Genomic DNA, 267,047 nt, shown 5'->3' with positions numbered 1-267,047 from the left:
TCATATAGTCACAGACACGGAAAAGATAAATATAGGTGGATATAAGCTTTCAACACTTGTAAATAGACACTATGGAGAGAGGAGGAGTCATAGGTTGGAAAAATTTATATGTAGAGCAACATACAGAAGTACTGCGTATGAGCATAATTAAATAATGGTGCTTTCATATTTGTAGCCGTGTATAGATCCCCATTGGGAAATTTTCAGCTATTTTTCAAAAACTTGTATTCTTTGCTGTGCTGTCTTTCAGACAGAGAAGAGCAAATCATTGTCTGTGGGGATTCCAATGTAGATTCTCTGAAAGAATCCGACAGAAAGCTTGACCTTGAATTGTTACTTGGTTCTTTCAATTTGACGTCAGTTATTGATTTTCCTATTCGGGTGGTACGGGTAAGCAGCACATAAATAGACAATGTTTTCATAGCACAAGATAAATTTAATCAAATAAAAACTTTTCCTGTTAAGAATGGTCTGTTTGATCATACTGCACAGATAGTTACAGTATAATATGGCATATCTCCGTACAACAATGCAAGATAGTCCTCCAAAATACTGCATCCAATTAACGATTTAAGAATTGACAATTTTAGGGAAAGCTTGCAACAGTTAGGCTGGGATGAAGTGTATAGGGAGCCTGAGGCTAATTTAAAATTTAAGCTAATTCATGATACCTTTGTCAGTATATTTGAAAATAATTTCCCTAAGAAAACAGTGAATATACGAGTAAGAAATCATCTAAAAAGCCATGACAAACGGAAGGGATAAAATTATCTTTCAAACAAAAATGGTTCAAATGGCTCTGAGCACTATGGGACTCAACATCTGTGGCCATAAGTCCCCTAGAACTTAGAACTACTTAAACCTAACTAACCTAAGGACATCACACACATCCATGCCCGAGGCAGGATTCGAACCTGCGACCGTAGCGGTCACGCGGTTCCAGACTGAAGCGCCTTTAACCGCACGGCCACACCGGCCGGCTATCTTTCAAACAGAAAATGGGAAATGCATCTCATAGCTAGAAGGAATAATGATCCACAAACAGTGAGATATTATAAAAACTAGTGCACTGTATTAAGAAAAGTTATTAAAAAGTGCAGAAGTATGTGCATTATGTCTGAGAGTAGCACCAGAGAGTAGTACCATTTGAAACCTGGTTGGTAGGTACTCAAGAGAGTGCAGAGAATAAGGTTACAGTTGTGGATGGGGCCGTAAACAGTTACTGTGAGTTGCACAATCAAACACACAAATTTATTTTTCTAAGAACCACTTATTTACACATTGCCTTAAAAGATCACAATTAGACAATACGGCTGAAAGCCTAGTTAAAGAAAACTTGAGATACTTCCTGGACTGAGGGCCGAAAACCTCACCAAAAACAAGAATGGCTGTAGGCCTGCCTTAGAAATCAAAATCAATTAAAAATAGAAGGTAAATTTTTCAAAAAAAGACATGCAATTGAAAACAACTAGCGGCTGAAAGCCTACACTTTACGTCTAATTAAAGCCCATTAATAAACCATTTTTCTAACCAAGAAATTTCTTTTTATACAACAGAATAACCAAAAACCTACTTAAAGAAATATTAGCTTATTGCACTGCTAAAGGCCACAAGCAAATCTGAAACCACGGCTGAAAGCCTGAACAAAAAGTCAGACAAACAATTTAAAATAAAGCCCTTCCTTATTATTAAAAATTTTCCCTTAAAGAATACACACAGCTGAAGGCCTTATTAAAAGGGGTTCACGTAAATCCTCGGCTGAAGGCCACTCATAACATATCGAACAACTAACGGCTTAGGGACCGGATTACAAACAATATCAGATAGAACAAATTTCAAGGGAAATTTTTTTAAAAATAAAAGCAATCTTCAAAATTTAAATTTAACATGGCTGAAGGCCTTTATGTAAAATTTAAAAGAACTGAATTAATTCACGACTGAAGGCCTCGCGGAATACTTCAAACTAAACTGGAAATCACAATGTAAAACAAACAGAACAAGTGGTGCTCAGAAGTGTTCCAAGGGTAAGGAGTTGAAGTTAAATAATCGGATCGCAAAACAAACTAGGGACAGCCCAAGGACCGAACAACAATTTAACCAATTCCCTTCCATCCGACCAACAGCACAACGATGGAAAATATCGGCCGAGGACGAGGATACGAACAGCACTACATCTTCAGAAATTGGCGTCTAAAAACACGAAGGGGACAATAACCACTATAAGCAAAATATGAACCAAACAACTAAAAAGCTGTTGAACTACACACCGTCCTGGACAGCATCAACACACCGAGGAAAGACACACTGCCGGAAAACAATGCTAACGACAACAGCAGGTAACTGGGGCGTTAACGGCCGCAGGGCAGAAAATACCGCTGGTGCACTTCACTGGCAAGTGACAGTTAATTTAATAATTAATCACAATATAGGAGGACAGCTGCAAGATTTCACCGACTCCAACACATCATACGTTGCTGCTTGTCAAAACGGCCCAGTAAGCAACAACCTGCAAATGAACAAAGAGATGTCACAATAGTTGAGGTTTCATAACAGGTTAACTGATCAGTCAACTTCAGCGTCCAGGTTCGGTGGGCAACGAACTTTGCCGCTCTCGCAGCTAGTGCCTCACGATCCAACAGCACGTATATACTGCCAGTGGTCCCGGCCTGGCTACACACCGCGGATACTTCCTCGCTGCACCGTCACAACCAACTGACCATCACACACACCACCAACACCTACAAATACTAGTGGTCACACCCAAGATAGTACTACAGAACTAGCATCGATAAGCGCTGCTGCTGCCTCTCAAGGAGGCAAGCCAGCAACTTCCTAATGCCAGTAAGTAAGGAAGAAACAAGACGCCACTCTATGTAACAAACAGCCAAAAAGCAAACGGCATGAACGCGAGCTGCACACGGCTCAAGCATTAAAACAATTTGGAATACTGTTGAAAGGAGAACAGGTCAGCTGAGAGAACAGGGAGACTGTATTTCTATCAGATTCAATGAGAAGTTTGTTAAGAAAAAGTCAGAAGTAGAAAGTATTTTTAATAATCATTTTTAAGTGCTGTAGAGAAAAAAGGCTCCATCTATTCATTACAAAATGCAAGGCAGTATATTGATGGGCCTATATCTATGCAGTTTGATAGAACTGAAACTCAGCCACCTCTTCTACCAAAATCTGGAAATTAATAAATTCACTCAAAGCAAAAGCTCACATGGAGTTGATGACCTTCCCAACAGAGTACTAAAATCTTGATCCCAACAGGTAAGCAGGCTTCTCAGCCACATATCTAGTATCTCACTGAAACAGGGCATTTTTTTTCAAGTAAACTGAAATACGCTACTGTTAAACCATTGCATTAAACATGGGACCAGTCTGATGTTAACAATGAATTGCCCTCTCTGTTTATTGATTGGATAGCCACTGAATTGCTATTTATTTATTTAATGGGATAATAATAATTATTAAAAGGTGGCAATTTTATTTAAGCACTGTTTTTACTCTTTCGATTGTTGCGAGTCGGCGATAGTGCAATGCTGCTCGCTTTGGAGAATACACATCTTATAAGAATTATTTGGTCCAGGAAACACTTTTGCGGTCACGGTTGCGATTTAGACGGTATTCGCGTAATTGTACTGATTAAAAGTTATCGTTTCCGAAAGACGCAGGTTCGATTAAAGCTGTGTGCACTTTTGCGCGTATAATGAAAATATTCATAACACGTCGCGTAACAAAAAGAAACATGCGAATCACAACCGGGATCAAACAAAGAAAATATATGATAACATAAATGTTCTACGCTGTTATTCAGGACAGGCTCAGATTAGACCTTGCAATTTTTAGTTATAGGAAATCACAAGACGTTACACTTTAGAGATATTTGTTTTGAATAACTTGTATTTACCTTCTCTCTCTCTCCTTTTTACAGCCTTTATACCTTCACATCGATTAAGGAACTTTTCCTTCTCTTCCGACCAGTACGAGAAGAAAATTCAGACTCAGCAAAATGTCTTACATCGACTTATTACATGCTTAACCATTAACATTCATATATAGTTTCGTAGTACAAACAATGCTAATTCATTCCGTGCACTAGAAAGTCTTTGATACACTGAGCACAAAAATGAAAATAATAAAATTATAATTATATTTTTAATATCATGAATACTTCTTTAAATCATGAAAATAAGGTTTGACATCGTCGTAATATTAATTTTCATCGTTGTAGCACTACAACAACTACCGCCTAATCTCACTTTAGCCAAGATACTTGAAAAATTATGTATGCAAAAGTATCATCACATGTTTGTAAAAATGAAATAGTAACAAAATATCTATTTTGTTTTTCAGAAAGGCTTTTTAACAGAAAATGCTATGTATGCTTTCAACGATCAAATATTAAATGCTTTTAATAACCAAACTTCACCCATTGCGATATTTTGTGATCTCTGAAAGATTTTTGAGCGTGTGAATCTTGAAATTCTTCTAGACAAGCTAAAATATTGCAATATGAGTGCGACATTGCACAACTGCTTTAATTCGTATTTACAAGAAGAATGCAGAAGGTTGAAATTAACAGTGCACACAGTCTGCAAAAATCAGCAGAGTCCTCTAACTGGGGAAGTATCACGATGGTGTCCCGTGTGGCTCAGTCTTGAGTCCCTTATTGTTCTTAATATACATTAACGACTTGCCGCTCTATATTTATGAAAATGCAAAGCTAGTTCTTCTTGCTGATGATATAAGTATAGTAACAAACAAGAATCAGCTGAGGCAATTGTAAATAACGTCTTTCAGAAAATTATTAAGTGATTCTCTGCAAATGGATTCTCCCTAAATTTTGAGGAAACACAGTACATACCATTCTGTACAGTAAATGGCATAACACCTGTAAAGGAAACGAGTAATCAGTATAGTAAGTCGGTACACACTCAGTTGTATGCGAATGTGCGATCGGGATAGAGGCACGTACGTTCTAAATACTATCATTCTCCGTGGCCTGGGTAAAAAGATTTGTGATTAAAATGTATTTATTCATCTAAGAAATAAAATAATCGGACTTCGTAATTAAATGAAAAGAAAGATTTGCAGGTTCTGAACGTCGCGGAAAATATGACCTAATCATTGAAACTGACATTGGCGGCCAAAAAGGGAAAGAGGTGAACACACTCACGTACCTGTACTGTTGTGCTGTTCCTTCGTGGGGATCATCGCCTCCATCTGAATACTCCATACAAAATTAAAATAATAGTAGTCTTCCAGAGTTACAGGAAGCTGGGATCCATGGTATTGTAAGTCAGAAAGTCGCTTTGTTTGAGCAGGTGTTTTCGTTATTTCGCACAATTTCACTAGTAATTACACAGCACGTCTTATCACCAGGACTTGAGAACAACGAAAACTAACTATTACTAAAACTAATGAACGAGGATCGTAAATCTTCTTTTACCCGTGAGTGTTAAATACTTTTGAAATTAATCTTTGGAATGAGAGTCGAAATTATCTATACATTTATGAATAAGAAACAATTATTAAGTCCCTTTATAACATGGACTTTGAACAGAAGCCTTTTGCTAAGGCAGAATATTTCAAATTTCTGGCTGTGTGGACTGATGAGAAACTGAATTTAAAGAAACTCATTGATGATGTGCTGAAGCAGTTAGGTTCAGCTGTTTATAGTGTTACGCTTATTGCAAATTTTGGTGATAAACGTATCAGTAAATTAGCCTACTTTGCCTGTTTTCATTCATGCTTTCATACGGCATCGTATTTTGCGGTAAGTCATCATTAAGAGAAAAAGTATTCATTGCACAAAAGCGTTTAATCACAATAACAGCTCGAGTCCTCGCAAAATCCGTTGCAAATATTTATTTAACAAACTCGAGACATTCACAGTAGCTTCATATATATATATAATTTATATATATATATATATATATATATATATATATATAAAAAAATTTGGTATTAATAACCCATCCCAATTCAAAAATAATAATGAAGTGCATAGTTACAACAATAGAAGAAAGGATGATCTTTCATAGTCTGAGTTAAATCTGACTTTGGCACAGAAGGCGGTGAATTATGCTGCCATAAAAATCTTTGGTCATTTTTCCAGACAGTGTTACAGACAGCCAACCAACAATTAAAAACTAATTAAAAGTATTTCTGAATGACGATCGCTTCTACTTAGTAGATGAATTTTCAGATATGAAGCAGTAACAGTAAAAAAAGAAATGAAATTAATTATATTGTATGCAGAAAACTTAAGTTAAACTGACACGTTCCATATCATTACGAAATTCCGTATTCATGATGTATGGAACAAGTATTAATGTAATTAAACGTCAAAGGGAAGTGTGGGACGTAAAAACAGTGGATGGAGACGAAGGGTTCACTACAGTAGCGAGTTTCAAGAGACGTAGGTTGGAACTGTTGTGCCGAAGTGAGGAGGCCTTTACAGGGAAAACTAGCGTGGAAGATTAAATCAAAGTGCACTTGAGACTGAACACCACAACAGTAACAACAACGATGTTGGATGCTGTTTTTAGTCTCATATGGTGTCAGCAACAGCAGTTTGTGGCATGACATTGTCTATATAAGCTGAGCATAGGAATGGAGACTATGGCAGACAAACAAGGAGGTTGGTCGTCATTTTCTGCAGCAACTGCGAACGGGCGAAAACCCCAAAGCAACCGGCCACGGTCGGAGATCGATGCTGTCCCGTGGGGGCAGAGGTAGCAGCACTCCAGACAGAAGCCGAAAGGACGACTAAACGTACAGCAAACACACAGTCAGCAGTGCACAGTCCGCCACCAACATGAGTATGAATTACGACGACAACAACAACCACAACAATAGCTTCGTTTTTAATCAAATACTATCTTAAACGAGGCAAAGACACGCTGTTTACATCAAAGTCCTCTGGGGTAGTTATAGGATATATCAAATTCTGCATTACATTGAAAACTGCTCCACATCAGGAATGAATTGCCGATGTGGGTTGGCTCCCAAATAGCTACCACGATATTTATGGGATAGTCGACAGAAGAAGCGGCCCTGCCCCTGATTAATTGGGAGACCTAAGTTGTACGCTTTTTGTGAGATGTTGTGTTTCGTCATGTGTCTTTTTTCGTGTTGGTCTTTTCAATTTGTTAATAACTTGCGATCTTCTTTCTCGCTATTTTGTTATTTCTTCTTTAGCAAAGCGAAAATCACAGTTGATAGACATTGATTGAAATTCATGGAGTGCAATAGAAGTAATATCTGGCGTTTTGCAAGAAAATGTACTATAGGTCCTCCGCTGTCCTTATTCCATACGAACGATGTGACAATCTGAGCAGACCTCTTAGTTTGTTTGCAAATTATGTTGTCATTTACTGTCTAGTAACCTCATCAGAAAACCAAAACCAACTGCAAAATGATTTAGGCAAAATATCTTTATGGTGTGAAAAGTGGCAGTTGACCAAAAATAATAAGAATTGTGAGGTAATCCACATAAGTACTATTAGAAATTCGTTAAATCTTAGTTACACAATACAGCACACAAATTTGAGAAGGCTGTTGATTCAACTAAATGTCTAGGAATTAAACTATGAACAACGTAAATTGGAACTACCACACACATAATATTGTGGGCAAAACAAACCAAAGGCTGCACTTTTGCTGGAAGAACCCTTAGTAAATCCAACAGGTCTACTACAGGGACTGCCTACACTACGCTTGTCAGTCATCTGCTAGTGTACATGTAGATGAAGTATAATGCATTTTATAATGGTCTGACGAATGAGTAAGGACTGCTCAAGGGCAGCCAGCACCTGCTATGAACATTCAGCACTCTTTTTTGTCCCAGTTCCATATTATAAATTCCTGGTTGACGCCTCTGTGCTTACCTTGGTGCTTTCCTTAGCATCAAAATGACGTTGTTTCAAATGGTTCAAATGGCTCTGAGCACTATGGGACTTAACATCTGAGGTCATCAGTCCCCTAGAACGTAGAATTACTTAAACCTAACTAATATAAGGACATCACACACATCCATGCCCGAGACTGGATTCGAACCTGCGGCCGTAGCAGTCGCGCGGTTCCGGACTGAAGCGCCTAGAACCGCTCGGCCACAGCTGCCGGCGACGTTGTTTCATATGCTCCACGTGGTGTCCCCTCGGGTTCGACGAGGCACAGATGTTGGGCAGCGGTCTGCGTCGCTTGTGTCTGTTTAGTGTAAACCATGTCTTGATCCCCTCATTTTCACAGATCGTGGAACTTGAACGTGTCAGCACAAGCGATAAATTATTCACTGTTCACCACCGCCCTGTGCAAAGTTTTTGCTGTTGTTGGTGGCCATACAATAGGATAGTTCTAATGGCGCAGTAGCTATTTATTCGTTCTGTCACACAAATACTGTGAAATTCCACATGCAATACCACTGCCATGCGAAGAAAAACATTTGGAATGTGAGAGCAACGACAGGTCAAAGATTTAAAAACGTGGCTTCTGAATATCTGAAATACCGACGGGAGAAGATAAAATAGGAAGTTGTATCATAAACAAAAAACAGTAAAAATTGTAAAACAGTTTTCTCAGTAAGAGTTTGTATGCAAGTAATATCGCGTTCAACACAAGAATTAAAAATAAAACTATTGTGCTCGAAATGAAAAGCCATCATCCAATCAGTGGAAAATGTAACCCGTGTTCGGTACGAGAGCCAGGGCCTAATCAGAAGCGTAGAGGGTAAATGCGGCACAACCGTGGCTGAGAGAGACATGATTCCAGCGTCGCCATGAAGAAAGTGTGTGCAAAAAGCGTCAGTGACATTTAAATAGTGTAAGTGTGTGAAGATAATGTTTCTGTGCATAAAGCCTGCAACGTCCCCTTAGAAAAATTTATGAATTACTGTGCTGATAAACCTCTTACATTATTTGCTTTTCAGACAGCTGAGCAGAACTGAACGCACTCAGACATTTCGCTCTTTACGTATTCTGATCAACACTAAACTGATACACAATATTTTTAGCGCAACGCAATCTGACTTTCAAAAATCCCTACAAAAGAATGGCCCTGACTAACATTAACCTATACCTTTCACAAATCACTTACCACAGACTGCAGACAGCACAGCCAGTGATTTTCATACAGAGCGGTACGCGGCGTTACCAATATGAAAACCTAAACAGCCTACTTACAAGCTCTTTACCATTTGGATAGAGGCAAATTTAGATCAACAGTGAAAGAGTGATTTTTATTGATATTGTTGTCCGCCCGCGGTAGCTGAGTGGTCAGCGTGACAGACTGTCAATCCAAAGGGCCCGGGTTCGATTCCCGGCTGGGTCGGAAGATTTTCTCCGCTCAGGGACTGGGTGTTGTGTTGTCCTAATCATCATCATTTCATCCCCATCGACGCGCAGGTCGCCGAAGTGGCGTCAAATCGAAAGACCTGCACCAGGCGAACGGCCTACCCGACGGGAGGCCCTAGCCACACGACATTTCATTTCATTGATATTGTGTAATGAACATTTGAGTAGCACTTCATGATGTTAGCATCTGGGTCAATATAGCTGTAGCTGCAGTCGTACTTCAAACACACACGTACATTTCAAGAGGAATTTAGCTACAGCTTCGAAGTAATTAACCCGAACTAGAAAGCACCCAATATTCCAACTCTGTCCATTACAGCACAATATCGCACCAGATTTACTAGTAGAAATACAATTCACGTCGTCAGCATTATAGAATTTGAATGTGGGGTTATCCAGCGTTGTAGTCCTCCAGTGATAATTCCTGTGATAAGTGACACTGACCGAAAAATAAAGCTGCACATCGACAGCTGAAGGCTCAAGATGTTTTACTTCAAACATCTGACGTCTATAAGCAATTAACTTCATAAAGCTCTTAAAATAAAGATGTTTAATCGTAACTAACTGTTTCCAATTCAACAAATCTTAAAATACGGTTGCCCATTTCGTCATTTCATATCTGTTGAGCATTTTCTTAAGATTCCATGTTTCCTTCAATCCATGTTAGCATTATATTTAGATGTTCAACTACGAGTTCTGACGCACGGCATTACTGTCATATGATTAGCTTTACATGAAGCCAGGACAGAACTGGACAGTAGGCAATAACGACTAAAGAAGAGAGAAAACTTTACTCAGCGGGATGCTCATTCGTGGATAGTGAATTTTGAATGGTAATGCTTTTGTGTCAATGTCCAGATAAAGTAAATTCCAAGTATGACTATTACCACTAAGCCGTCTCGTCAGCAGTTTTGCAGTGATGTTGAAAAGAGGCTTAAGAAGTAATAAAATCGCACAACCACAGTCAGTAGTAGAAAGCACAGTACCTCAGTAGTAGTAGAAGCTCGAAGAGTGACTAGTAGGCCACACATGCCATTAAATCATACGGGTTGGGAATCGCTTCTGAGACGCGTCTGAACAGGCCAAATTCAGCGATAGGTGTGGCGATAGAGCATGCTCAGTCCAGCAGATTCACTGTGGTCATTGTCATACTAAGACGAAAATAATGTACAGGCAATATGATAGTTGGAAAATAGTGAAACTTAATTACGAATTATAAAAACAGTTTACGAATTTGTATACTTAGGGTACTGAAAAGACTAAGTGGAAAGACACTTTAAAAAAAAGAAACAGCCAAGCAAAAATGAGGCGGAGTTCATATGGAAAAATGATCCTATATTCATCAGTAAATTGCCAATTTGCTATAAACTAAATGTTTATGATGAATGTATACTGCCACTACTTATGTTAAACACAAAAATAGTTTAAAAATAGATGGTTAGCCAATGAGCAACGGAAAGATGCACATTCAATATAGTAAGAAGAGAGAAACGAAAAAAAGTGTAAGAGAAAAGACAAGAACTGAGGATGTGATAGTGATTTTTACTAAATGCTAATGGAAATGGCCTGGGCAGGCGATGAGAGGAAATGATGTCGGATGGAAGGAGGATATTGTGTTTCTGGTGATAAGAAAAGACCTAGTGTAATGGACGATAACAGAATCCCACATACAATTCAGTATTATTTCCAAAACACAAGTAAAAAAGTTGCACACCGCTTAATGTCCATGAAATGGTAATGGTCCAGCCAACATTTAGTCAAATTTAATTAATATAATAATCTAATCGTATGTTACACGGTCAGTCACCATGAAGTTGAAGCTCTTCTACCTGTGTCTGCTCAAAAATAAATTTGCTTTTCGATGGGCTTCACCTTGAGTAAAACATTTTTTTTTCTTCTACACTACTGAACATTAAAATTGCTACACCACGGATGACGTGCTAAAAACGCGAAATTTAACCGGCATGAAGAAGATGCTGTGACATGCAAATGATGAGCTTTTTAGAGCATTCACACAAGGTTGGCGCCGGTGGCGACATCTACAACGTGCTGACATGAGGAAAGTTTCCAACCAATTTCTCATACACAAGCAGCAATTGACCGGCGTTGCCTGGTAAAACGTCGTTGTGATGCCTCGTGTATGGAGAAGAAATACGTACCATCACGTTTCCGACTTTGATAAAGGTCGGATTGTAGCCTATCGCCATTGCGGTTTACGTATCGCGCCACTGCTACTCGCGTTGGTCGAGATCCAATGACTGTTAGCAGAATATGGAATTAGTGGGTTCAGGACGGTAATATGGAACGCCGTGCTGGATCCCAACGGCCTCGTATCACTAGCAGTCGAGATGACAGGTACCGTATCCGCATGGCTGTAACTTATGGTGCAGCCACGTCTCGATCCCTGAGTCAACAGATCGGGACGTTTGCAAGACGACAACCATCTGCACGAACAGTTCGACGACGTTTGCAGTATCATGGACTATCAGCTCGGAGACCATGGCTGCGGTTACCCTTAACGCTGCATCACAGGCAGGAGCGCCTGCGACGGTGTACTCAACGACGAACCTGGGTGCACGAATGGCAAAACGACATTTTTTCGGATGAATCCAGGTTCTGTTTACAGCATCATGATGGTCGCATACGTGTTTGGCGTCATCGCGACATATTCAGATGCGTTACGACCCGTGGCTCTACCCTTCATGCGATCCCTGTGAAACCCTACATTTCAGCAGGATAATGCACGACCGCATGTTGCACGTCCCGTACGAGCCTTTCTGGATACAGAAAATGTTCGACTGCTGCCCTGGTCAGCACATTCTCCAGATCTCTGACTAACTAGAAACGTCTGGTCAATGGTGGCCGAGCAACTGGCTCGTCACAATACTCCAGTCACTACTCTTGGTGAATTGTGGTATCGTGTTGAAGCTGCATGGGCAGCTGTACCTGTACACGCCATCCAAGCTCTGTTTGACTCAATGCCCAGGCATATCAAGGCCGTTATTACGGCCAGAGGTGGTTGTTCTGGGTACTAATTTCTGAGGATCTATCCACCCAAATTGCGTGAAAATGTAACCACATGTCAGTTCTAGTATAATGTATGTGTCCAATAAATACCCGTTTATCATCTGCATTTCTTCTTGGTGTAGCCACTTTAATGGCCAGTAGTGTATTACCCAGAAATGTTTTGTTGAAGCCTCAGTTAGACAAAAGAAAAGTGCTCTTTACTATTTGTACTATCCCAAGCACATAGCATAAATAGGCTGCCATAAACAAGAAATTAGATGCCAACTTACAAAAAAGCAGAAACTCAATGTCAAACTATTCAAAATTCGTGTGCAACTAGGAAATTATATCAAAATCTCTGAAACAAGAATACAGTCAAACAAAATACAGAAACATTAATAAAAATAAAATGGGAAAACAGCAACTGAAACTAAAGGTGGTGTCGAAATAAAAGAAAACAGTTAAATACAAAAACAGAAGGCAAACAAACCGCACTACAAACGACTGGTCACCCTCATTGACATCAGCTTGCCAACCAAGAAATAAATGTATTGGAGAAAGGACCAAAATAAAATGTTAACCCACACATTACGAACAGAGAAGAATCTTATCACAGGAGGTCAAATTAATTAAACTAGAAATTAGAAACAATAACTCGAACTTCAATAATGAGCTGACAAGACTTGGTTCCAGGTGGAATTGGACGCATAATAAAGGAAACAAAAATAACATACAGGAACGACAAGTGAAGAAGAAGAAAATCCGGAAAGGTTATGAACAAACTTACAGGGGTGCGGCTTTAATCACGAAGTCTGAAGAATGGCAACAGGATGGTAGTAATAAAACAATAAGAATTCAAAAATAAAACCTTAAAATTTCTGGAAGACAACAGCACAGTAAAGATTTCCAGTGACTTAGCACAAAGATACCAGAAAATACAGGCACTTGTAAAAAACATTTCACACACATATACAAAACAGAAAGTGAAAAGGTTAGAACAAAAGACTCCCAAGCACCCACACTGAACAGCCGACCAGTAACCCACAAGCAGGATACACCAACACATCCAGTTGTAAACTTAGGAAGTGTGCCCTCTTATCACCTCCCAGAGAATATATACATACTTACGTATACAAAGACAACAGAAGCATACACAATACCAAAGATCTGATACAAAAAAATCAATCACATCAACATACCCACAACAGCCACACTCACACCATTTGACAAAACATCGATGTGCATGAATATCCCCACCACAGTACCCATCAACCTCTTCAAACAGCAATTAGAAGAACAGGAAGACATTGCTGAACTCCATTTAAGGGGACCACACCCTGCCTATCTAACCCATGTTAATTTAGGCAAGTATTTGACCCATTTCTGAAAAAAAACTATTTGATGCACGACCTTAATATCTTTACTGTATGTTACATAATGATAATAGAGTCAACCGTACTAAAATCTACTTTATCCATTTTTCAGTTTTTAAGAAATACTTCTGTAAATTTATTAACAAAAAATATTAAGTTTCTTCTGTAGAAAATATTTTTTGTGAACTTCCTAATGGGAGAATATTAATGAATGTAGTACCAGAGGTAGTATTGTATGTTGTGCAGAGTCTCTGAAAATTTCATTCATTTATCTATCATAGTTTCTGATATATGAGGCATATGTACTGAAAATTTTAGTTTGCGAGAAATTGACTTTAAAAAAACAACTTTTGAATTTGTTACATTTAATTAAAACTGTCATGCAGCATATGATGGCCCTTCTTTGGCCTCTAGCAGGTCTTCGAGCTTCTTTTTCACCTTCCTAGATGTTTGTCTTGCTTTCTTGGCCATATTAGATGCAGACCTGTCTGCATCAGCTATCGTCATTTTAGAGCAATGTTGCAGCCCATTTTCACCAGGATTAATTCCCAGCTTTTTCAGTACCCAACACTTTCCAATATTACCACAATTGAATGTAATAACAGCATCATGAACTATTAGTTTCATTGTGTGCATGCCTACAAATACAGTTTTAGGAAGGCAGTTCCAAATTATGCTGCTGAAACATTCATTTTGGTTCTGTGTCTGCCCATGCAGACATTTCCTTAGAAGGTAGGATGAGCCAATCTCTGAAAAAGGGTTTAATTGCTGTAATAACAGCAGCAGGAAGAGAATACTGGTGAGAATAGATTCTCCAGTTGCCTGAACCATATTTTATTTGCACCACGAATTTTCTCCTGATGGACACGATCCATTACATGGCATATCATCAGTAGAGGACTTATGGAAGTATAGGGGCCAAACATCTCTCTTCATTGCCTCCAGATTTTCTTTATTTCTCCAAATCGCGTGCCCATAGTATACCTGTAAGTTTTCTATTTCACTTTTAGTTAACCGACTCTGTCTGGTCAACAATTTTCCATCTTCTAACTTTTTCCTCTAATATCAACAGTTAATTTTCTCAGCCTTGTTCCCAAACGTTTTTGAACATGGCCTACACATTCTGTCTTGCTAATAATGGCATCTCCATATGGCTTAGAGTTCACCACATTCTTGTAAGCCTTACTGTCACCATCGCCCAAATATTTGTTGTACCATACGCCTCTCGTTTCTATGGAACGATGAAATATTTGTTGTACTCCATGAACTTCCATACCACTACTTGTTCCTCTAAAATTAGCCACACAGTTGTGTTCTTTATGTTCACTGAGTTGACAACATTTGCAATATTTAGACATTATCTCCAGATCTAACACTTTACAGGTGTCTAGACTCATGGCAGTCACTACTTCATTCAGAGAAGTATGTCCTCTTTTCTGCCAACTTCCATCAAGTGCAACTGCAATTTCCGAACATCCATCATTTTCTTCCACTGTTTCCCTAGTAGCCAGTTTCACGCTTTCTTCACTGACCTCACATACAGCTTTCTCTAATACTGCAGTCAGTTTTTCAAATTTATTGGTGATAGGTGTAAGTTCATCACTGAACAAAATATTCTCCCTGCAGTCATGCCCTTGCCAATGGTTCGTAAGGCATAAACTAATCTAGTATTGAATTCATAAGGTCCACTTACGTTTTTAAGAACTCATAAATAAAATCACAGCTGAGCATTTAGTGCAAATTAAATCCAAAGCAATTGCTAGGCCTTTTCTCCCAGTGGCACTTTCACAAATTTTCTCACTCTGAACGCGCAATGTAGGGGATATAAAGATCTAAAATATATGCAGAAAACTGGGTGACAGAAAAGAGGTCGTGGCACATACAGACACGTGGTATGAAAATGCTCTTTAAATGCTCGAAAAAATTTGTTTTCAGCAAAATCCTTTTCAGAGTACTTAAATAAAACCTTAATCTTTCGAAATATGATGAAAACCAAAAATTGATTATTTCGACCTGAACCACGTTGTCCCCTTAAAAGATGTAAGAAGCATCTACCAACCTGTTCTATCCACAAAATGATGGGCTTCCCTAGGGGTTACCAATAACTGAGCTCCTAGCCAATCATGTAGGACCCAACCAATACTTGGTAGTATATTGGTGTCTACGACGACATAGACACAGTTCACACAAAAATAAAATTATCCTTAGAAGCAGGAAATGACAAGATGTTAAGTTTCCTTGGCTGCACAATACACAGATCCAAGAAACAACACCAAATCTTCATATTTAAGTAAGTGACTACTACCATCACACCCATACATCTCGAATTAACAAATTGCATACAAACTGGTGAATTACAAATACACGTTGCACAGACTCAACAAAGCTCCTCTCAGCGAAGACAACTAAAAAAATGAATTACAGATAATCAAAGAAACAGTAGTTGAGAATGGATGTGATACAATCATTATAGAATTACTGAATCATAATATTAAAACAAAAATGAAGGGGGCTCGTAAAATACAAAAACAAACGGCTTATCACCAACATACTCGAACTGACACAAAGAACACAGACACACAACATTTACCAAAGAAATGCCAGGACCGCAAATAAGTTTATATTGGACAGAGAAGCAGAAATGTTAATACTAGATGCACAAAACACAGCTGTCAATTACATTTGCTGGACATCTTACGAGCACGAAATACACAGTCCAAGAGACATCAACACTGACTTGAACATTCTAAAGTGCAGCAACAGCTTCCCACAAAAACTAACTATTTAGGAAAACTACCAAATACAAATAAGCCATAGTCGGAGAAAAACAAATAATTAACTAACACATAGTTTGCTGTAACTGAAGGCTGCTCTCTGCCCTCAAGGAAGTATTAGACAAATCCATCCTATAAAAACACTAACACACACACATATACAGACAATCTTCGATATAAAATTTATGAAAGTTATCAACATGTATCTACGTTTCCTAACCGAAATCCTGACGCAGTTATTGGAAGACATAACACAAACCTTATGGACCAATGCGACGGCACATTCAACACATATGATTACAGACCTTTTTAACAGAAATTTTAAAGATCATTGAAGTCGTCGTTCTAAAAAGCATAATCTCTTGCACATTCACTAGACTTAACCTATGCAATAAATGAAAGCAAGAGGTGTACAAGAAAACATGAAGACTCCAAAAAACACTAAATGTCGTTAATGGTGTAATACGTCAAAGATCCGCCTCAGTTGCGAAAAGTAACTGGTCTTTATCCAGGTTTCAGCTAGAGTAATCTAGCCTTCTTTAGGAGCATAAAATAAACTAATAAATGCCATAATAAGGCACGATCAAACATAAAAACTAAAGTGCTGTGGTACCATGTCAAGGCTAAGTTACTTAGCTGAGGTACAGCCCCTGCCCCACTTCATGGAAAGTGGTTGATTAGCCGCGGACGCTGCGTTGAAACTATCTGTGGCACTTCCATGAAGTGGGGCCTCAGAAGAAATAGTTATGATTGTTTTCAGTATTGTATGTGAAGAAGTAGGTTTTAAGAAAAATGCATATCTCACATAATTTCTGCCTTTTTGATTATAAATTTTTTGTTTGAGATAGTTATATAAGTAGCACTCATGGATTCGACATTTCTCTCTTAGCTCGCTCAAAGACGCAACTGCGGACGCTTATGATTCGCTGACAGAGAAGTAATCGATGACTGTGTAGGAGACTTGTCCATACTGTGTGTTAAAAACGTGTGACTCGCTTCGTTTCTGCGTTCCTTCACAAGCTGTGTGTAGCCTTTCTGACGGCGATATCAAGGCCGTGACGCTGTTTGCGCCACATCTTGTCGATAACTGGAACTTTCGTGAATTCAGCTATCGCAGACACAAGACCAGCTGGTGACATCTTGCGACTGTATTAAGAAACTGCTAAGCAGAGCCTAAGCGAAAGTGTATCAGAAGTTCCACGTGTAGGAAGCTAAAATTTTGCTATAAATTCTGCACGAGAACCATGAAATTGTTAATCTGCCGTCAAAATACATAAATTTTTGTTAAGTACTGATTAATTTTCTAGTGTGTATGAGTCGAGGTTTTGTTACAGAATGACTGTCGCTAAGAAATTTTGTGTAAGAGTACTTGGGGAAATACTGTTCGCAGCTGCAAGTATTTACTAAGAAACATACATATGCAAATTTTGTGTCATTACCCTTTGACTCGTTATTAAGAGAAATTAATGGTGGCATTAAAAGTACGTTACATTCCGTATTTCAGATAATGTAATGAGATACGTTACTATCTTACACTGCTTAAGCGAAGCAATGGGAATCTTTGGTATGTCATGACAACTTAATAACCCACCAATGCCCAAAGAAACTAATATGTTCCGAATACATTTAAATATGCGTCTGGCGTCGTGGATGTAGTCCAGAATTATCCTCGCAATGGTCCGTGACGGATCTATATACTAGCGACTACCACAAGCAGGCACTGTTCCGTGAACTGGCGGTAGACCTCTGGTATTGCGCTGAGTGAAAGGACTGAACGACAAACTTCAGCGATTTTATGACAGACTAGACTGCAGATTCCTAGACTTTCTCCTTAAGGCTGAGGCTACAGTCACTCTAAACGGATGAGATGAGCTTTACACCTTAGAGACAACTACCAGTGGGGCTTTAGCTTACGATTTGTGGAAAGCATACAAGGGGTTATTAGAATAATGACTCTCTGGCCAGTCAGTTAAAACCTTACGGTTGATTAATGAAAAACCACCCACATTAGGCATCAATAAATGTCCCAAATAGATGAGAATATTTCTATTTTAGTTCTAAATTGTAGAAGCATTCGCAAAAATGTTTCAGGGTTCGAAACACATGTACATAACTGTGTAGTCCACATAACACTTGGAACGGACAATCAGAAACTGATGGTTCGAGATCTTCGAGAAAAATGAGTGTATTTATCAGAAAGATACGCCTCATGGGCTGGGAGGTGATGTAATGGAAAATGGAAATGAGCGTTTGGCGTCATTGGCCGGGAGGCCCCTCGCGGGGCAGGTCCGGCCGCCTTGGCGCAGGTCTTATTACATTCGGCGCCACATTGGGCGACCTGCACGCCGGATGGGGATGAAATGATGATGAACACAACACAACACCCAGTCCCTGAGCGGAGAAAATCTCCGACCCAGCCGGGAATCGAACCCGGGCCCGGAGGACGGCAATCCGTCACGCTGACCACTCAGCTACTGGGGCGGACGGTGATGTAATTATGGCGGAAGAAAGGAGCCTTACATCAAATGACGTAGAAATTGAGCCCACGTGTTCAAGTGTTCGGGCACGAATAAAAAACACGAATGGTGTAAAAGTTCTAGCTTAATCCGTCTACCGACCATCTATGTCAGCTGTGGAAGTAATTGATTATTTCAGAGAGAGCTTCTTTTCACTAAAATATATCTTTCCAAAACGTGACATTATAGTTGTAGAACGTTTCAAAGATTCCTCAGTTTATTGACAAAAAACACAACTTCATACATAGTGGGTGATAGAAAAGTTCTTGTGTACAGTTATATAAGTTTTCTATGAAAACAACGTTGGAAAAGTTGCTCAGCATTCTACGGATCATGGAAATATACTAGACGTATTGGCAACAAACTGGCACAATCTTTTCTTATAGACTGAGGGATCAGTGATAATAATAGAGTTTTACCAAAAATGGGCATCCAGCTACAACGGTGAAGGAAAATAAGCTGAAAAATACATATCTTACTGAAATGGATAAGGACGACGTTATGTTCTTCCTCAGACAGCAGCTTGAATCAGGCCGGCCGCGGTGGCCGAGCGGCTCTAGGCCCTTCAGTAAGGAACCACGCGGCTGCTACGGTCGCCGGTTTGAATCCTGCCTCGGGCATGGATGTGTGTGATGTTCTTAGGTTAGTCAGGTTACGTAGTTCTAAGTCTAGGGAGCTGATGACCTCATATGAGCTTGAATCATTTGAATTAGGCAATGAACCCATTCAAGCTGAAATTAATAATTGGCCAAGCCTTAGAAAATTGTATACCCTGCACAATTGTGAAAGACGGTAGATATTTTCCTAGGTATTATTTATAGGTACTAAACAAAGAATGCACCTGCATAAAGGCCGATTCTGACAGAAACGCGTCCGGCTATTAGATGATCAGTTGGTAAGACCATGAATAACAACTGTGGAAAAATATTATCACGAGATCTGTCTCGAAACGCCTAGAAATCTAGCTCATTTCTGCAAACTGGAGAAGCACAAAAATTAGTGCGCATATACTTTTAAACGAGAAAAGAACTAAAATTAAAGAAAATGTATTCTGTCTTCAAATGTTTCTTCTCAGACAAGGATCAATGGTATGTTTCCATTATTCAGTTGCTGTGCATGTGCTGTTGTTGCGAGTTCTATATTCTGCCCTAGAAGGTCCCATCTGGCCTGACCGACAGCCGTGTCCTCCTCTGCCAATGGCGTCATAGGATGCAGTATAGAGGAGCATGTGGTCAGACACCACTCTCTCGGTCGTTGTCAGGTTTAGTGACGTAGGAGCCGCTAATACTCGGTCGAGGTTGAGAACACCCCGTTCCAGTCCTCCTACCAAGGAAAAATTCCTGCCTGTACCAGAAATCGGAGTGGCGGTCAGACACGCTGAGCACTCAGCTGCGGAATGGGACGGTCTGGCGTTACTAATGACACTCAAATCAGTACTAGTGGTGTTGAGAAACAGCTAAAATTGCTAAACTACAATAACGTAGTCCTTGTCGACTTCTATACAGAATTCGCGAATAAATTAGTTCCGTTCTTGGCCATATTTACCGCGTAGCAGAAATATGCCCCCGTTAAGCAAAAAGTAACATAGGGCATACATCTCCACAAAAAGAAGAAAATAGAACTTATTCACGGCATTATTGTGCAGTATTACTCACACTAAACGTAATATTTCCTTTTTTAATGTGTCTTCCGACTAGATGCCAACCACGAACTCCTCTCTTCCGCCCCACTCTTCATTTCAAAATAGCACTTGCGCCGACTGTCCTCAGTTATTTACTGCACGTGTTCCACGCTTTGTCTTCCCTTCCACTTTTTGCTCTCTGCAGCTCTCTCTAGTGACATGGACACTATTCCCTAGTGTATTAACACATGCTCTATAATCCTGCCCCGCTTTCTCATCAGTGTTTTCCTTTATTCCCCAATTCTGAGGAGAGCCTTCCAGTTCCTTATCTTACCATTCCGCGTAATGTTCAATATCCTTCTGCAGCATCACTTCCCAGATCCTTCGATTCTCCTTTTCCAGATTTTCCCTCATTCTATGATTCACTACCATGTAATACTGTACTCCAAACCTACGTTATCAGTAGATTGTTCCTCATATTAAAACCGAAGTTTGTAACAAGTAGTCTTCTCTCCGCCAGGAATGACCTCTTAGCCACAGTCAATCTGATTTTCATATCCTTCTTGCTTCGCCCGTTATGTATTACTACTCGTATACCTCCAAAGTAGTAGAACTAAGCCGGTGCAATAGAAAGATACAGCCATTTATGTCACACATTTTGACAGTTGCAAACTTAATGATTAAAACCTACATGGTACTATCCCTTGACCTACAATCACGAAATTTTCCACGAGGCAAGATCTCTCAGCCAAATGAAAGAGAAAAATCAGAAAATTGTTAATTTATAACTGTATCACAGGAAAATATTTTTTTTTTTGCATTTGTCATCAGATTGTCTGTGTATCCGTCCGTCTGTTAAGACCCGTGTTTTTCAGGAACACTTAGGTTTACCACGTTGAAATTTGTGTCACGTACTGAGCGGTAGAATAAAAATTTTCTTCTTCGTCAAAGCTGTCAAAAGCTTACACCAAATATTTCGCTACCTACGAATTAATTCATCAAAACCTGTAGGTTACTACCCTTTGGTCCAGAGCCATGAAAATTGGCAAGAAGCAACACATCACTGCCAAAGTAAAGGAAAAAATCAGAAGATCATGAATTTGTTGCTATGTCACACAAAAAAGTTTTTTTGTCATTTATTATCAGACCGTCGGTCTTTGCGTCTGTGTGTTAACCGCTTTTTTCTCTGGTAGAAGTTGACGTATCAAGTTGAAATTTATGTCACATGGTCCCTTGGAGGTAATAAACATTAGGTTTTAAGTCAGTGTAATGCAAGATTCGGCCACTTATGTCATACGTTTTGATGCTCTCAGACTCACTCCTTAAAAACTACAGCGTACTTCCTGTCATTCTAGAGTCATGAAATTTGGCAGGAAGAAAGGTTTCACAATACAAATACAGGAAAGATCTGAAATTGTTAGTTTTTAATTATATCACACGAAAAAATATTTCTTTCGTCATTTGTTATCCGACTTGAATTCAAACGTTCTTGAAAGACTTGGAATCCCTGAGACCAACATCTTGTCAGTATCAATCTCGATGACAGGCAAAAGTCGTCAGTATCCTCTGTTCCCGGAATGGACGAACTTTCTACGCCAGTATACATAACTAAGTTTGTTCGTAATCCTCAGTGCGTGGATACTTCTATTCTTTCCCATTCTTCTATATATTAACCTTGCCAGCAACGTGGATGCATGAGCCGTCAAGCTGACTGTGAAATAGTTCTGACACTTATCTGTCATTACTACCCTCGGAAACGGAAAAAAAACTAAATAAAAGTCCAGAAAAAAGCAAAAGTCGTTGTAAACATGCGTAAACAGTCCTGGGAGTGATCTGGATGTACAGGAACGTAAGTACTGGTAAGATCTATCACTCTGATGTCAATGTTGCATATTGGAGACTTCAGACAATACAGACGTCAGACAAGTGTGGGTCCGAGCAGCTTACAAGCATTCTCGCGTCGGTTGGCGCACCCACGTGACATGCATCCGGCTGTAGTGGCGCCACCCTCCACCCCCCCTCGCCAATTACCGCAAGCGGTGTCCATACTGTGAAGCCGTAATATTTCTGACATTTCCTCAATATCTGTTCTCAAGCTGGGTGCGGAATCCGAATCACTTTTGGATACTAAGGAAAAGAGCATGCGATCTGAAAACATCATTCACGTGGAAGTCCACTCACACACTTGATATATGATATCCTCATGCCAATGGATAGAGAAGACCATATTGCTTAGAGTTTCTAAGCTTTTGAAAACTTTTTGATTCAGTACCACACTGGCATCTTCTGAATTGAATCCATTCCTATGTGACACCGAAACACGTTTACGACTGGATGTAAAGGTCCTTGACTAGTAGGATGCAGCATATTAATCTGGATGGAGTATTAGCTACAGACAGTCATCTACAGGTACTGAAGTCATATCAAGTGTGCCCTAATATAGAAGGACCTTTGCTATTCACGTTTCTCTCTGACGAGTTAACAAATAATACTAGTTGCTATCTCAAGTATTTCAGATGCTACAGTTATCTATGGTGGTATTCTGATTGCTAAACATTGCAACTATATGCAGTTATATCTCAGCAAAATGTCAGCTCGATGTAAAGATTACTCACTTGCAAAGTTGTGAACTTGACGACACGTGAAACCATGTTATCACTTGTCATCAAAATTAATGAGTCCCAACAAGTATCAGTATGAGATACATATGTTTCTGAGTGAAACCCATATACATATGAAGTGGATCTACTACATGCACGGGGACCGATGACCTCAGATGTTAAGTCCCATACCTCTTAGAGCCACTTTTTTACTACAAGCGCACAAATGTAGATAAAGCAAATTTTACATCACCTTTCATTGGCAGATAACTAGAATACTGCAGTGTGTCTACAAAACAGAACGTATAATGACGTCTTTTGGGCCTTTAATTGCATAATGCTTATCTATCTTATCTTTGCTATCCTTTAGTACTGCAAGTCCACAGTCGTCATGTCCCTCGCCTTTTTCTCGTCTCTTCTGTATTAGCAATTTTTAACCTGTAGCTAGTAACCTGAATACAGACGATACTGTCTATTGTCTACGGCTCTTACAACACCAATTATGCCGGAACAGTGAGTGATTGGTCAGAGCATAGAGCTTTGTGTTCTCCGCGATATTGTCCCTTCCTACAGATGCTAAAGCTGATATCCCAGTACTGTCAGCGAAACCCACTTTTCAGTTCTGATGGACTTCCATGGCTTAAAAAAAGTGTTTTACAGTCGGGAGGATTGGTAGGTCTATTTTATATATAAAGATGTTGCCTTTTGTATATAATTTGTGTAGTAGTTCGAAACATTTTCTTTATCGCCAAAGACTTTTTTCCTGTCATCCTCTGGTAGTTTTGTTTTGAGTACCATATACGTTTTTTATGTTCTACAGCGATCTGCTTATTCAACATATACGATTAGCATCCATAGAAGATTCGCAAACATTGTCCTCTCCTTTGTAGCCTAGGAGCTCTTAACGCAGTGTGTTGGATTCTTCCAGCATTCCCAATGAACCATTCGTTTTCCCTATAATCTTCCTGATGTACTGAGAGTTGGTCGAGGTGAAATCTTAAGAGACAGGTTCTCCCATTAATCCTGGTGAATCTGTGTTACTAATTTTTCAGTAATTCTCTTTTGCCTCTGTAGTTAATTGACATGTTTCAGGACCATATATAACCTGCGACAAAGGCTACTAAGGAAACTGTCAGAATGAAAGTGAAATTACTGAATTTTGGGCACAATGTAATAATCCTACATTTCTGTCCTGCACGAACTTGTAATCAAACCTGTTGCGAAATATACTAGGAGGTAGGTATTTTGGGTCCCTTGATTAGAGATGTGTTTCGTAAGGAATTTTGAAAGGTTGAATCTGTATCCAACATGAAGTGTTATATATTTTTTAGACTGAAGGAAAAAGTTCTATGGAAATGAACCTATAAACTCCGGCACTACCCAAGGTGTCAGTCACACATCAGTCGGTGTCAGTAGGGAAGACGATAATACATCCGCCAATTAAGCTTACAGTAACTAATTATGTATCACAATAACAGATTCCAAGGAATTTTTAAGAACAAGAAACAGCAATAATTACTTTTCTAATACATGCAACAATTCCCATATGTGTTTGGTATTTCCGAATGTTTTATTTTTAACACTCTTTTAACTGATTGAGTACGTTAATGATTATCTCGCGAGGCGCACAGTGCGGAGACACTGGATTCGTATTTGGGGCGACAGCGCTTCTAATCCTCGTCTTGCCATCGATATTTAGATTTCAATATTTCTTTAAATTGTTTACAGTAAAATGATATGGTGGTTTCTTTTAAAGAACACCGCTGATTGCCTTTGACGTCCTTTTTCAATCTATGATTGTGATCGACCTCTAACGCCGCCGTTGACAGGATGTAATATTCTAATCTTCTTCTTTATGCAATTAAATGAAGTTCATTGACTCTAATGGATATTCTTGTTAGTAACCCATTACTTTAATTCCAGCAAAGTTGCTAATTATATGTTCAGGTGGTACAGATACATACTAATCAGCGCACAGTTGAAGAGAGTGCTGCCAATGTGTGCTGCAGTAATTGGAAAATCCAATATGATAACTGTGGGAACTTCAAAAAAGGAAGTTGGTATGGTGGTAAATTCAAAAAATACAGTATGGAAGAAGTAACAAAAAATTTAAAGAGAAACACATTACCACTGAGAATTATGGTGACATGATCAAAAGTATCCAAACTGCCTGTATTATTTATTAAAATTACATAAATGTGCACACTAATGCACACACGTACGCACACACACACACAGACACACACACACACACACACACACACACACACACACACACACACACACACACACACACACACATTGCATTCTGGAGGACGTCAGTTCAATCCCGCGTCCGGCAATCCAGATTTAGGTTTTCCGTGATTTCCCTCAATCGCTCCAGGCAAATTCCGGGATGGTTCCTTTGAAAGGGCACGGCCGACTTCCTTCCCCATCCTTCCCTAATACGATGAGACCGATGACCTCGCTGTCTGGTCTCCTTCCCCAACCAACCCAACCCAACACACACACACACACACATACACACACACACACACACAGACACACACACACACACATTCATACAAATGCACACAATCAAGTACACACACACACAATTACACAGAAACACACACACATCTGCTAAGGATCATATGCTCTCATTTCAAGACCTACGTATAGCTAGAGGATGGAGAGAAAGGTTCTGTGAAAGACGTTGGCTACTTCAGCATTAGGCAGCATACATCTCTGTGAAGGCTGTAATAGCTCAGGAGTATATAGCTTGTTTTTGTGACAGCATGATCAAACACGCCTCCTACGAGAATAGCTCTGTACACAGAAGCCTGCACGCTATTGCTTGAATCGCATAGTGTCATTTTCATCGAGGACTTGTGTTCAGGATGAATAAATACCCCAAATAAGGACGTTTAACGCTTTTGCATGCAATAGTTCAGAAGCTGCTACTTTTTCATCTATTTTTAAATGGAAACGAGGCTGTTACAGATACCAACTTTATAGGCCACCTCGATTTTGTATTGTCACTAGTCTCTCGACTGCCCACTTTCAACGATTTTTAAGAGTCATTCAGATATTAACGTGAGTTTGTGCTAGGGTAGAATAATGAGTCTTGCACTACAAAAAAAAATCGAGCTTACGGAGTATCGGGGGGGAGACCTGTGATTGGATTCAAGAATTTCTTGCAGATGTAACTGAACACGTCGCTCTTAACGGACCTAAATCGACAGATGTAAAGGTAATGTCCAGAATACCACAGGGAAGTATGATAGGACCGTTGCTGTTTACAATATATATAAATGATCTAATAGAAAGCGTCGGATGCTCTTTACGGCTGTTCGCAAGTGATGCAGTTGTCCATACCAAAATAGCAGCGCCAGAAGATACTAACTATTTGCAGAACGACCTGAAGGGAATTGATGAATGGTGCAGACTCTGGCAGTTCACCCTGGAGGTAAGTAAATGTAACATATTGCGCATACATAGGAAAAGAAATCCACTACGATACAGCTACATCAATTATGACAAACAGCTGGAGACAGCGTCTGCCATAAAATATCTAGGCGTAACTATCCAGAGCGACGTTAAGGAAACATGCTCGTGAAAATGACCAAAAATTTAAAAAAAATTTCTTGGTCTGTAGTAAAGAGCATTTGATGCTGATTTCAAAAATGTATAGTTTATGGGCATCATCATTTTCCGTTCGTTCTGAAATTGAGGGTGAACGTAATACTGCAGAGGGGCAACGCCCATCTCTCAGTTTGAAGTGCGTCAGAATACGTGTTTCATTTTTTTTGCCGTTTTTTGCCGTTGTTAGTTACGGATCGTTAACACAGATGTATTGTAGAAGGCACTGACTCTCGGAACCAAAGTACAGCCACGTCTAGAAGGCTATGGTTCGAATGTAAACAAAGATCTGAGAATATATGATTTCAGAATTTCATGCACATGTGGTTTTACAGTTATTGTGTATTGTTTTGTTTCTGTGTGTGTGTTTCCTGTGCTACAAATGCCGAGAGTAAACACATTTAGCCCCAAACGAATGTTTCGCGGCCACCAGTTCCAAACATAACCGAATAATACACATCAGTTGCTTCAAAAGTCGACCGCGGAAACTGTGTCTACAGGCAGTGCTTCTAGATGTAAACTTTCACTTTCTGAATGTAAGAAGAACAAGCCTAGTAGTATTGTGAGCAGCAATAACGACGGAAATGTTATTTTAAAACTAAATATGCTGTCAAGACTTTTGAAGAGTGGAGTGAAATGTAAGTATTGCAATTATGAAGATAGTATTGACGTTTCTGAGGACATTTCAGCAAGAAAGGGTTTTTCAAGTCAGTTGCCTGTAACTCCTGTCAGATGCACAGTGATACTATGTCATCGCCGGTAACTGATAGTCGACATTACAGTGCAAACATTCAGCTTGCTTATGCAATGCGATGTATTGAAAGGGGAAGGAGAACTGCCCAGACTTTTTGTGCAGTGATGGATTTGCCTCCACCGCCACTGAGATTTGACAAATACAATAAATTAAGGCATAATGCTTTATGTGGTGTAAGTGAACATTCAATTAAAAGAGCAGCAGAAGAAGCAGTAGCCTTGTCTGAGAATACAGACATTGTAGCAGCATTTGATGGATCTTGGCACAAAAGAGATCATGTTTCTCTGAATGGGGTTATAACTGCCACATTTATTGAAACTGGTAAGATACTAGATTATGAATGTCTAACAAAGCACTACCAGCGTTGTTCCCACGTTTTCGCAAATAACGTTGATGGCCTAAGTGGAAAAATGGAAACGAAAGGACTCCTAAACAGTTTTAGAAGATAACAGGTCAGTCATGGTGTGAGGTATGTAGGCTATCTAGGGAATGGAGACTGTAAAGGGCACACTAGTGTTGTTAATGACAGAACATATGGGGACACTCTGATAGAAGAGCTTGAATGTGTTGGGTATGTGCAAAAAAGAGACTGAGAAAATTATGTAAGGACTTCAGTGGAAAAAGTGTCAAACAGAAAACACATACGTGGTTCAGGTCGTCTTACAAAAAGTGAAATTGATTCTTTGAATCAATATTATGGACTAGCAAAGGAGAAGTAGACAAGCTGTTTAGGCAACATAGTTTCACACAATGTCAACAGACGAAACCCCACAGCATGGTTTGTGTCCATAAGAGGAAGATTCGTGGTGCAAGTACTGGTTGAGCAATGCTACAGGCATACAATATACCCAAAAGCATTCCGTACCACTTGCTGTAATGAAGACACTTAGGACTATATATAGAGATCTGCCAAAAAAATTTCAACTTAGGAAATGTTTGCAGGGTCTCTCTCACAAGGCAAATGAAAGCTTCAGCAGCTATATATGGGAGAGAATACCCAAAACTGTATTTGTTGGGCTGACAATGATGAAGATTGGTGTAATGGATGCAATAATAACATCCAAAGATGGTGCAATTTCTAGGATAAATGTTATGAAAAAATTGAACATCCAGACAGTAAAGAATATGGCTTCAGCTTTAACTGCTATTGATAAGCGGCGGTTAAACGAAGCAGAGACTGCTGCAGAAGCTGCTACCAAGGAGTCAAGGATAAAGAAAAGAACGAAGAGAAAGAATATGAAGGATAACGAAACTGGAGGACAACTGGAGTATGTAGCTGGAATGTTCTAAAAGCATAGTGGTAAGTTAATAAATCTGTAAATCTTCTTTTGCGATTTACCGAAAACTTGAATTTTCGTATTTTCATCATTCAGGTACACTTTTCTCCTAAATGACTGAAGTTAAACTCACAAAATTGGTACAGATATTTAGAATGACCTCCTCTACTTCCCTTGCCTACTATTTCGTGAAAAATGTATTACACGATGTTGATGATATTTGAGCTACATTTTAAAACATTTTTTCTTGCAGTAAAATAAATTACTTGTCTTTTTACAGATCAGCATCAGGAAAGGAAACTGGAAGCATAAAACACTTATGTGAATCTTGTCTGTACTCTGACACTTTTTCCAAACTGTGCAGTCAGTGGTTCCAAAGAAAATGGTGCCAAAGTGAAATGGTATCCCGTTTTTTATACTGTTATAAATGTTGTTGTCAGTACCAAAATGCAATAAATATCTCAATAATCTTTTGGGAAATGCTTTGACTAATGACCCTAATTGTATACAAGAATTATGAGCTATCGCTTATTTATAGATCAACTACACTATGTGGGTGAGGGTAATGTTAAAAATGCAGCCCGTTCAAGGGAAGTGGAGTGACCATATAAAACAGATAGTGGGAAAAGCAGACATCAGACTTAGATTCATCAGAACAATCTTAAGGAAATGTAACACATCCACGAAAGAAGTGGCTTATAAGGCACTTGTTCGCCCGATTCTTGAGTATTGTTCATCTATCGGGATCCCTGTCAGGTAGGACTATAGAGGAGATATAGAAGATCCAACGAAGAGCGGAGCGCTTCGTCGTGGGGTCGTTTAGCTGGCGACAGAGCGTTACGGAGATGCTAAACAAATTCCATTGGCAGACGTTACAAAAGAGGCGTTGTGCATCACGGAGAGATTTACTATTGAAATTTCGAGACAGAACTTTTCCGGAGGAGTCAGAAAACATATTACTTTCCCCCCACACACATCTCGCGTATTGACCACGAGGTGAAAATTCGAGAAATTAGAGCCAACACAGAGGCTTACCGACAATCATTCTTCCCACGCACTATTCGCGAGTGGAACAGATCAGATAGTGGTACCGAAAGTACACTCCGCCATACACCATTAGGGGGCTTGCGGTGTACAACGTAGATGTAGGTGAGGTAATTATTTAGATAGCTAAGAGAAATGAAAACTTAATAGTGAAAGGCAAATGGAATTTGGTAGTAGGAAGAGGAGAAGATGAACAAACAAAATGCGACTGTGGATTGGACGAAAGGAATGACAGAGCGAACCACTAGGCAGAATTTTGCATAGAGTATAATTTAAACATCAGGGGAAAGTGGATTAAGAATCATGAAAGAAGGCCGTATACGTGTATACATTGGAAGGCTTCAGATTGATCATCATATATATGCTACTACAGAAATTTAGGAACCAGTTTATAAAATCTGAAACCTGTGTTTCTTCTGGGGTATCGAATGTTAAAATAATCTGCGAGAATGCAGACAGATGACATCTTCGACAACCACCCATATTTCTACAGCAGCACATACTGTCATTTTCAAGGAACAAATGAAGCAAGGAAGCGCTGTGCAAGAGAAATTTAAAAACCTCAATTTGCAGAGCATATCTGGAAATACAACACTCAAACACACACACTCACACTAGCACTGCACTAGCGCCACCACAGAACCAAAGATTACTGGCATCGGAAGTTATCGATACTGAATATTAATAACGAATGGATTCCACTAAGAATTTAAGCAAAAACTTTCATCTCTAATGTCACTCGTTAGTTTGACTTTAACAATTTGATAATAGCACTATCCCAACAGTTGGAAGTGCAAGCCAGAATTTCTGTCATGTTGTATTTAATAGAATAACTGGCGCCAAGGCAATGTTTTGGAATAGCAGGTTTGCGCAGCTGTTGTAAGCGAGTGTTTAGTTTATGCTCAGTAAATTGGTCCTCCGCAGGCCTGACGGTCTTAGCAATACGTCATGCCACAGCGGCGATGAATACGTTAGATACTCGCCTTACGTAAATCAAGATCAACCTTTACGTATCCTAAAAGAACCCTGATCTGAGACGAAGATCGGAAAACACATTTCACATCATATTTCCGCAAAATAAGGCCAATTATGTTGGAAATGCTTGCCCCATAAGGCAAAAACTCCCTAGAATTTGGTGGCACCATGGTGTGCGATAGCGAAACGTACGTCTGATTTGTCTTTCACGCATTCCTTTCTACACTCCTGGAAATGGAAAAAAGAACACATTGACACCGGTGTGTCAGACCCACCATACTTGCTCCGGACACTGCGAGAGGGCTGTACAAGCAATGATCACACGCACGGCACAGCGGACACACCAGGAACCGCGGTGTTGGCCGTCGAATGGCGCTAGCTGCGCAGCATTTGTGCACCGCCGCCGTCAGTGTTAGCCAGTTTGCCGTGGCACACGGAGCTCCATCGCAGTCTTTAACACTGGTAGCATGCCGCGACAGCGTGGACGTGAACCGTATGTGCAGTTGACGGACTTTGAGCGAGGGCGTATAGTGGGCATGCGGGAGGCCGGGTGGACGTACCGCCGAATTGCTCAACACGTGGGGCGTGAGGTCTCCACAGTACATCGATGTTGTCGCCAGTGGTCGGCGGAAGGTGCACGTGCCCGTCGACCTGGGACCGGACCGCAGCGACGCACGGATGCACGCCAAGACAGTAGGATCCTACGCAGTGCCGTAGGGGACCGCACCGCCACTTCCCAGCAAAAGTAGGGACACTGTTGCTCCTGGGGTATCGGCGAGGACCATTCGCAACCGTCTCCATGAAGCTGGGCTACGGTCCCGCACACCGTTAGGCCGTCTTCCGCTCACGCCCCAACATCGTGCAGCCCGCCTCCAGTGGTGTCGCGACAGGCGTGAATGGAGGGACGAATGGAGACGTGTCGTCTTCAGCGATGAGAGTCGCTTCTGCCTTGGTGCCAATGATGGTCGTATGCGTGTTTGGCGCCGTGCAGGTGAGCGCCACAATCAGGACTGCATACGACCGAGGCACACAGGGCCAACACCCGGCATCATGGTGTGGGGAGCGATCTCCTACACTGGCCGTACACCACTGGTGATCGTCGAGGGGACACTGAATAGTGCACGGTACATCCAAACCGTCATCGAACCCATCGTTCTACCATTCCTAGACCGGCAAGGGAACTTGCTGTTCCAACAGGACAATGCACGTCCGCATGTATCCCGTGCCACCCAACGTGCTCTAGAAGGTGTAAGTCAACTACTCTGGCCAGCAAGATCTCCGGATCTGTCCCCCATTGAGCATGTTTGGGACTGGATGAAGCGTCGTCTCACGCGGTCTGCACGTCCAGCACGAACGCTGGTCCAACTGAGGCGCCAGGTGGAAATGGCATGGCAAGCCGTTCCACAGGACTACATCCAGCATCTCTACGATCGTCTCCATGGGAGAATAGCAGCCTGCATTGCTGCGAAAGGTGGATATACACTGTACTAGTGCCGACATTGTGCATGCTCTGTTGCCTGTGTCTATGTGCCTGTGGTTCTGTCAGTGTGATCATATGATGTATCTGACCCCAGGAATGTGTCAATAAAGTTTCCCCTTCCTGGGACAATGAATTCACGGTGTTCTTATTTCAATTTCCAGGAGTGTATGTCTAAGATGACGTATGTCCTATGAACCAAGGCTAGAAATACTCCTTCACACTGAGCTGGATAGTGACAACTATCATGTTGGTTTCCTATAAACAGAAAATAACCATGTACCATCCTCTTCCCTCCTCACCAACTCACCAAGAAAGGGAAGGCAGCCACCGTTTTCCATCTCCGTCGAGAAACGAATTTTTGCGTGGATTGAGTTCAGATGTTCTGAAAAGCTGTTTCAATTCTTCCTGCCGTGAGGCCACACAACAAAAGCGTCATGTACATATCCCACAAGACACGCGAGTTTCACTTCCTCCGACCCCAAGGAGCATTCCCCCGAGTATTCTGTAACAAAATGGTAATAATAGATGATAATGGGAAACCCATTACATCTCCATCTCTCTGTTCGAAGTACTGATCATTGAGTGAAAAGTGTGTGTGTCTGTTGTCTTTCCGGACATGCTCTGCAAAACAGAGGTTTTAAATTACTTTGCACAGTGCTTCCTTCCTGTATTTGTGCCTTGGAAGTGACAGGGTGCGCACCTGTCGAAATATGAGCGGCTGTCCAAAATGTCATCTCCGTGCATTTTCATGAGTTATTTGAACGTTCTGTACGCTGGGAGAAACTCAGGTTTCAAATTGTTTATCTCTACGCGAAGGAAATGTATCGGTGCATTTGGAGGCTGAATAAACTCCGCAATAGAAGAGTGAGGTTGCAATGTGCATTTTTCGTAGCTAACAGTGTTGCATTTTGAAAGCCTGGACGTTTCTTGTAGGCCTGTTCTATACATCTTTGAAAACTGACCGCGTCATCTTAACCGACCTCTTAAAATCAATGTTTCTCTAGTCTGCAGCTTTCTCTCGGCAGAGTCATACAAAGTTTAAATAAGGTACCTAAATGGAAAGGATGTAAGTTTAATCTCATCCAAAAATAGTGATGACTAGTACTCTACCAAGTTGTTCAAGAAACTAGAGACTTTTCAAGAGAAATTCTGGTTTGGCATTAAAAAATATTGTTCAGCTGTATGTTAATATTAACGAAAATAAATGGTATAGTACAGGACTACACACAGAACCGTAAAAAGTGATAGCAAATAAACAGCAATAATGAAAGTTTACTTATATGACAATGCGTGCTTCAAGTGATCAGTTCTTGCTGATTTGTATCTTGTAAATCGGAATGCACAGTGCAGTCTGCATATTTGCCGTATGCAAAAAAATTTAATTTTGTTTACTATTTCCGGCTGACCTGAAACGTAATCACACTTTCGAAAAGCAGAACAAAGTCATCACTGTTAGTGTGTATGGCATCCTGTATTGTGATTATGAGAGGGTAGTCATAGAAGACAGATGGAAAAGAATCTTGAATTGTAATACTATCTGTCACAAAGCGCCATCGCGAGGAAAATGTAAAGCTATTAACGTTGCATGTACTATTACACAGGTACATACAATTTTCACTGCATAAAAATTTTCAAAGCCAGAACATCGTAGCACTGCTCCTTCTCATTGTTGTATTGTAGTATGTGTCCGTAAAATATCCTAGATTTTCTCCACAGAAAAATTAAATGCACATTTAGTTGACCGCACACAGTGTAAACGCAGTATCATGCCAAGTGGCAGAGTGAGTATATAAAATTTACCAAGTTAAGCAACAAGCTAAAGCTGCTCTTTACGTTTTGTACTGGTACCGAAAGCTAGACGAGGGCTAGTAGAAATCCTTGGGTTACAGAAGAGATAATGAATGTAATCGATGAAAGGATAAAATACAAAAATGCAGTAAGTGAAGCAGGCAAAAAGGAATACAAACGTCTCAAAAATGAGATCGACAGGAAGTGCAAATGGCTAAGCAGGGATGGCTAGAGGACAAATGTAAGGATGTAGAGGATTATCTCACGAGGGGTAAGATAAATACTGATTACAGGAAAATTAAAGAGAACTTTGGAGAAAAGAGAACCACTTGTATGAATATCAAGAGCTCAGATGGAAACTCAGTTCTAAGCAAAGAAGGGAAAGCAGAAAGGTGGAAGGAGTATATAGGGGGTCTATACAGGGGCGATGTTCTTGAGGACAATATTATGTAAATGGAAGAGGAGGTAGATGAATATGAAATGGGAGATACGATACTGCGTGAAGAGTTTGACAGAGCACTGAACGACCTGAGTCGAAACAAAGCCCCGGGAGTAGACAACATTCCATTATAACTACTGACAGCCTTGGGAGAGCCAGTCCTGAAAAAACTCTATCATCTGGTGAGCTAGATGTATGAGACAGGCGAAATTCCCTCAGACTTCAAGAAGAATATAATAACTCCAATCCCAAAGAAAGCAGGTGTTGACAGATGTGAACATTACCGAACTATCAGTTTAATAAGTCACAGCCGCAAAATGCTAACGCGAATTCTTTACAGGCGAATGGAAAAACTGGTAGAAGCCGACCTCGGCGAAGATCAGTTTGGATTCCGCAGAAATGTTGAAACACGTGAGGCAATACTGACCCTACGACTTATCTTAGAAAATAGATTTAGGGAAGGCAAACCTATATTTCTAGCATTTGTAGACTTAGAGAAAGCTTTTGACAATGTTGACTGGAATACTCTCTTTCAAATTCTAAAGGTAGCAGGGGTAAAATACAGTGAGCGAAAGGCTATTTACAATTTGTACAGAAACCAGATGGCAGTTATAAGAGTCGAGGGGCATGAAAGGGAAGCAGTGGTTGGGAAGGGAGTGAGACAGGGTTGTAGCCTCTCCCCGATGTTATTCAATCTGTATATTGTGCAAGCAGTGAAGGAAACAAAAGAAAAATTCGGAGTAGGTATTGAAGTCCTTGGAGAAGAAATAAAAACGTCGAGGTTCGCCGATGACATTGTAATTCTGTCAGAGACAGCAAAGGACTTGGAAGAGTATTGGAACGGAATGGACAGTGTCTTGAAAGGAGGGTATAAGATGTACGTCAGCAAAAGCATGACGAGGATAATGGAATGCAGTCGAATTAAATCAGGTGATGCTGTGGGAATTAGATTAGGAAATGAGACACTTAAAGTAGTAAAGGAGTTTTGCTATTTCGGGAGCAAAATCACTGATGATGGTCGAAGTAGAGAGGATATGAAATGTAGACTGGCAATGGCAAGGAAAGATTTGTTAACATCGAGTATTGATTTAAGTGTCAGGAAGTCTTTTCTGCAAGTATTTGTATGGAGTGTAGCCATGTATGGAAGTGAAACATGGACGATAAATAGTTTGGACAAGAAGAGAATAGAAGTTTTCGAAATGTGGAGCTACAGAAGAATGCTGAAGATTAGATGGGTAGATCACATAACTAATGAGGAGGTATTGAATAGAATTGGGGAGAAGAGGAGTTTGTGGCACAACTTGACAAGAAGAAGGGATCGGTTGGTAGGACATGTTCTGAGGCATCAAGGGATCACCAATTTAGTACTGGATGGCAGCGTGGAGGGCAAAAATCGTAGAGGGAGACCAAGAGATGAATACACTAAGCAGATTCAGAAGGATGTAGGTTGAAGTAGGTACTGGAAGATGAAGAAGCTTGCACAGGATAGAGTAGCATGGCGAGTTGCATCAAACCAGTCTCAGGACTGAAGACCACAACAACAACAACACCGAAAGCATGCCAGAACGAGATGCTACTTTCAGTATAGTAGTAATTCTGGCCTATATTTCAGTCAAATAAATTCCGTAAAGTCTATTACATACAATGTAGCTATGATGAAGGATACTGAGAGCTTAAATTATACAGAGGCAGCCATTGCATGAAACTGTTCACTAAAACGATATACATATGTAATTGCAGAGACTGTGAATGAGTTTTTATTGCAAAATAAAAAATTGTTCGTAAGTCCCAAAGCAGAATTAGGATTCCACTCAGCAGAAAACTGTTACATTTGGCAACAACCATTCAAGGAAGGAAATGTTATCATGGAGACCGCTGGAATTCTGCTGTTAGACACACTGAGGTGACAAAAGTCATGGGATAATATTATGTTGGGACTCGTTTTGCCCGGCTTTGTCCAACAGCTTGACGTGGTATGGATTCAACATGTCATTGGAAGTCCCTTGCAGAAATATTGAGCCACGCTGCCTCTATTTTTTTCCGCCAAGAATTCCTCTCCTGTGCCAACCTCTCCATCGCAGAGTAGTACTCACGACTTAAATACTCATTTACTTGCTAGATGCAGTCCAATATCTGTTTTCCTCTACAGTTTTTACCCTTTGCAGCCCCCTCTAGTACCATGGTAGTTATTCTGTCATGTCTTACCAGATGTCCTATATCTTATCCCTTCTTCTACCTAGTGTTTTCCGTATATTCCTGCCGCGAGACGGGACGAAGTAGCGAGGCCATCGTCCTTTCGGTTTTGGGAAGGAGGGGGAAGGAAGTCAGCCATGCTCTTTCAATGGAAGGGCCAGGGGTGATTTAGAAAAATCACGGGAAACCCAAATCAGGATTGCCGGACGCGGGTTTGATCCGTTGTCCTCGAGAATGCGAGTCCAACGTGGTAACCACTGCGCCACCTCGCTCGGTGCTCATCCCTTCCTTATCAAACAACCATATTTTCAACATTCTTTTGTAGCACCATGTCTCAAAAGTTTCGATTCTTTTCTGTTCCGGTTTTCCCACTGCACATCTTTCACTACCATACAATGCTATGCTCAAAATGTACATTCTCAGAAATTTATCCCTCAAGTTAAGGCATATGTTTTATATTAGCAGACTACTCTTGGACACTAATTCCCTCTTTGCCTAGGCTAGATTGCTTTTAATGCCTTCACTGCTTCGTCCTTCATGGGTTATTTTGCTGGCTAGATAGCAGAATGCCGTAACTTCATCTACTTCGCGATAATCAATCCCGATTTAAGCTTCTCGCTGTTCACATTTCTATTACTTCTCATTACTTCCGTCTTTCTTAGATTTACTGTCAATCCATATTTTGTACTCATTAGACCGTTCATTCCATGCAGCAAATCCTGTAATTCACTTTCAGTGAGGACATCAATCTCATCAGGGAATTTATTCATTGATTTCCTTTATATATTGAACTTTAATTCCAGTCTTGAACTTCTGTCATTCCTTCTTCCGTCTACAGACTGAACAGTAGGGTCAAAAGACTATGTCCTGTGTTACACCCTTTTTAATCCGATTACTTCGTTCATCGGCTTCCACTCTTACTGTTCCCTCCTGGTTCTTGTACATTTGTCATATTACCCGTTTCTCCCTGTAGCTTACCGCTATTTTTCTCAGAATTTCGAACATCGTGCACCATTTGATATTTCCTTTACTCTTGTTTCCACTGTCAACCGCAATGTCAGAATTGCCTTTCCTGGTGACTTTCTTTTTCCTAAACCCAACCTTATCGTCGCCCAACACATACTCAATTTTCTTTTCCATACTTCTGTACATTATCCGTGGATGCAAGAGCTGTTAAGCTGATTGTGCCATAATTCTCGCAGTTGTCGACTCTTGCAGTCTTCGGAATTTTGTGTGTGATGTTTTTCCGAAAGATAGATGGCATATCGCCAAATTCCTACACTCTACACATCAACTGAATAGATGTTTTGTTGCCACTTCTCCCAATGACTTCAGATATTCTGATGAAATGTTATCTATCCCTACAGATTTTTTGAACATAAGTCTTTCAAAAACTTTTTAAATTATAATTCCAATGCTGCATCCCCTACCTCTCCTGTATCGACTCCTGTTTCTTCCTCTTCGACGTCATCAAACAAGTTTTCGCCCTCGTAGAGCTCTTCAGTGTACTCTTTCCGCCTATCCTATCTCTTTTCTGCCTTTAAAAGAAGAATTTCCATTGCATACATCTTCATTCCTTAGTACTTTCGTATCCCACTTGGTATTGATTCTTCCTGACTGGTCTTTTAAACTTCATCCCACTCTTCATCACTATTTAACTGTGATTTAAGTCTATATCTGCTCCAGGGTACGCCTTAAAATCCAACATCTGATTTCTTAGTTGATCTTCTCTCTCATCCCTTGTACGAAGCCCATGTTCTCCCACAACCCTTTCTTCTATTCCTTCCCTTACAACTACACTCGAATCCTCGAAGAATATTAGATTTTCATCAACTAATTACCCGTTCTGTATCCTCATATATCTTCTCTCTCTCTTTCTCTTCTGCTTGCGACGTCGTCATGTATACCTGAACTGTCATTGTCGGTGATGTTCTGCTATCGATTCTGATAAGAACAACCCCATCACTGAACTGTTCACAATAACTCACACGTTGCCCTATCTTCCTAGCCATAACAAATCCTACTCCCATTATACTACTTTCTGCTGCTGTTTATGTTACCCGGTACCGACCATAGATCCTTGTTTTCTATCCATTCCTGACTCCCACAACACCTCGACTGGGCATTGGCATTTCCTTTTCTATATTTTCTAGCTTCCCTACCACGTTTACATCCCACGCAACGACTCGTAAAACGTTATCCTTTCGTTGGTTTTTCAGTCTTTTTCTCATGGTCACCTCCCAATTGACATTCCCCTCCCGGGGATCCGAATGGGGACCGGTCCGGAATCTTTTGGCTATGGAGATATCACCATGATACTTTTTCTGTTACAGGCCACATGCCCCGCTCCTAAAGCCATTCCCAGTTTCAAGAGTGTTGCAAGTGCAGGAGCTTGTGCACGAACTAACATCTCGATTACACTCTGTAACGTTCGATGGAATCCATGTCAGACGATCTGGGTGGCGAAATCATTCGCTCGAATTGTCCAGAATGTTCTTCAAACCAGTCGCGAACAATTGTGGCACAGTGACAGGGCACATTGTGACCCCTACAAATACAAACGTTGTTTTGGACCATGAAGTCCGTGAATGGCTGCAAATGGTCTCCAAATTGCTGAACATAACCAGGATCCAGGCCATTCCATGCAAACACAGCCCACACGATTACGGAGCTTGTTGACAACTTGGTACCATGTCTTTGTGGGGTCTGCGCCACACTCGAACCATGCCGTCAGCTCTTACCATCTTAAATGAGGCCTCATCTGACCAGTCCACGGTTTTCCAGTCGTGTAGGATGCAGCCGATATGATTACGAGGTGACTTCCTGCCATATCCCACGCGTCGGTCGTCTGCTGGTACAGCCAACTAACGCCAAATTTCGACACAATATCTTAACGGATACATTCGTTGTATGTTCCATATTGATTTCCTTGGTTATTTCACACAGTGTTACTTGTCAGTTAGCACTGACAACTCTACGCAAACGATGCTGCTCTCAGTCGTTCAGTGAAGGTCGTCGACTGCTGTATTGTCTGTAGTGACAGGTAATGCCTGATAACTGGTACTGTCGGAACACGCTTGACACTGTGGCTCTCGGAATATTGAATTCCCTAACGATTTCCGAAAGTTCCAAGAGTATACCTGTAAATAATATTCTGCGTTCAAAGTCTGTCAATTCCCATCCTATGACCGCAGTCACGTCGAAACCTATTCAAGTGCATCATCTGAGTACAAATAACACCTCCGCAAGGCATTACCCTTTTATACCTTGTGTACCCGATATCACCACCATCTGTATACGTGCATACCGCTATCCCATTATTTTTGTCACCTCAACGTATAAGGCCACTGCAAACCCAAGGAACTTCTGGTCTTACGTAAAATCGGTAAGTGGGTCGAAGGCTTCCATCCAGTCACTCACTGATCAGTCTGGCCTGGCAACGGAAGACAGCAAAACAAAAGCTGAAATTTTAACGTGCATATCGCTATCCCATTATTTTTGTCACCTCAACGTATAAGGCCACTGCAAACCCAAGGAAATTCTGGTCTTACGTAAAATCGGTAACCGGGTCGAAGGCTTCCATCTAGTCACTCACTGATCAGTCTGGCCTGGCAACGGAAGACAGCAAAACGAAAGCTGAAATTTTAAATTTAGCATTTGAGAAATCTTAAACGCAGGAGGATCGTACAAACATACCGCCGTTTGAGTCTCGTATAGATTCCCGTATGGAGGACAGAGTGATAGACATCCCTGTGGCTGTGAAGCAGCTGAATGGGTTGAAAACAAATAAATCACCAGGTCCTGATGGGATTCCAATTCAGTTTTACAGAGAGTACTCTACTGCATTGCCTCCTTACTTAGCTTGCATTTATCGCGAATCTCTTCCCCAACGTAAAGTCCCGAGCGCCTGGAAAAAAGCGCAGGTGACGCCTGTATATAAGAAGGGTAGAAGGAGGGATCCTCAAAATTACAGACCAATATATTTAACATCGGTTTGTTGCAGGATTCTCGAACATATTCTCAGTTCGAATATAATGAATTTCCTTGAGACAGAGAAGTTGGTGTCCATGCATCAGCACGGCTTTAGAAAGCATCGTTCCTGCGAAACGCAACTCGCCCTTTTTTCACATGATATCTTGCGAACCATGGATGAAGGGTATCAGACGGATGCCATATCCCTTGACTTCCGGAAAGCGTTTGACTCGGTGCCCCGCTGCAGACTCCTAACTAAGGTTCGAGCATGTGGGATTGGTTCCCAAATATGTGATTGGCTCGAAGACTTCTTAAGTAATAGAACCCAGTACGTTGTTCTCGATGGTGGGTGTTCATCGGAGGTGAGGGTATCATCTGGAGTGCCCCAGGGAAGTGTGGTAGGTCCGCTGTTGTTTTCTATCTACATAAATGATCTTTTGGGTAGGGTGGATAGCAATATGCGGCTGTTTGCTGATGATGCTGTGGTGTACGAGAAGGTGTCGTCGTTGAGTGACTGTAGGAGGATTGTACAGGATTTGTGACTGGTGTAAAGAATGGCAGCTAACTCTAAATAAAGATAAATGTAAATTAATGCAGATGAATAGGAAAAAGAATCCCGTAATGCTTTAATACTCCATTAGTAGTGTAGCGCTTGACACAGTCACGTCGATTAAATATTTGGGCGTAACATTGCACAGCGATATGAAGTGGGACAAGCATGTAATGACAGTTGTGGGGGAGGTTGATAGTCACCTTCGGTTCATTGGTAGATTTTTGGGAAGATGTGGTTAATCTGTAAAGGAGATCTATTCTTGAGTACTGCTCGAGCGTTTGGGATCCCTATCAGATCGGATTGAGGGAGGACATAGAAGCAATTCAGAGGCTGGCTGCTAGATTTGTTATTGGTAGGTTTGATCATCACGCGAGTGTTACGGAAATGCTTCAGGAACTCGGGTGGGAGTCTTTGGAGGAAAGGAGGCGTTCTCTTCATTAATCGCTACTGAGGAAATTTAAAGAAACAGCATTTGAGGCTGACTGAAGTACAATTTTACTGCCGCCAACTTATATTTCGCGGAAAGACCACAAAGACAAGATAAGAGAGATTAGAGCTCGTAAAGAGGAATGTAGGCAGTCATTTTCCTCTCGTTCTGTTTGGGAGTGGAACAGGGAGAGAAGATACTAGTTGTGGTACGAGGTACCTTCCGCCACGCACCGTATGGTGGATTGCGGAGTATGTATGTAGATGTAGATGTAGAAATGAATAGAACTCATTTTACATTTCCAATTGTATTCCACAATCTGAGCGAATATGATGGTCATTTCTTGAACACATACACATGTGGATAAATAATGACAGACGGTAATGCCCGCGAAAGGCAAAGGTCCCGAGTTCGAGTCTCAGTCCGGCACACAGTTTTAATCTGCCAGGAAGTTTCATATCAGCGCACACTCCCCTGCAGAGTGAAAATCTCATTCTGGAAACATCCCCTAGGCTGTGGCTAAGCCATGTCTCCGCAATATCCTTTCTTTCAGGAGCGCTAGTTCCGTTTGGTTCGCAGGAGAGCTACTGTAAAGTTTGGAAGGTAGGAGGCGAGGTACTGGCAGAAGTAAAGCAGTGAGGATGGGACGTGAGTCGTGCTTAGGTAGCTCAGTTGGTAGAGCACTTGCCCGCGAAAGGCAAAGGTCCCGAGTTCGAGTCTCGGTCCGGCACACAGTTTTAATCTGCCAGGAAGTTTCATATCAGCGCACACTCCGCTGCAGAGTGAAAATCTCATTCTGGTGATGGAGAAGTTAAATGGAATTTGGGACAGGGTTCTCTGCTGCCACCGAATATGGAGAGGTATAAATGATTTACGAAGAGAATCTCACTAATACACTGAGAGAAGAGATGAAACATAAATATTCGATTTATAGGCTGAGTTAATTTCTTAACATGTTCCCCCAAAACTGGGAAAGTGCCAGTAGGAATCGTGCACTGAAAGGTCTGTACAAACGGAATTATGTATACAGATACTCCATCTATCCCATATATCGAGAATATCAAAGATTTTCGGCTGTTATCGGTATCAGTACTGTCAATATATCGGTCCTGGGAATTACAAGACTTCCAAATCTCTGTAGTACTTCCTAAACTACCCAGACATACAAAAAGAAACGAGACGGTGTTTCAGTTTATTGACGTAGAGAGAGAAAATTTTATAAAATATTTTTATTAACTTACTAAAACCTGACTACAACTTACATGTTATATTTGCGTGCAGTAATATCTGTCTGTCATGCTTTTGACAGATGACGAATGCAATGGAAGTTCTCATGACGAAAGGATCTTTGTATGTGAAGTAATCACAGCTGAACAATTTTCGGATTTTCTCCTTTACTTGTGCTGTGAAATTTTGGTTTATCCCAAATTTCATAATCCTAGATCAATGAGAAGTACCGTATAGGTTTTGATGAGTGATTTTGCGAGTATCTGAAAGTGTGACGTAAATCGCCGTATCTCTTAGCTGCATTGACTTGTTGTTGTTGTTGTTGTTGTCTTCAGTCCTGAGACTGGTATGATGCAGCTCTCCATGCTACTCTATCCTCTGCACGCTTCTTCATCTCCCAGTACTTACTGCAACCTAGATCCTTCTGAATCTGCTTAGTGTATTCATCTCTTCGTCTCCCTCTACGATTTTTACCCTCCACGCTGCCCTTCAATGCTAAATTTGTGATCCCTTGATGCCTCAGAACATGTCCTACCAACCGGTCCCTTCTTCTTGTCCAGTTGTGACACAAACGACTCTTCTCCCCAATTCTATTCAATACCTCCTCATTAGTTATGTGATCTACCCATCTAATTTTCAGCATTATTCTGTAGCACCACATTTCGAAAGCTTCTATTCTCTTCTTGTCCAAACTATTTGTCGTCCATGTTTCGCTTCCATACATGGCTACACTCCATACAAATACTTCCAGAAACGACTTTCTGACACTTAAATCTATACTCGATGTTAACAAATTTCTCTTCTTCAGAAACGTTTTCCTTTCCATTGCCAGTCTACATTTTATATCCTCTCTACTTCGACCATCATCAGTTATTTTGCTCCCCAAATAGCAAAACTCCTTTACTACTTTAAGTGTCTCATTTCTTAATCTAATTTCCCCAGCATCACCCGACGTAATTCGACTACATTCCATTATCCTCGTTTTGCTTTTGTTGATGTTCATCTTATATCTTCCCTTCATGACACTGTCCATTCCGTTCAACTGCTCTTCCAAGTCCTTTGCTGTCTCTGACAGAATTACAATGTCATCGGCGAACCTCGACGTTTTTATTTCTTCTCCAAGGACTTCAATACCTACTCCGAATTTTTCTTTTGTTTCCTTCACTGCTTGCACAATATACAGATTGAATAACATCGGGGAGAGGCTACAACCCTGTCTCACTCCCTTCCCAACCACTGCTTCCCTTTCATGCCCCTCGACTCTTATAACTGCCATCTGGTTTCTGTACAAATTGTAAATAGCCTTTCGCTCACTGTATTTTACCCCTGCTACCTTTAGAATTTGAAAGAGAGTATTCCAGTCAACATTGTCAAAAGCTTTCTCTAAGTCTACAAATGCTAGAAATATAGGTTTGCCTTCCCTAAATCTATTTTCTAAGATAAGTCGTAGGGTCAGTATTGCCTCACGTGTTTCAACATTTCTGCGGAATCCAAACTGATCTTCGCCGAGGTCGGCTTCTACCAGTTTTTCCATTCGCCTGTAAAGAATTCGCGTTAGTATTTTGCGGCTGTGACTTATTAAACTGATAGTTCGGTAATTTTCACATCTGTCAACACCTGCTTTCTTTGGGATTGGAATTATTATATTCTTTTTGAAGTCTGAGGGTATTTCGCCTGTCTCATACATCTTGCTCACCAGATGGTAGAGTTTTGTTAGGACTGCCTCTCCCAAGGCCATCAGTAGCTCCAATGGAATGTTGTCTACTCCCGGAGCCTTGTTTCGACTCAGGTCGTTCAGTGCTCTGTCAAACTCTTCACGCAGTAGCGTATCTCCCATTTCATCTTCATCTACATCCTCTTCCATTTACATAATATTGTCCTCAAGTACATCGCCCTTGTATAGACCCTCTATATACTCCTTCCACCTTTCTGCTTTCCCTTCTTTGCTTAGAACTGGGTTCCCATCTGAGCTCTTGATATTCATACAAGTGGCCCTCTTTTCTCCGAAAGTCTCTTTAATATTCCTGTAGGCAGTATCTATCTTACCCTAGTGAGATAAGCCTCTACATCCTTACATTTGTCCTCTAGCCATCCCTGCTTAGCCATTTTGCACTTCCTGTCGATCTCATTTTTGAGACGTTTGTATTCCCTTTTGCCTGCTTAATTTACTGCGTTTTTATGTTTTCTCCTTTCATCAATTCAATTCAATATTTCTTCTGTTACCCAAGGATTTCTACTAGCCCTCGTCATTTTACCTACTCGATCCTCTGCTGCCTTTACTACTTCATCCCTCAGAGCTACCCATTCTTCTTCTACTGTATTTCTTTCCCCCATTCCTGTCAATTGTTCCCTTATGCTCTCCCTGAAACTCTGTACAACCTCTGGTTCTTTCAGTTTATCCAGGTCCCATCTCCTTAAATTCCCACCTTTTTGCAGTTTCTTCAGTTTTAATCTACAGTTCATAACCAATAGATTGTGGTCAGAGTCCACATCTGCCCGTGGAAATGTCTTACAATTTAAAACGTGGTTCCTAAATCTCTGTCTTACCATTATATAATCTATCTGATACCTTCTAGTAACTTCAGGAATCTTCCATATATACAACCTTCTTTTATGGTTCTTGAACCAAGTGTTAGCTATGATTAAGTTATGCTCTGTGCAAAATTCTACCAGGCGGCTTCCTCTTTCATTTCTCTCCCCCAATCCATATTCACCCACTATGTTTCCTTCTCTCCCTTTTCCTACTCCCGAATTTCAGTCACCCATGACTATTGAATTTTCGTCTCCCTTCACTACCTGAATAATTTCTTTTATCTCTTCATACGTTTCATCAATTTCTTCATCATCTGCAGAGCTAGTTGGCATATAAACTTGTACTACTGTAGTAGGCATGGGCTTCGTGTCTATCTTGGCCAAAATAATGCGTTCACTATGCTGTTTGTAGAAGCTTACCCGCATTCCTATTTTTTTATTCATTATTAAACCTACTCCTGCATTACCCCTATTTGATTTTGTATTGATAACCCTGTATTCACCTGACCAAAAGTCTTTTTGCTCCTGCCACCGTACTACACTAATTCCCATTACATCTAACTTCAACCTATCCATTTCCCTTTTTAAATTTTCTAACCTACCTGCCCGATTAAGGGATCTGACATTCCACGCTCCGATCCGTAGAACGCCAGTTTTCTTTCTCCTGATAACGACGTCCTCCTGAGTAGTCCCCGCCCAGAGATCCGAATGGGGGACTATTTTACCTACGGAATATTTTACCCAAGAGGACGCCATCATCATTTAACCATACAGTAAAGCTGCATGCTGTAGTTTCCCCTTGCTTTCAGCCGTTCGCAGTACCAGCACAGCAAGGCCGTTTTGGTTAGTGTTGCAAGGCCAGATCAGTCAATCATCCAGACTGTTGCCCCTGCAGCTACTGAAAAGGCTGCTGCCCCTCTTCAGGAACCACACGTTTGTCTGGCCTCTCAACAGATACCCCTCCGTTGTGGCTGCACCTACGGTACGGCCATCTGTATCGCTGAGGCACGCAAGCCTCCCCACCAACGGCAAGGTCCGTGGTTCATGGGGGTAGTATTCATTGACTTAGAACTTTAAATTTTTACACCGCCAAGGGACCGAAAACGTTATTGTGCGACATAAATTTCAACGTGATAGACTTACCCGTTCCCGAGTAAAACGCTTTTTAGTAATCGGACAGACAGCCCATCAGATGAACAATAAAACGATCCTGTAAGGGTTCCATATGTACCAGTGGAGGCATATAACGCTGAAAGGTGCGCTTTTTACTTAGATGAATTCTGTATAATGACGACACATTTTCCTGACAACTATGAATTTAATTTAGTCAATTAGGAAGTCATATTTCTATATAAGTATGTGAGCAATGAATTGTTTTTACGAGAACGTCGTTAACTTGATATGAGAAGTTAAAAATTTGTTAACAAGTGAAACTACACTAGAAGGCGAGTCCCTAGGAGCCTGCAGTGTATGGAATTTATTGAAGTGTAAAACACTAGGAGAGTATTTCAAAATCGACATGCTGCTGCTGCTGATGTCCGCGAAAACTTTCGTAGCTTACGTCTTGAAACCTATGAAATGGATCTTGCTCGTCACATATCCTTCAACTGGCTTCGTATGGGTTGCTCTAGTGAAAGTTACCAGAGCCGATTTGTAGCTTGTTACAGGCATTGAAAAACTCCTGTTTATTGAAAGAGGCATTACAGGCGATGTTGCTAATTGTTCATGCAGACATGGTGCTGTAAAAGATAAATTCATGTTTAATTATGATGATGAAACTAATTAACTTTGCATTACGTATGTGTTGTTGTGAACAGCGCTTACGCATGGCCACTGATGCGATACCTTCCAAAGTCCAATTTGTATGGATTTCTCCAAAAAGTGTGAAAGTTTCTCTGTGAATACATACTAGATGATTTTGACATAGGATATATTTTGAAAGTAGATCTCGAATATATTGAGAATATTCATGGTTTTCATTTAGATTTACACTCATGTCCAGAAAAAAATCGCACCACTATCTACTACCAACACCAAAAAGAAATTAATTACTACTTTGTATGATAAGAAAAACTAGGTTAATAATTACAGAAATCTAAACGATATTTGCATCATAAATTAGCATTAAAAAAGATTCGTATAGTTTCATCATTGATATAACCCTGTTGCTGGAGCCACACGCTGAGGCTGACCCAAAATGGACCAGACATTCTTTAGCACTGCCTCACTGACAGTCATCGCTTACGTTGACGAATAGAGCTCTATCCTCCCCGTAAAAATGCCTATGTCAGGTGTGGGAACAAAGTTTCTTTTCGCCCTTAGAATTCTCCATAACATTGCCAATTTATGTCCTTAATTTTAATTCAGTAGTACTGGTTTTGAGTCCAAGCAGTCAAATTATTTGGACGCTACTGCTGTCGCTATTTAGTGTCGCTGTTCTTTTCACACACGAAACCACGCACTTGCGAAGTTTATTATCTGTGAAAACAGTCAAGGGCAATGGTCAATTTGCAGATATCTCTCACTGCGTCTCGAAAAATTGCACACCTCATAGGACTGTAAACTCTTCTGTCTTCTGAGAAGATACTGTGTTATCCATTGTGCCCTCTCGCTCATCTGGTGACCAACAGCACTTGACAATCCTCACACTACCGCAGTTATGGTCTTACTGCCGCCAAAGCCTCGTATCTTGTCGAGATGCATTTCTTCTTCCTGCTGTCAGGATCTTCTGCTATACAGACACATTATCACTCATGTGACTCTTCCAGTTCACATACCCACTAACAGATACTTTAATATTTTGCAACAAAAAGGCTGAGTTACGATGTACATAGCCAAAGGCTGTTGTTTAAGTTATTGACATGCATGGTAAAATTCAATTACATGATCACGTTGAGTTACCTTGGGAATAATGTTATTATATTTATATTACTATGTATATGAGAATTAGTGCGTTAATTTACAACCTAAAATGTTTCCATAATTTTTACTTTTTTCATGCCCTTGATGAGTAGTTTAGTGGTGATACTGAGATTTAGGTCCATTATTTTGGCGTAAAAGCTGAACTATATCAGTATGTTCTCAAATCCACAAGTCCCATGGAAACGTTTACCTCGTGGTCTGTGATTTGTTCAAGGTTGCTGCCTCATTGCTTTATAATATGACTGACATAATTAAAATATTTTGATATTAGTTTATTGTTATTATTAAACACAAAATAAAAACATATTTGTTTAATTCCAACCTTTGTTTAGTTGAATTTATCTGCTCCTAAGTTACACCATACAGCGAGCTCATACTTACACCAAATGTACAGATACTGAAAGAAAAATAGAGCCAGCATGACAATGTCAGACCACACACCAGCGCTACCTGTGCAACAACACGACGCCTCGGGTTCACTGTCGTAGATCATCCCCCATACCCTCCTGACTTGGTCCCATCCGTATTTCCTCTCTTTCCAAAACTTAAAGATGCCCTCCGAGGGAGTTTGATAGCGATGAAGCGGTGCAATGGAAGGTGATGTTGCCACACATTCTACCGTGACGATTTCACCAAACCGGTCTGAAGTTGGGAGGAATGTGACCATGTTGAGAATTAAGTATGTAGACATGAATAATAATGATGCAGAATGTTAATAACTTTTCTTTTCTTTAAAAGATTTTAAGATTTTCACATAAAAAATTCGGAGGCATTACTTTTCAGCGCGCCTTCTTAGAAAAGATTAGAACTTTCGCTTCCGATTCGCAAATGCACTTTCATCGCTTCTCACTCAATCCGACGTCCAATAGACATTAGAAATATAAGTGTTATTTTATCCACGCTAGATCTTGTTGACCCCGTGGCTGCTGTTAAATTACGCACTGTTAATGGAGAACAGACAGCTTTTAAGAAATCTTTATTTTATTACCGTAACCGTTTGTGGCTGCCTAACCTTGTGTTACTACAGTATTACTTTCGTCAGCAGCCCGTCATCCGCTCCTGCACTGCCTAAGAACGTCCGTTAAGCTACCACTGCAGAAAACATATGAAGCCCTCTGAAAATGGGTACATCTCCCAGAGTCCTCTCGTGACAATACAATAAAGCTTTTGAAAAGGTTTTTGTTGCTGGCTGCGTTCCCCACCATTAGTGCAAAAAAGAAATGTGTTTTGGATGAGTGATGCCAAACTTGTTTTGCAATGTGAATTGAAAGGAATGGAGACCAGAGGAAAACGCCAGCAGAAAATACTGTAAAGCAATTCTGCAGTTTCCATAAAACTGAAGTATGTTTTTTCATTCTGAAACTGGATGTGTTTTCCGGTTTCAACCAATAACGTAGGAGAATTATGGATTAAACGGCACACAATAACGAAGAACGTAGAGAAATTTTTAGAGTATTTTTATTACTCTAGTCTGAGATCAGTTGACAATTGCAGCACGACGTATTCAGGCGTACTGGTTGACAAAGTCCAAGAAAGCAGACACCCTGGTGAAGACGGAAGGCGCTCCAGCAGAGCCGCAGGGCACGATGCCCCAAGACACGACTCCGATGAGGGCTCCGTCCTGGGCCAGCGGTCCGCCGGAGTCTCCCTGCAGAAAACCAAGCCACGTGGTCAGCACACCCACTCTCGTTCTACGACACACACTCTGCCGTACAGTAACTGCTAACATCTTTATATTTAGTTGTTCCACATTTGTTGGCCTCCGAACGTTCATATTTTGTGAAGAGAGTGAAACTTCATCATTTCAGGCGGTTTGTAAGGCTCCTCTCAAACTGACTATCCGTTTCACCCAGAATTACCAGACCGTATACCACAAAGGTAGGAATAATCTGAAAGGTTCAGAGCTTGTAGACAGTTTCAGAGAGGGCATTATGGAACGATTGCCAAGAACAGAGAAAAGAAATACAATAGAAGAAAAATGGGTAGCTTTGATAGATGAAATAGTGAAGGCAGCAGAGGATCAAGTAGGTAAAAAGACGAGGGCTAGTAGAAATCCTTGGTTAACAGAATAGATATAGAATTCAATTGATAAAATGAGAAAATATAAAAATGAAAAAACGAAGCAGGCGAAAAGGAATACAAATGTCCCAAAAATGAGATCGACAGGAAGTGCAAATTACCTAAGCAGGGACGGCTGGAGGACAAACGTAAGGATGTAGAAGCATATATCACTAAGGGTAAGATAGATACTGCCTACAGGATAATTAAAGAGACCTGAGCTCAGATGGAAAACCAGTGCTAAGATGGAAAAGCTGGAAGAGGGAAGGAGTATAAAGAGGGACTGTTCAAGGAAGGTGAACTAGAAGGTACAGTAATATAATAGAAAGGGAAGAGGACGGAGACGAAAATGAAATAGGAATTATTATACTGCCTGAAGAATTTGACGGAGCACTGAAAGACCTAAGACGAAATAACGTCTCGGGAGGAGACAACATTCCATTAGAGCTACTTATAGCGTTATGTGAGCCATCCATGACCAAACTCTTCCATCTGGTGAACAAGATCTATGAGACAGGCGTAATAACCTCAGACTTCAAGAAGAACATTAATTATTCCTATCTCAAAGAAAGCAAGTGTTGACAGATTCGAAAAATACCGAAATATCAGTTTAATAATAATAATAATAATAACACGAATTCTTTACTTCCGAATGGAAAAGAAAGTAGAAGCCCAACTCTGAGAAGAACAATTTGGATTCCATTGAAATGTTGGAACACACGAAGCTATAGCTGCCCTATGAATTGAAAGGCACAACTAAGTTTCTAGTGCTTGTAGACTTATAGAAAGCTTTTGACATTGTTGACTGTGATACTTTCTTTCAAATTCGAAAGGTGGCAGGGGTCAAATACTGGGAGCGAAAGGCTATTTACAATGTGTACAGAAGCCAAATGGCAGTTATAAGAGTCGAGGAGCACAAGAGGGAAGCAGTGGTTGATAAGTGAGTGAGACAGGCTTGTAGCTTATCCCCCATGTTATTCAGTCTGTATATTGAGCAAGCAGTAAAAGAAGGAAAATTTGGACAAGGAATTGAAATCCATCGAGGAAAAAATAAAAGCTTTGATGTTTGCCGACGACATTGTAATTCTGTCAGAGACTGCAAAGGACCTTGACAACAGTTGAACGGAATGGACAGTGTCTTAAAAGGGGGAGATAAGATTAACATCAACAAAAGCGAAACTAGGATAATGGAATGTAGTAGAATTAACTCAGATCATGATGAGGGAATTAGATTAGGAAATGAGAAACGTAAAGTAGTAGATGAATTTTGCTATTTTGAAAGCAAAATAACTGATGATGGTCGAAGTAGAGAAGATATAAAATGTAGACACTGCGTTTCTGAAGAAGAGAAATTTGTTAACATCGAGTATAGATTTAAGAGTCAGGAAGTCCTTTCTCGAAGTATTTGTATGGATTGTAGTGATGTATGGAAGTGAACCATGGACGATAGTTTAGACAAGAAGAGAATGGAAACTTTCGAAACGTGGTGCTACAGAAGAATGCTGAAGATTAGATGGGTAGACCACATAACTAGTGAAGAGCTGCTGAATTGAATTGGGGAGAAGAGGAATTAGTAGCACAACTTGAAAGGAAGAAGGCATCGGTTGGTAGGACACTTTCTGAGGCATCAAGTCATCACCAATTTAGTATTGGAGGGAAGCTTGGAGGGTAAAGAACGTAGAGGTAGACCGAGGGATGAATACAGTAAGCAGATTCAGAAGGATGTAGGTTGCAGTAGTTACTCGGAAATGAAGAAGCTTGCGCAGGATAGAGTAGCTTGGAGAGCTGCATCAAACCAGTCTCTGGACTGAAGACCACAACAACAATAGACACAAAAGAAGTTCCTTGTTGAAATTCTGGCGTATGCTGACGAAATAGTGAAGAAAATCCATGCCCTGATTATTGCATCCGCTACGGTAGATCAGAGCTGTGCAACCGTCATGTGAGTGAGACGCAAATGTTAACGCTTTCACGGTTATGGACATACATGTGCGCCCGGCAGGTACAACGGCCAAATTCACTTACGTCCGGCAGGTAGGAACGCCTGACGGATGGACGCAGGGAGAGGTAAACGTGCACAACAGTATTTTGGTCAACTTTAGGAACTTTTCACATTAAAATCTTATATCTTGAAACAAATCAGTCCGATATTAACGATATTCTATTAGGTTACAGCCACTTATACTGCTAATGTAAATTTCCAGTTATAAAAACTTCCAAAGCACAAATAAAAAAGTTCCTATCACTTTTATAAGCTTACTTGTTCTCAGTCCGGGAGAAACTTATAACAGAATGCTTGGATTGGATATGATACTCTCTTTCGTGGTTACCAAACATTGCAACCAATGTGACTACCACTGATATTGATTTTATGAAGAATGTTACTAAAGAGTGGTTTTAGAGCGCTGGAGCACGTGGTTAGCCTCCAGTGGATCCACCTTGCAGCGGTCGTGGGTCTGGCAGCCGCCCGCCGGTGAGGCGCAAAGTATCTTGGACCCTTCAACCGGTCGCGCAGGCCGGACTGCCCTAGCAGGCGCGAGAGGGTTAACACGCTTAGCTCACCACCATTCATGTGACTTGCAGTGGTCTGCTACGTACCGAGCAGGCGGAGATGCCGTCGTTGACGGGGCCGGTGCAGATGCTCTCATCGTTGAGCGGGCTGTCGCCCAGCAGCTGCGCGCACTCGGTGTTGCTGATGATGCTGACATCGACCCACTGCAGGATGTCGGGGTAGTTGGGTATGATACCCGTGCTGACGCTGCCCCAGCCGGACAGAGTAGCAGTCGAACCAGCTGTAAAAAACAAGGTCTAGCCGTAAACCCTCCTGTAGAGCGCTACGTGATCGCATGACGGGTTTCCGTATAGTTTAATCAGCTTTAGCAGAAGAGGACGAAAAATTCTGATTCCTATTGATGGTTACTAATTCCTGAGAAGAAGTAACGAGAAAACGAGTAAAATAATCACGAATTTCGAGCGTCCACACATTTTTTTTATAAATAGCCATCATGCCGGAAGAGGTGATTGACTTACCACTGGGGACGGCTCCAGCGGTGGGCAGCGAGATGGCCTGTACGTTGCCGCTCAGAGAAAAGCTGGACTGCAGCAGGAAGACGGCGATGTCGTTGATGGCGACATTACTGTAGAACAAACGACAAATTAAATTAAACACGTCAGTTGAAAAACCATTATTGCAGGCATATATGCAGTACATATATCATATTGGTAAGTAACTAATGGTCATACAGTGTACCAGAAGCAGAGTCCTGTAACCTGAAAGACAGAGCGATAATCTCGACATTCGTTGTTAACGATTGTTATAAGACTAAATGATTGGGAACTCGCTGGCGGCACTGGAGAATAAAACTCTACGGAAGAATGAAAACCGTTTGCAAACTCCACACATGGATACCTCTGAGTAATCAGAACCAACTCTTTACTATAACTCTTAGGCACATTCTCAAGAACAGTACCGCCAAGAATAACAGGCTATAACGTATCCATTCCACACAAGTTTAGACCACACTTAATATAGAATTTGTGTGTGACACTTACTCAACGTCCGCGTAGTCTGGGTGCACTACCTGCTGGGATACGCGCGCCCTCTGGCCGTCGGAGTTCAGTGAGTTGATACCAGCCACGGCCTGAAACACACGACAGAAGACAACGCAGTCAGAGAGAGTTATTTCCGTTTCTTCGCACAGTGTTAGCTGTCAGGGCATTCGAACGTACTAGGGGACTAGAGTTATGTTATACTACCTAATACATATCTACCCTCTCAGGAACTATATGCAATTGTTCGACGCAACAATTGGACAGATGACTTACCGACGCATACAGTGGTCTCATTCACACGGAGTATGACTCAGCACAATTGAGAAGACAATGTGCACATTCTGTGTTGCTTAATATGAGGCCGGCCGGCCGCGGTGGTCTAGCGGTTCTAGGGGCTCAGTCCGGAACCGCGCGACTGCTACGGTCGCAGGTTCGAATCCTGCCTCAGGCATGGATGTGTGTGATGTTCTTAGGTTAGTTAGGTTTAAGTAGTTCTAAGTTCTAGGGGACTGATGACCTCAGATGTCAAGTCCCATAGTGCTCAGAGCCATTTGAACCATTTAATATGAGGCCGTAAAATTTGTTGTGTAGCTAAAGATCTAAAGCAAGTTTCTCCATTCCCAATAGGCAATACAGAAATGATTCCAACAGTTGTCAGTGAAGGGTGAAGCACACTGAGGTGACAGAAGTCATGGGATACCGACATGCACACATGTAGATGGAGGAACCATCGCTTTCACAATCCGATTTGTACTCATGTGATCCATGTGAAAAGATTTCCGATATGATTATGGTCGCACGACGGGAATTGAAAGACTTTGGAATCGTAGTTGGAGTTAGATACATGGGATGTTCCACTTGAGAAATTCAGTATTCCAAGATACACAGGATCAAGAGTGTGCCCAGAACACCAAATTCCTAACTTTACCTCTCACCAGGGACAACGGAGCGGCCGACGACCTTCAGTAACGATCGAGAACAGCGGAGAGTTGTAGTGCTAGCAGACAAACAGCACGGCATGAAATAACCGCAGAAATAAATGTGAGACGCCCGACGACCGTATCCTTTAGTACAGAGAGGCGAAATTCGGCATTAACGTTCTATGAAAGATACGCCTCAACGAGGTGGCTTTACTAACATGACATCGCTCACAGCGCCTCTCCTGGACAGATGGACCCTAGACGACAAAGCCAGGGCAGATGAGTTCCGATTTCAGTTGGTAAGAGGTGATGGTAGGTTTCGAGTGTGGTACAAAACCACCGAGCCACGTACCCAAGTTAACAAGCACTGGATAAATTAGTGGTGGCTCCATAATGGTGTTGTCGGTGTTTACATGGAATGGACTGTGTTCTTTAATCCAACTCAGCCTATCATTGACGGGAAATGATTATGTTCGGTTACTTGGAGATCACTTGCAGCCATTCATGGATTTCAACTTCCCAGGCAAAGATATGCCCTGTCACTCGACCACAGTTGTTCGTGATTGCTCTGAAGAACACTTTGGACAACTCGAGCGAATGATTCAGCGACCCATTTTGCCTGACATGAATCCCTTCGAATATTTATGGGTCACAATCGAGAGGTCAGTTCGTGCACAAAATCCTGCAACGGCAACATGATGGACTGCTAAACATGCAGCATGGGCCTGTGTTTCTGCAGGGAGTTCCAGCGACTTGTTGAGCCCATGCGGTTGCGGCACTACACCTGGCAAAAGGACGCCCGATACTTCAGCAAGAGCTATCCCATGATATTTGTCACCTCATTGTATGTACTAACATCCTTCATCGTGGCAGTACAATATACCGAGGTTGGCTGCAGTTACTTAACTACATTAACGATAACTTCATCATAAATTGCTGCCTTCCGTTTTGATAAGCGTTAGGCAGCCTCCTACTCACCTCGTAGTGTCCGATGTAGGCGGGGTCGGCGCAGTGGCCTGCGGTGACGACGGTGCTGGCGCTCACGATGGAGCCGCCACACATGTGGGACGCCAGCCCCAGCTGCACCCACTGCAGGGACACCTGGTACGGGAACTGGCCTGCACACACAGAAAACACCGGCTCAGCGCGTCTACCAGTACCAGGAAGCAACGCCAACAATACCGGCACTAAAAGACTTGAGCCCATCACCAGCATACAGGCCGAATGCTTGTGATTCTGTCCTTCTGTAAGACTTCGTTTCTCTCTCCTGTCTCTGACAGAATGACCATGTCATAGGAAAACCTCAAACTTTTTATTTCTTCTTCCTGAACTTTAATTCCTCCTCAAAATTTTCCTTATTATGCATATCATGGTGATAAGAACTTCGTTAGCAAAGACTGAACTATATATATGAAAGGGTTGGCGCGGCAGAGAATGTCCTAAGGAAGCAGACCACACGACTCAGAAGACAGAAAGGCATATTACGAGTGTCTATTCCACGGCAGAGCTATATAACATGTATTGGAGTTGATGGCTGATGACTTAGTACATAAGAAGGCGGACAGGAAAGAAGATTGCACTTTAAGGTCTCATCCACATTAAGATCATTGGAGACGGAGCACAAGCTCGAAATGTATCAAAGATGGGGAAGCGAATCGGATGTTCCTTTTCAAAGGAGCATTTCCAGAAGGGAACTGAGAAATCGCGGAAAGCCTAAATCTGGATAACTGGATGTAGAGGTGAGACCAGTGTGCCACCAAATGCGCCACATCGCTCGCTGGTATTTATGGAGTACGCATCACGACATGAGGGAGCGACTTACCCAGGGAGGCATCTGAGCCACCGGTGATGCGACCGTGCCGCAGGCCAAACTTCCTGCGGGGTCCGCTGTGTGGAATACGGCGGACTGGCAGCTCAGCAGCTGAAACAGAATTAAATCCACTCTCAGTGACCTGTGGGCATCGACCAACTCTCATGAATAAATTCAAATAAGTATAAACGCTCTTCAAGTTGGAAATGTGCGTTACACCTAATTCTATCACTTTAACACTGCAGAAGCCTTATCGTAAATCGATAATTGTGCTGTATTTCCCAAGCGTGTTGGCACGTAGCCAAAAATAAATAAATAATAGGATGTTGCCTTCGTCGTCCATTACATGCTTCTTCTCGATTTAATATTTCATAGTTCGTACAACAAATATAAAACTTTTAAGACATATTATAAACAAGCCCATCTAGAAACATGACATCAAACTCCCTTTCTGTTCTCGAATTAATGTAAATTCAATCAAATAAATATTCTCATTATTTAATCTAAAATATTATTTGTTGTAACGAAAAGAAAGAAAACAATTTGCGAAAACTTTAGTTTGCTTGATTGACATCAATACAATCGGCGACACAATCGCTCCGAATGGAAGATTACTAATTCTAGCCAAAGAAATCAGTTGCTACTTATTATCCATAGTATGACCGAAACACCAAACGTCTCTGGATAATAGTAATAATAGAGCGTATGGCATTGGTGCCCGGAGACCCCTCGCGGGGCGGTTCGGCCGCCGCTCCACAATACGCTCCACAATACGGCGACTCGCGAGTGAATGAGGATGAAATGATGATGAAAAACACAAACACCCACTGATCTCGAAGCAGAGAAAATCCCTGACCCCACCGGGAATCGACCCCGAGACCCTGCAGTGGATCGGTATACGGCTCTCGATATCCTCATTGATCGTCGTCCACTCAAAATGGCGGCGCTCAACTGGAAGTCTGCTACGGGAAACATTCAGGGAGCGATATTAGAGCATGAAAGGCGTTCTCTTACCCTACTCCAGAAAGTCCGAATACAGGATAAATATGTATTATGCAAAGCTTATTACGTGGCCAAAGTTTATCCGCTTCCCTTGACGATGGCGAAGAAACTACAACAATTGTGTGGTAGTTTATGATGGAAAAGACATACATTTCGCTTACGGTATGAGGTGATCACGAAGCCTCGCTCCTTTGTGGGGCTGGACCTGACTGATATACGAAGGAAGTCGCAGATGCTGTATGTGCGTCGTACCATTTTGACGATGACTCAAGAAACTCACACATTTACGTCTCATTTATTTCTCTGTGTCCGTCTTGCTAGTCTTTCATCCCCTATTGATTTTGGTAGTATTAATGACAAGTTAAAACACATTAGTGACTTCTATCTTGCGGTGAGCTATTTCGGGGCTGACATCTTATGGAGACCTATCCTCGCCATGAAATTCCTACAGACTCGTGGGGGAAGCAGTCCCTTGCCCGAACCTCGTTGAAAGAGACTCGCCGCAAACAAACTGGACGACAGTTTGGTTCAATATCAGTCTTCCGATTTTGCCGATGTGCATAGCGTCCTCGTGGTTTAAGGTAGTAAATAACTTGATTCCAAGGAACTAGCGACATTCCCGTATTGGGCTTAGTGACACGGATTTATGTAGTCGTTGTACGTCCCCCGAAACGATACGACATAGTTCTACTTGCGGACGTCATAAGGCAAATTGGTCTTGGATCAGGACACAATTGGCCTTCCTTACTCGATCTCTGAGGCAGCCTACACTACGGGCATCATATTGCCCCCAAATTCTTCTTTCTTTCCACGGTCGAAAACACATAGCGACACATCGTTCATTATGTTGTAGACGACGAGGGGGACGGTCACATAAACTCCATGCAGTACATGATCACGGCCTATTGGACACGATTGCGAATGCCTCGATATCGAGACCTCTTCGCCAACATGTTGAATGTTGTTTTTCGAAGGCAAGGTTTTGGTTAATTTAGATTATTCTGATGATAATAGATTTTCTATGTTATGTATGTTCCCATCTGATCTGCTTCGGCTGGTTTCCCTGCCCGTTTTGTTTTGTGTTTTGACTCAGCATCGCTCCAGTTCTATTATCAAATGTGTATCGATGAAGTATAGTTACACGTGAGCGTATACGTACAATCCTTGCACTCAACTTACGATTTTTCTTAGTCTGCTATTTCGAATGTAATCTTGTTTCGTTTTTCTTTTACATTTAGATTGAATTACGAACTAAAAAAATATATAAAAAGCGTATATAAAAAGAATGTGTGACTTTCTCTGGTGGCGGTCCTACAGGTCACGGCCAAGAAGCTATAACAGCAACTTATATTATAGCATATTAAAGTGTTTAAAGTAACATCCATTTTAGTACTGTAGGTTAAAGTATTGTCACTCCCACTGCCGCTGCTGCTTATTGTATCTTTCGTAAGTGGTAATGAACTATCAGGAGTTTTAAGGTACATGATGAGATAGATCAGTGCATATCGGTCGAAAAGTCGCAGCGGAACATGACTTTCTTTCCAGGTACCACAAAGAAAATGTGTTTATTTATTAAGCTGTCAGACTCAGTGGAGCCAATGTTACTTGGTTAAAAAATTTGTTGGTACTCTTAAATTACAGAATTCTAATAATAAAAACTGTAAACAAAAGAATGAAATATTAAAAAACAGAAAAAGGTGTATTATACAGGGTAAGTTTTCACATTTAGTATTAACTTCAATTACCGGGCTGACAGGAACTGGTGACAGAGTACACGAGTAAATGAAACACTACAGGAAAAACTTCTCATCTACTGTTGTGAGTGTGTGGATTTTATTTTGTCAAGTTGCGTAATGGATTGATCCAGCAAGTACCCCATGGCTCCTACAAGCAACAATTTGCACCTCACACTACTGCAGAAGTCAGACAGACGCTTCTAATGTACCAAAAAGAACTGCTTGAAAAACGTTCAGCAACAAATATCTTCTGGAGTCGACCGCTGTAAGGAAAAGACACAAAGATATTCTATATACTTCCGTTGTTGTTTGTTGTTGTGGTCTTCAGTCCTGAGACTGGTTTGATGCGATGCAGCTCTCCATGCTACTCTATCCTGTGCAAGCTTCTTCATCTCCCAGTACCTACTGCAACCTACATCCTTCTGAATCTGCTTAGTGTATTCATCTCTTGGTCTCCCCGTACGATTTTTACCCTCCACGCTGCCCTCCAATACTAAACTGGTGATCCCTTGATGCCTCAAAACATGTCCTACCAACCGATCCCTTCTTCTCGTCAAGTTGTGCCACAAACTTCTCTTCTCCCCAATCCTATTCAATACCTCCTCATTAGTTATGTGATATACCCATCTAATCTTCAGCATTCTTCTGTATCACCACATTTCGAAAGCTTCTATTCTCTTCTTGTCCAAACTATTTACCGTCCATGTTTCACTTCCATACATCGCTACACTCCATACAAATACTTTCAGAAATGACTTCCTGACTCTTAAATCTATACTCGATGTTAACAAATTTCTCTTCTTCAGAAACGCCTTCCTTGCCATTGCCAGTCTACATTTTATATCCTCTTTACTTCGACCATCATCAGTTATTTTGCTCCCCAAATAGCAAAACTCCTTTACTACTTTAAGTGTCTCATTTCCTAATCTACTACCCTCAACATCACCCGACTTAATTCGACTACATTCGATTATTCTCGTTTTGTTTTTGTTGATGTTCATCTTATATCCTCCCTTCAAGACACCATCCATTCCGTTCAACTGCTCTTCCAAGTCCTTTGCTGTCTCTGAAAGAATTACAATGTCATCGGCGAACCTCAAAGTTTTTATTTCTTCTCCATGGATTTTAATACCTAACCCGAATTTTTCTTTTGTTTCCTTTACTGCTTGCTCAATATTCAGATTGAATAATATCGGGGAGAGACTACAACCCTGTCTCACTCCCTTCCCAACCACTGCTTCCCTTTCATGTCCCTCGACTCTTATAACTGCCATCTGGTTTCTGTACAAATTGTAAATAGCCTTTCGCTCCCTGTATTTTACCCCTGCCACCTTTAGAATTTGAAAGAGAGTATTCCAGTCAACATTGTCAAAAGCTTTCTCTAAGTCTACAAATGCTAGAAACGTAGGTTTGCCTTTCCTTAATCTTTCTTCTAAGATAAGTCATAAGGTCAGTATTGCCTCACGTGTTCCAGTATTTCTACGGAATCCAAACTTATCTTCCCCGAGGTCGGCTTCTACTAGTTTTTCCATTCGTCTGTAAAGAATTCGTGTTAGTATTTTGCAGCTGTGGCTTATTAAACTGATTGTTCGGTAATTTTCACATCTGTCAACACCTGCTTTCTTTGGGATTGGAATTATTGTATTCTTCTTGAAGTCTGAGGGTATTTCGCCTGTTTCATACATCTTGCTCACCAGATGGTAGAGTTTTGTCAGGACTGGCTCTCCCAAGGCCGTCAGTAGTTCCAATTGAATGTTGTCTACTCCGGGGGCCTTGTTTCGACTCAGGGCTTTCAGTGCTCTGTCAAACTCTTCACGCAGTATCGTATCTCCCATTTCATCTTCATCTACATCCTCTTCCATTTCCATATTGTCCTCAAGTGCATCGCCCTTGTACTATATACTCCTTCCACCTTTCTTGCTTTCCCTTCTTTGCTTAGAACTGGGTTTCCATCTGAGCTCTTGATGTTCATACAAGTGGTTCTCTTATCTCCAAAAGTCTCTTTAATTTTCCTGTAGGCAGTATCTATCTTACCCCTAGTGAGATACGCCTCTACATCCTTACATTTGTCCTCTAGCCATCCCTGCTTAGCCATTTTGCGCTTCCTGTCGATCTCATTTTTGAGACGTTTGTATTCCTTTTTGCCTGCTTCATTTACTGCATTTTTATATTTTCTCCTTTCATCAATTAAATTCAATACTTCTTCTGTTACCCAAGGGTTTCTACTAGCCCTCGTCTTTTTACCTACTTGATACTCTGCTGCGTTCACTACTTCATCCCTCAAAGCTACCCATTCTTCTTCTACTGTATTTCTTTCCCCCATCCCTGTCAATTGTTCCCTTATGCTCTACCTGAAACTCTGTACAACCTCTGGTTCTTTCAGTTTATCCAGGTCCCATCTCCTTAAGTTCCCACCTTTTTGCAGTTTCTTCAGTTTTAATCTACAGGTCATAACCAATAGATTGTGGTCAGAGTCCACATCTGCCCCTGGAAATGTCTTACAATTTAAAACCTGGTTCCTAAATCTCTGTCTTACCATTATATAATCTATCTGATACCTTTTAGTGTCTCCAGGGTTCTTCCATGTATACAACCTTCTATCATGGTTCTTAAACCAAGTGTAAGCTATGATTAAGTTCTGCTCTGTGCATAATTCTACCAGGCGGCTTCCTCTTTCATTTCTTAGCCCCAATCCATATGCACCTACTACGTTTCCTTCTCTCCCTTTTCCTACACTCGAATTCCAGTCACCAATGATTATTAAATTTTCGTCTCCCTTCACTGTCTGAATAATTTCTTTTATTTCATCATACATTTCTTCAATTTCTTCGTCATCTGCAGAGCTAGTTGGCATATAAACTTGTACTACTGTAGTAGGTGTGGGCTTCGTATCTATCTTGGCCACAATAATGCGTTCACTATGCTGTTTGTAGTAGCTTACCCGCATTCCTATTTTCCTATTCATTATTAAACCTACTCCTGCATTACCCCTATTTGACTTTGTGTTTATAACCCTGTAGTCACCTGACCAGAAGTCTTGTTCCTCCTGCCACCGAACTTCACTAATTCCCACTATATCTAACTTTAACCTATCCATTTCCCTTTTTAACTTTTCTAACCTACCTGCCCGATTAAGGGATCTGACATGCCACGCTCCGATCCGTAGAACGCCAGTTTTCTTTCTGCTGATAACGACATCCTCTTGAGTAGTCCCCGCCCGGAGATCCAAATGGGGGACTATTTTACCTCCGGAATATTTTACCCAAGATGACGCCATCATCATTTAATCATACAGTAAAGCTGCATGCCCTCGGGAAATATTATGGCCGTAGTTTCCCCTTGCTTTCAGCCATTCACAGTACCAGCACAGCAAGGCCGTTTTGGTTATTGTTACAAGGCCAGATCAGTCAATCATCCAGACTGTTGCCCTTGCAACTACTGAAAAGGCTGCTGCCCCTCTTCAGGAACCACACGTTTGTCTGGCCTCTCAACAGATACCTCTCCGTTGTGGTTGTACCTACGGTACGGCTATCTGTATCGCTCCCCACCAATGGCAAGGTCCATGGTTCGTGGGCGGGCATACTTCCGTAACTAGTGGAATACTTGTGTACTGGAGTATTGCGAGTTACTGTAAGAAAAACATTAAAGGAGCGAAAAATATTATTTACTGCAAAAAAATTCTGAGAAATCCACTCTAGATTTTTCTTATAAATTAATAAATTTCCGGGTTCTTTTCAGTAGATTGCCTCTTATGGACAGGAATGCTATTATTTTACAAAGCAAGGAAAGGTACTTTCCTCCCTTTTCTTTAAGAATGTTATTTACTCGGCAGAATGGCTGAGAGCCATGCCAACACAATTTGAATAACTTTTCTATGTACGGTCAAGGCTGTCGCATGAGAAATGTAATGGAGTGTACTGTTGTGGAGGACAGATGGGGCTTGCATACGCTGTAGCGCACAATACCGTGAGCTGCGACGACTGCTGCCTGCATCGCTCGCTGCAGACAAATAACACAACTATCTCTTTCTATCTGGATTGACCTTCGCCAGTCAAACTCTCCCTATGCCTTGATGAAGTCAAGGACTCCTATCTGCCCCTAGTCTAACTATTGGCGTGGTACACCGGTCAGATAACGAGTCCAGTCTGATGCCACTGAATATTCACTCGCAGGCGTTTAACTTGTACGCTATCCGTGTTCACACTGCACAATAAATGTGGTGGCCACCACAGTGAACAATGCTTAATCGCGAGCGACTCAACATAATCACTCCGATTCGCTAATGACAGGGGTGCTCTCCCAGTGAAGTACTGAGGAGAGACTTTGTTCCTCGTTCTTTGCATGCACGTACGAGTGCTCTCGCTCTCGTTAAATATTTCTGCTCCAAGAGCGACAATGGAACAGCTCCTTTCTCTGGAAAAGTTGCAAGGGTATATCATTCGCTGTCTTCCCTCACTCCTCTGGCTCTTTGCATCAGAAACATTCCACCAATCAGCGTTGCTCTTTTAAACAAGAGAATGATGTTTCGTTTGAGTCGACCAATGCCAAAAGATATAGCATCTCTGTTAGGCATATACTGTCCTCCTGTGAGAACTCTGTAACTACACTGTCGGTCCATCAAGAAATGCGCCTTCTGGGTGCTTCCACACAATGTAGCGGAATTTGCTTTTAAGTCGAACACGGGGGTTGTTATCTCTTCACTCTGGCAAAAGCTGTCCTTTGACTGGGCAGTCACTCCGGTCGAAGTAGGTATGTTGACTCACCCCTCTGAAGGGTCAGTCCTCCCAGCGGGCTGGTTGCCTCTTTAGAACGAAAATCCCTGTGGCCGTCATGTTGTGTACCCCAGCCTCGACTTTTTCAAACTCGGTGTGCAGTTGCGATTTACTTATTAGATTTGCATATCGCTTACATAAATTCATACAAAATTGACTCTACCTTATCGAGTTTGGGTTGGAATGAAGCGTCTTGATGTGCAGAATACGATTATGAGGGCGAAATATGTAAGAAATAAAGGTCAGGAGACCATGCCACCTTACACTGTGAGAAACCCCTGTATAGAAAAAAATGAATGCGCCACAAGGATACTTTTTGACTTGGATTTATGTACTTGGGGTTTAGCATTATTGTTTAAAATTCTGTTGGAAGTCGCCTGAAAATTATACATACTGAATAGGCAAACCTTCCTGTATAAACCTGAAGGAAGTGTTATCCAAGTGTAGTTCCTTTTTCCGTCTAGTGATCACTGTATGAAATGTTTCATTTGCTTCTGAATGACACAATATTGGCAACAACAAATCTTATGATGGAATATGTCTACAGTTTAGGACCAAAAAGTTCACGAACTGTCGCAGCAGATCAGTATGACCGCCCTTTTTTGAGCTGGTAATCTTCTTTGTGATTGCACGGAGTGGCCCCAAAATATGTGATATCTAGACCACATTTGCTTCTTGGATATCGTGACAGGTGGCCGAAAAGTGCTGGCCAGCTGCGTTGACCAGGAACTCGTCGCATCTATCTCGGCGGTACAGCTGAGTCTCAGCCACCTCAGCGCTACAAATGAGTCCACCAGATCACATCATTCTCAGTTTTCTTTTCAGTGTTATGGAGTTTATATTGTTTTAATTTCAATCATTTTCTTTCATCTACGATATTATTTTTTTCATTCCCTTCATTCTTACGACAGGCCTATACAGGGAGAACATTAACAAAACCTACAAACGGCAGGGGCGGATTCCTGAGTGGAAATGGAGAAAAAAGGTACTATGAACATGTTCCCAGAAATGCATGTCTTAAGACAGTAGATGGCGCTGACGAATGACAGTTCCTCTGACCACTTGTTGTGATGAAGGCTGTGTGGTTGCCGCAGTCTACTGTAAGCAGCACAACGGTCCGGTAATAACGTCAGCAACAAGCCGGTATGGTCGTTGTGGACGGCGAAGCAGGTGGAAACCTTCGAGAGGCAGCATAGCTATACCAAAACAAATACCCTCACAGACACCAACCACATCATACAACATTTCAAGCCCTTTTTGGGTGTATGTGTGATCATGGGTCCTTTCAGACATACGAACGGGCTTGGAGGTGGCGAAATGTGCGTACACCAGATTTGGACTTCCGCATTACAGTTCGCCGACACCTCAACAACAGCTTTCCCGAACGTTGTATAGGACGCAGAAGCTCTGTAACATGGCCTGCGAGATCTCTGGGCTTAAGCCGCTGGTTTTTTACCTCTGGGGTCATCTGAAAAGCATTGTGTACGCAAAACCGGTTTCTGATGTGGAGACCCTTCAGCAGCATGTTTACGACACTGGTGACGCTATTGCCGGACGGAGTGGCGGAGCGATTCTAGGCGCTACAGTCTGGAGCCGCAAGGCCGCTACGGTCGCATGTTCGAATTCTGCCTCGGGCATGGATGTGTGTGCACACGCAAAACAACACAGAATACAAGACCACGTGGCCTTCATGCTTGACTTACATCACTATTCCAGTGAACGCACTTCACTCGGAGAGGAACAGTGCATTTGGAGCTGTCAAGTAGCTTTGGCGAGAGCTATCGTTATACCACTTCTCCGAAACAAATTTCGGTTCATTGTGAGTAAACTGAGTGGTATAATTAAGAAACAATTTTTTTTTTGCTTAGACCACTGTGGTTCTTAGCAACATTACAAGGACGTTCACTTGCGACCAGACATAAACTTATTGGCAGTGTTTACTACTATTTTGGTTGTGCATTTAACATTGCAGGCCTTAAAGTGGGTTCGAAAAAATGATTATTAACCCGAAACCGATCACCTGCTGAATAAACTCTCTTTTGTTCACAACTCTACGTCGTAATTCTGTAAGAGTTGCTGTCCCATGGCGAGAGATGAAATAAAGAGGTGAAACGTTATTAAGTATGTGTGTGTGTGTGTGTGTGTGTGTGTGTGTGTGTGTGTGTGTGTCAGAGAGAGAGAGAGAGAGAGAGAGAGAGAGAGAGAGAGATAGAGATAGGTAGAGAGGGAGGGGAGGGATGAGGGGGGGGGATGCCAATTGCCAATTTACGAAGTTCATATGAAGATGCTTATGTAACTTTTCTTTTCAAGTCCTGTAGGACTGATAGCATTTGTCACACAGTTCAAGTCAAGCTTTCGTAAGATTTATTAACGTGGTGCAGTTTTACGTAATTCAAGTGAATGTGTTGTAATCTGACGGCTACATCGTGATATGCTGCCTCATTTTAATGACCGCCAAAATGCTACACTCTGGTTGACTGGAGAGGCGAGGGATAGGCAGCGGAGTTGAAGAGGGTAAGCAGGCAAAGAGGTTCAAAGCACAACTTGCCGGCTCCGTAATTTTGCGTTTTTAAAATTTCTTGCCACCAACACCACATTTTTAAAATTTCTCACCAGTGCCAGCTTGCACTTGTCAATATTCCACACCCACATCTTGCTTTTTTTTTATTTCTAGCTACTACCGTATTGCATTTTTTAATTCCTGTCACTATGATTTTAGATTTCTTTGGCGACTTTAGCTCCAACTAGCGGCAGCCCCTTGTATGGTAGCCATAGCATTGACGGCTATTCACGATCAAATTCCTAGGTACTATCTGTACTGTAAAAATTTAACGTCCTTCAATGGTTAAAGGACAAGTTCTCATCATTTTCTCCCCTATTCAACAGAAAAATTTTAGTTTTGCAGCACACTTGTAACACAGTGAGGACATGATGAAACTGATCCAGTAAATATTTACAGTGAGACTGACGCTGGAATGACGCTTGTTAATGTACGTCAAAGAAGATGCTAGATATGTCTACCAGTAACGTCGACGCAGAACTCGGCTCCAACTACAAAACTTTGAGATACACGTAGCACCTCTGTTTGACGGACAGCAGCAACGTGTTTTCAATTTTCTGCTTCAGCTCTTGCCATGTGTGGGGATTATTTGAGTACACCTGTTCCCTCAATGTTCCAAAAGTAAAAATCAAAGTGAGAGAGATCAGGCGATCGTCTTACTGAAAATGCCCATGCAGTCGTTCATATTCTGTCTGTTTTTCTGCATACTGATAACACAGTTACTGGACGAAACAGTTAGCATTAACAGTTTGTTGAAAGAATAGTATTGTGATGGAGACACCAAAGGTAGTGCAGCGACCTCCAGTCTGGACATCATGCTGCGCCTCTTCAAAGTTCTGATGGTGATATTCTGACACATATTGACCCATGTGCTATGACTTGGCATGGCATGCCCTGACAAGCTGAGCCATGTCTGTTACGAAGAAAAGAAAAATTCAGATACCAACAGTTCGGATTCCATTAGCTGAAATCGACTCGGGAAGGTTTGTCTGGAAACTTTAACTCATGCAGAGAAGTAAATCTGTAGGGATACACATGCAGATTATTTTTGATAATGCTTTGACACGACAGTTTCTTGATTCCCATTTGCACAGATAGACGGAATAGAGATTTCGTGGGACTTTGTTCCAGATTTTTCTTACTTCGAACACAGTTTTCTGGTGGTCTATCTCTTTAAGGATAGTTACTGCTTGTTATCGCTACAGAGCCGAATTCGCGTCATTTTGAACTACGTTTCGCTCCGCAGACTTTGCTGGATGTTTGCTAACACACATCTAGTCTTAATCCCTTGCGCATACATTTACGCACACGTATTCCACAAATTGTGCTTCGGATAACATCCAACAATGAACACGTGCTGTGTTATCGCTAGCATCATTTTGTGTTGCATTCACAGGTGTTAATGAACACATATGTTCTCTCGTTCATTCAAACGTAATGACACAGCAAATTATTTAGGACGGAGCATGCAACAGTATCATGGGTACAGACATATGACTGGAACGAACTGGTGCATCTAAATTATAAGTCACAGTCCCTTGAATGTTGAGCGACTGGGAGTTCTTCTGTTCATTAACAAGGATCAGTTTGCTCAGTTTTACGATTTTCGTTTTATTTTACCATTTCCGTAAGTTAATAACTACGTTTCTATCTGTTACAGTAGTCTCATAAACACATCAGAGTCCTTTATGTGTAAAATATCATCCCAATTCCTTTTGATGTTCTTAGTGCATTATATTCAAAACACACTAATTATTCCTCAAAACACTTTTATTCCTGTATGGTGCGTAAAGAAGAACAAGAAGTATAATACTCATTTGATTATAACATAAAGTAAATGCTTTTTCTATACTAATTCCGGGTGGTAGATGCTAACATTTCAATGTAATTGTGAAGGGGAATATTCGCATAGACTGAGTACTCGAAAATTTGTTTGTCCTCAAATAAAGAGTTGCATAACGTTTACAAACATATGTGTTCTTATTGTAATGGACGATGAAAAAATTTCCGTTTGAAGGCAGTACGGTACAAAATTGGTATGACACTAATGTAAAATCGGCGTGAGGATTGAGACTGTCATCCCACTGACGAGTCAGATTGAAGATACCGATTTTTAAAATACCATGTCCTGCTGCGTGAAGAACTTCATAACCGACTGCTGCACAACCTCATCCGACAGGAATTTTCGACTCTTCAAGGTCTATGTTAAGCGACCGAAGGCGTGATAATCGCATACGGAGACCAGGGCAGTGCTCAGGTTTTTCCCACCTGAGTAATGGATCAGGATGGCCTCCAAGATTGACGAGGGGTTTGTGTCGAATCGCTACCAGCACGGAACTTGGAGCACCATTCCACAGTGGTGATTTCCGACAGTCATGTGCCCTACACACTTTCTTCATTCTCTGATGGATGTCTGCCAGTGTTCGCCCTTCGACGGCCAAGAAAATAAAAACTACACGTAGGTCCTGTCATGTCGCTTTTGGTAATAACGTCGCCATAGTTCACATCTCCACAAAGAAGACACGTATTAGTTACTTCTATCACATTAATCATGACTCACTGTTTCGAGCTGTAGATAAGGCAATTTTAACAACTTTTGCTGATCACCGTTTCCGCACTTTGTAAGTCTTGTGGACCGGTTTCATTATTTCACAATTCACATATTAGAGCCCTGATAGCCCATCTTCATCCTCATCTCATTTTTTTGACCTAATAGCGTGGCTTTCGATTATTTCCTCTTTTTTTCGTCCATGTGAACAGATTTCAACTCCGCTATCATGATTTCCATTTCAACGTACGTCATTGCACCTCAAGTACGTCATAGGCCATCTCACTCGTATCCTTTTATGCCATTTCATCTAACCCCATGAGAAATTTTCTCGTCTCCTCTGTAATGTTCGTCGCCGTCTCCAAAGAAAATCAGATGTGTGTGAAATCTTATGGGACTTAACTACCAAGGTCATCAGTCCCTTAGCTTACACACTACTTTACCTAAATTATCCCAAGGACAAACACACACACCATGCCCGAGGGAGGACTCGAACCTCCGCCAGGACCAGCCGCACAGTCCATGACTGCAGCGCCTGAGACCGTTCGGCTCATCCAGCGCGGCCCGCAGTCTCCATCTCACTTTCTGCACTTACCACAAATTTCTTCTCTGCTCGCGAAATCGCTCCCCTCAAGAATGACAGTTTTCCAGTTATCTTCCTGTTGCCTGGCCTGTACCCCGTACCTCTCGGGATTGGCATGTTAATATATGTTCTTGGTAATGTTAGTGGTGGACGATGCTGGGTGCTCCGAGACGGAATTTATGGTCACCATCTGCATCTAATGTTATTCAATGTGAAAGTGTGCAAAAGTTTTGCAAATGCAAGTGATTGGTCTAACTGAGACGGGACGTGGTTACCACCCGATAGTTAGCTCTCCTAAAAACCACATCCAAGCCGGCCGGCACACTGGCACTAGTCGCTAATCAGCCGGGCCGATTCGACCGTGGCCGGCGCGCCGCCACGAATTACGGAGCGACGTGCTAACGCGCGCGTCTAGCCGGGTGGGTCACAGTTTTTCGCCTGTTTATTGGCTAAGTCGGTTTCTTTTATCTTTCGCTAAAGCAACTCAAGTCTTCACAAAACACATTTCAGCAGACACTACTCAAGAAACTACAGTTTTTTTCAGGATGCGTGGAAAACTGCTGCACCATGTATAGCGTTTTAATTTATTACTTCTTTCCTACTTGCTCTATTCGCAACAAATTCTGCCTATAGTATCTGCACATACTACTTGAAGTATTGAAGTATTTTGAACACAGATTTTGAATTTTGCTACACACACACACACACACACATATATATATATATATATATATATATATATATATATATATATATATATATATATATATATATATGAAAGATTTGCGAAATGTGTGTATGTGGGCAAAGCAATGCCAAAAAAGCTCCTTCTAATCCTGTGAATCAATTTCAACCAAATTTATTATACATAAAGTCTACTATCTGCAATGAAATCCCGTGAGGGTAAGAACGAGATGTGGGTGGAAAGGAGAAGATGGCCATAGATAGGGGGAGGAGGAGAAGGACAGAGAGAAGGGAGGTAGAGATGGACTGAACGACAATGGAAGAGGAGATGTACTTCAGAGATGGAAGATGGACACAGAGTTGATTTCAGCACTGATTGGTCTGTTAGTGCTACTGTTCTAACAGTTTCATATCACTTTACACACATTTCTGTGTTCACATCCTGGCAGGAACATTTGTTGCTAATCTGAAACTTTCTAGTATTGCGCAATCGCATCAACCCTACACACCCAATGGTTTCCTATGAATAGCAGGTAGCTGCTAAAGTCTGAGTAAGGATCCCAATAATACAAGCATTTTCAGATGTCGCGCGATCCCTGCATAGGGTCCCATTACTTTTGCCTGGAAACATATTTCCAGATATTCATCCGCCTCTCTTTCATATCAGAATAGCATATATCTCAGCCGGCCGGTGTGACCGAGCGGTTCTAGGTGCTTCAGTCTGTAACCACGCGACCGCTACGATCGCAGGTTCGAATCCTGCCTCGGGCATGGATATGTGTGATGTCCTTAGGTTCTAAGTTTTAGGGGATTGATGACCTTAAATGTTAAGTCCTGTAGTGCTCAGAGCCATATATCTCAACATATATGTTTCGGAGTCTCGCCATCAGAGATCTATATGTGATAGACTACATCAAGGGAAACATCTTTTATCGGGGATAAAGTGTTTACTGGCGCTTCCCCGAGAGAGGTAGGCGTATTTTTACTAAATTCGCTGGCTCTGTGACGATGTGATTTCACCTCTACTAACCAGGTATGCTATATCTGCATACTACCTACTCCAGTAAACAGATTGATTTTCTACAGGAAACAACTAGAAATGAGTATCAGTAAGGGTAGACGCACATTTTAGAATCGAACCAGGAATTTAAGCATTACTTGCTCTACCGCCTTTTACGTGTAGCAGATGACGGGATTACAGGCAAGTCATTTGCATATCAACACCGCACTGTGAATATGAAATGACGCCTCTCAGGAGCTTAACCAATCTTAAAAGACCCCTAGCATCGCCCATCGCCGAGGAGCATCAGCGAATACGTCGTCTAACAAAAATTATATCACATGACGCGATCTGTAACCCCTAGACGTCTGATAAAAGAAGCCAACGGCCTTGCCGCAGTGGTAGATCACCGAAGTTAAGTGCTGTCGGGGTGGGCTAGCTCTTTGATGGGTGACCATCCGATCTGCCGGGCGCTGTTGGCTACCAGGGTGCATTCAGCCCTTCTGAGGCAAACTGAGGCTCCGGACGGGAGAGCGGTGTGCTGACCACATGAGGCTCCAAATCCGCATCCAGTGACGCCGTGGGCTGAGGATGACACGGCGACCGGTCGGCACCGTTGGGCCCTCCAAAGCCTGTTCGGACGGAGTTTAGTTTAGTCTGATAAAAGACTTTGAAACACCATGTATATATACAAGATAACTCACCTAATAGTTGTGACATGCATTTACTCTGGTGGTCCGGCAGGTATTTGCAATTTCTTTTTTGCATTGTGTAGCTGGAGTCAGTCGAAGCAACTACTGCTCATCACGTACTTCATGCGTCGTCCAGTGTCGACGGAAAGCATCAGTTTGTTTTCCATTACAGACAAAATTGATTTTAAAGGTGAATTTTACGTGCCACTTCGACAGAGTGGTCCCAGAGCAGTCTATTCCGGTATTCTTTTTATGAGTATGTACTAACAGCGACAGCAAATGACGAAGAATGACAATTACTCAAGCAGCGACAGCAGCGTCCTGCCCAGTGCTGGCTGCTACCGCCAAAATTGCAGCGCAAATGAGTCGCTGCTAGGGTCCTGTTTATTCTTAGAGTTTTATTGTCCTTCTTAATAAATATTGATAAAACGACTCGACCAAATATGAAGTGGACACGTAAAATTCCGATTTAAAAATAATTTTGTTCGTAACGGGAAACTAACCGATGCTTTCTGTTGGCACTGGTTGTGACACGAAAGTAACTGTTTGGGATGCCTCCAGCAACACACTGCAAAACAAAATGCAAATATATGCCGAAACAACAGAAAAAATGCCTTACGACCGTAGGATAATAACGATCTTCAGAGAAACATATGCATCGTCAATATTTTCTGCCAATCTGGAAGCACATTTAACTTTGCAAGACTTGATGAGTTCCAAAATAGATATTAACTTGAAACTGGTCACCTACTGAATAAACATCTATTTTCTTCATAACTCTGGCTGTCTTTGTGCCTGATAATTCAATAAGACTTGGTGTCCCGTAACATCCAGTATGCAGAGAGACACAGAGATGAAATACAGAGATGAAACTTTATGCTGCGTGTATGTGTGTGTGTGTGTGTGTGTGTATGTGTGTGTGTCTGTGCGTGTGCGCGTACGTGCGTGCGTGCGTACGCGTGTATACAAATGTAAAAATCAGCGGTGTTTGCTGAAAATTGCTAATAATTAATTTAACTGATTCGCATAACTATTTTGTATCGTTTTGTGTCACGAACAGTCGGAGCTTTACAGAAACACACTCCAACAAAGCGGTATGAAACAGTTATTTCGAGATTAGTTTCACTTCTCACATATTGCGCAACACATATATCCCCGTCAACAGCGTATACGTTAAGCTAAGTCTTACGTAGAAATTTTCAGCGAAACATATACAACATAAATATACTCGCAGAAACCCAGATAATTTGAAATACTCCTTGAACAAGAAGCTTACTGCAGAAGTAATTAATTATTCCTTAATAGTTTAGGAAAATTTCACAAGGGCCGCCTCTTGTTTTTGAGGAGCCACCTTGAGTTTTCAGTCCCACTCATCAATTACTTTTAAAAATGACTTCACTGTAGCTGACAGGTTTTCTTGGCAGTTCTCGTACGTTCAGGAGAATATTTTCTGCGAAAGCAACGTAGGTGCATTTCAATCTAGATATGTGTTTACCGAAGAGCAACATGGACGCAAACGGCGAGGTTTTAAGGCCACATGTGGACTGGCGGGGGCCCATGGTCATATCTTTTTTTCCGTTATAGTAGCGATAAACTGTCCAGTCCTCTCCCTCAAGTACGCTACAGCACTGACAGGTGTCGACTGTTCTCCATTGTACCAAGACACACAATAACGTACCACAGCCACAATTTTTTGGGCGTTAGTGTGAAAATAGCTTCCCGGCCATAACAATTGCGAGACGCTTTCATAGCAGATGGGAACTAAAACACCGTTGTGGTAGTTGCAGCAACCGGCCTCTTTACGCGTTGTGCGCCAGGACGGACCGAGCATCGCAGTACCTATGTGCTGAGTCTCCTACTTTACATGTGCGGTCAGACTGCTTATTAATGACCTTCCTAACGTTCTTTGCGCACAATCAAATGTTTCGATCAACTCTTCTTTTATGTATATAAATAACTTGCTTGCTACCAAGCTTAGCGCAGGAATCTTCTATCTATCTATCTTCTATCTATCAGTCTAACTACTCCGTCAACCTCTCTCTGTCCATCACTCCTGATCCCCTTCTCAGTCCACTACCCTCCTCTCTACCCACCTCCTCCACCTCCCGCTCCCGGCCCGTCTCCTCTTGACCCTCTCTCTGCCGATCTTCTCCTCCCCACTCCCTCTGTCAATCTCTCCTCACTTCTTTGTCCATGTGCTCCTTACCACTCTGTCCATCATTCATCCCCCTCTAACCTCATCCCCTCCTCCCCACTGTCTTTCTCCAGCTCCTCCTTCCCCCTCTCTCTGTCCATCTACTCATCACCATTTTTCTGTTCATCTCCTGGTCTCCCTATCTATCCCCTCTTCACTCCTCACACTGACCATTTCCATCATTTCCCTGTTCACCTCCTCATTTTTCCTTCTTCTCCCCATCTCCTCTTCCCTTTCTCTGCCCATTTTCTTCTGCCCCACTCAGTCCAAATCCTTCCTCCCTCCATCCATCTCCTCCACCCACTCTCTCTGTCCATCTCTTCCATCCCCCCGCTTCCTGTTAATTTCCTCTTGTCCCTCTCTCTGTCCAGCTTCCATCTCCAAAGTACATTACCTCTTCCAGCCTCTTTCAGTCCATCAAAGCCGGCCGCAGTGGCCGTGCGGTTAAAGGCGCTGCAGTCTGGAACCGCAAGACCGCTATGGTCGCAGGTTCGAATCCTGCCTCGGGCATGGATGTTTGTGACGTCAAATGGCTCTGAGCACTATGGGACTTAACATCTATGGTCATCAGTCCCCTAGAACTTAGAACTACTTAAACCTAACTAACCTAAGGACAGCACACAACACCCAGCCATCACGAGGCAGAGAAAATCCCTCACCCCGCCGGGAATCGAACCCCGGAACCCGGGCGTGGGAAGCGAGAACGCTACTTTGTGACGTCCTTAGGTTAGTTAGGTTTAACTAGTTCTAAGTTCTAGGGGACTAATGACCTCAGCAGTTGAGTCCCATAGTTCTCAGAGCCATTTGAACGATTTTGAAGTCCATCAAATAAAATGGTTCATATGGCTCTGAGCACTATGGGACTTAACATCTACAGTCATCAGTCCCCTAGAACTTAGAACTACTTAAACCTAACTAACCTAAGGACATCACACAACACCGAATCATCACGAGGCAGAGAAAATCCCTGACCCCACCGGGAATCGAACCCGGGAACCCGGGCGCGGGAAGCGAGAACGCTACCGCACGACCACGAGCTGCGGACTTTCAGTCCATCTCTACCTCCCCTTCTCTCTGTTATTCTCCTCCTCCCCCTATCTATGTCCATCTCCTCCTCTCCCCTCTCTGTCTGCCCATATCTCCATCCCCCTTCTTTCTCCATCTGATCACCCACATCTCGTTCTTACCCTCACAGGATTTCATTTGCAGACAGTAGACTTTATGTACAATAAATTTGGTTGAAATTGATTCACAAGATTAGGAGGCGCTTGTTTGGCATTGATTTACCACATACACACATTTTGCAAATGTTTCATACGTGTTTAACGTATTTCATATATATATTTGTAACATATTGCAAATGTATTTGTAGCAAAATTCAAAATCAGTGTTAAAAATACTTCAAGTAGTATGTGCGGATACTATAGGCAAAATTTGTTGCGAATAGAGCAAGTAGTAAAAAAGTAATAAATTAAATCGTTATACATGGTGCAACAGTTTTCCACGCATCTATTTGACGTCATATCACCTGAACTATGGTCCTACAATACTATATATTTGTAGGTACATTCAGCTGTATATGTGGATACTGCCTGCGAAATTGGTATGGAATAGAGTTATTAGTAGGAGAGAAGTAAAAAATTTAAACGTCATGCATGGTGGGATAGTCTTCCATGCACCTCAGTGTGTATGACGTTTTATCTCGTGAAGTACGTGTCTTAGAATAGTATATTCAGTGGCATACGTGGATGCTATCTGAAAAATGTTTGGGAAATGCAGTTATTATTACAGAAGTAATGAAGTTGTGCTGCACGAACAGTGAAAATGCAGTAAGGGATAAAATTGTGTCTTTAATCATTTTGTGGAGGTTGTCGGTGAGAAATAGATTCGTAAAAGTTTGAAAATATATGTAAAATTTGTTGAAAGTCACTACGTGCTGCCTTTCTCCAATACTGTATGAATACAACCCAGCTATTTGCTTGTAATGAGCTACGCTACTTTTTCAACCGTCTTTCCACCCCCTTGATTGATAGACGGTTGTTACCCCTAAAGCGATACTTTCCAAACAATAAATGTTATGTGTTCTTATTATAAACTATGATATCATAACATTAAACTACACAATCGACGCAGTATAAAAGCTGGTTTATCAGCTTGACCGATTTCAACGTGTACTGCAGACTGTGACATTAAAGAAGATATATGCTTCTTGCCATGGACTGATACCTCACAAAGTAATAATCTGAAGTCTGATAAGAAACAGTTAATAAGGGTAGCGACATCGGTAAATATTACGTTTATTCTTGGTGAACCACGTTTGATCTATATCACCGACTACAGATGCTTAAGTCAATAAGAAGACTGTAAAATCGCACTTAATGCGTCTGCATACAAGTCGCCATTTTCAAGAGAAACACTGCACCGAGCACTGTTAATAAGTATTTCACTAACATGGCTCATGGGCCCCCGACTCGGAACGATAATACGCGATTTCCACAGATAGTGTTTCTTCCTCGTATGTAAAGACTGTTACGTATCTCTTCTCTCCTAAATTTGTATCATTAAGATTTATAAAGTAAACATGCATTTGTTTTGCACAAGCTACTTTCTCGACTTCTCCTTGTTATTAACTGCCCAACTCACTTTAAATTCCGGGTACCTTAAATCATACTTTCAATTATCTAAAACAGTTAAAATAAATGTAACTGTAGAAACATAGAACATCGACCAGTCTGTTTTTTTTTTTAATAATTATTTATTTATTCCATGAACCGGTTTTCGAACCTTTTCAGGCTCAGCTTCAGATGGTTTTCCGGAAGTTGCATATCTATTTCAATTATAATGCTGGGTGTTGGCTCTGTGAGAAGAAGATATAATATGTTTTAATGCATCGTCATGAGTATTGTTTGTCCGTCAAATTATCAAAAATTTAATTTTGTACTTACTGCGAAGATATGGGCGTCTTTTATTGTTAGTATCCATCTGTCTGGTTCCACTGTGATGGCCAGCTGGTATCATATGAGATACTTTTACACAATATGTATGCATATACACTGGGATAGTATATAGCATGAGCTATATAATAGTTACTTGTTACAAAGATCTTGACAAAAAGATATCACATGGGCGTACTTTGCTCAGAGATATTATCGGTTTTTGTTTACATGTATTTAAGCCGATAGGATGACAAATACTTCAATCAAAACTGGCGTTAACACAAGATCCCCTCCCCCCCCCCCCCCGACGAAAAAAATTATTAAAAGCACAAATTTCAAGTGGTATGCTGTCTTATTACTATTCGTAAATTAACTTATGATACAGACAACTTACGGGCAAATTCTTTAATCAAGACAGATTTAACATGAATGACAAGGAATAAGATAATTAGAGTTATAGTATTTGTAATGAATTGCAGCTGTTTGTATGGCCATGAACTTCATATTTAAATTTAGAAACGAGATAAAGACTTCAAATAAACGGCTGACTTATTTCTGTTCTTACATTAACATGATCTGGAATATTTGTAAAGGCCCACACACGATCTATCAGAGAAAGTCCAGCAGCTCTTGCTGGCCACAAGAGACAATACACAGAGAACATGTCATGTTTCGACAAGCATTGTCCGGTTGAAAATAAGCATCAAGATACCCTTGCATGAAAGCTAACATACGAGGGCACAGGATGTCCATGACATGCTGTTCGCCATCACAGATCTCACAAGTATTACCAGCCATGATTCCACACCATGACTCTGTGCCTCTCTAAAAGATTGAAAGAAGGTGACATAGCCCCAGGTCGACAGCGAACTCGTCAACTACGTGTCCCAGGATAGAGCAGAACAGCGATTCACAAAGTGCAATGTCGTCCACTACCAGTCAACGCTTCCCATTCACAGCACCTCCACACACACACAGCCGACTGTGTTACAGTGTTAACGACAGCCTACACATGGGACGGTGATTCCCTAGTTCCACTGATGCTAGTCTCTGGCCAGTGGTGGAGGATGAGACAGAATGTTGCAGGAAGTCCATTACTTACTGTCAGATGGTAAATGCAGATGTGAAGGGGTTACAAGGTGCTCCGCGCACAGCATGGCGATCTTCCCTTGTTATGGTCAGATGTTGTCAAGCAGAACATTGATGCTGAGTATGACTGCCCCCACGTTTCAATGGTGTTTAACATCAGGCCACTGTCACATCCGAATGCCTCACAAATCTGAATACTGCAGAGTTAGACCACTCCACCAAATGGTGACCCCATGGTGAGGATTGTTTAGGACTCTGCCCAGTACTGACTATTCTGTCTCACATGAGGACGTAATATTTCCGTGTCTTTCTTAGTGATCGCTCAATACCTGACTCTGTGTGGACAACATCAACAACACTAATACACTAGGGTGGTCGTTCATCAAATACAACGATTTACATACCCACAGATAGTGTGTCTTCGTGTGTAAATCTACACTGACATCTCATCATGACAACTGGTTGTTTAACTTTTTTCGTCGTGGAGGGTATATAAATAGAATGCAGAGAAAGAAAAAAACTGTAAGTAAATGTATAAACGTTATAAGGTTCCTGAATAGGGTGACGTATGGAAGATGTTAAAAGTAGAAGAAATGGTGACAATAAAATGCCAAAATAATACAAAAATTATGGTACGGTATTGTTTAGATGAACCAAGGATGATTCCGAACATTGTAGAGTGTGTTGCCTCAAAGATTGCATTGATGAAATAACTGAATCCATTCATTTGAATTTTGCTCACCCAAGTGTTAAAAAGTGTGTGTAGGAAGAAAGGAAATCTATAATTTTTTATAACATGGTGAAGAATGTGAATTATCACAAATCCGAAGAGTTAAAGCCAAATTTGAGGAACCTGAAGCAACGCTATCCAATACTGAAACAGTTTATAATGCCATAAAATGTTGAATTACCGAAACTGGCCGAATATGCTGCACATACTGCAGCTACAAGGATAGTTCATATGGAAATATTGTATAAAAATTGGGAGAGTAAAGAATAGTGTAGTTCCTAATGCAATAGGATTTACGCCTTACAAAGTTATGAAACATCAGATATCTTAAGTTTCGTGGAAGAGATGACTTTCTCTCCTATGACCGTACCCCCTGCAATGAATCCATAGATGTCCCAGTATTTACTCACTAGAAAAAGTTGCCTCCTACTAATTCTGCATACTGTGGATATTTCCACCCTATTGAGCGTAGACTTTACGATGAAATCGGACGGGCCGGTAAAAACATCCGACTTTGTTTCACCTAGGCCCGTTACTCGTCTCCAGAAACTTCACAGTCAGATTCAGTTTCGATCTCTGTAGGCACAATATTTTCGTCGACAGCAATGAACACACCCCCTCCAATAGTGTCCAGTCTGTCGTCTCGATAAACGTTCTATCACTCATTAAATATTTCGGAGCAGTCTACTTTGGGTTTCAGCCAATTCTCAATTCCGAGAATAATTTGAGCACGATGTAGTGGGTTAATGTATGTTCGTGTCCATCAGCATCACCATTCCTGGATTCTGACATCATAGCATCAGTGACATAACCACTCCCAGAATTCTGACGTCATCGCAACTGGACAGTTTAAACGGGGTCATGTCACTGCACTGTCGACTTGAACAGATCTGTTTGTTGTAAACATCGATCAGACAAAATATGTACTCAGAGCTATCTAGATCACGAATGGAAAGGCATGATAATGGAGGAGAGTATGACTATAGACAGGAGCGCTATTGTTCAACAAATAATAACTTTGCCATAAAATCGCAAGAAGATGCGTTACCTTACTGAATCCGCTAACAAAACTTATTGTATTTGCTGGAGTTGTATCCGTTTTTTAAAATGCTGGAGTGAACTATAAGTATTCCTTTATCTACAATTATCATTTTGTGTGTGTATGACGCTATAATTATGGTAGTGTAATTGTTACTGTGATAGGAGAGCTACTAATGGACCAGATATGGAAGTGTTCCACACGTCACAATAGCCAAAACAGTCTGTAGAGAAAAGGGGTATGGACGTGTCCTACACAACACAGCAGAAGCAGTCCACAAGTGTGAATACCACTCTGGAGGAGTATTGTTCTCTGCAGAAAGAGTAAATGTAAAACTGTCGCTATGTAAATAAAATGTGTCCTATGATTATTTTTTTTTTATTTTCAACCTAATCAATGACAGCACACACACTTGGAGTGTATACACTGCCACAGCTGAATTGTGATGTTTCTATGTATGGCAGACCCTACCTGGTGACAGCAGTACAAAGCGTTAATACAAACTGTATTAATATAGGTATGAAACGAGGGTTGCCTTGCCTTCACCTGCCTAGTTCTGGCAAGTTTTCAAGGTCACCCAACTACCCATCTCTCCCATCCGAAATATATGCACCTGTAACATTGGAAATAGGAAACTTCCTAGGATTTTCAGTGGGTTAGGGTGCATACCAGTTTACATGACAATAGAATGTAATATCTGGGAACAGAATGCTTCATGTTTTTGATCCCGTGCGAGATGGTTCCTATGTATTGGACACCGACGAACAGTACTTACAATGCGCTTCACTGTACTGCACTTTCATGCAATATCAATTAACAAATAACTTACTGAACAGCTGTTGTGGAGTGGTAACTTTCCAGAGTACCAACATATCGTTTCTACAGAGTATACAAGGACGGTTAATAGCCACAACCAATAACAGATTTAAACTTGCGTAGTGTTATTGCAAAACAGTCCTGTAATGGGTGTAAGTACATTTAAATTATTTTACTAAGGAGCATAACATTTTCGATGTAATTTATGTCACCAATGTCTGCAACAAAACTGTCCAGGTTCTGTAGTAATAATTAAAAACCAAAGCTTTCATCAGCTGTTCCCATCTTACTCTGTAATAACTGATGTATGTTTAGCACATTCGAGGAATCGATGTTGACACTTTCTGCCACCAACTAAGACGGTGGCCCTTTGGCAAGTCACCTTCGCACAGCCGCTATTCCATAAGTTATTCGTTAATTAACACTACATGGAAGTGGTTAACAGACAGTATAGAGGAGCACATTGTAAGTACTGCTTGTTGGTGTCTACAGTGAAGTGACAAAGATTATGGAATACCTCCTAATATCATGTCGGACGTCTTCCTTTAGTCCAGCATAGTGTAGCAACTCGACACTGCATGGTCTCAACAAGTCATTGGAAGGCCTTTGCAGAAATATTGAGCTGTGCTTCTCTATAGCCATCCATAACAGATAAAGTGTGGTCGGTGAAGAATTTTTTGCATGAAATGACCTCTCGATTACATCCCATAAATGTTTGATGGGATTCATGTCAAGCGATATGGATGGCCAGATCATTCGTTCGAATTGTGCAGAATATTCTTCAGACGAAACCTGAACAATTATGGCCAAGTGACAGGCCACATCATCATCCACAAAAATTTCATCGTTGTTTGGGAACGTGAAGTCCATGAATATCCGCAAATGGTTTCCACATAGCTAAACATAACCAGAGGACCCAGTCGATTCCGTGTAAACACAGCCCGCACCATTATGGAGATACCACCAGCTTGCACTGTGCCTTGTTGACAACTTAGGTCCATGATTTTTTGGGTCTGCACCATAATCTACCCTACCATCAGCTCTTACCAACTTAAATCGGGATTCATCTGACCAGAGCTCGGTTTTTCTGTCGTATATGATCCAACCAATATGGTCACGAGCCCAGATATTACCATACCTTAGATGTGGAAAATAATTGATTTAAGACTCTGTTGTGTTCTTTAACATTGGAGTCATTTGTTGGTGACAATGAGAACTACACATTTTATAACAAACGAACAAATCAAGTTCACTACATGGCAGTAGTGCCCTCATCTATTGGTAGGAGTAAAACCTGGAATAAAATCGTAGGACAAAGAACGACCTTTGTTTTTTTTTACAGTGCAGAGATCTGCTAGTGGTCTACAGTGCAGGCATATATATATATATATATATATATATATATATATATATATATATATATATACAAATGACATCAGAAATTTAATATATATATATAGAAAAGACAAATGGCATCAGAAATTTATTAATAATTTACAAGAGGTGCTTGAAAGAGTGGCAACAAACAGCGATACACGATTCACAGTGGCGGCACATGGATCGGCGTCCATTAGAAAACACGTCAGGCATATTGATCACATGTCCAGCAGACATGTGGACAACTAGATCTCCAACAGATGTGACAGGACTCTTATACACGAGGTTTCTCATATTGTTCCACAAGAAAAAATCCACGTCGGTTAAATTACGAGAACATGGTGGCCAGGCAACTTGGCGGGGACCACCCCGTCCCATCCACTGCTGGCCGTAGACAGCGTCCAGGTGATTCTTGACATTTCGACTAAAGTGAGGTACGTTTCCATTGTGCTGGAACCACATTCTTCTGTGGACAGCTAGAGCATTACCCAGAAGTTCAGATAAGTTCTTGTGTAGGAAGGTGTTGTACACCGTCAGATCAAAAGTATCCGGACACCCCCAAAACATACGTTTTTCATATTAGGTCCATTATGCTGCCACGTACTGCCACGTACTCCATATCAGAAAACCTCAGTAGTCATAAGACATTGTGAGAGAGCAGAATGTGGCGCTCCCCGGAACTCACTGACTTCGAACGTGGTCAGGTGATTGGGTGTCACTTGTGTCATACTCCTAAAGATCTCTAGGTCCTCTGTTTCTGATGTGATAGTGAAGTGGAAACGTGAAGGGACACGTACAGCACAAAAGCGTACAGGCCGACCTTGTATGTTGACAGACAGAGACTGCCGACCGTTGAACAGGGTTGTAATGTGTAATAGGGAGACATCTATCCAGACCATCACACAGGAATTCCAAACTGCTTCAGGATCCACTACAAGTACTTTGACAGTTAGGCGGGAGGTGAGAAAACTTGGATTACACGGTCGAGTGGCTGCTCACAAGCCACACATCACGCCGGTAAACGCCAAACAACACCTCGCTTGGTGCAAGGAGCGTAAACATTGGACAACTGAATAGCGGAAAAACGTTGTGTGGAGTGACAAATCACGGTACACAATATAGCGATCCGATGGCAGGGTGTGGGTATGGCGAATGCCCGCTGAACGTCATCTGGCAGCGTGTGTAGTGCCAGCAGTAAAATTCGGAGGCGGTGGTGTTGTGCTGTGGTCATATTTTTCTTGGAGGGGGCTTGCACCCCTTGTTGTTTCGCGTGGCACTACCACATCACAGGCCTGCAGTGATGTTTTAAGCCCCTTCTTGCTTCCCACTGTTGAAGAGCAATTCGGGGATGACGATTGCATCTTTCAACACCATCGAGCACCTGTTCCTAATATACGGCTAGTGGCGGAGTGGTTACACGACATTAACATCCCTGTAATGGACTGGCCTGCACAGAGTCGTGATCTAAATCCTATAAAACACCTTTGGTATGTTTTGGGACGCCGACTTCGTGTCTGACCTCACCGTCCGACATCGATACCGCTCCACAGCGCGGCACTGCCATTCCCCTTGAAACCTTCCAGAATCTGATTCAAGGTATGCCTGCGAGAGTGGACGCGGTTATCAAGGCTAAGGGTGGGCCAACATCATACTGAATTCCAGCATTACCGATGGAGGGGGCCACGAACTTGTAAGTCATTTTCAGTCATCCGGATACTTTTGATCACATGGCGTATGTGTGGCTAGTTAAATGACTAGGTAGAATGTCCATCCTACTAAGCTATTGTGCACAATGCCTGCCCAAACATTAATGGAAAATCTTCCTTGATAGGGGTGTGCAATTTGTGCCATGTGGGTTACCACGAGACCATCGCTGAGTATTATGGACGTTCAACATACCCGACCACTTAAATGTAGCCTCAGCAGTATATAAAACTTTTGCAGGGAAGGTTTCATTGGCTGCAGTCTGCTTCAGGTACCACTAAGCAAAGTTGTGATGTGGAGCCGGCCGGAGTGGCAGAGCGGTTCTAGGCGCTACACCCTGGAACCACGCGACCGCTACGGTCGCAGGTTCGAATCCTACCTAGGGCATGGATGTATGTGAGTGATGTCCTTAGGTTAGTCAGGTTTAAGTAGTTCTAACTTGGGACTGATGACCTCAGAAGTTCCATAGTGCTCAGAGCCATTTGAACCATTTTGAGATTGGGAAGATAATCGTCACGGGTCATTCCTTGCACTCTCTGTAAATGATACAGATGCATTCTGACTTCACGTAATGTCCTCAAAACGCTTTGATGGCTCACATCCAACACGTGTCCTAGAGCTCTCGAGCTCGTCGAAAGGTTATCGTCTATTGTAATTAGTATTCTTTCTTCCACTGCAGGATTTCTGCCATATCTTCCAACGCCTGTTCCACACCTGGAAGCATAAAATGCTCTTCCTGTGAGTAAGTCCCAATGAAGGTGCTCGAATGTTCGGCGATACGGCTGGTTCCTCTCCAGCAATCGCCTCCTGTACATCCTTTGAGGAGCTAACTCATTGCCTTGTGCATCCCCATACACGAAATGCATGACGGCCAGCTCCGCATTGGTAAAACTATGTGTGCTGCTCGAGATCTGTGCGCGAAATGGCGAATCCAGTTAGTGAAGCACTTTGATATGCCACAGTCATCATCGCTCTCTGCTGGCTCAAGGCAGCATTGTTGCACATATATTCCTATACAACATCTGCTTATTTCGATCCCCTCCACCTGCTGTTGCGTTTTTGACGTATAGTGTAGGACCACCCTGTATATTCTATCTAGTCTTTACAATATAGCTTCAAATGAATTTTAACCATGTGACTGGTGAGCCAGACCTTAAACGAAATCTTGGAAGACAATAGTGCGAACATAATGGACAAAATTCTTAGACATTTCAGGCAATTCAAATACTTTATCGCATTTGACTGCTGAGTAGTGGTTAAGGGAGGGTGCGGAGGGATAGGGTTGTGGTCCCACAGGTTGCTGGAGCCACAGGAGTGCTGGGATGTGGAGCCCTCCTCTTCCCTCTCCTACACAGGCGTAACCTTACCTCCATGGCCTTATCACATGCCCAGATGTGCTGATGCTTATGTCATTACTCCCAGTATCGCCTTAGAAGGAAGGTAGTGGTGATGGCGCTGACGGCGAAATATAACAAGAACAATGGAATGAATATGATAGGATTCGTGGAATGGCCTTGAAGATAAGGTAATACTAATAATACTGTCAGCGTAATATTACTAGCGCGATTATATGATGGTGGTAGGATTCCTGGAATATCCATGAACATAAGAAAGCGCTGATGCTGTTGTCAGCCAATTCCTGGCCATAATTGTCCTCGACACGCTACTAGCGTTTGTTACTCCTGCTGTCCTGCAGATATAGATGTCAATAAAGTGGTAACATAGACTCAAATAGTAAATGGGTGTAAAATAAGTGGAAAAACTCTCTATATCGCGACGGTATTAAAATGACCGATATCGGCCTAATCTTAGACCATCTTCAAAATGGCACCATCAGTTGAAGTTGGTGATGTCTAGAACAATCAGTAGACCTGCGTCAGCTTCAGTTGATGGTACCGTTCTGAAGACTAGACCGAAACGATCTAGACTGTTTTTTTAGTGATTTTATATAGAGTACAAGATCGCTGTTCACCAAAAATGTTACCAAAAATTTAGAAAACTCATGGGCAAAAATCTAATCTAGCCTTTTTTATTATCATCATTTAGAAGTAACTATACTTGTATCCGACTGGAAAGGTTTCGGGAATTAGTAGAAAATATAAATAATAGTTACCTAACGGAAAATAAAAGTAATGCGTTGGAAAGTATGTCAAGACACCTTGCAATATTGTTAAAGGGACGAAGATGAAGTGATACCGAAAACCATCTATTTTAAAAGACTGTATTACTATTGTAAACGTACGAGTATGATTACGAGAAACAATGTTTCCTGTAAGCCTGTGACAGTTTCGGACACGCAGCTTTTCTTAAAGTGTGGCTGTCCTTCAGATAGTGCCACGACAATTCATGCCATGCTCCCGATCGCGCTGACAGCGTTCCTGTCCAAATAACGACATTAATAACCTGAGTTCTGATCGAATTAGTACACAAATGGCAATTTTAAATGTTTGTAATAAGTTTCTGTGGCATTCCCATCGAAAAATGACAATTTTAAATGTTTGTAATACGTTTCTGTGGCATTCCAATCGAATATACCTTTCGAAGCTCTTTGTGGAATTTATTGCTACTATTTCTTTGCTAAGTCCGAAATACACACAAAAAACTTATGAAAGAAATTCTTGGAGACGTAGAGCAGAAGTCAGAAGTGCTCACTGTCCTTGTCTTTCAAGTGGGTTTAGCAAAAAAATAGGCAAACAACGACGATAAAATTTCCCGTTCAGTTATCGTCCTATCATACATTTAACAAAAAATGGCTCTCAAAAGCATTTTCCAAGGTTTGATCAGCATCTAGGGTGATACTGTCTTAATGGCCATTGCGAACAATGGTGAAACGACATCAGGAAAATTACATGCTTTTAATGAGGTTAGCACGACGGCGTATCTTATCTTTTAAAGTGCTACAAAGATAAAACGTTATGGTGATTAACAAGAACAACTATTAAGAAGATTGCAGATGAACAGTGACACAGTACTGCGAATGCCTGAGGTAAAACGTAAATAATACGCCCAGGAACAATACCACAGTCAATATTTGATATCATATTCTATTTCCTTCATAATTTTCGTTCCTTTCCGTTTACTTGGCTCATATTTACAACAAAGAAAAGACTCTTACTTTTTGTAATGTAATGTACTTATGTAGTTCCAGTTGCCTAGAAAGATTTTCTAACAGAATGCACTTTCAGGAAGGAAACTAATTAATGCAGCCTTGAGAAATTAATCGGTTTAGAGATTCGCAAATAGTACGTAACAACCGTTAAGCATGAAAAAATTAACTAGCACAGGCAAGAATAAAAGAAATTAATAACCGTGAAGTAAATGGAGACGGTTTCAGTTTCATGCACTGACACCATAGGTGAGAAGTGCAGCACTTAAGCGATCTAGAGACAGCTTCAGAGAACATTGTTCCAGATATCTTCATTAACTGTCTTTTACTTATATAGGACCGATATGAGCCTCTAGAAGGCTATACTCTCTTAAGTGAAATCGCAAGGTGCATCTCAATCCATAGGCTAAAATATGATATCGTAGTAGGGGAATCACTGGACTATGCTGGGCTCACTAGAGCGTTTGTCAAAATATTGTGTTACAGTCTACATGTCTCTGCAATGTCTTACGGAATCTTTCCTGTAAGTTATTCCACATGAAGGCATTTGAGATTTTCTTCTTTAGGTAGTCTTCCTCACTTACCGTGAGCAGTTGTTGACCAGTTTAGGAGTAAACTCAACTGACACGTAAATGATATTCTAGGGTGTACAAACGATGCTCATAGGAGCTCAGGCCTGGATCTTGAGCACATAATACCGCTTCACGTCCTTCAAGGCTCGACGCAGTCGTTCTTAGTTTTGGGCAATGTCATTCCGATGTTAATAGACCAAATACTAGATTTCAAAATTTGTTAGCAGCAGAACTGGCGAAAACATAATCATTGCCTTTTGTTGTGTCAAGAGAGAGAGAGAGAGAGAGCGAGAGAGAGAGAGAGAAAGAGGAAAGTTACCAAGTTCAGGACAGAATAATATCTTTGAAGCAATAAAGCGCACGATGCCACTGAAGCCTTCCAATAAATGAGGAAAAGAAATAAGTCACGAAGTGGGACACGTTGCCAGTGAGGAAATGTGCTGCTGTAACGTACGAGTATTTTTCCATACACAATAGATGCAAATTTTCGCAGGAGCAATTATTTGAGCCTCATTTTAATCGTCCAGTAGTTTTGTATTTATTTAAGTGTGACAGTGGATATTCACGGTATTTTATTTCATTTACTTTCAAGCTGAGCCTGTGAGGGTACAGGTGAGCTTTCGACATACTCCTGTCGATGTTAGAATTTTCCACGTCGGTTGGACTGACCAAGAAACACGTCATCTCCCACGTACTACTAAATATTTAATAAAATGTGTTGCAGAATGGATATCTAATAGAACAAAGATACATTTATAGTTACTGATAAGGGACAGAACTTACATGTTTGAGTGTCCCAACAAAGAATGAATAGGTTAGGTGAAATGAATAAAACCGCAATCTACAAATGAGTTATTGATTGCCTGAATCCACCAGAAGAATTAAAAACCACCACATGCAAATAGCATCACTTATTGAATCACAAATAAGCCTTCAGTTGCTCGAGAAATTCTAAGATTTGCAAAATATACTTGATAACAACAGCATGGCTATAAACGCTCGGTAATTGTCATACGCTGCTCGCCCAAACTGCAATTTCTCACCGTATTCAGTACTCAGTAGCGGAGAGTTGCAAGTGTCACAGTCTGCTGCACACTGCAACACATCAGCTGCCGACAGATAGAACAGCCCTTCTGTGCATCTCCAGACCCTGCCCTCTCTCCCGTGTCGCGACACCAAGTGTCTCGTTCCATGTCTCCAGCCAAAGCGTTCTCTTCCGAGCGTCCAGGCAAATTCTTGCCTCCAAGAACAGTTCGTTCTCCTCTTTACAAGTCAGTACAATTACCGTGCAGCAATAAAGAAAGGGTCTGTAAAATGCTGGACAGTGATATTTTATTAACAAAATGAGAGTCTCCCGTATTATCAAATTTTTACAACATTAATCAATCGTTTTGCTCCACGTAGAAAGTTCTTGAACAATTCTGAGTCACTCTACCAGTGCCCCCCCCCCCCCCCCCAAAGTTTTTTTCTTCAGTCTAAACGCTTATCTCCACATCCACGTATCTCGGAAACTGGCGTCCTAACTTCTCCTTCTCTGCTATTTTTTTACCATCAAGCAATGAGAAGCCGTCTTACAACTTTTTAGAGAAGAGGTTGTTCACCACGTGTAGAGCGGTGGCAGAGACTCTACCCGTTGCGTTATAAAGAGACAAGAACTGCTGTCTACGATGCAGATCCATTGCTTCTCATAGAATGCAGGGTTCTTTATCTATTTGAGACTTCTCCCTGCACTACATTCTCAGAAAGCGACTATCAACACAAAATAAACACAATCTAAAATGAACACTCTGGCTGGCATCAGAATCGAGGAACTCCTTTGCTAGGCTTACCATAATATTTTCTCTTTTATATTAGTAACTACACATCCGGGAGACTGGCTGAAACAGCAAAAACATAGGGAAACATGGAGCAACTGCCACCAGAGTGGAGTGCTATGTCACCAGAGTGATGATGTACTAAATTATTGTATATAAATATAGCATTGCAGACAACTTGTGTCATCCGAAACGTTTTGCAGTAACAGTGAGAAAATACATTTTAAACCGACGTTTGGCATGAACAGCATCAGTGCGCGAATATCACGAACAGATTAGTCAAAGGTTGTTATACGGCTAAATGTCTAACTGATATTGATAAATCTGTGGAAAATAATACAGCACAAAGAATATTCAGTCAAACACGACTAATTTCTGTTTATGCGTTTATTGAACTTAGTAGAGTAAACTATACAGCCAGCCTTTTTAACGTTTACTGAAGCAGTAAACATAAAATTTAGCTATGGCTGAATACTAGAAGCCGGCCGGAGTGTCCGAGCGGTTCTAGGCGCTTCAGTCTGAAACCGCGCGACCGCTGTGGTCGCAGGTTCCAATCCTGCCTCGGGCATGGATGTGTGTGATGTCCTTAGGTTAGTTAGGTTTAAGTAGTTCTAAGTTCTAGGGGACTGATGACCTCAGATGTTAAGTCCCATAGTGCTTAGAGCCATTTGAACCATTTGAACCACTTGTAATAAATTATAACGTACAACATACAGTGTCATAAATGAATTTAACAGACCTCCATACAAGACTAGTAGTTACACTCAAAACAGGCAGCCCCCATTGGTTTTTGTTGGTAAATATGCTAATTACATCACTTACATTTAACTGACAAGCAAAGTACACTCCTGGAAATTGAAATAAGAACACCGTGAATTCATTGTCCCAGGAAGGGGAAACTTTATTGACACATTCCTGGGGTCAGATACATCACATGATCACACTGACAGAACCACAGGCACATAGACACAGGCAACAGAGCATGCACAATGTCGGCACTAGTACAGTGTATATCCACCTTTCGCAGCAATGCAGGCTGCTATTCTCCCATGGAGATGATCGTAGAGATGCTGGATGTAGTCCTGTGGAACGGCTTGCCATGCCATTTCCACCTGGCGCCTCAGTTGGACCAGCGTTCGTGCTGGACGTGCAGACCGCGTGAGACGATGCTTTATCCAGTCCCAAACATGCTCAATGGGGGACAGATCCGGAGATCTTGCTGGCCAGGGTAGTTGACTTACACCTTCTAGAGTACGTTGGGTGGCACGGGATACATGCGGACGTGCATTGTCCTGTTGAACAGCAAGTTCCCTTGCCGGTCTAGGAATGGTAGAACGATGGGTTCGATGACGGTTTGGATGTACTGTGCACTATTCAGTGTCCCCTCGACGATCACCAGTGGTGTACGGCCAGTGTAGGAGATCGCTCCCCACACCATGATGCCGGGTGTTGGCCCTGTGTGCCTCGATCGTATGCACTCCTGATTGTGGCGCTCACCTGCGCGGCGCCAAACACGCATACGACCATCATTGGCACCAAGGCAGAAGCGACTCTCATCGCTGAAGACGACACGTCTCCATTCGTCCCTCCATTCACTCCTGTCGCGACACCACTGGAGGCGGGCTGCACGATGTTGGGGCGTGAGCGGAAGACGGCCTAACGGTGTGCGGTACCGTAGCCCAGCTTCATGGAGACGGTTGCGAATGGTCCTCGCCTATACCCCAGGAGCAACAGTGTCCCTAATTTGCTGGTAAGTGGCGGTGCGGTCCCCTACGGCACTGCGTAGGATCCTACGGTCTTGGCGTGCATCCGTGCGTCACTGCGGTCTGGTCCAGGTCGACGGGCACGTGCACCTTCCGCCGACCACTGGCGACAACATCGATGTACTGTGGAGACCTCACACACCACGTGTTGAGCAATTCGGCGGTACGTCCACCCGGCCTCCCGCATGCCCACTATACGCCCTCGCTCAAAGTCCATCAACTGCACATACGGTTCACGTCCACGCTGTCGCGGCATGCTACCAGTGTTAAAGACTGCGATGGAGCTCCGTATGCCACGGCAAACTGGCTGACACTGACGGCGGTGGTGCACAAATTCTGCGCAGCTAGCGCCATTCGATGGCCAACACCGCGGTTCCTGGTGTGTCCGCTGTGCCGTGCGTGTGATCATTGCTTGTACAGCCCTCTCGCAGTGTCCGGAGCAAGTATGGTGGGTCTGACACACCGGTGTCAATGTGTTCTTTTTTCCATTTCCAGGAGTGTATTATTACCATTTTGTTAATGTGTTGTGTTAAACGATCCTGCAATTTCAACCTCAAATACCAGGAGGGTACAAAGTATCTTTGAGCAAAACAGGGGTTTGGAAAAATTTGCGCTGTTTTACCTCAAGCACAGCACTTGGAAAATGAAGCTGAATGAAACTATCACTGGACGTCAACATCTGGGTTGCTTACAGATGATTCATTTCTTCGATCATATCACCTGCCACGACACTGCTATATATTACGCAAACGATTTTTTTCTCAGTTTCAAGATCTACTCTGGAGACACTTGGAAATAGCTACAAGAAACTGGACTCTTGGCTCAGTTCATGCACAGCTTTACTGCTAACTGCGAGGATGGCTGTAACTTAGTTCAGAATAACATAAAGTATAAAAAAATCAAGCATAAGAACAGTTAATCACTCTGAAGAGGACCGCTGCAAAATAGATGGAAACAACGGTATTGTAGTTTTTTTAGTATTTCATAATGACGTGGCCTAATACTCAAAATGAATTTATTCAAATTAATAGTGGCTTAAAAGTCTACGAACTTATAATGCAACATACTTTGTGTTTGAATTTCTCTTCATGATGAATAATATCGCACTCCAACGGCTCGTAAGCAAGTGATTTTTAATCAAGCGTTTTTTTTTGTGAAGGTTGAAAAAATCATGGCCAGACAGTAAGAGTACGGAGTGTCTGACGCTCGGCTGGACTTCTATTGATAAAGTTGACAGGACTGTGTTCAACAACAAGACGTAGTTCATAGAATACATGCTGGTTTGCCTAAGTCGGCTGAAAACTCTTGTTATACTGCCGTGTTGAAATGAGTATATTAAGAGTGAAGCCAGCTGCGAGGTGACGAGCATAATCTGGTTTCTTCCATCAAAGGGACGTGCACTGTTCCATATTTTTAGAAAATTAAAAATTGTTAATTTGGATGGTACGACAAATTGTAGTAATGTGTATTTGTGGCGTCGTGGCGCCTCTCAACCGTGACTGACGATATGGTGAACTATGTCGAAGAAATCATTCGTAGCGACAGTGGGTTGTCTTGAGCGAGATAAACGCAGTGTTTTCAAGAATCTCTAGAACTCTTATCATTAAGTAATCGTTAATGAAACGCTTGGTTCTCGAGATTTCTATGCGAGATGGGTGGCTGATTATATCTCTGAAACGATAACATAATCAACGCATCAGCGACATCTCTTCTTACCATCAGCGAAAAAATTCAAAACCGTTGTTTCGAACCCAAAAACCCGTCTTTCTGTCTTTTGGAAAATTGAGCGAATTCTTCTCATTGCATTTGTGCTGTGGGAGTAACAAAGCTGCTCTGTTCCGTCAAGTCCTTAAAGAACTACCCAGGGCGATACAGAACAAAAGAAGAGAAATGTTGACGAGGGCAGAGTGCTTGTTGCATGCTACACGTCCCCAACAGCCAACATCACAAAGCAACACTTTGAATCATTTAGCTGGGTCACCATAAAAGATCAGTATTTTTTTTAACATAAACCACCAGCTTTGACCCTTGATCTGACACCTTCATATTTCAATTCTTTCACCTCTCTAAAGTTGTTTATGGTTGGAAAAAAAGTCTTCTTCGGTTGATGACGTCCAGAGTGCTGGCAAACAGTGGACCAAAAAAAGGTGGCGGTGGGGCTTTGTTGCCAAAACTATCGGAAAGCCCACTCTTGGCTCATAAAGTGCACTGAGAGTCTAGACGACTACGTCGAAACACAGTGTTTGACTCATGTCTGGAATTTGTGAAATTTTAGCAAATATTTTGTTTTTTTATCCTTAAGTAAGCGAGTACTCTTAGTTTCTGGACATTCCTCATATCCTTAGATTGTCACTCACAGACTTCCTTCTTTCAAAAGTTCTGCCCACAGTTTTAGCATTCTTTTGTACAATGATAGAGCAGTGAGCTCAATAATATGGAAACGAGGAAGACTAAAAAGCCATTAATCTTCAATCCATAAAGCAGTGCATGGTGTTAACCTTCCTGGATACCTTCGTCCTTGGTTCTCAGTGCCAAATATCTGTACTTGCTACTTCATCAGCCAGTGTTCGATATACAACGAGCCTCCATTTTGCACAGAGGAAGCTTTTAGGAGGAATTCTCAATATGGATTCACATGAAATTTCTGTTACTTCGAAACACTCGAAACTAACAAAGAGAAAGTAACACCATAGAATCGCTCATCATGTTATCCCAAATGAAAGTGGGTAGTATCATTGGGAAAAAACCAGAAGATAAGGCCGGACTAACGCCTCTGTCCATTGAATTCCCTCAAGGCCAATTTCAGATATGCAAGTAGAATGCAGTGCGAAATCTTGAATGAGCTCAGATTTTTATCATTCGTTCTTTCTTACTTATTGTATCGACAGTGTGGGTTTAAGACATCAGTTCAAATGAACGGCCCAGGAATCCCTTTATAAGATGACCGTTTTGCCGAGAAGATACAGGTAATTACTACAATATAATAAGTCATCGAAGTTCATGCGATGCAGCATATGACTTTGCGGACTGTTTGCTTCCAGATGAATGTTAACATTTCGTAAAGCAGTGCAGGACAAATTGGAATCACAGCAGCAAAGAGTTTAGTTACGTCCAAGTTGGCTGACAGACAAACCCAAGTTTACATACAAATTCGCCTGACTGCACCACAACAGAGGCCAGCGTAGTTTGGCGCTTTGTAATTTTGAAATATGCTCTGTATGGCAACAATATCGTCAACACCGTCTACACTTGATAATTCACAGAAAACTGAGTAAAAAATTCTAGGTCTGACAGCGGACTACGTTTCCAAGGTGGAAAAGCACTTACTTTCAGACACAGTCCGCGCTGTATTTTTCCAAGATTCTTTCCGTGGAGCACGATTGTGGAAGGTACAGGCCATAATCACTTGGAGCACACGCCACAGTCAGAATCTACTTTGGACGTAGAGATTGATAGAATTTGGAGGTATGAACTCTGACGAATAGAATGAATTTTACAACGATTTATACTCATGTTCCTGTAGGCAAAGTACCTCTTTAGGCTATTGCATTATCATGACTTTTTTCTTTTCGCATTTCTTATGCATTTTTCTCATCCGGCTGCCGCATAAAAGTTGTATTGTATTGGTCAATAATTGTTTCACTCCTCTAGAAATGAATCAGTTATTGTGAATCATACACGAAAATAAATATCAGGGAAAATATTTTGATTAATTTTCAACGCTATCTAAGAAAACTTCGATAATTCTCTCCTCGTGTTCCAAAAATTAAGGCATGTACTTCACTGTTTCACAATCACACGGTGTCTTTATGCTAACCTAAAGAAAAGAAAGGACAGGTTGAGCCCAAGCAAAGCTGGAACTTCCGAACAAAGACCTGCGCACATCCGCAAAAGACAATGTTATGTATTCGGTGGAAGAGCCATGGTGTGGGTTACTACGTGTTGCTTCCCACACGTGATCAGACAGGAGGCTTGTGCTTTTCTGCTCTCCCGTTTCGCGTCATCCTGTAGCGCAATCACGGAGAATGCGATCTTGACATTAGCGTAAATAAATGGCATAGGCTCCCTCTCAGACCGCCTCCCCCCAGTCTGGCAAAGCCCACCTCTACCGAGAATTTTAAAAATGCGACTGTACAGAGACACCCTGTGAATTGGGCCTAGGCGCCTGCAGGCAGGCAACCTCTTGGCAAACATCCGAATTCAGTCGCATACAACCTCAAATCCCATCCTCTCTTAACTTTCACACGTCAAACATATCTTTTCCACCTATGTTATTGCTGTTTACTTCAAAATCCATAGCAGATACCTTGCGTAACTCCCACAGACCTCAACGTGACATTGTCTCCACCTCACACTATACCATTCCTGAAAGCAGCAACACTCCACACATCCTAGTACCTCCCAGCACTGTAAAAGTCCTATAGAAGTCCTCAATCCAGTTTGCAAGTTCTCCCTGTGCTTCTGCTAATGTTCATTGTTTTACATTTCGACCAATCGGCGCGGCAATTCAGAAACAGAAAGTTCTCCTGCAAATAGTGTAATAAATTCCGCCGTAAAGGAGCGGTGCGATTAAGATACGGAACAACAGTTACTGAAATATAGCACCGGACTGGCTGTAAGAATAAGAGAGAAAGTACATTCGCGACAAAATGAGACAAAAAATAACCCTATGTTTCTAAAATATTTATACTGGTTAGTTACGAGTCCCTACGTGAAATTCGCGAACGTACACTTCGTTGTGGGGCACGCACGGCCTGTACCTTGTGGCCTATGTAAACATATGTTGGGAGAAAAATACATTTATTTTATCATTAAAGAAATAGAATGGATCGGACCTCGTGAAATGAAACAGTTACAGGATCCTGGTCGCGGCTCACTATGGCCTAAGAACAAAATTAAATATGGTGGCCACAAAAGGAAGTAGATAAGTGCATTCACGTACTTCAGTTATTATGCAGCGTTGTATCGAAGACCGACGCCCAACCTTATATGGGATTTGTAAAAGAAAATTTCCAAGAAATAACTTAACTGGATTCCAAGGTTGTGGATTCGTTGGAGCGTCAATGAAAACAGTGTCGATACTTTTTTATATTGTAATTATTCTCATACGTCCTTACAATTCGACTCACAGATAACGAAAGACGACTCTTCGTGAAGCGGTTCTTTACTTTTCCGCGTTAACCCTTCCTACATCTTACATACATATTTTAAAATAAAGCCGGCAACGGTGGCCGAGCGGTTCTAGGCGCTTCAGTCCGGAACCGCGCGACTGCGACGGTCGCAGGTTCGAATCCTGCCTCCGGGCATGGGTGTGTGTGATGTCCTTAGGTTGGTTACGTTTAAGTAGTTCTAAGTTCTAGGGGACTGATGACCTGAGAAATTAAGTGCCATAGTGCTTAGAGCCATTTTTTTAAGAATAAACCTGTTTGAAAATTATTATAATATTTACAGAAAAGAGAAAAGACAATAAATAAAAATAAAAAATATTTAAATAGTTCTTCTTCAAGTAGGAAGTTACCACCTACCTGTGCTTCTCACCTTGTCTCTCACACTACCTATCCACATGCATCCCTGATCCCGATCTCCACGCTAAAGTTATCGAAAACTACTCCCATACCAAATGGACAGCCAACACGGAATCCATACACACGCAGACTGGAAGCCATCCAGCAACCTGCTGATAGTCTGCATCCCACCGCCTTACACCAGCAAACCCTGTCAGAAGCTATATCAGCCAACATCTTCACCAAGGTCCTATACGTCCATCGCCCCACTCTTCCTCCACAAGCTGTACTTCCTCTCTGATATCTGGTCGCTTATAAAGCTCCTTCCTATGTACTCATGGCTGGGAAAACTCACACACTATGGGAAAATATAGAAACATGTCAGTGATTTACTAAATGCTAAACATCACTGGGACTGGTACCAGCCGGCCGGTGTGGCCGTGCTTTTCTAGGCGCTTCAGTCTGGAACCACGTGACCGCTACGGTCGCAGGTTCGAATCCTGCCTCGGGCATGGATGTGTGTGATGTCCTTAGGTTAGTTAGGTTTAAGTAGTTCTAAGTTCTAGGGGACTGATGACCACAGATGTTAAGTCCCATAGTGCTCAGAGCCATTTGAACCATTTTGAACTGGTACCAGACATGCACCAGAGTGAATGCTACTCTCCACAGTAACTCTTCCATATACTGGAACACATTCCACGGACTTCTTCTCTGATGACCAGTTCCTGCATCTCACCCATCTCCCAGTCTATCAGCTCAAAATCAACACATCCGCTATTTTTGACTCCCTCAACCAGGACAAAGCCAATGACCATGTATGACATTTCAGTCTCCTTTTCGAACTGGAGAAAACCAGTGAAATGTATGGCATTTTGGTCTCCTTTTCAAACTCCAGACTTATAATCTTTCAGTTAATTATGTCCACCTGACTGCATCCTTCCTCCCTAATCGTCCATCCTTAAATAGTGATTTTAGTGATACACTTATACTTACAGCAATTCCCATACCATCCATCCTACTGCAGATGTGACATATGCTTCGTCCTCACTTCTCTCCTTATCGCCTCGCCTCTAAATTGCCCATATGTTCAAGCTATCTCCAGCAGTCCACCTCCATCAGGATGGTAATGACACCGCACTCTTCACCCTCTGTCCTACACTACAGAAATCCCAATGAACCGCCGAATCTACCTCAGTCACTGTACCCCCTGAGTTAACCAATCGCTAGAATTCCGTGCAAAACTTAACCATCCATTGCACCACCTCAGTGTTTCCTTCTCAGAAAATGGTTCAAATGGCTCTGCGCACTATGGGACTTAACATCTGTGGTCATCAGTCCCCTAGAACTTAGAACTACTTATACCTAACTAACCTAAGGACATCACACACATCCATGCCCGAGGCAGGATTCGAACCTGCGACCTATGTTTTAAATATATGCTTATTGTTTTTATTTTGCTTTTTCATTATTACTGTTTTAACTAAAATGAAGAAAGCCACATTTTACATGTATTTAAACCCTCCAGAAATTTCTAAATTATTTCTTACAAATGGAGTTGTGGTTCTCTCAACATGGATGCTTGTGCCTGCAGTACGGGGGGCATTCAATAAGTGACACAATACTTTTTTCTCGGCCAGTTTCCATTCAAAAAATGCCGAATTTCTCGTGGGACATCGCGGAATATTCCCACTTCAGTCCCAATAGTACAGTGTAGTAGGGTATAAGTCTCGGCGCTATATACAGCCTTCTAAACGAGGTCTGTAATGGAGGTGCGCTCCAAGAAGGGCAGATATTCATAGGCGCTTGCAGAACGTCTACAGAGACCCGTCAGTGAACAAATGCACTATGAGTTGGTGGACGAAGTGTCTGCCATCATCGCAACAAGGTCGCACATACCTGTTCATCTCTCATGCCGGCCTACCGCCCATAACTGTGACTCCTGGAATGCTGGCATGCACTCATGCTGCTATACGAGATGACCAACAAGTCGCCGTCAGATGCCCTTCAGCTCAACTGGATGTCTTTTTGTAGTTGGTACCACCGTTTAAGATCGGGAAAGTTTAGCTTCGGTGTAATATTTCGGTGTGCACATGTTACAACCAGGTGTGGGCCTGTTGACAGTAAGTGCTACTAGTGACTGCGAAGTAGAATGGAGGCCACAGGGCCATAGACCAGCTGAAAAGAGTAAACACAGCAGTTTGCATGGCGCAAGTTACAGACAGAAGGGGCCCACTCGCCTACCTAGGAGTTATGAGTACATGACTCCGAGCGGTGCGTCAGCGAAACAGAGGCGCACAGCGCGTATAAATAGGCACCGGTTCACTAAGAAGGAAAGAAGTGTGACAGCTTTCCTGGAAGGCAGAGCGTGTCACACCACCAGCTACACGCAGCAGCAGATGGGGCCCCAGCATTCCCGTCCACGGCGAGTCGCTGGTTCGACCCTCTGAGGCCAATGTGGGGCCTGCAGCCAGCCTGCGGCAGGCCACGCCATGGGTCGCCACTGTGGGCTGCCTTGTTGGCTCCCAATACACGCCGGGGGCATTCTGAGGCGAGGGCTGCAGATTTGACTGTCGGATAGCAGGCGCTTGTTGTCGCCACGATCCTACCACGACGGCAAAGAAACATGAAGTGGGCCGTCCTGCGGCTTCCCACGAGTGGTTCAAAATGGCTCTGAGCACTATGGGACTTAACTGCTGAGGTCATTAGTCCCCTAGAACTTAGAACTACTTAAACCTAACTAACCTAAGGACATCACACACATCCATGCCCGAGGCAGGATTCGAACCTGCGACCGTAGCGGTCGCGCTCCCACGAGTGGTGCTGAGACAATGGGGATGGAGACCACTGAGTCGACTGCCAACGCAGCCTGACGTCACAATTCCGCGGCCATACAATGCCGACACAGCAGTGCACTGCATGCGTCACTGAGGCAGCCATTCCGTGCCAAGCTGTTTCACAGTCAGCGGTGTCCTCAGCATTGTGGCACCCGGTGATGCAGACTGAGAGGAACAGGGGCACTGTAGCTGGAAATAATAAACCACTTGAGAAACTCGGACGACAGTTTCCATCCTTGTCCAACATACCATCTACACTTTGTTTGTTGTGCTACCACAATCGTCCATGAGTTGGGGCACTGAAGAGTGTGTACCCCTTGGTTCCTCAGCGCCTAATGGAAAACCATAAAGAGCAAAGGAGAACCATCAGTGCGGAATTGCTTGTGAAATAGGGGGATCATCATGACAATTTATGTCGAAAATCGCTACACGCGATGAAACATTCATCCATCAGTTCGAACCAGAAACAAATCACACCGTTTCTCCTCGGGAGAAAAGCTCAAAGCTGCACACTAAGTCGATAAAGTCATAGTGGCTATCTTGTGGGAACCTGAAGAGTTCATTCTGCTGATGTCATCCCCCATGGTGCAAACAACATCTCTAAAGTATGTTGTGCTACCTTCAGGAAATTGAAGAAACGACTTCAGCGTGTTTGTCGCCACCAAAATACAAACGAACTTTTCTCCATAAGAATGCATGGATTCACAGAAATCTGTGGATCCGAAAGGAGCTTGCAAAACTTCAGTGGACTATTCGTCTACATCCAACCTACAGCCCGAATCTCGCACCTCCCGAATTCCGTTTGTTTGGTCCAATTAAGGATTCACTCCATGGGAAGCAGTGCATTGATGATGTTAGCTATGGCGTCGACCAGTACAGTACGAGTAGCACCATGCATACATACAAGCCCTCCCAGTAAGAGGGCATAAGGCCGCCGCATTCAACACAGATTATGTTCAAAACTATAGTTCCATAGGCAAAGGGACGCACTGGAACCCTGAATAAAACTAGCCTGCTTACAGGTAAAAAAAATGTTGCATTACTTAATGGCAGCCCTCATGTTTCACTGACTGAGGTTCCGAGTGTTGGGGAACAAGCGTTGGAGTGACGTATCTACTTGGAGGAATTCTATAAGCCTGCTAGATTCTGAGATATAAAAATATATTTGACTGTAGTTAGACTTCGAAATATTTGCGACAATCAGCAAAATTAGAGGTACTCAGATTCGTGGGGATTTCAGAACTACAGAACGACCAATGATGTGTGTGATGTCAAAAGGCAAAGTCTCTTTCCATAAGGGCAAAGCGGTTGATGGAGACATAATCTCTCTCTGGAAGGACCTTTGTAGAAGTGAGAGCGCTTGTCATAGGCATTTGAATGAAATTTGGAGCGTGGGAGGGAGGGTTAAACCTGAAATATGGCTGAAAATGTCTTATGGTGTGTGAAACACCTCTGGAACTACACGACCGCAACTGTCGCAGGTTCGAATCCTGCCTCAGGTATGAATGTGTGTTAGGTTTAAGTAGTTCTAAGTTATAGGGGACTGATGACCTCAAATGTTAAGTCCCATAATGCTCAGAGCCATTTGAACCGTTTTTGTGAAACACCCAAATACTGTTGTCCTATGTTGAATAGTGTGCCACTAGCAGAGCGTGCTTTTGGTGAATTGCACATTTCTACAAGCTTTCTAAATCATTCTAATGAATGTCAGAAACTAATGACGTCGAACATGATGTCCCTGATGTGTACAGACAAGTTGTCTCCTCCAAGAATGTCACTGTACATTTATACCATTGTCAGTTAGTGCTAGCACTTTTTTTTAATGATACCAATGTAGGTGATACGTTAAACTCCAGTCATTTTTCCTATAAACAGGAATAAATCTACTATTCAGTTTAGCGTGCATTGTATTTGAAAGAGATAATTAAGAGTTTTCTCACGTAAATTGTAATAGTTTTACATTATACCTAATATATCGGACATTTCCAGCGGTTTTGTAAATGAAGGCAGATGAGGAAATTTCAATCAACTTGCGAAACTTTTTTGTTGTTGTAATCGACTGGTGATGTAATGGGTCCTTTTTAGCAATGTGGTTTTATATGGAGCTTTCATGTTTCCATAGGATTTCCTAATCATTTCTGATAAATACTGGTGTGGTACGTTCAACGAGGATACTCGTTCAGGAACTCCTTTGCCAGTAAAGGCTGCAGGTGAGAGGAGACACACACATGACCACTTAGAAAAATCTTTCACTGCAGTTGTACTTTCAAATATTCCTGACTAATGTCCAACTTAGACCAATGTGAGGTCAAGGGGACTTTGATCTACTCTGATATATTTTACAGGAAGTTCAGACTAAATATATTATGTGAAGTGGAAATAGCAAGGGAAACACAACAAATCGTATGATGATCACTAGGTACACTCCTGGAAATGGAAAAAAGAACACATTGACACCGGTGTGTCAGACCCACCATACTTGCTCCGGACACTGCGAGAGGGCTGTACAAGCAATGATCACACGCACGGCACAGCGGACACACCAGGAACCACGGTGTTGGCCGTCGAATGGCGCTAGCTGCGCAGCATTTGTGCACCGCCGCCGTCAGTGTCAGTCAGTTTGCCGTGGCATACGGAGCTCCATCGCAGTCTTTAACACTGGTAGCATGCCGCGACAGCCTGGACGTGAACCGTATGTGCAGTTGACGGACTTTGAGCGAGGGCGTATAGTGGGCATGCGGGAGGCCAGGTGGACGTACCGCAGAATTGCTCAACACGTGGGGCGTGAGGTCTCCACAGTACATCGATGTTGTCGCCAGTGGTCGGCGGAAGGTGCACGTGCCCGTCGACCTGGGACCAGACCGCAGCGACGCTCGGATGCACGCCAAGACCGTAGGATCCTACGCAGTGCCGTAGGGGACCGCACCGCCACTTCCCAGCAAATTAGGGACACTGTTGCTCCTGGGGTATCGGCGAGGACCATTCGCAACCGTCTCCATGAAGCTGGGCTACGGTACCGCACACCGTTAGGCCGTCTTCCGCTCACGCCCCAACATCGTGCAGCCCGCCTCCAGTGGTGTCGCGACAGGCGGGAATGGAGGGACGAATGGAGACGTGTCGTCTTCAGCGATGAGAGCCGCTTCTGCCTTGGTGCCAATGATGGTCGTATGCGTGTTTGGCGCCGTGCAGGTGAGCGCCACAATCAGGACTGCATACGACCGAGGCACACAGGGCCAACACCCGGCATCATGGTGTGGGGAGCGATCTCCTACACTGGCCGTACACCACTGGTGATCGTCGAGGGGACACTGAATAGTGCACGGTACATCCAAACCGTCATCGAACCCATCGTTCTACCATTCCTAGACCGGCAAGGGAACTTGCTGTTCCAACAGGACAATGCACGTCCGCATGTATCCCGTGCCACCCAACGTGCTCTAGAAGGTGTAAGTCAACTACCCTGGCCAGCAAGATCTCCGGATCTGTCCCCCATTGAGCATGTTTGGGACTGGATGAAGCGTCGTCTCACGCGGTCTGCACGTCCAGCACGAACGCTGGTCCAACTGAGGCGCCAGGTGGAAATGGCATGGCAAGCCGTTCCACAGGACTACATCCAGCATCTCTACGATCGTCTCCATGGGAGAATAGCAGCCTGCATTGCTGCTAAAGGTGGATATACACTGTACTAGTGCGACATTGTGCATGCTCTGTTGCCTGTGTCTATGTGCCTGTGGTTCTGTCAGTGTGATCATGTGATGTATCTGACCCCAGGAATGTGTCAATAAAGTTTCCCCTTCCTGGGACAATGAATTCACGGTGTTCTTATTTCAATTTCCAGGAGTGTATTTCAGCTACATAGGACATACTGTCCCCTCTTACAATAATGTTGTATCATATTGCCCAATTGTTACAGTAAATTGTTATAAATTACCTAGTGTTACAGTAAAATTGGATCAAGAAGACCCTATTTACGTGAATAAACATAAGAGTTGTGTAGCTTCATGTAAACATGCTACAGCCCCTATGTACTGCTCCCATAGATACTGTGAGGACAAAATTAGATTAATTACAGTATGCATTGAAGCATTTGCACAATTATTCTTCCCAATCTCTATATATGAATGCAATGGGAAAATATTCTAATAACTGGTACAGTTGATGCCCCCTAAGTCTGCGGAGTAGAGATATAGATGTAGTGTATATAAAGTATCATGGAAATAGGTCAATTGTGCTTTGTGAAGAATCTAAGATGAAGACTTGCAAAAATTCAAGATGAACACTAACTGTAAAATCCAAGACAGTGATCCAAGATCTTTGCCCTGCCCTCTCATGTCAGAGTCCAAGATAATGGGCCTTACTCAGTCCTCTGACATCATATGTCACTTGCGCTAAGTTTAGAATCCAAGATGGTAATCCAAGATGATGATAAGGTTGTCAAATTCTCGATGATGTCACTAACGATATGAGAGTCCAAAAATGCTATCCAACACAGCAGACCTGAAGATACATATACAGCCTGCAATGTTGCCATCTAAATGGATTATTCCAATTTCTGTGGCACTGCAGACTCGTACTCAAACCAATCATCCACAGCATCCAGGCCTACTCGATATCAAATGGACCCAGCACTCATGTCATGTACACCAAGTGACAGATTAAACATCATGAAGTGTCATCAGAGATCTGCTGAGAAAACTGACTCACACAATCGATTGTAAATATCAACCCATTCCTCTCTCAAAATTTTCATTATTATTCATTATGTATCTGTGTGTGTGTATTTTCATGGTTTTCATTTATTTCAGCCTCAGCACAATATCTCTGTAACATATATGGTGCAGTGCCTAGTACATTTGCGCTGCTGCAGATATCAAGTCAGCACACAGATGCGCTCTCTTATGCATCTCCCAACACATTGGAGTTGAAATCAAATCAGCACACTGAACTATTTCCAGACTTTAAGTTTCCACTATTCCAGCATGTGCACTACCTGTGGTGCCACCGTTCAGTCATTTCTGAATTCTTATATTCAACACTATTTATCACCTAACCTTAAAAAAATCAAAACTTGTTGATGTTGGTGTAGCACCAGACATATATTTTGAAGCAATAGTAGAAATAAAGAATGACAAGCTGTGTACACACGCTACAGTACACTGATATAGATTGGAATCAACTGTGCAGCAATCTGAAATACATCGAAGATTGTGTAACAACCATCTAAAACCCTTTCTTCAAGACATCGATATCTTCAGTAGCAGCATGGCATCCACCATCAACATGTCTGGAAGTGGTACATTGAAGTTAACATTTCAAGACTCAGCTTCTACATTACAACATGGATCACCATTAACAGACTCGTCTGTGGTGAACACTTGTTAAAGCATTGTAGAACGATTTGTCATGTATCTGTTGGAACAAATTTCATGAGGAGGAGGAGGAGGAGGAAGAGGAGGAAGAGAAGCTAGACAAGCTTGTAAGTGTTTGTACCTGTGTTATACCTGTGCTTACGTAACTCCTATAAACAGGAGTTCCACACAAGAGTAGTTTACTGATGGCACATGTAGGTCTATTAATGATCGTGTGGACTTAAAGTATATAAGTATAGCAAAACGGTAGGTCACAGCATGGTGTGTCCTCATGTCTCATGCAACAGCATCATGGTGTTATTGTTCAACAGGGCAGTTATCGTCCACATATGGTCTGTTTCTCTCTGAACTGTCTGCATGATGTTGAGATACTTCCATGGCCAGCCAGATACCCAAATCTCTTCCTGATAGACGTTGTGTGAGACCAGCTCGGATGACAGCTCTGTCTCAGTGCCAATAACTAGGACATGAAGGACCATCTGCTACAGTTGTGGGGCAGCTTGCCTCAGAAGATAACATAACGGCCTTATAGCTGCTTGCCTAACTGTATTACGCTTGTATCCAGGTTAGAACTGGTGCAACGTCATACTGATAAGTGCTCTCATCAAGCCAAGTTGTCTGTGAAGTTGCCTGTGGTTCATAATCAATGAAAAAACGTCAGATGCCCTACCAACTTGTAAAGTCTCATTTCGTTTTCTCCTCCCCTTGTGGGTGGTTTGGTGATGATGATGGTAAGTTCCTGTTGGACCAAACTGATGAGGTCATCCTTCCCTAGGCTTACCGCTACTTAATCTAACTTAAACTAAATTATGTTAAGAACAACCCACATTCACATTCATACCCGAGGGAGGACTCGAACCTCTCACAGGGCAAACTGTGTGAATCATTGCAAGGCACCTCAGCCCTCACATCTATCCTGCGCAATCCTGGGTGGTTTACTTTTTTTGCCAGGTAATGTAGTTAAACAGCGCAGTGTGGTGTTTGGTAATAGTATAGGTACTATATCACTGCTTCATATGTTATGTGTAGTATTTAACGGGGATTATATGGTAAGGTACTCAGCAACTACCTGCTCCAGGGTCAGATTCAGAGTCTCTCAATGTCGCCAAATACATATCTATTGAGCAGGGGGGAGACCAACCACATCAGCTCGCATATAGCTGGACTATAGTTTATTTTGGCAGGTAATTCAGCAGAAGGATATTTTTTTTCTTTATTGCATTTCAGTTCCCCATCAGGGGGGGGGGGCTGTCAGCAGTGTAGGCACTTCTCTTTAGCCAAAAGACATGAAGTATGTAACAGAACATGTTTAAAACAACATAAAGGAGAAAAATATGGTGGTTCATAGATATAAAAGAGGTAACATCATGGAAGATGGCATACAAGATAGGGGGTGACTATGAAAATGGAGATAAAAATCAAAAACAGTGATTTACACAAAAAACCATACACCATAAGGATTAAAAGAAGACAAGGCGAGGTACGGCCAGAGCATAAAATTTGCGATGGGTGGCATAGCACAGAACAATGACAGACAGCAACATCGTGTACAAGTCAGACATACAATTAAAACCACATCACTTGATGTCACTGTAGAACAGCACCGAACACAACACTGATTTAGCACACTGATCATGAAGAACAAACTGAAAGGATCTGCCAAGGTTAGGTATACAATGGAGAAGGGAAGAAAGGGAGGAAGGGGCAGTGCTACAGAGGGCGGGAGAAGGGATGAGAATTCGGGGGGGGGGGGGGGGAGAAGAAAAACCGCCCTGGGAGAAGGAGGAGAATGGAAAGGGGGGCCCTAGGGAGGGGGGGGGGAACAAGGCCAAGCTACAGTTGATAGGAGGGGTAGATGTCACGGCGAAGTTCATCATCTGGGAGGAGAAAGTGCTGGAATTGCTCTGGAGGGTGTGGAGGTGGAGAGAGGGAAGGATACAGAGATAGAGTGCGGCAACAAGCGGGGGGTGGAGAGGAAGGAGGACACTAGGTGGAGGGGGCAGATCAAGCCTGCGGACAGTGTAAAGTATGTGGATATGATAGAGGAAAAGGAGAAGGTGGGGGAAGCAGATGAGGTCATACAGGAGCCGTGTGGGGGATGGTAGGCGGATACAGAATATAAGCAGAACGAAACGCTGTGACTGGGCACAGCTCATGCCATGATGTATTGCAATTTGAGATTTTATCATAATTATTTAAGTGCCCTAAATCATTAAAGGCTAATAACGTTTAAGAAATGTCAAGACTGATTTCCTACAGCATCTTAGATTCATCTGATTTTTTACTTAGTCTTTCATAAACTCGGAATCGACAAGAAGTAAAGAGCTAATCTCTTTTGCTTCCTTTCCGTTCGCAGGGCCGCGCGCATAGCAGGTAACGAGCTAATGCCTTCATTTAGATCCACATCTGACAGTTGCAGCCATGTAGTGATGTTACAGAAATTTGAATATTTTACCAAGTACTAATCGTGATTCTGTTAGACAACTACTTCTACTATACAAATCTTTTCAGTCTTCCCTGGAAATTAACCATAACTTTACGTGAAATGCCGTACAATCATGGGCGGTGTCGTTCCTGAAGGAATTTAGAGAAACCGTAGATGATAAGATGGAGACTAGAAACGCGATGTTCCCGAATACTGCTCTACTGTCTTAACCTCTCTGCCACCTCGCGCAGCAGTATTTAAATCGTTACTTGCGCTTTTCGCACATCATCAACCCACACCTGGAGTCTCTGTGTTCTACGTTATTTTATTTACACATCAGAATCTGTTCAATCCTAAATTATTAATTTTTAAATTATCTTCTTTTGTCTTATAGCAAAACATTTAGCGACTGAAGGTAGCACTGCGCAGTAAGGACAAATAACGGTAAAAGTATTAACACCTTTTTCTTCTTTTTTTATATCTTTCAACAATTTTTCGAACTTTTACACGTCAAGCCTGCAAGCATTACAGAACACTGTTCACGTATTCAAGTTTTCCACACCACCTAATCAAAAAACACTGAGGTTCATTTGCGTGTATCAGGAGACCAAACAGAAGGGAAATGTTAATGTCTGAGCAGCGACAGTGTTATTCAAACAAAGATGCTTACAGTGATTTCAAGATGTAAAACAAAACTACTGCCAGAATACTGCCTGATATCCAAGTTGTTCGTTGTAATAAAGTATATTCTGTCTTGTAGAAAAGAAAAATTTCTCCTTGGCAAGTAAACATACTCATAGTGCCAGTTCTATCAAACGTAACATGATCGTTAGCAATCCTTAATGAATACTGACACTCCTCAATAGGAAAAAAACGGTGATATAGTCTTGTTTATCGATGTAACTTTTCTAATCTAAGATTAGCTTATGTACATATGTGCTATCCTTATTTTGAACCTTATAGTTCATCAATCGAATATCACTGTTTACCGTAGATTTCTAATCATAGTTTGCTGGTACACACGCAAATGGACAGTTTGTTCAGTACAACAGGTAGTAGTTATCAGCTTATATTTAATTAGTATACAAACATGTGGATAGATTTGACAGTGTCTAGCAAGAAAATTAGGATTGTGTCAGTATATTCGCATTGTGAAGGGACAGATCACAATAAGATGGATAGTTTTTATGAGGCACTCAGTGATGTAGTTGTTAGAGTAAAGGACAAGGACAGTGTTCTGTTCATGGGTGATTTTAACGCCAGGATTGGAAATCAAACAGAAGGGTATGAAAAGGTTATGGGTAAATTTGGAGAGGATATGGAGGCCAACAGGAACGGGAAACAACTCTTGGATTTCTGTGCCAGTATGGACTTAGTAATCACAAACTCCTTTTTTAAACATAAGAACATTCACCGGTATACTTGGGAAGGCAGGGGAACCAGATCTGTCATTGACTATATAATAACAGATCAGGAATTCAGGAAGGCTGTGAGGGACACACGTGTATTCAGGGGATTCTTTGATGACACTGATCATTATTTAATCTGCAGTGAAATTGGGATTGTGAGGCCGAAAGTGCAGGAGGTCAGGTCCATATGTAGGAGGATAAGAGTGGAGAAACTTCAGGATAAGGAAATCAGGCACAAGTACATAACAGTGATCTCAGAAAGGTACCAGTTAGTTGAATGTAGTCAATTACAGTCATTGGAAAAGGAATGGACAAGGTACAGGGACACAGTACTAGAAGTGGCTAAGGAATGTCTTGGAGCAGTAGTGTGTAAAAGTAGGATGAAGCAAACAGCTTGGTGGAATGATACAGTCAAGGCAGCCTGTAAAAGGAAAAAGAAGGTGTATCAAAAATGGCTACATACCAGAACCCAGGTAGACAGAGAAAGTTATGTTGAAGAAAGAAACAAAGCCAAACAGATAATTGCAGCATCGAAGAAGAAATCGTGGGAAGACTTTGGAAACAGGTTGGAGACTATGGGTCAAGCTGCTGGAAAACCATTCTGGAGTGTAATTAGCAGTCTTCGAAAGGGAGGTAAGAAGGAAATGCCAAGTATTTTGGACAGGTCAGGAAAACTGCTGGTGAATCCTGTGGATGCCTTGGGCAGATGGAGGGAATATTTTGAAGAGTTGCTCAATGTAGGTGAAAATGCGATCAGTAATGTTTCAGATTTCGAGGTAGAATGAGATAGGAATGATGATGGACATAGGATCACATTTGAGGAAGTGGAAAAATGGTCAATAGATTGCAGTGCAATAAAGCAGCTGGGGTGGATGAAATTAAGTCGGAACTCATCAAATACAGTGGAATGTCAGGTCTTAAATGGCTACGCAGGATAATTGAAATGGCCTGGGAGTCGGGACAGGTTCCATCAGACTGGACAAAAGCAGTAATCACACCGATCTTTAAACATGGAAACAGAAAAGATTGTAACAACTACAGAGGTATCTCTTTAATCAGCGTTGTGGGTAAAATCTTCTCAGGTATTGTTGAAAGGAAAGTGCGAGTATTAGTTGAGGACCAATTGGATGAAAATCAGTGTGGGTTTAGGCCTCTTAGAGGTTGTCAGGACCAGATCTTTAGCTTGCGGCAAATAGTAGAGAAGTGTTATGAGTGGAACAGGGAATTGTATCTATGCTTTATAGATCTAGAAAAGACATATGACCGTGTTCCTAGGAGGAAGTTATTGTCTGTCCTACAAGATTATGGAATAGGAGGCAAACTTTTGCAAGCAATTAAAGATCTTTACATGGATAGTCAGGCAGCAGTTAGAGTTGACGGTAAATTGAGTTCATGGTTCAGAGTAGTTTCAGCGGTAAAACAAGGCTGCAACCTGTCTCCACTCTTGTTCATATTATTTATGGATCATATGTTGAAAACAATAGACTGGCGGGGTGAGATTAAGATATGTGAACACAAAATAAGCAGTCTTGCATATGCGGATGACTTAGTTTTGATGGCAGATTCGATTGAAAGTTTGCAAAGTAATATTTCAGAGCTAGATCAGAAATGTAAGGACAATGGTATGAAGATTAGCATCTCCAAAACGAAAGTAATGTCAGTGGGAAAGAAATATAAACGGATTGAGTGCCAAATAGGAGGAACAAGGTTAGAACAGGTGGACTGTTTCAAGTACTTAGGATGCATATTCTCACAGGATGGCAACATAGTGAAAGAACTGGAAGCGAGGTGTAGTAAAGCTAATGCAGTGAGCGCTCAGCTACGATCTTCTGCAAGAAGGAAGTCAGTACCAAGACTAAGTTATCTGTGCACCGTTCAATCTTTCGACCAACTTTGTTGTATGGGAGCGAAAGCTGGGTGGATTCAGGTTACCTTATCAACAAGGTTGAGGTTACGGATATGAAAGTAGCTAGGATGATTGCAGGTACTAGTAGATGGGAACAATGGCAGGAGGGTGTCCACAATGAAGAAATCAAAGAAAAACTGGGAATGATCTCTATAGATGTAGCAGTCAGGGCGAACAGTCTTAGATGGTGGGGTCATGTTACACGCATGGGAGATGCAAGGTTACCCAAGAGACTCATGGGTTCAGCAGTAGAGGGTAGGAGGAGTCGGGGCAGACCGAGGAGAAGGTACCTGGATTCGGTTAAGAATGATTTTGAAGTAATAGGTTTAACATCAGGAGAGGCACCAATGTTAGTACTGAATAGGGGATCATGGAGGAACTGTATAAGGGGGGCTATGCTCCAGACTGAACGCCGAAAGGCATAATCAGTCTTAAATGATGATGATGATGATGATGATGTAAATTCATACCAGAACGAACGAGCAATAGTTGCGCACAACATAGTCAAGAGCAGACCACATCTCAAAGCGCCCAAACCAGTAAACATCTGACGGTACAGGCACTCCAAATCATACAGACCCAGAGCTATCCACAGTACACGATGAAAATTGTTTTTTGGGAATACTTTTATTTTGTCTAAACTGACGCCATCACTGGGTTACAGCAGCGGCCAGCGATGTTATCTGACGCGCGTCGCTTTGAGAGATGAATGGTTACACCTCCCCGCGTCGTCTTTCCTGTGTTGTAATAGCATTAGACGGGCCTTAGTACCTCAACCTATTCGTCATTTCAATGCAGGACCACTGGTATGCGCTAGCAGCTACACCTGTTAGAACCATTTCTTCGGTGTGTGCACGGGAACCTCTGTCTCATGGAGTACCTTTCTTGACTACACGTCACAAGTGCTCTGGACCCTCCAATGTTACAAGTAGGTACGTGCGGCTGATGAGTCCATGAATACTCTTCCAGTAACGAGTACGTCGGTAGCCAGATGAGGCTACGGATCCTTCTTTCCACATTGGGTCAATAATGGTATTGTCACACGGGAAGTGTTTATGTGACATAAATAAGACCCTTGGTATACCAGTGACTCTCCTCAAAGGCAAAAGCTAAAGAAACAATACTAGGCAAGTAACGTTCAATATTTTGTTTCCCGTGGAAGGAAAGTAATTTCAGCGTGTCACACAACATCCTACCCCCAGTCTCACCCCCTGTCGGTGAACTGTAAGTGGATTTTGAGCAGACACGCATGAGCACAACCCACCATCGCTAATGGCATTTTGTGCAGAGCGTAACACGTTCAGTCACCTCTGCTATTACAGCAAAAGAGTAGCCTCATATTACTACGAAGCAGACTGGCACGTTGTCTAAACCTGCAACTGAGGAGCTTTTATATTTCCAGACTTTAATTAAAGATTAAAAACTATTCCAGAAAAAACAGGAACATAAATTCTGTGGGTCTAGGTACCGGTGGGTTTGAAAAGACGAAAGTCATTTTACATCGTCAGTAACAATCAGTTTTTCTTATAGGCTACTTTTTAACTAAATTTTTTAACTGCGACATCACACAAGTTCTTCGGAAAGGAAGCTATTTTGACAGTGTATTAAAGGGGAGCTCTTACTCCGTCTCTAATGACGGTGCTAGCGCAGGACGTTAATGCGCATCAACGTAGAAAATATGTTGATTTGAATATTGGCTGCAGAAAACCAGAGTATATAACCAAGGTCACGCTCAGGAAGTCGACCATTCAGCTTAAACTTGAGAAGCTGTCCTGCCTGCTGTAATCTAATCTGGCGTGTGATAAGCACCACAAAAGCCACTTCAGAGGCCTAAGTTGCGTTCGAGAGAAATTTCACGTAATGTAGGACACCGGTGTCTCACATAAGGTGGAGCTCTCCTCCAATATTTTCCATCAAGCGTACACAATGAGGAGAGCTACCACACCAAAAGGTGATTTCTTAAGCAACCCACGGTGTCGCGCTACTTACCGACACGTACTGGTCGGTTCGTGTGCAAGCACATTAAGCTGATTGCGGCTAACGGCGTGCAGTAAGCTATCTTCAGACCACATGTCTTATTAAAGGTTAAAAACGTTTCTATTATTACGTTTCCACGCATCAATGTCTCGTCCAGATTATTTGTAACGCATTGTACCTGTTCATTTCGCTACGCCAACAATTAAATCAAATAATATGTTTTAGTTCAAATGGTTCAAATGGCTCTGAGCACTATGGGACTTAACATCTATGGTCATCAGTCCCCTAGAACGTAGAACTAATTAAACCTAACAAACCTAAGGACAGCACACAACACCCAGCCATCACGAGGCAGAGAAAATCCCTGACCCCGCCGGGAATCGAACCCGGGAACCCGGGCGTGGGAAGCGAGAACGCTACCGCACGACCACGAGATGCGGGCAATATGTTTTAGGTCATTGAATGTTAGTAGGGTGGACCATCTATTTACGGAAGATTATCTGATTTTTGGTATTTATGAAAACATTTAAACTTAATATCTCATTTCCACTGATCACTGTATTTTGGTTTGCCGTGTTTACAGTGCGCGGTGTTGACAACTGTCGTTATGTTTTTCGTTCGCCTTTTCTTTGTGTTGTAGTGACTGTATGTACTTTAATATTCTTTGTGTGTGTTTGTGTGTGTGTGTGTGTGTGTGTGTCTGTGTGTGTGTGTGTGTGTGTGTGTGTATGAGAGAGTGAGTGAGTGAGTGTGTGTGTGTGTGTGTGAGAGAGAGAGAGAGAGAGAGAGAGAGAGAGAGATGGCTCAAATGGCTCTGAGCACTATGCGACTTAGCTTCTGAAGTCATCAGTCGTCTAGAACTTAGAACTAATTAAACCTAACTAACCTAAGGACATCACACACATCCATGCCCGAGCGGTCGCTCGGTTCCAGACCGTAGCGCCTAGAACCCCACGGCCACTCCGGCCGGCTGAGAGAGAGAGAGAGAGAGAGAGAGAGAGAGAGAGAGAGAGGGAGGGAGGGAGGGAGGGAGGGAGAGACTTTTAACAGGGGGTGTTCGTGGGTACTGGGTTACTATTTAGTCTGTTAGAAAATAACTAAATCTGTCATTATTAGTTTGGTGCATACGAATGAAGCCTTTTTGTTTTGCATGCTGATGTTGCGGTTTCCATTTATCGAGTGCCATTTTTTATTTTTATTCATTGTTACTATTTGAGTTTACAATTACCATTTTCTCGTTTGGAGGTAGTGAGTGGAGTGCCAAGTAGAGAAATCGGAACATTTCCGACATATTCTTGTGACTGAATTCAATAGACGGATGACAGCAGCAGCGGCAGCCGAAAACATTTGCATTGTCGTATGAGGATAATGCTACTGGACAGAGCACGACAAGAAAATGGTTTTATCGTTTTAAGGAGGATCACTTGACATTTGTTACACTCTTCGTTCAGGAGGTTTAATGAAGATCGTTTAAAGCGCTAATCCACAATTATCCACGTCATTGTACTCGAGAACTCGCATATGCGATTGTATGTGATTATTCCCCCGTCGCGCAACATTTGCATGTTAACGTGAACGGTTCAGAACTTAGTTACAGGTACCGCATGCTCTAAGTCAGAATCATAAAAGACAGAGGGTGAACATATGCGCATCTCTGCTTTCTCGTAATCAGTTGCCTTGTGAAAAAAGACCGACCATTCCCATACTCTATCGAACCTGGTGACGAGAAGTGTTTTCCTTGTGGTAACGTAAGAAAAGAAAGGAATGATTGAACCCAAACAAAACAGCAACTCCCTGTACAAAGACCTATTCGCATCCACAATAGACAATATAATGCATTTGGTGGAACAGCGACAGTGTGATGTACTACGAATTGCTTCCCCGAAGTGTAGCTATCACTACTGATATTAACTATCAACAACTGAGACACCTTGCCAATGCAATCCAAAACAACGACCAGGATGTCTACTCATTTTATCATTATGACGACAAGACATTTGTTGTCCTGATTCACAGTCCCGAAAAGCTGGAAGAGTTCTTGAGCCACATAAACGATATCCATGTCCACATTAAGTTCACAGTGGACGTAGATACAGATGGCGGTTTGTCATTCCTAAATATCCTTGTCAGCTGAAAATAAAATGGGTGCTTTCGTCACCGAGATTACCCCGAAGACTTATCCACACGGACCAGTATCTGCACGCTACCAGCTACCATTACCCATCACTGACTCATTCTGTTCTGAGGACCGTTGGTGCATCTAGCCGAAGCCGTTTAAGACGCGAAAATTTTGCTTGAGAACTACGCCACTTTCGGAATGTTTTGAAGGAAAATTACCTAAACAAATTATTTCACCCATGACTCATTAGCAGAAGAAACTTGAATGTCTGTCGTTTCTGTGGCCCAGCAAGAGGAAAGATCAGCTGTCACCCAAAAAGGCCTGAAACCGTGTCAGTCCTCAGGCTTCTAGTAAAAATTCGAAAACTCCCACTGAAATATCATGTAGATCTTTGTATTCTAAGAATATACAGAATACCATGTAGATGCGGAAATTGCTTACAAAAGCATCGCAATCTCGATTTCACTAAATTGCTGTGACTGGTGGAACTCGAATATATACTTTCGTAATACGAAAATAGGCAGCGTACATGTTGCTGCACATAGAAGCTTGTGTGTGTGTGTGTGTGTGTGTGTGTGTGTGTGTGAGTGTGTGGTTTTTTTTCTTTTTTTCGGTGTGTGTTCGTTTTCTAAAGTGCCCGGAAGTTCTAGGCCGGTCTGTAAAACCTAAACCATTCAAAGATCGATACGTTTTACGGTTCCGAGGTAAAGTTTACTGTCACTTAAACAGGGAAAATCGGTATTTTCACCCGGGAGAATGTTTACCTTTGTCCGGGGAATCCGGGAAAAACCTGCGATGTTTTCCTTGTCCCCGTATACACCCTGTTTCAGTTTTGGATATTACGTCGACGTGATAATGGTTGTCTTCCTAAAATTAGCCTTATAATAGGGAATGCACTCAGTAAGCAACTTTGTCCCACAATGACGATAATCCACCAATAAAACAATATTTTTACGAGGTCTTGATGTTATTTTACTTCTAGCAAAATGTAACTTTGCAATTTCTATACTTCTACCTTTCAGTGAGATATTTATAGTAAATTGTTTAAGCAGACATCGACTCCACGGGAATCAACTTTGTTAACAGTTAAGATAAAACAAGATCACACCATTCTCAGAACGAAAAACCACAGATTTGTGGGAAATATGTCATCATACACAGTGAAGAATGACAGCATGACGCTAAATAAATGGAATTTCTAAGGCATTTTACACTGGGCGTTCAAGAGAAGACACACTTGCCTTCGATGCCATACTGCCAGGTGACAGTAGTATGCCTACCAAATCTATGATCCGCAGTTAAAGCAGTGGCAATCGCTAAATATCTAAGATGGTGGCGGCAAGAAGTTTTAAAGTGGACGGTAGCGGTGGAGGGAAATTAAAAAAAATGCAATATGGCAGTGGCGGGAAACTGAAAAATGTCTAATGGCGGTGGTGGGAAATTAAAAAATTCAAGGTGGTTGTGGTGGGAAATTTAAAAACAGAAGATGGCAGAACTAGCCCAGTTGTGCTTCGTACTGTCTAACCTCCTAACCTTGTCCCCCTCTCTTCCCTCCCCCTCTTCTCATCAGCCAATCACATTAAAATCAGACAGCCAATCACACTGTAGCTATCAGACTACTTAAGCTTCAATTGCGTAAAATGGCGCCATTTTCAAAGATACAAGGTACGCCCTCATCGAAAAAATACGTAGCCTCCACTATAATGGCGCCATTTTCAAAGATATAAGGTATGTCCTCATCAAAAAAATGCGTAGCCTCCACTATAATGACGTAAAATGACGTCAATTTCAAAAAAATATGTCATCCTCACTTTAATTGTATAAGCTGCAGTAAGTGTTGTCGGTGATACAGTATTTCCAGAACATTTTCACCTGAACTGCGTAAACTGCCCCACCACACACACACACACACAAACACACACACACACACACACACACACACACACACAAACAAACAAACACACACATACATACAAGACTGTTGTGATATTCTAAAAAAGTAATGTCAGTACTACGGTATTTGCAGAAAATAAGTGATGTAAGATTCTTCGACGGAATTGCGTTAACTAGCGCTCTCTCTATCTCTCTCTCTGTCACACACACACACACACACACACACACACATACACCAGCATGAACATTGCGCTACGTTCAAAAATTTCGATCTGACTTTTCGCGTCATGTTCGAAACAGCATAAATATAAAAGCATCATCGGTAGTAACACACATACGCCTGAGAAACGCATTGCGGACTTCAGTGCAGCTACTGGCTCGATGGTCATGAGCAGGGACCTTCAGCTAGTCTGAGAGAGAGAGAGAGAGCTAACGTCAGTGTGCTTTGGTGTTTCATTACATGGCCAGTCATCTGCTAAGAAATGACACATGTCAATTCCAACTAATGTTACATAAAATTCCACCTCTCTCTCTGTAATGCTTACTTGCATCAAGTTCAGACACTATAGTATATTACCGAGTGAAAGCTACACAAAAATATTCCTGACATAAAGTTTTTTTTTCCATAAATCAATTATTACATTGCAAAAAAAAGTTAGACACACTTGCTTCACTGCACACAATTACATACACTGCTCAGCAAAGGCTATTGCATTTACCCAAATTGGATATTCTGAGTTTCAATGTATAATTTTTCTGTAAGCCACACTCCTAATTTTTGGAAATCAGTTTCCATAGTTTTACAGTTTTCATGCTTACACTAAAATTAGTTACAAACTACATTTTTACTATCTGAGCAATTATGAGGGTGAAACTTCCTGGCAGATTAAAACTGTGTGCCCCACCGAGACTCGAACTCGGGACCTTTGCCTTTCGCGGGCAAGTGCTCTACCAACTGAGCTACCGAAGCGCGACTCACGCCCGGTACTCACAGCTTTACTTCTGCCAGTACCTCGTCTCCTACCTTCCAAACTTTACAGAAGCTCTCCTGCGAAACTTGCAGAACTAGCACTCCTGAAAGAAAGGATATTGCGGAGACATGGATTAGCCACAGCCTGGGGGATGTTTCCAGAATGAGATTTTCACTCTGCAGCGGAGTGTGCGCTGATATGAAACTTCCTGGCAGATTAAAACTGTGTGCCCGACCGAGACTCGGGACCTTTGCCTTTCGCGGGCAAGTGCTCTACCAACTGAGCTACCGAAGCACGACTCACACGCGGTACTCGGTTTGGAATGTAGGAGACGAGGTACTGGCAGAAGTAAAGCTGTGAGTCACTTAGCTGTCGACGTGTAACCCATATTCTAAGGAATCCCAAATATGTTCATAAGCGCTCAGGTCTGGATCTTCATCACATAAAACCACTTGATGTCCTTCAAGGCTCGATGTAGTCGTTCTCACTTTTTAGGCAGTGACAATTCGATGTTAATAGAAAAAATTATTAGATTTCAAATGGTCGTGGGTAAATGTTATAAACTAAACTGGTTTTAAAACCTGTGTTCTTCGTGCCCTCGAACAAAACTAATGACCTGAACTCAATTGTTTGAAATGAACCTTACAGCTCACACCACTATCACAGAATTTCACTGGCACTGCACTACATAAATGGTAAACAATACCTGCAGGGCTTCTAGCACATCCACATCCTGAATCTTACTGGAGACATGACGCAATAGTGGTGTCTTATGGCCAACAGCACGATCGTGAGAATTCAGCTCTCTCGAAGTTCCGTTCTATCACTTACTCTATGCCTGAGCGGCAACGAAGCAAAGGACGTCTGACACTTGTTTTGTATGGGAATATATAGAATTTTGCGCTGGCTGTTAGTTATTATCCTAATCTATCTGGTCTAATACTGAGTTTTATGCCTCTCTGAAGTTTCCCAAATTACATCTTGAGAGCCTGTCAGTTTCCTATGACAGAATGCCCAAATCATTGGAAAAATACAATGAAGCACTGATGGAAACCACTCAGCTCTCTCCCTTGATGCAATCTATGATGTACTAGTATTGTGCCTGCATTTATATGTCCTTCGCTGCTGAGCATGACATCACAGACGCCATCTATAAAGAAGAGTCTGAAAACTTTAGGACTCGTGATGTACACTGCTTATTACTGTTTGGTTTCCACCAAATTACACCAACATACTTCATTAAACTTCGCTTAGCCGCTACTTGATATCACAGATCAAGTATCTAACCTGCGTGATACAGAAAAATTTCCATGGAGGAACTGTTTACAGTTCTTAACACGCATATTTTAGTTTTCTTGTTCAGTATTTACTTTGAGTTAATGTAAAAAGGGAGATATCTCATGCAGTCATTCGAACGATTTCTTAAAACACGGGCATAATTAGGTTATAATGGTTCTTATCAGTTACCCCACTAAATAAATTTGCTGTGGGACATTTATTCACAGCATAACTGGTGAAAGTCTAATAATTGCCTTTTTGTTGTATGAAGAGAGAGAGAGTAAAGTTATCAAGTTCAGTACAGAATAACATGTTTGAAGCAGTAAAGCGTACGGTTGTCACTGAACCCTCCCAATAAATGCGGAAAAGAAATAAGCCAGAAAGTGTGACACGTTTCCAATGGCGAAATGTGCTGCTGTAACGTACGAGTATTTTTGCATACACAGCAGATGCAATTTTTCGCAGGAGCAATTATTTGAGCCTCATTTTAATCGGCCAGTAGTTTTGTATCTATTTAAGTGTGACACAGTAGATATTTACGGTATTTTATTTCATTTGCTTTCAGGCTGAGCCTGTAAGGGTACAACTGAGCTTTCGACATACTCCAGTAGATGTTATAATTTTCCACGTCGGTTGGATTGGCCAAGAAACACGTCATTCCCCACGTGCTGCTAAGTATTTAATACAATGTGTCGCAAAATGGATATGTAATAGAACAGAGATACATTTATTGTTACTGATATGGGACAGAACTTACATACTTGAGTGTCCCAACAAAGAATGAATGGGTTAGGTAAAATGGATAAAACCGTAATCTACAAATGAGTTATTGATTGCTTGAATCCACCAGAAGAATTAAAAAGCACCACATGCAAATAGCATCACTTATTGAATCACAAATAAGCTTTCATTACTCGAGGAACCCTAAGATTCGCAAAATGTGCTTGATACTAATAACATGGCTATAAACGCTCGGTAATGCTCACACCCTGCTCGCCCAAGCTGCAATTTCTCACCATATTCAACACTCCAAAGTGCGGAGATTTGCCAGTGTCACAGTCGGCTGCGCACTGCAACACATCAGATCCTGCTAGATAGAACAGCCATTCTCTACATCTCCAGACGCTGCCCCTTTCTCCCGTGTAGCGAGACCAAGTGCCTCGTTCCGTGTCTCCAGCCAAAGGGTTCTCTTCCGAGCTTCGAGACAACTTCTTTTCTCCCAGGACAGAACCCATTCTCCTCTTTCCAAGTCAATACAATTTCCGTGCAGCAATAAAAATGGTCTGTAAAATAGTGGACAATAGTACACTACTGGCCATTAAAATTTGACGTGCTAAAGACGCGAAATTTGAGCGACAGAAAGAAGATGCTGTGATATACAAATGATTAGATTTTCAGAGCATTCACACAAGGTTGGTGCCGGTGGCGACACCTACAACGTGCTGACATGAGGAAAGTTTCAAACTGATTTCTCATACACAAACAACAGTTGACCGGCGTTGCCTGGTGAAACGTTGTTGTGATGCCTCGTGTAAGGAGGAGAAATGCGTACCATCACGTTTTCGACTTTGATAAAGGTCGCATTGTCGCTTAACGCGATTGCGGTTTATCGTATCGCGACATTGCTGCTAGCGTTGGTCGGGACCCAATGACTGTTAGCAGAATACGCTATCGGTGGGTTCAGGAGGGTAATACGGAACGCCGTACTGGATCCCAACGGCCTCGTATCACTAGCAGTCGAGATGAGAGGAATCTTATCCGCATGGCTGTATCGGATCGTGCAGCCACGTCTCGATCCCTGAGTCAACAGATGGGGACGTTTGCAAGACAACAACCATCTGTACGAACAGTCAGACGACGTTTGCAGCAGCATGGACTATCAGCTCGGAGACCATGGCTGCGGTTACGCTTGACGCTGCGTCACAGAGAGGAGCGCCTGCGATGGTGTACTCAACGACGAACCTGGGTCCACGAATGGCAAAACGTCATTTTTTCGGATGAATTCAGGTTCTGTTTACAGCATCATGATGGTCGCATCCGTGTTTGGCGACAGCGCGGTGAACGCACATTGGAAGCGTGTTATCGTCATCGCCATCCTGGCATATCACCTGGTGTGGAGATATGGGGTGTCATTGGTTACACGTCTCGGTCAGCTCTTGTTCGCATTGACGGCACTTTGAACAGTGGACGTTACATTTCAGATGTGCTACGACCCGTGGCTCTACCCTTCATTCGATCCCTGCGAAACCCTACATTGCACTAGTTTGTGACTCTTCACTTACAGAGAACAACTGTTACAGGATCCTACAACAAACCAAGGCGCAAAGAGAGCGCCGTTAACATGATGGAAGGAATGTGTTAGGATGAAGCATTCCACTCCCGACTTTCATTCAGCGACGAGGCAATCTCTCAGAGAAATTGAATACAAACAGTCAGAGAATTTGGCGACCAGGAGAGCTCCACGCGACTGCGAAACTTCAGTGAGAAAGTGAAGAGGTGACTGCTTGAAGTAGGATAATGGCTAATAGTATCACTCCTTCGCAATTTTTGTTCGAGACATGAAAAACAGCAAATGTTACCCTCGATCTCCTGCGGAATACGTGGCACTACAGCTGTATGATCTTCAACCAAACATCATTTTCCAGAAAGATTATGACCCACCACACTGAAGACTGCAAAGTTGTGAGTTCATAAATGAAACATCGTGAATCGAGCAAAAATATGGGGCATAATTTATCTCTAGTATTGGATTACTGACGCCAGTGTCTCTGTTGATGAGTCTGCAACAGTGACCATGGAAAAGTACTGAGCAGCCTCTGGATGTGTACCGTACAACTAATTGTGCTCATGAGAAGCTGTATTATTTGAAGACAATTTATGTAAATATATATATGTGTCTCTTTGTAATAAATTCTATGTACCTGCTTTTTCATCTTCCAGTGTAATGATTTTTTATTTATGAGTGACTTAATGAGCACCCTGTACCTACATGGCAGATGGTTTCGCACCTGCACACGAAGCATCTTCATTTTATTTTGTAAGTAGTGCTAAATCACCAGAAATGATTCACGAAATGGCGTGAAGCTTCATTGACTTCCTAAAAAATAAACACTCTGTCTGGTATCATAACCGAGGAACTTCTTTTCTAGTTTTAACATATTATTTTCTCTTTTACATTGGTTACCACACGGCCGGTAAACTGACTGAAACATCAAAAACTTACCGGATCATGGAGCTATTGACAATAGAGTGGGCTGTTCAGTAACCAGAGTGCTGATGATCATCCTCAAGCCACTGCATGCTCTTAATATCTGGACATTCATCGTATCTTCGAAATGTCACTCGCAGACGCCTTTCTTTTTTCTTCCAAAATTTCTATCCACAGTTTTACCTTTCTTTTGTATAATGATGGAGCAGGGAGATCAATAATATGGAAGAGAGAAATATCACAAACCCATCAATCTGCGTTCCATGAAGGAGTGCCTGGTGTTATCCTTCCTCACTACCTTCGTCATTGGTTCTCAGTACCAAATATCTGTAGTTCCTATATCATCAGACAGTGTTCGATATACATTGAGCAACATGTACAGTTGCTTTTAACTAGATGGTTTCAGGCGAATGATTACCTCCAGTTGAGACAGCAGAAGCTATTAGGAGGAATGCTCATCAGTAGTAGGGACGTAGCGGCACAGATGCAATTTCGGTATCAAATTGATATGCAGATTAATCAAATTGATCAATTAATTCCCTTCACCTCAACCACGGCCATCCCCACCCCTGACCACGCCCACCCCCACACCGAGATGACGTCATCTAAACTCTAAAGAAAATAACATCTATATTAAGCCATTTCTTTCTGCTTGATGGACAAACTACATGACCTAAGAGTGTCTTTCAGGTTCAGTGTATGTAAATAAACTGTCATGCAAATGGGTATTGCAAACATTTCAAACGACTGAAATACAGTTCTGGCCATTAAAATTGCTACACCAAAAAGAAACGCAGGTGATAAACGGGTATTCATTGGACAAATATATTATACTAGAACTGACATGTGATTACATTTTCACGCAATTTGGGTGCATAGATCCTCAGAAATCAGTACCCAGAACAACCACCGCTGGCCGTAATAACGGCCTTGATACGCCTGGGAATTGAGTCAGACAGAGCTTGGATGGGGTGTACAGGTACAGCTGCCCATGCAACTTCAACACGATACCGCAGTTCATCAAGAGTAGTGATTGGCGTATTGTGACGAGCCAGTAGCTCGGCCACCATTGACCAGACATTTTCAATTGGTGAGAGATCTGGAGAATGTGCTGGCCAGGGCAGCAGACGAACATTTTCTATATCCAGAAAGACCCGTACAGGACCTGCAACATGCGGTCGTGCATTATCCTGCTGAAATGTAGGGTTTCACAGGGATCGAATGAAGGGTAGAGCCACGGGTTGTAACACATCTGAAATGTAACGTCCGCTGTTCAAAGTACCGTCAATGCGAACGAGAGGTAACCGAGACGTGTAACCAATGGCACCCCATGCCATCACGCCGGGTGATACGCCAGGATGGCGATGACGAATACATACTTCCAATGTGCGTTCACCGTGATGTCACCAAACACGCATGCGACCATCATGAAGTTGTAAACAGAACCTGGATTCATCCGAAAAAAATGACGTTTTGCCATTCGTGGACCCAGGTTCGTCGTTGAGTACACCATCGCATGCGCTCCTGTCTGTGACGCAGCGTCAAGCGTAACCGCAGCCATGGTCTCCGAGCTGATAGTCCATGCTGCTGCAAACGTCGTCTGACTGTTCGTACAGATGGTTGTTGTCTTGCAAACGTCCCCATCTGTTGACTCAGGGATCGAGACGTGGCTGCACGATCCGATACAGCCATGCGGATAAGATTCCTCTCATCTCGACTGCTAGTGATACGAGGCCGTTGGGATCCAGCACGGCGTTCCGTATTACCCTCCTGAATCCACCGATTCCATACTCTGCTAACAGTCATTGGATCTCGACCAACGCTAGCAGCAATGTCGCGATACGATAAACCGCAATCGCGTTAAGCGACAATGCGACCTTTATCAAAGTCGAAAACCTGATGGTACGCATCTCTCCTCCTTACACGAGGCATCACAACAACGTTTCACCAGGCGACGCAGGTCAACTGCTGTTTGAGTATGAGAAATCGGTTGGAAACTTTCCTCATGTCAGCACGTTTTAGAATACGTTGCAAGAAGTAATGTCATGATCCTATGGGCCATAAAACGTAGAGTAATAAATTTATATATGTCGGACCACAAGTACAGGTGTGAAGTTATCGGCAGCAGCCTTACTAATGTTTATAAAGAGTCCTTAGCTAAAGAGCGTTGTATTATCAGATGAGGTGACTGCTATACACAACTACAAAATGAATCGCGTGTTTGACCCTGTGAATGACTATTAACGTGTTTTAAACTCTAACAAACTATATTTACATTGTGCGTCTCTGTGTTCTTCACCAGTCATAGTCATGCGGTCAGAGCTAACAAGAACTTTACAAATTTTTGCTGCGTGGCTTTTTTTAAGCAACATTCTAGTGTATGTCTATTGGGGTAATAGTGATGCATGGAAGTTGACTGCTGCCTTTGGTGTTTTCCTGGAAAAAAAGAGCCATCTGCCACATGGACCTGTGTTGAAAAATGATAGAAAGTCGATGGAGTGATTGCTTGAGAGGGTTTGTAGCAAGCCATGATTCGATGGTAGATTGATGATGCATACTAAGGAGAGGAAGATGTTGATGCATGCCGTTTATCACGCATTCAACCATTGTTTTCTGTTGTTCTCTCGGGGTATATCCTGTGTGTTGTATAACCTGCAATCCACTAATATACAATTGCTAATTTTGTGTGCATGACTTAGAGAACTGTGTACCTGCAATCGTTAACAGGAAACGTCTCCTTACCACAGTCATCAGAGGGCTTCCAACACATGTGTGATGATGAAATACGTTCATCAATGGATAACCTGTCTCAGCGCTCTCGTCTAGACCAACGAAGATGTATGCGATGCACTCCATTTCCCTGTCACACCTTGGACATAAACCGAGTCTTCAGTTTCATATAGGTACAAAGTGGCTGTTACTATACTTTTCATATTCGTCCGATCCAAAATGCATTCAAGTGGGCCATCTGGGAGGACGCAGGACTTTTTAGTAGTTTTTTGTATAACCATGCGCAAATATTCCCGTAGAAAGTCAAACAGCACATGGGTATGTCAGCGATATCACCATATACACATGAAAAACTATGGAAAAAATATGGGAAATGAGATAAAATCGGTAAAATTCGAGGTAAACCTAGTATAATAACGAAAAATCGATGTGAGATACGTAAAAATTGAGGAAAATAGCATGAAATATGTCAAATCGCGAAAACGTAGTAAAATTATGGAAACTGATAGAATACACAACATTAGCGACAAATACAATGAAAACTGTACTGAGAGAAATCAATAAAATTACGTCTTCTGGAGGAGGAGAGCTGACTGATGTTACATATACATATTTTAATTGTGGAGAGAAGAGACATTCTAGAGCCGTGGCATCAAGGCGAAAGGCAATACAACATAACATTGGGCCATAACTTCTGTGTGCAAGAGGAAGATTACCAAGGGCGGTGGTAAAATTTAGTACGACTGTTACATCTCGTCTGGCTACTGATCGTTGTGTTTATTTCGTCGTATACAATTCCGGCTGTCGACGATCATTTTGTAGGGGTTGTGAGCGTATCACAATTTCCGAACCGAAATCAGACTTTAACTTCGTAAACGACAGGCATTATAACCCTCTGGATACCAACGTGGTGTGTTTGTTACAAAGAATCGAAGTCTTCTTTGTTATCCAAGATGGTAGCTTTGTACTTAACAGTTTGTCACCACAATTTATCGTGGAGCACTTGCAGGGGAGAAAGTATGTCATGCGCTGGGAATATATTTTTTACATTGGAGTAATAACAGCGTTGTATTCCATACGACTCATAGGTCGGAAGCCGAGCCGCTCTATCAATATAGCGTGTTTTAAGTGCAGAACCATGTGCTTTAGGACTGTATATGTTTGTGTTCCACGATCATTTCCTCTTACCAATACCTCCTTGGTGTTGACCCCACACACTAGAACAATACTTCTCAATTGATAGCGCCGTTGATTTACGTGAAATGCTTCAAACCGCGTTCGTCTGGAACTCCATCATGACTAAACAACACGTTTCTTCTTCATAACCATGTTATATTATCACAACACTCCCATATCTGCAATACACCGGTAAGGGGAATTAAAATTTTCGACATACGCGCATCTGGAGAGACCTTGTACTCATCGGTGGTCAGAACCGTCTTCGCTGAAGAGCAGCTACAGAGTCGGTTCACTCTGTCGTATATTGTGCATATAGTAGCCTCCTACTTATGGTCAACTGCAAGTTAAATCGGTGACAGAGTTGCAGGGAGGGTTAGTCAAAGACAATGCAGGGATATCTCTCAGTCTACAACATTATTCACAGAATGAGAGATGCTCTGTTATTCCCAACCGCATAGGGAAGGATGGGCAACCATAATCGTAAATAACGCATTATGGTCGAAGTACTAGAAATATATAGATCAGTATAGGACACTGTCTGGTATCCTTTCGTATCTATATGCTCGAGAATTAACAATGAATGGACATACTACTCAGTCATCTATATACGGTCACAATCTTGTATATGGTACTGGCAAAGTAGTGGAGGTGTGGTTTAGCGATGATACAGAAACTGGGACGCACGTTGCCGCCTCATTGATCGGTGTTGAAGTTAGAGAAAAAATTGTAAAATTGCTAAAATTAATCGCACTATCAAGTGTGGTGTTTATTATAGAAACTCGACAGCGTCTTTTCCATACCATCCATCAGCTGGTACCCTGTTGATTACCACATGATGATTGACTGACATCACTTGTTTGAGATGGAGAAAGTCTTTGAGGGAGCAACACCCTCTAGGATGGCTTGCACTGGAACAGTGACCATGTACATGGCTGCAACATGATGGATCAATTGAAACGGGACACCTCGACATCTGCTACCACGTCACTGTGAAAGGCGGCTTTAAATATAAAGGTCATCAATCACCCTTGGACAGTTGTTTGGAGACGCCCCTCGACACCGCAAAACTCTACCTGTTTCCATATGTCGCACTGTCTTCTGCATTTTTTGTCAGTCAGAACCACCACCACTGTTGTTTATTTCAAGCGTCCTGTGTGTATTTTGGAAGCAGCAGCTGTATAATTTACACCATGCGATGTCCTTTTTCAGTGAGAGTTAATGGCTCAAAATCTGTTAATGTCGGTTTAGCATCTTACACAATCCTCGAAGTCATGGTGGAAAAAACAAAATTATGGTGGAGTATGTAACAGTATTCACGTACTGCTTGCATGTGTTAGAGGAGAAAAAGCACTAAATCAGACAAGAGCACAGGAACCCTCTCCTGCAATTGATTGTCTGTGTGATATGGTCCTCCTATAGAACAGGTGACAAAACTTTATAATCATCTGTTGAAGCGACTTTGATAATGAGCTATCTGCTCCAATGAACCAATACCTGTATATTTGATAGGATCGGCACATATGGTCAATGGCAGCACGCAGACTGTATTTGTAATCTATATATCAGAAGCCCGGGGTGTGGTAATATCAAGTTCTCTAATGGATAACGTTAGTGGAGTTCTTATAGTTCGTAGTTTTTCTCTGTTGGATGGTATAAAATACTGAGGTTGGAGTGCATGATTGGGTCACAGATATGATGATGATGATGATGTTTGGCTTGTGGGGCGCTCGACTGTGTGCTTATCAGCGCCCATACACATTCCCAATCTGAACATAGTATAATCTCTCCAATTTTAATGAATGATGATGGAATGATGAGGACAACACCCAGTTCCCAGGCAGAGAAAATCCCCAACCTGGTTCGGAATCGAAAGCAGGACCCCGTGATCCAGAGGTAGCAACATTAGCCACTAGATCAGAAGCTGTGGACTGGCTGACATGAATGCCAACTGAGAGACACAGATATCCTTCGGACATCAGACTACATCAGTAGTATGGAGATGTACCGCAAAGCAGTAGCAAAATCCACGTCCTTCTTCCACGCCCTGTATGATGTGAAGTCTTCCTAATTTTCCCAACAAGAGACACCACTGTAACTGCTCAAATTATTTACTATCTTGTGTTGCATGGGAAAGCTTCGTTTGGCGCTGGCCTTATACATTATACACAGTTGGTGGAGCTACAACCACATGTTCCTATTTTCATCGAGTAGTCAAAATGCACTACTGTTGCATTAACTCAGTTCGCCCTGTTTCTGCATGAGATTCAGAAGGACTTACATATAGTGCTCTCTGACTTCCGTTCAGATCTGACTTAAATTGGGATGATCACTTGAATGAAGCTACAGCGAGGGTGGGGCAGAGACTGAGGAGCAGTTACAAGATGCAGAGGGGCTGTCAAAAAGCAGCGGTGGAGTGTTTGCTGTATAGGATCCTTAGCAGATAGGTTCGAAAAGGTGACTCGTCACCCATGCTGTAATCTTTAAAACTACAGGATCCAATACTAGTAAGTGTTTGAATGGATAGACATGATTCCAAATTTCGAACAGAATTTCTACCAGAAATCGTTATATTGTCAGTGACCAATGTGTGCCTGTAGACTCAAGACCGCTATTTATGCAGGGTGACGGTAACATAGTCATTATGATGGTGTTTTTAATAGTGCTGTCCTTACGTGAAATGTATGATGTGGACTATAGAATCTCTCTGTGGTCAGCTTCAAATATCGTTTCTCAATAGTGTTCCTCGAAAAGAACATCGTCTTTCCTCCATGAATTCCCATTTGACCTATCTGGTGAGTGTAATCCGACTGCTGAAAAAAATTACTCGCCACGCAAAGTGACTCTCATGATCAATTTAATTAATTAGCGTATCAGTTTGGTAACAATGATGTGCCGCCTGGTGGGTGGAAGAGATGGCTAGGTCAGCATGGAATGATTTTTGACAGGCGTTTCTTTTCTTTCTTTTCTTCTTCTTCACTTCGGCGATAGCTTTTAACGATATTTCCGTCTCATAGCCACACTGGGCGAGACAGGCTCTGACGATTTTTTTCGTAAACACTAGTATGATATAGCATCACATTTGTGAAAGGGGACCTGCCATAGTGTATAAAATACCTATGTCCTCTTGAATTATAGCTTCTTGTTGTTGAACATAAAATGATTGTGTTTTTCTAACGTGTGAGTCAATGGTGTGAAAGATTGTATTCTTTAATGTTATTTCATGTGTCTGAAACGTTTGTAATACACTCGTGCATGACAGTTTATTTACAGACACTGAATCTGAAAGACACTCTCAGGTCATGTGATTTGTCCATCAAGCTGAAAGAAATTTCTTAATACAGATGTCTTTTCCTTTGGACTTAATGTTCTCGGTTTTTCTTTACTCTGATGGCAGTTTCGAAATAACGAGGACATTCTGTGGTGATCAGTAGTTTGTGCAGCAAAATAGACAAAGTATTTTTTCGTTATTTTACGATGTCTCTGCTGATCATTTGGAAGCGGCAATGGTACACTTCGCTGGGTGTCGCGAAATAACGAGATGCAAGTTGCATCCTGCAGTCGAATGTAAAAAAAAAAAACTCTACCGATTTTTCTCACAAAACTGAAAGAAAATGGACTGTGCCTATGTCTGTGGAAGGAGGACATTGTCTTTTCCTTTTTTAATACATGATTGATCGTAGGCGATGTACTGACGTCAAATACAATTGTTCTCCAGTACAGAACGGCGGGCGCAGGGGGCAAATGTACTGTGGGTGATCGGCGGACACTTCCGCGCTCTGATTAGGGGCAGTGCAGTGCTGCTAAATCTCCCTTTTGTGTTGGCGATGGGCAGCCGCCTGAAGGCAAGCAGCATACCGCGAGTGACTGCGGAGGATACCGGAAGTCCTGGTGAGACCAGTGACTGCAAAGGGGTGGCAGTGGGGCACAGAAAAACAGCAAAGAGCTATGCAAACCAGCTAGCCATTTGAAAAAGCAATCTGGAGCGTACTTCAGAATTTCGTTGTTTTTCCAGAAGGGTCCAGTCTTTCTGGCAAATACATATAACAAATTGCAAGAGAGAGTTACATTGACACGAAATAAAAGTGGTCTCCATCGCAGAATGACAGGCAGATTGGAGGCGTTGAGAGCGTGCCTTGTCTGTGGGTGGTCGCCTCCTGACCAGCGAGGCAGCGTGTCGGGGCTGTGTCTCTATATTTTAGATGAACAGCTTGCACTTGGGACAGGTGTCCTTTTATCAGCTATTGTTTAGCTGACTATACATGCTACTGTGTTGAGGAAGGAGCATCATCACAAGGCCGTTAGTGATCACACAAAACATGGTGGAGCTGCTTGGCATTTGATAGCTCATGTGTCCTCCCCATAGGTGGATGGACTGAGGGAGGGAAGGAGGTGAGGTAAGAGGGGAGGTAAGATGGCCTCGATTTTCAGTAGTCTGTGGACACTTCACGAGGAGAATGCATGTTCATCTTCTTGCCCCTCTGCCGTCTTTTGGGAGGACGATTTTCCCCAGTACATGTCTTGCATTATAACCTGTTCATTATAAGTGCTGATTTTTAACAACAATTTTGAAGCCTAATTAGAACTTTTTTCCATCAGTTGTGGTAGCACGTATTGGCTTTGGTTACCTGGGCTGTAGGGTGTTTTTTTTTAACAGGCATCTTTAGCAAACATGTCAAACATTGATGTCAAACAATGATAGATACTGTCCTCAGCCATATGCTTACAGGTAATACACTTTTTAAACTCCTTTCTGTCCAACACAAGCATCTCGTCAGTTTAACATATTTCCAGCTAAACAGAATAAAAATAGCAACTTACACCCATTCCTTCTTCCTGCCAGCTTGTACGTAAAGGGTAAAGTTTGAGTGTGTCTGTCACTAGTTTCGAGCGGTATTGCGAAATTTTTTACCAGCATGATAACACCAGTTGTATGGTGTTGTCAGTATTTCAGCTGTATTGCGGTTTGAGACTATCCTTGTGTAGTGCTACACATACAGTTGTGTAATTAGGCCTAATATTTATGATTAGCTACATAATTAGGACCCATCATTACTTCATTATTCCCTCCAAAATAAATATTGTACACTAATCTAACCTTGCTGGACAGTTTCTATGTGCTGGAGGTTACACTATGGCTTTCCATCCAGTAGAACCAGAGTTCAAGTCCTGGAAATGGCACCACCAATTTTAATTTGCTGTCAGTTCCAAGTGCCCCTGGTGGTATAATTATGTTAGGGGGATGTACTTGGGCTTTCTGTCCAGGAGGACCTGGGTTTGAGTCCCATAAAGGGTATCGCCATTTTTAAGTTCCTGTCAATTACCAGGCGGGGAGTGAGGGGGGGGGGGGAGGCGTTGGCACAGCCGTGAGACAAAGAAATTCCCACTAAAATTCGAAATTTCCACCAAAATTCGAAATTTCCGCCAGAATTCCAAATTCCCACTAATAGGGTAAATCGTGAAGATGGGAAGGGGAAGGTAGAGAGGGGCGATTGGGGCTGGGGCGCACGTGCAGGCTGAGAAAAACATGTGACATCATCCATGGTCGAGGGCGGGAGTGGGCGTGGTTGGAGCAGGAGGTGATTAATTGATCAATTTAATTAATTTGCATATCAGTTTGATATCAGAAGTGTCCTCATGCCCCATCTATCTAGTACTCTCAACATGGGTTCAAATACAATTTCGGGTGCTTTAAAACATTCGAAATCAACAAAGAAATAATAACACGATAGACTCGGTCATTATGTTATTCCAGATGCAAGTGAGTAGTATCATTGGAGAAAACCAAAAGACTACGCTGAACTAATGCATCTGTCCATTGAATTTCTTCAAGGTCAATTTCAGATAAGCAAGTAGAATGCTGTACGAAATCTTGAATGAGCTCAGATTTTATTCATTCTTTCTTTTTGTCTTACTGTATCGACAGTGTGGCTTTAAGATATCAATTCACACTAACGACCCAGGAATCACTTCAAAAGATGGCAATGCTACCGAGGACATATAGCAATTATCACAATATTATAAGTCATCGAAGATCGTGCGGTGCAGAATAAGACATTGTGGACTGTGTGTGTCCAGATAAATGCTGAATTCGTAAAGCAAAGTAGGACAAATCGGAATCATAGGAGCAGAGTGACGTCCAAGTTGGTTGATAGGCAAAACGCAAGTTCACATAGAAATTCGTCTGACCACGCCACAGTTGAGGTAGCTAACAGCGTAGTTTGGGGCTTTGTCATTTACAAATAAGCTATGTACGGCAGCAGTATTGCCAATATTGCCTAAACTTGCTAATTAATAGGAAACTGAGTAAAAACATCTAGGTCTGAAAGTGAAGGACTACGTTTCCAAGGCAGAAATGCACTTACTTTCAGACACAGTCCGCGCTGTATTTTGCTCTGTTTATCTCTGGTGTATGGCTCTGAAAGGTCTACAAGGCACCCATTTATAGCTGTCATAATCTCTTGGAGCACAGGTCCCAGTCAGAAACTACTTTGGATGTAGAAATTGACAGGTATGATTTCTGGTGAATAGAATGAATTTTACAACAATTTATACTCATGTTCCTGTATGCAAAGTACCTCTTTAGGTTAGTACATTATCCTAATATTTTTCGAATTTGTTACACATTTTCCCATCCTGCTGGCTCACAAAACTTGCATCGTATTTGTTAATAACTGGAAAGGAATCAGTTATTGTGAAGTATACACGAAAATGAACATTTGGAATCTCAGAAAGCTATCGAAAACTTTTCGTTTCCTCCTCCAAAAATTTATGCACTTACTTGACTATTTCACAACCACACGCGCAACTTCGAAATTCTATAAATTCCCACCCAACATGAAAGGATGTGCAGATCTTTGAGATCTATGATTTTCTGGTGTTCGAAGCGTATCCACTGTCTGCGGTATGTACAGGACTGTGATTGCAAACCTACGTTTTTTTTGGTTCTGCCCGAGTTCTGAGGCCACGTGTATTTTGCTACATTCTGGTTCTTTCTCACATTTCTCTTCAACGCTGTGTCAAGACCTTAGTAAAAAAAAAATTAAGATTGAATCCCGAGGAAGTATGCATTAAGTTGGTGCATAAGTTACAGAGTTTTTGTTTTTCATGTTCGTATTCTGGTTTCCATGGATATACTTATTGTTTGTCATTTTTTATTTGTAGTTCACTATTGCTTTTATTTTATCTTATGGGACTTAACTGCTAAGGTCATCAGTCCCTAAGCTTACACACTACTTAACCTAAATTATCCTAAGGACAAACACACACACCCATGCCCGAGGGAGGACTCGAACCTCCGCCGGGACCAGCCGCACAGTCCATGACTGCAGCGCCTTAGACCGCTTGGCTAATCCCGTGCTCACTGTTGCTGTTTGAGTTCACATATTCTCATTTTGTCACGTGGATATAGTGATTGGAGCCGTGGACGATAGAAAATGGAGTGCCAAGCGGAGAAATCGGAACATCCCAAACATCTTCTTCTTCTTCTTCTTCTTCTTCTTCTTCTTGAGTTCAGTGTAGGAGTGATAGCAGAAGAGGCAACTACAAACATTTGCGCTATGTATGGGGATAGTGCCATTGTACAGAGCACGGCAAAAAATTGGTTTTTCATTTTAAGAAAGATCGTTTTGACATTACTTACTCTCCAAGTTCAGAAACACGTTCGCGGTTTGATGAAGATCGTTTCACCACATTAATCCACAATGATCCACGTCAGTGTCCTCGAAAACTGTCAAATGCGTTGAGCTTTTATCATAGCACCGTGCGATATTTGCCTGCAAATGGGAAAGGTTCAAAAATCGGGCGTATGGGTACCGCATGCTCTTAGCCAAAATCACAAAAATTGGCCACATGTGTGTTTCTGCTTGCTCGTCATCAGTCGGTTCGTGAATAACATCGTTACTGAAGAAAACAAAAGAATTTTTGAGCCCAAGCAAGGCAGCAACTTCCTTACAAATACCTGCGTACATCCTCAAAAGATAACGTTATGCATCTGGTGGAACAGCGACGCTGTGGGTTACTACGCATTGCTTCCTCGAGGTGTAATCGTCACTGCTGATATTTACTGTCAACATCTGAGACGTCTTAAAGACGCAGTCCAAGAACAATTACCAGGGAGACTACCAGAAGTGATGCTACTCTACGATAATACCCACCCACATTCTGTTAGACTGATAAAAACCGCTATACAGGTGTTGGGCTGGGATGTCATCCAACACCCACCTTATTCACCTTATCTTACACTCTATATTTTCTCCCCTTCCACTCTCTATCGAACATCCTTCAAGGATTTTATTCCGGATGAAAATCCGCTCTAAACTTGACGAATTCTTCGCCTCAAAACCAAATGATTTCTACCGTCGCGGAATCGAAAACTTACCCCAGCGTTGGTAAACTGTTGTAGATAGTGAAAGAGAATATATTACTGATGACTAAAGTGTCTTTTATGTGTATCTGTTGTGTAACTCATGGAAAAACGTTACGAGCGTATGCACCAAAACAATAAATGGTGTAGGGGGGGAGGGGGTTATAACGCTCCTTGTCATAGGACGCTAGTTTTCATTTCTTAGTTGGTAATATGTTGTGGTGCGACATTTGTATGCAATCCAACAATCCAAACTTTTTACAGATTCGTAATTTCCAACGCGGAAGTCTGGCATCGCTTCTATTTTCTGATTTTCTGAGTCAGGCTGACTGCTTTACGAGATTAACGGGCCTCTATGAGCCCGGCTGGCCTGGCAACCGACAGGAGATATTTCTACTTGGTGTGTATGTGTGTGTGTGTGTGTGTGTGTGTGTTTGTGAATGTGTGTGTGTGAATTCCTAAGGGACCATACTGCGCGAGGTCATCAGTCCCTCCTGGTTGGTAATTAGGAAGTGCAGACTGACCACCTGCCTTAGTACACAGCCAAATAGACAGTTTTCTGTTTAACCTTCAGGTGTGACAGACTAAACTGTTCATTACTGCAAGTTTGACAGACTTCTGTTCATGCTCACTGAAAGTGAAAAGCTCTTAAAAAATTTTCGTTTCCTGATCCATGTGAGGGGACCTTTGACTCTAAATGCCGTTTACTCGGTATCATATGTTCTACCCTTCCATTATTATAAGTTGTTGCTTCACTTTGTTTTGAACTTTCTACAAGTGTAAAGATAAGTTTTGCCCTTGCTTTGGAAGCAAACCATCGTCCTCTTTATGTTAAATTTGGGTAGGATTTTTCGGAAAATTAATTCAGCGTAGTGCAGGATTAGTCGTGAGTCAACCACCGCCAGGCAAGTCTGTAGGCACAGATCCGCTGTGCATAACGCACGTCGACCAAGTACAGTCGTCGCGGCCACAACACCGCAGTACAGCCACTCGCTACGGTAAAGTACCGCTGAGCCTCGGCATGGTAGTGAAGTCAGGTGGCATGACCCTCTGACTAATTTATTTTCTGTTCAGTAGTTTTTCTTTCCTCTTTAACGTATGATCAATTTTTCGTGAACACCTACAATGGACATTTACTGTTATTCGTAAGGGCAATTTGTCTCGCGAACGAGAAGTAGGAATCTCTTGGTTTCTACTTCCCCTTTTTACGCATCCAAACACACGTCAACTAGCTGAATTAAATTCATTCTTGTTTTCCCGGTGGAGCTTACGGTTCAAAGTTAATGTGATCAGTAGTTGCTTGAATCATGTTCGGTGTCCATTTTTATGATGTGAAAATAAATGGTACTTGTTATACCGGAGGCAAGGTAGCGCCTGACGGCCGGCAACTCATATAACATCACAGAGGACGGGGTTGCCTATGTCCAAGGCATACCAAAAAGCACCATGGTAAACACCGGCTATTTACATACAAGATAATGGAAACAGACATTCCGAGCACTACTTCCTGCAGGGGGAGCTCGAGCCAGGGCCTGAAGGAAATATCACTATCCCAAAAGCTAATGGGCTGGAGACAGCTATTTAGGGGCTAGAACCAGGCCTGAAGTTCAGTTCACGCCGGATGCCAGTCTCCCGTACTGCGACCGTTGAAGATTACCTCTTCGTCTCAGAATTGGACTGTTACTAGTGTGTGAGTGTGTTACCACGAAATTTTGTGGAAAATTAGAAGTGAACTTTTGTTTGCCTCAATTAGAAGACTTTTTTCGTTTTTGTTCCCTTTCGTTTGTATGTTCAGTCAACAACCTTGTGAACTTACATCAATAAAAGTTGTGTTTGTGAAAAATTGTGAATTGTCAATCACAGCAGTACTCATTGAATGTAACATCTCTGTTTCAAACAGTAGCGCCATTCATCCTTGAAATCTGTATTTTATGAAAGCAGATTCAAAGAAGTACTAAGCTTAAATTCGTTTAAGTCAGATGCGTTATTAAGAAGTACCAACTTCAAACCATGTAATCTAGATGCTTTATTACAAACAAGTAGGAGCAGAACTAATTTATTCTAAATACCATACATTAAATTGAATGTAAATTTTGAAATTTGTGGTAAGATCTTACGGAACCAAACTGCTGAGGTTATCGGTCCCTAAGCTTACGTACTACTTAATCTAACTTAAACTGACTTACGCTAAGAGAACACACACACCCATGCCCGAGGGAGGAATCTAACCTCCAAAGGGGTGAGCCGCGTGTGCCGCGACAAAGCGCCTCAGACCGCCGGGTACCCCGCGCGGAAAAAATTGAATGTCACAGGGCCAAATTCATTCCTTTAAACGCGATTTACGCTAGATCCTTGGACAGGTTTATCACAATTCCAACTTGACGAGAGTTCTATGGCATTTCACATATGAATACAAGAGTCAGAGGACAGTTAGTAAAATAATAACTCCAACCGGTGTATTGCAAGTGATAAAAACAAGTTGTTCCCAGTTCCTCATTTAATAAAAAACTCTTACAAGATTCTATCACAACTGAAAATTCATTAGCATGTTAGTTAAGTGACATTGTGTGAACTTCGCTGTGTTTTGGCAAAAGAAAGTAATTTTTTCCACGGTGATAAGAGAAATGTAGGCGCTACTCAGTACTTGCTACTGATGATGCTTTCTGATGAAGAAAATAGGTGAGAAGTCCTACTGACATAATTTCGACATTATCCTGTAACGTAGTGCACTTTTAATAATGAACGTTGAGGGCTGAAACTTGTGGACGATTTTATTTATATACCACTCTGATCTGGGAAATATCAAAACGATTGTGCCTATCCATACTTAAATTGATTTCCTGAATGATTTCGTGTCAGACATCACTTTATAAGTTAGAGATATAATCTATTTTCATCTTGATGAATTGATGAAAGTGGCACAGTGTGTTCAAGCGAAAAGAAAAAGGCTTATTTCTGTCCCCTGAATAGTAGTTCTAGATAAAATATATTTCGTAACTCTGAAGGTGTGTTCACACTGACAACTTGCAGCATCCTTTCGGCTGGACATCATTTGAAGGTGTGATCACACTGACAACTTGCAGCATCCTTTCGGCTGGACATCATCGGAAAATGGATTATCAGCATCTTTGACGAACTAAAAGATACTTTAGTTGAATAAGACAAGTCTTTCACTCATATGATCAAAAACATGATGCAATATTTAGTGTGAATATTTTAATGTTCCTTGGATCATTGAGGTATAGAAAGAAAATCATGACTAAATTTCAATAGAAGCTGTTCATTATTAAAAATACATTGGCTTACAAGATTCCGTTGAAGTTGCAATAGAAGGAGCAATTTATTTTTGCCTGACCCATTTTACTTTCAGAGAAATGTCGTCAGTGGCGAGCTTTCTCTTGTTGCTATGTAAAAATTTGTTTGCATTTTATCAAAAATCAGTGCATTTTACGTAATATCACCTCACTAACATGCTAATGTAGTTGCAGTTGTGGCAGAATCCTGAAACAGTGGTTTATTAAATGAGAAAATGTGGACAATTCAGGTTATTAGTTTAAGAAAAAGCATATTATCGTTATAAAAATTAAGATGTTAATACCTCCAATTATGCAACTGCTAAGCCCCACTAATTCTGATTTCATAAATTATCGATGACTTTAAAAAAATTCTTTTATTCTACTGAAAAAGTCTGCACTTTCTCATGTATCGTGAGAGACAAGAAAGTTGCACATGTTGACCATATGGCAAAGTACTCTCCTTTTTGCATGCTATCTTTTGTATACCGTCTGGAAGGTGGCGCGTGGGTCTGCTCCTGGAAACTGTAAGGTTGGCCGCATGAAGGAAGCGAGTAGGAGCACGTGATGTAAAACATATCGGCACTGCAAGTAAGGAAAAGTGGTTTGCTGGTGCATGAATATATACAGAGGCAAACATAACTTTGTACGTAGGTGCGTAGCCTTAGACCCGTCGTACTTAGAGCAAAATCCTTATATGAAGAGAAGCTGAAGCGAGGTGTCCCGGCCGCCTGCTCTTGATCAAATGGGCTGAATCTGGAGCGAAGCTCATAGAACACGTCGGTGTCTGTCGTAGTGCCAATTTAAGAACTTTCACCTACGACGTGGCATCGTAGCTATCGATACCACACTAACATTTGCCAAGAACTCGTTTATGTATCTTGATCCTTTCAGTCAATACAGTCCATGTCACGAATAGGTGATTCTCGCTGTACTGTTAGATTATGCGAGCAGAAATGATCTTTCTTCATTCATTCGATTTTCTCGAGACGGGAGGGGTATGTAGAGCTCCTCAAGTTTCAACAAATATACAGTATGGTAGCTATACTTCGTACACAGCAGTTTATTACCTAGTCTACCTCTGCAGCTGAGTTATCGACACAGATGGCTACCATACATAAGATCTCAGATCGATTCCTGGTACTGCCAACGATTTTTCCTTCGTAGGAGGACTGGTATGCGATTCACTCGGGCTCCTGATCATAATGATAAGCTACTTGACCGAGTAGTAGCAACTCCATGCTCTGAAAAGTCTGCAAAACGGCCAGGAGAGTGGTGCGTTGACAACATACCCAACCACACCACATCTGCATGGCGCCTCAAGGCAGAAGATAACGTAATGGCCGGTAAACATCCCTAGTACCTTCATGGCCTGGCAAGAAGCTCGTAATGTACGACTAACGTGCACCAAACGGGAACTAATAATGACTCTTGTTTTTCATTGCAATCTATTTTAATTTCATTCAGTCTGATAATTGTGAAATATCGCAATAGCTATGGACATTAGCAAAATGATACGCTACATATCTTGATGGTAGCGAATGGAGCAACTAGACATGAAAGAATCAAATTTTTACGGAATAGTTTCTTAAAACTTGTATGAGAAAGATTCAGAACGGCCCACGCGCCCACACTGCAATCTCACTGTGTAATGCATCTACCGCATGCCACGCCAAAGCGAGCAAGCAGTGTGTCACTGATTCTGGAAAGAAGGCCAGCGCATGTTTGCTGTGGGCGGTGCTGGTAATCGGTTGTCACTGTGTGCTGTCTAATTAGACGGCACCGGGATACACTTCACGCTGGTTTAAGATGCCTCACACGTGCCGCCACTATGCAGTTAACCTGCTTTCTTGCTGGGTGCATCCTAGACTGGGCTCACAGTGGCACTGATAATGGTCGCCATCAAACGTCGTCAGAGGTTCTCGATAATATCAGTCAACAGTTTGGTCACAGTGCATCGCATCTCCTTCATCAGTTTTTGGAGGTGTGACGGTTTGAATCCACCCTATCCTCTATCTGTTCAACCCTCTTTGGATGAAATATTTGTCAAAATATCTCTGTGTTTCAAAACGACTGCTGCATTATGGTTATTGTTATTAAAATGACGCCGAATGCATGAAAAAGCAATACCTGTATCGAAAATAATGTGGCGAGCGCTTAAACTATTACCATAGATGTACCACTCTCAGACTAGACTACATTGTTGCTCGATTTCCCCTGCACACTTCCTTTCCCATGCTTCTCAATTACTGCCACAGCCCTTCTGATATCATATCCCACATGACCTAAGTCGAAATGGCAAGTAAGTTTGAAAGTGCAAGAAGCACACTCATGCTTTAGCACATAATGAGAAATAGCAGGAAATTCAAGAGTGTCTTAGGTTTAACATGGTATCAGACGTACAGTTGCCCACACATACATTCTACAGGGGAAACCAAATACTGAAGCGCGGAAGCACATTTCCACTGTTGGCGAAGGGTCGACACATTACATGAGAAGTTCATGAGAGCAGTAAGGTGGGTTAATGATGACATATTGGCACTACTGGCACCAACTTTCACCACAATTCTGCCCAACACACCGTGGACATAACACACTATAGGAAAGTCGTCACAGCCCCTCTTACCAACATTTCACCCCTTCTTCTAGCACCTCTGCAATGGAGGTAAGAACGCGACTCCCAGCGTTGAAGTCACGCGGTTTTCTTATAAGTGGCCAAGGAAAACATTTCATACTCACCAACGCTCAGAAACTACACGAAAAGCCTTTAGGGGGTATCATAAAGGGCGTCAACGAAACCACAGCTTTCCTTGCGGCATGGAGGTTGACACATTTTGCGGTCGAAAACAACAGTTCAATGAGCGATGAGCAACAGAATGACGTCCTTGACAACTTTTGACACTGCTGACACACTTCTCTAAGGTTGTTCTGAGGCCGCATCCCCACTGAACGTGATCTCGCCCATTTGAAGTGCAGCGTAACCGTAAATTTTGCTCTTGTGTAGAGGTCTGAACCATCATCAACATGTTTGGAAGTGGTACATTGAAGTTAACATCTCAAGACCCGGCAAGTGGATATATACCCAATGTCCAAAGGTTATGAACCTGTGCGGCTTGTACACTACAAGATGGAAAGACTCATTCTGTGGCGTACACATTTTAAAGCGTTCTAGAAGGATTTGCCCTGTATCTGTTGGAACATAAAGTTCGGAAGAGGAGGAGGAGCTAGACAGGTGTGTGAGTGTTCGTATCTGTGTTACTGCTAAGTGCACTTATATAACTCTTATGAACAGGAATTCCAATGAAATGGAATTTACTAATGGCACATTTAAGTCTATTAGTGATCCTGTGGGTTTGTACAGCATAGAAGGTGGTTTTAAAGCATAGAAAAACCCGTCATTTTAAAAATATTGCAGTGATGAACGTGATTAATGCAGAAAAATAAGAAAACTGCAATGTTTTAAAAGTAATGATTGATTTTCCACAGTTCATAAAGAAACACATGTGGCAATGTATAAACATTGTGTGGAACCATACATTTTGACATATAACTTGTATAAAATCTGTATATTTCTCAAGCCACAAACACTTGGAAAGCGAACATAGCATGTTCAGTCCATGGATTGTGTTGGACTGGATGGGGATGTGAGGACAAGTATACTCGTAGCCAAGGCTCCAGTTGATCACGCCTGACCACCTTAAGGGTGGATCTCCATTTTAGGCATCAAGTATGTCTGCACTTGCCATCTAAGGGCAACTAATTGGCTCGCGCTGCGCGGAGTAGCCACACTGTTTGGGACGCCTTGTCAATGTTCGCTCGGCTCCCCCCGTGGAGGTTCGAGTCCTCCCTCGGGCATGGGTGTGTGTGTTGTCCTTAGCGTAAGTTAGTTTAAGTTAGATTAATTAGTTTGAAGCCTAGGGACTGATGTCCTCAGCAGTTTGGTCCCATAGGAACTTAACAAATATAAAAAAATTATAAAAATAGTTGGCTCCCTGCCAGCATTCTCTATAACTTCACACCAATAGTAGGAGACTAGTAGCGACCAGTGTAGGGAATTACCACCCTATGTCTAGATTTCCGATAGCACGAGAACAAAGATAGTTTCGTTTGGAGAAGTGCCGTGACAGCGAACCATTGACTGCTGACGAATGGGTCCGCATTCTGTTCAGCGATGAATCGCGGTTCTGCGGTGCAGGGATGGTCATCGTCTCCGATTATGGTGGCATTCCGGGGTGATATCCCATAAGTAGAATGTTTTGGAGAGTTACAGCTATTTTATTCTTGATGACATGGACTGAGCAGCCATTGGATATGAGTTCAAGTCACGGTTGGTAGTGATCGAGGGAACTCTAACAGCAAAACGGTAGGTCATGGCATACCGTGTCCTCGTGTCTCATGCAACAGCGTCGTAGCGTTATTGTTCAACAGTTCTCGTCCACATATGGTCTGTTTCTGAACAGTCTGCATGATACTGAGATACGTCCATGGCCAGCCAGATCCCCAGATCTGTTACTGACAGAATATGTGTGAGACCAGCTCGGATGACAGCTCTGTCTCAGTGCCAGTAACCAGGATATGGACGAGCTACAACAGCTGTGGGCCAGCTTGCCTCAGAAGACAACATAACGGCTTCATAACTGCCTTCCCGACTGTATTAGTCTTGCGTACAGGTCTGAGGTGGTGGAACGTCCTACTGATAAGTGCGCTCACAAGCCAAATTGTCCGTCAAGTTGTCTCTAGTTCCTAATCAAGTTCCTGTGGCACCAAACCGCTTAGGTCATCGGTCCCTAGACTTACACACTACTTTATCTAACTTAAACTGAGTTACGCTAGGGACAACACACACACAACCATGCCCGAGGGAGGAGTCGAACCTCCGACGGGAGAAACTGCCCGAATCGCTGCAAGGCGTTTTACTTTTCCTGTCAAGTAATGTAGTTACAGAGCGCATTGCCTGTTTGGTAACTGTGTAGGTACTATATCACTGCTTCGTATGTTAACTGTACGTTTCCTCTACATATCTCCACACCAAGTTCTAAAGCACTATGCTTCCCCAACCATTTCTATTATGAGGAGTATTTAACGCGGACTATATGCAAAGACGCTCAGCCACTACCAGCTCCAGCGGCACTCACGGAGAGACGCTTAATGTCGCCAAACACATATCTATTGAACAGGGGCAGACTAACCATTACAGCACACATATAGCTGGACTATAGTTTACTTTTACAGGTAATGCGGAAGAAGGGCAGATGGTGAACCCTAGATGTTTACAGAACGAAACATTGTGCCCGGGTACAGGTCTTGCTATGATGAATTCTGATTTGAGATTTTACCATAATAATTTAAGTGCCCTAAATCACTTAAGGCTAATGACGTTTAAGAAATGTCAAGACTCATTTCCTACTGCATCCTCGATTTATCTTATTTTCTACTTAGTCTTTCATAAACTCATCATCGACAAGAAATAAAGTGCTAATCTCTCTTCCTTTCATTCCGTTTTCAGTTACGGTGAATCACCGCAGGGCAGCGCGCCCAGCAAATAACGACCTAATGCTCTCATTTACAGCCAGATCTAACGTTGCAGCCACATGTGATATTTCAGAATTTTGAATATTTTTCCAAGTACGAGTAGTGATACTGTTAGACAACTACTTCTACCGATGGCCCTAGCAGTCTGGTCCCTTCAATCCCACAAACCAAACTTCTACTATAAAAATCCTTTGAGTCCTCCTAAAAATTAACCATGTCTTCCCGTGAAATGCCTTACAATCATGGGTGGCGGCGTCCCTGAAGGAATTTGGAGAAACCATGGATGACAAGATGGAAACCAGAAACGCGTTGCTCCCGAATACTGTTCTACTGTCTTAACCTATCTGCCATCTTGGGCAGCTGTATTTAAACCGTTACTTGTTACTTTGCACATCATCAGCCCACACCTGGACTCTCCTGTGTTCTACATTGTTGTATTTACACAACAGAATTTGTAAAATCCTAAGTTATGAAACATTCAGAAACTAAAGGTAGCACTTCCCAGTAAGGACAAATAAAAGTAAAAGTATTAACGCTTTTTTCTTGCTTCTTTATATCCTTCAAGAATTTATCGAACTTAGCGCGTTAAGCCTTTAAGCATTACGGAACACTGTTCACGTAATCAAGTTTTGCACACTTCCAAATCAGAAAACATTGAAATTCATTTATCTGTATCCGGAGCCCTGACAATAGGGAAATATTGATGTATGAGCAGCGACAGTGTTGTTGAAAACAAAGAGGCTTACATTGACTTGAAATTGTGAAATAAAACTATAGCCTGTTATCCAAGTTGTTCGTTATAAGAAAAGTTTATTCTGTCTTGTTCCCATACATTGATTTCTATGTCCACGACAAATAGATCAGAAATTCTGATCAATCGATTCAATATAACCGCTAATGGATAGTAGAAAAACTTTTCTGTACCAAGTAAACGTACAGTGTTAGTTGTATCAAGTGTAACATGTATCGTTATCACTCCTCAGTGAATACTTCCACTCCGCAGTAGGAAACAAACTGTGATATAACCTTGTTTATCGATGTAACTTTGTCTAATCTAAAATTAGCTTATGTACATATGTGCTATCTTTATTTTGAACGTTATAGTTCATCAATCCAATACTGCTGTTGACCGTAGATTTCTAAACATAGTTGCCTGTTATATACACACTGGACTCGCATTCGGGAGGACGACGGTTCAATCCCGTCTTCGGCCATCCTGATTTAGGTTTTCCGTGATTTCCCTAAATCGCTTCAGGCAAATGCCGGGATGGTTTCTTTGAAAGGGCACGGCCGATTTCCTTCTCCATCCTTCCCCCTCACGAGCTTGCGCTCCGTCTCTAATGACCTCGTTGTCGACGGGACGTTAAACACCAATATCCTCCTCCTCCTCCTGGTATATACACAAATGTAAAGTTCGTTCAGTCCAACAGGTACTAGTTATGACTTCAACTTTAATTACTATACAAGCATTGATTCCACTAAAACGTAGCACGGATAGATAGATAGTAAGTGATGTATCGGTGGCTCTTTTCTTGTTCTGATAAGTAAACCTCATAAAAATATCTTACGTCTGAAGCACTCCAAACCATATAGGTACAGGGCTATCCATAATGCGAAGTGAAAATTGTTTATGGGGAATACTTTTATTTTGTTTAAACTGACGCCGCCGGTGGTTACAATAACGGCCAGCGATGTTATCTGTCGCGCGTCGCTTTGAGAGAAGAATGGTTATACCTCTCCGCGTCGCCTTTCCTGTATTGTAATAGCTTTAGACGCGCCATAGTACCTCAGCATATTCGTTATTTCAGTGCAGGACTACTGGTATGCACTAACAGTTTCACAACGTAGAACCATTTCTTCGGTGCGTGTGCAAAAACTACTGTGTGATACAGTACCTCTCTTGACTACACATCACAAGCCACAGAGATTAACACATGAGCAAGAACCTGTGCACTTCGCTTCCTAGGTCAGAAGTAGGTATGTGCAGCTGATTAGTCGATGTATATTTGGCCAGTAAAGAGTACGTCGGAACTCAGATGAGACAACGGATTTTTCTTACCATCTGAGGACAATCATGGTATTCTCATGTTGGAAATGTTTAGGCGCGATAAATAAGACCCTTCGTATATCCGTGATTATCCTCGAAGGCGAAAGCTAAAGGAACACTACTAGGCAGGTAATACTCAATATTTTGTTTTCCGTGCAAGAAAAGTAATTTTAGCGCGACATACAACCTCCTAGCCCCAATCCCACCTCATGTCGATGAATTGTAAGCGGCTGTTGAACAGCCATGCATGAGTAGAGCCCACCATCGCTAACGGTATTTCGTGCAGAGCATGCCACGTCCAGTCACCGCCGTCACTATAGCGAAACAGTAGCTTCACCCTACTGTGAAGTAGACAGGCGCGTTGTCTATATCCGATATTTAGTGGCACTTGTATTTACAGAATCTGATAAAAGATTAATAAGTACTCCAGAAAACACAGGAACATAAATTCTGTGGTTTTAGGTACTTCACTGAATGACGCCGATGGGTTTCAAAAGACGAAATACGTTTCACACGTCGGTAACAATCAGTTTTGCATATAGGCTTCTTTTTAACTTTTATATCACCAAAATTCTACGAAAAGAAAGATATTTTGACAGTGTATGAAATGGAAGCTTTTACTCTGTCTCTAATGACACTGCTATCGCAGTACATTGATCCGCGTCAATGAAGAAAATATTTGATTTGAAAACTGGCAGCAAAAAACCACACCATATCGCCAAGGTCACGCCCAGGAGGTAGACCATTCAGATTGAACTTGAAAAGCTATCCTTCCAGTGCTAATCTAATCTGACGTATGATAATTGCCACAAAAAACCCAGCCAAGTAGCCAACTAAGAGGCCATAGTTGGTTGGAGAGAAATTTCGCGTAATGTACGACACCGGGGTCTCGCATAAGGCGGAGCTATCCTCCAATATTTTCCAGCAAGCTTAGAAAATGAGGAGAGCTACCACACCAAAAGGTGCTCACTTAAGCGACACACGGGGACGGGCTACTGACCCACACGTGCTGGTCGGTCCGTGTGCAAGCATGTTCAGCTGATAGCGCATTTCTTTTCCACGTGTGAAGATACACTTGGCCACTTTTTCAAACCACTTACAGCGGCTTACAGCGGCTAACGCTATCTTCAAAAAAATGGTTCAAATGGCTCTGAGCACTATGGGACTTAGCATCTCGTGTCATCAGTCCCCTAGAACTTAGAACTACTTAAACCTAACTAACCTAAGGACATCACACAACACCCAGTCATCACGAGGCAGAGAAAATAAGCTATCTTCAGATCAAATGTCAGATCAACTGAAAACGTTACTGTTATTAGTTTACACACATCAATGTCTCGTCCAGATTATTTGTAACGCAACATGAAATATTAGTTGCACGTTTTGTTACGTCAACAATTAAATCAAATACTATGATTTTAGGTCATTGCATGTTAGTAGGGTGGACCATCTATGTAAGGAAGATTTTCTGATTTTTAGTATTTATGAACACATTTAAACTTAACACCTCATTTCCACTGTTCAGTGTATTTTGGTTTGTAATGTTTACAGTACGCCATGTTGACAATTGTCGCTCTATGTTTCTCGTTCGCCTCTTCTTTGTGTTGTGGTGTCTGTTTGTAGTTTAATATTCTTTTGCGTGTATGTGCGTATGTGTGTGTGAGAGTGAAAGAGAGAGAGAGAGAGAGAGAGAGAGAGAGAGAGAGAGTCACTTTTTACGGGGGAAGTTCGTGGGTACTGAGTTACTATTTGGTCTGTTATAAAATAACGAAATCTGTAATTTAGTAATAAATCTGTAATTTTATGGTTTGTGGCTTTTTAATTTGCATGCCGGTGTTCCGGTTACTTCGGGCTGATTTATCGTCTGCCATTTTTTAAATTTAAATTCACTGTTGCTGTTTGAGTTTACAATTGTCATATTGTCGTTTGGAGATAGTGAGTGTGAGTGGAGCGCCAAGTAGAGAAATCGCAACATTTCAGACATATTCTTGTGTTGAATTCAATAGAGGGATGACAGCAGCAGAGGCAGCCAAAAACATTTGCATTGTGTATGAGGAAAATACTACTGGACAGAGCACGGCAAGATAACGGTTTTCTCATTTATGGAGGATCACTTGACATTTGTGACACTCTTCGTTCAGGAGGTTTCATGAATATCGTTTAACGCGCTAATCCACAATGATCCACATCATTGTACTCGAGAACTCGCAAATGCGGTGTTAAGTGATCACTCCTCCGTCGTGCATCATCTGTATGTAACGCGAAAGGTTCAAAACCTGATGAACAGGTACCGCATGCTATAAGCCAGAATCGCAAAAGACAGAGGGTGGCCTGATGCGCATCTCTGCTTTCTCATCATTAGTTGCCTTGTGAACAAATCCGATCATTCCTGTCCTGTATTGTTACTGGGGACGTGAGGAGGCGTCCTTGTGCTAAAGTAAGGAAAAGAAAGGAATGCTTGACCCAAACAGAACAAATGGTTCAAATGACTCTGAGCACTATGGGACTTAACTTCTAAGGTCATCAGTCCCCTAGAACTTAGAACTACTTAAACCTAACTAACCTAAAGAAATCACACACATCCATGCCCGAGGCAGGATTCGAACCAGCGACCGTAGTTTTCGCGCGGTTCCAGACTGTAGCGCCTAGAACTGCTCGGCCACCCCGGCCGTGATGAAGTGCATTGGAAAAAAAATATGCCTGCCGACTTGGCTCAGAAATCATACTTGAATCATTCTAGCGACTTGCAGAGGAGGTTGCGTAGACCAGCCTTGCCCATGGTGTTTCACTGAAGCTTACAATTTGCAGCATTGTCCCCAGAACTAATGGTGGCCCCTGATGCTCAGTCAAGTGGAAGCATTGAACCAGAGACTTCGAATGTTCTGTGACAAGGCAGGCTGCGACTTCATGGACATGTGTGATGGTGTTGAGAACTGTAGGGTCTCCCTAAGTTGGTAAGGTGTGCACTACATATCAGAGGCACGTGGTATCCCTTAGGGAAATGGCAGCGAGGGACAGGAAGGAACACCAGCTGCACTCATTCTGATGTGCCAGTGCCCACTTTCGACCGTGTTGCGTGCTTTGATTGTGCGGAGACGTAGTTGTTTCGTTAAACATACCAGCTTGCGTCGTTTAGGGGCGTGCCAATCGATCCGATCGTAATCTAAAGTTTAAAGGACCACATTTCGTTCGTAAGTTGAGCCATACAAGGAACATTTTCTTTTGTAGACATGAATTATGTTTGTGCTGTTTACTTTTATTGTATTGTTTTTATTTCTGTCATTTGACTTTAAATTTCCTCGACTTTACTTAGTGTCAGTTCTTTCTCTCCTTTCCTGTGTTTTTCAGAGCCTTCCCAACCGCAAACGCTCCGACATCAGACTCACACTGTATCAAAGGTGTTGTCTGTACACACGGCTACGTAATGGCTCTGGTTGTTGGTGCAGCATGTCATGACCCAAATTACTCCCGTCGATAATTATTTATTGTTCATCTTTCCTTCCTATTGCAAAGAAATTATGGCTGGAACAGCCGGAGACAGCGGTTATGTGTGTGTTTTTTTGGTGTGTCATTATTAGAATGTGTGTGTGTGTGTGTGTGTGTGTGTGTGTGTGTGTGTGTGTGCGCGCTTGCTTTGGTTCCCTTCCGAAGAAAGGTTTGGCCGAAAAGTTATGTTAATACTCTTTTCGTCGTGCCTGTCTGCTGCTCGGCGCATCAGTAGCAGTCTTCACAATATTGTTAATCACTGATGAAGTTTAATACAACTAGCCCATTCTCATCAACAGGAACAATGATGTACATATTTGCAACACCGGAAGACAAAACTACATTCATTGTCTGTAGCATTAGCAGGGTTTCAAAATGCTGTCTAAAAAGCCGTGATCACTTACTCATTGATTTAAAATGCCCGACAGAAAGCGAAATAAAATTTGAAACTAAACAGAAAACGTTCCTCTCTGACAACTCCTCCTATTCTGAAGCAGCCTATCTGTTACTGTAATGCACAAATGGTGAGGGATATGAATTACAAAAATCTATTACTTTTTAATTAAAAGACAAAGATCTAATAAATGAGCAGCATTGAGGCACATTTCCAAAAAAAAAATGATGTTAGTATAAAGTGACTCATTCTATATCATTACGATTTATTGTGCCAGTGGTACATGGAACATCAAATTAACTAACTAGCAGTAACCTGCTAATGTTTTGTGTTATTTAAAATGGCGGCAGGCCACGCTCACTTCAGCTTCAAAACAACGTACACCGAAAGTCTATGGTGCCATCATCCTTTTTTTTAACTCTATGATCACAGCCTCTCTAAGCATGCTGTCTTTGCTATTTCCTTCTGTCAGAGTTTCGGTAACACTCATACGCTAATGTCACTTCTCCACCGATATTTTTTAACTTGCCTTTTATTAGTAGGCTAATTTTTTTACCTCCACCTTACCTTCACCGTGTTGACATGAGGAAAGTTTCCAGCCGATTTCTCATACACCAACAGCAGTTGACCGGCGTTGCCTGGTGAAACGTTCTTGTGATGCCTCGTGTAAGGAGGAGAAATGCGTACCATCACGTTTGATAAAGGTTGGATTGTAGCCTATCGCGATTGCGGTTTATCCAATCGTAACATTGCTGCTCACGTTGCTCGAGATCCAATGACTGTTAGCAGAATATGCAATCGGTTGGTTCAGGAGGGTACTACTGAACGCCGCGCTGGATCCCAACGGCCTCGTATCACTAACAGTCGAGATGACAGGCATCTTATCCGCATGGCTGTAACGGATCGTGCTGCCACGTCTCGATCCCTGAGTCAACAGTTGGGGACGTTTGCAAGACAACAACCATCTGCACGAACAGTTCGACGACGTTTGCAGCAGCATGGACTATCAGCTCGGAGACCATGGCTGCGGTTATCCTTGACGCTGCATCACAGACAGGAGCGCCTGCGATGGTGTACTCAACGACGAACCTGGGTGCACGAATGGCGAAAGGTCATTTTTTCGGATGAATCCAGGTTCTGTTTACAGCATCGTGATGGTCGCATCCGTCTTTGGCGAGATCGCGGTGAACGCACATTGGAAGCGTGTATTCGTCATCGCCATACTGGCGTATCACCCGGCGTGATGGTATGTGGTGCCATTGGTTACACGTCTCGGTCACCTCTTGTTCGCATTGACGGCACTTTGAACAATGGACGTTAGATTTCAGATGTGTTACAACCCGTGGCTTTACCCTTCATTCGGTCCCTGCGAAACCCTACATTTCAGCAGGATAATGCACGACCACATGTCGCAGGTCATAACGGGCCTTTCTGGATGCAGAAAATGTTCGACTGCTGCCCTGACCAGCACATTCTCCAGATCTCTCACCAATTGAAAACGTCTGGTCAATGGCGGCTGAGCAACTGGCTGGTCACAATACGCCAGTCACTACTCTCGATGAACTGTGGTATCGTGTTGAAGCTGCATGGGCAGCTGCACCTGTACACGCCAGCCAAGCTCTGTTTCACTCAATACCCAGGAGTATTAACACCGTTATTACGGCCAGAGGTGGTTGTTCTCGGTACCGATTTCTCAGGATCTGTGCATCTAAATTGCGTGAAAATGTAATCACATGTCACTTGTAGTGTAATATATTTGTCCAATGAATACCCGTTTATCATGAGCATTTCTAGCAATTTTAATGGCCAGTAGTGTAAATATAAAAAGAGTATTTGTATAACACTGCTAAAATAAGTAGAAGTATGCACGTTTGACATTGCATCCGCCATTATCAATATTTTCCCCTAGACTAAATACTGTAACCTTCTCACTTGGCGGCAGCATAAGCCCCTTTTGAATCTCTTTCTCCTGTTCCTTTGACAAGCAATGCTCCCCTCGTTACAGAACACAACACACCTACCACACATAGCATGCGTAATACCTTGCACAACACACTATGACCAAACTTTCTTTCTTTGATGGACAGAAGCGCAAACACTAGTTTTTATACTATGTAATTAGACCATAGCACTGTGGTCCAGTATTCACTTCAATTACCACTTTAAATATCATTCCAATTAAGCCCCTGTAACACGTTAATGCTGCAACCTGCTTATCACTTTTCCTCTCGATACACAACTTATAAAGCTCAAATCGTCCTCAGTGTATGCTTTATAATTTAAATACTTTATGAAGTTAGGGCATCGGTCATCAAAGATCCTGGTTAGCTCACCTGGATATAAATATCCTATGTTGAAAGGATACTTTAAGCTGAAACAATGTCTTCTGTTCTCTCTTGTATCTCGTACCCCATTCCTACGCGTCTGCTCTTCAATGTTTAACATCATAGATGACATCTCGAAGTCATAAGATGTTTAAACTGCAGTGAAATTAATGCAATGACAATCTTGCGGTAATAATCCATCAAATGATTCTAAAAGTACCGTAGGGTGTATGGTATCCTTTGGATCACATGTAGCTAATTCTGTACTGCTAATTTCGTAGTTCTTCTGCATGGATAACCTTAAATGCTCTTATTTCTTCTTGCCTTGCTGCTTCACTATTTTCTGTCAAGAGACTGGATTTTGCTTGCTTATTTCACACCATCTCATCAGAGCCCGTAAGTTCTGATACTTTAGTGTTAATGGCTTTCAAAGACTCATTTTGCTCCTTTCTTCAGTTTTGATTTCGTTCGTGTTTTCATTACTTAAACTACGTATGAATTTAGATATCTCTTCCTTAAATTTAATAAAATGTCCTTGGCATTATTTTATATTTATTGTCAGCCCGCGTCAACTATACAGGGTGAGTCACCTAACATTACCGCTGGATATATTTCGTAAACCACATCAAATACTGACGGATCGATTCCACAGACCGAACGTGAGGAGAGGGGCTAGTGTAATTAGTTAATACAAACCATAAAAAAATGCACGGAAGTATGTTTTTAGCACAAACCTACGTTTTTATTTTAAATGGAACCCCGTTAGTTTTGTTAGCACATCTGAACATATAAAATGTTTCATTATAAAATGTTAATTACATCCAGAGATATTGTAACCTAAAGTTGACGCTTGAGTACCACTCCTCCGCTGTTCGATCGTGTGTATCGGAGAGCACCGAATTACGTAGGGATCCAAAGAGAACGGCGATGGACCTTAGGTACAGAAGAGACTGGAACAGCACATTACGTCCACATGCTAACACCTTTTTATTGGTCTTTTTCACTGACGCACATGTACATTTCCATGAGTGGTGAGGTAAACGTACACACGTGGTTTCCGTTTTCAATTACGGAGTGGAATAGAGTGTGTCCCGACATGTCAGGCCAATAGATGTTCAATGTGGTGGCCATCATTTGCTGCACACAATTGCAATCTCTGGCGTAATGAATGTCGTACACGCCGCAGTACATCTGGTATAATGTCGCCGCAGGCTGCCACAATACGTTGTTTCATATCCTCTGGGTTTGTAGGCACATCACGGTACACATTCTCCTTTAACGTACACCACAGAAAGAAGTCCAGAGGTGTAAGATCAGGAGAACGGGCTGGCCAATTTATGCGTCCTCCACGTCCTATGAAACGCCCGTCGAACATCCTGTCAAGGGTCAGCCTAGTGTCAATTGCGGAATGTGCAGGTGCACCATCATGCTGATACCACATACGTCAACGCGTTTCCTGTGGGACATTTTCGAGCAACGTTGGCAGATCATTCTGTATAAACGCGATGTATGTTGCAGCTGTTTGGGCCCCTGCAATGAAGTGAGGACCAATGAGGTGGTCGCCAATGATTCCGCACCATACATTTACAGTCCACGGTCGCTGTCGCTCTACCTGTCTGAGCCAGCGAGGATTGTCCACGGACCAGTAATGCATGTTCCGTAGATTCACTGCCCCGTGGTTTGTGAAACTCGCTTCATCGGTAAACAGGTAGAACTGCAACGCATTCTCTGTTAATGCCCATGGACAGAATTGCACTCGATGATTAAAGTCATCACCATGTAATTGCTTATGTAGCGACACATGAAACGGGTGAAAGCGGTGACGATGCAGTATGCGCATGACACTAGTTTGACTCAGTCCACCGGCTCTCGCAATGTCCCGTGTACTCATGTGTGGGTTCATGGCAACAGCAGCTAACACACCAACTGCACCCGCTTCTCCTGTGACGGGCCTGTTACGGACCCGTTTGCGTGCTACGACCATACTTGTTGCATACAGTAGATGTTTTGCAGTGTGCGGCACGTTGGATGCTCTCTGTCCGGGTACCATTCTGCATACACCCTGCAGGTTTCAGCTGCATTTCGTCGACACTCGCCATAGATGAGTAGCATCTCCGCCTTTTCAGAGTTCGAATACACCATGGTCACAGTTCCTACAACACTACACTATCACAGACGTCTGGTAACACGGTGTACTACAGTTGGTCTGCGTGCGGAGACGAATGCAAAATAACAATAGCAGCACGCGCTACATGCGGACACTGCGACAGCTAGACCAAACCACAACAGTGCACTACAGCCACACTCGTAAACATGGTCGTCATCGTAAACATGTCCCTGCAGATGCTGCTCGCCGACCGTGGCCCGTGTTTGTTACAACACGCAACTGAACGTCGGAGGTTTCAAGCGTCAACTTTAGGTTACAATATCTCCGGATGTAATTAACATTTTAAAATGCAACAAACGGCACTGATTACGTATTTGTTTATATGTTCAGATGTGCTAACAAAACTAATGTGGTTTCATTTAAAAAAACGTAAGTTTGTGTTAAAAAACATACTTCCGTGCGTTTTTGTATGGTTTGTATTAAACAATTACACTAGCCCCTCTCCTCACGTTCGGTCTGTGGAATTGGTTCGCCAGTATTTGATGTGGTTTACGAAATATATCCAGCGGTAACGTTAGGTGATTCACCCTGTATATTGCAACGAATCAAATTTTCCCTTTTATGCGTGAACAGTCTGTTCCAGATGGTCCCACAGATTTTCCATTGTATTTAAATCCGGGGAGTTTGGTAGCTGGGGGAATACTGTAAATTCATCCATATCCTCTTCAAACCACACGTGAACATTGCAAGCTATCTGACGCACTTCATTGCTGTACTGTAGATGTCTTAGTGCCAAGGAAAAACAAACTTAATATAGGAGTGGACAAGTTCCCTAAGGAGAGACGCATACTGTGTTGATCCGTTGTGCCTTCCATAAGGACGAGATAACCCAGAGAATGCCACAAAAAGATTCCTCAGGCCATAATACGTCCCCCTCCAGTCTACACTTGGCTTTCAGACGTTTCACGCTGTAAATGACAACAGACTCTGTTCGATGGAGCATGGGACGTTATTCCTGTGAACAGGCTACTCAATGAATGTCCGTTTGCGCTATTGGCGTGGAAATTACAGCCTTGATAACAGATGAACAGTAGTCAGCATGGGTCCATGAGCCAGGTCTCTGCTGTGGACGCCCATATACAAAAACATTCGCAGAATGGTCGTTGAGGAGACACTGTTGTTAAACTCTTGATCACCTGGTTGGTGAGTTGCTGAACAGTTGCTAGTCTATTGGCGTTATTCAACTCCACAGCCATCATATATAACCCACGAGGCATCTCAGTTGCCGTGGTGCTGGTATGGATAGAGCCATTTTGCCATGCAAGGCATACTTCAACCACGGTGGAGAATGAACAGTTTACAAATTTAGCAGTTTCGGAAATGCTTATTCTCTTGCCCCAAAAGCGAATGATCATGCCCATTTGGACGTCAGATAAATCTCTTCATTGCCGTATTACGACAAAGATTGTACCATTTTCCACATCCACCCAGAAGCTTGATATCCTCCATTGCTGGAGCTACTGTCTGTCATCTGTGAGTGGTAATATTACATTGATACATAACTTAGGCTGTGGTCACATTAATGCGACTGGGCCATGTATTAATCGAGACTAGCGACTCATCATAAATGACTCAGCTTTAATAAGTCGTTAATACTCTTTTCAATTTTAGGTTCTAATTTTTGATAATCAGCACGCAAGCTCTTAAATATACTTTCTATGATTAATAAACCATCTCGCTGATCCCTCTAAAGGGACAATTCCCCTTTTACCACACGCCTCCTCGTTGCAGGAGTCCAGAGATCAGTTGTCAGCAGAACTATGTCACTCCCACCACCTATAGTTTCTGAACAAGCGTGAAGTCATTTGACTCAATACACATGGCGCCGAAATCACTCTTATTACTCTTTCCTCCTTCCTGAATATGGTGTCACATACGTCCATGTCTGTGGCGCTAACACAGTTTGATTGCCCATGTTACCACCTCTAGTCTCACGAGGAATATCAACTATGCCTGGGTAATCTCTGTCCTTCCCCTCCATGTTTATTTACTTACTTTACGACTGTAGTGGCGTATGGTCCATGGAGTATATGCTGCCAGCACGATGTGCCAAGTTCTACTGAAGAACCCACAAACACTTGAACAGCGACCTGGAATCAGCGAGTCTCGGTTTCTGCTGGCCAACGTTGAACGGTGCGAAGTACTGTGTGCACCTGTGGACTGCCACGCTGCCACAAAAGCTGTTGCTGGTGTCTGTATGGCGTGACTTCCCGCTATCACAGCTGCCGTTCACCCACGACGGCACCTGTTAAAATGTATTGCAGCCCTCATACCCGTTGGCTATATACGAGGCTGAACAGAGTTGAGCAGTCCGCCAAGGACTACCAAGTGAGTTCGTCTGCTGTCGCCCGTCTCGTGGATACCACAGACGCACCGTCTGCGGCTCGCCTGTCCTGCTGCCGTCTCCAACTTCTGCAGTGGCTGCTCATGCTGGCTGCTGCCCTCGGAACAGCGATGCCAGTTCCAGACTCCTACTGGAATGCACTGACAGCGCCCACAGTGCATTGAGGCATGCCACATGTTGCAAATTGTCGACCATACTCGCCGCACCACCGAAGAGAACCTATCACTTCTCCTACACTCTCTCAACTAATATCAGCTATCAGATCCTGGCTTAAATGGTTGGCAGTATGTCGGACTTCCTATGTAGGGTTTATGATGGAAGATCTACCAACTGGCCCAGCAGAACCTGAGTGCATGTGGTCAGAGTTATCGACTCAGGGAGACACTGCAGCAGAGGGGCCTGAATAAATTCCTGAACTTTTGCTGTTCTGTAATAGCTAATGAATCCCTGTGTAGGTCGAGATAAAATATGACATTTACTGTTACTAGACAATGTCACGAAATCAGAAACCTCTCACTTCCAAGGAGCAGAAAATCTGTCAATTTTGTAAAATATTCAGCAAATGAATGAACATTTTGACTTATGGCTCTTTTTCTTCTCTTTTGAAGAGACAAGCCTGTGGAATCTTTTTCTAATTTCAAATATAGCAATCCTCCTTCAGCTTATTTAGCAGAAAGTATGCATTCAGTTCCTTTCGACTTGTTGAAGAGTTTAGTTTCCCATGCCATCCTTCGACCGCGTGCGTGTTCCTAAGCCACTACATAAAATCGTTCCAAGTTTAATTGGTAAACTAGAATTTTCAATCCCTTAATTGACTATTAAGTCTGTGAATTTCCTCCGCTGGACATTTCCTCCATTATTCACAAAAAAATGGTTGAGATGGCTCTGAGCACTATGGGACTTCACATGTGAGGTCATCAGTGCCCTAGAACTTAGAACTACTTAAACCTAACTAACCTAAGGACATCAAACACATTCATGCCCCAGGCAGGATTCGAACCTGCGACCGTAGCGGTCGCGCGACTCCAGACTGTAGCGCCTAGAACCGCTCGGCCACTCCAGCCGGCCATTATTCACATGCACCCTTCATCAACACCATTAAGTGGCAGTTGGGCCACTCCAGCACACATGCGGAGACACAGCCGGACTTCGCCCGTATGCCTGTATTCCTCCGTTACTCGCAGTTCTTGTATTTGCTTCTGCAGATTTTGGCCGAAGTGAAACCTGTCCCGTCCATAAGTACACTTCCATTTAACCATTGGATTTCCTGGACATATGATTTACGCAACCGAACAGTAGTATTCTTTTTTCGACAACAGAAACATTATCAATTTTCAATAAAACTACTACCTTCAGTTAATTTCCCTCAAATGTCTTCGCTCAAATTGGAAATTTAAGGTAAGTTCCTATGGGACCAAGCTACTGAGGTCATCGGTCCCTTGGCTCACACACTACTTAACCTAACTTAAACTAACTCACGCTAAGGGCAACACAACCCACGCCCGAGGCAGGACACGAACCTCCGATGAGGGTAGCCGAGCGAATAATAGCTAGGACCTTAGGCCGCGAGGCTACCCAGCGCGGCTGTCTTCGTTCAGTTGAATTTATGAACTAGTGGCAGGGTTCTGGGTTTTCACAGTCTTGGAGTTCTCATAACTTGGCATACTTGCGACCAAATCTAAACTTCTATCATTGAAATCTTGAATTTCCCGTTTAAAATTTGGAAAACAGGCCCTGCCCTTTCTTCGTCGACTATTTCCCTGCAGTTACGCATTCTGTTCCTAATCTGCACATCTGCTTAGTCAGATGTACAAGAGTGTTTCTGTTAAGCCACGATTCTGCCGTTTGCAATTTTTAGACGGTCTCGGCACTTGCTTCGATCGAATTTGTGCACTCCAGTTCGTATACTCATCATGTTTTCTAAGCAACCACTTGTTGTAATAATTTTCATTACTCACAGTGTAAGGAACTTAAGTAGCTTGGGTACTGCCACCACCAACACCCTTCAGTACACGGAACACTTCCACTGCTGATGAACGACTGGCGTACGTCAGCAGTGGGGGACACAGTGGTAGGGAAACCCCAGCTCGGTCGGCGTCTACAACTGCGTCAGAAACGCCACTGTTGGAAAGCCCACGTACCCGTTTGCGGCATGAAAAACGAAAAAACAAGAAATTAACGTCGACTGCCTCTTTCCCTAACTTGTTTGAAAACATTTTATTTAAATTACGGAAACGAAGTTATGTGAATTTCTTTGGTTTCTCTGCTTTCGAACGATGTTTTCGTGAAATACAAACAAAAAAAAATCATGTTTCTTTGCAGAGTGCACTTATAAGATAAGGTGAATTCTGTATACTGTATGCCTTCATAATGTTGTTATTGTTTTAAATAGCGTACCGTTTATTGATGTGTCAGTTGATTATCATGACAATAATTTACGAGGACATGTTGAACAAAAGTCCCACCAAATTTATGTGAAACCTCCTAAAGCTTTTTCAATAGAACAAGTATCATTAATATTCTACATATATATATTCTTCATGTCTGCATACGTATTTGCAGTCTTCTGTCACTAGAGGTATTCGAATTGTAGCGTGTCCTATGGACATACTCATATTTAACTTAGCTATGTTGGTGTGTGAGAAACCGAGTGCTGTAAACGAGTTTCGGAATCGATTATGGAATTTGAAGAGTTCATCTAAACACGAGTCCCCCCCTCCTTTAGCATGACAATGTCAGACCACACACGAGCGCTACATGTGCAACAACCCGTCGCCTTGGGTTCACTGACATCGATCATCCCCCATACACTCTCGACTTGACCCCATCCAATTTTCTTCTCTTTTCAAAACTTGAGGATCACCTCCGATGAATTCAGTTTAATAGCGTTGATTCGATGCAAGAGAAGGTGCAGTTGTGGCTCTACCTACAAAGACAAACATTCGACAGTGGCGGCATCAAGAAACCGGTTTCTAGTTGGGAGGAATTTGTCTATGCTTTGAAATAAATAGGTAGACATTAAGAATGATGATGCAGTATGTTAATAACATTTGTTTTCTTTAAAAGAGTTTTCACATAAAATATTCGCATTTATTACTTTTCAGCACGCCCTTGTAAAACAGATTAAAACTTTCGCTTCAGATTCGTAAATTCAATTTCGTTGCTTCTCTTTCAGTGCCAAGTGCAACATAAATATCAGTCTTTATTATATCCACGCTACACATTGTTGCATTCCGTGGCTGCTATTCGGTTAAGTGTTGTTAATGGAGAACAGGCAGCTTTTAAGAAAGCTTTATCTTATTACCGTAACCGTTTCTGGCTGGCTAACCTTGTGTTACTACAGTATTACGTTCGTCAGCACCCCGTCATTGGCTCCTGCCCTGCATAAGAACGTTTGTTGTGCTGCCACAGCAGAAAACATATGTAGCGTCCGAAAATGGGTATACCTTCCAGAAACCTCTCGTGGCAATGCAATAAAGCTTTTGTAAAGGTTTTTGTTGCTGGCTGCGTTCCCCGCCATTAGTGCATATAAGAAATGTGTTTTAGATGAGTCATGGCAAACTTGTTTTGCAGTGTGAATTGAAAGGAATGGAAACGGGAAGAAAACGCCAGCAGAGAATATTATAATGCGATTTTGCAGTTTCAGTAAAACTGAAGTATGCAAGCTTATTCTGAAACCGGATGTGTTTCCCGGTTTCAGCCAACAACTTAGGAGAATTGTGGATTAAACGGCACACAATAACGAAGAACGCAGATAAATTTTTAGAGTATTTTTATTACTCTAGTCTGAGATCAGTTGACAATTGCAGCACGACGTATTCAGGCGTACTGGTTGACAAAGTCCAAGAAAGCAGACACCCTGGTGAAGACGGAAGGCGCTCCAGCAGAGCCGCAGGGCACGATGCCCCAAGACACGACTCCGATGAGGGCTCCGTCCTGGGCCAGCGGTCCGCCGGAGTCTCCCTGCAGAAAACCAAGCCACGTGGTCAGCACACCCACTCTCGATCTACGACACACACTACGCTCAACAATGAGAGCTAACTTCTTTATTATTAGTTGTTCCACATTTATAGATCTCCGAACGTTCATATGTTGCGGAGAAAGTGAAACTTCATCATTTCAGGCGGTTTGTAAGGCTCCTCTCAAACTGATCATTCGTTTTACCCAGAATTAACACAAAGAAGTCCCTTGTTGAAACTCTAGCATATGCAGACGAAATAGTGAACAAACCCATGTTCTTATTATGGCGCCTGCTAAGGTAGATTAATACTGTGCCACCACCAACTGAATAAGAAATATTAACCATTTTGAGTTTATGTGTATATTTGTAGGCCTGGCAGGCAGGACGGCCATATCGCTAAGGGAATTCACTTACTCCCAGCAGGCATAAAGAACTGATGGTTCAGTGCACGAGCAGGTAAACATACACAACAGAATGGCGACTCCTGTTGACCGCATTCCATCATTGCTGCCAACACCGTCGTTAACCGCTCTTGTTTGTTACGCCGGAAAGCACTACAGTTTCACCTGCTCGTGGTCCTTTTTTGCATATGAGTCGATCGATCACATACGATTTGATTACACAAACATATATTATTCGAAGAGCAAATGGTTCAGATGGCTCTGAGCACTATGGGACTTAACTTCTAAGGTCATCAGTCCCCTAGAACTTAAAACTACTTAAACCTAACTAACCTAAGGACATCACACACTTCCATGCCCGAGGCAGGATTCGAACCTGCGACCGTAGCGGCTGCGCGGTTCCAGACTGTAGCGCCTTTAACCGCTTGGCCACCACGGCCGGCTCGAAGAGCATGAATTACCCTAATGAACTGACGTATCGGATGCTACAAACGGACAATAGTGCACCAAAAAACGTACATTCTCAGGCACACGGAACAGAAAACGGCACGCTCGGCCAAGTAACTAATATTTGATTTTCTAATCTACAAAGTACACGTGATACAAACAGAATAACGTGACACGGCATAAATTATCCTACGCAACTGACGTATCAGATATTTCTAACGATGTTGTAAAAACCTATTTTTACAACATCGTTAGAAATATCTGATACGTCAGGCACGTATAATGCTAATGTAACGCGAAAGGGTTAATACGCTTAGCTCACCACCATTCATGTGACTACCAGTGGTCTGCTACGTACCGAGCAGGCGGAGATGCCGTCGTTGACGGGACCGGTGCAGATGTTCTCATCGTTGAGCGGGCTGTTGCCCAGCAGCTGCGCGCACTCGGTGTTGCTGATGATGCTGACGTCGACCCACTGCAGGATGTCGGGGTAGTTGGGTATGATACCCGTGCTGACGCTGCCCCAGCCGGACAGAGTCGCCGTCGAACCAGCTGTAAAAAACAATAGCCGTAAACCCTCCTGTAGTGCGCCACGTGATCGCATGACGGGTTTCCGTATAGTCTAATCAGCTTTAACAGAAGAGGACGAAAAATTCTGATTCCTGTTGATGGTTACTAATTCATGAGAAGAAGTAACGAAAAAAGGAGTAAAATAATCACGAATTTCGAGCGTCCACACATTTTTTTTATAAATAGCCATCATGCCGGAAGAGGTGATTGACTTACCACTGGGGACGGCTCCAGCGGTGGGCAGCGAGATGGCCTGTACGTTGCCGCTCAGAGAAAAGCTGGACTGCAGCAGGAAGACGGCGATGTCGTTGATGGCGACATTACTGTAGAACAAACGACAAATTAAATTAAACACCCATCGTCAGTTGAAAAACCATTATTGCAGGCATATATGCAGTACATATATCATATTGGTAAGTAACTAATGGTCATACAGTGTACCAGAAGCAGAGTCCTGTAACCTGAAAGACAGAGCGATAATCTCGACATTCGTTGTTAACGATTGTTAGAAGACTAAATGATTGGGAACTCGCCGGCGGCACCGGAGAATAAAACTCTACGGAAGAATGAAAACCGTTTGCAAACTCCACACATGGATACCTCTGAGTAATCAGAACCAACTCTTTACTATAACTCTTAGGCACATTCTCAAGAACAGTACCGCCAAGAATAACAGGCTATAACGTAACCATTTCACAAAAGTTTAGACCACACTTAATATAGAATTTGTGTGTGACACTTACTCAACGTCCGAGTAGTCTGGGTGCACTACCTGCTGGGATACGCGCGCCCTCTGGCCGTCGGAGTTCAGTGAGTTGATACCAGCCACTGCCTGAAACACACGACAGAAGACAACGCAGTCAGAGAGAGTTATTTCCGTTTCTTCGCACAGTGTTAGCTGTCAGGGCATTCGAACGTACTAGGGGACTAGAGTTATGTTATACTATCTAATACATATCTACCCTCTCAGGAACTGTATGCAATTATTCGACGCAACAATTGGACAGATGACTTACCGACGCATACAGTGGTCTCATTCACATGGAGTATGACTCAGCACAATTGAGAAGACAATGTGGACATTCTGTGTTGCTTAATATGAGACCATAAAATTTGTTGTGTAGCTAAAGACGTAAAGCAAGTTTCTCCATTCCCAGTAGGCAATACAGAAATGATTCCAACAGTTGTCAGTGAAGGGTGAAGCACACTTAGATGACAAAAGTCATTGTATACCGATATGCACACATGTACTATCGCTTACACGGTCTGATTTATACTCATGTGATCCATGTGAAAAGATTTCCGACGCGTTTAGGGCCACACGATTGGAATTAAAAGACTTTAAACGTGGAATCGTATATGGAGTTAGACACATGGGACGTTCCACTTCGGAAATCGTTAGGGAATTCAATATTCCCAGATACACAAGGTCAATTTCTAACAATACCTCTCACTAACGACCGAGACCTCCGGTGTCTTCCTAGAGTTGCAGTGCTAGCAGACAAGTAACACAGTGCGAAATAATCGCAGAATTCAATGTGGCGTGTATCCGTTAACGGGGCAATGCAAGAAGCGTCTTTGCTAACAGCACGCTATCGCCCACAGCGCCTCTCCTGGGCGCATGGGGCCTAGACGACCGAAAAACTATGGCCTGGGCAGATCAGTTAGTAAGTGGGATGGTAGGTCACGCGTGTGGCGAAGAACCACCAAGCCATGGACCCAAGTTGTTAATAAGACACTGGAAAAACTGCTGGTGGCTCCATAATGGTGTTGCCTGTGTTTACACCGAATGGCCTGGGTTCTCTAACCAATTCAGCCGATCATTGACGGAAAATTGTTATGTTCGGCTACATGGAGATCACTTGCAGCCATTCATGGATTTCATCTTTCCAAACAACGATATGAGCTGTCACTCGGCCGCAGTTGTTCGTTTGGACAACTGGAGCGAACGATATGGCGAACCACATTGCCTGATATGAATCCCATCGAACATTTATGGAACATAATCGAGAATTCAGTTCGTGCTCAAAGTCCGACATCGGCAACGCTTTCGCCGTTATGGAGTCGTGTAGATTCGGCATGAGAGAGTGTTTCTGCAGGGACTCCCAGGGACTTGCTGAGTCCATGCCACGTTCAGTTGCGGCACTACGCCTGGCAAAAGGAAGCTCGACGCGGTATTATAAGCTATCCCATAATTTTTATCACCTCATTGTTTGTACTAACATCCTTCATCGTGGCAGTACAATATACCGAGGTTGGCTGCAGTTACTTAACTACATTAACGATAACTTCATCATAAATTACTGCCTTCCGTTTTGATAAGCGTTAGGCAGCCTTCTACTCACCTCGTAGTGTCCGATGTAGGCGGGGTCGGCGCAGTGGCCTGCGGTGACGACGGTGCTGGCGCTCACGATGGAGCCGCCACACATGTGGGACGCCAGCCCCAGCTGCACCCACTGCAGGGACACCTGGTACGGGAACTGGCCTGCACACACAGAACACCGGCTCAGCGCGTCTACCAGTACCAGGAAGCAACGTCAACAATATCGGCAATAAAAGATTAGTATGAAAATCTTGCAGCTCTCGAAGAATCAAATTACAATAAAATCCAGACCATTAGCTGCTTACAGACGTTGATAAATATCAACGGGGCAGTTGAAAACGTGTTCCCCGACCGGGACTCGAACCCGGGATCTACTTCTTACATGGTAGATCCTCTATCCGGCTGAGCCACCGAAGACACAGGGGATAGCGCTACTGCAGGGCCTTATCTCTGGCACGCTCCCCATGAGACCCACACTTCCATCTTACTGTCCACACACTACGTTTATAGTTCCCCTGCCCACTATACTCATTACTCACGGCAGTCGATCTTCCGATTCCCGTACGAATTTGAGCTATGTGAGTGCATCCGCACTGAAGAAGAACGTTGGTCGATAAGCGTTATCTATGTGAAGATGGCATCTGTTTTGGGACATGTATCTACTGATAAGTACATGTATGTACTTACAAGCATTATGTACTGTTTCTGTACGGGCGCAGCTGCCATGAGAGGTAGAAGCTTGACTGTATGTGGTTGTATTTTATATTATGAATATCATAGTAACGAGCACTTCGTTACAAAAGACTAAACTTGTATACAAATGTAGGAGCCAATGCTTAAACTACGACTTCTCTTACAAGATAGGTTAAGGAGAGGCACACCTACGTTTATGGCATTTGTAGACGTGAAGAAAGCTTCCCGAGATATTGACTCGAATACTTTATTTGCAATTCTGAATGTATCAGGGGTAAAATACTGTGAGTGAAAGGATACTTACAATTTGTAAATAAACCAGACAGCAGTTGTAAAAGTCGAGGGACATGAAATGGAAGCAATGGTTGAGAAGGCAGTCAGACAGTGCTGTAGTCTGTCCTCGGTGTTACTCAGTCTGTATATTGAGCAGCCAGTGAAGAAAGGAAAAATTTTATAGAGAAATTAAAGTTCAGGGAGAAGAAATATTAAGTTTGAGGTCTTTCTATGACATGGCCATTCTGTCAGAGACTGCAAAGGACTTGAAAGAGCAGTTGACTGGAATGGACAGTGACTTGAAAGAAGGATTTAATATGAATACAAACAAAAACAAGACAAAGGTAATGGAATGTAGTCGAATTAAATCAAGTGATGCTGAGAGAATAACGTTACGAAACGAGATACTAAAGGTAGTAGGTGGGATCTGCTATTTGGGCAGCAAAATAGCCGAAGATAGCCTTGCTACAGAGGTTCGCAGGAGAGCTTCTGTAAAGTCTGGAAAGTAGGAGACGAGGTACTGGCAGAAGTAAAGCTGTGAGGAAAGGGCGTGGGTCGTGCTTGGGTAGCTCAGTTGGTAGACCACTTGCCCGCGAAAGGCAAAGGTCCCGAGTTCGAGTCTCGGTCCAGCACACAGTTATAATCTGCCTGGAAGTTACATATCATGCACACTCCGCTGCAGAGTGAAAATCTCATTCTGAAAAGAAGTTTGTTACCATCGAATATAGATTTGCGTGTTAGGAAGTCTTTCCAGGAGGTATTTGTCTGAAGTGCAGACATAAATGAAAGTGAAACATGAACGATAAACAGTTTAGACGAGAAGAGAATAGAGGTTTTTAAAATGTGGCGCTATAGCAGAATGTTGAAGATTAGATGAGTAGATAGGGCAAACAATATGGAGGTACTGAATAGAACTGGGTTGACAAGTCGCACAATCTGACTAAAAGAAGGGACTGGTCAATAGGGCACATTCTGAGATATCAACAAGGAATCATCAATTTAGTATTGAATGATGATGATGACGATCATGTTTGGTTTGTGGGGCGCTCAACTGCGCGGTTATCAGCGCCCGTAAAAATTCTCAATATGTGCTCAGTCCAATCTCGCTACTATTTTGAATAATGATGAAATTATGAGGACAACACAAACAGCCACTCATCTCGTTAGTATTGGAGGGAAGTATGTGTGTGTGTGTTGATGGTAAGGGGGGGGGGGGATGGATACAGTAGCATGGAGAGCTGCATCACACCAGTCTTCGGACTGAAGATGTAATAGCAATATTCACAAAAGCTTGATCTCCAGTAAAGCAGAGGTGGAGGTATTTTCTCACGACAGAAAGTAACATTGTAGAGCTAATCATATGGTGCTAGCAACAGTCAACATCGATGCACTGAGTGGTTTTCACGTAGTCCTATATATAGATAACTGTGTCATACAGGAGACGAGTGTATAGCAATGTGATATGAGCTCAACGGGCACGTCACGTAAACGTATCTTACAGTGCAGACTGCATTCAACCGACTGGACTGGGCTGAACGGGAAATGAGAAGGTTTTCCACAGAACTGATGGGGAAAGACACAAGTGAAAAATACTAGCTACAAGAAGGGACACGGTGACAGAACGTGTGTTACGACAGCACGAAATATCTTCTATGGCCAAAACTGTTTGGGGAAACGGAGACAGGAACATATCCATCATATAAACTAGGACACTGTGTCTGAGTGCTACTCTTAGACGAGGAGGTTGGCGCGCCTGAGGACGTCCTAAGGGGACAGATCAGGCAACCCAGTAAACAGACGAGAAAAAGAAAATGCTGCATATCACGAGTGACTGTCCACGTGCAAAAGTACACTCCTGGAAATTGAAATAAGAACACCGTGAATTCATTGTCCCAGGAAGGGGAAACTTTATTGACACATTCCTGGGGTCAGTTACATCACATGATCACACTGACAGAACCACAGGCACATAGACACAGGCAACAGAGCATGCACAATGTCGGCACTAGTACAGTGTATATCCACCTTTCGCAGCAATGCAGGCTGCTATTCTCCCATGGAGACGATCGTAGAGATGCTGGATGTAGTCCTGTGGAACGGCTTGCCATGCCATTTCCACCTGGCGCCTCAGTTGGACCAGCGTTCGTGCTGGACGTGCAGACCGCGTGAGACGACGCTTCATCCAGTCCCAAACATGCTCAATGGGGGACAGATCCGGAGATCTTGCTGGCCAGGGTAGTTGACTTACACCTTCTAGAGCACGTTGGGTGGCACGGGATACATGCGGACGTGCATTGTCCTGTTGGAACAGCAAGTTCCCTTGCCGGTCTAGGAGTGGTAGAACGATGGGTTCGATGACGGCTTGGATGTACCGTGCACTATTCAGTGTCCCCTCGACGATCACCAGTGGTGTACGGCCAGTGTAGGAGATCGCTCCCCACACCATGATGCCGGGTGTTCGCCCTGTGTGCCTCGGTCGTATGCACTCCTGATTGTGGCGCTCACCTGCACGGCGCCAAACACGCATACGACCATCATTGGCACCAAGGCAGAAGCGACTCTCATCGCTGAAGACGACACGTCTCCATTCCTCCCTCCATTCACGCCTGTCGCGACACCACTGGAGGCGGGCTGCACGATGTTGGGGCGTGAGCGGAAGACGGCCTAACGGTGTGCGGGACCATAGCTCAGCTTCGTGGAGACGGTTGCGAATGGTCCTCGCCGATACCCCAGGAGCAACAGTGTCCCTAATTTGCTGGGAGGTGGCGGTGCGGTCCCCTACGGCACTGCGTAGGATCCTACGGTCTTGGCGTGCATCCGTGCGTCGCTGCGGTCCGGTCCAGGTCGACGGGCACGTGCACCTTCCGCCGACCACTGGCGACAACATCGATGTACTGTGGAGACCTCACGCCCCACGTGTTGAGCAATTCGGCGGTACGTCCACCCGGCATCCCGCATGCCCACTATACGCCCTCGCTCAAAGTCCGTCAACTGCACATACGGTTCACGTCCACGCTGTCGCGGCATGCTACCAGTGTTAAAGACTGCGATGGAGCTCCGTATGCCACGGCAAACTGGCTGACACTGACGGCGGCGGTGCACAAATGCTGCGCAGCTAGCGCCATTCGACGGCCAACACCGCGGTTCCTGGTGTGTCCGCTGTGCCGTGCGTGTGATCATTGCTTGTACAGCCCTCTCGCAGTGTCTGGAGCAAGTATGGTGGGTCTGACACACCGGTGTCAATGTGTTCTTTTTTCCATTTCCAGGAGTGTATATTACATGTGTTGGACGTGATGGCTGACAGAAGGGTACCTTTGGGAGAAGGAAAGAAAGAAGACTGGAGTTGAAGGTCTCATCCACATTAAGATCATTGGAGACGGACAACAGGCTCGGAATTTATCAAGGATGGGGAAGTAAATCGGATGTTCCTTTTCAAAGGAGCATTTCCAGAAGGGAAGTAGAGAAATCGCGGAAAGCCTAAATCTGGACAACTGGACGTAGAGGTGCGACCAGTGTGCCACCAAATGCGCCACATCGCTCGCTGGTATTTATGGAGTACGCATCACGACGTGAGGGAGCGACTTACCCAGGGAGGCATCTGAGCCACCGGTGATGCGACCGTGCTGCCGGCCAAACTTCCTGCGGGGTCCGCTGTGTGGAATACGGCGGACTGGCAGCTCAGCAGCTGAAACAGAATTAAATCCACTCTCAGTGACCTGTGGGCATCGACCAACTCTCATGAATAAATTCAAATAAGTATAAACGCTCTTCAAGTTGGAAATGTGCGTTACACCTAATTCTATCACTTTAACACTACAGAAGCCTTATCGTAAATCGAGAATTGTGTGGTATTTTCCTTGCTTGCTGGTACATAGCCAGAAATAAATAAATAACATGATGTTTCCTTCGTCGTTCATTACATACTTTTTATCGATTTTAATATTTCATAGTTCTTACAACAAATATAAAAATTTTAAGGAATATTATAAATACGTCCGTCTTGTTTTTTCTCATTTTCTCCGGTTTTGTTTTCGAATTAATTTAAATTCAATCAAATAAATATTATAATTACTTAATCTACAATATTATTTCCTTTGTGGAAAAGAAAATCAAGAAAACAATTCGAAAGGAATTTAGTTTGCTTAACTAACATCAATACAACCGGCGACAGATTCGCTCCGAATGGAAGGTTACGTATTCTGCTATGACTAAAATACCAAATGTCTCTGGATAACAGTACTGCACCGTCGAAAGAGATCGCGTTTCCTCAACGTCATCAAATCAGCATTTCACCTACTTGTCACACTTTGCGACACTGTGTAGATCGTACGGCTAAAGTCTAAATCTACATCTACATCCATACTCCGCAAGCCACCTGACGGTGTGTGGCGGAGGGTACCTTGAGTACCTCTATCGGTTCTCCCTTCTATTCCAGTCTCGTATTGTTCGTGGAAAGAAGGGCTGTCGGTATGCCTCTGTGTGGGCTCTAATCTCTCTGATTTTATCCTCATGGTCTCTTCGCGAGATATACGTAGGAGGGAGCAATATACTGCTTGACTCTTCGGTGAAGGTATGTTCTCGAAACTTTGACAAAAGCCCGTACCGAGCTACTGAGCGTCTCTCCTGCAGAGTCTTCCACTGGAGTTTATCTATCATCTCCGTAACGCTTTCGCGATTACTAAATGATCCTGTAACGAAGCGCGCTGCTCTCCGTTGGATCTTCTCTATATCTTCTATCAACCCTATCTGGTTCGGATCTCAAACTGCTGAGCAGTATTCAAGCAGTGGGCGAACAAGCGTACTGTAAACTACTTCCTTTGTTATCGGATTGCATTTCCTTAGGATTCTTCCAATGAATCTCAGTCTGGCATCTGCTTTACCGACGATCAACTTCATATGATCATTCCATTTTAAATCACTCCTAATGCGTACTCCCAGATAATTTATGGTATTAACTGCTTCCAGTTGCTGACCTGCTATTTTGTAGCTAAATGATAAAGGATCTATCTTTCTGTGTATTCGCAGCACATTACACTTGTCTACATTGAGATTCAATTGCCATTCCCTGCACCATGCGTCAATTCGCTGCAGATCCTCCTGCATTTCCGTACAATTTTCCATTGTTACAACCTCTCGATATACCACAGCATCATCTGCAAAAAGCCTCAGTGAACTTCCGATGTCATCCACAAGATCATTTATGTATATTGTGAATAGCAACGGTCCTATGACACTCCCCTGCGGCACACCTGAAATCACTCTTACTTCGGAAGAGTTCTCTACATTGAGAATGACATGCTGCATCCGGTTATCTAGGAACTCCTCAATCCAATCACACAATTGGTCTGATAGTCCATATGCTCTTACTTTGTTCATTGAAAGACTGTGGGGAACTGTATCGAACGCCTTGCGGAAGTCAAGAAACACGGCATCTACCTGTGAACCCGTGTCTATGGCCCTCTGAGTCTCGTGGACGAATAGCGCGAGCTGGGTTTCACATGACCGTCTTTTTCGAAACCCATGCTGATTCCTACAGAGTAGATTTCTAGTCTCCAGAAAAGTCATTATACTCGAACACAATACGTGTTCCAAAATTCTACAACTGATCGACGTTAGAGATATAGGTCTATAGCTCTGCACATCTGTTCGACGTCCCTTCTTGAAAACGGGGATGACCTGTGCCCTTTTCCAATCTTTTGGAACGCTACGCTCTTCTAGAGATCTACGGTACACCGCTGCAAGAAGGGGGGCAAGTTCCTTCGCGTACTCTGTGTAAAATTGAACTGGTATCCCATCAGGTCCAGAGGCCTTTCCTCTTTTGAGCGATTTTAATTGTTTCTCTATCCCTCTGTCGTCTATTTCGATATCTACCATTTTGTCATCTGTGCGACAATCTAGAGAAGGAACTACAGTGCAATCTTCCTCTGTGAAACAACTTTGGAAAAAGACATTTAGTATTTCGGCCTTTAGTCTGTCATCCTCTGTTTCAGTACCATTTTGGTCACAGAGTGTCTGGACATTTTGTTTTGCTCCACCTACCGCTTTGACATCAGACCAAAATTTCTTAGGATTTTCTGCCAAGTCAGTACATAGAACTTTACTTTCGAATTCATTGAACGCCTCTCGCATAGCCCTCCTCACACTACATTTCGCTTCGCGTAATTTTTGTTTGTCTGCAAGGCTTTGGCTATGTTTATGTTTGCTGTGAAGTTCCCTTTGCTTCCGCAGCAGTTTTCTAACTCGGTTGTTGTACCACGGTGGCTCTTTTCCATCTCTTACGATCTTGCTTGGCACATACTCATCTAACGCATTATGTACGACGATTTTGAACTTTGTCCACTGATCCTCAACACTGTCTGTACTTGAGACAAAACTTTTGTGTTGAGCCAACAGGTACTCTGAAATCTGCTTTTTGTCACTTTTTCTAAACAGAAAAATCTTCCTATCCTTTTTAATATTCCTATTTACGGCTGAAATCATCGATGCCGTAACCGCTTTATGATCGCTGATTCCCTGTTCTGCGTTAACTTTTTCAAATAGTTCGGGTCTGTTTGTCACCAGAAGGTCTAATATGTTATCGCCACGAGTCGGTTCTCTGTTAAACTGCTCAAGGTAGTTTTCAGAAAAAGCACTTAAAAAAATTTCACTGGATTGTTTGTCCCTGCCACCCGTTATGAACGTCTGAGTCTCCCAGTCTATATCCGGCAAATTAAAATCTCCACCCAGAACTATAACATGGTGGGGAAATCTACTCGAAATATTTTCCAAATTATCCTTCAGGTGCTCAGCCACAACAGCTGCTGAGCCTGGGGGCCTATAGAGACATCCAATTACCATGTCTGAGCCTGCTTTAACCGTGACCTTCACCCAAACCATTTCACATTTCGGATCTCCGTCAATTTCCTTCGATACTATTGCACTTCTTATCGCTATAAACACGCCTCCCCCTTCACTGTCCAGCCTGTCTCTGCGGTATACATTCCAATCTGAGTTTAGGATTTCATTACTCAATTCGATAAGTGTCCCGTACACCACTGCTGTAGAGTAAATGGTGTTACACTGCTTGACAAATCTCAGATCACTCCACAAAGGAATCTACTCTTCATTCGCTGCCGAGCCATCAGTTTGGCCAGGTGAGAATACCGTCTCACTATTCATATCAACATTTCTTCGCCAAAGTTGTCTAAAATTTTTGTGGATTACTGTAGCTGATGTACTGCCCGACTGAATTGTTCTTTGAATGTAACTGTCGACACTAAGTGTCGCACAAGTACATACTAAATGACGCTGGGACTACCACCAGGTGTGTGGTCACTGCCGCAGGGATCTTCTGTCGCAGCAGTTATTAGCTTTAAAAGAAGTTTCTTCGTTTGGCACCACTAAGAACACTCTCATTGGGATACCGTCCCACTGAACTTCTCATCTTCTGCTAAAAGCTAGAATTGGACCACATGGGTACTGTCGTTCTGCTTATGAAGTGTCAAGTAATCAGTGTGTAATAATTGTTCAATTCGTTAATTATGATCAAAATGTGAAACATTTCGAGGTGGGATTAACTTCCCAATGTGTTACATAAATGCGGTATGTAAGTCTTTGAGAAGACCGTTGACGTCCACTACGCTGAAAACTTTATAATGCGTTTACTGCTCAAATATAACCTGAACACATCTTATCCTAGAACATTAAAGTACGTAGATTATCCTCTTTAAAAAAAAGTAGGAAAAAAAGGAGAACAGAATACAGTAAAGGAAAACTTAGGTCCTATACTGCGAAAACACTACTTCGGTTATTTCACCACTTCCCTACGTTAGCTAGAGACACAGACAAAACAACAGAAGCTGTAGGAATGGCTGCCTGCCCTGACATCGTACAACAGAGACAAAAATATCTCCTGCTGCGACAACCACTCACCCAACACGCAGGCAGCGAGCGCCAGCACCAGAACGGCCTGCCTCATCATGTTCAACTGTTGGTGTCTGGAGAGGAGATGCCCCGTAGCGCGACCATACGACCTTATATAGCGATCCGCTAAGTGCCAGGGGCCGAGATTTAGACTTTTGATCCAGGGATGGCGAAATTCAGGAAACTGAAATACTTGACAGCGTGACGCAGGGCTTAGATTACAGGTGGCAACTTGGCGATCTCGGTAAGTATCGCACACACATTCATATCAGTATCGGCTCCCCTCTAACGCAATAGCCGTGGATGAACTGATCATAAGGTTTCTGCTGCTGATGTAATGAATGATATGAAGATATACATTTATTAACCCTGCAAGTGAAAAGGAACGAGGTGTTGTGAACGGACAGAAGTGGATAGCGTAACAATGAATGAAAAAAATTATCTAGAATTAGACTGAGGTGTGCCTCCAAATGTTGTAAACAACTGCGATAAAAAAACGTACAAAGCACAGGGAATTAGTGTAGCTAAAGATTAAATCTTTCGTGAAATGTTTCCACTAATTGAAGCGAATAATAGAAAACCGTTGGATAACACTGACCTCGATCAGTATCATAGATAACAACAAGGAAACAAATTTATTTATACGATACTGAAGTGCCCGTGTTGTTCTGAATTACGATGAGAAGTTCCTTTGGACATGCACTCATTTCCGAAGCAACAGGTGCTGCAGTAATTACATTCTTCAGGAAACACATTAAATGCATTCGTAGTTGCGAATATGGACAACCATCAGCTGTAGAATGCCGGCCGGTGTGGCCGTGCGGTTCTAGGCGCTACAGTCTGTGACCGAGTGACCGCTACGGTCGCAGGTTCGAATCCTGCCTGGGGCATGGATGTGTGTGATGTCCTTAGGTTAGCTAGGATTAATTAGTCCTAAGTTCTAGGCGACTGATGACCTCAAAAGTTAAGTCGCATAGTGCTCAGAGCCATTTGAACCTTTTGAAGCTGTAGAATGGACTGACAACAATCAAAATTTGTGCTGGAAAGGGACACGAAAATGGATTTCCCGCTTATAGCTAGCGGTCACCTTACCATTAGGCCTGTACGGGAATATACATGAGTCCAGGTTGTAGATTCATGGCAGACGAATGGAATTTTTTGTCTGCCCGTGAGTCGTGCACGTATAGCCAAATGGTGAGGTGACAGCTCGCGATGAGCGGGAAATCGGAGTTCGAGGTCCGGTTAGCAACAAATATTCACTGTCGGCATTTCATTATACATCTGATGGTTGTCCATATTCGGAATTGTGGATACACTGACATTGAGTTTATTTACGTTGTGAAACAGATTGTTATTTGGATAACATGGGAAAAGGTCATGCAGCAAATTAAATTTGGAAACTTGATATAAACCACCTGTAAACAGCCAATGTTGAAGACGATTTATGTTATTATTTGTCGGAATCCGAAATAGACAAAAATTTAAACCTTTCGTAAAACAAAGTTCCCGTATCGAGCTCTTCAGATCGACTAATATTTACTGTTGAGTACCGGTATATAAAATAAGAAAATGGTACATAGTGAGAGACGTACATATCGTGTCCGTACAGGAAAAGAAATACAGAAAAAGAAATACAGAAAAAAATTAACTGGAAAATATATACTAAAAATATGAAAAAATATGATTCCAAAGCTATTTCTCTATTTCACTCCGTCTAAACGAGAATCACTGGAAACTGAAGAGAAGTTAGAGAAATCGGAATAGGTTCTTCCACAGTAAAACAGGAGGTCGGGAAAGAAATAGGGAAAACAAGGGCTATCCCTTTCCGTACGCGTATGAAAGTTGGAAAGTGACGGTAAAAGTTGGTGCTCCTCACATTCAGAATTTCAGTCCCAACCATTGACGCAGAATAGACCGAAATGGGGAGTGAAAACTCTCAGACGCAAAAATGTTCAATTGATTTTCACAAGGCGCACTCGATAATCAAGCGATAACCGTTCTGAAATGTGGGGTAACTATCTTAGAGGTTACCGAACATTCATTCTCCGTGTCCAGTAGTCTTTATGTGCCTGATATTTTTTTCAATGGCACCAAAAGCCTTATCACTACTTGGCATCAGCATTCGCGATCTTCTGCAAGCTCGTTTCATGTATACGCATTAATATTGATGATCTGTATCTGAAGCTTACTATCCCCGTTGTATCATCTCACAGGATTATCATGGGGTCCTGAATACAGGTACATTTCACTGTAATACATGTGACAAGAAAGCGTGCTGTCACTCGTACGGCAACACAGGCCTCAAAAAGCTCAATCAATGTCCAAAAACACTGACTTCATTTCTGTCAGTTTCCGCTCCTTATCGGATATTCTTGGATATTTGTGTGATGGGCCTTGCAACAGATTGGCGGCAAAACACATAGTTTACATATGCTGGAGTAGAAAATGAACGAAATGTTTGGGTCGTGAACGCTTAGATCTAACGAACTCCTTACAGGGTTGTCCTGAGTGCAACGCTGGTCACGAACCATTAAATCGAGAAAAATTGCACCCTGGAAGCAAAAGTTTCCTATCAAGCGTCTCTGTTCAGCCTACAGGAGTCAGCCCTATAACTAAAAAAGCGCTTCACTTGTAAATTCTTTTTCACTGTATTTTAGTACAATTATCTTTACTTCGAAACAAGCTAACGAGAATCAAACTCCCAGTAAAATGACTACGTTGTCTGATCATGACACTGGATAGCTCCCAGGGTGGTGGTCTCGAAAATATTCTGCTCCCTGGCTAAGGTTGTTAAATTCTATCCGCAGAGTTCCTTAAGATAAAAATGTTGACAGACATTTGTACGACATTCATGACTTTTTCTGGCAGCGAGCTATCAGTCACGGCCATGATGCTGTAACAGCGACACCTTTAAATAGAACATTCAACTATTATCATAACATCCATTTTATTACTATAGGTTAAAATATTCTTTAGGGCAGACATTCCCACTGTCGCTGGTGCGCTTAGTGTAGATTTTGTAAACGGTAATGAAGCATCAGGAACTTTACGGTACGTGATAAGATCGATCGATGGATATCAGTCGAAACATCGTAACGTGACCTTCTTTCCACGTATTTCGCAGCAAATGTGTTTATTTATTTATCTTTCAGGATCAGGAGAGCCAGAGTTACTTGGTTACAAAATGCGTCGTTACATTACAGATTGCAGATTAGAAAATTTGTAATCGAAAGAATTAAAAAACACAAGAAAGTGAATTATACAGTGTAGGCTTTCACAGCCAGTATTAACTTCAATTACCGGTCTGAAAGACCGCGGTGACAGAGTATACGAGTAAATGAAACACTACAGAGAAAACTTCTCAACTACTGTGGGCAACTCTTGTATAGAATAAAATGAGTGCGCCACAAGGATACTTTTCAACTTGGATTTAAATACTTCGGGTTTAGTATTACTTTTTTTAATTCCGCTGGAAATCTGTTGGAAATGATACATGCTGAATAGGCATACCTTTTTGTACATACCTCAAGGAAGTATTATCCAAGTGAAGTTAGTTTTTCCGTCTAGTGATCACTATATGAAGTGTTTGAGTTGCTTCTGAATGAGACAATAATGTCAACAATAAATCTTATGATGTAATATGTCTACAGTTCAGGAACAAAAAGTTCACGAACTGTCGCAGCCGACCAGTTTGATCGCTCTCTCTTGAGCTGGTAACCTTCTTGGTGATTGCGCAGAGTGCCCCCGAAATACAATATGATACCAGGTAACAGAGTGAAGGTAATGGAAGTAAAGGTGGTTTCGCGTTTGACACAGACTGTGAAGATTAATTTTATAGAGAAGATAGTAGAATTCGGTTTCTGCACAGTATCTTCTATATGATACTCCAAGAAGGATTCCATCTACCCTCAGACTCAAGAATTTAGGACATAATTCATAGACTGACCAAGCTCTAACGTTAAGACTTTTACAAAACTTTTACAAGAGTCACGTGTCACAAACTAGCAACATGGCTACACCAATACAAATACCCTCACAGACACCAAGCACATCGCACAACATCTCAAGTCCTTTTTTGACGTTTGTGTGACCACGGGTACTTTCATACAGACGAATTGTAACGCCGGAAATGCATATCCTCCTATTTCCATCTATTGTACTATTATTTTTTTTCCTTGCTTTGTTACCTCAAGATATGACATTTCTGTCTCTTTGTATATTGTAATTGTTATACTGTTGGTATATATATATATTTATACATTTATGTCGATGTATAATTGGTTTGTTTCGTGAATATTATTTGTATTTTTACGCTGGGTCTTGCCTAGGGAAAACTACGCTATCGAACGATTACATCGATAGGTCGTGTGAAGAATCAAAGTGTGTAGGATCTTTGGTAGTGTTAACTCTGCCGCGTGGAGCGCGGGCTGAGCAGAAGGAGTGTGGCGGGAGTAGCGAGTGGAGCAGGTGTGTTGTGTGACGCTCCCGCGAGTTGCCGCGCTTTCGGGGTTTGGCAGCATGTAATTGCGCTCGACTTGCGATGATAGTTTCTGACATGGTGTCGCGGACGGGAAACATTAACTAGCGCACATCAAGAGCCCGTTTCGTCTGGTGACCGTGTCGAGAAGAAGACGCGCCAACATCCAGCTTCTGCAACAGCGACGGCCGACAATGAGTGACTGTCGCCACCTCCTCGACCGACGGCTTCAAACCTTCAATCAACCGACAAGGAAGACAGGACGCACGTAAAGTTTTAGAACTGTATGGCAGACCTCAGCTTTTCAAACTGTTCCATTTTCGTCACTATAATTACAGCAACTTAGCATGAACGTTTGTTGCTCATTGTCCCAATTGCATTACCAAGCAGAGTCCCTTCCTTTTCCGAAATGAACCCGAGTGTCGTTGAAATTCAAACAACCTCAGATCTAAAGATTGTCCTGTCACCAGGTCGCCACGTGTAACCTCCCCCTCACTTACCGACCTTAATGACAGTGAAAAATGAAACCGCGTGTACCTAATGGAAGTTTTGGAAAAGCAATCGTCACCGAAGTTAACCTGTCGGTAAAGAGGGAGGAAAGGGTTACATCTAAATGAAAGGAAATGTGCTAATGAAACTGGTGGAAATTAATTTTGAAAAGGGGTAAAGTTAATAAAGAAAGTAAATGTGCAGCCGTTACGTTAACAATTCACTAGCGGTAATTAGGTATTTGAGATTTGGGGGAAATCACGGTCGCCAGTCCTAAGGACAATTACTATAGTAACTGAAAAAGAAAGGTTATTACACATACAATTAGCACTAGAAGCGTGGCAACTGAAGGTTGACACGTGTAGTGTGAAAACTGAAAGTTTGTCAGAAGTAATAAATTTTGCTACACTCTGACTTAATTTAGCAAAAGAATTAATAAAACAGGAAAATCGAAAGTTAATTTAGTGACTGAAGTTAATAGTGAGCTTTCTTTCTGAAGCACATCGAAATTCAGTAAAACACGGTTAGTCTTAGACTACCTCAACAATCATTTCAAAAGCTACTTGAATCTACGCAATATAGAAATAAGAGATTTAACTTTGAACTTGAATTAAATGATTCTGAACAATTAACAATAGTAAAATTTAGTACGTACCAAGCTGAGCTGCAGTCACAGGTAAGCTAAAATACGGTAACAAAGCTCGCACTCTTAATTCGTGCTTGTGTAATCTGAATATTGTAGCCAGCTATTAATGCCATAATTGAACTTTGAAATTAAAGCAGTGAAAACGAGTTAGCTATATTACTTTAAGTAATTCTGGACACGAATTTTGCATTGTGCAAATCTCGTAACAAAGTACTGGTTACGTACAGGCCGTTACGTCAGCGAGAATAAGTAGTGGGAGTAATCCTAATTATATTTGAGATTTGGCATTTATATTGAAAATTATTAAAGTGAGTGAAGGCAACAATTGCCAAAATCAACAATCGGTCGAACAGTGGGAAACGCGCACGGCGGTTCCCATTGTTCAGGGGCAGGCGGCTAGCATGAAAGACGCGACCGCCGAAACGCAACAAAGAGCAGAAATGGAATTCCAAACTTTAGAAAATGTTTCGGAATCGGAAGCGAAAATCAAATCTGTACCCCAGTAGTCTCCGGGAATTTAACTGATTTATTGATTGTTTTGATTAATGAAATCAAGAGTCAATCGGCAGAAATTAAAGCTCTGTCTGCCAAGCAAGAAGCTCAGGCTGCCAAGCAAGAAGCTCAGTCTGAAAAAATTGAACGAAAGCTAGACAATCAGAACAAAGCTATTAATGTTGTTAACAACAATGTTGGAGTTGTTAATACAAAAGTTGATAAAATCAAAGAAGATATTGTTGTAATTAATACCGAAATCGGTAATCTTAAACAGGAAATGATATGCGTTCAGGCGGAAATTGCGAGCATAAATACTCGTTTTGATTCCGAAATTAGCAGAATCGAGAAAAGTGTAGGAGAAGCAGTTGCTCCGATCATCGAGAATAAGGTGACGGAACAAATTCAATTAGTGAAAAAAGAGGATCAATAGAAGGTGGAAACTTTAAAGGCTTTAGTGTCCGAAGTAGACACTAAAGTGAGGGAGCAGGCTAATACCTGCGAAGAGAAAAAGAGGGAAGTGGAAACGCTTGCGACAACCACTTGCCAAGTAATTACGAGAGTGTCGGAATTAGAAAAGAAACTTGACGAAAAACAGAGCTATGTGCCAATCTGTGCACATAGTTGGGAATTGTTGACGAAAGAGGAGCGGTTCGACCCCTTGAAAAAAGGCGGTATACACGCGACGGATTTCATTAAAAATTGTGAAAGAGTTTTACCCAGATCATGGACTAATGAGAGAAAAATTAATGCGGTTATTGATGTGCTGGCTGGTGATGCCAAGCGTTGGGGCTTAAACCTCAACATTACGAACCTGACTTTTGACGAGTTTAAAAATTTGTTTCTGGCTGAATACTGGTCAGAGCAAAAACAGCAAAGCGCCTGGCGTGAATTTGTCGTATCGAGGCCTTTCGATGCGAATTCTCGCGGTTCGATGAAGGAGTTTTGTGAGGGCTGGATCCGCAGGTTGGAATATTTGCGTGATCGCCGCACGGAATCCGAAATAGTCTGGGAACTCTACAGGAAGCTTCCAGATGACACAAAACGCTACGTAGGAAGCAATTACAGGACAATAAATGATTTCCTGGAAAGAGTGGAGGACGAGGACAATTGGCGCAATAATCGCGACAGTGGTACAGGCCGTAGTAACAACGGGTACCACAGCAACCACAACAACGATAACCATGGAAACAATGCATACCGCGACCATGGCAGCAATAACAGTAATGGTTCGGATCGTAATAACAATCGGTACAATGCAAATAATAACAGGAATGACGGAAACCAGTATCGTACTAACGTGATATGGGCCTCACAGAATAGTAATAACGCCAGAGGGTGTGATCAGCCGCTTCAGCAGCATTCGGGGACCGTATCTGCTGGGACGAGACAGGGAAACCATTAGCCGCGCCGGTGAGGGGCCGACCGGGCGTGGAGAAATTTTGGCGGCCCAATAACAGGAGAAAACCCAGGTGTCGTCGTTGTGAAAATTCCGTGTGGAATAATCAACGGCGGGAGAGTGTGCCAGTGTTAAGAGAAAGGAGTGCGCCCACAAGAAGTAGATCAGCTGTATACACGGCAGTAGAAAATACATTCACTGTCAGTGAGAACAATTTAAGTAGTGTTCCGGAAATCGATTATAATGTGGCAGCTGTAATACCCACAGCGGAACTGGAGATTGAGTTTAAGAATGATTCGCAAGTGTTGAGAGAAGATCAGATGTCGGATAAGACGTCCGTCATCGAGCGAGTTGATGCAGAGAGGGATGAGGTCTGGTTAAGGCAGTTCGGTCGCTTATACGACGAACTAAGAGGTTATAGGGGTCTGTATGGGAGAAGTGTTTATGGGGAGCGCGTGCAGTATTTGCCGCGTCTCGTCCCGCAGGAAGATAGTGTTTGTGAAGTGATAGAAAGTTACTAGAAATAGTTGATGTTAATGGGGAGCACGAGCAAGATTCGTCGTGTTTCGTCCCGCAGGAGTTAGATGTTGAAGTAGTAACGGAAAGTTCTGGCCCTAACCGGCAGACCTTACCGAAAGTTTCAGTGGTAGAAGTAACCGACCCATCCGACGCAAACCTCCAGTTTAAACATTGCGAGAGTATTAAGGAGAAAGATTACGAAAATTTTAGCGATAGCCGGACACGATTGGTAGAAAAGCACGTAGATTACAGCGTGTATGAGGTTAGAGCTGACGTTATACGGTCAGACGGTAGCAGTGTGGGTTGCGCAGATCCAGAGGAAGTAATTGCAGATAATACTGGGCACATTCCTCCAGGTAGATTGGCAGATGAGATTAATCTGACCAAAGTGGAATCAACGAAGGTGACGATTAGTGAATTGATAGCAAAGCAACACTCACTAGTTGACGAGTTACAGGAAAAGGTTTCGGTATTGGAGGCGAAGCTACAGACTAAGCCTCAGGACAAACGTGTTGAAATTAAAACTGTATGTGAACAGAGGCTGAAAAAGCCGCCAGATAAGCCGGATTTAGGATCAAAGCCGGATGGTTTTTTCTGGAATGACCTGGATATAGACGAGGATTTACTGTGGGAAAATAAAGAAACAGTCGAGGACAAGTGTAGACAGATAGTAGTGTCTGTTAATATGCACGACCTACAACTAAACGTGTTGATTGACACCGGTGCAGAATTGAGTGCTGTATCTGGAAAAATATTTCAGTTACTGAAAGACAGACCTGGCATCGTAGTTATGCCAGTAAGAGGAGTGAAAATTGTCGGTGCTACTGGGAAGGCCAGTAAACTGGTCACAAAACAGATTTTTGTCCACTTCGAGATATGTGGGGCACGATTTGAACAAGAGTTTGTCGTCGTGCCAGACTTAACTACGGAAGTAATTATCGGGTTAGATTGGCTATTAAAGTACCGTGCAGTGATTAATTGCGAAAGCAAAACTTTGACATGTACGTCACAAGATAAAACGATAGTAGTTAGTTTTGACGAGGCAGGAGACGGTGTGCATAAGTAATACCAGCCTATACACATTGTTAACTGGCCGGATGACATTGACGTAGGAATGAATTTGAACTGCCGTAACGTGAGGAATTTCGGCAGTGACAAAAGTGTAGAAAGTGAATTGGAAGAGATAATCAAATTCCTTCCACGGATTGACATTAGTATTGGTGTGAAAAAAGATAGTTTGCGAGAAGTAATGAAGCTAAAAGCCGACGCTCGCATACGTCGTCATGACGCTAAAGCGCGTTTTGCTAAGTTTGCAATCGGAGACTTAGAACTTGTAAAAGCTCATGAGAAATCGAGCGAGATAGACCATGAAATCTCTAAATTTAAGTTTGTTTATAATGGACTATATAAAGTCATTGGTATTCCTCACACAAATGCTTATTGCTTAGAGTATCCAAGCTCTGCAAAACGATTAGGTATACGGAATATTGTAGACTTGAAATTGTACCAACCTAGGATCGATTAATACCACACAATGGGTAATTTGTACAGTATGTAAAATGGAGTGTAAGATTTAACGATTTGCTAGATTACCATGTTTTTGACTGACCAAGGTCATTAAAGAAGTTGTAATTAATAAGTAATTAATTTTGATTAATCAATTTAATTTTAATCACTTTAATCATGATCTAATCAACTGAAAAATCCAAGCTGCTAGTTTAAGTTTTCAGCTGAGTCACAGTAGATTAAGGAATGTAAATATGATTTTGTAAATAGCCTTAAGATTTCATAATGTGTGTTTTATTAGTTATTGCCGATGTACTTAGACGCTGTTTTAAGTTTCAGGCTAGTACATGCGTGTCATGATGGACAGTGTTGAGTTATCCGCTGTGATAGTGTTTATGGACTCCTTGAGATTACTCGGGAGTGAGTTTTTCCGAAAGAATTCAATGAAACGGACGTTCTGGAAACGCCGTTACAAGGGCGAGTGAGATCAAGCGTGCCGCACAGGCGGGCGCAACAATACTGGCAAGGCTGAGTCGCTGTCGGCTCTTGTGTCGCTGTCGGCTCTTGTGCCGCTGTCGGCATTCTTTGTACTCGCGAGTACGGAATGTGGAGTTGCTTTTCTTCCCGGACAGCTGATGTGAAAGAATTCTGCTGTCAATATTTCTGTTTTTTTCGATCTGCTGTATATTATTTTCTTGTTTAGCGTTAATTGGACATAACGAGAAAATTAATTATGAAAAGGTTACATAAAAATGTGTATTCTATGTAATTAATCATTAGTTTGCGTATTTTGATATACCTGTTTTTTATGACCATGTACTCTGATCAATTTTGCAAATAGTATTCCATTTCTTATAGTGTTACGAATTTTAATGATTTTGGAAAAGCTAAACCATTTTCTATGTTTTCTATGAATTTTGATATGTTGTCAACCTGTTTTATTTTGTGCAAGATGACAGAGTGGAATAAGATTAGGAGTGTCTCCACTCAATTATTATTGTCTTAAAAATTGGTTTATGGTTAATTAGACGAATGCTAAATTTTTTTGATGTTTTGAGCATATGCATTTCCGCTGTTTCTTCTTTGGGACATTTTCTGAGTCTGTTTACATTACACGAACATCCTCAGACAATGTGGGGCACGTGTAACGCCGGAAATGCATATCCTCCTATTTCCATCTATTGTACTATTATTTTTTTTCCTTGCTTTGTTACCTCAAGATATGACATTTCTGTCTCTTTGTATATTGTAATTGTTATACTGTTGGTATATATATATTTATACATTTATGTCGATGTATAATTGGTTTGTTTCGTGAATATTATTTGTATTTTTACGCTGGGTCTTGCCTAGGGAAAACTACGCTATCGAACGATTACATCGATAGGTCGTGTGAAGAATCAAAGTGTGTAGGATCTTTAGTACTGTTAACTCTGCCGCGTGGAGCGCGGGCTGAGCAGAAGGAGTGTGGCGGGAGTAGCGAGTGGAGCAGGTGTGTTGTGTGACGCTCCCACGAGTTGTCGCGCTTTCGGGGTTTGGCAGCATGTAATTGCGCTCGACTTGCGATGATAGTTTCTGACATGGTGTCGCGGACGGGAAACATTAACTAGTGCACATCAAGAGCCCGTTTCGTCTGGTAACCGTGTCGAGAAGAAGGCGCGCCAACATCCAGCTTCTGCAACAGCGACGGCCGACAATGAGTGACTGTCGCCACCTCCTCGACCGACGGCTTCAAACCTTCAATCAACCGACAAGGAAGACTGGACGCACGTAAAGTTTTAGAACTGTATGGCAGACCTCAGCTTTTCAAACTGTTCCATTTTCGTCACTATAATTACAGCAACTTAGCATGAACGTTTGTTGCTCATTGTCCCAATTGCATTACCAAGCAGAGTCCCTTCCTTTTCCGAAATGAACCCGAGTGTCGTTGAAATTTAAACGCCAGCATTAAAGTAATTTAGCTAACTCGTTTTCACTGCTTTAATTTCAGAGTTCAATTATGGCATTAATAGCTGGCTACAATATTCAGATTACACAAGCACGAATTAAGAGTGCGAGCTTTGTTACCGTATTTTAGCTTACCTGTGACTGCAGTTCAGCTTGGTACGTACTAAATTTTACTATTGTTAATTGTTCAGAATCATTTAATTCAAGTTCAAAGTTAAATCTCTTATTTCTAAATTGCGTAGATTCAAGTAGCTTTTGAAATGATTGTTGAGGTAGTCTAAGACTAACCGTGTTTTACTGAATTTCGATGTGCTTCAGAAAGAAAGCTCACTATTAACTTCAGTCACTAAATTAACTTTCGATTTTCCTGTTTTATTAATTCTTTTGCTAAATTAAGTCAGAGTGTAGCAAAATTTATTACTTCTGACAAACTTTCAGTTTTCACACTACACGTGTCAACCTTCAGTTGCCAAGCTTCTAGTGCTAATTATATGTGTAATAACCTTTCTTTTTCAGTTACTATAGTAATTGTCCTTAGGACTGGCGACTGTGATTTCCCCCAAATCTCAAATACCTAATTACCGCTAGTTAATTGTTAACGTAACGGCTGCACATTTACTTTCTTTATTAATGTACCCCTTTTCAAAATTAATTTCCACCAGTTTCATTAGCACATTTCCTTTCATTTTGATGTAACCCTTTCCTCCCTCTTTACCGACAGGTTAACTTATTTGACGATTGCTTTTCCAAAACTCCCATTAGGTACATGCGGTTTCATTTTTCACTGTCATTAAGGTCGGTAAGTGAGGGGGAAGTTACAGAATGAGCAAGGAGGTGGCGGAATGTGCATATACAGATTCGGAGGACTACACCACTTTCGCATTACAATTCGCCCACTCCTCAGCAATAGCTTCCCCGGATGTTGCACAGGAAGCGTAGGGCCTGTTAGATCACTGGTCTTAAACCCCTGGTTATCTACGACTGGGGTCATTTGAAAAGCGTTGTGTATGCAGAACCAATTCCTGATGTGCAGACGCTTCAACAGCGTGTTCACGATGCCTGTGACGCTATACTGAGAGAGGTCCGAACGTGCGAAGGACTGCGGCAATGCACGATGCATCGTGCGAACGCGTCCATTGCATCCTATGGAGGCCATTTAGAACATCTGTCGTCACGTGGATGCTATGAAGCTCTGTACAGTGTTCCAGGACAATTTGTTGTCGTTGCACGCGCATCTTGCATTTCCGGATATATGTTCTTAGGACCTTTTTTCTTCCATTTCCAGTCAGGAATTCTTCCGTTCAGTTTGTCGGTTTTATTAATGTCCACACTGTATGCATCTTTCTTGTTTCATTTTCACATTGATGTATCATAATGTAACTATGAAGTTTCAGTGTATTCTTCATCTGTTTGTTTCTTCAGCTTGTGGTTCAGTCCTTTTACAAGCAATTTTTATATTTATCATGCAACACCGAGTCGGCGAAGTTTTACCAGTCTTGGGTAAAAATAATGTGTGTGGTAAAAGTGACGTCTAACGCACAACTGCACTTTATTTGTGGTTTTCTGTGGTGTGTTTACATTTTATTGTGTTGTTCGAAGGGTACTTTCTCTCAAGTGGCTTTCCTATGTTTCTCTTTGAACCTAAATATGCAACTCACAGCCTTGCTGACAAGAAGGGAAGTATTATTCAGAACCTTTCGAAATAAAGACTGATTTTGTTTAGCTCCCTATTACAGCTTTCCTTTCTGAACTACAACGATCTGTTTTACTTGTTCACCCAAATTTTCTGAGCTCTTCGCTAAATAAAAGTACAGTCAATGCGTAAAAATGAACAACAGTTACCTAGCGCCCACTGTGGTAAATGGTCGTCCAGACAAGCATAAGTAAGAGGCCTTTAAGCTGAAGTTCATCTACGTTACGCAGGAACAATAATTAACTTATCAGACGTGTCCGAAACTGTCAACAACGCGTCGACGTGAAGACTACAGTTTCAGCATAATTTTATGTAGTTTCGAGCGTTAGCAATTAGTCGGAAAATCTGCACCAGTCTGTCGGAAGGAATAATTACTCACCGGCTCGACAGAGAAATTAATTACTTTTGAATGCATTACGGGAACAGCAGTGATCAATGTCTTGTAAATAATTACTATTAAAAACAGTCTTGATCACGATTTATTTAACAAGGTGACCGGTTTCGACCACTACTGTGGTCATCTTCAGACCATTGAGTAGGAACCCCTTTCTGTTGGAGAATTGTGATTCTACAACAGAAAGGGGTTCCTACTCAATGGTCTGAAGATGACCACAGTAGTGGTCGAAACCGGTCACCTTGTTAAATAAATCGTGATCAAGACTGTTTTTAATAGTAATTATTTAAGAGAAATTAATGAAGCAGCTTACATGAGCAGTCGTGCGCCGATTAATCATCCTGAAATACCACGAGGTTCTTAACTAATGTATTCCACTGTTTAACTAAGATAATAAGCTAAGAAATTTTTTTCAGTTTTGGATATTACGTCGACATGATAATGGTTGTCTTACTAAAATTAGCCTTATAATGGGGAATGCATTCAGTAAGTGTCCGCCGCTCGTGGTCTCGCGGTAGCGTTCTCGCTTCCCGAGCACGGGGTCCCGGGTTCGATTCCCGGCGGGGTCAGGGATTTTCACCTGCCTCGAGATGACTGGGTGTTTGTGTTGTCCTCATCATTTCATCATCATCCAGGAAAGTGGCGAAATTGGACTGAGCAAAGATTGGGTAATTGTACGGGCGCTGATAACCACGCAGTTGAGTCCCCCACAAACCAAACATCATCATCATCATCATCGCATTCAGTAAGTAGCTAACTTTATCCCACAGTGACGTTACTCCTTTAATAAAACAGTATTTTAAGAAGTCTTGGTGTTATTTTACTTCTTGTAAAATGTAGATTTGCAATTTCTATACTTCTACATTTCAGTGAAATAATTACAGCGAACTGTTTATCCAGACATCGACTCCACAGGAATCAACTTTGTCAACAGTTAAGATAAAACGATATCGCACCATTTAGCAGAATGCAAACCGCAGACTTGTCGGAAATATGTCTTCTTATGAATTGAAGAAGGACAATACGACACAATGGAATTTCTAAGGCATTTCACACATGGCGTTGAAGAGAAGACACACTTGTCACGACAGTAGTATGGCTACCAAATCTTTGATCCTCAGTTGAAGCAGCTACAGTCGCTAAATATCTAAGACGGTGGCGGTGCGAAATTTTAAAGTTGTCGGCAGCGATGGTGGGACATTTTTAAAAATGGAGTATGGCAGTGGCGGGAAACTAAAAAATGCCCGATGGCGGTGGTGGTAAATTTAAAGGATTCAAGGTGGTTGTGGTGGAAATTTAAAAATAGAAGATGGTAGAACTAGCCCAGTTGTGCTTCGTACTGTCTAACCTCCTAACCACTTCCCCTCCTCTTGCCACCTCTCTTCTCTTCAGGCAATCATATTAAAATGAGACAGCCAGTCGTAATGTAGTTTTCAGACTACTTAAGCTTCACTGGAATTGCGTAAAATGGCGTGAGTTTCAAAGATATAAGGTATGTCCTCATCGAAAAAATACGTAGCCTCACTATAATTGCCTAAAATGACGTCATGTTAAAGAAAAAACGTCACTTCACTTTAATTATGTAACTTGTAGAAAGTATTATCAGTGCTACAGTATTTCCGAAATATTTTCACCTGAATTGTGTAAAGAGTTGCCACCACAAACACACACAGATATACACACACACACACACACACACACACACACACACACACGCACACGCACACACATACGCCTGAGAAACATATTACGAGCTTCATTGCTGGTCCGATGGCCATAAGAGAGAGAGAGAGAGAGAGAGAGAGAGAGAGGGGGGGGGCGGAGACAGAGGGAAAAAGAGAGGGGGGGAAATAGAGAGACAGAGAAGGAAAGAGACACAGAGAGGGAAAGATAGAGGGGGAGAGGGGGAAAGAGAGAGAGAGAGAGTGAGGGAAAAAGAGAGAGAGGGGGGGAAGACAGAGGGGGGAAGAGAGAGAGGGAGGGAGGGAGAAAGAAAGAGAGATAGAGAGCTCATGCCGGCAGGCTTGAGTGTTTCATTTCATGTCCAACCATTCGCTAGGAAATGACATATGTCAATTCCAACTAATATTACGTAAAATTCGAGCTGTCTCTCAGTAATGCTTACTTGCATCAAGTTCAAACACCATAGTGTATTACCGCGTGAAAGTCACACAAAAATACTCTAGACAAACTTTTTTATAAAAATTTTACTACACCACATAAAAAGGCTAGACACACTTCCTTCACTGCATACAATTACGTATACTGCTCAGCAAAACCTATTACATATACAGATGCTCAAGTTGGATATTCTGAGGTTAAATGTACAATGTTTCTGCACATCACATGGCTAATTTTTTAAAATCAAATTCCATAGTTTTACATTTTTCATGTTTACGCTAAAATTAATTACAATCTACATTTTTACTATATGATCAATTATGATGGTTATTTGTTGATCACGAATATAGATGAACACGTGGTGACAGACAGTGAGAAAGAAGTTAAATTATTTAAATTGTTAATTTTTCGTGTCCCTTAACCTTTTGTCATGCACTCTCATGAAGTCTACATTATTACTGAAATCAGAAGAACTCAAGATAGTGAGAACAAATCTTTGTGAAGACAAAGTTGCGTCCAGTCGATTAGGAAGAATTATTTATATGTGAGTACGTGAATTCACCTCCATTATAAATTACACTTACATTTTCAGGTGGTATTAATCCCAAGCTATAATTTACAGTTACAATTTACATTCTTCACACTCAACTACACATTTCAGATTTTTCACACTTAACATACAGTCTAAGACAAGACAAAAGACACATCACAAAGGAATTATACAAAAGGGATGGAAATCATTAGATCTGATGTACACGTCATAAATAAAATGATTACAATTTCAGATATATTTCATGAATTATTGAAGAGAAAGAGCTTCGCAAGTTGAGCAAGTCTGCAATGCGTTCGTCCACCTCTGCCCTTTATGAAAGCAGTTACTCATCTTGGCACTGATTGATGGAATTTTTGGATCTCCACCTGCGATATATCATGCGCCAAATTCTGTCCAACTGGCACGTTAGATGAAACTTCTGGCGGATTAAAACTGTGTGCCGGACCGAGACTCGAACTCGGACCTCTGCCTTTCGCGGGCAAATGCTCTACCATCTGAGCTACGCAAGCACGACTCACTCATCCCCCCACCTCACACCTTTACTTTTGCCAGTGTCTCGTCTCCTACTCTCCAAACTTAACAGATCCTCTCCTGCAAACCTTGCAGAACTAGCACACCTCGAAGAAAAGATATTGTGGAGACATGGCTTAGCCACAGCCTGGGGGATGTTTCCAGAATGTGATTTTCACTCTGCAGCGGAGTGTGCGTTGATGTGAAACTTCCTGGCAGATTAAAACTGTGTGTCGGACCGAGTCTTCAACTCGGTACCTTCGGTAGAGCACTTTCCCGCGAAAGGCAAAGATCCCGAGTTCGAGTCTCTGTCTGACACACAGTTTTAATGCGTCAGCAAGTTTTGCATCAGTGCACACTCCGCTGAAGAGTGAAAATCTCATTCTGGCACGTTAGATGACCAAACCCTTGAGCTGGTTGGAGAGTCCTGCCAATTATGCTCTAGACATTCGCAATTGGGGACAGATTTGGCCACCTTGTTGGCGAAGATGTGATTTGGCAAGCATGAAGGCAGGCAGTACAGCCAATGAGAAGCCGAATAACTGGTAGCATAAGGGCCAGAGGTGGACCAGCGTGTTATTGCCTTGCTCAATTTGTGAACCTCTTTTTCTTGAATAAATCATTCTTTTTTTTAATTGCAATCATTTGTGTATTTGTAAATGAACATCACATTTATGTTAATAATATGTCGTTTTAATATGTATAGTATTTCTGTTCCGTTTCGTCTTTTCTCCTCCCATTCTCTCGGTGATGTATGATATTGTCCGAGTCTCTTAATATATATGAGCCAATGAGAGCCAAAGTTGTATAATTTTTCCCACATCTAAGAAATGAAATTTTTGCGTTCCGTTTAATATAAATTCGTGCTTTACAACAGTTAATGAGTAATTTGATAAAATGTACAAATGTAATATTATAATTACATTTACTATATGAATTTTAGTTATTTGTACCTTACATTCCTTCTTGTAGTCCTTAAAAGTTGGAGTATCACTTTCCCTCAGGAATTTATTCATAGTGAAAGGTAAAGTGGTAAGGTGGACCACTCTTCTTATAAACGTTTTGGTGAAGTTTAATACCTATGTAGGAATACGCTGTCTTTTAACCTCCATAACTGTAATTTATTTGTAAATCATAAACCTAATGTGATGCAGTGTATGTGGGTCTACACTTATTGCTTCCATTATGCACTTTTCTCTCACAATTTGAGGTAAAATAATTGCATTATTACTCTTTGATACTAGTATGCTATCTATAGAGTCGGACTAATATTTCAGCAGTGCGTTCATATACGGATTGTAAGTAAATTGTTGTTTCTAAATGTCGAAATTTCTTAAAGCGTTTTTCTTGTACTACTCGTTTTCCAAGAGAATTCATGGTGGAGCATGTCTGTTTACTGGTTTTCACCGTCCACATCATCTTCCTCTCCCAAAGGGTTAACATATCCAGGTGCAGATTCCTGAGCATAACGTGCAATAGTCAGTTGGTTGAAAACAGCATTGGTGCACTGGAGGGATGTACGGGAGGTCATCATGTCTTTCCTTTTTGCCTTGGAGACAGGTCACACAGCAGTGTAGAAAGGGTTGAGTTTTATGGTTGACGTATTTAAATGGGACATAACCGCTACATTCGTGTAGTCTTTAAAATAGACTTAAACATTTCGTGCATAGTTCCCTTATGAAGACAATCTGTTTTAATAACATCTGAAACTTACAAATCTAGAGAAGGATAACAGTGCTAATACTAATGCACTGAATTTAAAATAAAAAAGTTTTTTATTTATTTATAAGGTAATAAACATGTAATACAACTACTGTAATACTTATTTACAATGAACACATTACTGCACTGAAATGGTGCAGAAGTTAGATTATACTTACACACACACAAATTTTCAATGAACGCATTACTGCGCTGAAATTGTGCAGAAGTTATGTTGCACTTATATACAAATCAGTTGGTTTTACTAAGAAATTCATCAATGGAGTAGAAGGAGGTGGCCACCAATAAATTCTTTAGGCTTCTCTTAAACTGAATTTCATTGATTGTTAAGCTTTTTATGGCTGCTGGCAAGTTATTGAAAATGTGTGTTCCTGAATAATGCACACCTTTTTGTACAAGACTAAGTGACTTTAAATTCTTGTGAAGATTATTCTTATTTCTAGTATTGATTCCATGAATTGAGCTGTTGGTTTGAAAAAGTGATATATTTTAAATAACAAATTTCATTAAGGAATAAATATATTGGAAAGCAGTAGTTAGTATCCCTAGTTCCCTAAACAGGCTTCTGCAGGATGTTCTTGAGTTCACACCACATATAATTCTTACTGCACGTTTTTGTGCCCGGAAAACTTTAGCTTGGCTTGATGAATTACCCCAAAAAATAATCCCATATGACATTATGGAATGAAAGTAAGCATAGTATGCCAGCTTTTTCATTTTTATATCCCCTATGTCTGACAAAATTCGCATTGCAAACAGAGATTTGTTAAGACGCTTCAGCAGTTCTGTGGTGTGCTCCTCCCAGTTGAATTTATTATCAAGCAGTAATCCCAAGAATTTAACACTGTTCACTTCTTCCATCTTCTTGTCATTGTATGTTAGACATATACTCTTGGGACACCCCTTACGAGTTCTGAACTGCATGTAGTGTGTTTTTTCAAAGTTTAGTGACAAAGAATTGGTTAGGAACCAGTGATTAATGTCCACAAATATTTTATTGGCTGATCTTTCTAAGACTACAATTTATTTGCTATTTATTGCAATGTTTGTATCATTGGCAAACAAAACAAACTTGGCATCTGGTAATGTTACTGATGAAAGGTCATTGATATACACAAGAAAAAGTAAGGGCCCCAAAATGGAACCTTGTGGGACCCCACATGTAATTAGTTCCCAGTTGGATGATGCCTGATAGCTTGATACATGTCTCTTTCCTAATAACACCCTTTGTTTCCTGCCAGAGATATAAGATTTGAACCATTTTGCAGCATTTCCTGTTACACTATAATATTCTAGTTTACTTAAAAGGATATTGTGATTTACACAGTCAAATGCCTTTGACATATCACAAAATATACCACTTGCCTGCAATCTTTTGTCTAATGAATTAAGCACATTTTCACTGTAAGTGTAGATAGCCTTCTCAATATCAGAACCTTTTAGAAATCCAAACTGTGACTTTGACAGTATGTTATTTGAGATAAGATGGTTATGTACGACTGTACATTACTTTTTCGAAAATTTTTGAGAATGCTGGCAACAGTGAAATTGGACGGAAATTTGATGCTATTTTTTTATCTCCCTTCTTAAACAGTGGCTTACTGTATAAGGGGGTAGTCTGTGTTGTTGCCCCAGATGATGATTACATGAATATTTTGTAAGGATTTGTAAGCGGTGGTCCTTGAGGTACGCCAATACGCAAACACGAGAAGTAAGATTAAACAGTTTTATTAACAAAGGCGGATTATAAAACATGCACACAACCCGCACCCATCATCACTGTGTCTGACATCCTAACACCAGCTAATTTATGGCCGTATTGAAAAGCTCCATGGTGAGCTAAGAAAAGAGACACATTCGCGCCCGAGGCCATGCTAGTTAATACTGCCCACTTATAACACTCCTGTTTGCTACTGTTATACCATAATCTCAAAACTAGAGGCAATTTGCAAAACAGAATTATTTTGTTAGATTAATAATGGTATAAAGCAACAGAACAGTGTTACCCTCTTAGAGCAATTTTGCTAGGTTGACCGTGTTGTTCCTAACGGAGGTGGCTTATCGGAAATGAAAGTCAGAATTACGTAAATATTTGAAGAGTAACAAAAAAAATTTTGCCTAGCTATACTGTTTATAGAATAAGGGAAACGGTCGCCAGCCTAATTAGGCAAGAGAAAGATTGACGTTCTCGTTTAAGAAAGTAGGTATAAGTAACTATAATGGACAAACGCAACCTAGACTTAACCACACGTGAGTGCAATGAACTCTGACACACACATATGTTTTAAGATTGAAGCTAACAGTTAGAGCAGCACAAACTATTTGCAAAATTATAACGTATACCGAAACACACTATTACTTTCAGGGCTTACACAAAGTGAATGGTCTTTATAACATTACTATTAATATGCACTTCTAATACACAAGAGAAACAAACACTTAGCAGTCATGAACATATAGTTTTCTACTATTGCAGTTTCCCAATTTTACTACAGCGAAACACAATGTTGACCAAATTTGCAAGAAACTGACTCACCTTTTTGAATTTACTACAGACAACCATTTGATCATTTACTTTATAAGCCTCAGTCTTAAGAACTTTTAATTTTGAAGTTGGCAACAGCACTTTAATAAGCAGTTTTACTAGGAATCTTTTCAGAAAACAACATTTACTTTAACTCACTCTCTTGCCACATTAACTTCAACTTTCTTTTTACTATGTTGAAGAGGCATTTATGAGCAAAATACTGGGATTTAATGTTCTTTTAGTAAGGACACTCGGATATCACTTTAGCTCAAACGGAGAGGAACCTGAGAGGTGTTATGATGAGGAGAAAAACCAGGGTAGGTACATAAATTCAGATATAAATTACCTTATATTTGAGCACACTAACACATCCATTAAGCTGATCCTTCACTGTACATCATTGTAGTATTCCGATGTAATGATTGCGCAATGTGGTGGCCACTGCATGTTGTTAGGTGGAATTGCAGGTAGAATAGCTGGACTGTGTCATTTCTTGGTCGCGATGATTGATACAAATTCCAGAATATTTCCAGCTATTTATCCATTCTTCCGAGGCATTGGAAAGCGGCAGGAAAAGCCTCTCTCGGAACCAGCACAAAATGCATCTGTTACATGGCAGTGCACGGACTCGTAGCTCGTCTCCGACTCGTAGCTCGTCTCCGACTGACTATCAGTTCCACCTTTTCTACGTAGGCCAACCACCATTTGCGCGCGCTACACAGATTTGGAGAAACCATGGATGACAAGATGGAAACCAGAAACGCGTTGCTCCCGAATACTGTTCTACTGTCTTAACCTATCTGCCATCTTGGGCAGCTGTATTTAAACCGTTACTTGTTACTTTGCACATCATCAGCCCACACCTGGACTCTCCTGTGTTCTACATTGTTGTATTTACACAACAGAATCTGTAAAATCCGAAGTTATGAAACATTCAGAAACTAATGGTAGCACTACCCAGTAAGGACAAATAAAAGTATTAACGCTTTTTTCTTGCTTGTTTATATCCTTCAAGAATTTATCGAACTTAGCGCGTTAAGCCCTTAAGCATTACGGAACACTGTTCACGTAATCAAGTTTTGCACACTTCCAAATCAGAAAACATTGAAATTCATTTCTCTGTATCCGGAGCCCTAACAATAGGGAAATATTGATGTCTGAGCAGCGAAAGCGTTGTTGAAAACAAAGAGGCTTACATTGACTTGAAATTGTGAAATAAAACTGTAGCCTGATATCCAAGCTGTTCGTTATAAGAAAAGTTTATTCTGTCTTGTTCCCATACATTGATTTCTATGTCCACGACAAATAGATCAGAAATTCTGATCAATCGTTTCAATACAACCGCCAATGGATAGTAGAAAAACTTTTCTGTACCAAGTAAACGTACAGTGTTAGTTGTATCAAGTGTAACATGTATCGTTATCACTCCTCAATGAATACTTCCACTCCGCAGTAGGAAACAAACTGTGATATAACCTTGTTTATCGATGTAACTTTGTCTAATCTAAAATTAGCTTATGTACATATGTGCTATCTTTATTTTGAACGTTATAGTTCATCAATCCAATACTGCTGTTGACCGTAGATTTCTAAACATAGTTGCCTGTTATATACACACTGGACTCGCATTCGGGAGGACGACGGTTCAATCCCGTCTCCGGTCATCCTGATTTAGGTTTTCTGTGATTTCCCTAAATCGCTTCAGGCAAATGCCGGGATGGTTTCTTTGAAAGAGCACGGCCGATTTCCTTCTCCATCCTTCCCCCTCACGAGCTTGCGCTCCGTCTCTAATGACCTCTTTGTCGACGGGACGTTAAACACCAATATCCTCCTCCTCCTCCTGGTATATACACAAATGTAAAGTTCGTTCAGTCCAACAGGTACTAGTTATGACTTCAACTTTAATTACTATACAAACACTGATTCCACTAAAACGTAGCACGGATAGATAGATAGTAAGTGATGTATCGGTGGCTCTTTTCTTGTTCTGATAAGTAAACCTCATAAAAATATCTTACGTCTGAAGCACTCCAAACCATATAGGTACAGGGCTATCCATAATGCGAAGTGAAAATTGTTTATGGGGAATACTTTTATTTTGTTTAAACTGAAGCCGCCGGTGGTTACAATAACGGCCAGCGATGTTATCTGCCGCGCGTCGCTTTGAGAGAAGAATGGTTATACCTCTCCGCGTCGCCTTTCCTGTATTGTAATAGCTTTAGACGCGCCATAGTACCTCAGCATATTCGTCATTTCAGTGCAGGACTACTGGTATGCACTAACAGTTACACAACGTAGAACCATTTCTTCGGTGCCGTTGCAAAAACTACTGTGTGATACAGTACCTCTCTTGACTACACATCACAACCCACAGAGATTAGCACATCAGCAAGAACCTGTGCACTTCCCTTCCTAGGTCAGAAGTAGGTATGTGCAGCTGATTAGTCGATGTATATTTGGCCAGTAAAGAGTACGTCGGAACTCAGATGAGACAACGGATTTTTCTTACCATCTGAGGACAATCATGGTATTCTCATGTTGGAAATGTTTAGGCGCGATAAATAAGACCCTTCGTATATCCGTGATTATCCTCGAAGGCGAAAGCTAAAGGAACACTACTAGGCAGGTAATGCTCAATATTTTGTTTTCCGTGCAAGAAAATTAATTTTAGCGCGACATACAACCTCCTAGCCCCAATCCCACCTCATGTCGATGAATTGTAAGCGGCTGTTGAACAGCCATGCATGAGTAGAGCCCACCATCGCTAACGGTATTTCGTGCAGAGCATGCCACGTCCAGTCACCGCCGTCACTATAGCGAAACAGTAGCTTCACCCTACTGTGAAGGAGACAGGCGCGTTGTCTACATCCGATATTTAGAAGCGCTTGTATTTCCAGAATCTGATAAAAGATTAAAGAGTACTTCAGAAAACACAGGAACATAAATTCTGTGGTTTTAGGTACTTCAGTGAATGACGCCGATGGGTTTCAAAAGACGAAATACGTTTCACTCGTCGGTAACAATCAGTTTTGCATATAGGCTTCTTTTTAACTTTTATGTCACCCAAATTCTTCGAAAAGAAAGATATTTTGACAGTGTATGAAATGGAAGCTTTTACTCTGTCTCTAATGACACTGCTATCGCAGTACATTGATCCGCGTCAACGAAGAAAATATTTGATTTGAAAACTGACAGCAAAAAACCACACCATATCGCCAAGGTCACGCCCAGGAGGTAGACCATTCAGATTGAACTTGAAAAGCTATCCTTCCAGAGCTAATCTAATCTGACGTATGATAATTGCCACAAAAAACCCAGCCAAGTAGCCAACTAAGAGGCCATAGTTGGTTGGAGAGAAATTTCGCTTAATGTACGACACCGGGGTCTCGCATAAGGCAGGGCTATCCTCCAATATTTCCCAGCAAGCTTAGAAAATGAGGAGAGGTGCTCACTTAAGCGACACACGGGGACGGGCTACTCACCAACAGGTGCTGGTCGGTCCGTGTGCAAGCATGTTCAACTGATAGCGCATTTCTTTTCCACGTGTGAAGATACACTTGGCCACTTTTTCAAACCACTTACAGCGGCTAACGCGTGCAGTAAGCTACCTTAAAAAAAATGGTTCAAATGGCTCTGAGGACTATGGGACTTAACATCTCTGGTCATCAGTCCCATAGAACTTAGAACTACTTAAAACTAACTAACCTAAGGACAGCACACAACACCCAGTCATCACGAGGCAGAGAAAATAAGCTATCTTCAGATCAAATGTCAGATCAACTGGAAACGTTACTGTTATTAGTTTCCACACATCAATGTCTCGTCCAGATTATTTGTAACGCAACATGAAATATTAGCTGCACGTTTTGCTACGTCAACAATTAAATCAAATTCTATGATTTTAGGTCATTGCATGTTAGTAGGGTGGACCATCTATGTAAGGAAGATTTTCTGATTTTTAGTATTTATGAACACATTTAAACTTAGCACCTCATTTCCACTGTTCAGTGTATTTTGGTTTGTACTGTTTACAGTACGCCATGTTGACAATTGTCGGTCTATGTTTCTCGTTCGCCTCTTCTTTGTGTTATGGTGTCTGTTTGTAGTTTAATATTCTTTTGCGTGTATGTGCGTGTGTGTGTGTGTGAGTGAAAGAGAGAGAGAGAGAGAGAGAGAGAGAGAGAGAGACAGTCACTTTTTACAGGGGAAGTTCATGGTTCTGATTTACTATTTGGTCTGTTATAAAATAACTAAATCTGTAATTTAGTAATAAATCTGTAATTTTATGGTTTGTGCGTTTTTACTTTGCATGCCGGTGTTCCGGTTACTTCGGGTTGATTTATCGTCTGCCATTTTTTTTAATTTAAATTCACTAATGCTGTTTGAGTTTACAATTGTCATTTTGTCGTTTGGAGATAGTGAGTGATAGCATTCAATAGAGGGAAGACAGCAGCAGAGGCAGCCAAAAACATTTGCATTGTGTATGAGGAAAATACTACTGGACAGAGCACGGAAGATAACGATTTTCTCATTTAAAGAGGATCATGTGACATTTGTGACACTCTTCGTTCAGGAGGTTTCATGTATATCGTTTAACGCGCTAATCCACAATGATCCACATCATTGTACTCGAGAACTCGCAAATGCGGTGTTAAGTGATCACTCCTCCATCGTGTAACATCTGTATGTAACGCGAAAGGTTCAAAACCTGATGAACAGGTACCGCATGCTATAAGCCAGAATCGCAAAAGACAGAGGGTGGCCAAATGCGCATCTCTGCTTTCTCATCATTAGTTGCCTTGTGAACAAATCCGATCATTCCTATCGTGTATTGTTACTGGTGACTTGAGGAGGCGTCCTTGTGCTAAAGTAAGGAAAAGAAAGGAATGCTTGACATAAACAGAACAAATGGTTCAAATGGCTCTGAGCGCTATGGGACTTAACTTCTAAGGTCATCAGTCCCCTAGAACTTAGAACTACTTAAACCTAACTAACCTAAAGACATCACACACATCCACGCCCGAGGCAGGATTCGAACCTGCGACCGTAGTTTTTGCGCGGTTCCAGACTGTAGCGCCTAGAACCGCTCGGCCACCCCGGCCGTGATGAAGTGCATTGGAAAAAAATATGCCTGCCGACTTGACTCCGAAATCATACTTGAATCATTCTAGCGACTTGCAGAGGAGGTTGCGTAGACCAGCCTGGCCCATGGTGTTTCACTGAAGCTTACAATTTGCAGCATTGTCCCCAGAACTAATGGTGGCCCCTGATACTCAGTCAAGTGGAAGCATTGAACCAGAGACTTCGAATGTTCTGTGACAAGGCAGGCTGCGACTTCATGGACATGTGTGATGGTGTTGAGAACTGTAGGGTCTCCCTAAATTGGTAAGGTGTGCACTACATATCAGAGGCACGTGGTATCCCTTAGGGAAATGGCAGCGTGGGACAGGAAGGAACACCCGCTGCACTCATTCTGATGTGCCAGTGCCCACTTTCGACCGTGTTGCGTGCTTTGATTGTGCGGAGACGTTGTTGTTTCGTTCAACATACCAGTTTGCGTCGTTTAGGGGTGTGCCAATCGATCCGATCGTAATCTAAGGTTTAAAGGACCACATTTTGTTCGTAAGTTGAGCCACACAAGGAACATTTTCTTTTGTAGACATGAATTATGTTTGTGCTGTTTACTTTTATTGTAGTGTTTTTATTTCTGTCATTTGACTTTAAATTTCCTCTACTTAGTGTCCGTTCTTTCTCTCCTTTCCTGTGTTTTGCATAGCCTTCCAAACCGCAAACGCTCCGACATCAGTCTCACACTGTATCAAAGGTGTTGTCTCTACACACGGCTACGTAATGGCTCTGGTTGTTGGTGCAGCATGTCATGACCCAAATTCCTCCCGTCGATAATTATTCTATGTTCATGTTTCCTTCCTATTGCAAAGAAATTATGGCTGGAACAGCCGGAGACAGCGGTTATGTGTGAGTTTTTTGTGTGTATGAGTATATGAATGTGTGTGTGTGTGTGTGTGTGTGTGTGTGTGTGTGTATGTGCTTGCTTTGGTTCCCTTCCGAAGAAAGGTTTGGCCGAAAAGTCATGTTAATACTCTTTTCGTCGTGCCTGTCTGCTGCTCGGCGCATCAGTAGCAGTCTTCACAATATTGTTAATCACTGATGAAGTTTAATACAACTAGCCCATTCTCGTCAACAGGAACAATGAAGTACATATTTGCAACACCAGAAGAAAAAACTGCATTCATTGTCTGTAGCATTAGCAGGGTTTCAAAATGCTGCCTGAAAAGCCGTGATCACTTACTCATTGATTTAAAATGCCCGACAGAAAGCGAAATAAAATTTTAAACTAAACAGAAAACGTTCCTCTCTGACAACTCCTCCTATTCTGTTACTGTAATGCATAAATGGTGAGGGATATGAATTACAAAAATCTATTACTTTTTAATTAAAAAACAAATATCTAATAAATGAGCAGCATTGAGGCACATTTCCAAAAAAAAATGATGTTAGTATAAAGTGACTCATTCTACACTTCTGGAAATTGAAATAAGAACACCGTGAATTCATTGTCCCAGGAAGGGGAAACTTTATTGACACATTCCTGGGGTCAGATACATCACATGATCACACTGACAGAACCACAGGCACATAGACACAGGCAACAGAGCATGCACAATGTCGGCACTAGAACAGTGTATATCCACCTTTCGCAGCAATGCAGGCTGCTATTCTCCCACGGAGACGATCATAGAGATGCTGGATGTAGTCCTGTGGAACGGCTTGCCATGCCATTTCCACCTGGCGCCTCAGTTGGACCAGCGTTCGTGCTGGACATGCAGACCGCGTGAGACGACGCTTCATCCAGTCCCAAACATGCTCAATGGGGGACAGATCCGGAGATCTTGCTGGCCAGGGTAGTTGACTTACACCTTCTAGAGCACGTTGGGTGGCACGGGATACATGCGGACGTGCATTGTCCTGTTGGAACAGCAAGTTCCCTTGCCGGTCTAGGAATGGTAGAACGATGGGTTCGATGACGGTTTGGATGTACCGTGCACTATTCAGTGTCCCCTCGACGATCACCAGTGGTGTACGGCCAGTGTAGGAGATCGCTCCCCACACCATGATGCCGGGTTTTGGCCCTGTGTGCCTCGGTCGTATGGAGTCCTGATTGTGGCGCTCACCTGCACGGCGCCAAACACGCATACGACCATCATTGGCACCAAGGCAGAAGCGACTCTCTTTCGCTGAAGACGACACGTCTCCATTCGTCCCTCCATTCACGCCTGTCGCGACACCACTGGAGGCGGGCTGCACGATGTTGGGGCGTGAGCGGAAGACGGCCTAACGGTGTGCTGGACCGTAGCCCAGCTTCATGGAGACGGTTGCGAATGGTCCTCGCCGATACCCCAGGAGCAACAGTGTCCCTAATTTGCTGGGAAGTGGCGGTGCGGTCCCCTACGGCACTGCGTAGGATCCTACGGTCTTGGCCTGCATCCGTGCGCCGCTGCGGTCCGGTCCCAGGCCGACGGGCACGTACACCTTCCGCCGACCACTGGCGACAACATCGATGTACTGTGGAGACCTCACGCCCCACGTGTTGAGCAATTCGGCGGTACGTCCACCCGGCCTCCCGCATGCCCACTATACGCCCTCGCTCAAAGTCCGTCAACTGCACATACGGTTCACGTTCACGCTGTCGCGGCATGCTACCAGTGTTAAAGACTGCGATGGAGCTCCGTATGCCACGGCAAACTGGCTGACACTGACGGCGGCGGTGCACAAATGCTGCGCAGCTAGCGCCATTCGACGGCCAACACCGCGGTTCCTGGTGTGTCCGCTGTGCCGTGCGTGTGATCATTGCTTGTACAGCCCTCTCGCAGTGTCCGGAGCAAGTATGGTGGGTCTGACACACCGGTGTCAATGTGTTCTTTTTTCCATTTCCAGGAGTGTATATCATTACGATTTATTGTGCCAGTGGTACATGGTACATCAAATTAACTAACTAGTAGCTAACTATTGTTATATCACAAAGCATGGTATAGGATTATATACACTGAAAACCTCAAAACGGAATTCGAATGTAAAACCAATCAGATGATCAAAATAGATGTACATTAGAGCTGCGATATGTTTGATCATTCCTCAAAAACTAACAGACTTACTGATGAGAAATATTCCAGGAAAAGAAGCAAATATGCTACAGTTGGAAAGATAGGCCTACATGTTGCAGAGGTTAAGCTATCATTGGTTATGCGAAACATATCAACAACAACAAAAAAAAGAAACAAGTTACGTTAACGAGGGTAAATTAGTCGTATTACTAGAGCACAAACTCTTTTAAGTACAGAGAAACATTCGAAAGTGCCTTCCTTACATTATGTTATTCATGTAGACACTGTAATTTTAGTATTTAAAACAACTGTTGCTTGCACACGACAAAAATAATGAACAAGACGCAATCGTAAACAGTAGCCTGCTAATGTTTTGTGTTATTTAAGATGGCGGCAGGCCACGCTCACTTCAGCTTCAAAACAACGTACACCAAAAGTCTATGGTGCCATCATCCTTCTTTTTTTAACTCTATGATCACAGCCTCTCTAAGAATGCAGAATAACAATAGCAGCACGCGCTACATGCGGACACTGCGACAGCTAGACCAAACCACAACAGTGCACTACAGCCACACTCGTAAACACGGTCGTTATCGTAAACATGTCCCTGCAGATGCTGCTCGCCGACCGTGGCCCGTGTTTACAATGCAACAAACGGCACTGATTACGTATTTGTTTATATGTTCAAATGTGCTAACAAAACTAACGTGGTTTCATTTAAAAAACCGTAGGTTTGTGTTAAAAAACATAGTTCCGTGCATTTTTATATGGTTTGTATTAAACAATTACACTAGCCCCTCTACTCACGTTCGGTCTGTGGAATCGGTTCGTCAGTATTTGATGTGGTTTACGAAATATATCCAGCGGTAACGTTAGGTGACTCACCCTGTATATTGCAACGAATCAAATTTTCCCTTTTATGCGTGAACAGTCTGTTCCAGATGGTCCCACAGATTTTCCATTGTATTTAAATTCGGGGAGTTTGGTAGCTGGGGGAATACTGTAAATTCATCCTTATCTTCTTCAAACCACACGTGAACACTGCAAGCTATCTGACACACTTCATTGCTGTACTGTAGATGTCTTAGTGCCAAGGAAAAACAAACTTAATATAGGAGTGGACATGTTCCCTAAGGAGAGACGCATACTGTGTTGATCCGTTGTGCCTTCCATAAGGACGAGATAACCCAGAGAATGCCACAAAAAGATTCCTCAGACCATAATACGTCCCCCTCCAGTCTACACTTGGCTTTCAGACGTTTCACGCTGTACATGACAACAGCCTCTGTTCGATGGAGCATGGGACGTTATTCCTGTGAACAGGCTACTCAATGAATGTCCATTTGCGCTATTGGCGTGGAAATTACAGCCTTGATAACAGATGAACAGTAGTCAGCATGGGTCCATGAGCCAGGCCTCTGCTGTGGACGCCCATATACAAAAACATTCGCAGAATGGTCGTTGAGGAGACACTGTTGTTAAACTCTTGATCACCTGGTTGGTGAGTTGCTGAACAGTTGCTAGTCTACTGGCGTTATTCAACTCCACAGCCATCATATATAACCCACGAGGCATCTCAGTTGCCGTGGTGCTGTTATGGATAGAGCCATTTTGCCATGCAAGGCATACTTCAACCACGGTGGAGAATGAACAGTTTACAAATTTAGCAGTTTCGGAAATGCTTATCACTTGTCAGCAGAACGTATGTCACTCCCACCACCTATAGTTTCTGAACTAGCGTGAAGTCATTTGACTCAATACACATGACGCCGATATCACTCTTATTACTCTTTCCTCCTTCCTGAATATGGTGTCACATACGTCCATGTATGTGGCGCTAACACAGTTTGATTGCCCATTTTACCACCTCTAGTCTCACGAGGAATATCAACTATGCCTGGGTAATCTCTGTCCTTCCCCTCCATGTTTATTTACTTACTTTACAACTGTAGTGGCGTATGGTCCATGGAGTATAGGCTGCCAGCATGATGTGCCAAGTTCTACTGAAGAACGCACAAACACTTGAACATCGACCTGGAACCAGCGAGTCTCGGTTTCTGCTGGCCAACGTTGAACGGTGCGAAGAACTGTGTGCACCTGTGGACTGCCACGCTGCCACAACAGCTGTTGCTGGTGTCTGTATGGTGCGACTTCCCGCTGTCACAGCTGCCGTTCACCCACAACGGCACCTGTTAAAATGTATTGCAGCCCTCATACCCGTTGGCTATATATGAGGCTGAACAGAGTTGAGCAGTCCGCCAAGGACTACCAAGTGAGTTCGTCTGCTGTCGCCCGTCTCGTGGATACCACAGACGCACCGTCTGCGGTTCGCCTGTCCTGCTGCCGTCTCCAACTTCTGCAGTGGCTGCTCATGCTGCCTGCTGCCCTCGGAACAGCGATGCCAGTTCCAGACTCCTACTGGAATGCACTGACAGCGCCCACAGTGCATTGAGGCATGCCACATGTTGCAAATTGTCGACCATACTCGCCGCACCACCGAAGAGAACCTATCACTTCTCCTACACTCTCTCAACTAATATCAGCTATCAGATCCTGGCTTAAATGGTTTGCAGTATGTCGGACTTCCTATGTAGGGTTTATGATGGAAGATTTACCAATTGGCCCAGCAAAACCTGAGTGCATTTGGTCAGAGTTATCGACTCTGGGAGACACTGCAGCAGAGGGGCCTGAATAAATTCCTTAACTTTTGCTCTTCTGTAATAGCTAATGAATCCCTGTGTAGGTAGAGATAAAATATGACATTTACTGTTACTAGACAAAGTCACGAAATCAGAAACCTCTCACTTCCAAGGAGCAGAAAATCTGTCAATTTTGTAAAATATTCAGCAAATGAATGAACATTTTGACTTATGTCTCTTTTTCTTCTCTTTCGAAGAGACAAGCCTGTGGAATCTTTTTTTAATTTCAAATATAGCAATCCTCCTTCAGCTTATTTAGCAGAAAGTATGCATTCAGTTGCTTTCGACTTGTTGAAGAGTTTAGTTTCCCATGCCATCCTTCGACCGCGTGCGTGTTCCTAAGCCACTACATAAAATCGTTCCAAGTTAAATTGGTAAACTAGAAATTTCCATCCCTTAATTGACTATTAAGTCTGTGAATTTCCTCCGCTGGACATTTCCTCCATTATTCACAAAAAAATGGTTGAGATGGCTCTGAGCACTATGGGACTTAACATGTGAGGTCATCATTGCCCTAGAACTTAGAACTACTTAAACCTAACTAACCTAAGGACATCAAACACATTCATGCCCCAGGCAGGATTCGAACCTGCGACCGTAGCGGTCGCGCAACTCCAGACTGTGGCGCCTAGAACCGCTCGGCCACTCCAGCCGGCCATTATTCACATGCACCCTTCATCAACACCATTAAGTGGCAGTTGGGCCACTCCAGCACACATGCGGAGACACAGCCGGACTTCTCCCGTATGCCTGTATTCCTCCGTTACTCGCAGTTCTTGTATTTGCTTCTGCAGATTTTGGCCGAAGTGAAACCTGTCCCGTCCATAAGTACACTTCCATTTAACCATTGGATTTCCTGGACATATGATTTACGCAACCGAACAGTAGTATTCTTTTTTCGACAACAGAAACATTATCAATTTTCAATAAAACTACTACCTTCAGTTAATTTCCCTCAAATGTCTTCGCTCAAATTGGAAATTTATGGTAAGTTCCTATGGGACCAAGCTACTGAGGTCATCGGTCCCTTGGCTCACACACTACTTAACCTAACTTAAACTAACTCACGCTAAGGGCAACACAACCCACGCCCGAGGCAGGACACGAACCTCCGATGAGGGTAGCCGAGCGAATAATAGCTAGGACCTTAGGCCGCGAGGCTACCCAGCCCGGCTGTCTTCGTTCAGTTGAATTTATGAACTAGTGGCAGGGTTCTGGGTTTTCACAGTCTTGGAGTTCTCATAACTTGGCATACTTGCGACCAAATCTAAACTTCTATCATTCAAATCTTGAATTTCCCGTTTAAAATTTGGAAAACAGGCCCTGCCCCTTCTTCGTCGACTATTTCCCTGCAGTTACGCATTCTGTTCCTAATCTGCACATCTGCTTAGTCAGATGTACAAGAGTGTTTCTGTTAAGCCACGATTCTGCCGTTTGCCATTTTTAGACGGTCTCGGCACTTGCTTCGTTCGAATTTGTGCACTCCAGTTCGTATACTCATCATGTTTTCTAAGCAACCACTTGTTGTAATAATTTTCATTACTCACAGTGTAAGGAACTTAAGTAGCTTGGGTACTGCCACCACCAACACCCTTCAGTACACGGAACACATCCTCTGCTGATGAACGACTGGCGTACGTCAGCAGTGGGGGACACAGTGGTAGGGAAACCCCAGCTCGGTCGGCGTCTACAACTGCGTCAGAAACGCCACTGTTGGAAAGCCCACGTACCCGTTTGCGGCATGAAAAACGAAAAAAACAAGAAATTAACGTCGACTGCCTCTTTCCCTAACTTGTTTGAAAACATTTTATTTAAATTACGTTTCATTTCGGTACGGAAACGAGGTTATGTGCATTTCTTTGGTTTCTCTGCTTTCGAACGATGTTTTCGTGAAATACAAACAAAAAAAAATCATGTTTCCTTGCAGAGTGTACTTATAAGATAAGGTGAATTCTGTATACTGTATGCCTTCATAATGTTGTTATTGTTTTAAATAGCGTACCGATTATTGATGTGTCAGTTGATTATCATGACAATAATTTACGAGGACATGCTGAACAAAAGTCCCACCAAATTTATGTGAAACCTCCTAAAGCTTTTTCAATAGAACAAGTATCATTAATATTCTACATATATATATTCTTCATGTCTGCATACGTATTTGCAGTCTTTTGTCACTAGAGGTATTCGAATTGTAGCGTGTCCTGTGCACATACTCATATTTAACTTAGCTATGTTGGTGTGTGAGAAACCGAGTGCTGTAAACGAGTTTCGGAATCGATTATGGAATTTGAAGAGTTCATCTACACACGAGTCCCCCCCTCCTTTAGCGTAACAATGTCAGACCACACACGAGCGCTACATGTGCAACAACACGTCGCCTTGGGTTCACTGACATCGATCATCTCCCATACACTCTCGGCTTGACCCCATCCGATTTTCTTCTCTTTTCAAAACTTAAAGATCACCTCCGATGAATTCAGTTTAATAGCGATGATGCGATGCAAGAGAAAGTGCAGTTGTGGCTCTACCAACAAAGACAAACATTCGACAGTGGCGGCATCAAGAAACCGGTTTCTAGTTGGGAGGAATTTGTCTATGCTTTGAAATAAATAGGTAGACATTAAGAATGATGATGCAGTATGTTAATAACATTTGTTTTCTTTAAAAGAGTTTTCACATAAAATATTCGCATTTATTATTTTTCAGCACGCCCTTGTAAAACAGATTAAAACTTTCGTTTCAGATTCGTAAATTCAATTTCGTTGCTTCTCTTTCAGTGCCAAGTGCAACATAAATACCAGTCTTTCTTCTTCTTCTTCTTCGTTTCACCCAACTTTGGGGTACGTTGAATCAATCACTTCTGTGTGTTCTGTGCCTTTCTTTTCGCCCAGTACTGTTTCATTCTTTCTGATCTTGCTTTTCTTTCCTCATCAGAGATGACAATCGTTCTTTTCTTTCTATTTTGGAGCTGGAATCCCTCTTTTCTGTCTTTGCTTATCATTTTTGCGGTCCTGTCTGTGAGCATTTTTTCTGTGATGTGTAGTTCTCTTAAGTCTTTCTCTGTTTGGATAAACCAATTTGGTTTGGATTTTTTATTCCTGAAGTAGTCAAACATTCTTTTTGTAAGTCTATTTGGGTTCATTCTGAGAATGTGCCCATAAAACTCAATTCTTCTTTTCCTCATTGTATCCGAAAGTTTTTCTGTGGTTTTGTAGAGTGTTTCATTTTTGGTATGAATTAGTTTGCCGTTATGAAATTTGGGGCCTAAAATTTTTCTCAATATTTTTCTTTCTTTGATCTCTAGCCTTTCAATTGGGCCATGGTTAGTGATAGATAATGTCTCAGCTGCATATAGTGCTTCTGGTTTAATGACAGTGTTGTAATGTTTTATTTTTGAATTCCATGAGAGGGACTTTTTATTATAAGTATTTTTAGTAAGCTGAAAGGCTAGTTCAACTTTGTTTCTTCTTAATTCTATTGCTTTTTTCTCAAGGGCGTTCCAGCTAATCCATTCACCAAGATATTTGAATTCTTTAACAATTTCGATCTTTTGGTCTCTTACTTTAAGATATTTCATTGGTTTTTTTATATTTGTGATTATTTTGGTTTTTTCAAAAGAAATTTTAAGGCCTATTTTCTCTGCTTGTTTCTGTAATTCGAGGATCTGTTCTTTGGCTTCTTCCCATGTTTCAGCTAGTAGGGCCATATCATCTGCAAATGCTAGGCAATTAACCTTGATGCCTTTGTTTTTTGTTCCTAGTCGGATTCCACTATTGATTTTCTTGTTCCATTCTCTTACTATTTTTTCTAGGGCACAGTTAAATAACAAGTCTTTATTATATCCACGCTACACATTGTTGCATTCCGTTGCTTCTATTCAGTTAAGTGTTGTTAATGGAGAACAGGCAGCTTTTAAGAAAGCTTTATCTTATTACCGTAACCGTTCCTGGCTGGCTAACCTTGTGTTACTACAGTATTACGTTCGTCAGCAGCCCGTCATTGGCTCCTGCCCTGCATAAGAACGTTTGTTGTGCTGCCACAGCAGAAAACATATGTAGCGTGCGAAAATGGGTATACCTTCCAGAAACCTCTCTTGGCAGTGCAATAAAGCTTTTGTAAAGGTTTTTGTTGCTGGCTGCGTTCCCCGCCATTAGTGCATATAAGAAATGTGTTTTAGATGAGTCATGGCAAACTTGTTTTGCAGTGTGAATTGAAAGGAATGGAAACGGGAAGAAAACGCCAGCAGAGAATATTATAATGCGATTTTGCAGTTTCAGTAAAACTGAAGTATGCAAGCTTATTCTGAAACCGGATGTGTTTCCCGGTTTCAGCCAACAACTTAGGAGAATTGTGGATTAAACGGCACACAATAACGAAGAACGCAGATAAATTTTTAGAGTATTTTTATTACTCTAGTCTGAGATCAGTTGACAATTGCAGCACGACGTATTCAGGCGTACTGGTTGACAAAGTCCAAGAAAGCAGACACCCTGGTGAAGACGGAAGGCGCTCCAGCAGAGCCGCAGGGCACGATGCCCCAAGACACGACTCCGATGAGGGCTCCGTCCTGGGCCAGCGGTCCGCCGGAGTCTCCCTGCAGAAAACCAAGCCACGTGGTCAGCACACCCACTCTCGTTCTACGACACATTGCGCTCTACAATGAGTGCTAACTTCTTTATTATTAGTTGTTACACATTTATAGATCTCCGAACGTTCATATGTTGCGGAGAGAGAGTGAAACTTCATCATTTCAGGCGGTTTGTAAGGCTCCTCTCAAACTGATCATTCGTTTTACCCAGAATTACCACAATGAAGTCCCTTGTTGAAACTCTAGCGTATGCAGACGAAATAGTGAACAAACCCATGTTCTTATTATGGCGCCTGCTAAGGTAGATTAATACTGTGCCACCACCAAGTGAATAAGAAATATTAACCATTTTGAGTTTATGTGTATATTTGTAGGCCTGGCAGGCAGGACGGCCATATCGCTAAGGGAATTCACTTACTCCAAGCACGCATAAAGAACTGACGGTTCAGTGCACGAGCACGTAAACATACACAACTGAATGGCGAGTCCTGTTGACCGCATTCCATCATTGCTGCCAACACCGTCGTTAACCGCTCTTGTTTGTTACGTCGGAAAGCACTACAGTTTCACCTGCTCGTGGTCCTTTTTTGCATATGAGTCGATCGATCACATACGATTTGATTACACAAACATATATTATTCGAAGAGCAAATGGTTCAGATGGCTCTGAGCACTATGGGACTTAACTTCTAAGGTCATCAGTCCCCTAGAACTTAGAACTACTTAAACCTAACTAACCTAAGGACATCACACACTTCCATGCCCGAGGCAGGATTCGAACCTGCGACCGTAGCGGCTGCGCGGTTCCAGACTGTAGCGCCTTTAACCGCTTGGCCACCACGGCCGGCTCGAAGAGCATGAATTACCCTAATGAACTGACGTATCGGATGCTACAAACGGATAATAGTGCACCAAAAAACGTACATTCTCGGGCACACGGAACAGAAAACGGCATGCTCGGCCAAGTAACTAATATTTGATTTTCTAATCTACGAAGTACACGTGATACAAACAGATATAACGTGATACGGCATAAATTATCCTATGCAACTGACGTATCAGATGTTTCTAACGATGTTGTAAAAATAGGTTACAGGCACGTATAATGCTAATGTAACGCGAAAGGGTTAATACGCTTAGCTCACCACCGTTCATGTGACTACCAGTGGTCTGCTACGTACCGAGCAGGCGGAGATGCCGTCGTTGACGGGGCCGGTGCAGATGTTCTCATCGTTGAGCGGGCTGTTGCCCAGCAGCTGCGCGCACTCGGTGTTGCTGATGATGCTGACGTCGACCCACTGCAGGATGTCGGGGTAGTTGGGTATGATACCCGTGCTGACGCTGCCCCAGCCGGACAGAGTCGCCGTCGAACCAGCTGTAAAAAACAATAGCCGTAAACCCTCCTGTAGTGCGCCACGTGATCGCATGACGGGTTTCCGTATAGTTTAATCAGCTTTAACAGAAGAGGACGAAAAATTCTGATTCCTGTTGATGGTTACTAATTCATGAGAAGAAGTAACGAAAAAACGAGTAAAATAATCACGAATTTCGAGCGTCCACACATTTTTTTTTTTTTTTTTTATAAATAAATGCCGGAAGAGGTGATTGACTTACCACTGGGGACGGCTCCAGCGGTGGGCAGCGAGATGGCCTGTACGTTGCCGCTCAGAGAAAAGCTGGACTGCAGCAGGAAGACGGCGATGTCGTTGATGGCGACATTACTGTAGAACAAACGACAAATTAAATTAAACACCCATCGTCAGTTGAAACACCATTATTGCAGGCATATATGCAGTACATATATCATATTGGTACGTAACTAATGGTCATACAGTGTACCAGAAGCAGAGTCCTGTAACCTGAAAGACAGAGCGATAATCTCGACATTCGTTATTAATGATTGTTATAAGACTAAATGATTGGGAACTCGCCGGCGGCACTGGAGAATAAAACTCTACGGAAGAATGAAAACCGTTTGCAAACTCCACACATGGATACCTCTGAGTAATCAGAACCAACTCTTTACTATAACTCTTAGGCACATTCTCAAGAACAGTACCGCCAAGAATAACAGGCTATAACGTATCCATTTCACAAAAGTTTAGACCACACTTAATATAGAATTTGTGTGTGACACTTACTCAACGTCCGAGTAGTCTGGGTGCACTACCTGCTGGGATACGCGCGCCCTCTGGCCGTCGGAGTTCAGTGAGTTGATACCAGCCACGGCCTGAAACACACGACAGAAGACAACGCAGTCAGAGAGAGTTATTTCCGTTTCTTCGCACAGTGTTAGCTGTCAGGGCATTCGAACGTACTAGGGGACTAGAGTTATGTTATACTATCTAATACATATCTACCCTCTCAGGAACTGTATGCAATTGTTCGACGCAACAATTGGACAGATGACTTACCGACGCATACAGTGGTCTCATTCACATGGAGTATGACTCAGCACAATTGAGAAGACAATGTGGACATTCTGTGTTGCTTAATATGAGACCGTAAAATTTGTTGTGTAGCTAAAGACGTAAAGCAAGTTTCTCCATTCCCAGTAGGAAATACAGAAATGATTCCAACAGTTGACAGTGAAGGGTGAAGCACACTGAGATGACAGAAGTCATTGTATACCGATATACACACATGTACTATCGCTTACACGGTCTGATTTGTACTCATGTGATCCATGTGAAAAGATTTCCGACGCGTTTAGGGCCACACGATTGGAATTAAAAGACTTTAAACGTGGAATCGTAGATGGAGTTAGACACATGGGACGTTCCACTTCGGAAATCGTTAGGGAATTCAATATTCCCAGATACACAAGGTCAATTTCTAACAATACCTCTCACTAACGACCGAGAACTCCGGTGTCTTCCTAGAGTTGCAGTGCTAGCAGACAAGTAACACAGTGCGAAATAATCGCAGAAATCAATGTGGCGTGTATCCGTTAACGGGGCAATGCAAGAAGCGTCTTTGCTAACAGCACGCTATCGCCCACAGCGCCTCTCCTGGGCGCATGGGGCCTAGACGACCGGAAAACTATGGCCTGGGCAGATCAGTTAGTAAGAGGGATGGTAGGTCTCGCGTGTGGCGAAGAACCACCAAGCCATGGACCCAAGTTGTTAATAAGACACTGGAAAAACTGGTGGTGGCTCAATAATGGTGTTGCCTGTGTTTACACCGAATGGCCTGGGTTCTCTAACCAATTCAGCCGATCATTGACGGAAAATTGTTATGTTCGGCTACATGGAGATCACTTGCAGCCATTCATGGATTTCATCTTTCCAAACAACGATATGCGCTGTCACTCGGCCGCAGTTGTTCGTGATTGCTTTGTAGAACATTTTGGACAACTGGAGCGAACGATATGGCGAACCACATTGCCTGATATGAATCCCATCGAACATTTATGGAACATAATCGAGAGTTCAGTTCGTGCACAAAGTCCGTCATCGGCAACGCTTTCGCCATTATGGAGTCGTGTAGATTCGGCATGAGAGAGTGTTTCTGCAGGGACTCCCAGGGACTTGCTGAGTCCATGCCACGTTCAGTTGCGGCACTACGCCTGGCAAAAGGAAGCTCGACACGGTATTATAAGCTATCCCATAATTTTTATCACCTCATTGTTTGTACTAACATCCTTCATCGTGGCAGTACAATATACCGAGGTTGGCTGCAGTTACTTAACTACATTAACGATAACTTCATCATAAATTACTGCCTTCCGTTTTGATAAGCGTTAGGCAGCCTCCTACTCACCTCGTAGTGTCCGATGTAGGCGGGGTCGGCGCAGTGGCCTGCGGTGACGACGGTGCTGGCGCTCACGATGGAGCCGCCACACATGTGGGACGCCAGCCCCAGCTGCACCCACTGCAGGGACACCTGGTACGGGAACTGGCCTGCACACACAGAACGCCGGCTCAGCGCGTCTACCAGTACCAGGAAGCAACGTCAACAATACCGGCAGTAAAAGACTTGAGCCCATCACCAGCATACAGGCCGAATGCTTGTGATTCTGTCCTTCTGTAAGACTTCGTTTCTCTCTCCTGTCTCTGACAGAATGACCATGTCATAGGAAAACCTCAAACTTTTTATTTCTTCTTCCTGAACTTTAATTCCTCCTCAAAATTTTCCTTATTATGCATATCATGGTGATAAGAACTTCGTTAGCAGAGACTGAACTATATATATGAAAGGGTTGGCGCGGCAGAGGATGTCCTAAGGAAGCAGACCACACGACTCAGAAGACAAAAGGCATATTACGAGTGTCTATCCCACGGCAGAGCTATATAACATGTATTGGAGTTGATGGCTGATGACTTAGTACATAAGAAGGCGGACAGGAAAGAAGATTGCACTTTAAGGTCTCATCCACATTAAGATCATTGGAGACGGAGCACAAGCTCGAAATGTATCAAAGATGGGGAAGCGAATCGGATGTTCCTTTTCAAAGGAGCATTTCCAGAAGGGAATTAGAGAAATCGCGGAAAGCCTAAATCTGGATAACTGGACGTAGAGGTGAGACCAGTGTGCCACCAAATGCGCCACATCGCTCGCTGGTATTTATGGAGTACGCATCACGACGTGAAGGAGCGACTTACCCAGGGAGGCATCTGAGCCACCGGTGATGCGACCGTGCTGCAGGCCAAACTTCCTGCGGGGTCCGCTGTGTGGAATACGGCGGACTGGCAGCTCAGCAGCTGAAACAGAATTAAATCCACTCTCAGTGACCTGTGACCATCGACCAACTCTCATGAATAAATTCAAATAAGTATAAACGCTCTTCAAGTTGGAAATGTGCTTTACACCTAATTCTATCACTTTAACACTACAGAAGCCTTATCGTAAATCGAGAATTGTGTGGTATTTTCCTTGCTTGTTGGTACACAGCCAGAAATAAATAAATAACATGATGTTTCCTTCGTCGTTCATTACATACTTTTTATCGATTTTAAAATTTCATAGTTCTTACAACAAATATAAAAATTTTAAGGAATATTATAAATACGTCCGTCTTGTTTTTCCTCATTTTCTCCGGTTTTGTTTTCGAATTAATTTAAATTCAATCAAATAAATATTATAATTACTTAATCTACAATATTATTTCCTTTATGGAAAAGAAAATCAAGAAAACAATTCGAAAGAAATTTAGTTTGCTTAACTAACATCAATACAACCGGCGACAGATTCGCTCCGAATGGAAGGTTACGTATTCTCCTATGACTAAAATACCAAATGTCTCTGGATAACAGTACTGCACCGTCGAAAGAGATCGCGATTCCTCAACGTCATCAAATCAGCATTTCACCTACTTGTCACACTTTGCGACACTGTGTAGATCGTACGGCTAAAGTCTAAATCTACATCTACATCCATACTCCGCAAGCCACCTGACGGTGTGTGGCGGAGGGTACCTTGAGTACCTCTATCGGTTCTCCCTTCGATTCCAGTCTCGTATTGTTCGTGGAAAGAAGGATTGTCGGTATGCCTCTGTGCGGGCTCTAATCTCTCTGATTTTATCCTCATGGTCTCTTCGCGAGATATACGTAGGAGGGAGCAATATACTGCTTGACTCTTCGGTGAAGGTATGTTCTCGAAACTTTGACAAAAGCCCGTACCGAGCTACTGAGCGTCTCTCCTGCAGAGTCTTCCACTGGAGTTTATCTATCATCTCCGTAATGCTTTCGCGATTACTAAATGATCGTGTAACGAAGCGCGCTGCTCTCCGTTGGATCTTCTCTATATCTTCTATCAACCCTATCTGGTACGGATCTCAAACTGCTGAGCAGTATTCAAGCAGTGGGCGAACAAGCGTACTGTAACCTACTTCCTTTGTTATCGGATTGCATTTCCTTAGGATTCTTCCAATGAATCTCAGTCTGGGATCTGCTTTACCGATGATCAACATTATATGATCATTCCATTTTAAATCACTCCTAATGCGTACTCCTAGATAATTTATGGTATTAACTGCTTCCAGTTGCTGACCTGCTATTTTGTAGCTAAATGATAAAGGATCTATCTTTCTGTGTATTCGCAGCACATTACACTTGTCTACATTGAGATTCAATTGTCATTCCCTGCACCATGCGTCAATTCGCTGCAGATCCTCCTGCATTTCCGTACAATTTTCCATTGTTACAACCTCTCGATATACCACAGCATCATCTGCAAAAAGCCTCAGTGAACTTCCGATGTCATCCACAAGGTCATTTATGTATATTGTGAATAGCAACGGTCCTATGACACTCCCCTGCGACACACCTGAAATCACTCTTACTTCGGAAGAGTTCTCTCCATTGAGAATGACATGCTGCGTCCGGTTATCTAGGAACTCCTCAATCCAATCACACAATTGGTCTGATAGTCCATATGCTCTTACTTTGTTCATTAAAAGACTGTGGGGAACTGTATCGAACGCCTTGCGGAAGTCAAGAAACACGGCATCTACCCGTGAACCCGTGTCTATGGCCTTCTGAGTCTCGTGGACGAATAGCGCGAGCTGGGTTTCACATGACCGTCTTTTTCGAAACCCATGCTGATTCCTACAGAGTAGATTTCTAGTCTCCAGAAAAGACATTATACTCGAACACAATACGTGTTCCAAAATTCTACAACTGATCGACGTTAGAGATATAGGTCTATAGTTCTGCACATCTGTTCGACGTCCCTTCTTGAAAACGGGGATGACCTGTGCCCTTTTCCAATCCTTTGGAACGCTACGCTCTTCTAGAGATCTACGGTACACCGCTGCAAGAAGGGGGGCAAGTTCCTTCGCCTACTCTGTGTAAAATTGAACTGGTATCCCATCAGGTCCAGAGGCCTTTCCTCTTTTGAGCGATTTTAATTGTTTCTCTATCCCTCTGTCGTCTATTTCGATATCTACCATTTTGTCATCTGTGCGACAATCTAGAGAAGGAACTACAGTGCAATCTTCCTCTGTGAAACAATTTTGGGAAAAGACATTTAGTATTTCGACCTTTAGTCTGTCATCCTCTGTTTCAGTACCATTTTGGTCACAGAGTGTCTGGACATTTTGTTTTGATCCACCTACCGCTTTGACATAAGACCAAAATTTCTTAGGATTTTCTGCCAAGTCAGTACATAGAACTTTACTTTCGAATTCATTGAACGCCTCTCACATAGCCCTCCTCACACTACATTTCGCTTCGCGTAATTTTTGTTTGTCTGCAAGGCTTTGGCTATGTTTATGTTTGCTGTGAAGTTCCCTTTGCTTCCGCAGCAGTTTTCTAACTCGGTTGTTGTACCACGGTGGCTCTTTTCCATCTCTTACGATCTTGCTTGGCACATACTCATCTAACGCATTATGTACGACGATTTTGAACTTTGTCCACTGATCCTCAACACTGTCTGTACTTGAGACAAAACTTTTGTGTTGAGACACAGACAAAACAACAGAAGCTGTAGGAATGGCTGCATGCCCTGACATCGTACAACAGAGACAAAAATATCTCCTGCTGCGACAACCACTCACCCAACACGCAGGCAGCGAGCGCCAGCACCAGAACGGCCTGCCTCATCATGTTCGACTGTTGGTGTCTGGAGAGGAGATGCCCCGTAGCGCGACCATACGACCTTATATAGCGATCCGCTAAGTGCCAGGGGCCGAGATTTAGACTTTTGATCCAGGGATGGCGAAATTCAGGAAACTGAAATACTTGACAGCGTGACGCAGGGCTTAGATTACAGGTGGCAACTTGGCGATCTCGGTAAGTATCGCACACACATTCATATCAGTATCGGCTCCCCTCTAACGCAATAGCCGTGGATGAACTGATCACAAGGTTTCTGCTGCTGATGTAATGAATGATATGAAGATATACATTTATTAACCCTGCAAGTGAAAAGGAACGAGGTGTTGTGAACGGACAGAAGTGAATAGCGTAACAACGAACGAAAAAAATTATCTAGAATTAGACTGAGGTGTGCCCCCAAATGTTGTAAACAACTGCGATAAAAAAAAACGTACAAAACACAGGGAATTAGTGTAGCTAAAGATTAAATCTTTCGTGAAATGATTCCACTAATTGAAGCGAATAATAGAAAACCGTTGGATAACACTGACCTCGATCAGTATCATAGATAACAAAAAGGAACAAATTTATTTATACAATACTGAAGTGCCCGTGTTGTTCTGAATTACGATGAGAAGTTCCTTTGGACATGCACTCATTTCCGAAGCAACAGGTGCTGCAGTAATTACATCCTTCAGGAAACACATTAAATGCATTCGTAGTTGCGAATATGGACAACCATCAGCTGTAGAATGCCGGCCGGTGTGGCCGTGCGGTTCTAGGCGCTACAGTCTGTGGCCGAGCGATCGCTACGGTCGCAGGTTCGAATCCTGCCTCGGGCATGGATGTGTGTGATGTCCTTAGGTTAGTTAGGTTTCATTAGTTCTAAGTTCTAGGCGACTGATGACCTCAGAAGTTAAGTCGCATAGTGCTCAGAGCCATTTGAACCATTTGAAGCTGTAGAATGGACTGACAACAATCAAAATTTGTGCTGGAAAGGGACACGAAAATGGATTTCCCGCTTATCGCTAGCGGTCACCTTACCATTAGGCCTGTACGGGAATATACATGAGTCCAGGTTGTAGATTCATGGCAGACGAATGGAATTTTTTGTCTGCCCGTGAGTCGTGCACGTATAGCCAAATGGTGAGGTGACAGCTCGCGATGAGCGGGAAATCGGAGTTCGAGGTCCGGTTAGCAACAAATATTCACTGGCGGCATTTCATTATACATCTGATGGTTGACCATATTCGTAATTGTGAATACACTGACATTGAGTTTATTTACGGTGTGAAACAGATTGTTATTTGGATAACATGGGAAAGTGTCATGCAGCTAATTAAATTTGGAAACTTGATATAAACCACCTGTAAACAGCCAATGATGAAGACGATTTATGTTATTATTTGTCGGAATCAGAAAGAGACAAAAATTTAAACCTTTCGTAAAACAAAGTTCCCGTATCGAGCTCTTCAGATCGACTAATATTTACTGTTGAGTACCGGTATATAAAATCAGAAAATGGTACATAGTGAGAGACGTACATATCGTGTACGTACAGAAAAAGAAATACAGAAAAAATTAACTGGAAAATATATACTAAAAATATGAAAAAATATGATTCCAAAGCTATTTCTCTATTTCACTCCGTCTAAACGAGAATCACTGGAAACTGAAGAGAAGTTAGAGAAATCGGAATAGGTTCTTCCACAGTAAAACAGGAGGTCGGGAAAGAAATAGGGAAAACAAGGGCTATCCCTTTCCGTACGCGTATGAAAGTTGGAAAGTGACGGTAAAAGTTGGTGCTCCTCACATTCAAAATTTCAGTCCCAACCATTGACGCAGAATAGACCGAAATGGGGAGTGAAAACTCTCAGACGCAAAAATGTTCAATTGATTTTCACAAGGCGCACTCGATAATCAAGCGATAACCGTTCTGAAATGTGGGGTAACTATCTTAGAGGTTACCGAACATTCATTCTCAGTGTCCAGTAGTCTTTATGAGCCTGATATTTCTTTCAATGGCACCAAAAGCCTTATCACTAATTGGCATCAGAATTCGCGATCTTTTGCAAGCTCGTTTCATGTATACGCATTAATATTGATGATCTGTATCTGAAGCTTACTGTCCCCGTTGTATTATCTCACAGGATTATCATGGGGTCCTGAATATAGGTACATTTCACTGTAATACATGTGACAAGAAAGCGTGCTGTCACTCGTACGGCAACACAGGCCTCAAACAGCTCAATCAATGTCCAAAAACACTGACTTCATTTCTGTCAGTTTCCGCTCCTTATCGGATATTCTTGGATATTTGTGTGATGGGCCTTGCAACAGATTGGCGGCAAAACACATAGTTTACATATGCTGGAGTAGAAAATCAATGAAATGTTTGGGTCTTGGACGCTTAGATCTAACGAACTCCTTACAGGGTTGTCCTGAGTGCAACGCTGGTCACGAACCATTAAATCGAGAAAAATTGCGCAATGGAAGCAAAAGTTTCCTATCAAGCGTCTCTGTTCAGGCTACAGGAGTCAGTCCTATAACTAAAAAAGCGCTTCACTTGTAAATTCTTTTCCACTGTATTTCAGTACAATTATCTTTACTTCGAAACAAGCTAACGAGAATCAAACTCCCAGTAAAATGACTACGTTGTCTGATCATGCCACTGGCTAGCTCCCAGGGTGGTGGTCTCGAAAATATTCTGCTCCCTGGCTAAGGTTGTTAAATTCTATCCGCAGAGTTCCTTAAGATAAAAATGTTGACAGACATTTGTACGGTATTCATGACTTTTTCTGGCAGCGAAACTATCAATCACGGCCATGATGCTGTAACAGCAACACCTATAAATAGAACATTCAACTATTATCATAACATCCATTTTATTACTATAGGTTAAAATATTCTTTAGGGCAGACACTCCCACAGTCGCTGGTGCGCTTAATGTAGATTTTGTAAACGGTAATGAAGCATCAGGAACTTCCCGGTACGTGATAAGATCGATCGATGCATATCAGTCGAAACATCGTAACGTGACCTTCTTTCCACGTATTTCGCAGCAAATGTGTTTATTTATTTATCTTTCAGGATCAGGAGAGCCAGAGTTACTTGGTTACAAAATGCGTCGTTACATTACAGAATGCAGATTAGAAAATTTGTAATCGAAAGAATTAAAAAACACAAGAAAGTGAATTATACAGTGTAGGCTTTCACAGCCAGTATTAACTTCAATTACCGGTCTGAAAGACCGCGGTGACAGAGGATACGAGTAAATGAAACACTACAGAGAAAACTTCTCAACTACTGTGGGCAACTCTTGTATAGAATAAAATGAGTGTGCCACAAGGATACTTTCCAACTTGGATTTAAATACTTCGGGTTTAGTATTACTTTTTTTAATTCTGCTGGAAATCTGTTGAAAATCATCCATGCTGAACAGGCAAACCTTTTTGTATATACCTCAAGGAAGTATTATCCAAGTGAAGTTAGTTTTTCCGTCTAGTGATCACTATATGAAGTGTTTGAGTTGCTTCTGAATGAGACAATAATGTCAACAATAAATCTTATGATGTAATATGTCTACAGTTCAGGAACAAAAAGTTCACGAACTGTCGCAGCCGACCAGTTTGATCGCTCTCTCTTGAGCTGGTAACCTTCTTGGTGATTGCGCAGAGTGCCCCCGAAATACAATATGATACCAGGTAACAGAGTGAAAGAAATGGAAGTAAAGGTGGTTTCGCGTTTGACACAGACTGTGAAGATTAATTTTATAGAGAAGATAGTAGAATTCGGTTTCTGCACAGTATCTTCTATATGATACTCCAAGAAGGATTCCATCTACCCTCAGACTCAAGAATTTAGGACATAATTCATAGACTGACCAAGCTCTAACGTTAAGACTTTTACAAGACTTTTACAAGAGTCACGTGTCACAAACTAGCAACGTGGCTACACCAATACAAATACCCTCACAGACACCAAGCACATCGCACAACATCTCAAGTCCTTTTTTGACGTTTGTGTGACCACGGGTACTTTCATACAGACGAATGAGCAGGGAGGTGGCGGAATGTGCATATACAGATTTGGAGGACTACACCACTTCCGCATTACAATTCGCCCACTCCTCAGCAATAGCTTCCTCGGATGTTGCACAGGAAGCGGAAGACCTGTTAGATGACTGGTCTTAAACCCCTGGATATCTACGACTGGGGTCATTTGAAAAGCGTTGTGTATGCAGAACCAATTCCTGATGTGCAGACGCTTCAACAGCGTGTTCACGATGCCTGTGACGCTATACTGAGAGAGGTCCGAACGTGCGAAGGACTGCGGCAATCCACGATGCATCGTGCGAACGCGTCCATTGCATCTTATGGAGGCCATTTAGAACATCTGTCGTCACGTGGATGCTATGAAGCTCTGTACAGTGTTCCAGGACAATTTGTTGTCGTTGCACGCGCATCTTGTATTTCCGGATATATGTTCATAGGACCTTTTTTCTTCCATTTCCAGTCAGGAATTCTCCCGTTCAGTTTGTCGGTTTTATTAATGTTCACACTGTATGCATCTTTCTTGTTTCATTTTCACATTGATGTATCATAATGTAACTATGAAGTTTCAGTGTATTCTTCATCAGTTTGTTTCTTCAGCTTGTGGTTCAGTCCTTCTACAAGCAATTTTTATATTTATCATGCAACACCGAGTCGGCGAAGTTTTACCAGTCTTGGGTAAAAATAAGGTGTGTGGTAAAAGTGACGTCTAACGCACAACTTCACTTTATTTGTGGTTTTCTGTGGTGTGTTTACGTTTTATTGTGTTGTTCGAAGGGTACTTCCTCTCAAGTGGCTTTCCTATGTTTCTCTTTGAACCTAAATATGCAACTCACAGCCTTGCTGACAAGAAGGGAAGTATTATTCAGAACCTTTCGAAATAAAGACTGATTTTGTTTAGATCCCTATTACAGCTTTCCTTTCTGAACTACAACGATCTGTTTTACTTGTTCACCCAAATTTTCTGAGCTCTTCGCTAAATAAAAGTCAGTTAATGCGGAAAAATGAACAACAGTTACCTAGCGCCCACTGTGGTAAATGGTCGTCCAGACAAGCATAAGTAAGAGGCCTTTAAGCTGAAGTTCATCTACGTTACGCAGGAACAATAATTAACTTATCAGACGTGTCCGAAACTGTCAACAACGCGTCGACGTGAAGACTACAGTTTCAGCATAATTTTATGTAGTTTCGAGCGTTAGCAATTAGTCGGAAAATCTGCACCAGTCTGTCGGAAGGAATAATTACTCACCTGCTCGACAGAGAAATTAATTACTTTTGAATGCATTACGGGAACAGCAGTGATCAATGTCTTGTAAATAATTACTATTAAAAACAGTCTTGATCACGATTTATTTAACAAGGTGACCGGTTTCGACCACTACTGTGGTCATCTTCAGACCATTGAGTAGGAACCCCTTTCTGTTGGAGAATTGTGATTCTACAACAGAAAGGGGTTCCTACTCAATGGTCTGAAGATGACCACAGTAGTGGTCGAAACCGGTCACCTTGTTAAATAAATCGTGATCAAGACTGTTTTTAATAGTAATTATTCAAGAGAAATTAATGAAGCAGCTTACATGAGCAGTCGTGCGCCGATTTATCATCCTGAAATACCATGAGGTTCTTAAATAATGTGTTCCACTGTTTAACTAAGATAATAAGCTAAGAAATTTTTTTCAGTTTTGGATATTACGTCGACATGATAATGGTTGTCTTACTAAAATTAGCCTTATAATGGGGAATGCATTCTGTAAGTAGCTAACACTATCCCTCAGTGACGTTACTCCTTTAATAAAACAGTATTTTAAGAAGTCTTGATGTTATTTTACTTCTTGTAAAATGTAGATTTGCAATTTCTATACCTCTACATTTCAGTGAAATAATTACAGTGAACTGTTTATCCAGACATCGACTCCACAGGAATCAACCTTGTCAACAGTTAAGATAAAACGATATCGCACCATTTAGCAGAATGCAAAACCGCAGACTTGTCGGAAATATGTCTTCTTATGAATTGAAGAAGGACAATACGACACAATGGAATTGCTAAGGCATTTCACACATGGCGTTGAAGAGAAGACACACTTGTCACGACAGTAGTATGGCTACCAAATCTTTGATCCTCAGTTGAAGCAGCTACAGTCGCTAAATATCTAAGACAGCGGCAGTGCGAAATTTTAAAGTGGTCGGCAGCGATGGTGGGACATTTTTAAAAATGGAGTATGGCAGTGGCGGGAAACTAAAAAATGCCCGATGGCGGTGGTGGTAAATTTAAAGGATTCAAGGTGGTTGTGGTGGAAATTTAAAAATAGAAGATAGCAGAACTAGCCCAGTTGTGCTTCGTACTGTCTAACCTCCTAACCCCTTCCCCTCATCTTACCACCTCTCTTCTCTTCAGGCAATCATATTAAAATGAGACAGTCAGTCGCAATGTAGTTATCAGACTACTTAAGCTTCACTGGAATTGCGTAAAATGGCGTGATTTTCAAAGATATAAGGTTTGTCCTCATCGAAAAAATATGTAGCCTCACTATAATTGCCTAAAATGACGTCATGTTAAAGAAAAAACGTCACTTCACTTTAATTATGTAACTTGTAGAAAGTATTATCAGTGCTACAGTATTTCCGAAATATTTTCACCTGAATTGTGTAAAGAGTTGCCACCATACACACACACACACACACACACACACACACACACACACGCACACGCACACACACACATACGCCTGAGAAACATATTACGGGCTTCATTGCTGGTTCGATGGCCATAAGAGAGAGAAAGAGAGAGAGGGGGGAGACAGAGGGAAAGAGAGAGGGGGGGAGAGAGAGAGAGAGAGGGAAAGAGACACAGAGAGGGAAAGTGAGAGAGGGGAGAGGGGGAAAGAGAGAGAGAGAGAGTGAGGGAAAAAGAGAGACAGCGGGGGGGAAGGCAGAGGGGGAAAGAGAGAGAGGGAGGGAGGGAGAAAGAAAGAGAGAGAGAGAGCTCATGCTAGTAGGCATGAGTGTTTCATTTCATGTCCAACCATTCGCTAGGAAATGACATATGTCAATTCCAACTAATATTACGTAAAATTCTACCTGTCTCTCTGCAATGCTTACTTACATCAAGTTCAAACACTATAGTGTATTACCGCGTGAAAGTCACACAAAAATACTCTAGACAAACTTTTTTATAAAAATTTTATTACACCACATAAAAAAGCTAGACACACTTCCTTCACTGCATACAATTACGTACACTGCTCAGCAAAACCTATTACATATACAGATGCTCAAGTTGGATATTCTGAGGTTAAATGTACAATGTTTCTGCACATCACATTGCTAATTTTTTTAAATCAAATTCCATAGTTTTACATTTTTCATGTTTACGCTAAAATTAATTACAATCTACATTTTTACTATATGATCAATTATGATGATTATTTCTTGATCACGAATATAGATGAACACGTGGTGACAGACAGTGACAAAGAAGTTAAATTATTTAAATTGTTAATTTTTCGTGTCCCTTAACCTTTTGTCATGCACTCTCATGAAGTGTACATTATTACTGAAATCAGAAGAACTCAAGATAGTGAGAACACATCTTTGTGAAGACAAAGTTGCGTCCAGTCGATTAGGAAGAATTATTTATATGTGAGTACGTGAATTCACCTCCATTATAAATTACACTTACATTTTCAGGTGGTATCAATCCCAAGCTACAATTTACAGTTACAATTTACATTCTTCACACACAACTACACATTTCAGATTTTTCACACTTAACATACAGTCTAAGACAAGACAAAGGAATTATACAAAAGGGATGGAAATCAGTAGATCTGATGTGCACGTCAGAAATAAAATGATTACAATTTCAGATATATTTCTAGAATTATTGAAGAGAAAGAGCTTCGCAAGTTGAGCAAGTCTGCAATGCGTTCGTCCACCTCTGCCCTTTATGAAAGCAGTTACTCATCTTGGCACTGATTGATGGAATTTTTGGATCTCCACCTGCGATATATCATGCCAAATTCTGTCCAACTGGCACGTTAGATGAAACTTCTGGCGGATTAAAACTGTGTGCCGGACCGAGACTCGAACTCGGACCTCTGCCTTTCGCGGGCAAATGTTCTACCATCTGAGCTACGCAAGCGCGACTCACTCATCCCCCCACCTCACACCTTTACTTTTGCCAGTGTCTCGTCTCCTACCCTCCAAACTTAACAGATCCTCTCCTGCAAACCTTGCAGAACTAGCACACCTCGAAGAAAAGATATTGTGGAGACATGGCTTAGCCACAGCCTGGGGGATGTTTCCAGAATGTGATTTTCACTCTGCAGCGGAGTGTGCGTTGATGTGAAACTTCCTGCCAGATTAAAACTGTGTGTCAGACCGAGTCTTCAACTCGGTACCTTCGGTAGAGCACTTTCCCGCGAAAGACAAAGATCCCGAGTTCGAGTCTCTGTCTGACACACAGTTTTAATGCGTCAGCAAGTTTTGCATCAGTGCACACTCCGCTGAAGAGTGAAAATCTCATTCTGGCACGTTAGATGACCAAACCCTTGAGCTGGTTGGAGAGTCCTGCCAATTATGCTCTAGACATTCGCAATTGGGGACAGATTTGGCCACCTTGTTGGCGAAGATGTGATTTGACAAGCATTAAGGCAGGCAGTAGAGCCAATGAGAAGCCGAATAACTGGTAGCATAAGGGCCAGAGGTGGACCAGCGTGTTATTGCCTTGCTCAATTTGTGAACCTCTTTTTCTTGAATAAATCATTCTTTTTTTTAATTGCAATCATTCGTGTGTTTGTAAATGAATATCACATTTATGTTAATAATATGTCGTTTTAATATGTATAGTATTTCTGTTTCATTTCGTCTTTTCTCCTCCCATTCTCTCTGTAATGTATGATATTGTCCGAGTCTCTTAATATATATGAGCCAATGAGAGCCAAAGTTGTATAATTTTTCCCACATCTAAGAAATGAAATTTTTGCGTTCCGTTTAATATAGATTCGCGCTTTACAACAGTTAGTGAGTAATTTGATAAAATGTACAAATGTAATATTATAATTACGTTTACTATATGAATTTTAGTTATTTGTACCTTACATTCCTTCTTGTAGTCCTTAAAAGTTGGAGTATCACTTTCCCTCAGGAATTTATTCATAGTGAAAGGTAAAGTGGTAAGGTGGACCACTCTTCTTATAAGCGTTTTGGTGAAGTTTAATACCTAAGTAGGAATACGCTGTCTTTTAATCTCCATAACTGTAATTTATTTGTAAATCATAAACTTAATGTGATGCAGTGTATGTGGGTCTACACTTATTGCTTCCATTATGCACTTTTCTCTCACAATTTGAGGTAAAATAATTGCATTATTACTCTTTGATACTAGAATGCTACCTATAGAGTTGGACTAATATTTCAGCAGTGCATTCATATACGGATTGTAAGTAAATTGTTGTTTCTAATTGTCGAAATTTCTTAAAGCGTTATTCTTGTACTACTCGTTTTCCAAGAGAATTCATGGTGGAGCATGTCTGTTTACTGGTTTTCACCGTCCACATCATCTTCCTCTCCCAAAGGGTCAACATATCCAGGTGCAGATTCCTGAGCATAATGTGCAATAGTCTGTTGGTTGAAAACAGCACTGGTGCACCGGAGGGATGTACGGGAGGTCTTCATGTCTTTCCTTTTTGCCTTGGAGACAGGTCACACAGCAGTGTAGCAAGGGTTGAGTTTTATGGTTGACGTATTTAAATGGGACATAACCGCTACATTCATGTAGTCTTTAAATTAGACTTAAACATGGCGTGCATACTTCCCTTATGAAGACAATCTGTTTTAATAACATCTGAAACTTACAAATCTAAAGAAGGATAACAGTGCTAATACTTAGATTAGATTTAAATTAGATTTACTTTCAATTCAATTGATCCGTAGTGAGGAGGTCCTCCAGGATGTGGAACATGTCAGAAAAACAACAATACATGACAAATATTTACAACTAAAACAAATAAGCTAATGTACCATTCCACAGGTCCCATGTGGAATGATCGTCATTTTTTAATGAACACTAAGAGTCATTTTACAAATACTAATGCACTGAATTTAAAATAAAAAAAGTTTTTTATTTATTTATAAGGTAATAAACATGTAATACAACTACTGTAATACTTCTTTACAATGAACACATTACTGCACTGAAATGGTCCAGAAGTTAGATTATACTTACACACACACACACACACACACACACACACACACACACACACACAGACACACAAATTTTCACTGAACGCATTACTGCACTGAAATTGTGCAGAAGTTATGTTGCACTTATATACAAATCAGTTAGTTTTACTAAGAAATTCATCAATGGAGTAGAAGGAGTTGGCCACCAATAAATCCTTTAGGCTTCACTTAAACTGAATTTTTTGGTTGTTAAGCTTTTTATGGCTGCTGGCAAGTTATTGAAAATGTTTGTTCCTGAATAATGCACACCTTTTTGTACAAGACTAAGTGACATCAAATTCCTGTGAAGATTATTCTTATTTCTAGTATTGATTCCATGAATTGAGCTGTTGGTTTGAAAAAGTGATATTTTTTTAATGACAAATTTCATTAAGGAATAAATACATTGGGAAGCAGTAGTTAGTATCCCTAGTTCCCTAAACAGGCTTCTGCAGGATGTTCTTGAGTTCACACCACATATAATTCTTACTGCACGTTTTTGTGCCCGGAAAACTTTTGCTTGACTTGATGAATTACCCCAAAAAATAATCCCATATGACATTATGGAATGAAAGTAAGCATAGTATGCCAGATTTTTCATTTTTATATCCCCTATGTCTGACAAAATTCGCATTGCAAACAGATATTTGTTAAGACGCTTCAGCAATTCTGTGGTGTGCTCCTCCCAGTTGCGTTTATTATCAAGCTGTAATCCCAAGAATTTAACACTGTTCACTTCTTCTGTCTTCTTGTCATTGTATGTTAGATATATACTCTTGGGACACCCCTTACGAGTTCTGAACTGCATGTAGTGTGTTTTTTCAAAGTTTAGTGACAAAGAATTGGTTAGGAACCAGTGATCAATGTCCACAAATATTTTATTGGCTGATCTTTCTAAGACTACACTTGATTTGCTATTTATTGCAATGTTTGTATCATCGGCAAACAAAACAAATTTGGCATCTGGTAATGTTACTGATGAAAGGTCATTAATATACACAAGAAAAAGTAAAGGCCCCAAAATGGAACCTTGTGGGACCCCACATGTAATTAGTTCCCAGTTGGATGATGCCTGATAGCTTGATACATGTCTTTTTCATAATAACATCCTTTGTTTCCTGCCAGAGATATAAGATTTGAACCATTTTGCAGCATTTCCTGTTACACTATAATATTCTAGTTTACTTAAAAGGATATTGTGATTTACACAGTCAAATGCCTTTGACATATCACAAAATATACCAGTTGCCTGCAATTTTTTGTCCAATGAATTAAGCACATTTTCACTGCAAGTGTAGGTAGCCTTCTCAATATCAGAACCTTTTAGAAATCCAAACTGTGACTTTGACAGTATGTTATTTGAGATAAGATGGTTATGTACGACTGTACATTACTTTTTCGAAAATTTTTGAGAATGCTGGCAATAGTGAAATTGGACGGAAATTTGATGCTATTTCTTTATCTCCCTTCTTAAACAGTGGCTTACTGTATAAGGGGGTAGTCTGTGTTGTTGCCCCAGATGATGATTACATGAATATTTTGTAAGGATTTGTAAGCGGTGGTCCTTGAGGTACGCCAATACGCGAACACGAGAAGTAAGTTTAAACAGTCTTATTAACAAAGGCGGATTATAAAACATGCACACAACCCGCACCCATCATCACTGTGTCTGACATCCTAACACCAGGTAATTTATGGCCGTATTGAAAGGCTCCATGGTGAGCTAAGAAAAGAGACACATTCGCGCCCGAGGCCGTGCTAGTTAATACAGCCCACTGCGGCTGTTGGCCAGTCGCGTACTACCCGTCGCAGTGCCGGTGGATGCGCTTCTACTGACCAAGCAAATTGTCAGCATTCCAGAGAGGTCGGCTGGCGAGCGCGTGTTAAAGTACCGTACAACTGTCCGCAATCCGTAGACCCTTACATCACTCTCCCCAGAGAAAAAGAGAAACCATAGGTGGTTCAAACGACCTTCTGGGCGTTATTAATCTATTTCGCCATTTGTGACATCAGAAGGCATTGCAACATATATTTCATCTGCAGACATAGGAACGTTCGGTACAGAGAAGTGTGCCTTCAAGATGACAATTTCATACATGACAAATGCTGTTGACAAGAGACAAATTAATAAAAGCAATAAAAACACAACACTGATAATCAAGTATGCATTAACATTACTGAATAATCATTCAGTACATACACTCCTGGAAATGAAAAAAAGAACACATTGACACCGGTGTGTCTTGCTCCGGACTCTGCGAGAGGGCTGTACAAGCAATGATCACACGCACGGCACAGCGGACACACCAGGAACCGCGGTGTTGGCCGTCGAATGGCGCTAGCTGCGCAGCATTTGTGCACCGCCGCCGTCAGTGTCAGCCAGTTTGCCGTGGCATACGGAGCTCCATCGCAGTCTTTAACACTGGTAGCATGCCGCGACAGCGTGGACGTGAACCGTATGTGCAGTTGACGGACTTTGAGCGAGGGCGTATAGTGGGCATGCGGGAGGCCGGGTGGACGTACCGCCGAATTGCTCAACACGTGGGGCGTGAGGTCTCCACAGTACATCGATGTTGTCGCCAGTGGTCGGCGGAAGGTGCACGTGCCCGTCGACCTGGGACCGGACCGCAGCGACGCACGGATGCACGCCAAGACCGTAGGATCCTACGCAGTGCCGTAGGGGACCGCACCGCCACTTCCCAGCAAATTAGGGACACTGTTGCTCCTGGGGTATCGGCGAGGACCATTCGCAACCGTCTCCATGAAGCTGGGCTACGGTCCCGCACACCGTTAGGCCGTCTTCCGCTCACGCCCCAACATCGTGCAGCCCGCCTCCAGTGGTGTCGCGACAGGCGCGAATGGAGGGACGAATAGAGACGTGTCGTCTTCAGCGATGAGAGTCGCTTCTGTGGTTCTGCCTTGGTGCCAATGATGGTCGTATGCGTGTTTGGCGCCGTGCAGGTGAGCGCCACAATCAGGACTGCATACGACCGAGGCACACAGGGCCAACACCCAGCATCATGGTGTGGGGAGCGATCTCCTACACTGGCCGTACACCACTGGTGATCGTTGAGGGGACACTGAATAGTGCACGGTACATCCAAACCGTCATCGAACCCATCGTTCTTCCATTCCTAGACCGGCAAGGGAACTTGCTGTTCCAACAGGACAATGCACGTCCGCATGTATCCCGTGCCACCCAACGTGCTCTAGAAGGTGTAAGTCAACTACCCTGGCCAGCAAGATCTCCGGATCTGTCCCCCATTGAGCATGTTTGGGACTGGATGAAGCGTCGTCTCACGCGGTCTGCACGTCCAGCACGAACGCTGGTCCAACTGAGGCGCCAGGTGGAAATGGCATGGCAAGCCGTTCCACAGGACTACATCCAGCATCTCTACGATCATCTCCATGGGAGAATAGCAGCCTGCATTGCTGCGAAAGGTGGATATACACTGTACTAGTGCCGACATTGTGCCCGCTCTGTTGCCTGTGTCTATGTGCCTGTGGTTCTGTCAGTGTGATCATGTGATGTATCTGACCCCAGGAATGTGTCAATAAAGTTTCCCCTTCCTGGGACAATGAATTCACGGTGTTCTTATTTCAATTTCCAGGAGTGTACTTTACGTGAATATCTGCCTGTCTCCATTTCACAGGGTAAGTATAAATCTTATACATTTGAAAATTAAGCTTTGATCTAACAATGGGAATAGAAACGATAACAGTTAATTCATCTTCTTTCATTAAGGAGTGTGTGGTGGTTAACTTGTAATAAGCATATAAATTGTAAGATTTAACAGGGTAAATCATAGTATATGTTACACCTAGCTTTCGTTCAATTGATAGTAGTATCTGTAAAAATTGTTCTGGATCTAGTAGTATACAGCTCAAACAATCATTTGAACTACTTTCTAAGGTTGTTCTTCAGTTAAGAGCATCAGTTCTAGCATTTAATAAACTATCAGTAATCCTTAACAAAAGAGTGTTTAAATCTACGTGTGCATTTACAGCATTTAATCCTTGGAATATTTCTTGGATATTTGCGTTCGTTTCATTACGAATTATGTGGAAATGTGAGATACATTGCTTTACAATCTGTTCAATGAAAACTGTGTGGTCAGTAATCGTTCTTTGCATATTTTTTAATACGATAATTTCGTTAGACAGGATAGTTGAATATATACTGGACTGTTGTTCAAGAGCTAATATTTTGCCTTTAACTTCCAGTAGATCTCGACTAGTTAAAGTACCAAATACAGTATGAAGGATACTCCCTCCAAAATCAAACAAGGCACGTTTATGCCTAATTAAAGTTTGTGTGGCAAAAGCTTTAAAAAACAGTAAATCTCTTGTTCATAATTATCAAATGTACACTCTACCTGCATTTTGGCTGCAATCCAGTTATTATACCAAGATGTACCCATTTCCAAAATTGTATCATTGCCCATAACAGAACGAATTAGATTAATTTGCTTCTTTAGAGAATTTAACTGTTGCTGATTTTCACTCAGATTATACTTCAGGACAAGTTCTGTATTACTGGTTGAAACTACCAAGTCTGATCGTGGTTCAAACAAAACACCTGTACTCTGTGGTACTATTACCACAGCATTAGTAGAATACGCTATCATAGCAAGCATTAGAATAAAAATGAACATGGTTAATTAGTTCTAAATACTAGAGTTAACAATGAAAAAATAAATGAGTTTCTTGTGGTAACCTGTGGAATAAAAGGTTTAGTTTCACTTGAGCGCTTCTGCAATAGCTTCAATACTAAATTTTCACAACACATTCACATAAGCACATGGCTGAAATAAACATACGCACTGCACTCTCACACACTACACACATTTATGCAGATTCTAGGGGTGTTGGAACAGGATCTCTCGGAACGTGACAATGAGTCGGCCTCAGAGTCTGGACTGCAACCTCGCGATTCTCGCTTCCTGGGTTTGAGAACAGCAGGTCTGCCTCTCTGTCGGTCCTCTTCATCTTGCGATGGTACAGGAAATCTACCCATAAATTTCTTTACACGATTGACATAAATGACAATCGAACGAAAGGGCAGTTGGAGCCTAAGAGTGACTGGCGACAACACCTCCAAGATTGGGTATGGTTCTTTCCAAAACTTCTTAAACTTTTTGACTTGACTCTTCTTTAACAGCACGTTGCTCAGATACACAAGATCTCCAACTCGATACTGTGGCACTGCTGCTTGGTGGTTGTGTTGTCTTGCTTGCTGAAGAAAGGATTGATGATTCCGCTGTTTCACTGCCCTCCATGCTTCCTTCAGTTTGCGTGCTAAATCCCTTAAGTGTTCATTGAAGATTCTGGCAGTCGATCGTGTAAAGTCCAAGGGTGAATGCATTCTTCTTCCATAGACGATCTCATATGAACTTAGGCTAGTTGAGCTGTGCATTTTGGCATTGTAACAACTTACCAAGTACGGTAAACAGGCATCCCAATTGTCGTGTTTGCTGCCCACATTATGGTTAACCATTTTAATAATTGTTCTGTGGACTCGATCGACTCCTCCATTTGCTTCAGGGTGTGCTGGTGTAGTCCTTAACTTAGTTATTTGCAAGAGTTAAGAAGTCTGTTTAAGTAATTCACCCATAAAATTCGTTCCTTGATCACTAATTATACTTAATGGTGATCCAAACTTAAGAATCCATTCTTTTACAAAAACTTTGGGTATAGTCTCAGTGTTCTGATCTGGTATTGGTATCATGAGAAGGTATCTAGAGAAATGATCTAACATTGTCAATATGTATTTGTTTCCATCTTTAGTCTTAGGCAACAGTCCTACAACATCTAGTCCTACTCGTTCAAATGGTTCACTTGTTTCTGGGAGTTCTTGCAATGGTGCTCTACCTTTTCCTACAATATTCCGTCTGTTACAGGAATCACACTGCCAAAAAAACTCTAAAACGTCAGAATTGCGGCTTGGCCACCAAAACATTTGAGCTATTTTAATGTTCGTTGCTTTTTTACTGCAATGTTCTGATAATAAAGAATCATGTTGCTCTCTCATGATTTGCTCTTTCATGCTTTCTGGAATAACTAGGCGGTTTCCTTTACTAGTGATTTTGTACAATAATCCATCTATTTCCATAAAACTTTGATCATTTTTCCATAATTTGCATTGTGGATCTTCTTCCTGAACTGCCTTTAACTCTTCTCGACTTATTGTAACATAAACATTGACCTTTCTACTAATTGCATCAGCATTCACATGTTGTTTACCAGGTCGGTGAATAACCTTAAATTGGTACTCACTCAGTCTTAATGCCCATCTTATTGTCTGGTACTTGGATCCTTTAAGCTCAATAACCATTTAAGTGCGGCATGATCTGTAATAACTGTAAATTCTCTTCCTTTTAAGAAACATGTGTTACGTGTTATACCAAAAACCAAAGCACAAAGCTCCTTCTCCGTAGTAGTATAATTACATTCTGCTTTGTTTAATTGTCTGAAAGCAAATAAGATTTGATGTTCATGACCATCAACTTTTTGAGACAAGATTGCACCTATGGTAAAATTAGATGCATCTGTTGAAAGAATAAAAGGTTTACTGAAATCCAGATAGTCTTACACTGTGGCTGTGGTTAGAGCAGTTTTAAGTTCTTCCACTGCCTTTTTGCATTCTGCTGACCAATTAAATGTGGCTCCTTTCTTCAGTAGCTGTGTCACTGGACGTGCTATATTCGCATAACTGGCTATAAATCGTCTGTAGAAATTTGACAATCCCAAGAATGATTGTTTTAAATTCTGTGGATCAGGAAAATTCTTTACATCTTCAGTTACTTTTGGATCAGGTCGAACACCTTCACTAGTTATAATATGACCAAGATAGTTAACTTTACTTTGTGCAAAATTACATTTATCTTTTGATAAAGACAGGTTTGCGCTTCTTATACGCTCAAAAACAGCTTGTAGTCTCTCAACATGCTGCTTCATGTTTTCACCAAAAATTATTGCATCATCAAGGTAAACAAGTGCTTGTGTTGGGGTGAGCCCTCGTAAAACTGAATCCATCAGGCGTTAAAATGTAGCTGGAGCATTATAAAGTCCAAATGGCATACGAAGATACTTGTATACTCCTGTTGTTGTTAGAAATGAAGTTTTTGCTTGATCATCTGAATGCACTGTTAACTGGCGACAACCACTTGTTAAATCACATACTAAAAAAATTCGACATCTTCCCAAGTAATCCACGGTTTCCACTAAATTTGGTAAGGGGTAAATGTTGGGTGCGGTCACAGCATTCAAAGATCGGTAATCAACACAAAAACGGAACTGTGGTTCTCCAGAAATGATTTCTTGTTAACTATTACAACAGGCGAACACCACGGTGGGTCTGAAGGATCTCTTGGTTTTATAATTCCGGCTTCTATTTGTTCTTTATCGATATCTTCTACCAACTCTCTTTGACTGAATGGTATTCAGTAAGGTTTCTGTGTGACTGGGGCTGCATTTCCTGTATGAATACAATGCTGAACTAAATGAGTGACAGGTAAATTTGCACGTTCTCGGAATAAGACTGCATACTCCAACAAAACAGGCGCTAAAATCTTCTGTTCATCAGCTGTCAAATGTTCTATCTTCTTCCAAATCTTGTGCTTCAGTTCATTATTAACTTCGTCTCCTCGTTGTAATTTTGCGGTACTGTTGCGAAAATCTGTGTTTATAACTGCCGCATTTGTTGCCTCATCTGGAATCTGGTACTTTGGTCCTATAAAAATACTATTTCGATACCAAAAAATCAGTTATAGGGCGAGACCAACCGTACTTTCATGACTGCATCGCCGCCAGGTTAACAGCCTTGGCAAATTATGTCACCAGTACCACCAGCGTTCCACCAAATATTTAGCACTCTGTAAATGGACCAAGTATTTGTGAAATTTGGTTGATTTTACAATAATAACTGTGGTGTTGCTGAAAACTCTATCTTATACCCGTCATTATCCCAAATTACAAACCTGGACAGCAAACCTATCCTAATGAATTTAATTCCGAGTGTCCTAATTTATTATGAGAAAGTGGTTGAACTTGAATTTAATGTTGCGTTGTCATTTGCGCTGCCAATTATACTTTTGAATACGTGAAAAGACTACTTATGAAAACACATTTGTTATTTAAAGAGTTTTAGTTTGTTGTGCTTTACTTAATTAATAATTAATGATAAGAATACTTACTATTTCTCATACAAACTGGTGTAGTTTTGTTAATGAGCGTGGTTCTTCAAACCATGAACGTTTATGGGTCCTGATGAACTAGGCTACTTAGTTCATGAAGCAAAGCAAAGGCTCTTTCAGAGCCAGTGTACTTAGATCTGCATTCTGTTAAGCTGTTTCAAACCGGGTTTAACAAAGAAGTATTTACTATGTTTTTACTATGTTTTCTATTATAATGCAAGTTGGTTAATACACAGGCATAGATACCCTGTACTAAGCAATAAAGTTATAGATTATGATTATTAGCAGACTCCTTAATTTAAATTCAGTATCATTTCAAGCTTTTCCCTGTTCAGTAGTGCTACTAGTTTCTGTGTGTCGGTAATTGGTTTTATAAACTATTACATCTGGTTCATTTAAGGTATGTGTCGCTGAGAGTCATATGTTACTGTTTATCATCTCATTGGCCATTTGTTTCTTAATAACACATTTACCTGCAAAGTTAGGTTGTTGTGTTGTAGTATGAACAGATATGAGGAAAGATTTTAGTGTGTGTGTGTCAAGAAAGGTTAGGTTAGCCAGAACACTGCCTTCTCCTTTATCATTTTGCTTGACACAAGAATGCCTAATTAGGCTGGCGACCGGTTTTAATATGTAATGTTACGACTTGCTTTTGTGCTGGGAGAAGGTTTGTTCCTGCCACCTGTTTACTGTTGGTTATACTCTGCTGGAGTGTTTCGGAAACGAATCCCAGTTTGATTGTTCTGTTTCCATTAGGTTATCTCAAAGTCAACTTTTCAAAAATTCCTCACTGAGGTATAGTGGGAGCATCGATTGCCGTTTAAGGTGGTCGATGGTACCGTTACACACCAACATATAAATTGTTGTTTATAACACAAAATTTTGTATCTATTTATCACTTAATGTTTCCCACCTCCTCACTTACACGCTCCACGTAAGTATTTGATATATTTCGTCAGTGCTTCTCTAGAAGACTAGAAGAAATAATTTGGGATACATAGTCAATACGACGAACAAAGTGCCTGCAACCGATTGCTGCTTGAATCCAGGGACTCTTGTGAGGCTCTCTGTGTATGACAAAATCCTAATCGTCCAATACATAAACATTGGGTCCGGAAAGTAAACCCACTTCCTGGCAGAAGTGGTACAGTTATGGCTGTTAACCAACAGTCCCATCTCTTCGGCTTCACCAGTGGGTCTTGAAATGCAGAGTTCCAAGTCGTCAGTTCTCAGGTTCTCGGCCTTGGATGATACCGACAAGACCCTTGCCGACCTAGCCTGTGTCTCAGGTTGTACTGCTGGTAATGGAAGAGGCCTGCAAACTCACCCAGCTGTCACTGCATGTGTCAGTACTCATACACCCGCAAACAGATGACCACGCATCCTAGGTGTCACCTGTATATAATCAATCTGCCCTTTCTGACTGCTTAGAGTGCATCTCAAGCTGCTGGATATCATTTTCTCCATCTTCCATGAGATCTTCACATCGCTTTGTATTTTAACTTGTGAAATGTCACAGCCACCACCATAATCCTTACACCAAAGATACACACAAGATGAAGTTACTGAAATGTTAAGCGACATACCGCACTACGTTACTGCAGATGTTGCTGAGAACATAAATGAAATGGATGCTATGTGCCAGCCTGGACACTTATATCATACAGACAGTGAACATAAAAATTTTGTTGAGTAGGGAACGACGTCATGTAACTACGAAAGACAGTCACCAGGGATTAGAGACAGACGCAATACACAGATTAAGCTGGCCAGGTTGCAAATCAGATCAAAGGCAAAAATATCACATAAGGTTATACAAATGTACTAGTACGAATCATTTAATAAACACTACCAGTTTGATTTATCAGAATGCAGACTCTATGACAAATTGATGTCTATATGTTATGTCACAAATCTGAAATTAGAGAACATTCCAGGGTCTTACGCAGACAAACGACGCAATTTCAAGCAAACGATTACTTTAGTGAATCCTTGTTGGCGAAAAATTGGTGGGTCATGTATAATTAATTATTGCAGATGTCAAGTTAGAAAAGTTCACGATATCAATGTCATTCAGACATTATGTCACGATTCTTTCTTAAATTACCTTGTTTCATGCACTGATAATATTTCATTACGTATGTATAGTGACAATCTCTTAGATCAAAAGGTAGATTATAATAAAGAGGCACCAGTGCGAAATGGATTTGAAAAACTGCATCGTGAAATTAAATGTCATAATAAAGAAGACGTGTTTCACAGAATTCACCATATGCAACAAATATTATGATGTGGTAGGTATCCAAAACCGTGGTTTTCCTTTCGATTAACTTACTATTTCACAAACGATATAATTACACAAAACACTACTGTTAATGGTAATCCCACAATACAAAGACAAAGACAAAGACAAAGATTGGTTGCCACCCAAGGAGTTTGTTTAATTTTTCAGAGTATCACACAATTAATACAAGAAACTATGTGTGTCCCATTATAATAATGTATATGCTGTAAATACGCACTGTTCAAAAGAATTATGGAAACATACGTACTAGCGTCTGGTATGTTAAATCTGTTGTGATGCAGGCAGCACCTTCAGTCTTATTGCATGGCTTGAGACTTCGCTTTGCCATCTGCTGGCTGTGTTATGCATTACAGTGTCCTAGTGTTTTCTAGCGAGATATACAGATGACAGTTATCATTTGTGGACGTTGTATTCAGCCATGCACATCTATCTGCGACGTCTTAATCGAGTGCAAATTGAAAAGGCAATCTTTTTAATCCAAAAAGGATGGATTTTCGATTGTCTTCCTGTAGACGCCAATGCCTCTCCATGTGTCATCCATAGCTTGTGGACACGCTACAGGGAGACACGTCTGTACACGAGGCGACTTGGACAAGGTCGTAGACTCATTACAACTCCACGAGAAGACCGATATCTGGCCATCCCTGACTTGTGGCGGCGTACTGATACCGCCAGGGCACTGTAAACGATCTCAGAAACTCCACCTGAGCCGCTGCACCTCATCAAACAGTAACGATCAGATTATAACCAACACATCCTGGTATAGTACTCCCTTTGACATGACAAAATCTTGCTGCTCACCTTCAGCTCAGCCATTCCCATGTCTACTGGCAGATTCGTCACAGGCAAAAAGAGGTATTTGCAGATGAGTCCAAATATCCTCTGACGCAAGGTGATCGCCTTGTTCGTGATTGGAGAGCCGTGGTGAGTGGCACCTGCCAAATGTTGTCCAGGAAATCGACAGGTTTCCAACGTTCTGTAATCTGGTGGGGATGCTTCAATGTTGTCAGCCACAGGGATCTTGTCATTTTCCATGATCGCCTTACTGCAAGGCAGTACATTGAAAAGATCCTGTGGTACCATGTGGTGGCTGTTGTTTATGATGGCTGCCCCAAAGTGCTTCTAGTGCCAGGGCCTATGTGGCAGGCGCCAGCAGGGATGTCTTTCAGTGTAAGTAATGGAATGGCTGGCAGTGAGTCCCAGCCTAAACACCATCATGCATATATTGGACATGATTGACAAGCGTGTTCGTGGTTGTACTGTTGCACCAAAGACTCTCCAGTACCTCTCTTGGGTTCTCGTTGAAGAATAAGAGAGGATAGCGCAGGGAGACCACTGTAGGCTTACTCAGATCATGTCATGTATGTGTCAGCTAGTTATAAACGCTCGTGGAGGACATACGCTTTACTGAGATTCTCAAAGTCCAATGAAAAGCACCGAGGATGATGGGATGAGCGGTTGTTTCCTCTTTGTTTTCGACACCTGTACGACAGTTCAATTTCTTTTACATAAACGATCAGGGATGTTAGATGTTCTGTAGCTTACTTTATTTTTGAAACATAAAATGTGACTTGCTAACATATTCAGTTCTCAATTACTGTTCAGTGGAATATGGTACAATCCTAAAGTTATGTTCTCCTAATTCTTTTGACAAGAATACATTTCTGTACTACATAAAGAGGAAATGTTAGCAGAAATCTCGAAAACGTCTTCACCGATTTACTTTAAGTTTTTCCACACTGAGACAGTTATCTGCAAAATTTTAATATATATGTATGCTACGTAAATATACAAATACTACATAAAACAGAAACATTGTTGACAAAAACCTTGAAATTTCTTAACGATTTACTTCAAATCTTTTCATTATGTCTTAATAAACGGTCGGAGAAACTTAGGTTACATATTTTAATATATGTGGTATTATTCAGGATAACGATTACTGTGATCACTCAGCAACTAGGAAAGCAGCTCGACTTTGGAAACTTCTCAACAACGACCAAGACCTGATATTGTCGCTTGCGTTTTTCAATAAGGTCCTCCTTCACTACAACATTTTGTTTAATCATCTGCAGCGTAGAGGTTTTCATGTTATAAAGCTCTTAATAACGTCTCTGATTAAATCAGCGATACAACTGACGAGAAATTTACTTCATCTCATCATTAGCGTAACGGGAATTGAAACAAAGAGATCGACAGCACAAAACGTTTCCGTTTTATAGAATCCTATAAAATTGTTGCAAAAGAAATCTGTAACCTTGTTATGGCTAACATCGAAGAGCGTTTCGCATTTGGCAATCACATCTCAGCAGCTATATTATTCCAGCCCACTTTGTTTCCAAAACACAGGCTGTTGTTCCCTGACAAAGAATTTCAGATAACAATCAAACTATTTGACCTGAATGAAAAAGAACTGTGACGGGAATTAACAGTCATATGCAGTATAAATGATTTCCAAACTGCAAATGCAGCTTTAACACTTTAGAATTGTATGTACGAGAATAATTTGGGAGCTGCTTCACATCAGTCAGTGAAAATATTGGAATTGTTGTAATTACCAATTACAGCAGTGGAAAATGAGCTATGTTTCTACAAAGTGAAAAGAATAAAGACTTTCATACTCCCCTAAAGAGTGAAAATTTCATTCTGGATACAAGTAATTACACTCGTATCCACCTGGAGTGGTTCCGAAAACAGCAGAAAATATAAATCATACTTACCCAACGGAGAATAAAAGTAATGCATCAGCAACTCTGTCAAATCACCTTACTGTATTGTTAAGGAAGTGATACCGAATAATGTGTCTTTTAAAGGGCTATTATTATTATTACTATTACAGTAAATGTTCATGATAACGGGACACACGTCTCTTCTCAGAGTGTGGCTCTCCTTCATGTAGTGCCACGAATATTCGTGCCATACGCCCGATCGCGCTGACAGCGTTCCTGTCCACATAACGACGTTAATAACCTGATTTCTGATCGAATTAGTAAACAAGTAACAATTTCAATTTTTTATTGAGTTTTTGTGGCATTCCAATTGAATATACCTTTGTGGAATGTATTGCTATGATTCCTTTGCTAAGTCCGAAATATCCACAACAAACATATGAAAGAAATGCTTGGAGATATAAAACGTAAGTCACACTTGTTAACTGTCCTTGTAGTTCAAGTGAACGTATCAACAACAAAAAAAAAAAAAAACAGGCAAACGACGACGATCAAATTTCCCCATGACGCCCATTCAGTTGTCTTCTAGTCATACATTTAATGAAAATGGCTTTCAGAATCGTTTGCCAAGGTCTCATCAGCAACTAGTGATACGGTCTTAATGACCACTGTGAACAATGGTGGAACGAAATTAAAAAAATTGTGTGTTTTTAATGAGATTGGAAAGCGATAGCATCTTATCTTTTAAAGTGCTGCAAAGATAAACGCTATGGTGATTAACAAGAGCAACTATTAGAAAGAGTACAAGCGAACCGTGACACAGTTCTGCGAACCCGTCAGACAAAATTTAAATAATACGTCCGGGAAATTTACGATAGTCAACATTTGATACCATATTCTTTTTCCTTGATTATTTTTGTTCCTTTCTAATTACTTAGCTCTTATTTACAACACAGAAAAGTCTCACACTTCTTTAAATGTAAAGTACTTCTATGGCTCCAGTCGCCGAGAAACATTTTCTAAGAAAAGACTCTTGTAGGAAGTAAACAATTAAATTAACGCTACCTTCCGAAAATAATCGCTTTAGAGATTACCCAAAAAGTACATAACAAGCATGAAAAAAATTACGTAGCAGAGGTAAGCATAAAATAGTTTAAATAGAATAGTGACAACTCCATTTGATGCGCTGACATCATTGGTAAGAAGTGCAGCACGTAAACAGACTGGAGATAGCTTCAGAGTATAATATTGTAGATGTCTTTATTAAAACTGACCTTTTAATTTCTATACGTCCAATGTGACCCGTCTAAAGGCTATATCAACTGAGATACCATGGAGCATCTCAAACCATAGACAGTAATTTGATATCACAGTACTAGTATCACTAGACTGTGGTGGACTCAATAGAGTGTTTGTCAAAATATTTGGCTACCTTCTACACGTATCTGTGATGTCTTAGGGGGTGATTGTCTAAGAAGTTCACAGTGATTTGTTTGCTGGTCATGGACATTAAATTTTTATATATCGTTGGAACTTTACGAGAGGAGCAGGCTAAATGTCGACTCAGGCTTTTACTGTATCTCTTCGTTTCGTTCCACACTACTTAGTTACAACAGAACACTCCACGTGTTTTCACCCAAGCGGCCACGCTGTAGTGTGTTTAAAAAACGACGCAATTATTGATCAGTTTATGCGTGAATTGAATTGACTTATAACCGATATTCTATTGAATCCCAAAGATGTTCGTAGGACATATGTATCTTGAGCATATAAAACCACTTGACGTCTTTCAAGACGCAATGCAGTAGTCCTTACTTTTTAGGCGCTGTCATTTCGACGTTAACAGAGAAGATACTAGATTTTAGATGGTTGTCGAAGTGTGGGTAAGTGCAATAATCTAAACTGATTTTAAAATCTATGTTCTTTCTGCCATCGAACAAAACTAGTAGCCTGAACTCAAATGTATGAAATGAACCTCACAACTCACTCCACTATACAGAATTTCACTGGAGCTGTAATATATTAATGACAAAAAAAGCCTGCAGAGCTTCTACCAGATCCACTCTCGAATCTTAGTGAGAGATATGAGGCAATACCTTAGACACAGGACTGACATCCAAGGGATCAAAATTCTTCCGACTTAGTTAGGTTGTCCACGGTTTTCCCTAAGAAACTTGAGGCAAATGACATAACGGTTCCTCTGAAAATGACGAGAAGGATTTCTATCCTCATGTTTTCAAACTCATCGCTTGTGTTCAATATGTACTGATCTCTGTGGCAAAACGTTAAACTTAAACAATCCTTCTTTCCTTCGTGTATCGTGACTAGTACCCATGAAATCTTGTTCCATTACTCTGCAGGCTAACAGTCTCCTGTAAGCGGTGTCCTATGGGCACCAGCATTAGCATGAAAACTCATCTCCCTCGAAGTTTCGTTCTACCACTTACCTCTATGCCTGAGCGGCAACGTAGTCCTTTATAAGGATGTCTGACACTTGGTTCGTATAATAATGTATAGAATTTGGCGCTCTCTGTTAATTAATATGGTAAGACTACCTGTTCTAATACTGAGTTTTATACCTCTCTGAAATTTCACTAAAATACGACTTGAGTGTGTGTCAGTTTTGTATGACAGAATGCCCAAATTACTGGAATGATATAATCAACCACTGATGGAATCAAGTTACATTTCTCCGTTGATACAGTCTGCGATGTTCTATGTCCTTTGCTGTAGAGCATGACATCACATACACCGCCTATAAAGAAGTGCGCATTGCAAATTACTGTTTGGTTTCCTCTAAATTACACTACATAGTTCATTAAACTTTGCTGGGCCACTACTTGATGTCACAGATTAAATATTTAAACTACGTCATATAGAAAAGTTTCCGTGGAGAGATTATTTATAGTTCTTAACACCACTATTTTGGTTTTCTTTTTCAGTATTTGCTGTATGTTAATATAAAACTTGAGCTACTTGAAGCAGTCATTCAGAGGATTTCTTAAAACGCATGCGTTCCTGTGTTATGTAATTTCTTATCAGTCATCTCACTAAATGAATTGCTGTGAAACATGTATTCACACTGGCGGAATTTAATCATCGTCCTTTGTTGCATCACGACAGAGGAAAACTGTCAAGTTTTGGAGAGAATAATATGTTTGAAGCAATAAAGCGCACGATGCTACTGAAGCATCCCAATGAATGAGAAAAAGAAATAAGTGAGGAAGTGTTACACGTTACCACTGAAGAATTTCACAAAAGCTTCAAACTAAAACGTGCTGCAGTAATGTATCTTATCCTGGACAGTAGATACAAATGCTCGCAGGAGCAATTATTTGAGCCTTACTTTGATCGGCAATTAGTTTTATATTTTCTTACGTGTGATACAGCAGACATCACCGTATTTTATTTTATTTGCTTTCAGGTGGAGGCAGTGAGGATACAGTTGAGCTTTCGACGTACCCCTATAGTTGTCACGTGGTGATTCACATGAACTAGCCAAGAATCGCATCACTCCAGACATACTCCTATCCACTTCATAAAATGTGTCGAATAATGGGTAACTAATAGGACAGAGATGGCACTAGCAAACATGAGACATAAGTATTGCACATCACCAAAGGTAACGAACTATAAAATTAATCAAAAGTCTACATTAATCCCCGTTTATTACAAAGCTCTCTACTAGCATATAAATAATTAGAAATCATTACAGGTTCGGTGCAATCTTGAAAAATGCAGAGAATATGAAAATTTACAGTTATATACATGTGACAGTACTACTCTAATTCTTGAGTGTCCGAGCATAGAACTGATGGGTTCGGTGAAAAGAATAAAACCGTAATCTACAAATGAGTTACTTATTGCCAACATAAGAATGAAAAGCATCACTTATTGAATCAATAATGAGCCTTCAGTCTCTCGAGGATCCCTAAGATTCGCAAAATATACTTGATAGCAACAACATGGCTATAAACGCTCGGCAGTTCTCATACCTTGCTCGCCCAAGCTGCAATTTTTCACGATATTCAGCACTCCGTAGCGCGAAGAGTTGCGAGTGTCACAGTCTGCTGCACACTGCAACACATCAACTGCTGACGGATAGAACAGTCCTGCTCTACATCTCCAGACGCTGCCCTCTCTCCGTGTCGCCAGACCAAACGTCTCGCCTCCAGCCAAAGTGTTATCTCCCGAGCCTTCAGACCAAGTCTTCTCTCGCAGAACACAGATCCTTCTCCTCTTTCCAAGTCTGTACAAATCCCGTGCACCAATGACACAGCTCTGTAAAATGCTAGCCAATGATATTTTGTTAACAAAACAACAATCTCCTCTATTATCAGAAGTTTTACAACGATAAACAATCATTTTGCTCTACGTACAAAGCTCTTAAACAATTCTGAGTCACTCTCCCTGCCTTCAGCTAAATTTCTGACTTCAGTCAAAACGCTTGTTTCGACACCCGCGTGTCTCGAAAGTTGGCGCCCTAACTTTCACATCTGTGCTATTTTTTATGATTAACGAATGAGGAGGCCTCTTGGGGTCGTTTATTCGCCTCGCGTAAAGCACTGCCAGAGAGTCTGCCCATTGCGTTACAAAGACAAAAGAATTCCTGTCTACAATGCAGCTCTGCCACTCGTGACGCTTCTCTAAAAGTTACAATTGGTTAACTAGACAGGCGAAAATAAATCGCTGCATTTTAGGCGAAATTCTTTTTAGATGAAACTTCCTGGCAGATTAAAACTGTGTGTCGGACCGAGACTCGAACTCGGGACCTTTGCCTTCGGCGGGCAAGTGCTCTACCAACATTTTGGGGGGGGGGGGGGGAGGAGGGGTTGGTCGTTGCGGACGTAACATGACATCCGTTAACGTCCGTTTATTAGTCCTTCCACTCAGTTTTTTTATTACAGAGGCCAACCAGCTCTCTGGCCGAACACGCTGTGATACCGTTGGTTGGTTGGTTGGTTTGGGGAAGGAGACCAGAAAGCGTGGTCATCGGTCTCATCGGATTAGAGAAGGATGAGGAAGGAAGTCGGCCGTGCCCTTTCAGAGGAACCATCCCGGCATTTGCCTGGAGTGATTTAGAGAAATCACGGAAAACCTAAATCAGGATGGCCGGACGCGGGGTTGAACCGTCGTCCTTCCGAATGCGAGTCCAGTGTCTAACCACTGCGCCACCTCGCTCGGTTGTGATACCGTGCTGGCACCATCTGAGCCCCCCGAGCACGACTCACGGCCCGTTCTCACAGCTTCAGTTCTGCCTGTACCTCGTCTGCTACCTTCCAAACTTTACAGAAGCTCTTCTGTATCTTTTTAGATACTAACCAAAGCTGAGGTAACAGATCTTTTTGAGCGGTCACCATGAAAGTGTGGGCGTGAAGGGGCACAACTTAATATTTACAAAAAAATGTGAGTTTAGATTTCAGTTTAGAACGGCACTTCCCTTCCAGCGCTCGACGTTTCCCCTACAGCACCTGCTCCTAGTCCCCACCGCTACCGCTTTCTCCTTGCATGCCCTGCTGTCTGTGCATCCATCGGCCACGGTATTCTGCGCAGATTCTACCTGGGCCTTCCTGCGAGACATTCCACGGGCGACCATTTCGCCTCATCCTCTCACAACCGTCAAGGGCCAGACGAGACATCAGTCCACTGGGCTGGACCTCTATGCCCAACCAGGCTCATCATGGACCCAGCTAAACTACAGAGAATATCAGATGCAAAACAGCCACTAGAAAGGGAAGAAATTCATATACAAGTTGGTCTCTTATTCCTGACAAACAGTGTCGTTACTTACTACAAGCGTTAAAATTTTACTAGTTGATAGGAATAGGATTCTCATAGTAGTGACCGTAAGTCAAGTACGAATAACACATGAGACATGTCACTCCACCAATATCAAGCCGATTTCAACAGACTCAGCCATTTCACATAGTGATAGCAGTAGGACATTGTCAAGATTTCAGTAAAAAACATAAAATACAATTAAATAATATTTGTAGAGAACAAAGTACATTAGCCCAACAGACATTTTGACTGTTCGCGACACCAGAATAGTTTCGAGAGCTTGAAGTTGGCACTAGGTGGGTTTGGTTTTCCTGGAAGTCTGTTCGCACTGCAAACAAATACATCTACCACGTTCAGCAGTGCACAAAGTTCTACACCACAACTTGCGATTGGGGAGGCGATGTCGACCGAACGTTAAACATTAATCTCCACCAGCACCAGCTTGTGACTCTTCGCTTACAGAGAACTGCGGTTACAGGCACTAGATCCTATAACAAACCAAGACGCGAAGAGAGCGCAGTTAACATGATGAAACGAATGTCTTAGGATGAGGCATTCAACTCCCGCCTCTGATTCAGTGATGAGGTAATCTTTCAGACAAATTGAATACACACAGTAGGAGAGTCTGGCGACCACGCAATTTCCACGTGGCTGTTAAACTTCAGTGAGATAGTCAAAATGGTTCAAATGGCTCTGAGCACTATGGGACTTAACTTAGAACTACTTAAACCTAACTAACCTAAGGACAGCACACACATCCATGCCCGAGGCAGGATTCGAACCTGCGACCGTAGCGGTCGCGCGGTTCCAGACTGTAGAGTGAGATAGTCAAGAGGTGACTACGTGGAGTAGGATAATGACTAATAGTATCACCACTCCACACTTTTTGGACGAGACATGAAAAACTGCAAATGTTACTCTCGATCACCTGGCCGAATACGTGGCACCACAACTATATGATCTTCAACTAACCATCATTTTCCAGAAATATTATGCACCACTGCGCTGAAGACTGCAAAGTTGTGAGTTCATAAATGAAATATCGTGAATCGAACAAAAATATGGGACATAATTGATCTCAAGTATTGGATTACTGACGCCAGTGTCACTATTGAAATAGTACTGAGCAGCCTCTGGATATATACCGTACAATTACATGTGCTCATGAGAAGCTGTTTTATTTGGAGAAAATATATTTAAATATATATGTGTCCTTCTGTAATAAATTCTATGTACCTGCTTTTTCATCTTTTAGTGTACGCTCTCTACCTTCATGGCAGATATAGTGCAGGTTTCGCACCTGCACACCAAGCACCTTAATTTTATTTTGAAGTAGTGCTAAATCACCACAAATGATTCATGAAATTGCATGAAGCTTCATTCACTCTCTAAAAAATGAACACTCTGTTTGGCATCAGAACTGAGGAACTCCTTTTCTAGTTTTAATATATTATTTTCTCTTTTACATTTTTTACATTGGTAACCACACAGCCGGTAAACTGACTGAAACATCAAAAACTTACGGTAACATATAGCTATTGACTGTAGAGTGGACTATTCAGTAACCAGAGTGAAGCTGTACCAAATTATTATAAATAAAAATAGTATTGCAGACAACTTGTATCATCTGAAACACTTCGCAGTAATAGTGAGAAAACACATTTTAAATAGACGTTTCGCATGAACAGCACCAGTGCCTGAATATCAGGAATAGATCAGTCAAACGTTGTTATATGGCTAAATGTCTCACTGATATTCATAAATCTGTGGAAAATAATTCAGCACAAAGAATATTCAGCCAAAGATGACTAATTCTTGTTTATGTGCTTATTGACCTTAGTCGAGTAAACTACACAGCCAGCCACAGTAAGGATTACTGAAGCAGTAAACATACAATGTAGCTATGGCTTAATGTTAGAGACTTAATGAAGATCAATAAAACACAGCTATATTAAAGTATGCCGTTACATGAATTAAAATGATCATTCACATTCCTTTACATTCATTGTGGAATGTTTGATGTTTTACACGTGACCCAGTGACTGATGTTTGTATCACCACACGGCAAAAGGGGACTATCGTCACACCAGGTCCATCTCGCATGCAAATAGCTACAACAGAAAGTAGCTCAGCGCATCCTGTGGCCAGTTCATTTTGACGGCCTCTTGTTATAAACTACGTGTGATATACTTCCTGGAGCTTGTTGCTAATCACGTTTCTCCTTCCCATGTGCAGCTACAAAACAATTACTGTACTCAACTGTTATGGAACATACACATGCCATCATTGACAGCTCAAGTAATCGAAATATCGTTTCTTAAAGTAATGACGTTCTGCATTGACGTTACGTCTTCTCTACTGACAAGTAAGTAATTTCGTAAACTACTGTCACTTATCTGCTCTTTTCCTTGAGTATGTAATATGAGAAACTGTGTGTGAAAATAAGCTGATTCTGTAACAAGTATTCCTGAATCCGATAATCTATTTCGCGACTTTGTGGATAAAAGGACAAGCTCCTTCCAACGTGATATCCTGCAGCTTCAACCACAAATGCCGGGTGGGTACGAAGTACTCTTAGAGAAAAGCAGAAGCTTGGAAAGTGTTCCTCCGTTTTACCTCATGCACAGTGCTTGTGAGATGAAATGAGTGTGCCGGCCGGTGTGGCCGAGCGGTTCTAGGCGCTTCAGTCTGGAACCGCGCGACCGCTACGGTCGCAGGTTCCAATCCTGCCTCGGGCATGGATGTGTGTGATGTCGTTATGTTAGTTAGGTTTAAGTAGTTCTAAGTTCTAGGGGACTGATGACCTCAGATGTTAAGTCCGATAGTGCTCAGACCCATTTGAACAATTTGAAATGGAGTGAGATTATCACTGGGCGTTGATATCGTGCATTGCTTACAGAAAATTCATTTTTTCCACTAAATCACATGACACGTCACTGCTACACATGTCTTTCACTCACGATTTTTTTTTTATTCTTTTCAAAATCTACTCTGTAGACACTAGAAAATAGCTGCAAGAAACTGGACTCGTCGTTCAGTTCGTACTCACCTTTACTCCTATCTGTGAGGATGGCTACGACACAGTTCACAATAACATAAAATATAAAACAGAAAGCATAAGAACAGTCAGCCGCTCTTAAGAGGACCGCTGCAAAGTCGGTCGAAACATCGGTATTATAGTTGTTTTATTATTCCATAATGACGCAGCCTAATACTCAAAACGAACTTATAATACAAAACATACGTTTCTTGAATTTCTCTTCGTGATGAATAATATCGCTCTCCACTGCCTCGTCAGCCAAGTGATTTTTAATCAAGCGTTTTTTCTCAGAAGTTTGAAACATAGAGTCATAGCCAAAAAGTAAGAGTACTGAGTCTCTGACGCTCAACTGGACTTCTGGTGATAAAGTTGGCTGTAGAACGCATGCTCGTTTGCCTAAGCCGGCTGAAAACACTTGTTATAGTGGCGTGTTCAAATGAGTATATTCAAAATCCTGCCAGCTGCGAGGTTCTTCTAGCAAAGTGAAATCCGCTGTTCCAGATTATTAGGCAAATGAAAATTGTTCATGGGAATGGTGCGATAAATTTTACTAATGCGTATGTGTAGCTTCGTGGCGTCTCTCATTCGTGACCGACGATATGGTGAACAAGGTTGAAGAAATCATTCGTAGCGACAGTGGATTGTCTTGGACGAGATAAACGCAGTGTTTTCTGAAAAAATGTAGAACTTTTCTGTATAAAATCGTTAATGAAGCGCTTGGATTTAGAAATTTCTGTGCGAGATTGGCGCGAAACACGGGTGGCCGATTATATCCCTGAGACAAAAACATAACGCATAGGCAACATCTCTCCTCACCATCAGTGAAAAAATTCAAACCCGTGGTTTAGGACCCAAAAATCTGCCTTTCTGTCTTCTGGGACCTTAAACGAATTCTCCTGGGAGTAACAATTAAAGCTGCACGGTTCCGTAAAACCCTTAAACAGCTACGGAGCGCGATACAGAAAACAGGAAGAGAAACGTTGACGAAAGGAGTGTGCTTGTTGTATACCGCACGTCCACATCAGCCAACGCAACAAAGCAACACTTGGATTCATTCAACTTGGACGTAACCAACCACCACCCTCACAAACTTGAGCCTTGATCTGGCACCTTCATATTTTTATTCTTTCACCTCTGTAAAGTTGTTTATGGTTGGAAAAAGGTTTTCTCCCATAGATGACGTCCAGAGTTCCGGCAAACAAAGGGCCAAAAAGGTGGTTGGGGGGATTTGCTTACCAAAATTATCAGAAAGCACACTCGTGCTTCGTAAAATGCACTGAGAGTCTATAGTAAGTGTTTTTCACATCTGCAAATTTGTGAATTTTTCGTTAATATATTGCCGTCTTGACCCTAAAGCTACTGCATACTCTTAATTTCTGGTCATTCCTCGTATGTTTATATGGTTCTTTCAAAATTTCTATCCACAGTTTCAGCCTTCCTTTTTACAGTGATGGAACACTGAGCTCAATAATATGGAAGAGAGAAATATCACAAATCCATCAATCTGCTATCCTCAAAGGAGCGTCTGGTGTTACCCTTCCTCACTACCTTCTTCCTTGGTTCTCAGTGCCAAAGGTCGTAGTTACTACAGCAGACAGTGTTCGGTATACAATGAGCAACATATATGGTTGCTTTTACAAGATTGTTTCAGGCGAAGAATTACTTCCATTTAAGACAGCAGAATCTTTTAGGAGGAATGCTCAACATGGATTCCAACGCAATTTCGGTTGCTTCGAATCACTCGAAACCAACAAAGAAATAATAACATGATAGAATCTGCCATCATCTCATTTCGGATGCAGGTGGGTAGTATAATTGGGAAAAACCAGAAGATAACGCCGAACTAACGCCTCTGTCCATTGAATTACCTCAAGGCCAATTTCAGATAAGCAGTGCGAAATCTTGAATGAGCTCAGATTTTATTCATTCGTTCTTTTTAACTTATTGTATCGACAATGTGGGTTAAAGAAACCAGTTCACACGAACGGTCCAAGAATCACTTTATGAGATGACAGTGTTACCGAGAAGATACAGGTAATTATCACAATATTATAAGTCATCGAAGATTGTGCGTTGCAGAATATTACATTGCGGACTGTGTGTGTCCAGATAAATGTTTAATTCGTATAGCAAAGCAGGACAAATTGGAATCACAGGAGCAAAGACTTAGTGAAGTCCAAGTTGGCTGATAGGCAAACGCAAGTTCACGTAAATATTCGTCTGACCGCACCCCAACAAAGGTAGCAACCAGCGTAGTTTAGGGCTTTGTCATTTAGAAATACGCTATATAGGGCAACAACACCAATATTGTCTAAACTTGCTAATTCTTTGAAAACTGAGTAAAAAAGTCTAGGTCAGGCAGTAAAGGACTACGTTTCCAAGGCAGAAATACACTTACTTTCAGACACAGTCCGCGCTGTATTTGGCTCTGGAAGGTCTGCAAAACACCCTTTTATAGCTGTCATAATCTCTTGGAGCACACGTCCCAGTCAGAAACTTCTTTGGACGTAGAAACTGATGGAATTCGGAGATATGAATTCTGGTGAATAGAATGAATTTTACAACAATTTATACTCATGTTCCTGTATGCAAAGTACCTCGTTAAGCTAGTACATTTTCCTAATTTTTTTCGCATTTGTTACACATCTTTCTCATCCTGCTGGCTCACAAAACTTGCACCATATTAATCAATAATTGGAAAGGAATCAGTTCTTGTGAAGTATACTCGAAAGTAAACACCAGTAAAAAATTTTCATTAATGTCAACGCAGTCTCCGAAGGATATCAAGAGCTTTTCTCCTTCTCCTCTGAAAATTTATGCGTTTACTTGACTGTTTCACTATCAATCGCGCTACAAATAAATTCCAGAGACTCTCACCCAACATGAAAGCACCTGTAACTCTTAGGTTCTGCCTGATCTCTGAGGCCACTTGAGTCGTATTAGTTTTTGGATCTTTCTTACATTTCTCTTCAGTGTTGTGTCGACACCTTCGTCAAAAAAGTAAGATTGAATAAGTATTAAGTTGGCGAATAAGTTGTATAGTTTTTGTTTTTCATATTGGTATTCCGGTTGCTATGGGTTTACTTATCGATTGTCATTTTTTATTTGTAGTTCACTGTTGCTGTTTGAGTTTACATTTTCGTGTGGAGATAGTGACTGGTGCTGTGGACGATAGAAAATGGACTGCCAAGTGGAGAAATCGGAAAATTCCAAACATCTTCTTTTGTTTGACTTCATTGTAGGAGCGACAATAGCAGAGGCAGCCAATAACATATGCATCATGTATTGGGATAATGCCATTGGACAAAGCATGGCAAGAAAATGATTTTTTATTTTAAGAACGATCGTTTCGACATTACTGAATCCCCGCTTTCAGAAACACCCTCGGCTCCCCCCGTCGGAAGTTCGAGTCCGCCGTGTGTGTCGTCCTTAGCGGAAGTTAGTTTAAGTTAGGTTAAGTAGTGTGTAAGCTTGGGGACCGATGACCTCAGAAGTTTGGTCCCATAAGACCTTACCACAAATTACCAAATTTTCAGAAATCTCTTCGCCGTTTGATGAAGATCGTTTTACCGCATTAATCCACAACGATCCACTTCAGTGTCCTAGAGAACTGGCAAATGTGATGAACTGTCATCATTACATCACCGTGCGACATTTTCGTGCAATTGGAAAGGATCGATAATCGGGCGTATGGGTATCGCGCGCTCTTAGCCGAAACCACAAAAATCAGCGAGTGAACATATGTGCATCTCTGCTTGCTCGTCATCAGTCGGTTCGTGAACAACATCGTTCCTGGTGACAGAAAATGGTGTCTTTATGCTAGCCTAAAGAAAAGAAAGAAATGGTTGAACCAAAGCAAGGCAGCAACTTCCGTAAAAAGACCTGCACACATCCTCAAAAGCTAATGTTATGCATCTGGTGTAACAGCGACGCTACATCTACATCTACATTTATACTCCGCAAGCCACCCAACGGTGTGTGGCGGAGGGCACTTTACGTGCCACTGTCATTACCTCCCTTTCCTGTTCCAGTCGCGTATGGTTCGCGGGAAGAACGACTGTCTGAAAGCCTCTGTGCGCGCTCTAATCTCTCTAATTTTACATTCGTGATCTCCTCGGGAGGTATAAGTAGGGGGAAGCAATATATTCGATACCTCATCCAGAAACGCACCCTCTCGAAACCTGGCGAGCAAGCTACACCGCGAAGCAGAGCGCCTCTCTTGCAGAGTCCGCCACTTGAGTTTGTTAAACATCTCCGTAACGCTATCACGGTTACCAAATAACCCTGTGACGAAACGCGCCGCTCTTCTTTGAATCTTCTCTATCTCCTCCGTCAACCCGATCTGGTACGGATCCCACACTGATGAGCAATACTCAAGTATAGGTCGAACGAGTGTTTTGTAAGCCACCTCCTTTGTTGATGGACTACATTTTCTAAGGACTCTCCCAATGAATCTCAACCTGGTACCCGCCTTACCAACAATTAATTTTATATGATCATTCCACTTCAAATCGTTCCGCACGCATACTCCCAGATATTTTACAGAAGTAACTGCTACCAGTGTTTGTTCCGCTATCATATAATCATACAATAAAGGATCCTTCTTTCTACGTATTCGCAATACATTACATTTGTCTATGTTAAGGGTCAGTTGCCACTCCCTGCACCAAGTGCCTATCCGCTGCAGATCTTCCTGCATTTCGCTACAATTTTCTAATGCTGCAACTTCTCTGTATACTACAGCATCATCCGCGAAAAGCCGCATGGAACTTCCGACACTATCTACTAGGTCATTTATATATATTGTGAAAAGCAATGGTCCCATAACACTCCCCTGTGGCACACCAGAGGTTACTTTAACGTCTGTAGACGTCTCTCCGTTGATAACAACATGCTGCGTTCTGTTTGCTAAAAACTCTTCAATCCAGCCACACAGCTGGTCTGATATTCCGTAGGCTCTTACTTTGTTTATCAGGCGACAGTGCGGAACTGTATCGAACGCCTTCCGGAAGTCAAGAAAAATAGCATCTACCTGGGAGCCTGTATCTAATATTTTCTGGGTCTCATGAACAAATAAAGCGAGTTGGGTCTCACACGAACGCTGTTTCCGGAATCCATGTTGATTCCTACAGAGTAGATTCTGGGTTTCCAAAAACGACATGATACTCGAGCAAAAAACATGTTCTAAAATTCTACAACAGATCGACGTCAGAGATATAGGGTTACTACGCATTGGTTCCCCGAGGTGTAATCGTCACTGCTAATATTTACTGTCAACATCTGATACGTCTTAAGGACGCAGTCCAAGAGCATCGATCAGGGAGACAACCAGAAGTGATGCTACTCTACGATAACACCCACAAACATTCTGTTAGACTGACAAAAGCACTATACAGGTGTTGTGCTGGGATGTCATCCAAGACCCACCTTATTCACCTGATCTTACACCTTCTGTTTTCTCCTCTTCCACTCTCTATCGAACAGCCGTCAAGAAACTTCCTTTCCGGATCACAGATCACTCTGAACATGGCTCGACGAGTTCCTTGCTTCAAAACCACGTGACTTCTACAGTCGCGGGATCGAAAGCTTATTCCAGCGTTGGCAGGCTGTTGTAGATAGTGAAGGATAGTATGTTATTGATGGCTAATGTCTCTGTTATTTGCATATGTTGCGTTTATTAAACTTGTGGGGAAAACGCTACGAACTATGCACCAACCTAATAGCTGGTCTCTTACAGCACTTTATAGGCTGGTGTCACTTCTATTTCCTGATTTTCTGAGATAGGCTGAGTGCTTTGCGAGATTAACGGGCAACTATATGTTTGGCTGGCCTGGCAACGGACAGGAGATATTTTGCTTGGTAATAAGGAAATGCAGACTGTGCCTTAGCACACAGCCAAATAGACAGTTTCCTGTTTAACCTTCAGTTGCGACAGATTAAATTCTGTTCATAACTTTAATATTTGAAAGACTTCTGGTTATGATCACTGAAAGTCGAAAGGACTTTAATAAATTTTCGTTTGCTGAGCCATGTTAGGGAGGCTTTGGCTCTAAATGTCGTTTATTCAGTAGCTTCACTCAGGATCATACGTTTATGCTTCCGTTAGAATTTATTATGCTTCACTTTGTTTTGAACTTTGCACGACTCTAATGATAGGTTTTGATCTTGCTTCGGACGTATACCGTCGTCCTGTTCAACTCAAATTTGGGTAAGATTTTTCGGAAAATTGCTTTACGGCAGACTGAGTCGTGAATCAACCACCATCAGCCATGTCTATAAGCACAGGCCAGCAATGCAGAACACACGTCGACCAAGTTCAGTCGTCGCGGCCGCAACGCCGCAGTACAGTCACTCGCTACGGCAAAGTACCGCTCAGCCTCGACATGGTAGCGAAGTCAGGTGGCATGACTCTGGCTAATTTATTTTCTGTTCAATATTTTTTTTCTATTGTCTTTAATGTATGCACAATTTTTCGTGAACACCTACAATGCACATTTACTGTTATTCGAGAAGGACAATTTGCCTCGTGAACGAGAAGTAGGAATCCGTTGATTTCTACTTCCCCTTTTTCCGCATCCAAACACACGTCAACTAGCTCAATTACATTCATTCTTGTTTTTCCAATGGAGCTTACGGTTCAATTTTAGTGTGATGCAAATTGAAAGAAGTACTAAATTTAAATTTTTGTAATTCAGATGCGTTATTAAGAAGTTCCAGTTTCAAGTCATGTAAGTCAGATGCTTTATTGCAAATAGTTAGGAGGAGAACTAATTTGTGCTAAATACCATACCTTAAATTAAATGTCACAGGGTCAAATTCATTCCTTCAGATGCAATGTACGCTAGATCCTTTGCTTGGGTTTATCACACTTCCAACTTGAGGACAGCAGTGTGCCATTTCACATATGAACACAAGAGTCAGAGGACTTAAATAATATCTCCAACTGGTATATCGCAAGTGATAAAAACAAGTTGTCCTCAGTTCCTCATTTAATAAAACACTACTGCAGGATTCTGTCACAACTTCAAATGCATTAGCGTGTTAGTGAGGTGACACTGTGTGAATTTTGCTGTGTTTTGTCAAAGTAAACTACTTTTATCACGGCCACAAGAAAAATGTAAGCGTTACTTGCCACTGATTATGTTTCTCTGATGAAGAAAATGGGTAAGAAGTCCTTCTGATGTAATTTCGACATTATGCTGTAACACACTGTACTTTTAATAGTGAACATTTGGGGTGGGGGGAGGGGGGGGACCTGTGGGCGTTTTTGTTTGTATAGTTAAGTGATCAGGGAAATATTAAAACAATTGTGCCTATCCATACTTAAACTGATATCCTAAATGCGTTCATGTCAGACATCACTTGAAAAGTTACAGATATAATCTATTTTCTTCTTGATGTGTTGTCAAAACTGGCTCAGTGTGTTTTAACAAAGAGAAATTGGCTCATTTTTTACCCTGATAGTAGTTCTTGTTGAAACATATTTCGTAGCTCTGAAAGCATGATCACACTGACAACGTGCAGCATCCTTTCGGCGGAACATCTGACGAACTAAAAGATACTTGAGGTGAATAAGGTAAGTCTTTCACTCATAGTATCAAAAACATGATGCTTTATTTAGTGTGAATTTTTTCATGTTTCTCGGACCATAGAGGTATAGAAGGAAAATCCTGATAAGTTTCAATACAAGCTGTTCATAATGCAGTTGTGACAGAATTCTGAAACAGTGGTTTATTAAATGAGGAACTGAGGGAAATTGAGGTTATTAGCTCATGAAATAGCACATTATCATTACAAAAATAAAGATGTTAATACTGCCACTTTTGTTACTGCGAATCGACACTAAGTCTCATTTCACCAGCTATCGAAAACTTTTAAAAAATTTCGTTATTCTATTGAAAAATACTTTACTTACTCATGTAACATGGCAGATAATAAAGTCGCACATGTTGACAATATGACAACATACTCTCCTCTTTGCATGCCATCATTTGAGCCGCGCGGGATTAGCCGAGCGGTCTTAGGCGCTGCAGTCATCGACTGTGCGGCTGATCCCGGCGGAGGTTCGAGTCCTCCCTCTGACATGGGTGTGTGTGTTTGTCCTTATGATAATTTAGGTTAAGTAGTGTGTAAGCTTAGGGACTGATGACCTTAGCAGTTAAGTCCCGTAAGATTTCACACATATTTGAATATTTTTTGCCATCATTTGACAAGATTAAAATACTGTCTCTGTCCGTTCAGTAGATACAACGCATGTTATGAATACCTGAGGCTCGCCGTATCGTTAGCGCATGCAAGCAGAAATTATCTCGCTACATACAACCTATTTTCTCGGAATTGGAGGTGTATATAGATGTTACATATGTTAGCTATATTTCATACATAGCGATTTACCTAGTCTGATTCTGTAGCTGAGTGGTCAACATAGATGGCTACCATTCAGAGGACCCAGATTCAATTCCTAATACTGCCAAGGATTTTTCCTTCGTGGAAGAACTGGTATGGGATTCACTCGGCCTCCTGATCTTACTGAGAAGCTACTTGACGGAGTGGCAGCAACTCCATGCTCTGAAAAGTCAGCAAAACGGCCGGGTGAGTGGTGTGTTGACCACATGCCCCTCCATACCGCATCTGCATGGCTCTTCAAGGCAAAGAACAACATAGTGGCCTGTAAACACCCCTACTAACCTTCATGGCCTGGCGAGGAGCTCGTAATGTATGACGTAACATGCACCAAACAGGAACTAAAAATGACTCTCGTTTTTCATTGCAAATCTATTTGAATTTCATGCAAACTGATATTCAATTGTGAAATATGGCAACATTTATGGTCATTAGCCAAATGACATGTTACACATCATGAATCTGATAAATGGAGTAAGTAGATAGGAAAGAATCAAACTTTTTACCGAATAGTTTCTTAAAACTTGTGTGAGAAAGATTCAGAACAGTCGGCATGCCCATACTGCGATGCCCCTGTTTAATGCATCTGCCACCCCCCACAGCAATGCGGGCAAGCAGTGTTTACTGACTGGTTAGCTGTATGGCGCATGTCTGCTGTGGTCGGTGCTGGTAATCGGTTGTCACTCTGTGCTGTCTCACTAGATGGCACCAGGATACACTTTACACTGGTTTAAGCTACCTCACAAGTGCCCACGCTATGCAAATAACCTGCTTTCTTTCTGGCTGCATCCTTAGACTGGGCTCATTTGACACCGAAAATGGACGCCAGATAAAGTCTCAGAGGTTCCCGATAATATCAGTCACAGTGCATCACACATCCTTCATCAGTTTTTGGTGGTATGACGGTTAGAATCTGTTCTATTCTCTACCCGTTTTATCCTCTTGGGATGAATGGTTATCAAAATATCTCTGTGATTCAAAACGACTGCTGAATTGTGGTTACTGTTATTAAAATTACACTGAATGCATGAAAAAGCAGTATCTGTATGGAAAAGAATGTGGTGAGTGCCTAAACTAGTAACATAGCTGTACCACTCTGAGGCTAGACTGTATTGTTGCTTGATTTCCTACGCACACTTCCTTTTCCGTCCTTTCTAGTCACTCCCACAGCCCTTCTGATATCCACAGCCCACGTGACCCAAGTTAAAATGGTGAGGAAATTTGAAAATGCATGAAACACACTCATGTTTTAGCATATAACGAAAAATGGCAGGGAATTCAAGACTGTCTTAGGTTTAAAACGATATCAGTTGTACAATTATACGACCTGCAGGGGAAACCAAAAACTGAACCATCGAAGTACACTTGTACTGTGCGTAAACTTTTACACATAGCTCAGGAAAAAAAGCTCTGGTTATTTACTAGTAGAATCATTTCCATGGAAAATATATGAAACACAGATGACGAAAAAAACAACATTTTTACGATAGTAGTTGTCTGTGATACAGACATGTGCAGCATTTTGAACAAAAAACTATCAGCAGTGATATACATAAGACCCTAACACCCTCCAGGGTGCAGAAAAATAAACACACCAGCGGAGGGCGTTCTCTGCAGTCCAGGAGAGCGAGCCATCTCTTGGTAGATACACTGCGAAGACTTGAGTCACATGGTCCAACTCAACAAACTGCCTGACGACCGCAGGGCGCTAGCAGCGTTATTTACAGTTAGCTGTACACTATGCTTGCTGATGCATGCATCTAAACGCTCTTTGGTATACGCATTCGTCTGCACCTCTTCATACACTGCGAAACAGAATTAAAAGATCACTTTTCCGAAATCCCGTATTTCCCTCCCATTGTAATGTATAAGTTTGAAACTCGATTCAAATGTGCCTACAACCTTTCTCTGCAATGATACAAAAGCATGGCACTCTGTGCCGTCACCATCGGGCTGAACCACACTTCAAACCGAAAGATGTTGACACATCGTATCAGAAGTTCATATGAGCAGTAAGGTGTCATATTGGCACCAAATTTCACCATTATTCTGCCCAAAGCCACCATGGACGTGCCACACGAAGCGTAGGTCGTCACAGCCCCTCTTATCAACATTTCACCCCTTCTTCTAACGCCTGTGCAATGGAGATCTGAACGGCGACGCCCTGCGTTGCAATCACGCATTTTTCCTATGACTGGCCAAGGAAAGCACTTCATGCACACCAACGCTCAGAATCGACACGAAAAGACCTTATGAGGCGTCATAAAGGGCGCCTTTTCTTGGGTCATTGATTTCCACACATTTCGTGGTTGAAAACAACAATTCACTGAGCGATGAGCAACATAATGACGTTCTTGACAACCTTTGACACTTTCGACACCCTTCTCAGAGTTTCTGTGGGGCCCTATCCCCACTGAACGTGATTTCACCCATTTGAAGTGCAGCATGACCGAAAATTTGCTCTCGTGTACAGGTTTGAAGTACTAGGGACAGTTCAAAACCATTCGGCGAAATCTGAACATGACCTGACAGGATGCTTGTGCTTTTCTGCTCTTCTGTTTTGTGTCTTCCTGTAGCGCAATCACGGAGGATGCGACATTGACATAAGCGTGAATAAATGTAAAAGGCTTCCTCTAAGACCACCTCCCCCAGTATGGCAAACCCCTCGATGGCCACACACCATCCTTACAGAGAATTTTAAAAATGCACCCGTACAGACACAATCTATGAAGTAGTCGAAGGCGCCTGCAGGCATTCAATCTCTTGACACCCCTCCGATTCCAGCTGCATCCAACCTCACAATCACATCCTCTATTACTTCCTCAACCATGTTGTCTTTATCTTTTCCACCTATATTATTGCTGTTGACTTCAAAACCCGTAGTAGATACCCTGCAGAACTCCAGCAGTGACAACAGTTTACAGTTTACTACCTCTATGTGACATGGTCCTCATCCAACAGGGCGCCTTTCCTGAAAGCAACAACGTTCCAGATGTCCTAGTATCACACAACAACATTAGATGTCTCACTGCAGAAATTCTCAATCGAGATAGAAGTCGCCTTCTACCTGTGCTCCTCACCATCTCCTGCACACTACCTTATCCTCATACACACCTGCCCCCAATTTCCGTTCAAAATATATCGAAGACTGCTCCCATGCCAACTAGAAATCTGGAAGTCATAGACATGCAGACTGGAAGCCATCCCCTAATGCTCCAACAACCTGATATCAGATCACATCCCCACCAGCACCTTATACCTTCATCACCCCACTCTTCCCCCGCAAGCCCAACTTCTTTTCTGACAATCCCGTCACTTAGAGAGCTCCGTCCTGTGAACTCATGAATAGGAAACACACACCACGGGCAAATAAAGAGACACATCAGGAATTTACTAAATGCTAAACATCGCCAGTACTGGCCCCAGACATGCACCAGACAGAATTCTATACTCCCCAGTAACTCTACCATATACTGGAAAGCATTTCACAGACTCACATGCACCATAGTGAATGCTACACTCCTCAGTAACTCTTCCATATACTAGAATGCATTCCACAGACTCACTGGAAGTTATTTCATCCCCCATTAACACGCCTCCATACCGCCTATCCCTAACCTAACATAGTCGACCACTCTGAATTCTGTCTGTCTTACATCTACTTAGTCCCTGACAAACTAGACTCTGACTGCTCCTTCTTCCTTACCATCCATGAATGTGCAAATACCACTGTCCCACGCCTTTCTTCCAGTTCTCTCCCAACATACTACAAACAGAATTACCACCCATCATACCTTATGGCATAAAACTAGTACTCCACAAAAAATATAACACATCCCCTGGTCACGATAACATTACCTATCTACACCTTAGAGAATGCTCCCTGCACTTTCTAGTCATCCTTGCAACCTTTTATACTATTTTCGTATCCCACAGTTCCTGTACTGATCTGTAGAAAACCCAGTAAATCCTACTTTTCCACAAACTACTCAAATCCCCTACTGGTATTTCCTTTTACCAGACCATCTGCCTCGCCTCAGCATTTAGCAAGGTCTTCTAATCCATTCTCTCTTGATACGGCCATCAACACTTGAACCAACACCACTGACAGTGTGGCTTCTGTCCCATCTTCTCCTCTGATGACCAGTTCCTGCATCTCACCCATTTCCTAGCCCATCAGCTCAACACCACAAATGCACTATTTTGGCTCCCTCAAACAGGAGAAAGCCAATGACCTGCTTTGATGTTTTGGGCTCCTTTTCAAATTGGATGAAGCCAATGACAAGTATGGCATTTTGTTCTGCTCTTCAAGCTTATCCACTTCCAGTTAATTATGTCGACCTGACTGCATCTTTCCTCAGTAATCGTCCATCCTTCATCACTATTAACAACAACAACAACAACAACAATATCACCATCTTCCATCCCACTGCAGGTGTGGTCCAGTGCTTCGTCCTCTCTCCTATCCTTATCAGCTCTACATTGCCAATATGCCCAGGCTGCCTACACTCTTCGACCTCCTTCAGTACATTGATGACACTGCATCCCTCGCCCTCTATCCTACACCTCAGATATCCCAACGATCCTTCCAAATCCACCTTAGTCAGTGTACCTCCTGCTCTAACCAACGACTTCTCAGGAGCAACCCTTCCAAAACCCAGGCAATAATTATAGGACTAATCACTCACACCTTCTCCTTCAATGACATGTGTACTATATAGTTAACTAATAGATTAAAATATCTTGGACAAACGATCGACCAGCAACTAACATGGAAACTTCCCTTACTGAACATACAACAGAAGCTCACAATAGACTTCAGCTACTAAAAGTAATAACACATCCAATTAGGGGACTGTACCCTTCCACTCTCTCTATACATACAAAAGTTTGATACGACCCATTCTCTCCTATGCTAACGTGGCAGGGATATCTGCCCCACCTCAAGTCCCTCCAGATCCTTGAACGCTATGAACTCTGCCTCGCTTTCTGCATCTCTTTACTTTCCCCCAACCGGATACTTCACCAACTCAACAAATTTACACCCTCTTCATTCACACTGGACACCTACGAACAGTCTACAGCATCTACAAACTTGACTACAATAATCCTGTTGTTTCCCCCCTACTCTTCAATCCTACTATGCTCCTGTGCCTCACATCCCACAGACCCTACACTGCACATCCATCACATCCTCTCCCAGTGAAATTTCAACCATGTCCCTCTCCCAGACCATGATCTCCATCCCGACATTTACCCATCAACAATAAATCAAACCCCACCCATTCCAGCACATCGAGGCTTCCTTCTTCCCTCCTCATATCTCGCTACCGCTCTTGCCCTCCCCCTTCCTTCCACATCCACTTTTCCCCTTCAAATTGTAGCCTTACCTATATCACAAACTACTCCTCCACTCTTGTCTCCCACTCCCATTCAATTGATAATACACATCAGTCCTCCATTCTTATACCCCCTCCCTCCTACCCTCTTGAATGTTCAGCCTTCTCTCCTTCAACAACAGACAACCTTTCCCAAGCCAGTCCTTCAAGTTTTAGGAACAGTGAAGTGCAATATTTTTAAGGTCAATGTTTTACATCGTGTTTCACATGTTTTTGGTTTACTTTGTATTAATATGGCACTGTTTTAATTAAAACGAAGAAAGCCACATTTCACATACATTTAAACCCTCCAGAAATTTCACCGTTATTTTTTTTTAACTCTCATGTTAACAAATCACCATTATGTTAGTGTTGTTTTGTTCTTCATTAGCTTTAGTTGTCGCTTGGCTGAGAAGCGGGCTGAATCTACTGCTGACAACCAATCCCCCCCCCCCCCCCCCCACTCGCATGTGACGAGGGGGATAAAATAACAATAGAAAAAGCTAGCTGTACAGCCACTAACGCACGCTTTTTTATATCTGACAGTATTTTGCTGTAAGTAACACTCATTTTTTTCTATATATGCAAAGTAAATGTGTCGTCAGTCATAGAGAGGGATGAAGTATTTATTGACAGATCGCATTTTCACCGTGAATAACTAGCAATCAAATTCTCTTCCTGGAAATGTGAAATGTCTTTGTGGGTCTAATAGAACGGTCGGAGTGGCACTTCTGTTTGCTAGCAATGTGCGATATATACAGTATGACGCACGCGTATAGAAAAACCATTCAATTTTGCATCGCAATCAGTCAATTTTTTGTCGAAATCAGCAAATATTATTCTGAAATCAACGAATTCTCCACTTAAATTACCGAATTTTTGCACCAAATCTGTTGCCCTACCGTTGGACATGAACAGCGAAGAATCTAATGAACTCATTGTTATACTTTCAATTTTAAACTCAGCAAGTAACATATTACAGCAACCACGTCACAGAACATTTACTTCTAAGGATTCCTGCTTCAGTATGTGTCTTATGTTGTACATATGACGGCCGGGGTTTCTAAGTAATGTTGGTGTGATCCTCTCAACACGGCCATTCAATAAGTGATGCAATAATTTTTTTCTTGGCAAATTTCGGTTGAAAAAATGCCGAATTAGTTATGAGACATTGTGGAATATTCCCGCTTCAGTCCCTATAGTACAGTATAGTGGCGGCGCTCAACGTAGCCTTCAAAATGGAGTCTGTAACGGCGGTGTGCTCCTAGTAGAGAGCTGTCATTGTGTTTCTTATGATGGAAAACCAGAGCATCATAGATATTCATAGGCGCTTGCAGAATTCCACGCGGACGTTGCAGTGAACAAATGCAGAGTGAATCGTTGGACGAGGCGTCTGTCATCGCAACAAGGTCGCACATACCTGTTCGATCTCCCGTGGGCCGGCCGGCCGCACAATGCTGGAACATGCACACACTGTCAATCGAGGTGATCAACGATTCGCAGTCAAAGACGTCGCTACACAGCTGGACGTCTCTGTACCTACAGAGACTCGTCCACCAGTTGGGGTACTCAAAGGTGTGTGCCCCCTTGGTTCCACACGGCCTAACGGAAGACCATAAAGAGCACATCTGTCCGGAATTGCTTGCGAATTATAGGGCTGATCGTGACAATTTTTGTCGAACATCGACACCAAGGATGGAACATGTATTCATCTCTCCGAATCGGAAGCAAACCGTGCCACCTCTCCTCCGAATAAAAGTTCAAAGCCGCGGTCTCAGCCGGTAAATCATGGCGGCTATCTCCTGGGACTTTGAAGAGTTCATTCTGTTGATATCCTCCCTCATGCTGCAACCATCATCTCTGAAGTATATTGTGATACCTTCAGGAAACTGAAGAAACGACTTCAGTGTGTTCGTCGCCACAAAAATGCAAACTAACTTTTCTCCATGAAAACTCAAGGCTTCACACAAATCCACGCACCCGAGAGGAGCTCACAAAACTGCAGTGGACTGTTGTTCCTCATCCAACATACTGCCCGGACCTCGCACCTCTCGATTTCCATTTGTTTGGCCCAATTAAGCATGCACCCCATGAGAAGCAGTACATGGATGACAGGGAGATTATTAATTCAGCAAGACGATTAATTCAGCAAGACGTTGGCTCTGTCTTCGACCATTAGAGTGGCACCTTGCGGGCATACAAGCCCTACCAGGAAGCATTCAACGGAGAGCATGTTGAAAAATACAGTTCTCTAGGAAAAGGGGTGGGGAATATATGGTGCATTGTAGCCCTGAATAAAATTAACCAGCTTACAGAAAAAAATATGTTGTACTTCTTATTGAACGTTCCTCATATTTCACTGGCCAAGGTTGCGAGTGTTGGAAGATAAGTTTTGAAACGACCACACGTATCTACTGAAGGACTTCTATAAGCCTGCTAGACTGTGAGGCATTGAAATATATTTGACTGTAGTTAGATTTCGAAATATTATCGACAATCATCGAACTTAGAATTACTCAGATTCGTGGGGACTTCGGAACTCCAGAACGACCAATGATGTGTGTGATGTCGAAAGGCAAAGTTTCATTCCATATGGGCAAAAAGGATGATGGAAGGACATGGCCACTCGTTAGCGGCAAAGCGGCTTACTGCCGCCATCTGCTACCGTTATAATAATGAGGTCAGTAGGATGGAATATAAGCATATGCTGAAAAAGTCTTATGGCGTAAGTGAGACATCCGAATGCTATTGTCCTATATTGTATAGAGTGCTACTAGCCGAGCGTGCTTTTGATGAGTTATTCATTTCTACAAGCTTTATAAATCATACTGATGAATGTCAGAAACTGAAGACGTCCAATATCGTCCCAGATGTGTAGAGACCATGTGTGTCTCCTCCAAGAAGGACACCGTACAATTATACCCTTGTCAATGAGCGCTAACAGTTGGTCTCTAATGATAGCAATGCATTTGATTTGTCAAATTCCAATCATCCTTCCTATAAACAGAAAGCAATCTGCTGTTCAGTTTAGCTACCTTTGCATTTATAAGTTATAATTAAGCGATTCCTCACATAAATTGTAATTGCTACGATATCTGACACTTCCAGTAGTTTTACAAATGGAGGTAGCTGAAGCATCTAAAGGTCTGATGGACATGCGCAACGTTTTCATGGTTGTAATCGATTAGTAGAGTAGTCGGTGCTGTTCACAAAATGACAAAATGTTAACTCAAATAGCAAAAGTGAACTGCATGTAAGAAAGACAATCGATGAATAACCAACATTCAAAGCAAAACCACTACGAACTTATGCATCAAATGCTCAGCTTCAGCGTAAGTAATGAATTCCATGTCCTATCACTTTGACTGTGATTATTAGAAGAACGTTGCCCACTGTTGTTTTGCTGCTGACTGTCTTGCATTTGACATAATTTCCTTTTGTAATAGGCCTAATATTTTATTTGTTTTCATCCGTAAAAGTTTTTTGTAACGAGAATATTGTAAACCTTACGACTTTTATTTAATTTCAGAGCAGTTTAAGATAACACGCATTGTCTTCTTGCAGCTTATTTATCCTTTTCCGATAACTATAAAAACGTTTCTGTAGTTGTCGGCCTTATGCATTTCCGTAATATTAACAATCTTTTTGTTAGACTCCTTTTTGCAGAACTACACGGAAATACAAAGTTATTTGGGTATTTATAAAAAATTTAAAAAATTATTCGTAAATTTTTTAGTTCCATTTGGAAACAGATTCAAATTTAACGAACTTCGCAATGAGCTAAACACTGAGCTACTTTCATTAATACCTAGAGACAATTATACCCGCTAGATGCCTTCTGAACTGCTTCTATAGTATATTGACATAACTTCCGCCTTTTGACATTCAATTGACAGGTGGAGAAATTACAACATGGCCTCAGTAACGCCAACGTTGCGTATATTGGGAATCGTATTTTCTTTTTCTTTTGTTAGAAGCTGTCTTCAGTTAGTCCTTGGATATTTCAGATTCACGTCGGCTTCTTGAAGAAGAGCAGCTTTATTGTTTTATATTAAAAGTCTAAAAGATGGCTACGTAAAAAATTTTCCTACTACTTAGAATTCAAAGAAATCCTTACGTTGCTTGAATTTTCCGCAATCAGTGCAAGCTTTATTTTCTCTCTCATTCAAGTATAGTTTGCAGTCTCTGGCAAGAAACATGAAATAACTTTATGGCATAATAG

The 267,047-nt window shown here is 42.0% G+C and overlaps 1 protein-coding gene across 4 annotated transcripts; it reads right to left on the bottom strand.

Annotated features, from left to right (window-relative positions):
• Positions 1-49,891: 49,891 nt before the first annotated feature.
• On the bottom strand, positions 49,892-216,822 carry LOC126168082 (trypsin alpha-like). Of its 4 annotated transcripts, none has more exons than XM_049920529.1 (7): positions 216,735-216,822; positions 213,841-213,939; positions 212,999-213,138; positions 211,378-211,466; positions 210,851-210,957; positions 210,418-210,611; positions 49,892-50,098 (listed from the first exon to the last, which is right to left on the bottom strand). In XM_049920529.1, the coding sequence occupies exons 1-7, from the start codon at positions 216,781-216,783 to the stop codon at positions 49,955-49,957; spliced, it is 822 nt and encodes a 273-aa protein (XP_049776486.1). In that variant the 5' UTR covers positions 216,784-216,822; the 3' UTR covers positions 49,892-49,954. The 4 variants fall into 4 exon arrangements, with proteins under 4 accessions (XP_049776486.1, XP_049776488.1, XP_049776487.1 ...); XM_049920531.1 differs by lacking the exons at positions 49,892-50,098; positions 210,418-210,611; positions 210,851-210,957; ... (1 more) ...; positions 212,999-213,138; positions 213,841-213,939 and adding exons at positions 160,014-160,221; positions 161,426-161,619; positions 161,854-161,960; ... (1 more) ...; positions 163,983-164,122; positions 168,513-168,611 and having other exon boundaries at positions 216,735-216,804; XM_049920530.1 differs by lacking the exons at positions 49,892-50,098; positions 210,418-210,611; positions 210,851-210,957; ... (2 more) ...; positions 213,841-213,939; positions 216,735-216,822 and adding exons at positions 160,014-160,221; positions 161,426-161,619; positions 161,854-161,960; ... (2 more) ...; positions 168,513-168,611; positions 172,838-172,906.
• Positions 216,823-267,047: the final 50,225 nt, after the last annotated feature.

Source organism: Schistocerca cancellata, chromosome 1 (assembly GCF_023864275.1).
Source record: "Schistocerca cancellata isolate TAMUIC-IGC-003103 chromosome 1, iqSchCanc2.1, whole genome shotgun sequence".
Lineage (NCBI taxonomy): Eukaryota > Metazoa > Arthropoda > Insecta > Orthoptera > Acrididae > Schistocerca > Schistocerca cancellata.
Note: the sequence above shows the minus strand (reverse complement) of the source record. Positions and strands in the feature narration are given on the sequence as shown.

Excerpts from the sequence above, each read along its gene's own strand:
- LOC126168082 (XM_049920529.1), bottom strand. The coding sequence starts at position 216,783 with ATGATGAGGCAGGCCGTTCTGGTGCTGGCGCTCGCTGCCTGCGTGTTG. Across the intron at positions 213,940-216,734 it reads GCTCGCTGCCTGCGTGTTGG|CTGCTGAGCTGCCAGTCCGC; the intron begins GTGAGTGGTTGT and ends ATTCTGTTTCAG. Across the intron at positions 50,099-210,417 it reads ACGGCATCTCCGCCTGCTCG|GGAGACTCCGGCGGACCGCT; the intron begins GTACGTAGCAGA and ends GGTTTTCTGCAG.